The sequence below is a fragment of the Musa acuminata genome, chromosome BXJ1-7 (genome assembly GCF_036884655.1).
Source record: "Musa acuminata AAA Group cultivar baxijiao chromosome BXJ1-7, Cavendish_Baxijiao_AAA, whole genome shotgun sequence".
Taxonomy (NCBI): Eukaryota; Viridiplantae; Streptophyta; class Magnoliopsida; order Zingiberales; family Musaceae; genus Musa; species Musa acuminata.
In genome coordinates this window covers 12,017,340-12,300,809 of record NC_088333.1, presented here as the reverse complement: position 1 = coordinate 12,300,809, position 283,470 = coordinate 12,017,340, and the positions used below count along the sequence as shown (strand labels likewise).

General features: G+C 40.7%; 29 protein-coding genes, 1 long non-coding RNA gene, 1 other non-coding gene and 1 pseudogene across 39 annotated transcripts; 16 read left to right on the top strand and 16 right to left on the bottom strand.

The window, feature by feature from the left end:
• Positions 1–9,202: 9,202 nt before the first annotated feature.
• LOC135678875 (pectinesterase/pectinesterase inhibitor PPE8B-like) lies at positions 9,203–11,853 on the top strand. Its single transcript, XM_065192106.1, has 2 exons — positions 9,203–10,333; positions 11,030–11,853. Exons 1-2 carry the CDS (start codon positions 9,382–9,384, stop codon positions 11,725–11,727), a joined length of 1,650 nt encoding a protein of 549 aa, XP_065048178.1. The 5' UTR covers positions 9,203–9,381; the 3' UTR covers positions 11,728–11,853.
• A 262-nt stretch (positions 11,854–12,115) lies between these two features.
• On the top strand, positions 12,116–15,892 carry LOC135678874 (uncharacterized). Its single transcript, XR_010515105.1, has 3 exons — positions 12,116–12,481; positions 12,589–14,815; positions 15,553–15,892. It is a non-coding gene; the product is annotated as an uncharacterized LOC135678874 (long non-coding RNA).
• A 965-nt stretch (positions 15,893–16,857) lies between these two features.
• Positions 16,858–18,805, bottom strand: LOC135678872 (mitogen-activated protein kinase kinase kinase 18-like). Its single transcript, XM_065192105.1, has one exon. The coding sequence runs from the start codon at positions 18,496–18,498 to the stop codon at positions 16,864–16,866; it is 1,635 nt and encodes a 544-aa protein (XP_065048177.1). The 5' UTR covers positions 18,499–18,805; the 3' UTR covers positions 16,858–16,863.
• Positions 18,806–21,349: 2,544 nt separating this feature from the next.
• On the bottom strand, positions 21,350–24,099 carry LOC135678870 (mitochondrial succinate-fumarate transporter 1-like). The gene is made up of 2 exons (XM_065192103.1): positions 23,605–24,099; positions 21,350–22,099 (listed from the first exon to the last, which is right to left on the bottom strand). Exons 1-2 carry the CDS (start codon positions 24,028–24,030, stop codon positions 21,563–21,565), a joined length of 963 nt encoding a protein of 320 aa, XP_065048175.1. The 5' UTR covers positions 24,031–24,099; the 3' UTR covers positions 21,350–21,562.
• A 1,296-nt stretch (positions 24,100–25,395) lies between these two features.
• On the bottom strand, positions 25,396–29,246 carry LOC135678868 (probable protein phosphatase 2C 32). The gene is made up of 4 exons (XM_065192101.1): positions 28,709–29,246; positions 27,985–28,332; positions 27,374–27,553; positions 25,396–27,261 (listed from the first exon to the last, which is right to left on the bottom strand). The coding sequence occupies exons 1-4, from the start codon at positions 29,180–29,182 to the stop codon at positions 27,100–27,102; spliced, it is 1,164 nt and encodes a 387-aa protein (XP_065048173.1). The 5' UTR covers positions 29,183–29,246; the 3' UTR covers positions 25,396–27,099.
• On the top strand, positions 25,424–25,750 carry LOC135680165 (putative cell wall protein). The gene has a single exon (XM_065194152.1). It carries the CDS (start codon positions 25,424–25,426, stop codon positions 25,748–25,750), a length of 327 nt encoding a protein of 108 aa, XP_065050224.1.
• Positions 29,247–30,981: 1,735 nt separating the features above from the next.
• On the top strand, positions 30,982–31,993 carry LOC135678871 (protein SLE1-like). The gene is made up of 2 exons (XM_065192104.1): positions 30,982–31,560; positions 31,646–31,993. Exons 1-2 carry the CDS (start codon positions 31,446–31,448, stop codon positions 31,864–31,866), a joined length of 336 nt encoding a protein of 111 aa, XP_065048176.1. The 5' UTR covers positions 30,982–31,445; the 3' UTR covers positions 31,867–31,993.
• Positions 31,994–32,139: 146 nt separating this feature from the next.
• On the bottom strand, positions 32,140–35,068 carry LOC135678869 (xylan O-acetyltransferase 1-like). The gene is made up of 5 exons (XM_065192102.1): positions 34,023–35,068; positions 33,760–33,931; positions 33,483–33,682; positions 33,243–33,401; positions 32,140–32,584 (listed from the first exon to the last, which is right to left on the bottom strand). The coding sequence occupies exons 1-5, from the start codon at positions 34,652–34,654 to the stop codon at positions 32,224–32,226; spliced, it is 1,524 nt and encodes a 507-aa protein (XP_065048174.1). The 5' UTR covers positions 34,655–35,068; the 3' UTR covers positions 32,140–32,223.
• A 38,940-nt stretch (positions 35,069–74,008) lies between these two features.
• LOC135679945 (protein trichome birefringence-like 3) lies at positions 74,009–75,814 on the bottom strand. 2 transcript variants are annotated; one of them, XM_065193926.1, is made up of 6 exons: positions 75,638–75,814; positions 75,313–75,553; positions 75,076–75,247; positions 74,790–74,989; positions 74,563–74,721; positions 74,009–74,487 (listed from the first exon to the last, which is right to left on the bottom strand). In XM_065193926.1, exons 1-6 carry the CDS (start codon positions 75,780–75,782, stop codon positions 74,154–74,156), a joined length of 1,251 nt encoding a protein of 416 aa, XP_065049998.1. In that variant the 5' UTR covers positions 75,783–75,814; the 3' UTR covers positions 74,009–74,153. The 2 variants fall into 2 exon arrangements, with proteins under 2 accessions (XP_065049998.1, XP_065049999.1); XM_065193927.1 differs by having other exon boundaries at positions 75,313–75,573; positions 75,713–75,811.
• A 22,443-nt stretch (positions 75,815–98,257) lies between these two features.
• LOC135680164 (uncharacterized) lies at positions 98,258–99,538 on the bottom strand. The gene has a single exon (XM_065194151.1). The coding sequence runs from the start codon at positions 99,536–99,538 to the stop codon at positions 98,258–98,260; it is 1,281 nt and encodes a 426-aa protein (XP_065050223.1).
• A 3,953-nt stretch (positions 99,539–103,491) lies between these two features.
• Positions 103,492–107,065, top strand: LOC103991743 (metal tolerance protein 1). Of its 3 annotated transcripts, none has more exons than XM_009411283.3 (3): positions 103,492–103,631; positions 105,543–106,780; positions 106,876–107,065. In XM_009411283.3, exon 2 carries the CDS (start codon positions 105,543–105,545, stop codon positions 106,767–106,769), a length of 1,227 nt encoding a protein of 408 aa, XP_009409558.2. In that variant the 5' UTR covers positions 103,492–103,631; the 3' UTR covers positions 106,770–106,780; positions 106,876–107,065. The 3 variants fall into 3 exon arrangements, with proteins under 3 accessions (XP_009409558.2, XP_009409559.2, XP_009409557.2); XM_009411284.3 differs by having other exon boundaries at positions 106,869–107,065; XM_009411282.3 differs by having other exon boundaries at positions 105,543–107,065.
• Positions 107,066–123,076: 16,011 nt separating this feature from the next.
• On the top strand, positions 123,077–125,574 carry LOC103991742 (jasmonate-induced oxygenase 2-like). Its single transcript, XM_009411281.3, has 3 exons — positions 123,077–123,796; positions 123,865–124,195; positions 124,658–125,574. The coding sequence occupies exons 1-3, from the start codon at positions 123,327–123,329 to the stop codon at positions 124,919–124,921; spliced, it is 1,065 nt and encodes a 354-aa protein (XP_009409556.2). The 5' UTR covers positions 123,077–123,326; the 3' UTR covers positions 124,922–125,574.
• An 834-nt stretch (positions 125,575–126,408) lies between these two features.
• Positions 126,409–131,439, bottom strand: LOC135678866 (PHD finger protein ALFIN-LIKE 2-like). Its single transcript, XM_065192098.1, has 5 exons — positions 131,165–131,439; positions 131,027–131,059; positions 130,718–130,940; positions 126,995–127,115; positions 126,409–126,917 (listed from the first exon to the last, which is right to left on the bottom strand). The coding sequence occupies exons 1-5, from the start codon at positions 131,262–131,264 to the stop codon at positions 126,666–126,668; spliced, it is 729 nt and encodes a 242-aa protein (XP_065048170.1). The 5' UTR covers positions 131,265–131,439; the 3' UTR covers positions 126,409–126,665.
• A 347-nt stretch (positions 131,440–131,786) lies between these two features.
• On the top strand, positions 131,787–140,489 carry LOC135678867 (lipid phosphate phosphatase gamma-like). The gene is made up of 3 exons (XM_065192099.1): positions 131,787–132,400; positions 132,474–132,690; positions 140,250–140,489. The coding sequence occupies exons 1-2, from the start codon at positions 131,924–131,926 to the stop codon at positions 132,678–132,680; spliced, it is 684 nt and encodes a 227-aa protein (XP_065048171.1). The 5' UTR covers positions 131,787–131,923; the 3' UTR covers positions 132,681–132,690; positions 140,250–140,489.
• Positions 140,490–141,255: 766 nt separating this feature from the next.
• On the top strand, positions 141,256–142,110 carry LOC135680163 (uncharacterized). Its single transcript, XM_065194150.1, has one exon. It carries the CDS (start codon positions 141,256–141,258, stop codon positions 142,108–142,110), a length of 855 nt encoding a protein of 284 aa, XP_065050222.1.
• Positions 142,111–142,521: 411 nt separating this feature from the next.
• Positions 142,522–146,196, bottom strand: LOC103991739 (elongation factor 1-alpha-like; annotated as a pseudogene).
• Positions 146,197–151,913: 5,717 nt separating this feature from the next.
• LOC135679944 (LOB domain-containing protein 1-like) lies at positions 151,914–152,939 on the top strand. The gene is made up of 2 exons (XM_065193925.1): positions 151,914–152,193; positions 152,302–152,939. The coding sequence occupies exons 1-2, from the start codon at positions 151,960–151,962 to the stop codon at positions 152,656–152,658; spliced, it is 591 nt and encodes a 196-aa protein (XP_065049997.1). The 5' UTR covers positions 151,914–151,959; the 3' UTR covers positions 152,659–152,939.
• Positions 152,940–155,426: 2,487 nt separating this feature from the next.
• Positions 155,427–156,250, top strand: LOC103991737 (salt stress-induced hydrophobic peptide ESI3). The gene is made up of 2 exons (XM_009411276.3): positions 155,427–155,768; positions 155,846–156,250. The coding sequence occupies exons 1-2, from the start codon at positions 155,688–155,690 to the stop codon at positions 155,927–155,929; spliced, it is 165 nt and encodes a 54-aa protein (XP_009409551.1). The 5' UTR covers positions 155,427–155,687; the 3' UTR covers positions 155,930–156,250.
• Positions 156,251–156,494: 244 nt separating this feature from the next.
• Positions 156,495–160,176, bottom strand: LOC103991735 (L-ascorbate peroxidase, cytosolic). The gene is made up of 9 exons (XM_009411275.3): positions 159,983–160,176; positions 159,713–159,887; positions 159,561–159,626; positions 157,989–158,037; positions 157,291–157,373; positions 157,126–157,205; positions 156,902–157,004; positions 156,746–156,804; positions 156,495–156,661 (listed from the first exon to the last, which is right to left on the bottom strand). The coding sequence occupies exons 1-9, from the start codon at positions 160,099–160,101 to the stop codon at positions 156,646–156,648; spliced, it is 750 nt and encodes a 249-aa protein (XP_009409550.2). The 5' UTR covers positions 160,102–160,176; the 3' UTR covers positions 156,495–156,645.
• Positions 160,177–163,226: 3,050 nt separating this feature from the next.
• Positions 163,227–182,132, top strand: LOC135583866 (pentatricopeptide repeat-containing protein At5g02830, chloroplastic-like). 2 transcript variants are annotated; one of them, XR_010515104.1, is made up of 13 exons: positions 163,227–163,850; positions 164,030–164,117; positions 169,482–169,686; positions 172,909–173,016; positions 173,437–173,601; positions 173,716–174,309; positions 176,404–176,469; positions 177,644–177,724; positions 179,098–179,195; positions 179,924–180,140; positions 180,798–180,858; positions 181,362–181,719; positions 181,815–182,132. XR_010515104.1 is itself a non-coding variant. In XM_065192096.1 (12 exons), exons 1-12 carry the CDS (start codon positions 163,271–163,273, stop codon positions 181,661–181,663), a joined length of 2,565 nt encoding a protein of 854 aa, XP_065048168.1. In that variant the 5' UTR covers positions 163,227–163,270; the 3' UTR covers positions 181,664–181,794. The 2 variants fall into 2 exon arrangements, 1 of the variants encoding a protein (XP_065048168.1); XM_065192096.1 differs by lacking the exon at positions 181,815–182,132 and having other exon boundaries at positions 181,362–181,794.
• Positions 182,133–182,284: 152 nt separating this feature from the next.
• LOC103991908 (uncharacterized) lies at positions 182,285–184,234 on the top strand. Of its 2 annotated transcripts, none has more exons than XM_065192097.1 (4): positions 182,285–182,878; positions 182,983–183,096; positions 183,192–183,481; positions 183,898–184,234. In XM_065192097.1, exons 1-4 carry the CDS (start codon positions 182,873–182,875, stop codon positions 184,148–184,150), a joined length of 663 nt encoding a protein of 220 aa, XP_065048169.1. In that variant the 5' UTR covers positions 182,285–182,872; the 3' UTR covers positions 184,151–184,234. The 2 variants fall into 2 exon arrangements, with proteins under 2 accessions (XP_065048169.1, XP_009409723.2); XM_009411448.3 differs by having other exon boundaries at positions 182,960–183,096.
• Positions 184,235–185,330: 1,096 nt separating this feature from the next.
• Positions 185,331–188,756, bottom strand: LOC135678864 (protein MODIFIER OF SNC1 11-like). Of its 4 annotated transcripts, none has more exons than XM_065192092.1 (6): positions 188,354–188,756; positions 186,769–186,849; positions 186,546–186,671; positions 186,018–186,066; positions 185,868–185,923; positions 185,331–185,654 (listed from the first exon to the last, which is right to left on the bottom strand). In XM_065192092.1, exons 1-5 carry the CDS (start codon positions 188,701–188,703, stop codon positions 185,897–185,899), a joined length of 633 nt encoding a protein of 210 aa, XP_065048164.1. In that variant the 5' UTR covers positions 188,704–188,756; the 3' UTR covers positions 185,331–185,654; positions 185,868–185,896. The 4 variants fall into 4 exon arrangements, with proteins under 4 accessions (XP_065048164.1, XP_065048165.1, XP_065048167.1 ...); XM_065192093.1 differs by having other exon boundaries at positions 185,331–185,690; positions 185,868–185,920; XM_065192095.1 differs by having other exon boundaries at positions 185,868–185,920.
• A 507-nt stretch (positions 188,757–189,263) lies between these two features.
• On the top strand, positions 189,264–200,363 carry LOC103991907 (thylakoid membrane protein TERC, chloroplastic). The gene is made up of 14 exons (XM_065192090.1): positions 189,264–189,470; positions 189,566–189,646; positions 191,257–191,393; positions 191,511–191,587; positions 193,194–193,281; positions 193,368–193,448; positions 193,540–193,596; positions 195,766–195,847; positions 196,429–196,478; positions 196,596–196,652; positions 196,733–196,811; positions 198,151–198,209; positions 199,589–199,646; positions 199,795–200,363. Exons 1-14 carry the CDS (start codon positions 189,335–189,337, stop codon positions 199,887–199,889), a joined length of 1,137 nt encoding a protein of 378 aa, XP_065048162.1. The 5' UTR covers positions 189,264–189,334; the 3' UTR covers positions 199,890–200,363.
• A 677-nt stretch (positions 200,364–201,040) lies between these two features.
• Positions 201,041–201,113, bottom strand: TRNAE-CUC (transfer RNA glutamic acid (anticodon CUC)). The gene has a single exon. It is a non-coding gene; the product is annotated as a tRNA-Glu (tRNA).
• A 2,105-nt stretch (positions 201,114–203,218) lies between these two features.
• Positions 203,219–210,177, top strand: LOC135678863 (kinesin-like protein KIN-5A). Its single transcript, XM_065192088.1, has 23 exons — positions 203,219–203,489; positions 203,800–203,980; positions 204,063–204,192; positions 204,280–204,435; positions 204,524–204,997; positions 205,248–205,345; positions 205,425–205,581; positions 205,667–205,736; positions 206,071–206,147; positions 206,284–206,337; positions 206,422–206,502; positions 206,605–206,716; positions 207,001–207,087; positions 207,189–207,364; positions 207,457–207,618; positions 207,736–207,843; positions 207,935–208,093; positions 208,181–208,264; positions 208,926–209,131; positions 209,225–209,326; positions 209,447–209,556; positions 209,643–209,797; positions 209,886–210,177. The coding sequence occupies exons 2-23, from the start codon at positions 203,814–203,816 to the stop codon at positions 210,096–210,098; spliced, it is 3,138 nt and encodes a 1,045-aa protein (XP_065048160.1). The 5' UTR covers positions 203,219–203,489; positions 203,800–203,813; the 3' UTR covers positions 210,099–210,177.
• Positions 210,178–210,457: 280 nt separating this feature from the next.
• On the bottom strand, positions 210,458–215,596 carry LOC135586489 (glycine-rich protein A3-like). The gene is made up of 3 exons (XM_065192089.1): positions 215,469–215,596; positions 211,200–211,481; positions 210,458–210,843 (listed from the first exon to the last, which is right to left on the bottom strand). The coding sequence occupies exons 2-3, from the start codon at positions 211,456–211,458 to the stop codon at positions 210,614–210,616; spliced, it is 489 nt and encodes a 162-aa protein (XP_065048161.1). The 5' UTR covers positions 211,459–211,481; positions 215,469–215,596; the 3' UTR covers positions 210,458–210,613.
• A 1,547-nt stretch (positions 215,597–217,143) lies between these two features.
• Positions 217,144–223,997, bottom strand: LOC103991906 (protein NETWORKED 2D-like). Its single transcript, XM_065194149.1, has 4 exons — positions 223,634–223,997; positions 220,091–220,107; positions 217,265–220,010; positions 217,144–217,171 (listed from the first exon to the last, which is right to left on the bottom strand). The coding sequence occupies exons 1-4, from the start codon at positions 223,762–223,764 to the stop codon at positions 217,144–217,146; spliced, it is 2,922 nt and encodes a 973-aa protein (XP_065050221.1). The 5' UTR covers positions 223,765–223,997.
• A 794-nt stretch (positions 223,998–224,791) lies between these two features.
• Positions 224,792–225,480, top strand: LOC135679943 (histone H4). Its single transcript, XM_065193924.1, has one exon. The coding sequence runs from the start codon at positions 224,926–224,928 to the stop codon at positions 225,235–225,237; it is 312 nt and encodes a 103-aa protein (XP_065049996.1). The 5' UTR covers positions 224,792–224,925; the 3' UTR covers positions 225,238–225,480.
• A 5,007-nt stretch (positions 225,481–230,487) lies between these two features.
• LOC135680162 (uncharacterized) lies at positions 230,488–231,021 on the top strand. Its single transcript, XM_065194148.1, has one exon. The coding sequence runs from the start codon at positions 230,488–230,490 to the stop codon at positions 231,019–231,021; it is 534 nt and encodes a 177-aa protein (XP_065050220.1).
• Positions 231,022–231,670: 649 nt separating this feature from the next.
• On the bottom strand, positions 231,671–236,768 carry LOC135678862 (ankyrin repeat-containing protein ITN1-like). Its single transcript, XM_065192087.1, has 4 exons — positions 236,615–236,768; positions 235,986–236,528; positions 234,395–234,804; positions 231,671–232,738 (listed from the first exon to the last, which is right to left on the bottom strand). The coding sequence occupies exons 1-4, from the start codon at positions 236,634–236,636 to the stop codon at positions 231,911–231,913; spliced, it is 1,803 nt and encodes a 600-aa protein (XP_065048159.1). The 5' UTR covers positions 236,637–236,768; the 3' UTR covers positions 231,671–231,910.
• Positions 236,769–237,103: 335 nt separating this feature from the next.
• Positions 237,104–239,470, bottom strand: LOC103991903 (exocyst complex component EXO70H1-like). Its single transcript, XM_009411443.3, has one exon. The coding sequence runs from the start codon at positions 239,349–239,351 to the stop codon at positions 237,453–237,455; it is 1,899 nt and encodes a 632-aa protein (XP_009409718.3). The 5' UTR covers positions 239,352–239,470; the 3' UTR covers positions 237,104–237,452.
• Positions 239,471–257,718: 18,248 nt separating this feature from the next.
• Positions 257,719–259,449, bottom strand: LOC135678861 (protein SODIUM POTASSIUM ROOT DEFECTIVE 3-like). The gene is made up of 3 exons (XM_065192086.1): positions 258,499–259,449; positions 258,348–258,423; positions 257,719–258,273 (listed from the first exon to the last, which is right to left on the bottom strand). Exons 1-3 carry the CDS (start codon positions 258,949–258,951, stop codon positions 258,128–258,130), a joined length of 675 nt encoding a protein of 224 aa, XP_065048158.1. The 5' UTR covers positions 258,952–259,449; the 3' UTR covers positions 257,719–258,127.
• Positions 259,450–283,470: the final 24,021 nt, after the last annotated feature.

The following is a 283,470-nucleotide window of genomic DNA, read 5'->3' as shown; positions in this document are numbered from 1 at the left end:
CATGGTATGATGTAGTTTTATATTTTAAAATTATGTATGATGATTTAGAATCATACATGTAATGATGATTTTATATTTTAAAAATATACATGGTGATTTGGTATTATGCATGCAATACTTCAACATAATAAAGAAGTATGCAATGATGAAATACTCATAATTTTCTATATTCAAAGTTTCTTTCAATATTACATATTGATAGGGGGAGTTTAGTTTAAACTCCGTCATCAATTGGTTGTCATTATAAAAAAAAAAGGGAGATTATTGAATCTCAGATTTTGATTATGAAATCAATTAATGAAGTTATTATCTAATATGTGTTTAAGTGATGCAAGACTATCTTCGATCAAAAAAAGCAAATAGATTGAAGTAGGAAGAATCGGACGTTGAGCCAGAGTGAACATGTTAGAATATTGGACGTTAGGCCAAAGAATCGATCGACATGCTAGTAGAAAGATTTTATGCCATGAGTTCGAGCATCGGGCTGAATAATCGGACATTACACCAAGGAGATCGGATGTTGCAAAAGGTCAACATGCCAATTAAATAATACGCCGAATGAGAGGACGATGCACCAAAGGATCAGACAAAGCACCAAATGAACCAATGACATGTTGAACAAAGGATTCATGCTTTGTAATCATTTGTCTAGATCGAAGTAATTTAGGGGGCTAATTGAGTTAGTCTTTGGTGTAATCATATTAACTCAATTAGGGGCCAATTTTACCTAAATTGGGACTGATTTGAGCTCATTGGGAGACTCATTCAATAAATCAAAAGTTGCCTCAAGCGATGACACTACCAAATTTGCGGTGAAACTGCCTATAAGCTAGAAAAGTCAAGAACACACTTTTCCAAGCTATTAGGTGGTGGTACCACCATTGTCAGTATGTTAGGCGGTGGTACCGCCAAACTAGGCAGTGGTACCATCTAGTGTCAAACTAATATGCGATGGTATCGCCAGTACCCTGAAAATTCAGGATAAGACTATTTTGACTCCAAATTTGAATCCATTTGGGGCCTATAAATACATCACTCATCCCTACTCGATTTATATATGAACTGAGAACAAAAACTTAAGAAAATATTGTTGTAATACTTTGAGAGTTCCCATTCTCTTATTCTAAGTTTAGATTTATATTTAAGAGAGGGGTGAGTGACTTATAAAGTTTTTCTCCTGTGAAAAGGAGGAAGGGTTGTAAGAGGGTAGTTGGTCTTCACCCACTGAAAGAAGAATGTTAGTGAACACCGATGGCCTCGACAGAAGAGGAATCGAGAGTGGACTATCACGGACTTAGCTGATTTTGCCTAAGTCATGCGGCACCCTTGCATGTCTGTCCACAAAGGTTAGCCTCCCCGAAACCTCCCATGATCCCTTAGGACCTACAAAAGATAAAATGGGTTAAAGAAAGTACCTCACTTGAGATCCACAAGCAAACATTTCAGAAAATACTTCATAACTAATGTAAATTATAAACAGAATTCACAAGCTCTGAACAGTTATAAAACAAAGGATCTAAAACGGTCCACTACAGACCGAGATCTCTCACAAGTGTCCACATGACATAACCTTTTATTTACAAGCCAAAAATAGCCATAAAACCTAATTAAATTAGAGTTGTTAAGCCTTCAATCATCCTTCTACATGTTGCGCAAAGCATAAACAAACTAAAAGACATGGACATACATGAGCATTACATTAAACACATTGTTTATAATTTTGTCATTGACATTCTCCCCCACTTATTCCCTTGAAATTCTTGTCGAAGCCTTTGTCGACACTACAATTCCTCGTCTTTCATGAGTCTTTAATCTTTTGCTCTAGTTGCAATGTGCCTCTTCGCACCCAACTGCTCTCCACTACTATTGTTGAGTAGTCGAACTTTTGATCTACCATGTTGTTTCAACTTGCCAATGACTCTGACTCTAGTGTGGGGTTGGCAGAGTTGTGTTGATCCCTGTTGGTTCCTACGGATCCTTTAGATGAAGGAAAAGACCATTCTTACTATGCGTTAGTCTCTCAAATGCCTCATGCTACTTGAACTGAGTAGATACTTGTTGGAGCTTTAACGAGCATTGCCTCGTAAACTTTTAAAGTTTTGGGTCCTTCTTCCACAAAATTTACCCATTGACTCTTCTTTCATTTAGTTGTCACTTTCAAGTAGATTCGCATCACTTTCATTTTTTATTGATATTCTGTTGGGAAATGAAGCGGCTAATATACTCTTAGTAGCACTGATCGCCATTGGTGAGGATTTGACAACTATTGTCTTCCATTTGGTTTCTTCGAAGGGTCTTTGAATATGTGCAGAGCTCCTTTGTTGGACAAATAAGAGAATTGGGACACTCGTTTCACCCATTCTCTAAGTGTTGAGAAGCCAAATATTACTTGACTTCGCTCACCTCCTCGAGGGTTGTACTACATGCATCGAGTTGGTTATTGGTCTTCGTCTACTCTTTGCTCATACTTATGAAGCACTTGAAGTGTTTGCACTCCTTGCATTGAGTTAGTTTCTGTGATTCACCTTCTCAATGCCATCGAACTTCTAGAATGCAGGAAGTTTTCACCCCAACTTGGAGTAAGTCTCTAATAGTTTTGGTCACCTTTGGGATTGCACCGTCTTCTCCATCAACCCAACCGCCTACTCCACTGAGTAGCAAAGATATAACACCGCGTACTGTCTGCTTCATTCTTTAGTCGTGTACTCTTGCATCGACCCGAAGTCCTCCACTTTCGGTTATTTTAATGAGAAGCTCATTGACATCGGTCTTGTGAAGTTCCCTAGCCTCTTCCCTTCAGCCTTATCTTGATACTTAGAGTTTGCCTCTGCATTTTTCATCTCCATGACCCCTTTCACGACCAAGTGCTCTCCCTCCATGAGAGCAAGGGATCGATGACTTCACAGAAGTCTTGCATCTGCGGTACCATGGCGCTGCCATGCCCGTGGACCTACTATCCGTCGCCTCATATCTGCATCTCTTTCTTTATAATCGGTAGATATGTCTCTATGGCACTCATCTAAGTTCATCTCCATTCTAATCGATGCTTGGTTTTGGGTAGCTAAGCCCCTTTGGACTCATCGTCGCTTCCTCGCCCTTTTCGACCTCTTGCTTCAACACCTTTGTATTCTCCAAGCAATTCTCTTTGGTCGATGGAAAGACAGACTATAACTTATATACATAGCCTCTGCCATCATGTTGCAAGGTTCATACCGATTTTGTTCTCCTTAGCTTCCTTGGTAGCAATATTCGCTTACTCAGCCTTGTCATTTGACTTGTCGGGCTCCCTTAAGCGAATATAGGCTCTGAAGTAGTCCAACTCTCCAACTACTCTGATCATACCTCTACATGATCAAGTCCTACTCATGGGACTCACTGGTACTTGCATCCGAACTTTTCCCTCGGAGGTACACAACCCCCATATGCTGATGACCAAAGCTTTTATCTGATACAAAATTCGATGCACGAACGGAAGACCTGCCTCTGCGATACCATGCTTTCACTCCTTGAATCTATAGCCTTTCTTGCCATCGTGTTGTTCACCGAAGTGGAGCTCCCAATAGCTCCCGATCATATCTCCGTATGATATAGTCCCTCACGGGACTATATTCGTATGTATCGTATTATCATGAACTATTCCACCATAATCCGCTACACCATGTCACCTCATGGTGACATCTCCATTGCATTCTGATCCTTGTGGGATGAACTCGGATCGTGATCCCTCCATATGTGGCCTCTACCAACATATCACAATGTCTCTTCCACTTTCGATTGTGTTCGCTCCTTTGGCAATCGATCTTCGTCCATCCGCTCTCAGGTCACACTTAGATGAAGCCCCGCTCTTGGATAGTCCATCGCCTAGTAGCTCCCGAAGTCCATCGACTTTACTAAAATTGGTGCATTATTGTCTGGATCCTGAGCCTATGCCCCTACCAGCACAATCTCCGCTGCATACCGCTCCCTTCATGGCAACTTGAATAGCAACACTATGGCATATTCTTCAAAAGTACCCGCCTTCGTGTCCTATTGCCCTATGCCAAGGCCTTCTAAACCCAACTTCGCCTCCGTAAGTTGAGTCACCTCAGTTCCTCCGTCAAATGCTTCTCTAAGGTAAGATGAATGTACCTCGAAGCTCCCTTCATCTTTGGCACCATGCAGGGTGAGCCCGCTCCATTAGAATTAGGGATCCATAGAACGATATGATCCTACTCTTGCCTCTACAAGAGTTCATGTCCTTGACCTCTGTTCAAGGAAAGCTCTGTGCCTCCGCTCTATATTCTATCTTCTATGTCGGCTCCCTTCATGTGGCTTGGGTACTTCGCCAAGTTACACCTAAGTTACTCTGCTCCTCGATTTGTATTGAGTTGATGGTGGCCCTCGCGCCCACCATTCTACGGGTTAGCCATTCGTTGAGTCTGATCTCTATATTGGCTCCAAGTGTGCCTTCATTTGTGTTGCCTTGGATCGCTCCCCCACTTGATCTTGTAATGAATTCCCTAATGTATTATGTCAAGTGAAATCATGTGATGACTTCTCACCACTCGCTCGGTCCATTGAGCTTTGTGAAATTATTTTAAGGTACTCCTCCTCAACATGTGTGGTCCGTTGCATATGGTTCTCCCTCTGAAGAGTCGAGACTTATCCCTCCTAGATATTTGTCCTGTTGGAGCAACTTCTCTCTTCACTTTCTTCTCTTTGAAAATTTCATAGACCACTATCCCCTTAGACTAATCTGCTATGCTGAACAAACTATGCATTGTTCTGCTCTCGTAAACGCACTTGCTAGATTGCAACTCCACGTCAATAAAGCCCCCACTGCACCCCTCAAGGCCTAGCAACATGCTAAACTCGCTGCACACTTCAGCCTCCTACGGACGAATCCTTATTATGCTGAAGAGAAAGTTTCAATGCTCCATGGCGCTGAGTTTTGGTCGCCTTGGGATGGCCACGAACACTCCATCGTTCACATACAAGCCTTTGCATGAGTACCGAATTCCTCAAGTACCAATTCCTCTCACCTTTGTGAGCTTTACACAACTCTTTCGATCGATGAATAATCCATAACATCTTACATGATCTCAACCTTTATCAAGCACCTCGCTTGCCTTGAGCACCATCAAGTATGGTTACCAATGTTGAGCCGTAGCTTAAACTCAGCCATCACAACCTTTGTGCGATATGCGTTCTTCTCAGCTTACTTGTCCTCGTGGTGCCTCTTGTGCGAAGGGTTAGTTATTCCTCTGAATGCTAATCTCATATGTCTGCTCCTCTGAACAACTCATTTTCCCTACATTTCCATGTCCGCTTGCCCTCAAACGGTCATGCATGCTTACTGCCCTCAACGTAGTCTCGTTAGGTCCCCCACGTTTGCATGCCAAGTGTTTCTATGAGTACTTGTCCCGTTATGATACCATCTGTCACGGACTTTGTTGATTTTGCCTAAGTTATGTGGCACCCTTGTGTGTCCGTCTACAAAGGTCAACTTCCCCGAAACCTCTCATGGTCCCTTAGGACCTACAAAAGAGAAAACGGGTTAGAGAAAACGCCTCACTCGGGAACCACAAGCAAACATATCATAAAACACTTTATAATTAATGCAAATTACAAACAGACTTCACAAGCTCTAAACAGTTGCACAACAAATGATCCAAAATGGTCCACTATAGACCGAGATCTCCTACAAGTATCCACATGACACAACCTTTATTTACAAGCCTAAAATAACCTAAAACCCAACTAAATTGGGGCTGTTAAGCCTTCGACCATCTCTCTACATGCTGCGCAAAGCATGAACAAACTAAAAGATACGGACATACATGAGCATTACATTAAACATCTTGTTTATAGTTCTGTCCATGATAGGATGTAGGTCGTGACAACTAAACCACTATAAACTCGGTTTGTAATTCTGTTATGCTTTTCATTCTCATATTGCAAACTGATTTAACTATCGACTACTCTTACTTGCACTCTAAGTTTAAATACATTTTCGATACGGCTTTAAAGAACAAAATTTTTCAAACCGTCAAAGTTTTACGAAAGCACTAATTCACCACCCCCTTTTAGTGCAGAAACGATTCTAACACAAATGCTCATCTAGCCATATGTCACATAGGTAACTCCTAGATGTTGTGTTAGCTAATACTCTATATCACTCTATGGAGCTAGAAAATCTCTAAAATAATTGTTTAGATGATTTGTTTCTATGTAGTTTTGCTTGTATGTGATGATTGTGTACAACCTATATTTATTTAGAAGCCAATCAAAATAAGACTACTAAGCATACTATAAATTCTTTATATGCTGTACAAAGTATGAATAAAATTGAAAGATATAGACATACAAAAACATTACATCGAATACCTTATTTACAGCTTTATTTGTGATAGATCATACCACTCGTTTAAGCATTAAAAGAGTATTGCCGAGAATGCTCCCTGACTTAGTTTTATAAGATTCAAAGTGCCCAAATTAGCAAGTTCTATCTTACATCATCTCAAAGAAAAAATAGATTGAATCTGAGTTAACTTTCAGTTCGAACTATCAAAATATACTCAAACACAATTCAAACTCATAATCTATTTTTAATCTAATTTAAATTAAAATCTAACATGAAGACATCCAAAGCGTTAAAGAAATACTCGCACAGGTAATCATAATTTTTAAATATTTAAAGAATTATGTAACTTATTTGATATTGAACGTACACAAAGTTCTCTTCTCTTCAACCTATCAGTGTTTCTAGAAAAAAGATTTCAAAGATCCTCATATTAATTATATGATTAATAAGCAGTTCATAATAACAAAATATATTAAGAAAAATTTTACACCATTTTTTTTATAGTACAAAAACAAAATACATTTGAAAAATGAGAAACTTTGTATTTACTCAAGAAATTGAAAGAAGTCAATCCACCATTCGTAGAAGCATAATTCAGAAAATTGGAAAGTTGGTGTTTATTCATAAAATTAAAAGAAATATTTTTCCCATACACATAAACATTATTAAGAAGAAAAGAAAGAAATTGAGCAATCAAGTAATAGGTTCATTTTTGCTCCTCCCTTAATTCTGAATTGATGTGGAACAAAACATACACATCAACTTACAAGTAATAAATAATTTCTTAAAAGATTTTTTTTACCAATATGAAATAAGAAGCTGATCAATATATATAATCTTATCTTTGCAAATAATTTGTTTTTTGTTATGTGCAAATTTCTTTGAAAGATAGCACAAGATGGTTTGTAACATCAATTAAAAGCAATGTGGTCAATGAATGTAACAACACATCTCATACAACAATCGTAATGCTTGTTTGTGGGACTTTGCATTCTCTTGAAGGCGAAGCAATGACTCATTTTGGGCGTTGCCATCTCTCGAAGATTCGGATTGAAGATTTAAGTTTCATTTACATTGACGAATTCAATCACGTACAATCTATATGATGATTGAATAGCCTGATTTATCTAACATATAGTCAGAACAATGTAAGCTAAATTAAGTAATCGATTTAATCAGTAAAATATTAATTCGAGAAGCCACCGAATAAAGTGTTCTACTTAACCCAACCAACAAATTCGATGTTCTTTTATCTCTTTGTAGTCGAACCTCTACAAGGTTTGAACAAGAGCTTAAATATTAAGCTCACTAAGGAAAAGTGAAGAATCACAATAAAGAGCTTAAATGTTTAAGCTCACTAAGGAAAAGTGAAGAATCACAATAATAAAGAGCTTTACACAACCTTCTTGAAAAGACTTGAATAGTTGATGTGGTGAGGCTTGTCCCCATTAAATAAAACTCATAACATGCCTTCAATGTCTTCCTTCCTTGTGATGCCAATCCTTTTCAGCTCCACACAATAGAAAATCTTGCAATGTTTAGAAAGCTCATATTTGCAAATATCATTATCATTCTTGTGAACATATATCCATCTAGAAAAATCAAATTAGACTACTGTTAGCCATAGCTAATATTAACTAATATTCAAAGATAGTAAGCCTATATATGCTAGTTTTTAGATTTTTTGCTAGGTTGCAAATAGGAAACATAAATAATATAAACAAATTAAAAGATTCACTTGAGAGGTATATATAAAATATATAGAAAAAAAATGTACAACCCCAATGTCCATAAATTAAATATAAACAAGGTTTTAGGATTTGCTATGATGTATATGCTATTCATAAATTAATATTTGTGAGGACAGCTCAAAAATGTTGTGATGCCATCGTTTGAAGGAAAGGCAACTCAAATCGATGACCCTACCACGAGCTTAGATATTGCATCATAAAGCAGGTTGGTTGGGGGGAGAGAGAGAAAGAGATCGATCGTAGGGACAGTGGCTGAAAAAGAACACGGGGGTATTTATTGGTCCAAGTACACGGACAGGATTAGGGTTCAAAGGATGATGATAGGAGAGGACTCTCGGTCAACACCCCCACGTCGAAGCAGACATCCGTGCATGGGCTTTGTCCGCAAACCGCGTCGGTTCATGTGATGTGGATCACGTACAGTTTGCGAGGACGAGCGTCGGCGGCCGCTGACACAGCAGCGATGGACGAAACGTGGTGGCGCTGCTTCGTCTCTCCGTCCACGGTAAACGAAGAAGACCGTCAAATCCTTTTGCATGGGTGGGGAGTCGGACGTGGTTTTATTGCGCTACTGCAGATTGATGTGAAGACGGATACTGCCAACGCAAATAAACAACTCCAAAGAATATTGCTGAAGTGAAGAAAGCGATCTTTAAACAGAGCCTCACGCGGAGACGCATTAAAGTAGTGCAGTACAGCCCTTCTTATGTGGGCGCGATTCTTATTGGCGTTACCATTTTATCTCACTACTCAATTCTCACCCACTTATATAGAAACATTAATATCATCAGGTTATGAACTCTTTGTTCTATAGAAAAATGAAGATTAAAGCCATGTCTTTATGGTACAGTAGATTGCACGCAACCAAGTTGCATTAATGAATCTCAAAAGCCAAGTGGACATGCCCCAAATTTAACCAAGCTAAATGCAGCTCATACGTGTCGCCGATCCACCGCTTATGTACTCAACAAACGACCATGGCTTTGAAAGCTTCGGATAGAAGATTACAAGAACCAATTCAACCTCACCACAGCTTTCCACAGTCATAAGAATGAAACTTGACTACAAGTTCTCTACGTTGGTCCAAATCCACCGAAACTATGTTTTATGTGGGTCTTCTTCTTGATTTCCTTGCTCTTTTGAGCTCAATTAGCAGAAAGCTTCTCGATGGAGGGCGCAGCAGTTCCAACGCTATCTCTTTTTATCTTTGTGCAGCTGGCACGCGGCTCTGTTCGCTCTATATAGCACAATCTGCATGTAGTTGTGAAGCTCATCACCTCTCCATTAATGACTCCCTCCCTCCTCTATCCTTTCCGCAGCAATACCGGCATCATGGCTTCTTCCCGGCCCACCTTTGCTTCTCTGTTCCTCCTCCTCCTCCTCCTCCTCCTGTTAACGTCCGCCCAGGGCAGCTCCTTGAATACTACGGCATGGCATCCGGAATGCGAGACGCCCAAGGCACCGCGGCGGGTGTCGTCGTCGGCCAGCTCCTTCGTCCCCTCTGCCGACTTCGTCTCCACCCTGCAGTCTACCCTCGAGGAGATCAAGAAGGTCATGTCACTTGTCTCTACCTTCTCTGGAGTTCTCGGAGGTGACCTCCGCCTTTCCTCCGCCGTCGACGACTGCCTCGACCTCCTCGACCTCTCCTCCGACGAGCTCACCTGGACCCTATCTGCGTCCCAGCGCACCACCGCCTCCGCGTCTGCCTCGGGCGCCGGGAACCGCCGGTCCGATCTCCGCTCCTGGATGAGCGCCGCCCTTGGGAACCAGGACACCTGCAAGGAGGGCCTCGACGGGACCGGCGGCCTTGTCGAGACCCTCGTCGCCGGCGGCCTCGACATGGTCACCTCCCTCGTCTCCGACGGCCTCCGCGAGATCGCGGCGGGCGGAGGGACCGGCGGCAAAGGCGGCAGCAGGAGGCTGATGGGGTTCCCGGAGTGGGTGTCGGCGGCCGACCGGAGGCTGCTGCAGGCCCAGCCGACGACGGTGGCGGATGCCGTGGTGGCGCAGGACGGGAGTGGTAACTACACGACGGTAGAGGCGGCCGTGGCGGCGGCACCGACGGAGGGCGCGCGGAGGTACGTAATACACGTGAAGAAGGGGGTGTACAAGGAGAACGTGGAGGTGAAGAAGAAGAAGTGGAACCTCATGCTCGTCGGTGACGGCATGGGCCAAACCGTCATTTCCGGCAGTCGCAGCTACGTCGACGGCTGGACCACCTACCGCAGCGCCACCTTCGGTGAGTCAAAAGAACCCATCCTTCACCACGTCACGGCATTATCCTTCTCTAACACATATCCAAAGTCAAAATTGGTCAATGCTTCGTACTTATGTAGTCAAAAATAGTCGTCCTACCGAGAACACGACACCAGTCACATGCGCTGCGGCGCATCAAAGGAAGAGACGGAAGAGACGAAGTTAAGTGACGTGACCGTCACCGGCTTTTCTTCCGGCTTTAGGTCCTTTAGACCTGGAGAGTGTCGGTGTGTCCCAACTTCCCTTTCCTTTGGCTCTCTCATGCTCTGGATCTCGAGAGAGCCACGCCGGATGGCGAAGCTTTTGTGTGAGGTCCTCGGTACCCGTATTACATTGCCGGCCTTAGCGTTCATTTGTTCATGCTATTCCCGTGTCTGCTGTCAAGAATCGTTCCTCAAGTGGTCTCTCGATTGCCCTCCTGGTCTGATCGAAGCTATGTTTGGATCTGACAAGATGCCACTGGCCTCAGATGGAAAGTATCATTCCTCCCCATCGTCTTCAAACCGTCCTCAGCTGCACCCACCTATGTGATTGAAGGCCACCATCACCATCGATCTCCATGTGCTCTCGAGTCAAAAGCGAGTCCTTTCTTTACGCTGCATGCATCTCTCTCTCTCTCTCTCTCTCTCTCTCTCTCTCTTCTTTTGGGGAATACGTGTCACCGAATGTGTTCTTGCAGCTGTCGCCGGCAAGGGGTTCATCGCCCGCGACCTGACGATCGAGAACACGGCGGGGCCACAGAAGCACCAGGCGGTAGCGCTCCGCTCCGACTCCGACCTTTCCGTCTTCTACCGCTGCGAGTTCTCCGGCTACCAGGACACCCTCTACGCCCACTCGCTGCGGCAGTTCTTCCGCGAGTGCCGCGTCACCGGCACCGTCGACTTCGTCTTCGGCAACGCCGCCGCGGTCTTCCAGAACTGCCAGCTCTTCCTTCGCCGGCCCCTCCCCGAGCAGAAGAACTCAGTGACCGCCCAGGGCCGCAAGGATCCGAACCAGAACACCGGTTTCTCCTTCCAGTTCTGCAACGTCTCCGCCGACGCCGACCTCGTCGGCTTCACCAACTCGACGCCCACGTACCTCGGCCGGCCGTGGAAGGAGTACTCCCGCACCGTGTTCATGCAGTCCTACCTGGGCTCGTTGATCCGACCGGAGGGGTGGCTGGAGTGGAACGCCGAGTTCGCCTTGGACACACTGTACTACGCCGAGTACATGAACTACGGGCCGGGTTCCGGGTTGGGGAACCGAGTCAAGTGGCCAGGCTACCACGCACTCAGCGATCCGGCCATGGTTGCCAACTTCACGGTGGCTCAGTTCATAGATGGAAACATGTGGTTGCCGTCAACTGGTGTGAAGTACACAGCTGGGTTGACCGTGTAATAATGTATATAGAGAGAGAGAGGAAAAGTTTCAGTAATTATAATTTGTTTACTCTCATAATATAAGTCAATAGTTGTTTTGTAACTGTGAGAGGCATTGATGGGGCAATGGAGTTGACTTTATGAATCTCTTCTCTTGTTTGTTATCTTTTTCTTTGGAAAGTCACGTAATATTATATTTTTGTTGTTTTAGGACCAAATAACGTATTTCTTTTTTCTTTTTCTTTTTCCTTGGAGAGGAAAAAGTATCATGAATGGTTGCTATTTATAAGGTGGGAATGAAATATTCATGAAATAAATAATATTTCAAAGATTATAATATTTGGAATAAGATTAGTGAGTGTAAATATTATTTTCCCATAAGTTAGAACTTAGATATGTAAAATCGCCTTCATAAAAGAAAAGGCGCCTTCATACAACATGCCTCGCTGCCCTCTTCCCCGACGGCCTTTTCCTCGCCGCTTGCACGCCCCCTGCTGTCTGCGGCACCGTCGTTTGCCCACGCCCCAGCGAATCCACTCTCCGCGTCATTCGCGAATGCATCCACCGATTCTATCAGGAAATCCAAACCCTCGATCGCCATGGCCAGATTTGGGAGAAGAGAGACTCGCATTCGTATATTTCCCGGTCGAGGAGTGGCTCTCTCCGCGGCGGACGTCCAGACCGTGTACCCGATCCTCTCCAATGTTTTGAGCCTCGATGAGTCCGCCCTCGCCCAGATCGAGAACCGCCCGGAATTCTGCTCCTGCCTTCTTGTAATCTTTACAAACCCATCTTGCTTTCTTGGATTTCTATTTCGCCCGTGGTTCGTTTCAATTCGACGATGAATTCAACTCAAGAACTTGGGAAATGGTGGATGCAGGAGATCGTCACGGCGAGGGATTCGGGTCGCCGGGATGATGTTCGCCTCCTGGCCTCCGTGTATTTCTAGAACAGTATCGGTCCGCTCCTGGAGGCCTCGCCGTGATATCCTGACAGCTGTCCCACTCGAAGCATGGAACTTTCCATGGTTTGACTGCTGTGAGTTTTACTCAGTCTGCCTTTGTGTGTTTTTTCGGATTTATTTTGATAAAAATCCGTAGGATTAAAAATCCACGAGAATTTAGATCAAATCTATTAATAAAATTTCTGAAGGATGCACAAATTGGATGAATTCGAATGGTGAGGTACAACTTTAGAGTGCTCTGATGGCATATTAATGAATTATTACAATTGCATCACTGACTTGTTCCATTGCCCTGCTCGCTTATAAACATAATTACAAATAGGTGCATTGGAGATGGGACATGAATTGAGATGGTTCAAAGATTATGACTGCGGAGGGCCTTTTCACTTGATCTCCTCTCCATAAAATTTGGGATTTGATAATAAGAAGATTTTCTAATGACTTACCTTAATGATTTTTATTCTAGCATCTCTGTTTTTTGATGCATCCTGATATATTTAGACTGCCTAGTGACCCTTTTATCTTTTTGTTATTGTTTGCTCTATATTTCACATTCATTTTTAAGAACATTGTTTGCAATGGTTGCCCCTGTTCTTATACAAGTCACTGCTAAAGCTTCCATTTGTTAATTTGTTATTTCTTCGCCCTTTAAGTACAGCTACCAAAAGCCAAGATTGCCAATAAAAATTGTGGCGATTATATTGATGACGTGCAAAGAAAGCAACTTAAAAGGAAAGGAGAAAAAAGGTAAGATATAAAATAACCGAAAATATGACTCCTGCCAATTTTCTTGTCATAATGGATTGAATAGATTTTGGTCTATGCCTGATGTACCTATTTATAATTGCATAAGGTAGGTGTAGTTCAGTCGAACGCTTTTGATAATGGTGCAGAAGAAAAAAAACCAGAGAAATCTTCTGCAGCATCTGCATCTTTCCTTTCTCATAAGCATACATTTCTTTTTATGAATACTTCTATGTAGTCCCTTAAGATGTCCATTGTAATGTTGTTCATGATAGGGGGAATGATAAAGAATAAATATTGAATATTGTACTTTTTACTCGTTGAACTTGGACCCAAGAATTTAAATACCGGATGGACCCTTACATATTGATTGGTGTTTTATCGGTTTTACCAAGTACTAGAATAGAAGCTTATAGCTTGACACTGGCTTTAAATTATTGTTATTATTTTATTCAATGACAATGGAGGGTATTATTTGGTATACTGCTTGGTGTCTGGTATTGTACCGGTCTCATAGATTACTGAAACCCGTACGAACAAGTACTTAAATCCATGGCAGGACTATCAACTTAGTATAAGAAAGGAACCAACAAATTCAATGATACGTCACACTGACTGTGCTGCACCGAGCAAGGTAATTCTCTTGAAAGGAACATCTTGAAAGAATGTTTAATATTCTTGTTATTATTTCTTTCATACACCGAATTCTTCATTGGCCTTGCATTCATTTCTTTCTCATATATATTTCAGATCCTACCTGATTCTCCAAGTTTGACTTATTAAAGCTTTGTATGGTGATTACGTTGAATTTATCAAATTCTGATAGAATTAAGCTTTTCAACTCATGCAAACCTAGATTTTGCATCTTATTGCATCAGTCATATTCTACACTGAACATAATCAAAGTGGTGCTTTATACTAATTATTATTACTGCTGTTTGCAGCACATGATCACCTATTTTGTAGTTCTTCACTATTAATTTACTATGCTTAAATGAATATGGACATATTTATTAATTATTAGTCAATCAATTTCATTCGATCTGTAGTGCTTTTTTGTGGAGGCCCCTCCACTGATTGCTGGAGTTCTTCAGGTACTTGAGCGTTCTATTGGATTGACAAAGCTTGCATGGGCATTATACTTGGCACATTTTCTCATACTTCTGATAACTGGGCCCTGCTTTCTAGAAACTCATCCTAACTGGGCCCTGATCATAATCCTTCCGTGACACCAGTGTGTGCTTCTTCTGCCACCATTCTTGACAGGGTGTTGGTGATGAATACCAACTATTTTGCTCAATTAGCATCTGAACCATCTCTTGCTATGGCCCTTCAGCAGGCAGGACTTTCCATCAGCCAGAAAGTAATTCTTTGTTTGGCTCATATATGGGTTGATAAGGTTCGAAATGATATGAACCTTTGCCTTCAAATTTATTCACTGCTAATTCTTCTTTAGCCTAGCTTTAGACTTGTGTGATTGCTTTAGCCAGCTTTATATGCAACATGTTTTCACATCTTCATAGCTCTTGTTGATGATTTCTTTATAGTCTTGCCCGAAGAGGAACTGCAGTGATCTTGAATAGGGATCATACAATGATTGATAGAATCCCCGTAAAAATAGCAGTAGGTCAAACCATCAGCGATTTTGTATTGGGTCAACATTTAGAGAAGAGATGAATGTTTGTTGGCATTTCAGCCTTCGTTCTCTAGTGGGTCAATACACACACACACACACACACACGTGTGTATACATATATATATAAATATGCATATATGAATGTATATACATATATATATATATATGTATGTATATACGTATATATATATGTGTGTGTGTGCGTGTGAAGATTCAGATCCAATTATACAGTTACAATTGAAAACTATGCTGAAAGACAAAGTAAAAGCTTGTGCTTCTTTTCATGGAGGTGCATCTTTTGATGCAGCTATTCCAACCATCAGCTATAGCAGGCATGAAAGATGGTTTAGAAATTTTGATATGTATTCTTTATTCTTTTTGTGTGTGATGCCTTGTGTTACTCTATAGGTGATTGCATAATGAGTCTTGATGCATCCATAATTTTATTCGTGTTTGGAAGCAAATCAACCGGCAACTAATATTCGAATTATTTGTTTCAGGTATTTTGTAAAGGGTGTAGCTTGTTGACTTTTCGTCCCACATTGCTCTGGATCCATCCAACTTTACAGACCTTTCGAAAATAACAATCACTGGAAGTACTTCAAACTCGCAGCCGGATGTCCATCTTGAATGAATGAATGTTCAACTCCAGTTCATTTGGCTGAAGGGAATGTGTCCCTGAGAAGCAGGTAACACTTTTAGATACCCTGCTACATGGTGATTATTCATATTTGCACATTTCCGTCAGTGGCTGTGTGGAACTTGGAATGGGAATTCAAAGAAATATAACTCGTCATGGAAAATAATCTTTCTTGCGTGGGTAAATTACCAATTGTTTTTTGGGAATCATTTGATCAATTATATGAGTTAGAACATAGTCCCTGCGAATATTTACTTACTGAATGGGAGCATCATAATCATATTGTCGAGCTTAAACCCCAGCGTAGTTGCTGCATTTACAATTTACCTCAGTTTGAACAAGCATTTGATATGAATCATTCGTGCCATGATGTACAATTATTGATACAAACAATGGAAGAACCGAAAGCAATGTTCTTATTTATTACCCAACATTTATTCTCGTCTCTTCTCATAATGCTTCCTCTTTCCTCGGATGCCAATAGGTGAAGCTGCAATGGCTGTGCAAACTTGAAATGCTTTCTCATCAACAGTACCATATACTACGGTTCGTCCTCGAATCATATGACCCAACCACAAAATGAAAAGCCCGCAAATGTCGTCTTCGGTTATTCTTAGTTTGGGGTTGCGGCAGCTGTCACTTACTTGGCACAGGGCATAACTATGAAAAAGCTGGCCGTCCGCCTTCGTCTTTCCCATGCACCGTACTCCGCCATAATTTTGTAGCCATCTTTGGGTGGCCGCAGCGTGACTGAGGTAAAGAGAAGGCGTCATGTGGGCCATCTGCAACCACTTATCTTTTGAGGCGAGGGAGAGTTAGTCCCGACCCCACATAATCCATACTGCATGAGCTTGGCCGAAAGCTGAGGAAGAAGACAGGCCACCTCAGCTCTCTCTCTCTCTCTCTCTCTGACTCGAGTAATGACCACAGACACAATCATGCATAAAGTGAGATGAGAATGTACTCGAGTTTTATTCGGAGCACCGAGAGAGGGGCAGTGGAGCATCCCCGCCCCCGCCCCCCCCATGCTCTTGGTGTGTGTGGCTCTCGTACTGAAAGCATGAGAGACACAAGTGCTTCAACTTGCATCACTTGGAACAGTTGCCCAGACTCCATCAAGAAAATACTCTTCTGTGCGGCCTCTTTATAATCTGAGAGGTCAGAATTTGAGTCACAAAAATAATCCATTCTCCGAAACTACGGAGAATGTTGCAATGATAAAGGACGAGTGCATGGGAACATCAACTTTCACATGTAGGAGTAACAGTAAACCACACCATCCAAAGAACACCTTCCTATTGAGATCATCGGTCCCATGTAAACCGACCGAACCGCCATTACAAGAGCCACATAGAGGAGCAGCAGCAGCACTGCCAGCCCTATCCTCGTCAGCCATTCCCACGCTGCAGCAATTGGAATATTCCGAGCATGTCCTCCCCCCTTCTTCTCCCCTCCACCCACCCACGACCAATTCTGTTCTTCCATCCCCTGCCCAATTGTGCTCCTCTGCGCTCCTCACTTCCTCCCAACCATCACTATCCCACCCTATAATTCCCACACTCGAAGCCAACTCCCTCACTCTCTCTCCTCCACAAGCCATCAGATCAATGGAATCCGCAACGCTTCTGTAGTCCGTGCTGTAGTTTTCCCTGCTGCAATCGTCGGCGTCGTCACGGAACTCCGAATTGGCCCACTCGAGCACTCCCCTAGGCGTCTCGATGTCTGCTTCAGCTAAGAACGGGTGCCGCAGTAGCTGCTCCGCCGTCCACCTCTCGGTCGCGTTCCTTCTCAAACACTTGTCGAGAAAATCGCGGCCGAGCTCCGACAGCCAGGGAGGGAATTCCGGCAGCTTGTCGCCGTAGCCGACGAAGAACATAGCAGCCTCGGCATCCTTGGGCGCGTAGTCCGGCCACGGCTGCGCTCCGGTCGCCATCTCGATGACCGTGCAGCCGAGCGACCACACGTCCGACGCTGGCCTCGGCCGCTCCCCCCTCGCGACCTCCGGCGCCATCCACAGCGGCGTTCCCCGCACCCTGTTACGCTCGCCTCCATCGGAAATCCTCACCGCGGCGCCGAAGTCCGCGAGCTTAGCGACGCCGGGAGCTCGGCCTAGAAGCACGTTCCGGCCCTTGACGTCGCAGTGCACGACGCCGGCGACGTCGTGGAGGTAACGAAGCGCGCAGGCGACGCACCGAACGTAAGCTCGCACCTCGAGCTCGTCCATGGGGCAATTCCCCTTCTTCTTCCTCGCAGTCTCCAAGTCCGCCGCGGTGCCGCAGGGCATGTACTCCATGTGCAAGTTGCGGCACGCGCCGGCGCGAGCTTCGCGGGTGGTGTCGTCGCCGAGGTACTCGACGACGTAAGGCGAGCGGAGGGACTTGAGGAGACGAATCTCGTTATCGAGAGCAAGGGTCGGAGCGGGGTTGGAGGAATGCAGAGGGACGGACTTGACGGCGAAGACTTCGCCGCTGGATTCGTCCAAGGCGAGGCTGACGGTACCGAAGGAACCGCTTCCGATGACTCGCCCCCTCACCCAACTCCTGCTATCGCGGCGGCGGCGGCCCTCCATGGAGAAAGGCTGGTATGGTGAGCTAAGACAGGAGCCGGGAGTGAGAAGGGAACGGAGCGGATAGAGGGCAGCAGAAACGGCAGGACCGGTATATATAGTTAGGCGTGCAGTAAATAAGAGCACGTGAGAGGGGAGAGAAAGCGGGGAAGTGGCCAACGGTGGGAGCGGGGCGTGGGAAAAAGGCTCCACCGGAAACGGTTTCTTTGACGTAATGGAAATGGACGACGACGAACCCATCCGAATTGGGTCTTGATTTGGTCAATTCGATTTAAGCCGACTCGGCATCGAGTGACTGATTGCGAACGTGGTTTAAGTTTTGCTGGAGTTAAGCTCGTTTGACTTCATGGAGATGGCGAGACTGGTGGGATGGGGCAAGTTCGACGTAGTGGTGGCTGCGTGGCTCGTGGGATGCGGTCGAGGGGCGCACGACGCTTGCTGTGGCCGCAGCAGCAGCAGCAGTAGACGTGCAGGACGACGACCGTCTTCCTTCCTCCTGCTGGTGGCGGTGGTGGGGATTCGGTGGGCGCACGTCATGGCCCAGAATGATGGCACGGCACGCCATGGCGTGCTCGCTTCCTGCCGCGCGGGAACACCGGCCAGCTCGAGATCGAGCACTGCATGCATATAAAGAAAGGGAATGATGGCTGTAATGCACGAGACATCTCGGCATCCATCTTTCTCCGTCCAACACCAACCGACGAAGCAGAGAAAGAAACAAAGGAACAAAACAGAGTCGCCCTGCCCTGTCTCCTGCTATAACACGAACAGATCATGGTCGATCGTATCGGTCCGATTCGGTGTCTCCTAACGAAGGAGCAGCCGTGGAAACGGGAGGTGATCCAAGAACAGGAGCTGGAGGCCATGTTCTCAGCAATGGAGGAGTTGATTACGGCGGGGTGTCGGCCGAGAAAGAGACATGCAGGCAAACCTGCATCGTGTTCAATTAACGACGGCGGCATTAACGTGCACAGTTTCTCACTTTGCGTGTTCTTCCTTAATATTTGGTTGGTGAAAAATAGGGAGAAGGAGATTCGGCAAGAATGTTAGCAAGGAAGATAAAAGGTGTGTTGTTTAGGGGATGTCAACATGGAGGGGAGGGGACATGAGAAGGGAAGGGTTTGAAGAATTCATGTAGTATTGAATGCAGTGAGGGCACAAAACATCACACACACCACATGTGTGTGATGCAGAGAAGGGGAAAAGGGGGGCCTCTCCTTCTCCTTTTCTTTTCGTGTCTAATACTGAGGTGAATTAGCGGTAGACATTTTAATTTTGTTGATTTTGATATTCATTGTGAAGATCTGATTCGATAGAATAATTGTTTCATTAACTCATTGATGTTTGTGATGCTTAAATCTAAATTTAAATAATATATTATAAAATTTAGAGATCAAATCAACACGATTGATAATTAAACATGTTTAACATATTATGTATGATTCAGTCAACAAGATTATTAACTGGGTCTTTTGTATATGGAGTTTTATCTTAATACATACATGCCTCTCAAGTTCGCAGCCTCTCTCTTTCTCTCTCTCTTGCGATTCATCTCATTTTAGATACAGTAAACGATCAGTATAAAGATAAAATTAGTGCATTGATCCTTCTCAGATCTTTACTAACCAAAGTTCTTATGTCTTAGACTCAAGCACATAACAAGGGTGAAGGACCAAAAGAATTAGAGAGAGAGAGACAGAGAGATAGTTGTGGATGGACATTAAAGCCAATCCCACATGCGTAGCACACCATCAAACTCGGCACACGCTCCTCTCGAGGCAAACAGCAATAACAATGTCCACAGAGTTCGTATCTGACCACCCCTGAACTCCATAATAATGGCGACATGGAAAGCTGGCCTGCAGCTTTCCTCACCTCACCTCACCTCACCTCATCAATATAAACAATGTTGGAATTTGTGCCAAGCAGATATAAAAGAGTTTTTACCATGTCCGATCGATCGTATGATGGAAAGAATTAATCCTCTGTTCTGTTCTGTTCTGCTATTCTGATCGAAATATTTATGTCATGTCCTCTGTTCTGCTCTGCTCTGCTCTGTTCAATATTTATGTAATATCGATCATACAATGCAAAGAATTAATCCTCCGTTCTCTTCTGCTTCTCCGATCGAAATTACTGTTTAATATCCTATTCTAATCTCAAATAAAAAGTGAATAAAGATTAAAATTAAATCATAAATGTATGATTTTTTTCTTATTATTAACTTAAGTTTAAATATTTTGAAATATTTATTCAGGTTTTATAAAATTAATATTTTTTATTCTTTCAAAATAAAAATATATTTTTATGATAGTAATAAATTTTAAATAAAACTATTCCTATTTTCACTTCGGATACGTTTGACAATCAATAACCATATGATCCAATCGGATAACATATATTTTCTAAATAAAATAAATATTTATTATATCAATGATTCACATATGTTGTTATTTCAAAAATAATACTATAATATTAATATTTTTATTTATCAAAATAAAAAAAATATATATTTTATGATAATAATAAATTTTAAATTAAACTATTTAAAATGATAGTTTTTTGAAGGAGTATTTTTTTAGATATTAAATGATTATCTGAGAATTAAAGAAAATATTAGAGCTTTGCGGCTGAGCAGCACCAACGGGGACGATGACGCCTGCTTGTCTTTCCCGAGACGAGCTGGCACGCAGTGAGACGGAGGGCGGTGGGTCCCACGCCACCAGCCTCTGCTGCTGCAAAGCACGCAGCCAATGGCCGGAGACGAGCATTTATGGTGCTTTGCGGTGATGCAGTCACGAGTTGCCAGTCTCAATTTCCAAGGTTTTGGTTCGTCCCACGAAATATGCTGCCTCACAGCTTTGGAACAAAAGAAATGTACATCCATTGAACCATACATCTGTTGCGCAGTTCATCTTTGCCATTATACAACTCAGAAATGGCTTACAGATCACAAACAGAGCGATGATGTCACGCAGTATATGCCAAGCGAAGGTATATGTATCGAGAAAATTGTCTCACAAAAAAGCTCTGAGTAGTTGTTGAACAGCTTTATTCAGATGTCAGATGGATCAGATTTCACATTCAGACATATAAACAGCATAGGATCAAATGAATGATTGAACCAACCAATATCTTGTACATGTAAACTACAACAACAATGTAATCTTCCTTTGCTACAGAATCATGTTCAGCAGATATGTGTGAGCTCTAATGCTTTATCCTTTCTCAGAAAGCTAAATGAAAGTTGATGGACATTCATCATCCAAGTCCTTTTTATTGGCAAAGCAATCGACGAGGGTGATCATAGATGAGCCCGATGTAAGTAGCTCTTCTCATAGAGTCCGGTTACTTGGTCAGCAACAGCCCACATTATGGCCTGCCCAGGTGGGATCCTCATCAGCCTGGGAAGCAATCCTTTCCAAAGCGCACGCAACCCTTCTTCGGCAAATATTGTTCTGATCGCATGCACCATGCCCTTGTATTTCACATCACCACCTGATCTGCTTTGGGCCATCAGCCTTGTCTTGACAACATCAAAGGGGCCGGTACAGATTGGCCCAGCAGTCCCCGCAAGAAAGCCTGAAATCATAGACTGCCACGGTTGAAGCACCTTGCCATCTCCTTCATGCTTCTTCCAGAGAACAACATCGAACGCATTTTTCGCCGTGAACATGGCGGCTTGGTTGGTTCCGTTACGCATGACGGTCGGTGCAGCTCCGGCCCAAAGACCCAAAATGCCTTCTTCGCGAATGATCATCCTTGCGCAATGTATGGGACCCTTGTACTTTAGAAGCTCGGGTCTCAGCCCCTTTTGTTGCTGCAGCCTAATCTTCACCACCTGTATTCATGAGATCTACATTAATGCTTCACAACTGTGAAAGAGCACAAGTATGAAACAGCAATCCAGCACAAGTTACCTATAAAAAAGGAGAATTCTGGAGAAGAACACATGTCTAGCAAACGACGCCTAGTGCCAATGAACCTGAAGCGCATGACCTTGTGTGCGGATATTATGCAGAGTCAAATGTTTGTAAATAAACAGGTTAAATTCAATCTCTTTCTAAATTTAGGATTTGTTCACTCCGCCGTTATATCTGATATCTACAGACCCAGAGCCCTGTTTATCTTCTTATTCAGAATTATGTGATAATCATTGGGTCGTAAAGGTCTCAGCTGACTGACACAAAATTATTTTCTTGGCAATAGAATGTAAGGTGTATGCAGTTCCTAGCATTTCAAAGCAACTAAAAACTTCAAATACTGTAACAAAAGCTCAGTCCAATTTTATCCTAATGAAACCACTTGGTTTTCTGCAAAAAGAAGACTCTTGGATCTTCATTGTGCACAAAGTCATTTCCTCAATTTGATAATGTAAACAATACTTCAGTGAAAATAAATAAATAACTGAAGAATAAACATGTAGTTCGAGATGGTCGACATCTATCTTTCACATCCACTATGTTTTGAATAAAGGTTTGGCAACTTCCAGAAAAAGTTTAGAGAGGAATGCATATAGATTCATCATGAAGGTCCAAACCAATCACCTCTAAGGCAAATGGAGTTGTGCCTGCTGAGCTAAATCAATACGAGTTGCACTTATGCTGGTGACTCTTGCCGGACAAGGTGTGAGATAATTATCAGGTCTTCATGGGCAGACAACTGGATGGTTATACCAGCATTGTCCTTTCCAGGAAAACCTATGATTTAATGAGACTTTGGGGTAAAGATGCAAGTATGCTAAAGCAATATCATGATTAGGGAAGTATATCAATTTTAAGACCAACAAGAGATCTATATCAGTTGTACCAATACCTAATCGGTGGTCCTGAAACTTTTTCCGTGTACGAGATCTCAAATTCAATGCAGTGTCTGATCAAGAATGCCACATACCAATATGCTGATTATGACAACAATAAGAGGGATCACAAACTCATGTACAATATGAAAATGCATACGAACATCTTAAGATATATGGCTTCCGTAAAAGGACACTTGGTCTGAGGCAAATTCAATAGCATGCCTTAGTAGGAATGAAAGAACTCATAACACGATCTTTCTCCTTCAAAGGTTTGACCTCCTTTTCATACATTAATGTTAAGTGGATTGATATTGCAATAATCATTAGATCAAGAATATCAAGTTCAAGATTTTAGTATAATTTTTTCTCCAATAGATGACCAATTTAGAAACAGTAAAAAAGATCAAAATCTTTGACCTAAACAGCACGATAAAGATCGATGAGAAACATATATTAATAAGCAATCAGACAGCAACGACTACAATGACAATATCAAGGTCAGAAATTGGGAACTAGATAATAAGATGAGGGGCAACGGGGCTCGCCTCGAAGGGGGTAACGATGACGAGGGCCTCGAGGACGCCCGCGCCAAATCCGGCGGCGACCCTGCCGCGGTTGGAGAGGTCGCCGGTGGCGGGGTCCTTGAAGGCGGACTGGAGCAGGGCATTGGAGCCCATGCGGAGGGCGTACTTGAGGGTGAGGTGGGTGGCGAAGGGGGTGAGGCCCTTCCACAGGGCGCGCACCCCCTCGGTCCGAGCGGCGGTGGCGCCGCAGTGCACGATCCCGCGATACGCCCCGGTGCGGTCGAGCTGGAGCCGCGTCTTGATCACGTCGATGGGCTGCAGGCAGCACGCCTCCACGACCCCGCCGAGAGACCCCGCCAGCGCCCTGACGTGCGGCGGCGTGGTCCGGCCCTTCCTGCGGCCTCTTTCATCGCCAGCGCCGCCTGCTTCGCTGACGGTCGTGGCCATGTGGGATGAATCCCCAACGGAGATGGGGAGGAGGGAGAGACGGGTCGAACCGACGCCAAATCAGCATTTATTCAACGCTTTGAACCGTCATAGTTTAGTGTTGGTGTGGCCCGTCGGAACGAGATCGGATCGCCACCGTTGGTGGCGCATGTGCCGTCAAATACCCCTCCCCCCAAAAAAAAGGGGTAGGCTTTTCGGCTGCCAACTGCGAGTGCGTGCGCGATCACCGACGTGATCTTCGAACGAGAGCGGTCCGATCATGATCGGACGTCCGTGATAACAGGAAGACCCACGCGTTACGGTGGAGAAATCCGGCACGTTTGGCTTCTACAGCGCTGCAGTGGGGCAACGGGTAGAGGAGTCTTTATTTTAATAGGAGCCTGTTTGTGGGGCACGCAGCGGTCCAATTGATACACTGGTTTCCACTGGGCTCACTCGAGACTCGGTCAACCACCCGAGTGAGCTGTCTCGATTCAAAGCCAGGTGGACCATGTCGGCAGTGCTGGCCCATGCTAGGGTGCGAACTCGGGTACGAACGTGTTTGATCCAGGAGAGGTATTTGGACACTTTACCGTGACGAAATCGTCGGATGGTTGGGAAGATAATAGATGGGTGTCATAATATTTATTATACCTTTGGGTCAAATTCAAAAGAAGGAACGATAGGAAATGTAGTCGATTTACGTGTGTCGAAGATGATTTCGATCAAGTTATCAAGAGGAGATATCATACGAGAAATCTGTAATCATAAATAACTTTTAGGTTTAGAAATCCTCGTGGGATGTGAATGGTCGGTCTCACGAGGAAATTTTGGATGTAAGAGTAACAAATAAAGCGAAGCGCTTTGACTGCATCAGATGGTTGAAACGCTTTGATGAGGATATGAACAAAAGCCACCAAATCATCATCGTCAGTTTGTGTAGAGGAGGACTATGGTATTACGCTCGACTTGGTGCTCATGACGTTGATGAGAGAGATTGGGATTTAATTGAATCCCAACAATCTCGTGGAGCAGCCTCCTGCTCGGTCATGCCCTCGATTTAATGTCCACCAGTACGTGGAAGGAGAAGCCACATACAGCAACGTAAACCCTAATTTATATCCTTGGATGTACAAGGTGGCAACATGAATGAGCAGGAAATGATTGTTGGTGTCTGCTTCTTGTAATGAATCGGGTTAGATGGATTTGGAGCCTACTTAATTCACGCTATGTAACAAAGCTTCTCGCTGTCACTCACGGAAGGTTGGCAAGCCAGAATTAATCACCGCCATTTCTCCACCTAACACCATGAACTCTTCTCTGCCTATATAAGAAGCAGCAGAGCTTGCAGCAGCAATCCAACACAGCTGTCTCTACTACTACTTCCTTCTTCTTCTTGTCGTTGTCTGTGTCAATGGGGAGCTGCTCACGCTGCCCTACTCTCCCTCTCATCCTCCTCTTCCTGGGACTGATATCCGTAGCTCAAGTTGCACTCGCCGGACGTAAAGTTCCGGCCAATTCGGACACGAAGGAGACCGAGTTCCTCGGCCATGAAGGCACTGTACTGATTCCTGGTATCGGGCGGTACATGATCGGCAGCCATGAGATGCCTGGATTCCGTGGTTTAGACCACAGCATCCCAGCTGCAGCTAATGGCGAGTATCTTCCTGGGAACGATGACACCTTTGTTCCCAACCCCGGGTATGAGGTCCCCAATCCATTCCGCGGAGTGATCCCATGAGAGCAAGCAGCAGAGTCGTAGTGGACTGCTAGCTTTGAATAAAACTGGTGAAGCTTCTTCACCACTGCTTCTGTTGGTGATCTCTGGAATTCTTAGATTGTGCTTGATGGTTTTGGTTGTAGAGAGTGAAAGAGTCATTGGGTTCTGTTGATGATCTCTGGAATTCTTAGATTGTACTTGATGATTTTTGTTGCACAGAGTGGAGTCAGTGGGTGACTTGTAGTTCATGGTTTTTACCTGTATCAATCACTGCATCGAGTAGCTGCTGTACTTTTCCTTCAATTGCCTGCATGCAAGAAGTAGAGTTCAGTTCAAAAGTCAATCTTCAGTGCTCAGTTAATACTGCTAATTTACCCTTTTTCTCTAAAGAAGAACTGCTGATACTGTCAGATGCTTCTCCTGGCTCAATGAACATTTATTTCAGCTAAGAAGTATAGAGGTCTGTAAATAAAGGATGAAAAGTTCGATATACCCAATGGTTGTTGCCATTGGAGTTCCATCTATTCCAATTTGTAACAGTAAACTAAGCTGGGCGAAAGATGTTCCAGATCTGACTAATTCTGTCTCAACCCAGAGCGGCGAGACATGAATGAATGAATGAAGAGATGGGACCTGTCTTGATGATTTTGGTCACCAAGAACATGGTTGGTGGTAAGGTTGATGGCACTTCTTGTGTGGTGTAATCTGCCTTTGTAAGCAAGCAAATGGAACAATATTAGGAAAGAAGAGGCCAGATTGAAGGCATATTCATAGTGACAGGTTTCAGGGAAAAGTAGCATATCTCAGAATTCATTAGCAGATACTTATTTAGACATTTACTAGAAATAAGGTATAATTGTTGCATGAAAGTAGTGATTGTTGAAGAACACAGATCGGTGAATATGGGTGAAATGGTTGGCTTACACTCTTGAAAGTTATGGCAATATTAAGACTCCGGTCTTATGGTTTAGATTCCCAATTCTCATCTGCAAAAATGATCAGTTTGTCTTGTTTTATTACATTACATGCACAATCTCTCCTTGACATTCATTCATTATCAAGCTAGCTGTGGAATAATTATTTCATGCCAAACAAAATGAAACACCAATAAGACAACAATGGGTTGAAAGGTTTGTATCAGACATGCAAAATAATGTAGTATCTATCTCATGTCAATTTCTACAAGTTCTTACAGTACAAAGTTAGTAATCATCATCTTGGAAAAAATCTAAATACAAATCAGAGAATTAGCTAACTCCAATGGTGATAGCCGCAAGTCCATGAAAATAATACTTGCGGCACAAAACTAACATCTATTCCTAATTCTGTTTGTCAATGAATGCTATTCGGGATTGTTACTTCATAACCCTTCAAACAAAATGCTGCAACTTTATTATCATAACGCTTATATCATCCAGTGATCCTCGTGTAGCCGATAAATCCACAAGCTTTTTGCAAGCAGACAATGATGATGCAGTGTCGGCATCCATACACAATGGTCGAGCTATATCTACAGCCTCCTGATTGCTAACCTGAAAAGAATTAGGAGTAGCATATTGTCATCTTCACTCGAGAGAGCAGAGATAAAAGGAGAAAGGTTTTGCAGTCCAACAAAAGATAGATAAACCCAGAGAGCAATTGTACCTTGTCCCATAGCCCATCAGATGCAAGAATTAAGAACTCGCATTCAGTTTCAATGTTAATGATTTTAGTCTCCGGCACCGGTATCACCCATTGTTTCAGATGCAAATCTCCAATTCCCCTGGATACAGCAAGGGAACCTTGTAACCTCCATGTGCCTCGGCAGTAATCGACATAGCCACCCTGCATGAGATGTACACCATGCTCATGAGCAAATTTTTTCAAGGTATCAAATTGCAAAGACATTATTTTTGCATACATTTTCATGATCATCTTAAGATCAATTAATAGTACTGAACCCACGCTAAGTTACTCTGAAATCAAGAAGCATCAAATGTAAAGTTTCAGCAAATTTTGCTGATTCCATGCTCTGTTAACAGTGTCATCAGCTGATACTAGCATCAAATCTTAGTGATCAGGATTTCTCGTCGATCTCATTTCTCATCAATCTAAGTAAATGGTGGTACCCTAATTCATGGAAAAACTAAATTGATTGAGGTCATTAACCAATTCGTTCATGGCATACAGGAAGAATTCCCTCCCACACATATCAACAGTCATATTATCAAACTATGGAAAAGAAGGGATGAACCAAATGATGTAGAAATACTTACAAGGCTCTCAATTCGTTCCCTTTCGTCTTTTCGAGAGGGCCGGTGGTCGGATGTGAGGGCCTCTGCTTTACCCGCTCGGCTCAATACGGCTCGGCAATCGCCAGCATTTGAGACAATAAGATCACCATCTATGAGCAAGGCGGTCACGCAGCAAGCACCTCCATCCATTTCCGCCTTCAAGAACTCTTTATCGGTTTTCATATATCCAATCCTAACAGCTTCCTCCATAGCGCTGGAGCCTGCTCCACTTGTTGTCGACACTTGTTCGATTATAAACTTTCCCATGTTCTCAGAAGCAAATTCAGCGGCTCTCTTGCCACCATGCCCATCAAAGATGCCGAAGAAAGACTGCGAACACAAAGGGGAGGGAAAAAATGAGATCAAGTTAGGACTAGAAGAATTCATGCCACAAATACATTGCAAATTTTCTAGCAAACCAAAATCTCAAGCCTTTAATCACCTATCTGTACCTCATCAAACCCCACGATTAATACTTTATGAACAAAATCCAATCTTTTACTGCTCAATTCACAGAGCAGAAAATTAGACCGACTTAAAGACCGCAAAAGCCAATCTTTAATTCGTTTGAAGTTTTCGCACATAGAATTATCGACTTCTTATGATAATTATACAGAGAAATCTCAATTTTACGCCTAATCTGGACTCCAAAATATTTAGTTCAAGAACAGAACAAAGATAAATGAAACCCTCGAAGGACACCTACCAATTTGGCGTCTCCATTGAGGTCCAGCGTCACCTTATGCCGATCCTCCATCTCCAACCTCTTCCTCCCCCTCTTGCAATACATCGAATACCTCACGCTTTCCGCCTCCACCTCCTTCTTACCATCCGATCCCTCGGACGCGAAGGGCAACCCCTCCATCAAGGGGATATCAATCCGCGCCGGCCTTTTCCTCTTCAACACCGACCCCAACTCGGCCGAAGCCGGAGGAGGCGGGGAGGACCTGGCCGTGTCAACGGAGGGCGAGGCGGGTGAGGCGGCGCCGATTCCGGCGTTGATCGCCCGCAGCCCTCTTGAGGCTCTCTGGAACCGCGACCGGAACGGGGAGGACGAGTACGACGAGGCGGCGGGCGAGCCCGTGTTGAGGGCGAGGGCTTCCGGGGACCCCTTGCACGAGATCGAGATCCGAGTTGGGGAAAACACAGGAGAGCTGGCGATAGCCACAGAGCACGACATCGTCTAGTCTTCTCTTGCTTTTTCTCTCTGATGCCAAGTCGCTTCCTTTCACCAAATTGAACTCGCCGTCGGAGAGCTGATATTTATAGCGCTCGAGTGTTGGTAAAATGCTCCTCAAGAACTAGCACTTGTAGATTTGGACGATTGAGATCATCTGACAGAATCAGAAGGATCTGATAGAGGTTGGACTTATCGATCGGTGCCGGATGAAAAACAGAAGCCCGAAAGGGCACTGGATCGGAAGATTTGGCAGATGAGTCAAAGCAACGTAAATGGCGTGTTGGCGAAGGTGTGAGAAGTCCGACCTTTCCTTTCCAACATCGAGACGCGGTCGCTTGAAGCGATCTCTCTAAGCAAAGAGTAACGTGTCACCCGTCCTCGCTCGGCTGACTCACCCGCCTCTCTATTTGACACTCCATCGGGACCCACAAAGGACCTCCAACCAAAGACAGGACGACCAACGAGTATGAAGGGAGTGGGTAATGGAAGTGTTTTCTGGAAGGAGAGACTTCTTTCGCGAACACGCAACACCAATCTAACCACGACAGATCATGCAGCGAACGCGTCGATCTGTTGCGTGGCACGCCATGTAATGGCGATCCCCGTGCCTGGTTGGTCCGAAACGAGAGAGATGTTGCGACGGGTGACCGGGCTACTAAGAATCTTGGGTCAAAGTGGAGCTAATGCACGTGATCGACAGCTCGGTGGGGTCCGGAGAGCCGAACGTTAGGAGAAGTGACAGGAGTATAGAAATGAAAATAAAAATACGACCGTTGGAACAGAGCAGGAAGCAGACCGTTGAGCCGCGCACACGCGTCCTTTAATTGTGGTGCCGCCATGTAGCCGGGCAGCTTCCACTTGTTCCGACGTAGCGGCGACAGAGTCAACCAAATGCTTTACTACAGTCGCCGCACACGCGACGACTTACAAGTCGCCCTAATTCGCGTTGCCCGACACGGTAATGAACGTTAAGAGTGTGCAATTGGTACGGGATAAAGTATGCACACGGTGAAGTGCTGGTATTGCAGACACGAAATAATTGGAGATATATGTAGTCGATAAGAAAGTTACTATTTCATTATTTTTTGTTCATTTGAAATTAAGGTAGAATCCAAAAATAGGTCATGAAAGGTGATAACATTTGTTTGGAGGAGCAAAAACAAAGTCTTTAACTAAAGAAACAATTGTTCGACACCTCCTATTTGTCAACTAAGCAGCCTTGCTTTGCTGCAGACACCGTTGACTAGTAAAACAGTCTATAAGGTCAATTAAATTCTTATTAACATGTACAACCATTTCAAAGTATCATTTGGTTATCCAAGGCGAATCGTATAGCCAAACAGGGATCTATGGTTGTTTGGTCTTTGACATGGTCAGAGCAAGTCAAATTAAATTATCGGATTATGTTTTATGGTCAAATAAGAAGTTTCTGTACATTTGGTAGCTGAAGTGATTCGATCTAGATCTTCCAAATTACCAAGTCCTAATCTAGTAGAAACTCAAACGGATCCGACTTCAGTTATTCCCAAGGTGAGAGGATGCAACATCTCTTAGTGACGGTGTTGCTTTGAATTCTTCATCTTCGTCTTTGTTTTACTTTTATTTTTCTTTATAGGATGGCGGGAGAATCTACTTTAGATTTAGTCAATTACACGTGACTCGTGAACCGACGTCAACGGTCTTTGCCCGACTGCATTCACGTTCCAACACGAGGGTGGACTATGTCTCGGCCGCTCAGCCATGTCGTACATCTCTGGGTCCCACTGTGAGGGCATTTCTGCCTTCAACTGTAGAGCAGGTCGGTGAGCGGGCAAGAAAAGACCGAGAAGAATGTTGTCCGTTCGTTCCTCAGACGGGACTGAGTCCATCTACAGAGTTGAGCTCAGCTCGTCTTCTCAGTGTCCGCCGCAAGCCTTCTGCCAGCCCTGAGAAAAAGGTGTGAGCTGCCGGTCTCCTTGCATGCAAGCAGGCACTCGTGTCGCTCCATCCAGAGAGCAGCGCCCGACACGTTGCTTGCACTCGTGTCGCTCCAACCAGAGAGCAGCGCCCCACACGTCCGAGCGCTCACGACCTCGCTATCCTCCAACTAAACTCCCAGGTGGCGCCGTCTCCTCCCGCCCCGCACCGCCCTTTCTCCTCCATTTAACCTCGCCATCGCCATTGGCAGCAGCTCATCCGAGTGTCGTCAGATGCTGAGGCAAGTGGGGATCGAAAGGCTTTCGCGCGGGTGGTGGTTGCGTGGTGGTTGCGACGAGTGAGAAGGATGTCGACGGAGCAGGAGAGGCGGGAGCTCGACGAGAGGGCGAGGCGGGGCGAGACTGTCGTCCCTGGTGGGACGGGAGGGAAGAGCTTCGAGGCCCAGGAACACCTCGCCGAAGGTCCTGTTCCTAAGTTCTATAGCATAACAGTACGTACTCTCACCAGATATGGATCGAGTCTCTTACAAACGGTGGTTCCTCGCAGGACGGAGCCGTGGAGGGCAGACGAGGAGGGAGCAGCTAGGAACGCAAGGGTATCAGGATCTGGGGCACAAGGGAGGGCAGACGAGGAAGGAGCAGATCGGGGTTCAGGGGTACCAGGAGATGGGGCGCAAGGGCGGGCTGTCCACCACGGAGGAGTCGGGAGGAGAGCGGGCGCGGAGGGAAGGGATCGAGATCGACGAGTCCAAGTTCAGGATGCACTAAGCCTTGCGCTCGTGGATAGCGTTTGTAGGTAGTGTTGCTTCGGTCGATGTAGCAAGTACGGTTTGTAGTTTGTGTGATGCATGCATCTCGTGGCCTTTTGCCTCAGCCATGAGCTTCGACTCCAAAACCATGTAATAACACTAACGAGTTGTGGAGCTTAACATGCATGACGCAGTGGTCCGTGCCTCAAATATGTTCCGTCCGATAAATCAACGGACGGCCATCTAATAATCCAAAAAATAGTCAAGAGGAGAGGAGTCGTAACACTGCATAAGAATCGTTCCCCCTATAAAAAAGTACTTTTCTTTTGCAAATTTACAGAAAAATACAATGTTGCAGAGTAGTTGCAGTCTGCTGTTAGTGATCACGCCATGGCCGGGAGGCGATCCTTGCGTAGAGGAACTCGTTCCAGGTATCCGGCAGTCCCGGTAGACACCAGTGGATGCAGTCGGCGTAGGTGGCGGGATCGGCCTGCTGCTCCGCCGTCAGCAGCTTCCCTTGCCGGAGGGTGTGCACCGAAGTGTGCGCGTCCTTGCGGTACTCCGACATCCCCGTGATCCTGACGAACGTCACTGGCACTTTCATCTTCTTGATCACGTTCTCCGCCACCACGAACAGCCGCCAGTCGGTGCCGACGTCGAGCGGGTGGGATAGGTTCACCACCGGCTGCGTCTCCAGCGCGCACTTGATCCCCTTGGGGTCGTCCCAGTCCATGCTCCTGCAATTGTTACCAGATGTTACGCCATTGTACTGTACCACGCCACATGTTGGCACATGGCAACATGCAGTTGACAAAAAGCCACTGCATGCGTGATGGGATTGGCATAACCACAATCAAGTAGAGACGATTCCTTCTTCCACGTCTTGTGGGTTGTCTTTGTGGCCTTTTTAAAGCACGAACGAGCTGTGGAGTTTCCCATCACCGTAGTCTGATTCCGCTCCCTTCAATCATCTTTCGTTAACTAACGTGGCACAAAGGAGCCGTCTCGATCCAAAGCGGCGGTGGGCCTTCGCCGTCCTAAAAGTAGCTTTCTATGGCGACTGTGCGTAGCCTCAAGTCGAATTGCCTTGCGGGGACGGAGTTGAATTATTGCTGATACGTGGTTCTGACTCCGTCAACCATCCCCATATTGATTGGTCGTCCATCATTAAATTCGTACAAATAATGCAGTAAATGTCACGAAAAGCTAGAATTATTTGATCCCAGGACACCATTGTCAACGCCACCTTGGGGAACGATGATGTATTACGTTGAATGGTAGTACTTAAAATCTCAGAACTTGTGGATCAGAGCATGTGGGCACTCAGCGTCTCATTTAATCTACTGTCCTGTATCATTGTATATAATCTAGGGTTGATGATGGGGTTGATCGTACCTGATGTGGTTGGGTGACATGCTCATGAAGAACACCATGGTCCGGTTGAGATCTACGTTCTTCTGCACCCACTTCGACCATGTGGTCAACACTCTCCTGTACGCCAGTGGCCGGTCGACCTCATCGTACTCCGTCGATCCTTGATCGAAGGATCCACGCCTGCAGACATCAAGTTCAACTCATCACCAGCTATAATGGTGTCTGCCGTATGGCCAAGCTCGTCCGGTTAAAGCTACTCACAGGACTTTCATGGTGGGGGTGTTCAGCCACCAGATGTAGGTGTTGAAGATGAGGTAGTCCACGTTCTTCCAGTCCTTGCCGTGCTTGGCGATCGACTTGGGCATGATGATGCGGTTGAGGATGCTGTGGATCTTTGGGTTGTCGGAGTTTGACTCGACCAGGAATGGGGCCCAGTAGAACTCCACGGTGGCGTTGTACTCCTGCTCGCGTTAAAGAAGGCTTTGATTCCGATCGAGGCAGAAGGGGGTTTTGCTAGGTCGATCAAGAAAGGGATTACCTCGATGCGGAACACGTTTAGCGAGCCGTTCTTGGTGAGGGTCTTCTTGTCCCATGGAACCACGGATTGGACGAGGCACACCATTGACTCCCACTGGTTCCGGTTCAGCGAGTCACCCACGAACATGAGACGCTTCCCCCGCAGCCTCTCCAGCATCACCCTCGCGTCGAATCTGTGCATCGAAGGAATCCAAATAAAGCCAGTTAGAATTGCTAGTAAGAGAGCAAAGCAGTGCCGTCGATCGGCAAAGAACAGCATCGTACCGGGGCAGAGAACAGTCTCGAGGCTGCCACCGCCACTTCTGGTATCCGTCGTCCCGGCGGCCGTTCCTCATGCACGTCACTTGCTCCGTCAGGAACTGGCACTCCGGCTCCTTGTACACGGGGTAACTCACGTCGTCGTAGACCCATCGGCCAGTGAACAGGTCGCAGCTCTCCGGCACGTCGAGGACCACTCGTCGCCGTTTCGGCTTCGGCTCGGGCGCCTCCCTTGTCTCTTCATGCACTTCTTCTCTTATGACCTGCGACTCCACCACTCGCACGATGTCTTCCCTTTCGGGTGCACTCCGCTGTTCTTGCACCGAGGTCTCCATGCTCCTCTTGGCTTCTTTTGTTTGGTGGAAGCCGTTAACTTCTCGGTCGTCCTTCCTGGTCGGCTCAGCTATGGGGAATTCTTCGTGGGTGATGCCCGGAGACTTATCTCCGCCACTAGGACGATACTCGGCGATCGACTTGACGTCGTCGTTGTAGATGAACGTGAAGACGAGGAACACCGAGAAGACCATGACGAAGACGGAGTACTTGCCCCTTTTCCGGCCATTGCTAAACCAAGCCGAGTGCTTCACGTTGAACGTTTCCGACGCGAGAACCGATGCTTTCCGGCGAGGCAGAACCATCTCAGATTCAAATGAAGGAGAGAAGAGAAGAGAAGAAGAAAGCAAGATACAAGAAAGGGTTGAAGTTTGAAGGAGATGAGGAAAGAAATGAAGCAAACCCAAAGAATACAAAGGAGAAGAAGAAGACGATAAGGGAGTAGGTTTCAAGGGGTTTGTTGAAGTGAGGTTTTCTCGACAGGCTTTCCCGTTGGCTGGCTGCAAAGTGTTGCTTTCAGAGTTCCTTTAATGAGCTCACACCATGGGCCAAGAACAGCAGATGAGAGGATCAAATTGATGGACAAGATGAAGGAAGAAGAAGCGTCAATGAACAACAACATATAAGCTTCCAGAAGAGAGATAATAATTAGGTGGTGGTACTGCTATTGGAAGAACCCTAGGATGGGCTCCATCAATATTTTTTTGTTGTTGGGTAGGTTGCATCTTTTGGTGTAATTAGAATAGCCAAAGGCTGACAAGTCCTAACAATGCTGCGCTCAGATTCTTTGACCTCTATTCATGTGAGGAGACAAGCCACCTACTTATCTAATACAAGGAACTATTCTTTCCTTGTAGTTGCTGGCTGGCAATAGCACATGTATTTGTAGCTGGCATTATTTCATATGTGGAATGATCCACCAATGGAACTTCTTTTACCTATGTAAGCTGCTAATTATACATAATCTCAAGTTTACAGCAAAACTTACATAAGTTTGCATGGAAATTTGGTCAACAAATATATTATTGACTTTGCATATAAAACAATGTCTTGAGGGCCCCATGGTTTGTCACAAAAAGTTCAAATGTGAATAGCTAGCAGATGAATGCTTAGAGTTGTTTCACATGGACATTATTAATGTATTAATTTAGAGAACAATCACAGTCCATCGATGAAGTTGGTATTTATATGAGTAAACTAAGTGTAAGGACAGCTTTGACTCTGCAAACATAAAGAACAAGTCCACATGTACTATATTGTTTGATCCTATATATAAAATGCATACAAATATTTCTATGACAAGGTTGTAAGTACTTGGAAGGCAATACAAGCTTCGATTTATATGTACTTGTAAGGCTTTGATAGGACAATATTAAATGCTCAAGTCGTCGAATTGAGAGCAGCTTTGCTGAAATCAGAATCTTAAAAGCTGGGGGGAGTGATCACTTTCTCTTGAAACGAAGCAGTGCAAGAGAGTTCATCTGCTTCCTGTTTATGTTATCACACATTTCTACTACATGAGTGATGACAGGAATCATTGCCTTTTGATTGCAGTATGAGTAGTTAACATTGATTGTTGCTTGTATGATGAGATATCTGATTGGTAGGTGACAGTATGAGTTGAAGTGGATCTCCACATTCCCACTAGAACCACTTGCAGATTGGTGATGCTATGCTACAGTGTAATCTTCGTTGGAATATCTTCTTTTTAATATAACAGCCACGGGAAACATGTTCAGATGTGCTGGATGTGACAGATGCATGATTAATGAATTCCTTTTCATGGTTTAATAGATTGAAAATTTTGTTGATCACTTGTATATCACATGCTCATGGCTCATGATTATTGAATAATTCATCCTGGAATGAAAAGAAAAAAACAAAAACAAAAACAAAAACAAAAACAAACAAAATTTGCTGCCAAGTTGAGTTTACCTCTCAAAAAGTGTTTCTCTAGGAAAGGCACCTTAGCAATGCATGGTAAGCATGTGATCGGCAACAACTGTACCAGGTTGGTCTGCCATTTGATCATTGACTTGCATATCTTAATCCGAGAACATATATGGCAGGTGTCATGTGTTACAGAAGTGAAACTTAGCAAAGCATGGTGAGCATGCGATAGGCAACAACCATTACCATACCACGTCGATATGCCATTTGATCGTTGACATGCATAGCTTAGTCTGAGAACAAATATGGCAGGTGTGATGTGTTAGATGTGAAACACCAATCAAATCGAGCGATGAAGACTCTACGATCGAGTCAACAATATGGGTGATACATATCGATAAGAGATTGACATATGAATTATCTTGGAACAATCAAAATTTGATTATACTAATTTGTACTAATCGATAAAAGTTGGATTTCAATTAATACTATTGATTCAGTCAATACCGATCAATGGCTAGGATTGATTTAGTTCACATTGTCAAATTGATCATTTGAACTATTTCAAAGGATTTTTAAATCCTTTTTATAGTATCATTCCCCTCTCAATCTCTTTTTCATTTACATATTTCTCTTATTCTCTAATTTACACTCTATTAAACCCCACGTTGGTAGATTGAATCAACTAGGAAAGAGAGGATTAACATAGAAAGAGATGATTAAACCTATTCAATGTTCTTAATATCTAATATGTTGTTTGAAGTTTTTATGATGATAAAATAGAGTTAATTATGAAGTAATTAATGTATTTAATATTGTGATTAATTTATTTAATGTTGATTTAATTGAAATTAGAGATATATTGGGTGAAATCTTTATATTTCATGCATATTATGGTGATTTACATGGTAGAATAGGTTTTAATTAAGTTTTTTTAATAATGTGATTAATTATTTTAATGATTATATAATTAAAATCATTATTAAATATACTAAATATAATATAAATATAGTTAATTATTTTATAATTATTTATCATTAATTATTATAAATATATATAAAAAAATAAGTATCATTAATTTTCTTATTTATTGATGTGCGATAATCGAACAGAATGAGTATCATCAATTTTCTTGTATATTGCAAAAGACGGATAATTTTTAATAAGTCAATCAATCAATGTTTCTGATAAAATTTAAAATATAAACTATATTAAAAACCTAATGACATCATGATAGAAGAGATTAGATCATAATATATTTTTTAGATATTCACCTAGAATGAAACCAAATTAATTTACAATTGACGAAAAAAAAGAAAAATATTATTTTGGACTCTATATGTAGCTTATTACATAGACTTAATGCTGAAAGATATTAACAAGTTACCATCATTAAGTAAGTGTATAGCTTTGGCAAAATCAATCATAAAGTTTGTATATAATCATCATTCAGTCTACATTTTAATGTAAAAATATATAAATCAAAGTATGCAATACCGTATCGTATCGGTGTTTTGAGGTTGACTAGGTACGATATGGTACTGTGTACCGAGCGGTATGTCAGGACATATTGAGCGATACACCTAATTTAGGTTTAAAACCATTCGAAAATACTTGAAAATAAATAAAAAATTAGGATAGGGTTTTTAAGTTAGAAATAAATAAAGTAATAGTATAAGTTTAGCAAAATCAATATAAATTAGGTAAGAATAGTATCACATATCTTTTTCGGGTTTTGAAGAATATTTTGTGCAATGTTCGTATTTCAGTCCATTATGGATTGTCCTTATATAAACATACTTGTTGATTAGAAAGTTCTTCCTCTTAATCTTCTCAAATTAACCTAAATTCAATTCATAAATCATTATTTTGTAGAGTTTAGAAGAAACAAATATAAGAAAAAAAGAGTTTAAGATAATTTAAGAAATTACGAGAATGTAATGGAGTGAAATAGGGGAGAAGAAGGGTTTTAAATACCATGAGAAAGGGCTCCAACGGTCAATTTGACTATTGGAGCACTATATCACTGTTACCAGACGGTTTTAAATATTTTTTCCTCTTACTATAGCACTGCTATAGTGCAGCACTGTAGCATGTTATGTCAGATAGCGGGTGGTCTATGTACTGGTATGTTGTTTGACCGATACATACTGCTTGTATCAAACGATACTATTCAAAATTACATACCTTGTTATAAATTTTCTTAAAGTCAATCCAGCAAAAGAGGTAAAGTCTGAATGGTGATAGTTTGATTATAAGTATTTGAGATAGCACGATAGGAAAAAAAAAAAAAAAAAAGGTGAAAAGACTTTTATATCTTTTAGATTTTGGGAGGCTACAGATGAAATTATAATATATATCAAACCACTAATCAATACTCAAGCATCGTGTCATTACAATATAGATCCTAGTAGGAAAAAAATATATATACATTGATTATAAATTAAATTTATTATTTATTATTTATTATGCTAATAAAGTCTTATTTATATTTTTTTGTACTCAAGTGGTGGCTACAATTTAGAGGGGATACACCAAATTTAAGAATGGTTATCATTCATGTATTTTCGCAAACGACGACATGGAGTGGTTACGAATATAACTAGTAAATATTTACATTGAATCACACGAAGGTCTGCAATAGATTATCGTATAGATAGTTGAAGAAACTAGTATATATCCACTACAATATATGACTAAGGTTATGATGTATTGAACTAGATAAGGAGTCAGAGGAGGTGGAGATTGATACCATTGACCTCAAATATTACAACAAAGATTTACAACCGATGTTAGAATAGTCCTAGCAACGAGGAATCAAGCGGATCCTTTATTTGAGGAGGCGTGAGATCTTCTACGTCCTTCGTAATTTATCATCGAGGTACTAAAAGAAGAGGAAGCATATCCCCAAGAGAAAAAATATCTCCTTCGATTAGAACGTGATAGAATGAGCTGGACAACATCGAGTTAAACTATTCGAGAAATCAGAGACATCCAACCATAATAATTGTGTTGAGAAATCTAAAGACGACATCACATGTGCAGCGGAAGAACTAATCTATGTGTTATCTAATCTATGTGTTGAGATAAGTGTGCAGGATTAACTACGATGAGAGTAAGACAAGCAGCAGGTGTTGCGCCGGAGTCAAGATCATGATCACGTTGGGAGTTCGAGAGTTCGACGGAAGTTCGGACGGTCGTCGGAGGTTCAGCGAGAACAGATCCGAGAAGTCCAGAAGCTTGCCAAGCGAAGCTCGTCGGAACTCGCCAAGTGGATCGTCGCAAAGTCCAAGAGTATGCCGGATGTCCGCAGAAGGATCACCGAGGGTTTATCGGATGATCGACGGAAGTTCGCCGGAAACTCGCCGGAAGAAGCGATTGACGCATCGGAGCATAGCTGCAGAAGTTGTCTTAGAGTTAATCATAGTTAGCACGATGATTAAGCTTGAAAATGGGAGGTGATCCCATTAGCTTAAACTTGGGGCAATTGGGCCCCTGAAAAGATTCAAATTGGGCCGAATGGAGCGAACCATTCGGACCCTGATTGCACCAGGCGATGCAACCGCCTAGGCCAGGAGGTGCAACCGCCTAGGCCAGGAGGTGCAACCGCCTAGGCCAGGAGGTGCAACCGCCAGGGCTGCGGGACTGGGCGGTGCAACCGCCCCAGCCAGGCGGTGCAACCGCCCAGGCCATGTCTTCCAGCGGGACTGGGCGGTGCAACTGCCCCAGCCAAGAGGTGCAACCGCCCAGGGCTTAGTCTCCAAGCGAGACTGGGCGGTGCAACCTCCTCTGTCAAGAGGTAGCACCGCCAGAGCTCAAGTTTCGAGCTCTGCCAAGAGGTGCAACCACCGAGCTCGGTCTTCGAGCTCTGGCAGAGAGGTGCAACCTCTTTGGACAGGAGATGCATCGCCTGAGCTCGGTCTTCGAGCTCTGGCAGAGAGGTGCAACCACCTCTGGCAGAGAGGTGCATCAGCCTGAGCTCAGTTTCGAGCTCTGCCAGGTGATGCAACCACCGAGCTCAGACTTCGAGCTCTACCAGGCGATGCAACCACTGAGCTCAGTCTTCGAGCTCTGGCAGAGAGGTACAATCGCCTGAGCTCAGTCTTCGAGCTCTGCCAGGCGGTGCCACCTCTCCAGTCAAGAGGTGCAACCGCCTGATCCCGGAATTCTGGGATTTGATCGTTTTGAGCTCCAAATTTGAATTGGGTTGGGGCCTATAAATACCCCACCCATTCAACACTGAAAAGATATAGATCCACACCGAATTCTTGATCTTTTCAGTGATTCTAAGAGCTCAAATTTGTGTAAAGTCCTAAAGTTCTCCTCCTTCTGTTCTTCAAGTCGTGAGTTGTAAAGAGAGGAGAGAAAGGATCTGTAAAGGTTGTCTCCTGAGCCTGTCAAAAGGAGAGAAACTGTAAAAGGGCAGTTAGCCTTCGCCCATTGAAGGAAGGCAGCTAGTTGACGTCGGTGACCTCGTCGGAGGAGGAAGCCAAAAGTGGAGTAGGTCAAGACTGACCGAACCACTCTAAATCTCTGGTTTGCTTTTACCTTGAGCACTTTATCATTACTGCAAACCTCCTACATTGCTACTGCCCTCTGCGCCTTTACGAACGAGTTTCTAAGCTCTGATCTTTCAGAATCTGCATTCAAACGTAAATCGTGTTTTCGTACGATCTTTACACTGCAGTTTACGCTTACATTCGGATTCCATTTATAACTGCAAATTGCTTTCTACGTAAAACGCTTTTCAAGGTTCAAAACTGCTTTTAGACGCAAAACTACATTTAGACGTAAAATTACGTTTAGACGTAAAACTGCGTTTAGACGCAAAACTGCGTTTAGACGTAAAACTGCGTTTAGACGCAAAACTGCGTTTAGACGTAAAACTACGTTTAGACGTAAAACTGCGTTTAGACGTAAAACTGCGTTTGAACGTAAAACTGCGTTTAGACGTAAAACTGCGTTTAGACGCAAACTGCGCTTAGACGCAAACTGTGCTTAGACGCAAACTGCGCTTAGACGCAAACTGCGCTTAGACGCAAAACTGCGCTTAGACGCAAACTGCACTGTGATTCTGCTTTTATATCGAAATCATTTTTTATCGGACGAACGCAGCTTTAGCTTTTAAATTGCTGTAAGATTTCCGCTGCACTAATTCACCCCCCCCCCCTCTTAGTGCTCTCGATCCTAACAATTGGCGTGGTCGGCAGGATGATGAAGTCAATTGTTGAATCTCGGATTTTGATGATGAAGTCAATTGTCACTAATTCACCCCCCCCCCCCGCTGCACTAAATCATTGTTGAATCTCGGATTTTGATGATGAAGTCAATTGTCATTTGTTATCTAATCTATGTGTTGAGATAAGTGTGCAGGATTAACTACGATGAGAGTAAGACAAGCAGAAGGTGTTGCGCCGGAGTCAAGATCATGATCACATTGGGAGTTCGAGAGTTCGACGGAAGTTCGGACGGTCGTCTGAGGTTCAGCGAGAACAGATCCGAGAAGTCCAGAAGCTTGCCAAGCGAAGCTCGTCGGAACTCGCCAAGTGGATCATCGCAAAGTCCAGGAGTATGCCGGATGTCCGCAGAAGGATCACCGAGGGTTTATCGGATGATCGACGGAAGTTCGCCGGAAACTCGCCGGAAGAAGCGATTGACGCATCGGAGCATAGCTGCAGAAGTTGTCTTAGAGTTAATCGTAGTTAGCACGATGATTAAGCTTGAAAATGGGAGGTGATCCCATTAGCTTAATCTTGGGGCAATTGGGCCCCTGAAAAGATTCAAATTGGGCCGAATGGAGCGAACCATTCGGACCCTGATTGCACCAGGCGGTGCAACCGCCTAGGCCAGGAGGTGCAACCGCCTGGGCTGCGGGACTGGGCGGTGCAACCACCCCAGCCAGGCGGTGCAACCGCCCAGGCCATGTCTTCCAGCGGGACTGGGCGGTGCAACCGCCCCAGCCAAGAGGTGCAACCGCCCAGGGCTCAGTCTCCAAGCGAGACTGGGCGGTGCAACCTCCTCTGTCAAGAGGTAACACTACCAGAGCTCAAGTTTCGAGCTCTGCCAAGAGGTGCAACCACCGAGCTCGGTCTTCGAGCTCTGGCAGAGAGGTGCAACCTCTTTGGACAGGAGATGCATCGCCTGAGCTCGGTCTTCGAGCTCTGGCAGAGAGGTGCATCAGCCTGAGCTCAGTTTCGAGCTCTGCCAGGTGATGCAACCACCGAGCTCAGACTTCGAGCTCTGCCAGGCGATGCAACCACTGAGCTCAGTCTTCGAGCTCTGGCAGAGAGGTGCAATCGCCTGAGCTCAGTCTTCGAGCTCTGCCAGGCGGTGCCACCTCTCCAGTCAAGAGGTGCAACCGCCTGATCCCGGAATTCCGGGATTTGATCGTTTTGAGCTCCAAATTCGAATTGGGTTGGGGCCTATAAATACCCCACCCATTCAGCACTGAAAGGTAACAGATCCACATCGAATTCTTGATCTTTTCAGTGATTCTAAGAGCTCAAATTTGTGTAAAGTCCTAAAGTTCTCCTCCTTCTGTTCTTCAAGTCGTGAGTTGTAAAGAGAGGAGAGAAAGGATCTGTAAAGGTTGTCTCCTGAGCCTGTCAAAAGGAGAGAAACTGTAAAAGGGCAGTTAGCCTTCGCCCATTGAAGGAAGGCAGCTAGTTGACATCGGTGACCTCGTCGGAGGAGGAAGCCAAAAGTGGAGTAGGTCAAGACTGACCGAACCACTCTAAATCTCTGGTTTGCTTTTACCTTGAGCACTTTATCATTACTGCAAACCTCCTACATTGCTACTGCCCTCTGCGCCTTTACGAACGAGTTTCTAAGCTCTGATCTTTCAGAATCTGCATTCAAACGTAAATCGTGTTTTCGTACGATCTTCACACTGCAGTTTACGCTTACATTCGGATTCCATTTATAACTGCAAATTGCTTTCTATGTAAAACGCTTTTCAAGGTTCAAAACTGCTTTTAGACGCAAAACTACATTTAGACGTAAAATTACGTTTAGACGTAAAACTGCGTTTAGATGCAAAACTGCGTTTAGACGTAAAACTGCGTTTAGACGTAAAACTGCGTTTAGACGCAAAACTGCGTTTAGACGTAAAACTGCGTTTTGACGTAAAACTGCGTTTGAACGTAAAACTGCGTTTAGACGTAAAACTGCGTTTAGACGCAAACTGCGCTTAGACGCAAACTGCGCTTAGACGCAAAACTGCGCTTAGACGCAAACTGCACTGTGATTCTGCTTTTATATCGAAATCATTTTTTATCGGACGAACGCAGCTTTAGCTTTTAAATTGCTGTAAGATTTCCGCTGCACTAATTCACCCCCCCCCCCTCTTAGTGCTCTCGATCCTAACAATTGGTATCAGAGCGAGGTTAACTCTCTAAAGGATTAAAACCCAAGAGAGATGCCTTACGCCGGAAACCAAGAGGGGCATTCTATTACACGTCCACCCATGTTCAGTGGAACGGACTACACCTACTGGAAGACCCGAATGAGGATCTTTCTTATTTCTATGGATTTTGAACTGTGGAACCTTGTTGAAAACGGATTTTCAAAGTCTTCTCTTCCAATGATTGATTGGAATGAGTTGGAAAAGAAGGCTTTCGCTCTTAATGCAAAGGCTATGAATGCCTTATTTTGCGCACTTGATAAAAACGAGTTTAATCGTGTTTCAACTTGCGAAACTGCATTTGATATTTGGCACACACTTGAAGTGACCCACGAGGGCACAAGTAGAGTGAAAGAGTCAAAAATCAATCTGTTGCTGCATTCTTTTGAACTTTTCCGAATGAAACCGAGTGAAACCATTGGCGACATGTTTACCCGTTTCACGGATGTCGTCAACGGTCTAAAAGGACTCGGAAAAAGTTTTTCGGATTTTGAACTCGTAAATAAAATACTAAGATCCCTTCCTAAAAGTTGGGATCCTAAAGTCACTGCCATTCAAGAGGCAAAAGATCTGCGCAACTTCCCTCTTGAAGAACTAATCGGGTCATTAATGACCTACGAAATGACTTGCAAAGCTCATGAAGAGCAAGAAGACATCCTTCCAAAGAACAGGAAGGATATGGTACTTAAAACTTCTGAATGCCACTTGAGAGAAAACTCAAGTGATGAGGACTGTGATGATGACTTGGCACTGTTGACAAGAAAGTTTAAGAAATTCCTCAAAAGAAACAAGTTTAAAAACGATGTGAAAAATAAACTTGAACCCAAGAAGGACCAAGTGATCTGCTACGAATGTAAAAAGCCGGGACACTACAAGAATGATTGTCCCCAAGTCAAAAGAAGAACATCGAAGAAGAAGGCTCTTCAAGCAACATGGGATGACTCGAGCGCATCTGAAGAAGAGGAGTCCAACACCGAGCAAGTTGCTCATTACGCCTTAATGGCCATCGGAGAGGAGGTAACGGATTTATTAGATGCTGATTTATCCTTCGAGGAATTATTAAATGCCTTCCATGATTTATTTGATGAATGCAAAGTTATAAATAGAAAATACAAATTGCTAAAAAAGGTACATGATAGTCTTACTTGTGATTTTAATAAGTTAAAAATTGAATATCATGATAGTTTAAATTCATGTATAAAATGTCATGATCTAGAAATCTGTCAAAAAGAAAACTTGCTACTTAAGGACACCTTGAAGAAATTCGAGGTTGGTAGCAAGTCATTAAACATGATCCTTACAAACAAGGGTCATGCTCCCAAAAGAAGTGGGATTGGATTTGTGAGGAGTCCTCACCAAAATCCAACTACCTTTGTAAAAGGCCCCATCTTACATGTTAGAAGCAAATGCAACTTTTGTTGCAAGTTTGGTCACAAGACACATTATTGTCCATTCAGGAAATGGAGTCCAAACAAATTGATATGGGTTCCTAAAGGAACCATGACAAATTCTATGCAACATGATAAAAAATGTAGATCTATTTGTGAGGAACCCGAAAGCAAATGGGTACCTAAACATCATCCCTTCTTGTAGAAAACTAAACCATCGCAAGCTAGGAGCAAGAGATGGTACCTTGACAGTGGATGCTCAAGGCATATGACCGGAGATTCATCCCAATTCTCTAAGCTCTCTAGCATAAACGAAGGATATGTCACCTTCGGAGACAACAACAAGGGTAAAATCATTGGCAAAGGAACCATAGGTAACAAATCCAACTTTTCTATTGAAGATGTTTTGCTAGTTGATGGTCTAAAACATAACCTCCTAAGCATTAGTCAATTATGTGATAAAGGATATATCATCAAATTTGAATCTAATGCTTGCGTCATTGAAAAACCTCACAAAAACATATCTATGATTGCATTAAAACAAAATAACGTATACACTATTGACATCGATGATTTATGTAATGAAACATGTTTTTCTGCTTTAAATGAGAATGCTTGGATATGGCACAGAAGATTAGGTCATGCTAGCATGAAGCTAATCACTCAAATATCATCCAAAGAACTTGTAAGAGGAATTCCTCATATCAAGTTCATCAAAGATAATGTATGTGATGCCTGCCAATTAGGTAAACAAATTAAGAGTAGCTTCAAATCTAAAAATCAAGTAAGCACCTCTAGGCCCTTACAATTGATCCATATGGACTTGTTCGGACCCATCTCCACATCAAGCCTAGGAGGTAGCAAATACGCTTTCGTCATCATAGATGACTATAGCAGATACACATGGACTTACTTTTTAAAACAAAAAAGTGAATGCCTTAGATCTTTTACCAAGTTTTGCAAACTCGTTCAGAATGAGAAAGGTTCTATGATTTCGTCAATTAAAAGTGATCATGGTGGTGAATTTCAAAACCATGATTTCCAAGAATTTTGTGAACTCAATGGATACAACCATAATTTCTCTACTCCTAGAAACCCTCAACAAAATGGAGTTGTAGAAAGAAAAAATCGAAATTTACAAGAAATGGCAAGAACCATGTTAAATGAACATAACCTACCCAAATATTTTTGGGCCGAAGCCGTAAATACTGCATGCCATATCTTAAATAGAGTTCTAGTGAGACCTCTACTAACCAAAACTCCCTATGAGTTATGGAACAATAAAAAACCCAACGTTTCATATTTCAAAGTCTTTGGGTGTAAGTGTTTTATCTTGAATGAAAAAGAAAACTTAGGAAAATTTGATGCTAAATCCGATGAAGGAATCTTTCTTGGTTATTCTACAGTTTCTAAAGCCTTTCGTATCTTTAATAAAAGAACTCTAATTATTGAAGAATCCATTCATGTTGTTTTCAATGAGACTTCTGAAATCACGAAAAATGATCTTGACGATGATGTTAATTTTGATTCTTTAAATTTAAACGAGACCCCGTCTCCAACTAGCAACTTGGATGCATCCACTTCTCAGATTTCCTTACCCAAGGATTAGAAGTATATAGATGCTCATCCTAAGGAGCTAATCTTAGGAGACACATCAAAGGGAGTTCAAACACGATCTTCTCTTAAAACCTTTTGTGCAAATACCGCCTTTCTCTCCCAAATTGAACCCAAATGCGTTGATGAAGCCATGAAAGATGATTCATGGATTATCGCAATGCAAGATGAATTAAATCAATTTGAAAGAAATGGAGTGTGGAAGCTTGTTCCTAGGCCAAATGACCATCTAGTTATTGGTACTAAATGGGTCTTCAGAAACAAGCAAAATGAAAATGGTATCGTGGTTAGAAACAAGGCTAGATTAGTGGCCAAAGGTTTCAACCAAGAAGAAGGTATCGATTACGAAGAAACCTTCGCTCCTGTGGCACGATTGGAAGCCATAAGGATGCTCCTTGCCTACGCTAGCAGTAATAATTTTAAGTTGTTTCAAATGGATGTTAAAAGCGCCTTTCTTAATGGCTTTATTTCCGAAGAAGTCTATGTTGAACAACCTCCTGGATTTGAAAATAATAGTCTCCCTAATCATGTGTTTAGATTAACTAAAGCTCTCTATGGTTTAAAACAAGCTCCTAGGGCTTGGTATGAGAGACTTAGTTCTTTTCTTATTGAAAATAATTTCATAAAAGGCAAGGTTGATACTACATTATTCATCAAGAACTTTGGAAACAATTTTCTCATTGTTCAAATTTATGTTGATGATATTATCTTTGGTTCTACAAATGAATCTCTTTGTGAATCTTTTGCGAAAACTATGAGTCATGAATTCGAAATGAGTCTAATGGGAGAGTTAACATTCTTCTTAGGCCTACAAATCAAACAACTAAGCAATGACATCTTTATTAGTCAAACCAAATATGCTGTGAGTTTGCTAAAGAAGTTCAAAATGAATAATTCAAAAGCCATTGACACTCCTATGAGCACCTCCACTAAGTTAGAAATTGATGAGAATGGAGAAAGCTTCGATCAAAAAACCTATAGGGGTATGATAGGAAGTTTACTTTACCTCACTGCCACCAGACCAGACATCATGTTCAGTGTAGGACTTTGTGCTAGATTTCAATCAGACCCTAAGATATCTCATCTCAAAGCAGTCAAAAGAATACTCAGATATCTTAATGGAACTACCAATCTAGGATTATGGTACCCAAAATAAGAAAATTTTGAATTAACAGCTTATGCTGATGCGGACTTCGCTGGCTGTAGACTAGACAGAAAAAGCACATCAGGATCATGTCAATTTTTAGGACATGCCCTTGTATCCTGGTCATCTAAGAAATAAAACTCGGTTGCTCTATCAACAACCGAAGCTGAATACATTGCAGCAAGTGCATGCTGTGCACAAGTTGTATGGATGAAAAACACTTTAGAAGATTACAAAGTGAATCTTAAAGATATTCCCATTAAATGTGATAACACGAGTGCAATATGCTTAACTAAAAATCCTATACAACACTCAAGAACAAAACACATTGATATTAGACATCACTTTATACGAGATCATGTCACTAATCATGATGTAACCATAGAGTTTATTGATACCAAACATCAACTAGCTGATATCTTTACAAAACCCCTATGTGAAAAACAATTTGATTACATAAGAAGAGAATTAGGAATGTTGATGTGTCCGAATACTTAAACTAGTTAAAATTATTTTTCGGATGTTATTACTATTACATGCCTTGACAACGCTTGATCAAATAACATGTTGCAAATTATGTGACAAATATTTTTAACCAAATGCATGTAAGAAGTTCATTTTTCGGTTTGTATGCTAAAAATGGGATGTTCCTGTACACTCTTATGAAAACTTTTTGAAAAATGACTTTCCTCCTTCAAGCAACAAACAATAAGAGATATTCAAAGAATTATATGTGTCATGACTTCCTTTATGTGCTTGATAATGCTATCATGCTTTTTGTTGATGACAAAGGGGGAGAAACATATGAATTGATAAACACTATGTCATAGCTGAACTGCCGTAATCATGTCTATGTCATAGTTGCAAATACTTGAGTGATGCTATAAACAATGTTATAGTTATGCCATCCTTGCATCACCAAGAGATATGTGAACATGTGCTATAGTTTGCATCATGTCTTGATTTGATATTCTATATTGTGAAGAAAATGCAAACTTGCTAGAAAATCTCAAATGTGTGCATCATAAAAAAAGTCCTTCGTAGCTTTATATGATTACATGATGAATAGTTACAAACACTATCATACAAACTTGATGATGTATGTCATGCCTTGACATCATTCTTGAAGAGATACATCATGATGGGCATCATGATGGGAGCATTGATAAGTTTAACTGATCTAACTTATCAATACGTCACTTGAATTCTTAGGTCTTGAATTCAAGGTTGACTTATCTCAACTATGGCATATAGATAGGGGGAGTTAAGGACAACTCCTTTATCAATTGATTGTCATCATCAAAAAGGGGGAGATTGTTGAATCTCGGATTTTGATGATGAAGTCAATTGTCATTTGTTATCTAATCTATGTGTTGAGATAAGTGTGCAGGATTAACTACGATGAGAGTAAGACAAGCAGCAGGTGTTGCGCCGGAGTTAAGATCATGATCACGTTGGGCGTTCGAGAGTTCGACGGAAGTTCGGACGGTCGTCGGAGGTTCAGCGAGAACAGATCCGAGAAGTCCAGAAGCTTGCCAAGCGAAGCTCGTCGGAACTCGCCAAGTGGATCGTCGCAAAGTCCAGGAGTATGCCGGATGTCCGCAGAAGGATCACCGAGGGTTTATCGGATGATCGACGGAAGTTCGCCGGAAACTCGCCGGAAGAAGCGATTGACGCATCGGAGCATAGCTGCAGAAGTTGTCTTAGAGTTAATCGTAGTTAGCACGATGATTAAGCTTGAAAATGGGAGGTGATCCCATTAGCTTAATCTTGGGGCAATTGGGCCCCTGAAAAGATTCAAATTGGGCCGAATGGAGCGAACCATTCGGACCCTGATTGCACCAGGCGGTGCAACCGCCTAGGCCAGGAGGTGCAATCGCCTGGGCTGCGGGACTGGGCGGTGCAACCGCCCCAGCCAGGCGGTGCAACCGCCCAGGCCATGTCTTCCAGCAGGACTGGGCGGTGCAACCGCCCCAGCCAAGAGGTGCAACCGCCCAGGGCTCAGTCTCCAAGCGAGACTGGGCGGTGCAACCTCCTCTGTCAAGAGGTAGCACCGCCAGAGCTCAAGTTTCGAGCTCTGCCAAGAGGTGCAACCACCGAGCTCGGTCTTCGAGCTCTGGCAGAGAGGTGCAACCTCTTTGGACAGGAGATGCATCGCCTGAGCTCGGTCTTCGAGCTCTGGCAGAGAGGTGCAACCACCTCTGGCAGAGAGGTGCATCAGCTTGAGCTCAGTTTCGAGCTCTGCCAGGTGATGCAACCACCGAGCTCAGACTTCGAGCTCTGCCAGGCGATGCAACCACTGAGCTCAGTCTTCGAGCTCTGGCAGAGAGGTGCAATCGCCTGAGCTCAGTCTTCGAGCTCTGCCAGGCGGTGCCACCTCTCCAGTCAAGAGGTGCAACCGCCTGATCCCGGAATTCCGGGATTTGATCGTTTTGAGCTCCAAATTCGAATTGGGTTGGGGCCTATAAATACCCCACCCATTCAGCACTGAAAGGTAACAGATCCACACCGAATTCTTGATCTTTTCAGTGATTCTAAGAGCTCAAATTTGTGTAAAGTCCTAAAGTTCTCCTCCTTCTGTTCTTCAAGTCGTGAGTTGTAAAGAGAGGAGAGAAAGGATCTGTAAAGGTTGTCTCCTGAGCCTGTCAAAAGGAGAGAAACTGTAAAAGGGCAGTTAGCCTTCGCCCATTGAAGGAAGGCAGCTAGTTGACGTCGGTGACCTCGTCGGAGGAGGAAGCCAAAAGTGGAGTAGGTCAAGACTGACCGAACCACTCTAAATCTCTGGTTTGCTTTTACCTTGAGCACTTTATCATTACTGCAAACCTCCTACATTGCTACTGCCCTCTGCGCCTTTACAAACGAGTTTCTAAGCTCTGATCTTTCAGAATCTGCATTCAAACGTAAATCGTGTTTTCGTACGATCTTCACACTGCAGTTTACGCTTACATTCGGATTCCATTTATAACTGCAAATTGCTTTCTACGTAAAACGCTTTTCAAGGTTCAAAACTGCTTTTAGACGCAAAACTACATTTAGACGTAAAATTACGTTTAGACGTAAAACTGCGTTTAGACGCAAAACTGCGTTTAGACGTAAAACTGCGTTTAGACGTAAAACTGCGTTTAGACGCAAAACTGCGTTTAGACGTAAAACTGCGTTTAGACGTAAAACTACGTTTTGACGTAAAACTATGTTTGAACGTAAAACTGCGTTTAGACGTAAAACTGCGTCTAGACGCAAACTACGCTTAGACGCAAACTGTGCTTAGACGCAAACTGCGCTTAGACGCAAAACTGCGCTTAGACGCAAACTGCACTGTGATTCTGCTTTTATATCGAAATCATTTTTTATCGGACGAACGTAGCTTTAGCTTTTAAATTGCTGTAAGATTTCCGCTGCACTAATTCACCCCCCCCCCCCTCTTAGTGCTCTCGATCCTAACAATTTGCGTGGTCGGCAGGATGATGAAGTCAATTGTCAATTGTTGAATCTCGGATTTTGATGATGAAGTCAATTGTCATTTGTTATCTAATCTATGTGTTGAGATAAGTGTGCAGGATTAACTACTGTTAGGATCGAGAGCACTAAGAGGGGGGGGGGGTGAATTAGTGCAGCGGAAATCTTACAGCGATTAAAAACCAAAAGCTGCGTTCGTTCAAAAACTATTATGATGCAAAAGCAAATTCTCAGTTTGTATCTAAGTGCAGTTTGCGTCTAAGCGCAGATTGCGTCTAAGCGCAGTTTTGCGTCTAAGCGCAGTTTACGTCTAAACTCAGATTTACGTCTAAACACAGTTTTACGTCTAAACGCAGATTTACGTCTAAACGCAGATTTACGTCTAAACGCAGATTTACGTCTAAACGCAGTTTTACGTCTAAACGCAGATTTACGTCTAAACTCAGATTTACGTCTTAAACTCAGATTTACGTCTAAACGCAGATTTACGTCTAAACGCAGTTTTACGTCTAGACGCAGATTTACGTCTAAACTTTGAAACTTGTTTGTATACTCGCAGAAGGCAGTATGCAGTTGAAATCAAGACGTAAACGTGAACTGAGATCTGATGATTGAGCGAGGAAAGCCGATTTACGTCTGAATGCAGTTTTACGTCTAAATGTTGAAACTCGTTCGTAAAATCGTAGAGGACAGATTGCAGTTATCAATAGGATTAAAATGTAAGTGTAAACTGCAAAGAAGCTCGTTCGTAAAAGCACGGAAGACAGTTCTGCAGAATCAAACGTAAACGTAAACTGTAATGTATGAAAATACGAATTTACGTCTGAATGCAGATTCGGAAGAACAGCACTTAGAACTTGTTCGTGAAAGCGCAGAGAGCAGTAGTAATGAGGGAGGTTTGCAGTAATGATAAAGTGCTCGAAAATAAACGCAAACCAGAGATTTAGAGTGGTTCGGTCAGCCTTGACCTACTCCACTTTTGGCTTCCTCCACCGACGAGGTTGCCGACGTCAACTAGGTGCCTTCCTTCAATGGGCGAAGGCCAAACTGCCCTTTTACAATTTCTCTCCTTTTGACAGGCTCAGGAGACAACCTTTACAGACCTTTCTCTCCTCACTTTACAACTGAAAACTTGAAGAACAGAAGGAGGAGACTTAAAGGCTTTACAACACTTTTGAGCTCTTAGAATCACAGAAAAGATCAAGATTTCGGTGTAGGTCTGTATCTTTTCAGTGCTGAATGGGTGGGGTATTTATAGGCCCCAACCCAATTCAAAATTCGAGCTCAAAACGATCAAATCGATCAAATCCCAGAATTCTGGGATCAGGCGGTTGCACCTCTTGACTGGAGAGGTGGCACCGCCTGGCAGAGCTCGAAGACTGAGCTCAGGCGATTGCTCCTCTTTGCCAGAGCTCGAAGACTGAGCTCGATGGTTGCATCACCTGGCAGAGCTCGAAACTGAGCTCGGTGGTTGCATCACCTGGCAGAGCTCGAAACTGAGCTCAGGCTGATGCACCTCTCTGCCAGAGCTCGAAGACTGAGCTTGGTGGTTGCATCACCTGGCAGAGCTCGAGACTGAGCTCAGGCTGATGCACCTCTCTGCCAGAGCTCGAAGACTGAGCTCGGTGGTTGCATCGCCTGGCAGAGCTCGAAACTTGAGCTCTGGCGGTGCTACCTCTTGACAGAGGAGGTTGCACCGCCCAGTCTAGCTCGAAGACTGAGCTCTGGGCGGTTGCACCTCTTGGCTGGGGCGGTTGCACCTCCCAGCCTCGCAGCCCTGGCGGTTGCACCTCCTGGCTGGGGCGGTTGCACCTCCCAACCTCACAGCCCAGGCGGTTGCACCTCCTGGCTGGGGCGGTTGCACCGCCTGGTGCAATCAGGGTCCGAATGGTTCACTCCATTCGGCCCAATTTGAATCTTTTCAGGGGCCCAATTGCCCCAAGATTAAGCTAATGGGATCACCTCCCATTTTCATGCTTAATCATCATGCTAACTACGATTAACTCTAAGACAACTTCTGTAGCTTTGCTCCGATGCGTCAATCGCTTCTTCCGACGAGTTTCCGGCCAACTTCCGTCGATCATCCGATAAACCCTCGGTGATCCTTCTGCGGACATCCGGCATACTCCTGGACTTTGCGACGATCCACTTGGCGAGTTCCGACGAGCTTCGCTTGGCAAGCTTCTGGACTTCTCGGATCTGTTCTCGCTGAACCTCCGACGACCGTCCGAACTTCCGTCGAACTCTCGAACTCCCAACGTGATCATGATCTTGACTCCGGCGCAACACCTACTGCTTGTCTTACTCTCATCGTAGTTAATCCTGCACACTTATCTCAACACATAGATTAGATAACATATGACAATTGATTTCATCATCAAAATCCGAGATTCAACAATCTCCCCCTTTTTGATGATGACAATCAATTGATAAAGGAGTTGTCCTTAACTCCCCCTATCTATATGCCACAGTTGAGATAAGTCAACCTTGAATTCAAGACCTAAGAATTCAAGTGACGTATTGATAAGTTAGATCAGTTAAACTTATCAATGCTCCCATCATGATGCCCATCATGATGTATCTCTTCAAGAATGATGTCAAGGCATGACATACATCATCAAGTTTGTATGATAGTGTTTATAACTATTCATCATGTAATAATATAAAGCTACGAAGGACTTTTTACATGATGCACACATTTGAGATTTTCTAGCAAGTTTGCATTTTCTATAGAATATCAAATCAAGATATGATGCAAACTATAGCACATGTTCACATATCTCTTGGTGATGCAAGGATGGCATAACATTGTTTATAGCATCACTCAAGTATTTGCAACTATGACATAGACATGATTATGGCAGTTTAGCTATGACATAGTGTTTATCAATTCATATATTTCTCCCCCTTTGTCATCAACAAAAAGCATGATAGCATTATCAAGCATATAAAAGAAGTCATGACACATATATCTCTTTATTGTTTGTTGCTTGACGGAGGAAAGTCATTTTTCAAAGAGTTTTCATAAGAGTGTACAGGAACATCCCATACAAATCGAAAAATGAACTTCTTACATGCATTTGGTTAAAAATATTTGTCACATAATTTGCAACATGTTATTTGATCAAGCGTTGTCAAGGCATGTAATAGTAATAACATCCGAAAGATAATTTTAACTAGTTTAAGTATTCGGACACATTAACATTCCTAATTCTCTTCTTATGTAATCAAATTGTTCTTCACATAGGGGTTTTGTGAAGATATCAGCCAGTTGATGTTTGGTATCAATAAACTCTATGGTTACATCATGATTAGTGACATGATCTCGTATAAAGTGATGTCTAATATAAATGTGTTTGATTCTTGAGTGTTAAGCTTTTGATGTAGTAACACAATTATTTCAAGTGCAGCATTCTATCATATTGCATAGCAAGATTTTTATTTCAGCAAGTGTAGCATTGTATCATATAGCAAGATTTTTATTTCAGCAAGTGTAGCATTGTATCATATTGCATAGCAAGATTTTTATTTCAGCAAGTGTAGCATTGCATCACATGGTAAGATATCAGCTCGTACGATGCAAATTTTTGTTTGATATCTTGATAGATGGCATGATAGCAATCATATTAGCAATAGCAACCATATCAATGTCATACTGCTGACTTATCAACTTACATTGGTATGTTGCTTCATATTTTTCAAGGCATAGGCTTTTAAACCTTTTTAGTTTCAGTGCAAAAACCGAGATAAACAACAAGAGATGTTTGCAAATATGCTTACACAAATAAAGATAACCATATCAGGGTAACATATGTACAGCATATCAGGTAACCATAAAGACAAAGTCCTTCATGAATAACATAAGGAGTTTACAACATGTCATATCAAAAACAGCAGATGTTCATACAAGCTTATTCATGAGGTGGAAGATTAAAGTGCCTAAATAAAGAGTCAAATTGTCGATGGATTTGCTGCAGCTCGGTTAGGATTTGATCTTGTCGAAGTTCAAGCCGTTCTTGTCTTTGTTCAAATCGGTCCATCCGAATCCCGATATCTTCGATGGATGATGTGTGAGTTTGCTCAACCGGATGTGTTTCCTCAAAGGGACAGATCGGAGGAGATTGGGTACTCCTAAAGACTGGGGTTTCCGGCTCTGGTTCAGGTTCATGTTCAGGCTGAGGGGGATCAGTTCTTCTAGGCATTCTAACCCAGTTACCGTTTCTATAGTGACATCTTAGTCGGTGAAGTAAATTTTTGTTTATTATGCTGAATCTATCTGCTTTCATTACTTCTTCTTCTAGTGGTATTTGAATGTCGTAAGCTTTCATTATTCTAGTAATTATTCCACCATATGGGAGCATCGTATCTTTCGTAGATAATTCTAACATGTTTTGTTGGATCAGATAGCCAAGACAAATGTCACGTCCTTTCATGATTAGGTACATAATTCCTAATTCCAATTGACTCACTTCATCATGATGGTATTGTTTAGGAAGAATTATACTAGTCATGATATGATGAAGTATCTTAGTGTTAAAGGGCAATAGATGTTCACAACTTTTAGGAACAGATTCTATGTTAGGATTGGCAAGGATTGTTCCTAAGGCTTCAACGTAGGATGTTTCAATGGTTTTTTTCATCCCATGATCCTTTAAAGTAAAGTCCTATGCTTTTCATGGGAATACCTATCATATCACAAATGAATCTATCAGTGATTGAGATGTGTTGTCCTAAGAGATAGGTTGACATCCTTTCTTCATCATCTATTTGCATGTTGTTGTAAAACAATCTAACTAGTCTAGGATAAATGGGTTCGTTGATCTGCAAAATTGGAAGTAGATTTAGGTTTGCAAACCAATGGATAGTCTCTACATCTCTTAGTTCATTCAGATCTATGTATTTTCCCTTATTGATGCTTCTTAGTTCGAAGGAGAGAAATTTTTCAGCATGGTTTTTGGAATCAAAAAGAGTGAGATCAAACTCTTCTACTACTCTCCTCTTTCCCTTGTCCCTTGAGGATCTTCTAGATCCCATAACTACTGCTGTTTAGAGGGATGATGATAAGCTAAAGTAAATGAAGAACAAAACAGAATTTAAGAGTTTCTTAGAGAGTACCTTTGTGAAATCTTCAAGAGAAGGAAGGATTCTTGATGTTTTGCTCCGAAATGGGAGGTATTTGGAAGGCTTAGAGGAGTGAAATGGGAATGGAGGAGACTTGGAAGAGTAGAGGAGGAAATGGGGGTGAGTTGGGGTCGGTTCCTTAGCCGGCCCTAGTGTGGGTTTAAAAGGCAGAGCTGCTGGCGGTTGCACCTCTGGCTGGAGCGGTGCAACCTCTGGCAACCCGTGATAGCTGGAGGTGCCACCGCCAGCTGGAGAGGTGCCACCGCCTGCAGCCAGTGAGCACCTAAGATGATTTGATTAGGGAGCCTTTGCCTTGAGGAGAGTTTCAGAGCAATTAATGTTTGTTACATGATTTCGTATGAGTTTTTATTTAAGGAAGAAGCTCTTTGTACGATCAAGATAGATCTTTTAACGTGCATACGTATGTTTGTTTGGTATCCCTTTTAAGATCATGACATATTTAGTTTCTACAAGAATTAATTCGTAGATGAACGGGTTTTGAAGATCAGGGGGGTATGTGAATTTGGATATCATATGTTTCTAATAAGGTTGTATCGTATTTGTGATTTCACAACTTCCACTTGTTACTTAAGCGTTGCGAGTTCCTTTTTGATTCTTGGTTTATGACCATTGAGAGTCAAGGAGTAGAATATTATTTCATGCTCCGGCCTAGACTTTTAATGTTTTTATAGGAAGGGATGATCTTTAGGAACCCATTTGCTTTTGGGTGCCTCATAAATAGATCTACATTTTCTATCATGTTGCATAGAGTTTATCATGGTTCCTTTAGGAACCCAAATTAATTTGTTTGGACTTATTTTCTTGAATGGACAACAATGTGTCTTGTGTCCAGATTTGCAACAAAAGTTGCACTTGGTTTGGTGTTGAACATGTAAGATGGGGCCTTTTACAAAGGTAGTTGGATTTCGGTGAGGACTCCTCACAAATCCAATCCCACTTCTTTTGGGAGCATGACCCTTGTTTGTAAGGATCATGTTTAATGACTTGCTACCAACCTCGAATTTCTTCAAGGTGTCCTTAAGTAGCAAGTTTTCTTTTTGTATAGTTTCTAAATCATGACATTTGATACATGAATTTAAACTATCATGATGTTCGACTTTTAACTTATCAAACTCACAAGTAAGATTATCATGTACCTTTTTTAGCAACTTGTATTTTCTATTTATAACTTTGCATTCATCAAATAAATCATGGAAGGCATTTAATAATTCATCGAAAGATAAATCAGCATCTAATAAATCCGTTACCTCCTCTTCGATGGCCATAAAGGCGTAATGAGCAACTTGCTCGGTGTTGGACTCTTCTTCCTCAGATGCGCTCGAATCATCCCATGTTGCTTGGAGCGCCTTCTTCTTTGTTGTTCTTTTCTTGACTTGGGGACAATCACTCTTGTAGTGTCCCGGCTTTTTACATTCGTAGCAGATCACTTGGTCCTTCTTGGGTTCAAGTTTATTTTTCACATCGTTTTTAAACTTGTTTCTTTTGAAGAATTTCTTAAACTTTCTTGTCAAAAGTGCCAAGTCATCATCACAATCCTCATCACTTGAGTTTTCTCTCAAGTGGCATTCAGAAGTTTTAAGTGCCATATCCTTCCTGTTCTTTGGAAGGATGTCTTCTTGCTCTTCATGAGCTTTGCAAGTCATTTCGTAGGTCATTAATGACCCGATTAGTTCTTCAAGAGGGAAGTTGCGCAGATCCTTTGCCTCTTGAATGGCAGTGACTTTAGGATCCCAACTTTTAGGAAGGGATCTTAGTATTTTATTTACGAGTTCAAAATCCGAAAAACTTTTTCCGAGTCCTTTTAGACCGTTGACGACATCCGTGAAACGGGTAAACATGTCGCCAATGGTTTCACTCGGTTTCATTCGGAAAAGTTCAAAAGAATGCAGCAACAGATTGATTTTTGACTCTTTCACTCTACTTGTGCCCTCGTGGGTCACTTCAAGTGTGTGCCAAATATCAAAAGCAGTTTCGCAAGTTGAAACACGATTAAACTCGTTTTTATCAAGTGCGCAAAATAAGGCATTCATAGCCTTTGCATTAAGAGCGAAAGCCTTCTTTTCCAACTCATTCCAATCGATCATTGGAAGAGAAGACTTTGAAAATCCGTTTTCAACAAGGTTCCACAGTTCAAAATCCATAGAAATAAGAAAGATCCTCATTCGGGTCTTCCAGTAAGTGTAGTCCATTCCACTGAACATGGGTGGACGTGTAATCGAATGCCCCTCTTGGTTTCCGGCGTATGCCATCTCTCTTGGGTTTTAATCCTTTAGAGAGTTAACCTTGCTCTGATACCAATTGTTAGGATCGAGAGCACTAAGAGGGGGGGGGGGTGAATTAGTGCAGCGGAAATCTTACAGCGATTAAAAACCAAAAGCTGCGTTCGTTCAAAAACTATTATGATGCAAAAGCAAATTCTCAGTTTGTATCTAAGTGTAGTTTGCGTCTAAGCGCAGATTGCGTCTAAGCGCAGTTTTGCGTCTAAGCGCAGTTTACGTCTAAACTCAGATTTACGTCTAAACACAGTTTTACGTCTAAACGCAGATTTACGTCTAAACGCAGATTTACGTCTAAACGCAGATTTACGTCTAAACGCAGTTTTACGTCTAAACGCAGATTTACGTCTAAACTCAGATTTACGTCTTAAACTCAGATTTACGTCTAAACGCAGATTTACGTCTAAACGCAGTTTTACGTCTAGACGCAGATTTACGTCTAAACTTTGAAACTTGTTTGTATACTCGCAGAAGGCAGTATGCAGTTGAAATCAAGACGTAAACGTGAACTGAGATCTGATGATTGAGCGAGGAAAGCCGATTTACGTCTGAATGCAGTTTTACGTCTAAATGTTGAAACTCGTTCGTAAAATCGTAGAGGACAGATTGCAGTTATCAATAGGATTAAAATGTAAGTGTAAACTGCAAAGAAGCTCGTTCGTAAAAGCACGGAAGACAGTTCTGCAGAATCAAACGTAAACGTAAACTGTAATGTATGAAAATACGAATTTACGTCTGAATGCAGATTCGGAAGAACAGCACTTAGAACTTGTTCGTGAAAGCGCAGAGAGCAGTAGTAATGAGGGAGGTTTGCAGTAATGATAAAGTGCTCGAAAATAAACGCAAACCAGAGATTTAGAGTGGTTCGGTCAGCCTTGACCTACTCCACTTTTGGCTTCCTCCACCGACGAGGTTGCCGACGTCAACTAGGTGCCTTCCTTCAATGGGCGAAGGCCAAACTGCCCTTTTACAATTTCTCTCCTTTTGACAGGCTCAGGAGACAACCTTTACAGACCTTTCTCTCCTCACTTTACAACTGAAAACTTGAAGAACAAAAGGAGGAGACTTAAAGGCTTTACAACACTTTTGAGCTCTTAGAATCACAGAAAAGATCAAGATTTCGGTGTAGGTCTGTATCTTTTCAGTGCTGAATGGGTGGGGTATTTATAGGCCCCAACCCAATTCAAAATTCGAGCTCAAAACGATCAAATCGATCAAATCCCAGAATTCTGGGATCAGGCGGTTGCACCTCTTGACTGGAGAGGTGGCACCGCCTGGCAGAGCTCGAAGACTGAGCTCAGGCGATTGCTCCTCTCTGCCAGAGCTCGAAGACTGAGCTCGATGGTTGCATCACCTGGCAGAGCTCGAAGACTGAGCTCGGTGGTTGCATCACCTGGCAGAGCTCGAAACTGAGCTCGGTGGTTGCATCACCTGGCAGAGCTCGAAACTGAGCTCAGGCTGATGCACCTCTCTGCCAGAGCTCGAAGACTGAGCTTGGTGGTTGCATCACCTGGCAGAGCTCGAGACTGAGCTCAGGCTGATGCACCTCTCTGCCAGAGCTCGAAGACTGAGCTCGGTGGTTGCATCGCCTGGCAGAGCTCGAAACTTGAGCTCTGGCGGTGCTACCTCTTGACAGAGGAGGTTGCACCGCCCAGTCTAGCTCGAAGACTGAGCTCTGGGCGGTTGCACCTCTTGGCTGGGGCGGTTGCACCTCCCAGCCTCGCAGCCCTGGCGGTTGCACCTCCTGGCTGGGGCGGTTGCACCTCCCAACCTCACAACCCAGGCGGTTGCACCTCCTGGCTGGGGCGGTTGCACCGCCTGGTGCAATCAGGGTCCGAATGGTTCACTCCATTCGGCCCAATTTGAATCTTTTCAGGAGCCCAATTGCCCCAAGATTAAGCTAATGGGATCACCTCCCATTTTCATGCTTAATCATCATGCTAACTACGATTAACTCTAAGACAACTTCTGCAGCTTTGCTCCGATGCGTCAATCGCTTCTTCCGGCGAGTTTCCGGCCAACTTCCGTCGATCATCCGATAAACCCTCGGTGATCCTTCTGCGGACATCCGGCATACTCCTGGACTCTGCGACGATCCACTTGGCGAGTTCCGACGAGCTTCGCTTGGCAAGCTTCTGGACTTCTCGGATCTGTTCTCGCTGAACCTCCGACGACCGTCCGAACTTCCGTCGAACTCTCGAACTCCCAACGTGATCATGATCTTGACTCCGGCGCAACACCTGCTGCTTGTCTTACTCTCATCGTAGTTAATCCTGCACACTTATCTCAACACATAGATTAGATAACATATGACAATTGACTTCATCATCAAAATCCGAGATTCAACAACTACGATGAGAGTAAGACAAGCAGCAGGTGTTGCGCCGGAGTCAAGATCATGATCACGTTGGGAGTTCGAGAGTTCGACGGAAGTTCGGACGGTCGTCGGAGGTTCAACGAGAACAGATCCGAGAAGTCCAGAAGCTTGCCAAGCGAAGCTCGTCGGAACTCGCCAAGTGGATCGTCGCAAAGTCCAGGAGTATGCCGGATGTCTGCAGAAGGATCACCGAGGGTTTATCGGATGATCGACGGAAGTTCGCCGGAAACTCGCCGGAAGAAGCGATTGACGCATCGGAGCATAGCTGCAGAAGTTGTCTTAGAGTTAATCGTAGTTAGCACGATGATTAAGCTTGAAAATGGGAGGTGATCCCATTAGCTTAATCTTGGGGCAATTGGGCCCCTGAAAAGATTCAAATTGGGCCGAATGGAGCGAACCATTCGGACCCTGATTGCACCAGGCGGTGCAACCGCCTAGGCCAGGAGGTGCAACCGCCTGGGCTGCGGGACTGGGCGGTGCAACCGCCCCAGCCAGGCGGTGCAGCCGCCCAGGCCATGTCTTCCAGCGGGACTGGGCGGTGCAACCGCCCCAGCCAAGAGGTGCAACCGCCCAGGGCTCAGTCTCCAAGCGAGACTGGGCGGTGCCACCTCCTCTGTCAAGAGGTAGCACCGCCAGAGCTCAAGTTTCGAGCTCTGCCAAGAGGTGCAACCACCGAGCTCGGTCTTCGAGCTCTGGCAGAGAGGTGCAACCTCTTTGAGCAGGAGATGCATCGCCTGAGCTCGGTCTTCGAGCTCTGGCAGAGAGGTGCAACCACCTCTGGCAGAGAGGTGCATCAGCCTGAGCTCAGTTTAGAGCTCTGCCAGGTGATGCAACCACCGAGCTCAGACTTCGAGCTCTGCCAGGCGATGCAACCACTGAGCTCTGGCAGAGAGGTGCAATCGCCTGAGCTCAGTCTTCGAGCTCTGCCAGGCGGTGCCACCTCTCCAGTCAAGAGGTGCAACCGCCTGATCCCGGAATTCCGGGATTTGATCGTTTTGAGCTCCAAATTTGAATTGGGTTGGGGCCTATAAATACCCCACCCATTCAACACTGAAAAGAAACAGATCCACACCGAATTCTTGATCTTTTCAGTGATTCTAAGAGCTCAAATTTGTGTAAAGTCCTAAAGTTCTCCTCCTTCTGTTCTTCAAGTCGTGAGTTGTAAAGAGAGGAGAGAAAGGATCTGTAAAGGTTGTCTCCTGAGCCTGTCAAAAGGAGAGAAACTGTAAAAGGGCAGTTAGCCTTCGCCCATTGAAGGAAGGCAGCTAGTTGACGTCGGTGACCTCGTCGGAGGAGGAAGTCAAAAGTGGAGTAGGTCAAGACTGACCGAACCACTCTAAATCTCTGGTTTGCTTTTACCTTGAGCACTTTATCATTACTGCAAACCTCCTACATTGCTACTGCCCTCTGCGCCTTTACGAACGAGTTTCTAAGCTCTGATCTTTCAGAATCTGCATTCAAACGTAAATCGTGTTTTCGTACGATCTTTACACTGCAGTTTACGCTTACATTCGGATTCCATTTATAACTGCAAATTGCTTTCTACGTAAAACGCTTTTCAAGGTTCAAAACTGCTTTTAGACGCAAAACTACATTTAGACGTAAAATTACGTTTAGACGTAAAACTGCGTTTAGACGCAAAACTGCGTTTAGACGTAAAACTGCGTTTAGACGTAAAACTGCGTTTAGACGCAAAACTGCGTTTAGACGTAAAACTACGTTTAGACGTAAAACTGCGTTTAGACGTAAAACTGCGTTTTGACGTAAAACTGCGTTTGAACGTAAAACTGCGTTTAGACGTAAAACTGCGTTTAGACGCAAACTGCGCTTAGACGCAAACTGTGCTTAGACGCAAACTGCGCTTAGACGCAAACTGCGCTTAGACGCAAAACTGCGCTTAGACGCAAACTGCACTGTGATTATGCTTTTATATCGAAATCATTTTTTATCGGACGAACGCAGCTTTAGCTTTTAAATTGCTGTAAGATTTCCGCTGCACTAATTCACCCCCCCTCTTAGTGCTCTCGATCCTAACAGACATCACATGTGCAGCGGAAGAACTAAAAACAAAAACCCTAAATTTCCCTATACGTGTTCGTCGTCGTGCATAGATTGGTGCGCCAAACCCGCGACACAAAAAACTATGTATGAGATAGTTGTGTTACCTTGGGAGATCGTATATCTCTGAATCCCTATAGATTTGTAGGAGTGGATGAAGGAGGTCATGCGTCCTCCTCTCTAGTAGTGATCCACACAACAAGGCTACAACGACGCTTCTCAAAGTCTACTATCAGAGGAGGAGAATGGGAGAGGAGAATAGGAGGTGGCTACTAAGAAGCCTCAACCTATGAGCCTTTAGTTCTCTCCTATTTATAGAAGCCCCCAATTAACCCCTAATGGATCATACCCTATTGGGTATTGGATCTGCTAGTCATAGGTGCCCAGCAAGCCAATCACGTGAGTGATGGCACGTGTGACTTGATACAGAATCTTTTTTGCTTATTATATTTTGGCGTATATCACTTTATAACTATTGCATAAATGCATATATATTGTGATGTCCTTGGATTTGTGCAATGGGAATCGGATCGTGATGAGATCACGATAATGAGATCGATTCACCTTTAAACACATATCCTAAATAATCACGGTCATAGGTTACTCGAAAGGGACATCATGATAACCGGATAGACTGGTGTGCTGTATACCTGTCCATATGATGGATGCAGCTGGTCTCATAGCTACTCATGTAGGGACACTAGGGATTTAGTATAGGTGCTCATTGGAGAATGAGTTCACTGATTGATCCGCTTACAGAATGTTGGATGGTTGATGATGCCTTATTGTCAGACAGCGATTCCGTAGTCCTAGTGGTGTATCTGGTCCTTAGACTTGAGACACCAAGGATGTCCTGTATGAGTGCTCCACTCTTTGATACCAGACTTATAGGTTTGGCTGTCCAAGATCTAGTACAGCTGGTCATTGGGAGTGGTAGTCGACCTTACGAGGGCTATTGAGTGTCGATAGAGAAGCATCAACTCTCGGCGTCATGAGAGGAATATCCCATGTGTTCTTGCTCAGACAAATCCCTGGCCAGGGTCATTCGGGTTGAGAGAGAAAGAGTTCTCCAGGAGAATTTGATTAGAGCGAGACTCGAGTAGAAACCGTATGGGTCTGATAGCACCATGCTCGATATACGGTCTCTGGGATATTGGATGGATGATGGACTATAGGTACATGGTAACTGAGGACAGACAGGTCCAATGGATTGGATTCCCCTGTATCGTCTGGGGACTACGGCGTAGTGGCCTAGTACGTCCGTAGTCGATGAGTCGAGTGAATTATTACAAAGATAATAATTCACTGAGTTAGAAGGAGTTCTGACAGGTATGACTCACGACCAGCTCGATATTGGGCCTAGAGGGTCACACACATATGGTAGGCATTGCGATGAGTAGAGGTTCGGATATGAGATATCTGATGTCTTATTGGATGCAGATCCAATACCCACTAGGGAAGGACCCATTAGGGTTTGACACGGGATCTCTATAAATAGGAGGGATTCACAGCCTCATAGGCTAGAGTCTTTGCTTGCCTTTCCTATTCTCCTCTTCCTCTCCACCTTAGAGCAGGCTTGGAGTCTTGAGGAGCGTCGTCGCAACCCTGCTGTGTGGATCACCGCTAGAGAGGAGGACGCTTGACCTCCTTCACCCTCTCCTAAGGATTTGCAAGGAAACAGGGATATACGATCTCCCTAGGTAACACAATCTCTATACGCAGTTTTGTGTTTTGCGGATTTTTTCGCACCAATCTTCGCACGACGACGAACATCTTTTTGGGAATCGGGGATTTTTGTTTTCTTGTTCTTCCGCTGCGCATATGATGTCGCCCCCCATGATTTCCCAACAGGATCTCCATCCAATTAGCCAAGCCTCTTAGATTAGTGAGTCTCTACCTAATAATCTATTATTATCTCTTACTGGATATCATCCATGGGATCCAATAATTCAGGGGCTTATTGGATATCCAATAAGATAGGGGCTCCAATGGATATCTCATATCCGAACATCTACTCATCGCAACACCTATCATATGTGTGTGACCCTCTTGGCCCAATATCGAGCTAGTCGTGAATCATACCTGTCAGAACTCCTTCTGGCTTAATGAATTATTATCTCCATAATGATTCACTTGACTCATCGACTACGGACGTTCTATGCCACTACACCATAGTCCCCAGATGATACAAGGGAATCCAATCATTTGGACATATCTGTCCTCAATTATCTTGTACCTATAGTCTCTCATCCATCTAATATCTTAGAGACCAGATACCAGGTATGATGCTATCAGACCCATACGGTTTCTTCTCGAGTCTCGCTTTAATCAGATTCTCTCGAAGAACTCTTTGTCTCTCAATCCGAATGACCTTGGCTAAGGATTTGTTCAAGCAAGAATACATGGAATATTTCTCTCATAATACCGAGAGTAGATGATCTTTTATCGATACTCGATAGCCCTTTGATAGAACCCTTGTAGATTCTAAACTTGGGGTTGATCTCTTTAGGGGATCGGCCTCCTTGGAACTCTATAGGGGTTCCTTCCTCCATGTTGCTGCTCAAAGGCTGCAGAAAAGATTCATCTATTGCTTATGAAAAGAGGAGGAACACATGGCTATTTATAGGGCTTCTAAACCCTAACTCCTAATAGGATTCCTACTTAAGACTCCTACTTCTAACCAACTCCTAATAGGACCCCTACTTAAGACTCCTATTCCCTTACAACTCCTAATTCTTCTCTAAGAAATAACCTCCTAACCCTAGCCAGCCTCTTCACTTCTTTAATAAGAGTCGGCTTATGTAGGTTTTACATGAATGTCCCTCTCAATTAGGACTCTCCTAGCTAGAGTCCTAACAGACCCGCCCTCTTCAAATCAGTCTTGTCCTCAAGGTTGAGATTCCATGAACTCAGGGAATCGGGTCTTCAGCTCCTCATATGGTTCCCATGCGGCGTCTTCAAGTGGTAGATTATTCCAATGCACTAGTACTTCAGTAGAGGGATGTCGGTGATGCATCACGATCCTGCGATCGAGGATGGCTTGTGGTTGGGCTTGAATAACTCCATCCTTAGTTGTGTTGGGCAGTTGGATCTGGGGTGACTCGTGTTCTCCCAAGTTGGGCTTTAGGCATGATACGTGGAAGACAAGGTGAATTTTGACATCCTCAAGTAATTTAAGTCTGTACGCCATGGCTCCAATACGCTCTGTGATTTGATAGGGCCCATAAAAACGTGGGGATAGCTTCATGGAGGCTCGAGTATTGATAGAGAGTTGCTTGTATGGTTGAGGCGAAGATAAACCAAATCTCCCACTGAAAATTCTCTTTCACTTCGTCGTGTGTCGGCTTGCTGCTCCATTCTGGCTTGAGCGGTAGAGAGATTATCTTTTAACAGTTGTAAGAGTTTGTCCCTATCAATCAATTCTTGGTCAACCCGATCTACCTTGGCCAAGCCAATTATATACTTTGGAATCACAGGGGCCGGTCGACCATACAATGCTTCATAAGGGGCACATTTTGTAGATGAATGATATGTAGTATTATACCATCATTCGGCCCAGGGAAGCCATTTCGCCCACTCTTTTGGTCGGTCGCTAGCGAAACACTGGAGGTACGTCTCTAAGCACCTATTTACCACCTCTGTTTGGTAGTCAGTTTGTGGATGATACGTTATGCTCATCTTGAGTTTGGTGCCTTGTAACTGAAATAACTCGGTCCAAAATTTACTAGTGAAGATCCTGTCACGATCACTTACGATGGACCTTGGCATCCCATGCAGTTTAACAATATTTTCTATGAAAATCTAGGCAATACTAGCAGTAGTGTAGGGATTTCTCACAGCACAAAAATGAGCATATTTCGTAAGTCGATCAACCACCACGAGAATTGTGCTTTTACCTTTGGAATATGGCAGCCCTTCAATGAAGTCCATGGAGATGTCAGTCCACACTGAGTCTGGTATGGGTAGTGGTTTTAGCTTCCCTGGATTTGCCACAGTTCACCCTTATACTGTTGACATACATCACATTGTGCCACATATTCAGTAATAATTTTTTTCATCCCTCTCAAATAAAAATTTTGCTTCACTATTTTGTAGGTTCTTAGGAATCCAGAGTGCCATGCTGAAGGTATGGAGTGCATTTCATACAAGATGATTGTGATGCAAGGGGAGTCAGGTATAAGCACAATGCGACCTTTGTAGCGTAGATCCCTCGAATCCCAAGTGTAGTGGGCTATTGCACTTGGATCTTCCTCTAATTTTTTTATGATGTTGTTGATCTCTGGATCCTTCTTCCATTCTTCCCTAATGTCCTCGAGGAGACCGGTGGTACGAAGGGAGATGGCCGAAACCTTAGCTTGTTCAGGTAGCCGTGAGAGTGCATCTGCAACAACGTTTTCTTTCCCCTTTTTGTAAATAATTTCATAATCAAATCCAAGAAGTTTGGTTACCCATTTTTGCTGTTCAAGGGATGATATATTTTGTTCCAAAAAGTACTTGAGGCTTTTATGATCAGTTTTAATTTGAAATCGTCGGCCGATCAGGTAGGGTCTCCACCTCATTACTGCGTGTACAATGGCGAGCATCTCCTTATCATATACTGACATGTTTTGATGGGAGGGAGATAATGCATTGCTAGTGTATGCGAGTGGTTGACCATTTTGCATGAGAACGACTCCAATTTCGACTCCAGATGCGTCAGCCTCAATGATGAAGGGTCTATTGAAATATGGTAGCGCAAGCACCGGCGTCGTTGTCATGGCTGCTTTAAGTTTGTCGAAGGCAACAGAGGCTTTGTCTGACCATTGGAAAGCATCTTTTTTCAGTAAAGAAGTGAGTGGTGCACTGATCTTCCCATAGTCCTTAACAAATTTTCGGTAGTAGCCCGTTAGTCCAAGGAACCCCCGCAGTAATTTCACGTTTGTAGGTTTCGGCCAACCTTGCATTGCCTCAATTTTTGTTGGGTCTATCGCCACTCCTTCTTCTGATATTATATGCCCAAGGTACTCTACTTTTTGTTGGAGAAAGCTGTATTTTGGTTGCTTAACAAAAAGAATATTCTCCCGAAGGATCGTCAAAACAATCCGTAAATGCTGAAAGTGAGTCTCAAGAGAAGGGCTGTAAACGAGAATATCATCGAAAAAAACCAGCACAAATTTACGAAGAAAGCTCCGAAAAATATCATTCATGAGACTTTGAAAGGTTGAAGGAGCATTAGTGAGTCCAAAAGGCATTACCAAGAATTCATAATTGCCATCATGTGTGCGAAATGCAGTTTTTAGAATGTCATCGTCACATACCCGAATTTGGTGGTAACCGGATCAGAGGTCCAACTTCGTGAAGACTCGAGCTCCTTTCAATTCATCAAGAAGTTCATCCACCACTGGTATTGGGTACTTGTCCTTGACAGTGATGCCATTTAAAGCTCGATAGTCGATGCACATCCGCCAAGTTCCGTCATTGTTGCGTACAAGTAGCACCGGTGAGGAATAGGGGCTACAACTTGGCCGAATCACCCCTGTTTCAAGCATCTCCTTTACGATCTTTTCAATTTCATCTTTCTGGAGGTGAGGATATTGGTACGGTCGAGTGTTCGCTGGTGGCTTGCCCGGAAGGATTGGAATTTGATGGTCATGTTGCCGAGAAGGAGGAAGACCGCGAGGTTCAACAAATATGTCAGCAAATTCAGTAAGCAATTGGGCAAGATTTTGATCTTCAATTTCTATTTTCTTCTCTTTTGGTTGTGGCTGGAGATGCATCAAAAAGCCACCATTTACCTTGTGCAAAACTTTCTCCATTCGTTGGGTCGAAACAGTGGTAACGTTGCTTCCGCGCTTCCCGCGTAGGATGATATATTTGCCCTTACAGTAGAATTTCATAATTAATTTAGAAAAGTTCCAAGAGACATCACCTAGTGTAGTCAGCCATTCTATACCAAGCATTGCCTCATAGTCATCGATTGGTAGGAGGAAGAAATCGGTGATAATTTCTTGGTCTTACAGTAATAGTTTCACCTGCGGGCATCTTTGGTCGCACTTTAGGATTCTGCCGTCAGCAACCTTTACATCGAACTTGCTGCAACCTTCAATATGCAGTGTCATTCGAGCAGCAACCTTACTATTCAGGAAGTTATTAGTGCTACCCGTGTCGTTGAGAACAGTGATCGGTTGTTGTTTGAGAAGGCCTCCAACTTTCATCGTTTGCGGGTTTGAGTAGCCGGCTAGTGCATGTACCGTAATGTCGGTCGGCTGTGGCTCTTCTTCCATATCTTCTTCTTCATGTTCAAGGCTCTCTTCTAGATATTCAATGACCTCTTTTTTTACTGGTTCAATCATAAGAAGTCTACCTTTTTTACAACGATGCTTGCGGCTCCACGGCTCGTCGCAATGCCAACATAACCCCTTCGTAGATCGCTCCCGAAGTTCTTCTCTTGTTAACCTTTTTGGTGCAGGGACTCGGTTGATAGTAGGGGGGGCTGAGGGCTTTAGTATTGTAGGTCATGGAGTGATCCTAGTCCTTCGGGCTTCATGGTTCAATCGCTCCTCTTGAAGTCGTGCGAAAGAGATGGCTGCCATAAACATGTATGGTTGTCGCGCCTTAACTTCTCCCCGGATCTCTGGCTTTAAGCCCTCAATAAAGGTCCCCAATAGCTATTTTTCAGACCAATCATGAGTTTGATTAGATAACCTTTCAAACCTGGTTTGGTACTCCTGAATGGTGGAGGTTTGTCGGATCTTTGCTAGTTATCCGTCAATGTTCTCGTAATAAGTTGGTCCGAAGCGGATCAGTAGTCCTTCTTTGAATTGTCACCATGAAAGGACTCCATAAGTGTGTTCAAACCAGTCAAACCATTGTATGGCATCCCCTTCAAGATGTATAGCTGTAATTTCCACCATGGATGCATCCGCAGTTTTATGGTACCGAAAATATCGCTTCGCGCGCGAGATCCAACCAATTGGGTCTCCTTCTTCCCATCTAGGGAAGTCCACTCTCATGCGTGAATAGCTGGGGTCGGTCATAGAGCCTCCCCTCTCTTGGAAGTCATCTCTTTGGGCATGATGTGATTGGTTAGAGCTTTCTCCTTGATGTGATTTCTTCGGGCTTGGTGGTCAGCCTAAACTGAATTCGGTAAGGAGAGTCCGAATCTTATCCTCCATTCGTGCCTCAAAGGCTTCAAATTTAGCATTGATTGTCTCCTCAGATGCCATAGTATATGACTCCAAATTTATGATGTTAAGATCTCTCTTTTGTTGATGGGTTAAAGGCATGTATAGGTTTGATAGAAATCAGTAAAAGTTTGCTGCAGAATTGTGTTGTCTTGTAAGAGCAGAATTATCGTCGAAGAAACAGCGGTTTCTCGACGAAATCTCCACCAAAAATTTGAGAGATTTGAGGAGGGAATTGACAGTAATATCTTAGTTTATATGACAGAGAAAATATAGTATCAAGATCAAACAAACAGTCCTATGCGGCTGAAATTCTGCAATGTATCTTTCGTTGTAGAGATGAAAACTTTGTGACGAAAAGTTTATACAGCAATATAGGAACGATTTTTTTTTTTTTGGATTTTCGGATAGGGATAACTAAATTGCAGCAGTAGTAAGGTAGGAAACCAGAACCTGTTGCAATTCACAGGATGATCCGCGGTGGTGGAGATGATGGCGGAATTTGACGACGATCTTTTAAGCAATTGTGGGAATTGCTTTGGATAGTTGTGGAGGGTTGATGAATGGCTGTGGAAGGGCAGCGAGATGCCAAGAACACTGCTCTGATACCAGGTGATAGAACCCTTGTAGATTCTAAACTTGGGGTTGATCTCTTTAGGGGTTCCTCCCTCCAAGTTGCTGCTCAAAGGCTGCAGAAAAGATTCATCTATTGCTTATGAAAAGATGAGGAATACATGGCTATTTATAGGGCTTCTAAACCCTAACTCCTAATAGGATTCCTACTCAAGACTCCTACTTCTAACCAACTCCTAATAGGACTCCTACTTAAGACTCTTATTCCCTTACAACTCCTAATTCTTCTCTAAGAAATAACCTCCTAACCCTAGCCGGCCTCTTCACCTCTTTAATAAGAGTCGGCTTAGGTAGGTTTTACATGAATGTCCTTATCAATTAGGACTCTCCTAGCTAGAGTCCTAACACCCTTGTAAGGTTGGTTGCCACTCCTAATAACCGACTGTACCAGATTTGTAACTTCTAAACCTATAAATCCAATATCAAAGAGTGAAGTACTTATACAAGACATCTTTGGTGTCTCAAGTCTAAGGACCAAATATAATACTAGGACTACAGAATCACTGTCTAACAATAAGGTATTAGCAACCATCCAGTATTTCGTGAGTAGATCAATTTGTGAACTCATTCTCCAATGAGCACTTGTACTATATCCTTAGTGTCCCCACATGAGGCCAACTGCTTCCATCATATAAACGGGTATACAATACACCAGTTTGTCCGATTATCTCGATGTCCTTCTCGAGTAACCTATGACTAGAATTATTTAGGGTTTGTGTTTAAATGTGAATTAGTCTCATTATCGTGATCTCATCATGATTTAATTCCTATTGCACAAATCCACGAACATCACTATATATATGCATATATTCAATAAGCAATATAAAATGATAAAATACTAAAATATAATAAGCAAAAAGAATATGTGTCATGTCACACGTGTCATTACTCATGTGATTGGCTTATAGGACACCTATGACTAGCAAATTGTTTATCCAACGTACAAAGGCAAAGGAAAGATAATAGCATCAACAGTACCTTTGGAAGAATTAAGGAGTATGACGAGATACCTTTAGCAACTCGCTCGATCCATAGACATGACAACGACGTGGACAGTAGTGCCTCAACCGACGATAGCAATGATGTTAGAGAGTTGATGATCTCATCTGCAGTATTTTACGCATGCTACTCAAGATTCATATCATGAAGCTTGATGAGATGTTGGTCAACTTTATACACAAATAGCAAAGAGGAATGCAATGGATGATTTTGAACATATGCCATAGAGCTTACACGACATAGAAACAAAGCAGAGCTCATCGTATTCTCGACTATTGTATTATAGAGAATCTTACAGCCAATAGTAGTATAGTGATAGTTGATCATTCTTCTTCAAGTAGTAATACAATGATCAATTTTATGACATGAAGTAGATAATTAGTGACGAAAGTAGAAGCTGTGATATTCTCTAACCTTTGCACTGATACATGCTATAATTGTATTTACCTTAAAGTCCTCTCAGACGTGATGAATGATATTTAAACTACGATCATCACTACATTAATGCATCAATGATATACGGTGTATCAGTATATTAAATAATGAAATCAATTTCAGGATTGAGTTTTTCAAACATATCATATTGGTATATAGATATATAAAAAGATATACAAGATTGAGGATCCTAGTCCATTGTTAATGGAGTCCCGTCATTCTTTTTGGTGATATATATAGGTATATCTATCGATCTATTTATCACTTTATTTATTTGAATCTTAAAGTTTAACTCGAAATCTAATAATTTAAATAATTCCTGTCTAGATAATTCAATATCAAGGATGATGCTCCTTCGAGTCCAAGAAAGATATATACCACTGCTTATTCTAATTTATAATATTTTGACTAAAATTATACTAAATTTATATTTATTTTAACTTAAAAAATCTTAATCTAAGTTTTTTTTTTAGGTAAATTTTGAGGAATTTTTGTTTTTTTTTCCAGTGCCATTAGTATACCTTGTCATGTCGACACTCAACACATCCATACGAGAACGGCTGTACAGTTGGCCAAACGACATGCCGGTTTAGAGGGTAAAATAAAACTTGGTTCTCATCATCCAATCATAGTTAAGGGCTTGCAAATTAGGTATTATATGTATTCTTAGTTGTCGCAAATTATAAGGTTCCAGTTTATGATCTCCATCTGTTGCTTCCATGCATAATGAGTATCAAATCATGTTGCCATTTTGCCATTATTTTGGTATTCTTGTTCTTTCGCTCAAGTACTAATAGAACCGCTGCACTAACAAATCAGGCACACATCACTGTTGATCTTTGGTAGATTTGCTGGACCATCATTTAACAGAATATTAAATCCTTTCTTTAAAGAAAAGGGAAAAAGAATATATGCTACCATCACAAGCACCCTTAAAAGGCAAAAGTCTAATCCTATTACCCAAATGTCACCCCCACCCAATACTTTAAACCTTAGTGCATTGGTTCAATTATTTTGTAGTATGAGCTTGGCTTGATGTGATTTATGGTGCTATCGTTTCTTTATTATCTGGTTTTTATGATGTAATTGCTGCTGTCTACTTGTGATAGGATGAGAAAGCTAAAACTAGGAAGAAAAACACATGCCTTGGCAACATTAAGTAATGTTTTAGGTTGGAGTCATTTACTAATTAAGATGATAACAAGTACTATCATTATTCCATTTGTTTCATTTTCAGATGTGGTCCTATTTAATTAGATAAGATATATTATAGATATGATTGAATTTTGATTATGATTATTAGTCAATAGAAAAAAATTTATGTTAAAATTGGATTCCTTAGGAGATAATCTTGATGGGTGAAACTCTCCTAATAATTTATTCTAGACCATTTGCTTTCACTTGTAAATAGATAGGATCTTTAGGGACTAATGACGACGCAGATGAGGCACTTATATATCAGATAGGTAAACAATAATAAAATGTGCACATCATAATATTGTTAAATCTAATTTTATTTAATTTTAATTCTCACAAAAAAATTTTCGCATGATTACATTTTTATGCTACCACTTCCCCCTCAAGCAACACATCCATTCACTTTCTCCATGCTTGAAGACTCTTGGACCTTGATAGAGCTTGCAATGGTTTTGTGCTTTCTGATATGGTCAGAAGAATCATGATGATGGAAATCTGCTATAAATTGTACATAACAATTCCCGATCACTTTTGGACTCTGACAAATAATTGGTGACTTCCCTCTCTCCCTACACTTGCTTCAAGGTAAAGAGCGTTGTGGTTACATGGACTCTTCCTCGGTGCTTCGTCTCACAGATAAGCGTAGAGGAGTTGGTTCCATGTATCGGGAACTCCAGGCAAACACCAGTGGATGCAGTCGGCATAGCGCAGGGGATTCGCCTTCTGCTCCTCCGACAAGATCTTCCCCTGGAACTCTGTGTAGACCGAGGTGTGCCCATCGATCCGATGCTCCGAGAGCTGCGTTATGTTGAGGAAGGTCACCGGGACTCTCATCCTCCCCACTACGCCTGCGACCACCTGCATTATTCTTCGATCGGAGCCGCTTCCCCAGTATCCTCTTTCCCTGACGGGCTCCGTCTCATTGTAGCACTTGATCCCGTTCCTGTTGTGCCAGTCTGCGCTCCTGCAGTGTAAGCGGAAGGACAGCGTTCATGGCCAGTGATCATGAGCGAGCAAAAACAGGGTGATAACCATGAACCTCATGTGCGTGGGGGACATTGTGGTGAAGAAGACTCTTGTGGCATTTGGATTTAGTGTCGAATCAATCCAATTAGCCCACGTCTTGAGGCCGATTCTGTAGGCGACCACCGCGTCCAGTTCCTCGAACCCTTCTTCTCCATTAGCGAAGGAGCCCCACCTGATCAGAGTACTCACAAAGACATGAATCGATCTTGGGTTGTTCGGAGTCGAAGACCATTTACTTACAAGGATTTGATTCGTTGGCCGCTCATCCACCAGACATAGGTATTGAAGACAAGGATGTCGACGCCGATCCAATGACGAGCATGCTTGGTGATGGAATCTACTCGTATGATTCGTTTGCTCGTGTCAGCGATAATGTGTCCGTCTGTGTTGGATTTGACGAGGAACGGCGCCCAGTAGAACTCGATGGTGGCGTTGTACTCCTTGCGATCATGAGTACATAAATGGTTACAGACCAAAAGCTTTTGCTGCATTCTGGTTGATGGTTTGAACGGCCAACGAAGAATACCTTCGCCCTGAAGACAGAGAGAGATCGACTGCGGTTCATGGACTTGTGTTCTGGTGGTATCTGAGCTTGCACGAGGCAGACGAATGACTGCCATTGGGCTCTTTGCAGTGAGTCCCCCACAAACATCAGCCTCTTCCCTCTCAGCTTCTCAAGCACCACAGCAGCATTGAATCTGTAAGAGCACAGCTTCTCAGAGAGACGACAACAAGGATGACAGTCTGAAGGGGATGCACTCACCTTGGCAGCGTGCAGTCATCCATCTCCCACACCCAGTACAGGTAGCTGTCGTCAGGCCTTCCGTTCCTCATGCATTGTGCTTGCCGATCTAAGTAGGGGCAACTTCGGTGGGAGTACAGAGGCTCCTGAGACCGGTTGAAGACCCACCTCCCCTCCGAAACGCTGCACTCCCTGGCACTGAATCCGATCTTGTCTTCATCAACGATGTCGTCGTCGAGAACAGACATGTTGTCTCTCTCCTCTAGCAAGAAGCACACGCAGCTCAAATAAAAAAACGACAGTGCAGTGTTAGGAGATCCGCAGTGGCTACCCAAGACGTGGTTACCTGAAGACACCTTACTAGACTTGGTTACTGCATCATCCTTTCTAGAACAAGCTGTAAGCTTAAGAATCGATGTACCAGTAAGAGCACGAAGGTCCTCGGTGAAGATCAACCCAGTGAACGCGACGGCAGAGATGACAACCGCCATGAGCGAGAGAGGGAGTCTCCCTTTTGGTATCTTCATCGAGTAGGGAGCAAGCGAGGAAGGAGTGCTTGTTCCAGGGCAAGTTTATAGGGAGTGGAAGGTGGTGCAAGGAAGAATGATGAAAGGAGTATATTACTACTAGGGTTTGGTTATGGAGTAGGGGTAAAGCTAAAGCCATCTCCGCCATTACTGATGCAACCACTGCTCATTAACCATAAGCACTTCTCTAGTGGCTACTCATTAGCTTTTTGAGAAAGTTGAGAGAGTAATCTTCATTGCTTCGGAGATTGTCCGGGGGAGTTGCCAACAACATGATCGAGGTTGAAGAATACCACATATGTCTCTCGTTATCATGGTCTTGATGGCATGGAGGGAGTGCATCGTTCATTGCATGGGTTGGCAAATCACGACCTACTGCTGGCAACTTCAACTTATGTTTGTCTGCAGAAGAACGACAACTGTGTGAAGTCTGAAAGCCAAATCATCGTTATGCTTCATACTTACCATTTACGTGAGATGAAGGTGGCGTAGCAATGATTACTAGCAACTCCAACATATGGGCTTTCACACTAAACAAAAATCCCACTGAGGTAGGCCCAAATAAGGCACTTTATTTATACATAAATATAAATATATATAAATATGTATATATATATGTATATATTTATGTATATATATATATATATATATATATATATATATATATGTATATATGTATATATATATATATATATATATATATATGTATATATATATATATATATATATATATATGTATATATATATATATGTATATATATATATATGTATATATATATGTATATATATATATATATGTATATATATATATATATGTATATATATATATATGTATATATATATGTATATATATATATATGTATATATATATGTATATATATATATATGTATATATATATGTATATATATATATGTGTATGTATATATATATATATATATGTATGTATATATATATATGTATATATATATATATGTATATATATGTACATATATATATATATAAGTACATATATATATATATATATATATATATATATATATATATATATATATATATATATACATACATATATATACATATATATATATTGAAAAAATGAGATAAATTAAAAAAGAAAAATATATTATCAAGAATTGGTAAATATGAATTTGGAAAAAGAAAAATAGATCGAAAAAAGAATCATATAGTTTTAGCAATCTATATGGTTATCACTTTAATATAGAGACTCATCTCAACATAAACTGATACTGTGACTCATAGTGCTGCAAAGGATGAAATGGGAGAAAGTCAATTAGCAATCATAGGATAACGTCATTAGCTCAACATAAGAATTGAACACACACAGTTTTAACAATCGATAATGTTATCAACTCAATATAGGAATTGGTCAACATGAATTTTGAAAGCGTAAAGAGTATTAGAAAAAGAATCATATAGTTTTAGCAATCGATAAGGTTATCGGCTCAATGTAGGAACCCATCTCGACATGAACTGGTGTTATGATTTGCAGTATTGCAAAGGATGAAATGGGATAAGGTTAATTAGCAATAACTGAATAACATTATCAATTCCACGTAGGAATTTGACACATGTTGGTGTAAACAACTTTAAGCCGTGGCCTTGGGGTTGATGTGGCTTAGTTCGGATCCGGATGATGAGGGATCTCCTTGGGACGTTACTTGAGACTACTGAGGTGGCCGATCACGGTGTTCCGATCGGGACGGGGTCGCTATTCCCTCCGGAAAAGAACTCCTCGCCTCTGCGTTTAGTGGGTGACCTCCGCCTTCGCACCTGCATAAAGGTCGGGTCGGGGAGCTCGGCCCGACCCCTTCGACGATCAAGTTAGTGGATAGTCGCAGGGGATTTCTTTAGCTAAGTTGTGTCTTCTTGTGTGCCTTTCGTCTCTCCCTCTCCCCTTTTCCTCGGAGCGCGAGGGTTTTTATAGTGAGAATTACCGTTGCCCGATGTGCCTACCCGCAGGGAGCAGGATCGTACTTTTGGTAGCGTCTGACATCGTCGTTGGTATGGCATGGGGGATCGAGCCTGAGCAGGGCGTTAATGTACCTTAGTAGGCGTTCCGGTCCACTTTGACCAGGTGCCTCATCAGGTCAACAGAGGTGTGAGGCGTCATCTGGGGCAGCTGATGTCACGCGAGTCTTATCGCAATTATTACCCTCATCATATTCCCCCCCCCCCGAAGGAAGCTATGCGTCGGTTGTTGTAATGGGGTTCCGAGGCATGGCTTCGGCTTTGAGAAACTGTATCTGTCGGGCGTTTGTCGGTCCGTTGCCAGGGGTGTGGGAATCGTGGAGTTTAGTAACTAAGGAGAGTTGGATATGCAGCGGTGACCCTGAGTAGTGCGTGACTGAGGAGCACAACTCAGTCGAGTAGGCCGAGCAGAGGCTGTGATCTCGGGCGACATGTAGCCGAGGGGCATGACGCAGGCGTGGTCTCGGGCAACACGCAACCGAGGAGCACGGCGTGGGCGGGCAGGCCACGCAAGCGTGGTATCGGGGAACATGCGGCCGAGGAGCACAGCGTAGGCGAGCTGGCCGTGCAGGCGTGGTCTCAGGCAACACACAATCGAGGAGCACGACGCAGGTGGGCAGGCCGCGCAAGCGTGGTCTCGGGCAACATGCGGCCGAGGAGCACGGCGCAGGTGGGCTGGCCGCGCAGGCGTGGTCTCGGGCAACACGCAGCCGAGGAGCATGGTGCAAGCGGGCAGGCATGGTCTTGGGCAACATGCGGCCGAGAAGCATGACGCAGGCAGGTAGGCCGCGCAGGCGTGGTCTCAGGCAACATGCGGCCGAGGAGCACGACGCAGGCGGGCTGGCTATGCAGGCTTGGTCTTAGGCGACACGCAGCCGAGGAGCACGACACAGGCGGGCAGGTCGCACAGGTGTGGTCTCGGGCAACATGCGGCCGAGGAGCATTGCGCAAGCGGGCGGGCCGTGCAGGTGTGGTCTCGGGTAACACGCGACCGAAGAGCATGGCGTAGGCGGGCAGGTCGCGCAGGCATGGTCTCGGGCAACATGCAACCGAGGAGCACGGCGCAGGCGGGCTGGCCACGCAGGTGTGGTCTCGGGCAACACGCAGCCGAGGAGCACGGCGCAGGCGGGCAAGCCGCGTAGGCATGGTCTCGGGTAACATGCGGCCGAGGAGCACGGCGTAGGCAGGTAGGCCGCGCAGGCGTGGTCTCGAGCAACACGCGACGGAGGAGCACGGCGCAGGCGGACAGGCCGCACAAGCGTGGTCTCGGGCAACATGCGGCCGAGGAGCACGGTGCAGGCGGGCTGGCTGCTCAAGCGTGGTCTTGGGCAACATGCGGTCGAGGAGCACGGCACAGGTGGGCTGGCCGCGCAGGCGTGGTCTCGGGCAACATGCAGCCGAGGAGCACAGCGCAGGCGGGTAGGCCGCGCAGGCGTGGTCTCGGGCAACACGTGGCCGAGGAGCATGGCGCAGGCGGCCAGGCCGCACAGGTGTAGTCTCGAGCAACACGCAGTCGAGGCGCAACTTGGTTTTGATTAGCAGTTCATTGCTTAGTGGCGTGCGGGTGCAGGTGGCCAGGTCACTTCCCTCATAGGGAAGCCCAGGGGACCGTCACTTTCGAGAGTCGCTGGTTTTCGAGGCCGATAATATCAACGCTTCAGCATTCGCACCGCGCGCCGGTTGGCTGCCACGTCAGGCCGTATTTATGGCGAAGTGACGTTTGGTTTGCCTATCGCAATATGCTTCAGGAGAGGAAGGGTCACCGTTTTGGTGGGATTTGGCCTATAAATAGCGTATCGTTGGCTTCCTGCACGTCTTGTTACTTGCATTCGCCTAGTTGCTTCTTCGGACTGTGTTGCTCCGTCTGAATAGGCTATCCTGCTGTTCTTTCCTAAGGTCGGTGAGGATGGCTTCCCCTTCTTCCTTGCCTCTGCCTTCTTCACCATCCACCTCCGGTAATGCTGGAGAGAGAATATTGCCACCGAGGCCCAACTCGTCATCCGATGAAAAAGCAGCTAGGGCCCTCGAAGCCTTAATGTGGCCACACGACCTCGACTCTACCGTGAGCGAGTCATCCCTTGGTTACCTCCGGGGCCGTTATGGTATCCTGGAGAAGTTTGTGCTTACTGCCCCTGAGTCGGGGTAGCGGGCGTACGACCCTATCCTAAAGGGTTTCGCCCTGACTTTAGATGCCTTCGAGGCCGGGCTACGCCTCTCATTGCTTCCCTCATCACCTCTTGCATTTCGTGGTGGCGTATTTCCCCGTCACAGATGGCACCAAACTCCTAGCGCTATCTGGTGGCGTTCTTAGGGGAGTGCCACTACGCCAACATTACCCCGACTCGGCCCCTCTTCCTCTCCTGTTTTCGCCTTTCCAAGGGGTCGGGGGGTTACTATATGTCCGCCCGAGCGGGCTTCCGGGTTAGCGGGGCTCCTTCCAGTAATATGGGATGGAAGGGGCGTTTCTTTTTTGTCTGCCGTTTGGAGGACTGGAGCTTTGGGCTCCGGTGGGCGGCGCGCGTGATTGACAACACCGCCCCGTCCCTGAACGATGAGGAGCACAGGGACCTTCGACGGCTCAAATAGATTCTCCCAGCCTCCAGGTTTATCCAGGAAATGATCGAGGGGTGGCTGGTCAAGGCGAGTCTTATTGGGAAATCTTGGGGGCGACATCACATGCGTAGCGGAAGAACAAGAAAACAAAATCCCAGATTCCCAAAGAGATGTTCGTCGTCGTGCGAAGATTGGTGCGTAAAATCTGTGAAACTTAAAACTGCGTATAGAGTAGATTATGTTACCTAGGGAGATCGTATATCCCTGTTTCCTCATAGATCTTTAGGAGAGGGTGAAGGAGGTCAAGCGTCCTCCTCTTTAGCGGTGATCCACACACCAGGGCTGCAACGACGCTCCTCAAAACTCCTGGCCTACTCTGAGGTGGAGAGGGGGAGGAGAATAGGAGAGGCAAGCAAAAACTCTAGCCTATGAGGCTCTGAATCCCTCATATTTATAGAGGTCCCTTGTCAAACCCTAATGGGTCCTCCCCTAGTGGGTATGGATCTGCATCCAATAAGACAAGGGCTCCATCGGATATCTCATATCCGAACCTCTACTCATCGCAAAGCCTACCATATGTGTGTGACCCTTTAGGCCCAATATCGAGCTGGCCGTGAGTCATACCTATCAGAACTCCTTCTAACTCAGTGAATTATTATCTCTGTAATAATTCACTCGACTCATCGACTACGGACGTACTAGGCCACTATGCCATAGTCCCCAGACGATACAAGGGAATCCAATCCATTGGACCTGTCTATCCTCAGTTATCGTGTACCTATAGTCCCTCATCCATCTAATATCCCAGAGACTGTATATCGAGCATGGTGCTGTCAGACCGATACGGTTTCTACTCGAGTCTCGCTCTAATTGGATTCTCCCAGAGAAACCTTTCTCTCTCAACCCGAATGACCCTGGCCAGGGATTTGTCTAAGCAAGAACACATGGGATATTCCTCTCATAATGTTAAGAGTGGATGATCCTCTATCGACACTCAATAGCCCTCGTAAGGTCGACTACCACTTCCAATGACTAGCTGTACTAGATCTGGGATAACCAAACCTATAAGTCTGGTATCAAAGAGTGGAGCACTCATACAGGACATCTTTGGTGTCTCAAGTCTAAGGACCAGATACACCACTAGGACTACGAAATCGCTGTCTGACAATAAGGCATCATCAACCATCCAGCATTCCGTAAGCGGATCAATCAGTGAACTCATTCTCCAATGAGCACTTGTACTGTATCCCTAGTGTCCCTACACGAGCAGCTATGAGACCAGCTGCATCCATCATATGGACGGGTATACAACACACTAGTCTGTTCGGTTATCACGATGTCCCTCTCGAGTAGCCTGTGACTGGGATTATTTAGGATCTGTGTTTAAAGATGAATTGATCTCATTATCGTGATCTCATCACGATCCGATTCCCATTACACAAATCCAAGGACATCACAATATATATGCATATATGTAATAGTTATAAAGTGATATATGCCAAAATATAATAAGCAAAAAGATTCTGTATAAGTCACACGTGCCATCACTCACGTGATTGGCTTGCTGGGCACCTATGACTAGCAGGTCTTAGCCCGACGCCTCGAGGTATGCCCATAGTGGGTAACGCTAGGGTTTTCCTAAGGATCGTTTTTGGTGTTCTGACCAATGTCGGTGTTTTCGTGCAGAGATGGTGAACCTCGTTGCTGTGCGTGGGGGGCGCTCTTCGTTGGCCATGTCGTCGCGTCAAACGGCCGAGCTTGGGGCCGGCACAAAAGAAGCGCCCGTAGAACTTGAGGCCAATAGGCCCCGGAAGAAATCAAAGATCGGCATCCAGAAAGAGGATATGTCGCCACCTTGGGCCAAGGAGGTCGTTGTTGAACCGGGCCGTCGTGGTCGGCGATGGGGCCCTGGTCGGGGTGAAGCTGGCCCGAGCAATGAGGTGGCAGGGAAGCCGCCTCGGGAACCCTCCATCTGCGACCTGTGTCACCTCCCCATGGGAGTGCAGGACGAGCCCTACCAAGCTCGAGTGATGGGCGGACTCCCGGAGGGCCAACCCTCCGACCTGTTGGTCGCCCGGTGGGCGGGCCTAACCCGTGGGACCCGGGTATGGGCTGATGGGCAGGCTGCAGCCTCCTTCGCGCGAGGCGTGCTTCATCCCAACATAGCTCGGGATCTGTACACCCTGCCCTCGGACGTTTTGTTCGGCAAGTCTGCTAAGTCGTTGCTGTGGGTAAGCATCTTGCTATCGACTTTCTACTTATGCCCGAACGCTACTTGTCCTGACTCTTTCTCTTGGAAGGGTCATCACTATACCACGGTGTTGATAGACCGTGTCCGTGATGCGGGTCGGGCCCTCGGCCTTTTGAGCGATCGCAACACCGAGCTGCGTTGGCAAATCGAGGAGGTCCGCGCAGGGGCGGCTCTAGAGGCGATTGCTGCGGTCGCGCAGCGTGCCTCCGATCTAGAGGCGGAAGTGACGCGCCTCTCCTCCATCTCGAGAGTGGCTGGGCAACGCGTCTCGGAACTGGAGGCAGAGTCGGCGTGCCTCCAATCAGAGGTGAAGGCGGCCAAAGATCAAAATAACGAGTTTCAGATGCTCTTGAGGGTGACTCGAACTGAGGCTCGTCTGGCCCGTGATGAGGCGGCAAGCCTCGCTCGGAAACTGGAGGAGGCACGTGCTATTGGGAAATCTTGGGGCCACATCATATGCACAGCGGAAGAACAAGAAAACAAAATCCCCGATTCCCAAAGAGATGTTCGTCGTCGTACGAAGATTGGTGCACAAAATCCACAAAACTTAAAACTGCGTATAGAGTAGATTGTGTTACCTAGGGAGATCGTATATCCCTATTTCTTTACAGATCTTTAAGAGAGGGTGAAGGAGGTCAAGCGTCCTCCTCTCTAGCGGTGATCCACACAGTAGGGCTGCGACGACGCTCCTCAAAACTCCAGGCCTACTTTGAGGTGGAGAGGGGGAGGAGAATAGGAGAGGCAAGCAAAGGCTCTAGCCTATGAGGCTCTGAATCCCTCCTATTTATAGAGGTCCCTTGTCAAACCCTAATGGGTCCTCCCCTAGTGGGTATTGAATCTGCATCCAATAAGATAAGGGCTCCATCGGATATCTCATATCCGAACCTCTACTCATCGCAATGCCTACCATATGTGTGTGACCCTCTAGGCCCAATATCGAGTTGGCCGTGAGTCATACCTGTCAGAACTCCTTCTAACTCAGTGAATTATTATCTCTGTAATAATTCACTCGACTCATCGACTATGGACGTACTAGGCCACTACGCCGTAGTCCCCAGATGATACAAGAGAATCCAATCCATTGGACATGTCTGTCCTCAGTTACCATGTACCTATAGTCCCTCATCCATCTAATATCCCAGAGACCGTATATCGAGCATGGTACTGTCAGACCCATACGGTTTCTACTCGAGTCTCGCTCTAATCGGATTCTCCCGGAGAAACCTTTCTCTCTCAATCCGAATGACCCTGGCCAGGGATTTGTTTAAGCAAGAACACATGGGATATTCCTCTCATGACGCCGAGAGTGGATGATCCTCTATCGACACTCAATAGCCCTCGTAAGGTCGACTACCACTCTTAATGACCAACTGTACTAGATCTGGGACAACCAAACCTATAAGTCTGGTATCAAAGAGTGGAGCAATCATACAGGACATTCTTCGTGTCTCAAGTCTAAGGACCAGATACACCACTAGGACTACGGAATCGTTGTCAGACAATAAGGCATCATTAACCATCCAACATTCCGTAAGCGGATCAATCAGTGAACTCATTCTCCAATGAGCACATGTACTGTATCCCTAGTGTCCATACACGAGCAGCTATGAACTCGTTGCACCCTTCAGCCTCCTACGGACGTATCATTCCCATGCCGAAGAGAAAGTTTCAATGCTCCATGGCGCCGAGTTTCGGTCGCCTTGGGATGGCCACGAACATTCTATCGTCCGCATACAAGCCCATGCATGAGTACCAAATTCTTCAAGTTAGCAATTCCCCTCACCTCTATGAGCTTTGCATGACTCTTTTGATCATTGAGAAACTCATTCCACCTTGCATGGTCTCATCCTTTACCAAGCACCTCGCTTGTCTTGAGCACCATAAAGTATAGTTGTCAACGTTGGGCCGTAGCTCAAACTCTACCATCCCAACCTTTGTGCACTCTACATTCTTCCAAGCTTGCCTGTTCTTGTGGTACCTCTTTCGCGAAGGGTTGGCCATTCCTCTGAATGCCAATGTCATATGCTCGCTCCTCCGAGCGACTCCTTTTCCCTACATCTCCATGCCCGTTTTCCCCCAAACGGTCGCGCGTGTGCTGACTGCCCTCAACGCAGCCCCACTAGGTCTCCCACGTTTGCATGCTAGGTGTTTCTATGAGTGCTTGTCCCGCTCTGATACCATCTGTCACGGACTTAGCTGGTTTTGCCTAAGTCGTGCAGCACCCTTGCATGTCCATCCGCAAAGGTCAGCCTCCCCGAAGCCTCCCATGTCCCTTAGGACCCACAAAAGAGAGAACGGGTTAGAAAAAATGGCTCATTCGGGATCCATAAGCAATCATCTCCGAAAACACTTCATAGATAATGCAAATTACAAACAGACTTTATAAGCTCTGAATAGTTGCACAATAAAGGGTAAAATGGTCCATTATAGACCGAAAATCTCTCACACGTGTCCACATGACACAACCTTTATTTACAAGCCTAAAATGACCACCAACCTAACTAAAACGAGACTATTAAGCCTTTGGTCGTCCCTTTATATGTTGTACAAAACATGAACATACACAAAAGACATGGATATACATAAATATTACATCAAACATCCTGTTTAGAAGTTTGTCCATGACAGTGTGTTGTGTTTAGGAAAAACTTTTGACGTCAAAGTTGACGCAAAAACGAGAAAGGCAAGCAGTTGCTGCCCTTGATCTGCATGCGCAGTCGCAGGCAAGCAGCACAGGGGCTACGTCTACTTGCAACAGCCGACCGACAACACAGGCAGCACAGGCAAGCAACCGGGCAACGACCTGCTTGCAGCAGGCTTGCGTCCGACGGGGCTGGCAGCCCGCGGGCAAAGGTGCCTGCGGTCGCTTCTCCCGCGGGGTGAGGCGCCACAGGGCAGCGGCGCTTGCCGCCGCTGCTCCCACGGGCGAACCCCCCCACAAGGGCGGTCGCCCGATGGGACAGCACCGCCTGCGGGCGTTGCCCCGCGGGCAGAATCGCCCGCGGAGGCGACAGCGCAACCTGCAGGGGCAGCACCGCCTGCGGGCGTTGCCCTATCGGTAGAACCGCAAGCGGGGGCAGCACCACCCGCAGGGGCGCCAACCCACGGTGGCACCCACCTACAGGGGCGACGCCCCCGCCCCGCCGCACATGCCGCCGCCAGCAGGGTGGCGGCGGCGGTAGGCGCATTAGGGTTTTCTGGGCAAAAGATAGTTTTGCCCCTCGGAATTTGAAAATTTCTAGTTTTTGTCTTTTGTCCAAATTATGAAAATACCCCTATGAATTCAGAAATTCCTTATATGTCCTTGATTTCATAAAATACTAATTAATACATGTGATGTATGATGTGTAGACGGATGATCATGGACCGTGTGATGTGTGTACTTGTGATTATTATTATTGAGGTCTACGAACCTCCGTTATATTTTTCGTTTATTGTCGGGCCTGTGTGTATATGATTAAGTTGTAATCACATGAGGAGGCACAGCGGGAGCGTGGATGCGATAGCGGGACCCACGAGACGGACGATCGCGATGCATGAAGATGCATCAAGATGTCGACGGAACCAACGATGACGAGATGGACGATCACAGGGCATGAAGATGCACCGTTGCACATATAGATCTTGATGTGAGTGATTAGGCCTACTGGCTCGGGCCTAATCACATTAGGTTGTGATCCATGATCATATGGTGTGATTGTTTATACACATACTAGATATGTATATATATTTGCAAGCGATGTAGATATATATTAAATATATATATGTGTGACATATCATATTAGGAGACCAAATCATAGAAACATCACTCTCGATAATATTAAGTCGATAAACGTGAGGCAATTAGATTGACTCACGTGGCCTTCCATCGTTATAAATAAGAATCGATTCCCAGTGTAGGTTGAGTTGGTCGAGTCCCTCGAGACTCACCTATATCGCGATTCGCTATCTTGCTTACGGCATAGAGATGTCATCGGTGACCTGAGGGCATGGTATGCTTGGTCGAGTCCCTCGAGGGTATATCATCAAATCAGACTCATCTTGTAACGAAGGTGTTGACTTAACCGAGCATCATGCTTGGTCGAGTCCCTCGAGGCCATGGTGATTCGGAGGCCGAACAGGACGGGAATCACAATGAGTTGTGATCGGCAAGAGTTGCCTACCTTTTAGGCTTAGTGTGATTGGTCGAGTCCCTCGAGGTTACACTAAGATGTTGATTGGATCCTGATCCCCACTAGAAGTCTGCCGGAGACTTCCGTTTCACGTGCTGAGGGTGTCGCGTGACTCGTTAGTAAAATAGTGGAAGCATATTAAGATAGAAGTTCATATATTGATAGTTTATTTCTTGCAAAATCTGCATGTTATTCATTTCTGCTGCATCTTTATTTTTAGAAAATGTCGCTTTCAAATCCCTTACGTGGCATACTTGATGTCAACCGCCTCACTGGTCTAAATTATATAGATTGGCTCCATAACTTGAGAATTATTTTCACAACGGAGAAAATTATGTACGTTCTTGATACAGTGATGCCTGCGCCCGAAGAAGGGGCAAGCGAGGATGAGATCTCTTGTTATGTGAAGTACATTGATGACTCCACTCTTGCTCAGTGCTATATGTTGGGCTCTATGACTCCTGAGTTACAGAGACAACATGAAAAGATGGATGCCAGATCCATTCTCCTACATGTCCGTAAATTGTTTAAGGAACAGGGAAGGACTCAACGATATGAGATATCCAAGAGCCTCTTCCGCACTAGGATGACTAAGGGGATACCAGTTCAGGACCATGTCCTAAAGATGATTGAGTGGATAGAAAAACTCACAGGTCTAGAAATGGTCCTAAAGGATAACTTGTGTATGGACATTGTGCTTCAGTCCATACCAGATTCATTTTCAAAGTTCATAATGAATTTTAATATGAACAAGCTTAAGGTGACTCTCCTAGAGCTCCTCAATATGTTGAGGGAGGTAGAGAGTACTATTAAGAAAGAGAAGCCAGTTCTCTACACTGGTGAGACTAGAAAGAAAAGGAAAGCAAAAAGGTCCCTTAAGAAGGGAAAGGGCAAGGGCAGACTAGGTAAAGCAAAGGTTGCTAAGAAAGACCCAGCAAAGGATAAAGGCCAGTGCTTCCATTTTGGTAAAGATGGGCACTGGAAGAGGAACTGCAAAGAGTACCTTGCAGAGAGGGTGAAATAGAAGCTTGGAGAAGCTTCAGGTACATTCATGATCAATCTCCAATTGTCAGATTTTTGTGATAGTGCATTGGTATTGGATACCAGTATTACTTATCACATCTACAATTTATTGTAAATTCTAGCAAAGTCGAGGGGAGATTGGCGAGAGGAATATTGCATAATGGTTTGTTTATGCTAGACACTACTCCACATATCATGAATGTAAGTGTCTAAGAGGAAATGAGATGAGATGAACAGTGCATACCTGTGGCATTGTAGGCTGTGTCACATCCATGAAAGAAGGATTCAAATTTTGCTAAATGATCGATATTTAGATCCATTCGACTATGTGTCATATGCAACTTGCGAGCCTTGCCTTCGTGGAAAACTGACCAACTCTCCATTTAGTGGAACTGGAGAGAGAACAACTAAGCTGTTGGAACTCATACATAGTGATGTATGTGGACCTATGTTAACTCATGCCATTGGTGGTTACTCCTACTTCATTACCTTTACTGATGATTTCTCAAGGTATGGATATGTGTACTTAATGAAGTACAAGTCTAAGGCTTTTGACAAATTCAGAGTATAAGAATGAGGTGGAGAACCTGTTGGGAAATCATGGGGGGCGACATCATATGCGCAGCGGAAGAACAAGAAAACAAAAATCCCCGATTCCCAAAAAGATGTTCGTCGTCGTGCGAAGATTGGTGCGCAAAAATCCGCAAAACACAAAACTGCGTATAGAGATTGTGTTACCTAGGGAGATCGTATATCCCTGTTTCCTTGCAGATCCTTAGGAGAGGGTGAAGGAGGTCAAGCGTCCACCTCTCTAGCGGTGATCCACACAGTAGGGTTGCGACGACGCTCCTCAAAACTCCAGGCCTACTCTGAGGTGGAGAGGGAGAGGAGAATATGAAGGGCAAGCAAAGACTCTAGCCTATGAGGCTATGGATCCCTCCTATTTATAGAGATCCCGTGTCAAACCCTAATGGGTCCTTCCCTAGTGGGTATTGGATCTGCATTCAATAAGACAAGGGCTCCGTCGAATATCTCATATCCGAACCTCTACTCATCGCAATGCCTACCATATGTGTGTGACCCTCTAGGCCCAATATCGAGCTGGTCGTGAGTCATACCTGTTAGAACTCCTTCTAACTCAGTGAATTATTATCTCTGTAATAATTCACTCGACTCATCGACTACGGACGTACTAGGCCACTACGCCGTAGTCCCCAGACGATACAGGGGAATCCAATCCATTGGACCTGTCTGTCCTTAGTTACCATGTACCTATAGTCCATCATTCATCTAATATCCCAAAGATCGTATATCGAGCATGGTGCTGTCAGACCCATACGGTTTCTACTCAAGTCTCGCTCTAATCGGATTCTCCCGGAGAACTCTTTCTCTCTCAACCCGAATGACCCTGGCCAGGGATTTGTCTGAGTAAGAACACATGGGATATTCCTCTCATGACGCCGAGAGTGGATGATCCTCTGTTGACACTCAATAGCCCTCGTAAGGTCGACTACCACTCCCAATGACCAGTTGTACTAGATCTGGGACAACCAAACCTATAAGTCTGGTATCAAAGAGTGGAACACTCATACAGGACATCCTTGGTGTCTCAAGTCTAAGGACCAGATACACCACTAGGACTATGAAATCGCTATCTGACAATAAGGCATCATCAACCATCCAGCATTCCGTAAGCGGATCAATCAGTGAACTCATTCTCCAATGAGCACCTGTACTGTATCCCTAGTGTCCCTACACGAGCAGCTATGAGACCAACTGCATCCATCATATGGACGGGTATACAGCACACCAGTCTATCCGGTTATCACGATGTCCCTCTCGAGTAACCTATGACCGGGATTATTTAGGATATGTGTTTAAAGGTGAATCGATCTCATTATCGTGATCTCATCACGATCCGATTCCCATTGCACAAATCCAAGGACATCACAATATATATATGCATTTATGCAATAGTTATAAAGTGATATACGCCAAAATTTAATAAGCAAAAAGATTCTGTATCAAGTCACACGTGCCATCACTCACGTGATTGGCTTGTTGGGCACCTATGACTAGCAGAACCAGATTGGAAAGAGTATCAAAATTCTTCGATCAGATTGAGGAGGTGGGTACTTAAGTACATAATTTACTCAGTTCCTCAAGGACCATGGGATATTATCCCAATGGACACCTCCTTATACACCTAAGCCTAATGGTGTCTCTGGAAGGAGGAATCGTACGCTATTAGATATGGTACGGTCCATGATGAGTTTTGCTGGCCTACCCATCTTATTCTAGAGATATGCCCTAAGGACCGCAGCTTACCTTATGAACAGAGTTCCAACTAAGTCGGTAGTGTCTACACCATATGAGATATGGAAAGGGAAGAAGCCTGATCTTAAGGTTGTTAAGATTTGGGGATGTCCTGCCCACGTTAAAAGACACAACCCCGATAAGTTAGAATCAGTACAAAGCGATGCAAATTTGTGAGATACCCCAAGGAAACTTGTGGGTATTATTTCTATCATCTCGAGGACCAAAAGGTCTTTGTAGCTAAGAGAGAAGTGTTCCTTGAGAAGGAATACATTCTTGGCGGAGATAGTGGGAGAATGATAGAGTTAGCAAGGTTAGAGAACCAAGCTCAAGCACCACTCTACAGCCCGAGTCTATTTAGGTACCTAATACACAAGTTTCAACTTTACGTAAGTCTGATAGAGTATCATATCCTCCTAAGAGATATGTGGCACATATTAGAGGAGAGGATGTTGAGGATATTGATCCTCAGACCTACGAGGAGGCTATTATGAGTATAGACTCCGGGAAGTGGCAAGAAGTCATGAATTCTAAGATGGATTCTATGTACTCCAACAAGGTTTGGAACCTAGTTGATACGCCCGAAGGTATTGTACCCATCGGTTGCAAGTGGATCTTTAAGAAAAAGATCAGAGTAGATGGAAAGGTAGAGACCTATAAAGCAAGGCTAGTGGCTAAAGGGTATCGTCAAAGGCAAAGTGTTGACTACGACGAAACCTTCTCACCCGTAGCAATGTTAAATTCCATCAGAATTCTATCGGCTATTGCAACACACTATGATTATGAGATCTAGCAGATGGATGTGAAAACTGCATTACTCAATGGGAACCTCGAGGAGGAGGTGTATATGATGCAACCTGAGGGATTCATGTTCAAGAACTGCCCAGATAAGGTGTGTAGGTTGCTTAGATCCATTTATGGACTAAAGCAAGCTTCCCGAAGATGGAACATAAGATTTGATGAGGCAATCAGATCTTATGACTTCATTAAGAACGAAGATGAGCCTTGTGTGTACAGGAAGGTAAGTGGGAGCGCTATCACCTTTTTGGTGTTATATGTGGATGACATCCTGATCATTGGGAATGACGTAGGAATGCTATCCACAGTAAAAGCTTGGTTATTTAGACATTTCTCCATGAAGGACTTAGGGGAAGCATCCTATATTTTGGGGATTCGAATATATAGAGATAGATCCAAGAGGATGCTTGGCTTGTCCCAGTCTAAGTACATAGAAACCATTGTCAAAAGGTTTGGCATGGAAAATTCCAAGAGAGGTCTCATACCAATGAGACATGGGATATCGCTTTCTACGAGTATGTCCCCAAAGACTCCAGAAGAAAGGGCGAACATGGATATGATACCTTATGCGTCAGCAATAGGGTCTATCATATATGTCATGCTATGTACTAGACCTGATATAATGTATGCTCTGAGTGTCACGAGCAGGTATCAGGCGGATCCAGGCTTGGAGTACTGGAAAGCAATAAAGTGTATCCTTAAGTACTTGAGAATGACTAAAGATATTTTACTAGTATATGGAGGTAGTAGCCTTAAGGTTAAAGGCTACACAGACTCAAGTTTTCAGTCTGATGTCGATGATAGCAAGGCAAATTCAGGGTGTGTGTACATCTTGAATGGAGGAGCAGTGTGCTGGAAGAGTTCCAAGCAAGATACTACTGCTGACTCGACCACAGAGGCAGAGTACATTGCTGCATCAGATGCAACAAAGGAGGGAATCTGGGTAAAGAAGTTCATCACAGATTTGGGAGTCGTTCTGGGTAGCGAGGAGCTGATCTCCTTATATTGCGACAACTATGGGGCGATTACTCAAATAAGGGAACCCGGGTCTCATCAGAAGTGTTCTGAGGAGGTTCCAGCATATCAAAGAGATCGTAACCCGAGGAGATATAGTAGTGGAAAGTGTTCCATCTGAAGATAACATTGCAGATCCACTGACAAAGCCATTGTCTCAGATTGTCTTTGAGCGTCACAAGGGTCTGATGGGGATCAGAAACATAGGTGATTGTCTTTAGGTCAAGTGGGAGATTGCTAGTCAAAGGTGCCCAACAAGCCAATCACGTGAGTGATGGCACGTATGACTTGATACAGAATATTTTTGCTTATTATATTTTGGCATATATCACTTTATAACTATTGCATATATATATATATATATATATATATATATATATATATATATATATATATATATATATATATATATATATATATATATATATATATATATATATATATATATATATTGTGATGTCCTTGGATTTGTGCAATGGAAATCGGATTGTGATGAGATCACGATAATGAGATCGATTCACCTTTAAACACAGATCCTAAATAATCCCGGTCACAGGTTACTCGAGAGGGACATCGTGATAACCGGATAGACTGGTGTACTGTATACTCGTCCATATGATGGATGCAGCTGGTCTCATAGCTGCTTGTGTAAGGACACTAGAGATACAGTACAGGTGCTCATTGGAGAATGAGTTCACTGATTGATCCGCTTACGAAATGCTGGATGGTTGATGATGCCTTATTGTCAGACAGCGATTCCGTAGTCCTAGTGGTGTATCTGATCCTTAGACTTGAGACACCAAGGATGTCCTGTATGAGTGCTCCACTCTTTGATACCAGACTTATAGGTTTGACTGTCCCAGATCTAGTACAGTTGGTCATTGGGAGTGGTAGTCGACCTTACGAGGGCTATTGAGTGTCGATAGAGGATCATCCACTCTCGACATCATGAGAGGAATATCTCATGTGTTCTTGCTCAGACATATCCCTGGCCAAGGTCATTCGGGTTGAGAGAAAAAGAGTTCTCCGGGAGAATCCGATTAGAGCGAGACTCGAGTAGAAATCGTATGGGTCTGACAGCACCTTCCTCGATATACGGTCTCTGGGATATTAGATGGATAAGGGATTATAGGCACACAGTAACTGAGGACAGATAGGTCCAATGGATTGGATTCCCCTGTATCGTTTGAGGACTACAGCATAGTGGCCTAGTACGTCCGTAGTCGATGAGTCAAGTGAATTATTATAGAGAAAATAATTTACTGAGTTAGAAGGAGTTCTGACAGGTATGACTCACGGCCAGCTCGATATTGGGCTTAAAGGGTCACACACATATGGTAGGCATTACGATGAGTAGAGGTTCAGATATGGGATATCCGACGAAGCCCTTGTCTTATTGGATATCCAATAAGCCCCTGAATTATTGGATCCCATGGACGATATCCAATAAGAGCCCATGAGATATTATTGGATAGAGATCCACTAATCTAAAAGGCTTGGGTTATTGGATGCAGATCCAATACCCACTAGGCAAGGATCCATTAGGGTTTGACAGGGAACCTCTATAAATATGAGGGATTCAAAGCCTCATTGGCTAGAGCCTTTGCTTGCCTCTCCTATTCTCCTCCCCCTCTTTACCTCAGAGTAGGCCTTGAGTTTTGAGGAGCGTCATCGCAGCCCTGCTGTGTGGATCACCGCTAGAGAGGAGGACGCTTGACCTCCTTCACCCTCTCTTAAGGATCTGCAAGGAAACAGGGATATACGATCTCCCTATGTAACACAATCTACTCTATACGTAGTTTTAAGTTTCGCGGATTTTGCGCAGCAATCTTCGCACGACGACGAACATCTATTTGGGAATCGGGGATTTTGTTTTCTTGTTCTTCCACTACGCATCTGTTGTCGCCCCCAAGATTTCCCAACAATATTCGGCTTCGTTGTTGGTTGCTTGGAACCCGAAGCGGAGGGAGCATTAGACCGAATTCCCGTTGGGGGCTGATAACACCAGTCCCACGCCGGCACCACTCGAGGTGAACGAGCCGTCCACGTGCAGGACCCATGCTTCCCCAGGTTGGCCGGGAACCTCGTCCTCAGTCTGGACGAGTTCTGAGATGAAGTCGGCTACCGATTGTGCTTTGATGGCCGTCCTCGGCACATAACGTATGTCGAACTCTCCAAGCTCTACCGACCACTTGAGGAGCCGACTTGCAATGTTGAATTTAGATAAAACCTGTCTGAGTGGTTGGTCAGTGATTACCTCAATCGGGTGGGCTTGGAAGTAGGGTGTTAGGACCCTTTTTCTGAGCTTTTGAATCATGTTTATTGAGTCTGTTTAGTCCAGTTGTTTATTGAGTCGGTTTGATTCAGTTAGAGTCAAGTAGAGGTTTATTTAATATTTATTTATTATTATAGTTCAAGTCCTGATGGACTCTGGGTGGAACTCTATAAATAGGGATGTAACTACTTCTTTTCAGTAATCTATGAAAAATATTATCAGGGTCCGTTTGATATCAGAGTCTACGATAAGACTTTAGGGTCTTGTCATTTGGTACCAGAGCAGCAATCCTCGGCTTCTCGTTGTAGTTTGTCATCTCAAAAAAAAAAAAAAAAAATTTGTGAGGGCGAAGCCGGCAGCCACGCACGTTGTTCCTTCTCAACCAAAAGGAACATTTGCTTCCCGGCGCCGACCAACCCTGCTTTCCTTCTCCTCCACCGCCGCCGTTTCCCAACCAGCGGACCACCCATCGCCGCTTCTACCGTCGGCGACGCTGCCCTAGCTGCACCGCCATCGCTGCCTTCCCTTGGTTGTATCTTCGGCCGTGCGATCTGTCGTCATCGCTGTTTCTGTGGTGCGATAGAAACAGAGCAGCCGCCGGTTGCCTCTACCGTCGCCGCTGTTTCTCGGCCACTTCAACGCCACCCCTCTCCTTCGTTGTCGAGCCACCACCGCTGCCAGCCACCGTGCGATGACCGCCGCATGCCTCCCAGCAGCCGATCCTCCTTGCTCTGCATCTTTTGTAACCGAAACAGGGCAATCACAGGCAACTCACATCTACTGCCTTTGTTTCCAGCCGCTGCTCCCCCGTGCGTCGACCGTCGCTCGCCTCCCAACCGCTGCTCCCCCTTGCTCTGCATCCGTGGTGACCGAAACAGGGCAGTTACCACCGTCGCAGTCGCGGGTCCCCTTGCTGCCGCAATCGCGGATCCCCTTGCTGCAGCGAACGCCGGTTGCCACCACCGTCGCCACTGCTGCCCAGCCAGTGACGACGCCGCTCGCCGCCCAGCCTGCCATGACCCTCGCTGCCTCCTTCTCCACCGCCGCCGCTGCGCTCCGGCCAGCAACGATTGCTGCTGCTAACCACCGCAGCCTTCTCCTCAACCGGTCGTGATTCTTCCGGCCAACTCCTTCTGTGGTGTGACAAAAACAGAGTACGCCGCAACACCCACGCAGCAACAAAAATAGTGGCATCCCCTACTGCCGCAGCCGCCAATTGTAACCACTATCGTCGCTCCTGGCCAACGACCAACCTCTCGTTCTATAGCAGCCGCCCTCCAACAGCGAACGCAGCAAGTATGTTGCCTTGTCTCAACCCCAGCAGCGCATGCAACACCGATTCCTCTTCTCAACCTCGGCCGCATCAACGCCGCCTCCCCCTTGCTTAGCATATTCTGTCACAACCACAGGTTGCCATCACCACAGGTTGCCATCACCGCAGCCTCAACCCGTTGCTCGGCGATCGCCTCTTGGGTCGCAATAGTTGCAGTCACATCAACGCAGTCGCCTTCCAACCCCGGGGCTCTCACCCCACGTAGCGATAGAAACAGGGCTGCTACTCTTCCTCCAACGCAGCGATTGCAACACTGCCCTTGGCATCCACCTCCTCGGCAACTTCGCATTGATAGTGTTGATGCCCTTGACCGACACCAAAAACAGGAGTTGAGATTACAAATTTGCAGTCTTACGCATTGGCCACTGATAACTCGGTGAAAGCACAAATGAAAGCATTGGAAATCAGAATTGAGAACCTATTGCAAGAAACACTTAATGATTTCAAAAAGAGCCTACTAGAGAGCCTCAGCAAATTTCAACAAAATTGGGGCTCAAGTTCTACATTGCACAGATCTGAAAATATAGGAAAAGGCCCCAAGATTATGACACAAATTACTCACACATGAAGATAGAATTTCTAAGATGGAAAGATGGAGATCTGACCAATTGGATCTCTAAGGCAGAAATATTTTTTTGTTTTCACATAACCCCGGAAGTATCCAAGGTAGAAGTGGCCTCAATCCAGCTCAAGGGAGATGCACTCCAGTGGTACGATTGGTATAAAACTTTCCACGGAGTTCCTTCGTGGGAGTAGTTCAAAGAGGACTTCTTGTTTGCTTTGGCCTATCCGAATATGAGAATATTGATTGGCAGCTCACCAAAATTTGTCAGACTTCTACAGTGTTAGAATATCATAGTAGGTTTGAAAGATTGTCAAATCAAGCTAGAGATTGGTCGGACCGACAACTTCTGGATACATTTATTGAAGGGCTTATTCCAGAGATCCGGTGTGAAGTTAAGGCTCGTCAACCCCGCACTATGATAGCTGCAATCTCATTTGCAAATCTATATGAGAAAAAAATTAGCAAGGAAAGATCAGCAAGAGGTTTGTACTATGATGAAAAATGGAAGTATGGAGCACCGATGTAAACAAGGACAACTTCTGATGATTGAACCAATTGGAGAGGAGCCGAAAGCTAAGAATGTGGACTCCGATCATGAAGGTATAAATTCTAATGAAGACGTTGAACCTACCGTACATACAATGCATACATTAGCCGACTACTCTAACCCGCAAACTATGGAAGTTGCCAAAACTCTATAGCATCAACCTATTATAGTTTTGATTGATACTGGTAGCACTAACAATTTTATGGACAGTGAGATTATTGACCAATTGGCCCACCACATTGAAGACTATGACAGATTCAAAGTAAAGATCGTTGATGGACGGATTTTCACTTGTGATAGCAAAGGTTCAAAGATAAAATTGATTATACAGGGCCAGAAGTTTCATGCAACGATTACTACACTGAAAGACCGACCTGTTGCTTACATTATCAAAAAGTGGAGACCATACTTACTTGATCAACGGGTTGTGATGCATTGCAGATAGTCTATGGGTAAAGTACTGAAAGAGAAGCTCCCTAAGATTGATGCTGCTCAACCTTGAGGACAAGGCTGATTTGAAGAGGGAGAAACTATTAGGACCCTTTTTCTGAGCTTTTGAATAATGTTTATTGAGTCTATTTAGTCCAGTTGTTTATTGAGTCGGCTTGGTTCAGTTAGAGTCAAGTAGAGGTTTATTTAATATTTATTTATTATTAGAGTTCAAGTCCTGATGGACTTTGGGTGGAACTCTATAAATAGGGATGTAACTGGTTCTTTTCAGTAATCTATGAAAAATATTATTCTGTCTTTTGACAAACCCTAGGAGGTCGATCCCCTCAAAGCGATCAAGGAGGCCGATCCCCTCGAAGTGATCATCCCCTTTCTCTTCTTCTTTTTTACGATAAGACTTTAGGGTCTTATCATTTGGTATCAGAGCGTCCCCATTTCTCACCTTTCTTCCACGATAAGACTTTAGGGTCTTATCATTTGGTATCAGAGCCTACGATAAGACTTTAGGGTCTTATCATAGGGGCGCAGCTTCTGGGCCGCAAGTACGAGCGCCATAGCAAGTCTCTCAGTTGGCGGGTATCGCTCCTCAAGCCCATTCAGGACAAGGCTAATGTAGTAGACTGGTAGTTGCTCACCGAGGGCTTCTTAGATCAGGACGGAGCTGACTGCGTGCTGGGAGGCAGCCAAGTAAATACTGAGTTTTTCCTCAAAAGAGACCGAGGCAAGGCGGGGGAGGTTGGCCAAGTGTTGTTTGACTTGTTTGAAAGCTTCTTCACACTGCGTCATCAATTGGAAGTCCTTCGGGTTCTTCAGCGCCCGGAAGAAGGGGAGGCAACGATCACCCGATCGGGATAGAAACCGGGACAAGGCAGAGAGCCTTCCGTTCAGTCGTTGCAAGTCCTTGATCGTTTGAGGGGTTTGCATATCGATGATCGCCTGGACCTTTTCCGGGTTGACGTCGATTCCTCTTTCATGTACGATGAATCCGAGGAACTTTCCCGAGTTGACGCCGAAAACACACTTTGCCGAGTTGAGTCGCAGACCATACCTCCGCAGCATGGCAAATGTTTCGGTCAAGTCGGTCAGGTGATCTGCCGCCGCACGGCTCTTCATGATCATGTCGTCAACATATACCTCGATGTTCCACCCGATTTATTGGGCAAACATCCTGTTCACGGCTCTCTGATAGGTAGCACCTGCATTCTTCAGCTCGAACGACATTACTTTGTAGAAATACACTCCTAGATCAGTGAGGAAGGTCGTGTGCTCTTGGTCCTCGGGCGCCATTTTGATTTGGTTGTAGCCGGAGAAGGCATCCATGAACGAAAGGCGGGCATGCTTGGCAGTTACGTCGACTAGCTGGTCGATCCTCGGGAGGGGATAGCAGTCCTTTATGCAAACACGATTAAGACTGGTGTAGTCAACACACATCCTCCAGCTCCCATTAGATTTCTTCACCAGAACTACATTAGATAGCCATCGCGGGTACTTGGCTTCCTCTATGAAGCCAACTGCCAAGAGTCCCTCCACCTCTTCGCGGACGGCATGTTGTCTGTCTAGAGCTTGGCATCGTGGTTTTTGCTTCACTAGCCGGGCATCGGGTGATATGTTTAGGTGATGTTGGGCAGTCTTTGGGTTGATGCCCGTCATGTCAGATGGCGACCAAGCGAAGACGTCGGCGTTCTCCTGCAAGAAGCCGACAAGCTGCTCCCGCTCTTGCTCGGGGTGTTCCGATCCGACTTTGATCGTCCGGTCCGGCCGATCTTTCATCAATGGTATGTCACAAGTGGGCGCCGTCGGCTCAGGATGTGGGGTCGGCTGCTTCGTCTCCCTTGGGTCCTCTAGGGATCGGTCAATCTTTGCCCTTTTGTGTAGTGAAACCGTCGTCAGGTAGCATTGTATGGACTCACGAGGGCTCCCCCAGACCTCCCCTGTCCCTGCATGGGTCGGGAACTTCACCGTCTGGTGGTAGGTGGAGACTACGGCTCTAATCTTGTTGAGGGTGGGGCGACCGAGGATGGCATTGCATGCCGTAGGGAGATCAACCACTAAGAAGGTGGACATCACCGTCTTTGTTCTGGGAGCTCCCAGAGTCAAGGGCAAGGTGACGGCTCCCAACGGTGAGATCGAGTCGCCGGTGAACCCTGTGAGCGCCGAGCAGATAGGCTCCAAGGGCACTTTGGCTAACCCAAGTTTCTGGAAAGCATCAAGGTAGAGCACATCGGCTGAGCTCCCCGTGTCGATCATGATTCTCCTCACCTGGGCGTTGGCGATTCGAGCCATTATCATGAGCGCATCATCATGCTCTGGTCGCTCAGCGCCCTCGGGAGGGAACGCGACCTCGGGGTCGCGTCGAGGAGCATCGGCCCTAGCGGAACGTGCGTATGCCTTCCTTCCGGACATACTGACCCCACCGGATGCTGAGCCGCCCATGATGATGTCGATGTGGCGCTCAACGGGGCCCTCCGGATGGGGCGAGGGTTCCCTATTCTATCAGACGTACCAACTGAGGTGTCCTCTGCGGACAAGCTCCTCGATTTGCGGCTTCAGCTCGCGACACTCCTTAGTATCATGCCTGCTTTACCGGTGAAAGCGGCAACACTTGGATTGGTCAGTGAGTTCCTACGGGTTCTTTATCAGGACGGGGGGCCTGAGCAGCCCTTTTTCCCTTATTTGTAGAAATATCTCCGTTCGGGATGCACCCAAAGAGGGCAACGGAGTCCTCAGCGTCGGCGGGTTAGGTCGGTCCACCTTGCACCTCAGCGCGGTGGACGGTTGTCCCCGAGCCGGCTCTGGCCTGGCTCGCTTGTGCTCCTCCCGCTTCCCGGCCATCCAGGCCTCGGCCGTGATGAACTGGTTCGCGCGTTGAAGCATCTCAGGCACCGCAGTGGGGGGTCGCTCCACGAGGGACCAGAAGAACCTGGAAGGACGCAGGCCTATCATAAACTCCTGCATCAATAGAGAAGGATGAGCGTCCAGTAACCCCCGGATCTATGTTGCAAAACGATTCACAAAATGGGAAAGGGGCTCGTCCTCCCTCTGGTTGAGTCCGAGGAGAAGTGCAACGGAAGGTTTTGGTCATGCATAGGCCAAGAAGTTGAGCTCGAAGTCCTTGACGAGCTGGTCGAAGGAAGCGATCGTTCTGGTCTTTAGGTCGTCGTACCACGCGTGGGCCGACCCTCTTAGAGTGGTGGGAAACGCTCTACACATCAGAGCATCAGAGGTTCCGTACAGCGCCATCTGAGCACGGAAAGTGACTACATGGTCCGCTGGGTCAGTGGAGCCGTTGTAAGCATCCAGGGAGGGGAGTCGAAAGTTTGGGGGGACTGTCTGATCCTGAATCTCGGGTGTAAACGGAGATCCCTGGTGTGCATCCTCTCTGAGCTCTCCCTTTGACCTGCGAACCTCCTTCTGCACCTCGTCGAGTCGCTGACTGACGGAGCGCAATTGGGCTCGCAGGGAATCCGTAGAATCTGAAGATAATGCCTCGGGTTCCGGGTGGCCCCTTGGGTTTGCTATCACTCGATCCCCGAGTGGGGCCGATGGGACCCGAGGCGAAGCGGGGAGCTCCCGAGGTGGCGTGCGAGCCTGAATGGGTGGCTCCTGTTGCCACAGTGGTTGGACAGCCTGCGGGTGCAACGGACGAGAAACAAGTGGAATAATGGATTGCACCATACCGGTCAGAGTTCGGACTTGATGGGTGAGGTCGTGAAAGGCCTCGGACGACACGGGCGACGGGTCGGTGGGGGCGCCGTCGGGCGGCGACAAGCCCGGGTCATTGAATATCCAGCAATAGCGCTCTGAGGTCGTGGCGGGGTGTTCGTCACGAAGATCTCCGCGTGGGGGATGTTCCCCCGAAGCCCCAATCGGGTGTGACCTCTCAGCCGCAGGCTCGTCTGAGCCAATCGGGTGATCTATCGACATTAGGCCCTCCTTCTAGCGGCCTTGATTGTGATCACAAAGACGCCATTGCTAAACATGGATTGGATGAGCTAATGCATATCACGGTTTGGTTCGGTTCCTTTTTATTGGAGATATAGCAATCGCTTTCTTGATTGTGAGCACAAATGACAATTATTCATCCAGACATCCAAATACATGCATCATTTGGTTTTATTTGTAGCTATTATTTATAGTTATAGACAACCAAACATATCAAGAACCCTTTTCCTGAACAAATATAACAAAGAAAAACTAGCTTATGCCTTTTTATAATTAAGCTAATCTGAAAATTCCTACTTTTATTTGTCCTTTTTGCCCTCATAATTTGTTTAGTGATTGCAATTATAGTCAATATAGCAATTAATCACCAACTAAATACGTAGTCTTAAAATAATTGCTGAGTATTTGTTTCTTTTGACTGTAATTTCAATCACTAGTTAGGATTTTTTTTAATTAGTAACAGTGTTAATTGGTTAAACCTAACATTTGAGACTTTTCTTGCATCAACTAAAGATTTAGTCTCTTTTTTTCCTAATTTTTTGTGTTTTAATATGATTATATACATATATATATGTATATATATATGTATATATATGTATATATATGTATATATATGTGTGTGTGTGTGTGTGTGAAGGGTGTGAGAAACTATGTACAGTCGATCTTCAATTCGTTTGTTCTTCGCAGCCATTGATGGATGATATATATAGGCAAGTGTAGGTTGCACTTCAAATCTTATATCAGGAAAGGAGAAAGTAAGAACAGTGGTCTGCATTTGACATTGGTAGAGGATATATTCCTGTAAATAAAAACGAGTTTCGATTAATAAGTCAACCATATTGATGTTCAATATTTCATACATATCATATTTTCTTGGATTAATCATTGTCAAATACTATTTTACTGGAAGCTATTGTTTTTCATCTAGGAATCTTATCGAGAATCCTATTCAATCTTAGTATTTCATATAGGTTGGCCACCAAATAGATGTTTGAGCTCTTGTTTCGTCTCGATAATTCGAATTGACATGGACATCATCGATATTTACTTACCCTACAGATGTGAGTTTCACATTTCAAATAGTATAAAGATAGAAGAAAGTTGCGGATCCATTCGAAGTACTTATCCATTTGCATCAATTGCTGAAGAATTGAGGATATTGTCATGGATTCTTCTGCTGGATTTTCAACGTTGTCACTCTCAAACTACTCTCTGATAAGGTGTATACATTTCAGCAGTGTCATTATCAGTCCGTCAACTTCATAACTCCTACAGAAAATTCTATGCAAAAAGAAGCCATGCTTTCGAGTCTTCTGATTTATGTCTCTCTCTTCTTGGAAGTATTAGAGAGAGGAACATATATTGCTTGTGAGACTAGTTAACGGTGAACACAGCTAGCCATCTGTTGCAGGTCTCTCTCTCTCTCTCTCTCTCTCTCTCTCTCTCTCTCTCTCCCTAACTTGGAAGCATTAGAGAGAAGGACATCGATGGTGAAAGCGTATTCGGTGGCGATGGGAAGTCAGTCCCACGGCTCGGATGAATACCTTGGAAGAGTAGCTAAGATACTAAAGTCTCCATAAATTAGCTAAACATGGCTAAAATCGACTTCCGGAATACATCTACAAGTTGTCATTACAATGGGCGATCCATTGTGACCTTTTCTTACTTAATTATTCAACCTTCAACGCAAGTAGTAGCAGAAGGAGTCATTACAATATTTGGTGGACAAAATCCTATGTTGATGTCATTACCATGTCTCCAAACAAGTTCTCAGATATCTATATAATAACTAAACACCACATTGTCTTTTCACACTTCATCATCCCGATAAAAAATTAAAATGAGATGAAATATTTATATAACAATCAAGTCCTAAATTTTAATATTTCTTTCCTTTAAAACGATTTCCTTATTTAGATTTCTTGACGTCCAAAAACATTATAAACCCAAAAAAATTGTTTTATCGACTCAAAGACATGACGAGGAAGGAGACAACGCCCTGAATGCTTTCCGTCCTTTTCCTTCACAAGAAAGAATCCCTCAACAGCTTCATCCCGTGAAGAAGGAACGACCAAATAGCTTGTCACAGCTACGTCACCTTCCACCTGGCGGACTACGCAAGCAATGGGTCCCCTTTGCCGCCGGTCCGATTCGATCGGTGGACGCGCGATTAGTCAGGAAATCCGCGGGTCGGCGGATCCGAACCGGTATCCAATTTTGACTTTCCAACTCGCCTCCCTTCGACAGTCCAGCGGGGCAACTGCTGTGGGCGTGCAGCCACGGCGGCGGTCCCTTTAGATGACTCAATTTTCCTACCGCTGAACCAATTTGTTCTTTGCTGTGGACCCCGCAGTTCCGGTGGTGAGTACAGATCGTAGTGACCGCCGAGCGCGGCGTATTCCCTGGAACTTACGTGCTACCTAATCCGGTCCGTTTTAAATCTCATCCCACGAGAGGCGGTTGTATCCAATCTCCCCCCTCACGCTAATCTCTCTGCCGCCCGCTCGCCTCGCTTTCCTTCTCTCCCAACCCAAATCCGACTCGGAGGCGCCGCCGCTCGAGATCCATCCCTTCGTCTCCCAAGGTACCAACGCTTTTCCCCCTTCTTCTCTTCGATCGCTGCCTTCGATTCCAACTCTTTTCGCTTCTTTTGTGCCTCTTATATGGGCAAAATCTTGGGAGATTTCGTTTCGGTTTTGGGTGCTATATTCTTGATTGCAGTCATGATCGATAATGAATCTTTTGTCTTGATTGATGAGAACAAATTTCTTTTCCCGTTTTGCATTTCTTTTTCTCTTTTCTACGGTATTTATGTTTGTTCTTGTTGAATAATCTCTGATATTTTGGGTCTGCTTCTCTTCTTTGTCGATAAAGATATGTTGTTTTAGGGTTCGATTTTGTGTCTTGGAATGAGCGCAGATTTGCCTTCTTTATGCCAAAAGTAAGGTCCAAAGAAACGTGGAGATCGTGCATAACAGTAGGCTGGGTGTTTACGGTTCTTGCAATGGTTCATCTGGCGTTGGTTTGATCTTTGACGGTGATCAGATTGATCTCATTTGCTGGGTGATTGTCACAGATAAAAGTGAGAATATATATATATATATATATATATATATATATATATATATATTATTTGGGCGTAAAAAAGGGGTTTACAGCAGTGGCTTCTTGTTTGAGTAAATGATCACTGTTGGTGAATCATATCTTGGAAGCCTTGGAAAATTATATAAGAGGGAGTTTAGGTGTGGTTGTTTTGGCTTTATCATAGTCAATGAACCTATATAAGATGTTCCTTCACTGTACTGTGTTAAAATATGTTTATTGTCTTCCTCTGTGAGTTGTCACTCTTTTCTGTGACCGCATCGTGACATCCGCAATCATTGTAGTTTCAACATGAACTTGGCCTTGAGTAGGGAATTATTATTGATATAAATGAAAAGGAGTTCTGCCTTTACACCATTGTCGCCTGGTTAAGAAAATTCCAGAGGAATTAATAGCTCCACCGATTTGAAATTATCCTCCGTACCTGAAGGCAACTTTTGCCTTAAAGCAAAGCAGTCAGGACTTTTATTTTACCCACATCAAATTCAGCATCATGATAGTCAATTTTTTTTGTTCAGTAAATTAGAATACTCAGTGCAGTCAATTGATAGACATTTGACCTACTGTATTTTCCTTTTGGGCGGCTCTCTGTCAGCCATAATTGATTGATTTGATAGTTTATTTTATTTAGAGCATCTGATGCATCGGCTGGTGCTTGCCTATGCAATAGCACAATCTGCCAATGAAAACAAGTTCTTAGAATATAGACATAATTACTACGTCCTACTTGGTGGCTTAATCTTGCTTTAGGATTGAAAGCAATTCGTAGAAGAATTATTCAACTTTGATAACTACTGATGTGACAACTCATTATATAATTAAAAATAGAACTGCTCAACCTAGAAATTGAATAGCCTATCTCAATTTTTAAAGAGTCCTTGATCATACAAATAGCCAAGATCTTATCTGAGCATACATGCTAAATTACAGGGTACGGACCCTTATGCTTCAAGATATCTTGATCTCTTTACAAGGGACAGGTATTTAATTGCATCAAACCTGGTGTACGTTCGTTCTTCACTCTCCATAGCTTAATTTAGTTGGTTGGCAATATTATAATTCTAAGGTTTCCTTGCTATTGATTTCTTCGTTTTATTGACCTGTGACATCTTGACATTGAATATTGGAAACTTGTGACATTTCCATCAGTTTCTGCAGTCATCTTCTGATTATAAAGTATTGTAATGTTTGGTTTAGTTATTATTTCAGATCATTAAATTGTTTATGTTGAATTTGTCATGATTAAAACTTGTAATTTTCATATGCTACGTGGGAACTTCCATTCACAGTGAATTTTCTTTGTTGTGAAGCGCTTCTCGACATTGTTTGCTAGTGTTAAAAACACGTTGATTGAAGGGAGAATGTCTGATAGGCATTTTACTTGTTATTTCAGATGGAGACGCAGAACTCCGAGTCAGCTCAAATTATTGAAGTAGACATGGATGTGCCTCCCGGGGTTTCTGGCCTAGGCGGGAACAAGATTTGCGGGGGTGCAGCTTGTGATTTTTCTGATATCAGAAGCAGTTCACATGATGCCAAAGAGCGATCTGCCTCGATGAGGAAACTTATGGTTGCTGTTATCCTTTGCGTCATATTCATGGGCGTCGAAGTGGCTGGAGGTGTTGCAGCAAACAGTCTTGCAATCTTAACTGATGCTGCTCATCTCCTCTCCGATGTTGCCGCTTTCGCTATCTCCTTATTCTCGCTCTGGGCATCTGGATGGGAGGCAACACCACAGCAATCATATGGCTTTTTCCGAATAGAGATTCTTGGAACATTGGTCTCTATTCAGATGATATGGCTTTTAGCTGGCATACTGGTTTATGAAGCTATTGACAGAATCATACATGACAACGGTGAGGTCCAAGGCAAACTGATGTTTGCTGTTGCAGCATTTGGCTTGTTGGTGAACATTATAATGGCTGCCGTGCTGGGTCATGAGCACGGCCATGGACACGGTGGACACAGTCACGGCCACACCAAGGCCGACCATGACCACTCTCAGCATGATGCTGACCACCGTCACAACCACTTACATGGCGCAGAGCATACTCGTTGTCATGGCATTTCTGTCACAACCCATCATCACCACCATCATCATCATACAGGTGAGGAGAAGATCCCACTTTTAGGAGACGTCGAACGTTCTCCAGCTGAGAATTCTGGTGTTAGGACGCAGCAGCGCAACATCAATGTCCACAGTGCTTATCTACATGTTCTTGGAGATTCAATCCAAAGCATCGGAGTCATGATTGGAGGGGCTCTCGTATGGTACAAACCCGAGTGGAAGATCATCGATCTGATTTGCACGCTCATCTTTTCCGTCGTCGTGCTGTTGACTACCATCAAGATGCTGAGGAACATCCTGGAGGTGCTCATGGAGAGCACCCCGCGAGAGATAGACGCTAGCAAGCTGGAGAAAGGTCTCTGCGAATTGGATGGCGTGGTTGCCATTCATGAGCTCCACATATGGGCGATCACGGTGGGGAAGGTCCTCCTTGCCTGCCATGTCACGATCACTCCAGACTCAGATGCCGATCATGTGCTCGATCTGGTGATAAGATACATCAGGAGGGAGTACAACATCAGTCATGTGACCATCCAGATAGAGCGACAGTAGGCTTCTTCGATGTGAGTTCAAATAATCACTGGTCATAACTCTTTAAGAATTCTGTGTACGACGATACCGTGGTCTCTTAGTCTTCTAATCTCCAGTTAGTTGTCAGCCTATGCATCTCAGTGCTTCAGCTGATCCTCGCATTGGCAAAGTGTGGAAGAAGAAGTTGATCGGCAATCACGTGAGATTTGATGAATTATGGCTGGTAGGATGGGTGGTGTTCAGCCTTGCATTCTTGTACCTTGTTGCTGATTCATGGATGCAGATTGTGGTAATTATCTGAGCTTTTTCTTTATTTATGTTTGGCTCCTCGCTAAAATCCTCATTTTTCTACATGGCTGAAATGTTTGGACCAGAGAGGGTTATGGATCTCGTCCAAATATAAAGGCACAAGCAGTTTGATCCTTGGCTGATCTTGCTAACAATTGACCGGCTAAGTGTCTTGGATCAACAAAATCTATAAGAACTTTGATCATAATTTCACGGATAAATATGAATATAGAGTATTTAATATAATATTTATATATATCTATATCTTTTGACTTTTTGATTATATTCTTCTCTGGAGGACCTGTGTAGGCTTGACATCCTTATTATGATTTATTTTTATGATTGTTTTAGTCTTATAAATATAAGTTGAACGCAATCGTTATACAGAGATAAAATTATTTAAAAATAAATCATTCATATAGTCATTTTGAGAATTTTCTAATTATGTAGAGTGATATGAAGTGTCAATCAACATAGCTTTAAGAGTTACTCGGGTGGTTATGATTGGATGGGCCTTTTTAAGATAGTGTTTAAAATTGATTTGTTGTTTTGTTCATCATGTAGGCACTTGTATGGACCTTTAGTTGTGGTAGTTACCTTAGATCTTTTATCATGTGGTCATTTAGAGATTACTAAATTTATATTTATTATTTGTATTGTTTATTAAGTATTTGTTGAAATATCTGCTTGTGAGATCTATATTCTCTTTTGCAAGTCTTTAAGAGATCTTAAGAAGTTTCAAGAAGGTTGATCTTTTGCGAACAAACATGCAAGGGTGTCGAATGATTTAGGTAAAACCAATTAAGTTTGTAATAGATGATATAAGAGCAGGGCAAGTACACCTAGAAACATTTAGCATGTAAACATGAGGGACTTAGCGGAGTTAGCTAGCATGCGTGATCGTTCAAGAAAAACAATCGTAGAGATATAAGGAACTTGGAGGTGTGAGCTTATTCAAAAGAATAATCAACCCTTCGCGTGTGAACCACAATGAGGATAAGTAAGTTATGAAGAATGCATAGTACACAAAGGTTTGGATGGTTTAGTTTGAGTTATGGCTCAATATTGGCAACTAAGCTTAACAATGCTAAAGGCAAATAAGTGCTTGGCAGCAAAGAATGAGACCATGTAAGGAGGGATAAGTTGCTTACTGATTGAAAGAGTTGCATAATGCTCATAGAGGTAAGGAGAATTTCTAACTCAAATAATTCGATACTCATGCAATAGTTTGAATGTAGATGATGAACTATTTGTGGCCATCCTAAGGTGACTAAAACTTGATGTTATAAAGCAAGAAATTTTCTCTTCATCTCGGGAAGGACACGTCCATAAGAGGATAAAGTGTGCAGTAAGTTTAGCATATTACTTGGCCTCGAGTGGCGTTGCGAGACTATATTAACGAAGAGTCGCAATCTAGTAAGTGAGTTCATGGTAGCAGAATAGTACATAGTTTGTTCAACAAGGTCGAATAATCTAAGGGGATGGTGGTCTCTGAAACTTCTAGAGAGCGATAAAAATAAAAGTTACTCTAACGGGATAAATATTTAGGATGGATAAATCCTAGTTCTCCATAGAGAGAATCATACGTAACGAATCGTATATACTAAGCGAGCAACGAGGAATCATCGCATGATTTTGCATGAGGTAATATATCAGCGGATACATTATAAAATAAAGCGAGGGAGTGACCCTAGGCAACACCAAATGAAGGGATACTTAGAGTTAATATAGAGATTGAACTCAATGGAGGGTTGACTCATGGAATGGTGGGCATGAGGACCATCATCATCTCAATGTAAATCAAGGAACAAAGCAACTTAGGTGGAACTTTGTGAAGTACCCAAGTCGCATAAAGGGATCAACATACAAAATAAAATATGGAGCAGAGGCACAAATCTTTCCTTAGACAAAGGTCATGGACATGAATTTTTGCAGAAGTAAGAGCGAGATCATGTTATTCCATAGGTCTTTTGTTCTGATAGAGCAGACTCATCTTGCATGATGGCAAAGGCAAATGAAGCTACGAGAGATATGTAGCTTATCTTAGCAAAATAATTGACAAAGGGATTAAGATGACTCAACATGTGAAAGTGAAGTTGAGGCTTGAAGGCCTTGACACGAGGCAAGAGAATGTAAAAATTGATACTCTTGAAGAATATATCATAATATTGTCATTTGAGTTGTTGCATGGGATGTTGTGCACGATAGAGATTGTGCTAGAGGTAGGTATCTGGGATCTAGAGAATGACGTACTGATTTTAGTTAAGTCGGTACATTTTGAGAGCTATTAAGCAACGTATTATCATAGAGCTATACTTCGTTCGTGTGTGACCCGAGAGTGAGTGGATGAAGATTGAATGCTAAAGGAGCAAACACAATCAGATATGATAGAAGCCCTACGATGTGCTGGTAAAGATCACACATGGAGATATTATAGTCTGAATTTATCACACAAAGATTAGAATGCAATAGAGATATCACTAGAAGGTGATATAGTTTAGTGGATCATGATAGAACAGTTCGAGGCAATGCATCACACACAAAAGAAATCTCGTGAGGGACTTGATCATATAAAGGCATGATCGGGAGCTACTGGGAACTTCACTTTGGTGAGTGACATGATGACAAGAGGGGCTATTAATTCAAGAAGTGGATGTCATGATACCGCAAAGGTGGGCCTGTTACGAAATCTAAGGCAACATCACATGCACAACGGAAAAATAAAAAAATAAAATCCTAGAATATCTCGTAGAAAAAGTTTATCGTCGTCCTGTGAAGATCAGTGCGCAAAAACATGCAAAATTGAAAACTATGCATATGTAAAAGATATATTACCTAGGGAGATCGTATGCCCATGAAAACCTGCAGATCTATAGGAGAGGATGAAGGAGGTCAAATGTCCTCCTCTCTAACGGTGATCCACACGGCCGGGCTACAAAGTCGCTCATCAAATCGTTGTATAATCCTCCTTTCCACGTACATCACACGATCAAGAAGGGGTCGACCCTTCTTATTGTCCACACGTCCCAATCTAGGGTTGTTGGTTGAGGAGAGAGAGAGGAGTATAGGAGGTGGTAGCCAAAAAAGGTCTGGCCTATGATCCTTTGGTTCCCTCCTATTTATAAAAGTCCTCTCTCAACTTAACCCTAATAAATTTTACCATATTGGGTACTAGATCTCTATGTAACTACGCAAGCCTTTTGGATTAATGGATCTCTACCCAATAATCTCATTGGCTCTTATGGACTTTATCCACAAGATCCAATAATTCAAGGGTTTATTAGATATCAAATAAGATAGGGGCTCTAGCGGATATCTCATATTTGAATTTCTACTCGTCGCAACACTTACTATACGTGTGTGACCCTCTAGATCCAATATCGAGTTAGTCGTGAGTCATGCTTGTCAGAACTCCTTCTGACCCAATGAATTATTACCTCCATAATAATTCATTCGACTCATCGATTTCGGATGTACTAGTCCATTACGACATAGTCCTTAGACGATACAGGAGAATTAAATCATTGGATCTGTCTATCCTTAATTATAATATATCTATAGTCCCTTATCTATTTAATATCCCAGAGATCGTATATCGGGCATAGTGCTGTCAGACCCATATAAAATATACTCTAGTCTCATTATAATTGTTTTCTCTCGGAGAACTCTTTCTCTTTGAAATTCAGTTTGGAAGTCTTACCATCGTGCTTGCTTTGGAGATAGTTTCTTTTGAGTTTGAAAGTAACTCAACGTGATGTTTTTCGTATTTAGCACAAATCACATTATGAGAATGTAGCATCTTCTTTTCATGTATTGAATATTATCGCTCGTGTTAGGACTGAAATCGGCACTAAGAGGGGAGTGAATTAGTTCTTTTAGGAAAATAATGTCGATTTGGAAAACTTCAATGATTTAGAAAAGCTTAATTTGATGAAATCGCATCTGAAATGATATCGAAGTGTGCTTGACTTAGACGTAATAAGCAGTTAAAGCAGAAAAATAATAGTAATGAAGAGCAGAAAGAAGATGCACACCAAATTTATAGTAGTTCGGTCGTCATAACCTACGTCCACTCTCGATTCTTCCTTCGTTGAGGCCACCAGCATCCACTAACGGTCTTCTTTCAAGTGAATATCAACTACCCTCTTACAATCCTTTTCTTCTTTTTACAGATTTAGAAGACAACCTTTGCAATTCACTCACCCTTCTCTCAAACCGAATTCAAAGAACTAGAGAGAGGGAACTTTTAGGAATTATAATAGTGTTTAACACTATTTTTTGTTTAAGATGTTCTGTATACTGAGCAAAGATGAGAGGGGTATTTATAAACCCCAAATGACTTCAAAAATAGAGCCAAAAATTTTTTTATCCCGAGTTCTTGGGATACTGTGCAATACCACCGCCATTACTCTTTGACATTGGGCGGTACCATCATCCAGTCTGGGCGGTACGATCACCTGACAAAACCTTGAATATTAGGCTATAGTGATACCACCACCTAGCAACATTAATTGCCAACGTTACCACCGCCTAGACTCCCTCGGAGGCCAAGCCTTAAGCGGTTCCACTGTCAGCTTTGGCGATGCCATTGCCTGACATGGCATTAGGTCACTGAATGGGCCATCCATCAAAAGGATTCATAACCTTTGAATTCAAGTGAAATAATTTTAATTATAGTGATCAAATACAATATATCATATCAAAATTTCATACATGGTGCATCTAAATGTAACATGCACAATTTCAAAATATTATAAGAGACCAAAAAATAAATCAACATCACTTTAGACATAACATACATGATATTAACGCATTTATCATTTCATGCATGATACTAAAAGTAAAATCATTTTTGGCATAACATACATGATACTAAACATTAAAATTTTGATCGTTTATCACTTCATGCATGATACCAAAATTAATATTATTTTGGGCATGATACCATTCATCATTTCATGATACCAAACATTCATCATTTCTCCCTCTTTGTCACTAACAAAAAGGAGACATGTTCAACAAATATTTGGACCATGTAAGTTTTACATCACTTTAGAACATGCAAGCTAACAAGTGAAGTTGAGCAAAATAACAACTTTTTGAGATGTTCAAGATAGCAACTTTTGCTTATTGAAATGGGCAAGTTAGCACTTCTCTTTAGATGTGCAAGCACTTTTGGTTTTTCTTGAGATGTGCAAGCTAGCATTTTTATATTTTTTTGAGATGTTAGCGAGTTTCTTTCTCTCCTTTGTCATAACAAAAAAGAAAAAAAAATAAGAAAGGAAGAATTCATTCATCACATAAAGAATTAAGTATACCAAAAGTCCATTAATAAAATTTCTACTTTCGTAAATAGAAAGAGGAAGGATTCAAGGAAATAATCACATAAAATATCAAGTTGTGCATACCAAAAGTTTATAAATCATATCTTTATTTTTGTAAATAGGTAGAGGAGAGATTCATAGGAAATAATCATCACATAAAAAGTGTACCAAAAGTCCCTGAATTAAATTTCTTCTTTTGTAAATTATAAAATAAATTATAGGAAACGATCTCAATTTAAAAAAAAAAACTCAATTTTCAAAAGTCGAGAAATCCGAAAAATGTATAAGAGGAACTCATGCATTTAGAAGATTTAACATACCTAATTCTTAGAGTGTTGCATGAATCGTAATATCATAAAGAAGTGTACCATAATATTAAAAATCACATAACGTCAAAGAGTACATCATAGAGTGTAAGGATAAGGAGTACAATATATCAAGGAGTATAACACATTGGGGTACTATTGAGTTTTCTTTTTTTTTTCATCAACATTTGACCTTTAACAACCCAGTAGCCATATTTAATATTGAAATGGTGCTAATATTTAACATTCAAGTCAACATCAATAATATTCAAGCGAACGTTTAAGTAGATGATACCAATCCGTAATTTAGCATTCAAGTCATCACTTTTTGCTCATTGAAAGTGCAAGCTTCAAAGCACTTTTGAGATGTGCAGGCCAACAATTTTTTGTCCTAGTACATCAATGATTCAATTATATTATAAGATATACAAATCATAAATATAAAAAAATTTATAATACAATTCAAGTCATGCACATCAAAAACTCTAGTAATATATCATGATTTATTTGGATAAATCCTTTCCTCGATCAATATAGGATAGAATCGTAGGAGAATAATTAATGAAAAAATTATAAATAAATTCAAAATATATCAGGTGAAAGAATCAAGATTTGTTTGGATAAATATTCTTGAGAATCAAGAAAATTGTTTCATGTATGGTACATCTCAAGTCGTAAACATCGACATATCATCTTATATAAAAACAAATCTAACATCATTATCAAAATCACTTTTCGAGAAATCCAATGAAAGCAATGTAGATAGTTTCCTATAAGATTAAAAGAGCCAAGGTTCTTTAGTTTTAATTTGTTTTTATACTTAGTATGCTCTAGTATTCCATACAAGAACCATGCATCATCATTTAAAACCGAAAGATAATACATAGACCATCTTTAATCAAAAGGTTTATCATCACAAAAAATCCTCAAGTTTTAATTATTTTGATTCAAATGATCTTTCCTTATTATTGTTGTTTTAGCTAATGAGCTTAAAAGATGTGTTAAATCTTTGATCATGTGCTTGGAGCATCCACTATCAAGGTATCATCTCTTGCTCCTAGCTTTTGATTGTAAACATATCTATAATAAAAGGGGTTTTCTTTTATGTACTTATTTAACTTTGGGTCCCTCATTAATAGATTTACCTATTTTAACTATTGGTGTTAAGTTATTTAAGATTTCTTTAGGAACCCAAGCTAATTTGTGTAGATTATACTTTTTAAATAAATATTTATAGGTATAATATCTATATTTTCTACAAAAATTATATTTATCTTTAGGTGAGACATATAATATAAATCCTTTAACGAAGATAGTTGGCTTTTGTTTAGTGTTACAAAGCCAATTTCTTCCTTTCTATGAACATGACCCTTATTAATAAGGATTATGTTTAGAGATTTATTACCTATTTTAATTTTTTTCTAATATTTCTTGTAGTAAAATATTTTTATTTTTTAAGTGAATCTATCTCTTCACACTTAGTGCAAGGAGCTAACATACTATCATCATGCTTATTTTTTAATTTATCAAATTCACTAACAAGAGAAGCATTCTCTTTTTTTAACAATTTATACTTTTTACTAACTAATTTAAAATCATCAAATAAATCATTAAAGGCATTGAATAATTCATCGTATGATAAAAAAGATTTGTTTGAGTTACATACATCGTTGTCAAATGCCATTAATATGTAATTTGTAACTTCTTCTTTGTTGGTAGGCTCATCGTTTTCAAATGCACTTAAGTCATCCTAAGTAGCTTTGAGCGTTTTTTTTTTCTTTTGTAGTTTCTTCTTCACTTAGGGATATTCATTTTTGAAGTGTCCTAGCTTCTTGCCTTCATAGCAAATTATTTGATCCTTTTTTAATTCACTTTTATTCTTAGTGTCTTGTTTTGTTTTGTTCCGTTTTAAGAATTTTTTAAACTTTCTTGTAATAAGTGTCAAATCGTCATCATCATCATCATCACTTGAGTTTTTTCTTAAGTGGTCTTCTTTGGTTCTATGTGTCAAGTCTTTCATGTTCTTTAGAAGGTTGTTTTCAAGTTCATCATGTGCAATACATGTCATTTCGTAAGTCATCAAAAACCTAATAAGTTTTTCGAGCGAAAAAAAATTCCTTTGCTTCTTATATTGTCATTACTTTATGATCCCAACTTTTTGGAAGGGATCTTAGTATTTTATAAACAAGTTCAAAATTAGAAAAACTTTTACAAGTATTTTTAGATCATTGATGACATCTATAAAACAGGTGTACATGTCTCCAATGATCTCACTTGGTTTCATACAAAATAACTCATAGCTATGAACCAAAAGATTAATTTTTGACTCTTTAATCATACTTGTGCCTTCGTGTCTGACTTCGTGTGTGTCAAATCTCATATATAGTTTCGCATATAGAAACCTGATTAAATTTATTTTTATTAAGAGCGTAAAATACGTTAATCACTTTAGCATTCAAAGGGAAAGTCTTCTTCTCTAAATCATTCCATTTATTCATTAGTTTGGAAGACTTTTCAAAACCACTTTCAACGATGTTCCATAAATCAAAATCCATAGAAAGCAAAAAAATTCTCATTCTAATTTTCCAATACGTATAGTCCGTCCCATTGAACATAGGAGAACAAGTAATAGAAAGACCCTCTTGATTACTAGTAAAGGCCATTTTTTTTAGGTGTTAAACCAAACGAAAAAAACCTTGGCTCTGATACCAACTGTTAGGATCGAAATTGACACTAAGAGAGGAGGGTGAATTAGTACTTTTAGGAAAACAACGTCGGTTCGAAAAACTTCAATGATTTGGAAAAGCTTGATTCAATGAAACCGTATCATAAATGATATCAAAGTGTGCTTGATCTAGAGTAAACATAATAAGCAGTTAAAGCAGAAAAATAATAGTAATGAAGAGCAGAAAGAAAATGCATACCAAATTTATAGTGATTCAGTTGTTGTGACCTACGTCCACTCCCGATTTTTCCTCCATTGAGGCCACCGACGTCTACTAACGGTCTTATTTCTATGGACGAAGACCAATTACCCTCTTACAATCCTTTTCTCCTTTTCATATGTTTAAGAAACAACCTTTACAATTCACTCACCTTTCTCTCAAACTGAATTCAAAACTTAGAGCCAAAGAAAGGGAACTTTTAGGAATTACAATAACATTTAACACTAATTTTCATTCAAAATGTTCTATATGTTGAGCAAAGATGAGATGGGTATTTATAGACCTCAAATAGCTTTAAAAATGGAGCCAAAAAATATATTATCCCGGGTTTTCGAGGTACTGGTGGTACCACCACCATTACTCTAACACTGGGTGGTGCCACCTCCTAATAGAGCCTCGGAGATTAGGCTCTGGCAATACCATCACCTGGCAGCATTAACTCCCGACAGTATCATCGCTCAGTCTGGACGGTACCACCACTCAGACTCCCTAGGAGGTTGAGCCTCAGGTAGTTCCACCGCTAGCTCTAGCGGTGCCCCCGCTTGATGTGGTACCCAATTGGCTCATAATTGAGTTAGTATGATTTTTTTCTAAAACTAACTCAAATTGAAACCCTAACTATGATAATTAATGCTAAACAATTATAATGTAAGTAATTCGCTATCCCACATGTCAATTATTCATTCAAACTCCCGGTGAAACTTATGGCGCACTCCCAGCAATCTTCCGACGAACTTTCAGCGAACTTCTAGTGAGCTTCCGACGCATCGTCCAAACCTTCGGCATATCCCCCAATTCTTTTAGCTCGATGTCTGATGTTTGACTCCGACCTAACATTCGATTCTTTTTTAATTATTTTTCCTTTTCACGATCGTAGTTAGTCCGACATCACTTTTCTTAACACATGGATTAGATCGTTAATTCATCGATTGATTTCATTATCAAAATTCGAGATTCAATAGCTCGATCTTGTTGAACTTACAGCTCTCGTAGGCCACTAGGTGACTCTCTTATATAAGTACTCCCCATATAGCAAAGTTCAAAGCATCTATCTGGACTTCAAAATATTTTCCATAGTCTAACAATTTAAGTAGTGGTTCTTCTAATATAACAACCTTTAGGTCTTAGAATATCACTTCACATTTGTTTGATCATCGCTAAAGCTACTCCTTCTTTGGTAACTATGTTAGTGGAGTTATATGCTTTGAGTACCTAGCTATGAAGCATAGATAATACTTGACGAAACCAAGGAAGGACTCTAGTACCTTCTTTGGTGTTTGCCACTTCGCCACCGTTTGCATCTTTAATTTGTTCATCTGAATGGAACATTTGCCAATTTGATGCTCTCATAATAAAATCTACATCTGAGCAAAGTAGCACTTCTCCCTTTTCATGAACAAAGTGTTCATCCTGAGAATCTTAAAAATTGTTCAAAGGTGCTCGACATGCTCCTCGAGTGTTTGACTATAAATGATGATATTATCCAAGTAGACGACCATAAACTTGTTCAGATACTCCTTGAGTAGTTGTTGTATGAAAGTATAGAATATGGTTGAAGCATTAGTTAATTCAAAAAGCATCACCAAGAACTCAAACACTCTATACCTATTCACACAAGTAGTCTTAGCTTTATCGTTTTAAGCAATGCGTACTTGCTAGTAACCTAATCGAAGGTCAAGTTTAGAGAAATACTTAGCTTCGCCTAGTTGTCGAACATGTCAGGAATGAGTGAGATAGGATACTTGTTCTTTATCATCACCTTGTTTAGGGCCTAATAATCAATGCTTAATCGAAGGCTCCAATCTTATTTCTTTTGAAAGAGGACTAAAGCTCCGAATGGTACTTTAGAACTGTGGATGAGACCACTACCTAGCAGTTCATCTAATTGCTTCCTAAGCTCTACCAACTCTAAATGGGTCATGCGGTATAGTGGTCTCAATAGAGGCTTCACTCCTAGCTCCAACTCGATGTGATGATCCATGCCTCTCTGTGGTAGTACAATTTCTGGCAACTTGGGTGGCATAATGTTAATGAACTCCTTCAAAACGTTCACCACCATAACAGGTTCATAAGTAGCCTCCACATCAAGTAGCTTTAGTTTTAATGCAACGTTGAAAGTTAATTCACCTTTTCACACTCCTTTCTTCAATTGAAAAGTAAATATTTATTGTAGGTCCTTGGTTTCTCCTTGAGAAATTAGAACCACATAGGTGTCATCATCTCCCATTAGGCATAGGGAGTTCAAGAACGTCGTTGGCACCAACTTCATTATGGGCATGAACTCCATTCTATATATCACTTGAAAATCCTCCAACGACACTACCATCATGTTTGTACTTTCGCTCCATATCCCGATCTTGATGAGGACCCCTTTTACTAGTTCGATTATCTACTTAGCCTTCGAGTGTATAGCCTTCATTCGACTTAGTTTTTTCTCTAAGTTCAACCTAAGTCGTTTTGCTTCTTGATCGATAATTAAATTGTAGGTAGCACCCATGTCCATCATCACATAGGTTGTTTGGCCATTTAGCTTAATATTTACATATATCAGCTCGCTACTTCCTACTTTTTATAGTTTTGTCTTTATGTTGTCCCCCACTTGACCTTGCAATGCATTTAACAAATGCATTGCTCCCATGTATGGCTCTTGTGAGTTTTCATCGTTGCCACTAGATTTTGAACTACTTGAACTAAGGGCAATAGTCTTACCCATGTTTGATCTTGGGGGATGGATTGATGTTGTCAATGCAATTAGTACTTGATTTTGTAGGCACTTTTGTGGGCACTTTGTGTGGTCTTCCACACAAGAATTATTCGCGGCCTTACCTTTTGAGCTCCACCCTTTATGGGAACTCTTTTTCTTTTACTTACTTTCGGACTCTTTTTCTCGAGAATAATTAGATAGGTGATTTTTTTAAAGATTATTTATCTTCCCCAAGTCCTCCAAGAAAAAAAAAAAAAAGTCAATTAGCCTTTCCGTAACTGTGATTACCTTAATCACATCGGTGATATTCTTTTGAAGTAGTTCATATTATGTCCATGGCTTTAAGCCATTGAGGAAGCTAAACAACTTGTCCTTCTCGGACATATCTTGTATGTCTAGTATCGGTGCAGAAAATTGCTTTACATAGTTTCGAATAGAAGTACTTTGGTGGAGTTGTCTTAGCTTCCTTCTTGCAACGAACTTTATGTTCTCGGGAAGGAACTGGGTACTTAACTCCCACTTTAAGTTCTCCCATGTATCCACTCGACATCGACCTTGTTGGGTCTCTTCTTAACATGTTTGCCACCAAAGTTTTGCATCTCTATTTAGATACATAATTGCTATCGAAACTTTGGTTTCTTCAGAATCAGGCCTCGTAACTCAAAAATACTATTATATATCGAACATAAAATTTTCGATCTCCTTCACATCTCTAACACTCCCGTTGCAATGCAGCTCGGGTACCCTCAAGTTTTATGGCCGAGCAATGTAGGTATTGCTCCCTCTCACATTAAGAGCCCTTGTGAATAATGTAATCCTGGACATAAGTTCCACCATAACTTCGTATAGATGTTGTATGGAGTCTTTGGTGTCTTCCGTCAATCGATATACTAGAGACTCAACCTTGTCGATCCGAGATTTTGCATCCTCTTTAAAGTTCTCTACACCAAGAGGCCTTTGTTAGCCTTGCATCCTCTTTAAAGTTTCTTTAGACTCACTTCAATAATATCAAGATAGGTTTCCACAATAATCAGTCTCTCATAGTGGTTTCTTTTCTTGGTTGACACTATGAATTATGCTTCCTCCACTCGCGAAGAATGGCCAACTTCTCGTTTGTCTTATTTGTTGTTGTGCTCCTTTTGAGTTGCTCCAATAGCTTGAGAGCAAGTTTGCACTTGCAACCCACCTGTGACTACTTGGGGCCATTGTTTGGCTTGCCTTATGTTGCTCGATTCACCATAATGCTTTATTATGGTGAAATTATGAAACTTTTACTATTTGCTCGAATTACTTATCCGCTTTGATACCATAATGTCACAAACTTAGCTGCAATTGCCTAAGTCATGAGGCACCTTTATGTTATCCATCCACAAAAAGTCAGCCTAGTTGCAACCTCGTTTAAATCCTAAAAGACTAGTAAAAGAGCAAATTGATTAGTTCGAAAGCGAGCGATAAACAAATCCCGATATCTCATGAAAAATATAGCTTTACAAGCAATTCAGCAAACATTGGATGTGCAAAAAAGAAAAGAGAGGAAGGAGAAAACAAGTACTTTAGAAAGCAAACGAACAATCATAAGTATACAATTAACTACTCATCGAGTGTTGGGTGTATTGGCAAGTTCCTGTAGGCTTAACGTGTGAATTTATAAATCCAGCCCAACACAACCCCAAACCCCCATCCAACCAAGTGTCACAATAGGGGTTTTAGAGTGTTGAGATGTCTAACATTTTTCTTGTAGCCTATAGAAAATAGGCCATGGCACGTGAAAGCTAGGCCATTTTGGGGTAGTTTTACTATTCTAGTAAGCAATTGCTCTACAACATGACAAAGTGTTCCTACTTATAGTTTTCAAGCAAAACATACAAAAAAAAAGGCAAAACATGCTGCCGAAACATATGTATAAGCAAACAAAAGTAACGATAGATCCGTTGACGAATGTGTTGTGGGTGCGCGACGACCATCTATGATAGAGTGTAGATTGTTTACTTCATTTTTCAATAGAATATCAATCGAAAGTAAAAGTGATATGAACCTACTTAAAGGCAATAACTAAGAAAAAGAAGAATCAATAGGCTAATTTTATAGAGGAAATATCTTAAATCTTTGAGGTGTTGCTCGTTAAATCTTTAACAGGCATCTATCCAATTCAAGTAGCATGAGATATTTAAGAGAAAAGACCGATGCACAACAAACAAGGTCTTTTTCTTTATTTGAGAGATCCATAAAAACTAACAAAGATCAACATAACTCGATCAACCCAACACTAGAGTCAAAGTTATTAGTGAGTTGGAGCAAAGGTGGTGAGTCAAAGTTCAACTACTTAATAATAGTGACGGAGAGTAGTTGGAAGCCAAGAAACATGTTGTAATTAGAGTATAATATTAAAGATCTAATAAATGTGAGAAGATGCAACATCCACAAAAGTTTCGACAAGAACATCGAAGAAATAAGTAGGGGAAAATATCATAAATAAGTTTGTACAAAGGGTTCGATGTGATACTTGTGAATATCAATATCTTTCGATTTTATTCATGCTTTACATAGCATGAGGGTTTGCAGTATGCTTGATAACCTCATTTTGATTATCTTTTATAGTCGTCTTAGTTTTATAAATGCAGATTATGACAGTCGTCACATAGGGGTAAAACTGTTCAAAAATAGGCTATCAAAGCGAGATCATTTTGAGAATTTTCTAGCTCCATAGAGCGGTAAGGAGTATCATCCAATACAACAACTAGGAGCTACCCGAGTGACATATGGCTGGATGGACTTTTGGGTAGTGTCTATGGTTAGTTCATTATTTTATTTTGTAGTAATATCATGTGGGCACTTATGGGGACTTTTAACCATGATGAATCCTTTGTCGCATAATCGTTCAAAACTTATGAAGTTTATATCTATAATTTATATTATTTATTAAGTATTTACTAAAATATCTATTTATAAGATCTCGAGTCCAATGTTTCTTCTAATTCATTTTCTCTTTTTGTAAAGAATGATAAAAGATTTTGAGGAAGTTGACCCTTTGTAAATGAATACACAAAGGTAACTTAAGACTTAGATAAAATCAATTAAGTTTATAACAAAAAGATAAATTTTGACCCATCCACATTATCCATCCAAGTTAGTGAGTCAAAGACTACTTGATGAATATGTTCTCTTCACTTGATCAAAGCAATTTCTTAATCCAAAATACCTTTCATGTTTGATGAATTGGTGAATGATAGTTAAATCTATTGGAAATCTTCTCATGAAGCTAATTTTTACATGTATTTCCTTTAATACTAAATCACAAATATTCCGAACGTTAAGATGCTTCACAAATATTAATCTCTCTCACATATTTTACTCTTACCATTCATCCAAAAAAAACACCCACAGCTAACCATAGTTAAATTGGAAAAATCAAATACCTAAAGTACCCCTGATGTGTTTCTTTGATCATATTTAATTTTAAAGGACGCTAATACCATTTAGAACGAACATCAATCAACGATCAAAGATTAGTTAATAGACATAGATTAATTATAATGACACACATGTGAAAATTCTTAGATTTGCAAGTATTTTATGTACGCTAAAGTAGAGGAAAACATCACCCGAACACAAAAGCTATCCCTTTTTATCGCCCATCCTTATCTCCATCCGTAGTATGGGTGGGTAGCACGCTACAGTTGCTGAAGACGATGGCATTGATTAGGCATGGCATGCAAAGACAACTGGTCATCTTCCTCCAAAAGAGGTCCGTGTTTCAGTCATCGATCGAAGGCTTTGTAAAGACACAAAAGCCATTTATGGCCTCAGATCGTCACAAGATTCTATGGAAATGTCAACACTGCAAAAGCAGCAGCTCTTCTTTGTTTGTATGAAGAGGAAACCAGGGAGAGCTGAGAGAGAGAGAGAGAGAGAGAGAGGGTGCAAAGAGCAAACCTGTTCATCATCTCCCCTGCACATGTCAAATTTGCCATATACCAAATTGGGAAAGATAGGGTTGATCTTTGGAAGGAGCAAGTGGAAACAATTTTCTAGGGCACTAAAAAGACACAGACATCTCCCCTGCTCATGTCTCCAGCAAACCATGTGCTCCTGACATGTTTTCACTCCCAGACACTGCTATATTTTGTGGACCCTTGTAGAAGATACCAATTAAACTCCCAGCCACTCGCTCTTATCTGCCATCTTATCTACAAGAAACTATTATCTCAGCAACTCTATTATTTTCTCGACCTACCCTTTTCCTGAAGAATAAAGAAAAATGACATGAATGATGCTTACACTGGTGCATGCACAGAGAGAGAGAGAGAGAGAGAGTGTGTGTCGCTGGAGAAAGAAGCGGCTTGTCACAGAGAAGACACTGAATTATGAGATACAGATTAAATATGAATCTTAAGTACACACCTTGACCTTATAGTATGTATCAAACGGCCAAGGATCTATGCTCGGATTCTCAGAACCCTTATTAGATTCGCCTTTAGATCATAGTCGCACACCTCCACTGTGAGAGGGCTGGTTGAGTTCCAAACCCTTCACTTATATTGGACTACTCAAATGCAAACCACGGTGAGTGCAGGTGCATGCAGTGACATATTATAGTCGTTAATGGATATTAGGCTTTTAGGTTATGAATATATATATATATATATATATATATATATATATATATATAATGTATTAATGGATAGATGAACATGACGTGGACACAGATGACTTTGAGCATCTTTTCTCTGAGCGTCGTCTCCCTCTCCTCGACGCATCTCTCACAGCCCCCACAATGACAACCCCTCACATGCCCATTCCTGCAATTCCACATTTATAACACGTTTTTCATCGATCACGTCCCCTTCATCCTCGCCCTGTCAACGTACGTGTACCCACACTGCACCACCTGCTCCTCCCGTCCCCTCTTCGCTCTCCTCCTCCTATCTTTTCATGCCTCATCTCTGCACTCTGATGGATCCAAGGAAGCACACACATCTCTTCTGAAGCAAACTGCCCAACTGGAGGTGCTCATGGATTGCCTGCAGGAGTGGCCGGAGCCGATCGTCCCCGTGCAGTCCTTATCGGAGGCGCCGACCCTTCCCGACCGCTACGTAAAGCCGCCGTCCCAGCGGCCCTCGGTCGGCGACGCCGCACGCAGCCTCGACATTCCGGTCGTCGACCTCGCCATGCTGCCCGGTGGCGGCGTCGTCGAGGCGGTGTCGGAGGCGTGCAGGCACTGGGGGTTCTTCCAGGTGGTGAACCACGGCGTGAGCCTGGAGCTGGTGAGGAGGTTCCGGGAGGCGTGGAGGGGATTCTTCCATCTGCCCATGGAGGAAAAGAAGAGATACGCGAACTCGCCGAGGACCTACGAGGGCTACGGCAGCCGGCTCGGGGTCGACGAGGGCGCCAATCTGGACTGGGGAGACTACTACTTCCTTCACTTCCTGCCTTGCTATCTCAAAGACCATGACAAGTGGCCTGCAGTCCCACCATGCTTGAGGTACCGCAAAACCCTGGCTTCCGCTCCTTCCCATGAGTCGATTCTGACTCCCGCCCACGTGAGACCAGAGAGGCGACGGACGAGTACGGCGTGGAGGTGAGGAAGCTGTGCAGGAGAGTGATGAGGGCGCTGTCGCTCGGCCTGGGCCTGGACGCCGACCGCTTGCAGAAGGCCTTGGGCGGCGACGACGAGGGCGTCTGCATCAGGGTCAACTTCTACCCCAGGTGCCCGCGGCCGGACCTCGCGCTGGGGCTGTCCCCGCACTCCGACCCCGGCGGCATGACGGTGCTGCTAGCGGACGACCACGTCCACGGGCTCCAGGTCTGCAAGGACGGTGTGTGGATCACTGTCCACCCCCTCCCCAACGCCTTCATCATTAACGTGGGGGATCAGATTCAGGTAACTTCGTCATCGAGCTCTCTCCTGTCCTCATCTTGCTGTCTGTTGCGCCAACCATGGCACAAACCTGTTTTGGGCTTCCTGCGCTGTCACAAGAGGATCCATCTGAAGACAATCATGCACCTACAAAGTCCAAAACATGAACCACTATCCTCTGCTGCATTGTGTTCCTCGAGGGAAACACTTGGTACAACAAGGGTAGATGCATTTCGGTTCATCAGGTCCATGTTGAGCTGGCCAATGACACCCAATCAGACCTTATGGACCACTGCACACAGTGCAAGTCCAATCACCGAGATATATATATATATGTATATATATTTATGTATATATATGTATGTATAAATGTATATATATATATGTATATATGTATATATGTATACATATATTTATATATGTACCTTATTCAATCAAACAATAGAAATGCAACATTAACACATGTATGTGTGAACGCGTCCTTAGGTGCTGAGCAACGCAGAGTACAAGAGCGTCGAGCACCGGGCGATCGTCCACGCCAAGGAGGAGCGCCTCTCCGTGGCCTTCTTCTACAACCCAAGGAGCGACATCCCCATCGGACCGGTGCCGGAGCTCCTCACGGTGACCGGCGGCGCCGCCCTGTACCGGCCCATGACCTTCGACGACTACCGCCTGTTCATCCGGCGCAAGGGCCCTCGCGGCAAGTCCCAGGTCGAGTCACTCGAGGCCATGGCCATCCCAGGGACTTGACCGGCCCCCGCCCCCCCCCCCGTCGTCGTCCTGCTCCGCGACACTCTTCCGATCCCAAGAAGAACGATGAGGACCCGACGAGGGAGCACAGAGAGCAAAGCTTGGGACAAATGATAAGTAATATCACAACCGATTTGGCATAGACATCCCGTTCTTCCTTTCTTTCACTCGAGAACAGTAAGCAAACGATTCGATGTTGATGTCTGTAAAAGGTAGTGGGTTTTCTTCCACATGCACGACTGTTCATCAGCTTTCACCCGGAATTGTCAAGCTAATAATAAAGCGGTCAGTATAGTAGGCGTGGAGGATGCAGCTCCATTCGGCGCGCACAAGAAAGACGAGGAGGAAAAAGGCCTGATGCCGACCTGACACGAGGAGGAGCGACGGCCTGCAGTCTTGATCGTTCCCGTTTGTTTACCTTCGACTAAGGTTTCTGTCCTTTCGTCCTCTGACATGGCTTCCGTCGTCGGCGACTTGTTCCTGATGGTCGTGGATGAGATAAGCTTGCAAGAACCGATAAAATTTTCTGTGATTTCTTGGTCCGATGTGTTAGAATATAATGGCAATGGGTAAGGATGTAGAACCTACTCTTGGACAATATCTCAAGGATTTAACTGTAATCTTAAATCAATCAAAATAGGATCAAATTCAAATTTGTTGTCAACTTAGCACATGGGCAGGGACCCATGCTTGTTGGGAAACCTTATGGCCGAACTGTTAGCATGGATTGATCCGATCTCGAATACGCAAAGTCATCCACACGGAGGCTTGTTTCTTCTCCACCGAGTCCTTGCACAAAGACCAGAGCCGGGAGGGAAATTTCTTGACTCCTCGGGCAATTGACTTGTACCTCATGTGTAAACGTTGATTGATCTACGTGGATTCGCGCTGCACGATACCATTCTACGTCAGTCTTGAACCTCCTCATTGATGCTGATGCTGATGTGACTGTTGGCACGTGGATATATCAGAATATATCATATTAGTACTAAACATGAAAAAATGATTGACAAAGAAATGTCGTTATAACATTTGTTTAAATGTCTACTAGACATGAAAAGCCTTCTCTGGTAGCTATGATAACAGGATCCTCAACTCAGCCTGTTCTACTTGGACCTTCATGTTGCACTGCACAACCATTCAAGACACTCTAAAATGTGACTGGGGCATGAGGACAGTCGTATGGGCACCTCAGGCTATATAGAGTGGATTAAACAGGTAACTGTTCAGAACTGATCCATCCAAACCTTACCTGCTGCAGGCAATTTTGTTAGTGTTGATGGAGGAATCCATCACCATGCTGAAAATTACAATCTCTCCATATTTCCTTCCCAATCTCAACATGAATGAAGATAAAATAATGAGAAGAAAAAAAAAATCAGGCATTCAGCTACCTTTGATAAAAATGTTTTACCAATTTGGCATATACAGAGAGCTGAATTGATTTCACTGCCAGAAGGGAATCCATGGTAAGTGATAGCAAAAGATGAAATCAAGCAAGTAACCCACAATTTTCCAGGGAAAGAAACAGGGAGAAGACCAGTTATACGTGAATCCAGATCTAATATAAATTACAGATAACAATGATAAAAACTTTTTCAGCATTGCAATTCTGTATCGGATGAGAACAGTTTGACAGGCCCTACCACTACTTAGTGACTACAGTTAACATCACGGGAAACTAAGTCTCAAGGGTTTACTTGGTTTGCAATGGAGGAATATGATTTACTTGGTAAACGAATTCTTACTGCCTTCCTTTCTTTGAACTGCAACTGGGGCACTTGTACTGCTTTATACTCTCAGCTTTTGCAGGAGTTATCTTCACACACTTCCCATGGAACCACCTTTCACATACATCACAGGCAATCCAAAATTCATCTGCACTATAACTTCCACCACAAGTTCCACAAAGGGTTTCGCTGTGTTCATCATCTTCCTCACCATAACCCTCATCAGCTGTCCTCGAGTTGCTTTTAATCTGTCCATCACTTGATCTCTGTGGAGTAAAATTAGTTATTGGTCAAAAAATTTGGAAGGAAAGCAAAGACAAGCAGAAGATTCAACTAACATCACCTTGGTTGCGAGTTTAGATTTACTAGCACTGTCCATGCTAGACTTCTCCTTTGACTGTCTCCTATCTGAGACAACTTCAAAAACAGTCGGAAGTTCATTGATCATGCTAAATAAACGTTTCCTGTCATTACAAAGGAGAATAAAATACTTTTTGAGTGCCAAGACAAGCTGGCAAAGCAGTCAATTGGACTATGGAACTTCCATGCTAGTACGAACAATATATAACAACAAACAAACTGTTCATTCACTTGAACTTCTATGTTAATTTTCATTCACAGTATGCAGAAACCAAAGCAGTGAGAAAGTGGACACCTTAGAGCATAAATGTGTGCAAATCCTCAAAACCAACAGTCTAACAAGACGAATGCTACAAGATAATACGATCACTGGTTCAGGAATGACAACGTATGGTCAGGATAAGAAAATACTGGTTTAGGTCAAATTCTATAACTAGTATATGATCTTATATACAGCACCGAACCAATCACATACACCGTTTCATGAAAAACCACTTCTGTTATAAATTTTCAATAGCTGGTATACCACATTCTAAAACAATTTGAATTTGCTTTCTTACTTACTAACCACAATATAAAGAAATCAAAAAGAAGAGAAGGACTTCATAATTCTTGCATCTTCCTCGCATAAACTAATATGACTAATTGGCAACTTAAACCACAACATTACACTCCCAAGTCAAAAACCAAGGATAAATAGAACATACTTTTTAGTACACTCTTGAGTAGTAGTACTAGTACTTCAGCATAGTTCAGTCACTTCTATTTGTTAAAGACATCCAATTAAGCGGGTTCTTTGTATACATTTCAAGTCAGGCAAATCCAAATCATGTATGCAGTGGATGATAGTAAATAAGATGCCAGTGCACAGTAGATTAATAATATAATAACAATATCTTTCTGATATATTTTTTATTATTGAGAAAATAATGTTTTTCTATAATTGGGAGTAATGACTTTAACCCAGCAGTCTAAATAGGCACCGGGGCGCTCGCCTAGGTGCTCGAGTGAGACAAGGCAAGGCCCAAGCGCCTCAAGGGTGGGCTAGGCGACGTGCTTCAGTGAGGTGCTCGCCTGAACCTAGGTATCAGGTGCCTCGGGTAAGCGCCCGGTTCAAATGAAGCAACCAAACCAGACTTTAAAGTCTAGTTTGGTCCAAAAGTGGCTAGTTGGTTTGATTGAACCAACTAGCCACTTTCTTACCAGCAAAAGCAACCCCCTGCACCCCCGCATGACCCTGAGCCATCAACCCTAGCACAGCTTCTGCATCCACTACCGACGCTTTCTGCTACTGCCTTTGCTGCAGATGCAGTGGATCGAGGCTTCCTCTGTCACCGACAGACTGGTCCGACGGCCTAGCTTTCATCCACAGCTTCCTTCCACTGTCGTTGCTTCTGTGTGTAGCTCCTTCCACCATCGAAAGAGAGGACCACAACTTCCTTCGCTCTCGATGGACACCTATGAAGCTTCCTCTGTCCACGACGTCGCCGTCTACGGCTGTTGTCGTTCGCAGCTTCCATCTCTGCCACTACTGTCGTCTGCAATTTCCTCCACCACCTTCGTTGTCGTCCAAAAGTTCCATTGTCGGTAACTTTTTCTCCCCCTCTTAACAGTTTTTTTCCCCCCCTCGCTTCACTCGAGCACAATTATTTTCTCCCCCTCTTAACAATTCTTTTCTCCTCGTCTGAAAGTTCCACTATCAAAGCACCTCGCTTCGCTCGGGCAAGTCCCTAGCACCTTGGGCATTTTAGGATCTTAGCGCCTAGCGCTTTTTAAACCACTGCTTTTACCAAATAATAGAAAGCCATAAAAGAATGTCAAAATCTTAGTGGATGTGCAACTTGTAGTCTCCAAAGAAAAAAAATTAACAACTCGAACCACTACAAAGACTTTGGGTTGCAGAATTCCACTGAGATCCAAAACAAAAGATGCACCAGGCCTTGACATACCATCACAAGGGACAGATGCAACAAAACATGAAACCCAAGATATTCTAACAATTCCATCATCCTAATTTATAAGCAACATAAATCACCAACATGCTTCTACAACACTTGATGCATACAACTGGTTTCTTCTACTCACAATCTAGGTGCTCAGGTCAGTGAATCATCCATGGTAAAATTCTCACCAACGTACCATGCTCCTTTTTACTCCATGAACATCACTTTATACATATTTCACTAATGGAAATCCAATTTGGCAGCACCCTTGTACTTTAAACAGCTTATACGAATTTGCATGAATGACCACACACCTGGCAATTGATATTCATGTCCAATCTCTGAGTGTGATGCCAGAACATGGGTGGAACTTCATATAAGGGTGTATTTCCATGTTACAAAAATCTCCGGCCATCACTTTGGTGAGGCAAAAATTCAAGAATAAACGATTGGTTGTTTCACGATTTGGTTGTGTTTTGCCAACACCAGCAACCAAAATAATTGTCTTTTATCTCCTCAGCAGGATTCCCTCGATAAGAACTTTGAAGACAATTTGCAACAGTTAACCACATCAAAAGCCTTCCTGAAGTCTAGCTTTCCATGTTTGTGATGGTCTGCTAACTTCCTTGCTCACATGAAGTCATTGAGCAAAAAAATTGGTTCCGATACTATCAACACAGAATGAACACAGTTAAAACAAGCTCCACATTGTTCTGGACCATAGGTCCATTTATGCCATCCAACTCATTCTTTAGCTTCTAGTAGTCTCCACATTTTTTCATGTAAAAGAGCAAGTTCGAGATACATGCACAACTTATTCAGTAAACAAACTACATAGGGGTTTGGAAATCATTTTGTGTTCTATTTTACTATTGGATCAACGATATAGATAATAAATGATTCATGCATGAATCAAATTCTTAATCTCAACTAAGATCTTCATTTTCGACAAAAAAATGAAAAAAGAAAAATGAACACCAATCTTTCAGGTCTCGTGTATGTGTTAAGCAGGTCTTCAACAACCTTCTTTATTCACAAAACTAAAAAATTCAGCAATCATGCCAAACTACCCAACCATAGCACAAGAGTCAAGAGCTCTTGATACCATATTGGAATAAAGTTATAGCAAAAGGAAAATGAAAGAATGATAAAGTTTTTTCTTCTCTTCCTTAAATTTCTCTATATTGTGGTCGGTATGGGAGAAAGTGAAATTAGATTGTTCTGGAATGGGGTATACCATCTGTTGAAAATGTTACAACTGAAGTGGGTTTCAATGAAACAGTGTATGCGATTAGTAAATGCAATGCTTTTTAGTTGCAATCGATTACATCAGCCAATATAATGATGGCATACATTTGGGAAGAACACAAAAAGAAAAATACACAAAAGAAAGACCATTTAATCCCCCATCTATTTCAACTAGATTTCTCAAATCAGTAAATGGGCAAAGGAGAGAATATACTTAGGACAAAGCATCAGCAATTTCACATCTCTCAGGTATTTCCCACCTACACATCTAACCTCATGTCCGATAATATCAACCCATAAATGCACAGATTCAGAGATATTCTTTACTTATGGTCTAATATTAGTCATATGTCCACCTTGTAACTACAATCAAGTAACCATCAAAACAAGCCAACGCATCTACTATGCATTTAGAGATATTCGACAAAAGGTAATAAGACTCTCAAACCTCCTGTTCATACTCCCTGCTCAAACAACAGAATAGAGTAACGCGCTGATTTGAATCAAACCCATACCTCTCGTTCCGGTTGAGGCGCGCCCCAAGATAGAAAGCAACAGACAAGAGCCAGGAGTCGCTGTGCACGGCGATGAGCGAGAGCCAGTCGCGGCGATTCATCCCATCCCTCGCGAAATTGATCCCGAGCGCCGGCTCCGGCAGCTCCGGCGGCACCTCCTCCGCCGGGAGGTTCACCTCCCACGAGTCGTTGGGGTGTCCGTACAGACACAGGTTCTCCTTCTCTGCACCACCCACAAATCCGGTCAAGCAAACACGCAGAAACACCAAATAAGCCGGATCCGTGCGGTGAAGGCCGACAGAAACCCACCCGGATCGCACTGGGCGTAGAACTCGTCCACATCTGACAACAACAAGGCGTCGTCAAAGAGGTCAGCCGAAGAACAACAACACGAAGAAGAAGAAGAACGACAACAACAAAGAGATCAAGAGAAAGGGGAAAGGGGACCGTGGGTGAGGGCGCGGACGATGCCGGCGCGGCGGCTGCTGTAGTCCTTGAAGATCTCCTCGACGGTGCGGGGTGCGGAGGAGATGGGGCCGACTTCCATGGCGCGGGGGGCGGAGATTGAGATCGGCGGCCCGCGGATCCGGCGCTACCGATCGCCGCAAGAGGAGGAAGAGACGGAACGCATACGGAGAACACTCCAAGAGGAGCGAAGCGGTAGTGTATTCGCGATCGATTTGACGGAGAGGGCTGCAATCTATTCGGACGCCGAGGAATATGTTTGGGAAATAAAAAAGATAAATAACAATTCTAATAGGCGGGTTTTCTTTTGTATTTATTACAGTTTTTTTTTTTTTTCCTGTCTCCGTTGCTTTTTTTTCCCATATTGCTGTGCGTGCCTTTTTGTTATGTAATTGAACCGATACTAAATTATATTTAATCCCAGTTTCATGTCCGATTTATCGGCCCATTGGGCCTTACTAAAGCCGATCAAATCGGAGTCGATCATTGCACGTGCAAACCATGTGCCTAATGGAAAGCCACTTGTCGTCTGTGTGGTTGTGATTGTTCGGTGCGATGGCATCGCATAAAATCTCAGATTACCGTGTCATTAATTGAATAGGTCGGTCAATTTATTCGATCATACATTTAATGTTTTAATAGGTCGTACACCTTCCTCCCACCCACCTCCATCGCCGATCGCCGATCGCCGATCGCCGACGCATCGACCCGAACCCCTCCTCGTCCCATCCCACCGGGGGAATGGAGGGGACGCCGTCGGCGGCAGCGGTGCTGAAGGCGGTCACGCTGACCCACGTCCGGTACCGGCGCGGGGACGCCCTGGGCCACTTTCTGGCGTGGGTCTCCCTCATGCCGGTCTTCATCAGCCTCGGCGGCTTCGTCTCCCACTTCCTCTTCCGGCGGGAGCTGCAGGGCCTCTGCTTCTTCCTTGGCCTCCTCCTCTCCCAGGCCCTCAACGAGCTCATCAAGTCCTCCATACAGCAGTCCCGCCCCTCGTCGATGTGCGCCGCCCTCGAGGTCTGCGACTCCCACGGCTGGCCCTCCAGCCACTCCCAGTACATGTTCTTCTTCGCCGCCTACTTCTCCCTCCTATGCCTCCTCAACGGCATCGGTGTTTCCTCACCCCGCTCCAGGCGCCTCCTCGCCCTCCTCCCCTGGCCCTCCGCCTTCCTCACCCTATACTCCCGCGTCTACCTCGGCTACCACACCGTCCCCCAGGTATTTCTTCATTTATTACCATCGCAGGTCCCGGATCTGTTCAAGATTCAATCTGATTTTATCGATGGGTCAGGTTACCGCGGGAGCGACGCTGGGGCTGGTGCTCGGTGCGGGGTGGTTCTGCATCGTGAACACGATGCTGGTCGACTACTTTCCGGCGGTGGAGGAGAGCGCGATCGGGAGATTCCTTTACATCAAGGACTCTTCGCACGTCCCGAACGTGCTCAAGTTCGAGTACGACAATGCGAGGCTTGCCAGGAAGAAGATAGCCAAGGATTGATTGCTTCTCTGTACGTTGTTGGAACCTTTCTTTATTTTTCTCTTTTCTTTGGTAGTCATTATGTGATTTACTTCTTGTTTTCACTTGATTTTTTTTTAGTTATTTTGGATGTTTAGAATGCTATCCTTGGAATTTTGTAGGGTTAATTATCAGTAAACAGGGACTGTTGGATTGTTATTATGTTTCTACTTTTTATGAAGGGCTATATCTGTTTGCTACTTCTTCATGCCCTTTTGTGCAAGTTTCTATCATGTTACTTTTTAGGTCTTCCATCTGATGTTGAACCTTTTGATCAAACAAAGATTGTTTGTTGTTGGCAAGGCTTGTTTCAGCTGATCCTCCACAGTGTCTTCTTTCATCTGGCAATTTTTCAATCTTTATAAATTAATGCTCTCTTGTAGGAACACACATTCGCCCTCTCAACTTCTCTTGGGAACTTTACCTCATGCGCTTCTAGTATGATAGATCTTGTATCTGGTGTCTTGCAATCTAGGAATCTGTGTGATCAATTGATCATGGCCTTTATAATGTCTGTGTCAGTTATTATCTGCATAGTAGTTTATTCCTATTGACCAATTGAAAACTAATTATGATCAAAAGGGTTCTTATTTCACTTAATTAGATCTTATATACTTATATACCAGGGGTTTTAAAGATGATTCATCAAAACAGGTCCATATGATGGTATGCTAAAATCTAGTGATTTAAAAAGTGTTAGACGTTAAAAGACGCCAAGGTCTCAAAATGCCCGAGGCACTAGGCACTAGGCGCTCGTCAAAACGAAGCGAGATACTCTGAAATATTAAAATATAAAAAATAATATAATTAATAAATATAATTATATTAAATTAAAATATAATATTAAATTAAAAAGATTTAAAGTACAAGTCACATAACACATTATCTATCTTTTAATAACAAAAATATTAAAAGATTCAAGACAATAAAATTTTGGATCAAATTTAATTATCATTATAATCAACATCGTCATTCTCAAACATATAATCATCTTTTTCTTCCTCTCATCCATCTTCATCAAAATATATTTTCTCCTCTTCGACAATAGCAAGAGATGAGCTTATGGCTTTTGTACTCATTTTCTCCTTCATTATCTGTCTTATACATATCTATAATTCTTCAACACCTGAGGCTCTTGTCACATCTCCCCATATCAAGTTGTTATCTTCAAATACAAGCTTATCTTTGGTATCTTGCAAGTTCGCACCCATTCTCTTACCAATCACTCAATTGAATCATCAATGTCTTGTAATGAGATTGGATCAATGTTATTTGGCAAATCATGATAAGCCTTCAATGCTTGATTATACTTTATATAAACAAGATCATGTAATCATTGATGCTTTAACATATTTTTTCTCTTTGTGTGAATCTGTCATGTCATATAATTTGAAAATATATTAATACATATATTTAAAAAAGAATAGATTAATTAAAACAAAATATTCTATGATCCTTACATGTTCAAATACACTCCAGTTTCGCTCACAACCCGTAGCATTATATGTCAAACTAAGAATTTTGATGGTCAATTACTACAAATTCGGGATGGAATTTTCAAATAGATTCCACCATTCAATTGTAAAATTTATTTTATTATTAGCAATTACACACTATACGTGAAATTAATTATATCAATTTATTAATACCTAAGGATGTAGTTGTCATATATTGAACTGTCATTGGAATTCCAAAAAGATCATCGACATTCTTATGTAAAGATAATACACGTATGATCTTATCTTACACTTCAAAGCTTGGAACCAATCTTGCAATGCATTGTTATATTAACTCATTTATAACTTTTGCATCAAGCTCAACGAAGGTGTTCTTATAAAATAATTCTGGGTTCAAATAATATCTTGTTGCCTATAATGCACGATGAAATTAATAATTCTTTCTTTCGTCAATGATTTCAAATATTTTCTAATACTTCTCTTCATTTTCATCAAAATATTTTTGAATTCTCCTTTGCTTTATTCATGACCTCATAAATATATTTCATTGTATATTTTTTACATTATCTGTCAATTGAAGGACTCGACCGAAAAGGTTCATTATCTTTAATATATAAAGTATAAGATTCCAAAAGGACAATATTAAGATTATATCGTTGGCCCTCTTACCTTTCGCTTATTTTGTCAATTTACTTGTCACTCATTTCTTCGAGGTAAACATGTTTCTCATGTTATGTTTTGACGATGCACGCTCTGTAATATCAAGAAGGAAATAGCAAATTGGGTGACACAATATCTCACCAATTCCTTTTTTCTTGTGAATTCTCTTATCATATTCAAATATCCGGTATAATTATAGAGAAATCCAACGACAAAGATTGTCCTTTCTAAAATTTTTTTTATTTTAAATTTTTTTTCAATATATTCAAACATTAAATCAATGCAATGTGCCACACATAGAGTCTTATATAAGTGGTCTTTTTACTTTAAGTAATTTACCTAAAACAAAGGATAACAAAATTGATAAGACTTTAGAGTCACATAGTCCTTTCATTCAAATTGGAGACAAAGCAATTAAAAGATTAAAAAATTTAAAAGATAAATCTTATTAGTTAACACATAGTTGCTTCCATTGTTAGTTATAACTTGGACGATATTTTGTTCACCAATTTCTTCCACAAACTTGTCATATATCTTTTCATTAGATTTCATAAAGATGATACATCTATTGACTTCACAAACATGATTCCTAAAGAACAATTACCATAAAATTAATTATACTCATATGTCTCTTATCAGTACAAACATCTAACATAATAGAGCAATCATGGTTTACCCATGATTCTTTGTGGCCTTTTAATAAGTCTTTTGTATAATCCAATTTTTTTTTCTGTAATAGAATTTGCATATCATCATAACTTGGAGGTTTTAATCCCCCACTATATCTTCCAATAGCTTCAATTATCTTCTTTAAATTGTCTAAACGATAAGCAATGATTTAAAAAGGCGCTCGGGCGAGGCGAGGCAAGGGTCTTTAAATTGTCTAAACGATAAGCAATGATTTAAAAAGGCGCTCGGGCGAGGCGAGGCGAGGCCCTTGCCTCGCCCGAGCGCCTCGCTTCACTTCCAGGCGGCACGATTCAAAGAGGCGCCGCTTGGGCACTCGCCCGAGCCCAGGTGCTGGGCGCTTTGGGCGAGCGCCTAGGTTAAACTAGGTGATCGAACCAGCGTTTTAGGTATGGTTTGGTCTCTGGTGCTTTAGTTGGTTCAATCGAACCCAACCCGATAGCAACTATCGTTGCCCAACCCTAACCCTGCTCGTTGCCGCTGTCGCTGTCGCCGCTCCCACTCCCGCTGCCTCCTTACACTCCTACTCCCGCTACCGCTGTCGCTTCATCTTTTCTCAGTCAGCACCCCCTTACACTCATCTTCTTTCTTCTCCTTCAGTATACAGTTAACAGTATACTAATAATAGTATTTGTATTTATTAGATTAATAATATATTATTTTGATTTTAATACTGTTAATTTTTTTTAAATTTAATAGCATATTTTTATTTAAAATTTTAAATAATTATATTTATTAATTATATTATATATTTTTATATTTTAGTGTCTTGCTTCGCTCGGGCGAGCGCCTAGCGCCTCGGGCGTTTTTGGACCTTAGCGTCTTTTGGCGCCTAGCGCTTTTTAAATCACTAACGATAAGTGCTAAGGGGAAGGCTAGCCTAATAAAAAATGCGAATAATGTGCTGAATTATTCTTCCCCTTATTTCCTTATCACAAGCATTACTTATATTTGTTTATCTTAACTTTGCTCCTACTTTCCCTTGTTGCTTTTGTGATCCTTGATACATATATAAGTCCATCGATCCTTTTTTTGCCTTCTTAATAGTTATTGTTTCTTTTTCTTTTCTGTAATATGCTCTTTTCTCACTTGTATTGACACTTTCAAAATAATAATCTTCTTCGTTATCTCTAATATGTTTAACATTATCCTTCGGTAAAAGCTCATAAGATTTATTCCTTTATATCTTTTTTTCAATCATATAAGCTAGCAGCTCTTCTTTTACATCAGGTGGACACTTCTTGCAGGCTAATGCATTGTTGAAATTTCTTTGCTAGATGTTGTTTTGCACGAAAAATATTACCTCTAGTAGTTTTATCATAAAAGATGCAAGTAATTGTATTAGGATTTTTAGGATCCTTTAGATAATTGTATTTTCAGGTAGGATCCTTTCTTGAATATTTTAAAAAATCTTCTAAATCGTTTTGTACACTTGTCATTAATCCTGAAACTCTAATAATAATTTTAAATAAATAGAGATTAGCAGTGTTAAAATCTAAATTATATATTATCAATCTAAATATAGATTGTTTTATACAGTAATTAAGAATCTATTGTTAACAGTATATTATTTACTGTTAACAGTAGTTAAAGGGGGAGAATAGTGTCACCGACAGTGGAAAGTGAGGAATGAGAGGGCAACAGTGATGGAGAAACTTTGAGACGACGACGAAAGTAGCGGAGGAAGCTGTAGATGATAGCCATGGTGACAGAGGAAGCTGCGGACGGCAACAGCGACAATGGCAAAAGCTGTGGATGGTAATGTCATCGGCGGAGGAAGCTTCAAAGGTGTCCGTCGGTGGCTGAAGAAGTTGTTGTCCTCTCTCTCTACAGTAGAAGGAATCGCACACGGAAGCAGTTGTGGCAAAAGGAACTACGCACGAATGCTAGACCGTCGGACCCATCCATCGGCGATAGAGGAAGCCTCGGTCCTGTGCGTCAACGACGAAGGTAGCAGTAGAGAAAGCGTCAACGATGGAGGCAGAGGTTGCATTAGGGTTGATGGCTAGGGGTCATGCAAGGGTGCAGGGGGCGGGTTTTGTGGGTACAGTAAAAGAAAGTAGCTAGTTAGCTCAATCGAACCAACTAGCTAGTGTTAAACCAAACCAAACTTAAAAGTTTGGTTCAGTCGCTTCATTTGAATCGAGCGCTCGCTCGAGGCACCTAGCGCTTGGGTTCAAGTGGGCGCTACAATTCATTGAAGCACGTCACCTAGTCAACCCTTGAGATGCTCGGGCTTCGTCTCGCCTCACCTCACCCGAGCACCTATTTAAGCCCTTGCTAAAATCCAAAGTTGAATAGCAATTTTTGGTGCATGCATCTAATGAGACATCAATTACAGTGAGATAGATTGAAATGAATGAGCATATGTGTGTGCATAACAAAGGCCTTTGTCATACAATTCTCACACATCCTATGGTACGCTAAGTGCCAACATCTTGTCTATATAATCCCTTTTCTTATATGCATATCTATTGAAGGTCTTATATATGATAGGATATCAATAGATAAACAATGAGATGAGGAGATAATATCGATCATAAGAAATTGTCTTAAATAGCAAGAAGTGATGAGTTGTCTAAAAACTAATTAAAACTTTGGCATTAATGTATCCAACAAGCCAAGAATTTAGAAACCCACAGCTTTTTTGTTGATATGGTGCCACTATCAAATCCAATAGATGGTCGAATATCCCAAATATATTGAGCCTTTGACCAAACTTCCATGTCTCATAATTGGATGGCTAAATCATACCATTAAAAATTAGAAAGAATGGGTCTCACACCACTCACATAATCCACAAAATAGAACTATTGATCCATTAATATGATAATTGATTGTCTATATCACAGTTATAATCTCTTTTTTTTTTTTTTTTTGTAAACTTCCAAAGTACAAGAACAAATATATATATATATATATATATATATATATATATATATATATATATATATATATGTATGTAGTATGTATGATTGTATGTATGTATGTATATGTATATATGCATATATGTATATATGTATATATATATGTATATATATATTTATTTATAGAAATAGGGAAATGATAAAATTACATCAAATCAAGTCATTCACGTATTCTCTAGATTTTTCTCAACAGATAATTTTCCTTTTTTGATAATGTATTTGATCTGTAGGTTTCTATCTTTGTAAATTGTGAAATGTCCTTGTAAAAATAAGATCAACTAGACCTAAAGCAATTTTTTTTATTTTTTTTGTTGACTTTATTTTTCTTTTCCTTGAGTAACTTTGATAATTAATGAAGAAATATGGAAATTGTTGTTATCTGACAACTTATAACAATTACAAAAGGCCCTTTAAATTATTAAATTTTATTCAAATGAGAAATAAGTTAAAATTGTCCTGCATTATAGTATGACCAAACCTGTTTTAATCTGATCTGCTTCGGTTTATATTGTTCAGTAAGTAGAATATTAACACTTTGAGGTTTCTTTGTTATTTTTTATCAGCTAGATCCTTTTCAAGTTGCCCCATTTTGTGTTTTCAATACGTTTATAATGATATGTTAGAGTTATATAATTTTTCTGGCTGTTATGATTTTGCTTATCTGAGTATATCCATTATCTCATATTCCAATCTTGCAAGTCAAAGGTTTTCCAAAATGATTGAACTTAATACGGACCTCTTTTTTCCTGAAAAGCAAAGTAAAATTACCAAAAGAAAATTGTATCTGGTTTATACACCTTAGACATCTAGTATGTTAGCCAGCATTCAAAGAATAAAAATTTCACAGTCCGATTTGGTTGAACTTTTGGAGGAAAGAATTTTGGACAAGAAAAAATGGGAATAGAGAAAAAATGTGGAGACAAGGTTAATTTAGTAAACGTATGGTTGGAGAGATTTTTTTTTTTTTTTTCATAAAGGGTAAGGGTGAAGGCAGAATTTGAGCCCAGGACCTTGCGATATACTACCAAAGTCTTTACCAAACAATGTCAACTATGTTGGATGAGATTTTGAACCTGTAACTTTTGTTATGTGAGTTTGGTGCACTATTACCAAACTAATGTTTAAGGGTGGTTGGGGAGAAACTCGCGGATTGAGAACTTAAACAGTGATTGGAATTGTCAAGTATAACAAGGGACTTGAAATTTGAAGCTAAATTTACAATCAAATTATAAGTGAACAATTTACAAGCAAATTTAACAAGTGACTGCAGGTGTTTCATAACAATTTGATAATTTTATAAGAAACACTTTATCTCGACTAAAACTGCATTTTCCCAGTTCCAAAAGAGAGCTTTTGATAGGAATACATGAAATTGATGCATCAGCTTTTCTGCTGGACCTTGCACCAAAATGGGGTTTCTTTTTCTAAATTCTGTATAACTATGTAGGTCTTTAGGAACTTTTTAACCATAATTTCGTTCGATTAATTGTAGAAAGCAAGAAATATTGAGTGACTATGGTAACTAAATGGTAGCAGTCATCTTTAGTATAGTCCAAAAATGATAGATTAAATTATCAGCATATGATCTTAACTATCGGGGTGTCTCCTAAAGAAGATTTCTGTTCTGGTAATTGCTCTCTGATTTCTCATGAAAATATTCTTTTTAAGTAAAATCAGATGATTTCGGAATGTTTGGCTATTGCATCAGTGCTCTCAGCATCATAGATTGAGTGACCTCCGTGTAAGGCTTTTCGGATATGTTTGATGAAGTTTGGTCGATTTATGTATTAGTTTGAAATGTTTTCATCCCTTTGGTGCAGGTTGATCTGCTTGGGAGAAAAAGAAACAAAAATAACCTGAATCTCCGAAGGCATACTGACAAGGTCTAGAGAGATGATCTTCCTCCTGGTACTGTTTGTCCTTTAGCTTATCACCATTCTGATTCATATGAAAAAACTGATATCAGCACTGCACATTTGCACTCTATTATCGTGCATCTTTGTAATGTCGAACAGTATGTAGTTAGTTACACAGCAAACACAGCTCATTAGTGTTGGATATGTGTACGTGTGGGGGTGATATGAATGCGAATACATCAATCGTTGATGGATTCGAACGATCGGATTGGAGCCGTCCGTTATCAGAATTATGGAATCTGGTCAAACTATGTGAAGGTGTGGGAGTCTCGTGCGATAGATGTTGTGCATAAGATGCTTACAGGTGCATTTAATGCGATGGTATTTTATGTGTGAGCTCGTACGGTCAGATCACACTGAAGTGCCGACGTGGAACGGAGTGGGGGGAGGGGCCTACAGGGGGCTTCACGTGAACCCATATGGATATAATGCATGAACCATGTAGTGGCGCACAATCCCCGAACTATATCATGTTTGATGTCGGTAGTCCAGCATTTTGCGGTGCTGATATGGATTATATAATGATAATACAGATAATTTCCATGTCACTTAAGAATGTTATTATATACATTGGAAAATTGCACGAGTAGCATTTTTTTAATATTTTCGGGTATTAGATAAAAATATATATATATTATCAGGAAATTCTGAAAATGAGGTTTCAGAATTAGATAAAAATAATAATAATATTTTTCTCGTAAGTTCGTCCGATTATATCGTATCATATATAAAACGGTTTCAGAAACCGTTACAATCACCGTTATGTCAAGGAAACAATGGTCACATGGACTCATCTGGTATCGGTACAGTTCACAGTTCGGCGTGCACAGACCTCTCCACAGCCTCCTAAAATATGTCGCTTCCTCTTCTGGTTTCGTGAGCCAAGGAGATGATGAGGCCTGCGGGCGCCATGGTGCCGTCGAGCCCCGGCCGGGAGAAGCTCCCAGTGCCGGGACTCGCCCGGATCCTGGCCGGCATTGGCAGCCGGAGCCGCGGCCGGCCTGCCGCCCGCTCCGTCCCTATGTTCAGCTCCCGTAACAAGAGCGTCGGCCGCTCGTCTTCGGTGGCGACGCAGGTAGCCGTGGCGGCGGCAGCGGTGGGGGAGGAAGGGGAGCCTTGCTCGCCGAAGGTGACTTGCATCGGTCAGGTTCGAATCCGGAACAAGAAGTCGGCGTCGCAGTCCAGAACGCGTCAGCCGAAGGATATGGCGCCTTGTCAGTGCTTCCACAAGGCGTTGCTCTGCAGTCTTCTTCCTGCTCGGAAGAAGCCCAAGGGTGGGGGCGACGGCCGGTCGCTGTGGCGAAGGTGGGCGTCGCTGGGCGGCCGATCGGGCAGGTACCAACGGCGGGAACCGGATTCGCCCAAAGCACCGCCGTTGGAGTTCGTCATAATAAAGGCAGACGGGGAAGACGAAGAAGAGGAGCACGAGGAAGACGCACGGTTGTTCGCAGCCGCGAGGCCCCCGAAGAATGCGCTCCTGCTGATGAGATGCCGCTCGGCGCCGCACAATAGCGAGTCCTCGCTCGCCACCACCGCCCGCTACGCGGCCTCCCCCCTTCCGGAGCCCAAACCAGGCGAAGTGAGGAAGCAGAAGAAGAAGAAAAAGACCAACGAGAGGTTGAGCAGCCCGGCGGCAGCAGAGTTGGCAGAAGATGAAGACGAGGAGGAGGAGGAGGAGGGAACAGGGTCGGAATCACAGCGGCCACTGGTGCTGACGCGAAGCAGGTCGGAGCCGGGGAGGAGGAGGAGGAGGTCGGCGGCGTAGGCATCAAGCAAGCACGAGGTGTTCCCATCTGTCGTGTTCCGTTCCTCTGTTCCTGTCCATTTCTGGTTGCCTCGTAGTTTTCTTTCTCGGTGTTTGCTGGCTGATGGGATCCGATGTATGAAACGGTAGTTTGTATATTCCAACATAAAAGAGTGTTTTTGGAAGCTATGATTTCTTTCCTTCCTTTCACCCTCGATATCTCATCGTCTGTGAAGGTTGAAGCAGATACACTTGCAGGGGAATCTGAAACCCTCAGTGGCCGTCACTCTCTGACACCGACAGGACGAAGGGAGAGAAAAAAGATGCTTACGTGCGTCCCTACTGCAGGACAGGTCGAGGTCTTCGGATCTGGGATCACCTCGACTATGCTCATCTCAACCTGAACTCCTCGCGTCGATATGATCTCTATCGGAACTCAAACGATACGATCCATTAATGCAACAACAACTGTCTCTCAAAATATTAATCAACATGTCCGACTCAAAATCAAATGATCAAATTGTCCAGATTACACTTCAACCACTACACTACAAAAAAAAGACCTGACACTAATATATATTCAAAGGAAAATTTGGAACTACATTCCACCACGACAACGCACTTTGATGTCATCATAACTCGTTTCTTCTTGGCAGCAGCTTTGGTGATCTTGGCACCAGTAGGATCCTTCTTCTCAACTGCCTTGATAACACCCACGGCCACCGTTTGCCTCATGTCCTTCACAGCAAAACTACCAAGGGGTGGGTACTCGGAGAAGGTTTCGACCATGGGCTTGGTGGGAATCATCTTGACAAAACCAGCATCACCATTCTTTAAGAACTTTGGTTCCTTCTCAAGTTCCTTACCGGACCGCCTATCGATCTTGGTGAGAAGCTCAGCAAACTTAACAGCAATGTGAGAGGTGTGGCAGTCAAGCACAGGTGCATATCCATTGCCGATCTGACCGGGATGGTTCATGATAATAACCTGTGATGTGAAGCTACCTGCCTCCTTGGCAGGATCTTCCTTGGAGTTGGAAGCAACAAACCCACGCTTGAGATCCTTGACGGCAACATTCTTAACATTAAACCCTACATTGTCACCAGGGAAGGCCTCTTGCAATGCCTCATGATGCATTTCGACTTACTTGACTTCAGTTGTAAGACCGGTTGGACCAAAAGTGACAACCATACCAGGCTTGAGGATACCAGTTTCAACTCGTCCAACAGGGACAGTTCCAATGCCACCAATCTTGTAGACATCCTGGAGAGGAAGACGAAGAGGCTTGTCCGAGGGCCTTTTTGGTTCCTGAATCATGTCAAGGGCGTCAAGAAGGGTTGGACCCTTGTACCAGTCCAGGTTGGTAGACCTCTCAATCATGTTATCACCTTCAAAACCAGAAATGGGAACAAAGGGAATCTTGTCAGGATTGTATCCAACTTTCTTCAGGTAAGAAGAAACCTCCTTCACAATCTCATCATATCTAGCCTTGGAGTACTTTGGTGTGGTGGCATCCATCTATTATGAAATGGAAAAGAATAATTTATAAACGCATGAAGTTCATTAAAAAAACACATTCTTTGCCAAAATAACTGCAAGCGATAACAAATAGCTCAGACTCAGATTAAGTAACACATTCAACAAAATTAACACAACAGAATTTATAATCATTCAATAACAAAATTAACACAACAAATTAACACAATTAAGTAACTCAGATTAAGTAACATAATTAACATAATCATTCAATAACTCAGATTAAGTAACACATTCAACAAAATTAACACAACAAAATAACTGCAAGCGATAACAAGTAACACATTAAAGTTAAAGAAAAAGGAAGACCTACAAAATTTATTAATCATTAAATAACAAAATTAATTTAATTTATAATCCAAAAAAAGAAACTGCATTTCCAGTTTCTCAAAAGAAGTAGCACAACAGATATATAGGATACATACTGAAGAAGATGAAGTGGTGGCATATATAAAACATCTGATGTAAACAATTCTGTTAGGACAAAGTAGAAACAGAAGTGAGATCCAAAAATCGAATGCCACCACACCTTAAAATGGTCATGGTTTTGCCCCAAAAATGCCATGAAGGTAGGTTAATAGAAGAATTACCACAATCAAGATAGTGTTTGAATAAAATAAATGTCAACAAAAGCACTTGAAACTTCTAATAAATACGGGCTAGCAGAATATTTGACACGATAATAGATGTGAAAGGAAACTTCACATTAAAACCCTAGAGCATAAAGTTACATGATGGGAGCTCTGAACAACATAGATAACATTTGATGAATGAGAACAAGAAAAACAATATAAAAAATGTATAAACCATGTGTTGACACAACAAATTAAGTATTAACTGTCGTATAACATAAATTATTAATTTTAACTACGGTCCTAAGGACTTCTCAAGATTACCTTATTGCAGCAGCAAATCATCTGTTTGACACCAAGAGTGAATGCAAGAAGGGCATGTTCCCTTGTCTGACCATCCTTTGAAATACCTGCCTCAAAACCACCTGTAGTAGAATCTATAATGAGAACAGCACAGTCAGTCTGAGAGGTTCCTGTGATCATGTTCTTGATAAAGTCACGATGCCAAGGAGCATCAATCACTGTACAATAGTATTTTGTGGTCTCAAACTTCCAAAGTGCAATATCGATGGTGATACCACGCTCCCGCTCAGCCTAAAGCTTATCAAGAACCCAAGCATACTTGAATGACCTCTTGTTCATTTCTGCTGCCTCCTTTTCAAACCTTTCAATTACACGCTTGTCAATGCCGCCCAACTTGTAAATGAGATGGCCGGTGGTGGTTGACTTCCCAGAGTCGACATGGCCTATGACCACAATGTTTATGTGTACCTTTTCCTTACCCATGATGGCTGGAAGGCAAGAATATGATAAGAGAAGATCAAAAATGAAATAAATTAACAGCGAAGAAAACATTTTTTTAAAAAGAAATTTACTTTAAAGACAAGCATCAAGTAGTTGGAAACAAATATTACATTTGAGCATGTCTCAAATAGCAAAAGAATCATTTTCATTTGCCAAGTGACTTGTTTCTTGATATTACAAAGACAAGAAATGGAAAATATGAAGTTAATCTATCGTCACTGGCAACACCAGAAAGAATTCCCAAAATTTCGCAGACTTTATGCCTTTGCATATCAAAATCGGGGCTGAATAGAGTAACTCCAAAAATCAGTTTTACAGTGGCATTGATCCATAACATAAACTCAAACATAAAACGAACATGTTCCTGTAAATATGTAGAGGGTAATGATATAAACAATTCCGAACACTGGCAGACTTTATGACATCGCATATTCAAGCTGTGGCTAGTGTACTAACTCCAGCAATCAGTTCTCCCCAAAAATAATAAAAAAACCCAAACAATTAACTAAAGCATACGATGAATGCAATCCTGCATATATGTAAGGTAGTAATGATATCCTGAGGCAACCAGAATGTAACGCAGGACATGAAAACCTCCTCATCGATCCTTATTGTATGCCTCTAGGACAAAGCCACAAATAATAACTCAGTCAAAAATACTTGCAGCTGAAAGCAGAGGCAAAGCTTCCTGAGATACATATGCACGGTGACCAGCATGCTAACATGAAAATAAAAAAATGATCTTTTTTCCTTCAGTTTTGCTTCCTGAGATGCATGTGCTCGGTGACCGGTATGCTAACATGAAAAAAATTATCTTTTTTTACTTCAGTTTCAAAGATAAGAACTACTTATGTGTGCACAACATGCAACAACAGCAGGGAAATAAATGGCCAGAACATGAATGATTCAGTAAGGAAAGCAAACCAAAGACCATCAGAGAAATAGAAAGTAGATCCGACACCCTTCAACTTAAAGACGAAGAAAAAGACGAGCGGATGGTCGACCCAATTCATTGTAACACATGTAAAACTGCTAGCCCAAGCTCTATCATTCAACTACGATTCCAATACAACGAACGGCCACGTTGAACCCGGAACAGCAAACGATCACCCAGGACCGACAAATCTCACCGGATGACGCTCTCGAGAAGACAGACCGAAGCGCCAAGAGCGGAGAGCCGGCAGCCGAGAGAATCAACAGGGTTTCAACGACACCCATGTCGCCCATCTTATATCGACGGCCGAAAGCCCAGCCTAGGGTTTCTATCTAGGCCGTCGGATTGAAGCATCTGACGGTGAGCACGTCAGATACTACTTATCTAGCCTTCGATCAGGATCGAGCCGACCCTTGGTTGCCACGTGTACTTGTGCCTTCGTGAAAGCCAAAGCAGTGGCAGCCTTGCCCAGAGATCCAGTAGGAGATAAAATAAATAAATAAATACTTGTTTCGATAATATAATAAGAAAAAAATACTTATATTTATTTTTTAAAATAAAAAAGAAATTGACTTAATACTTTCTTTATCTTATCCACCTTCTTTTTTATTTTTTTGAATATTAAAACATAAATATAGTTGAGGATTATTAATGGTCAACCAATCAAAATAAATAAATAAAAAGCTCAACTTTTTAGAAATGTAATTATCTCATCCTAAATCTTTATCATTGGTGTCAAAGCGTCATATTTTGAATTTTTGTAATTATCCCCCTTTATTTCATCCCTTGTATAATTTTTATATGTATGTAATATCCTTCTTCCACCTCATAGGTTTGTACTCTCTACTTGAATTCAATCTTATATGCTACGACTAGACCACCTATTATAGGAAGAGAGGATATGGAGCCAGCCTTATAAGTATATTCGATCATTTTTTAGCAGATGTTTTAGAGAGAGAGAGAGAGAGAGAGAGAGGGAGGGAAGAGGGATGACCTTTGGCAGCATGATGTCGAAGCAATGAGGAGCATAACATAAGCTTATTATATAAGACGATGCAACATTGCTAACTATTACCATGCTGAGATAGCTAGCTTTCACGGACGCTGCTGCCGAGAAGTCTAGACCGAGAAGAACATAGTAGATCAAACTACGTTGACTCATGCATGAAGAATTCACAACCTGTAGTCAAGCAACTGTTGGTGGCAATTAGTCACCATGCTCTGCTTCAGACATGAAGCTTTGATGCCCAGAAATGGTAGAAGAATTAGGAGATGGAATTAGTGTTTGCAATTAATTAATGCAGATTCAAATCTTAATAGCAAATAACCCTAAGAGAACCACCTCAGCTTCCACAGCAACAACAGTAGGTGAGACAGGAGGACCTTCTGCTCTAATGCCATGTTAAGCTATCGATCACTATCGATCGATCCATTCAGAAGCTTACTATCTGGATAAACATGTACACGATCCAACAGCCCAGCCATACGTGACTCTTAATTTGGATCGGACATCAGAAGTTAGCCCATCATCCATCAGACGAAGAACATGATCCAACAGGCTGGCCATCGTAACAGTGACTTCCAGATACAATCCACCAAGTAGTCAGTCAACCATCTGTGACTCTGTATCTCTTCTTGTACATGTGTTTACTCACAACGTGAAATGTTTGGTCCAAAAGCAAATAGCATTGATCGACTGATGCAGCTCATCACCAGTTGAGTTTGTTTTTCCAAGCTACAGATTCTGAAATGTGTCCACCTCATGGCTTCTCTCCTCTTCTCTTCTTTCATGGGAGTCTCGAGATACCACGAGACCTTATCGATAAAGTCCACAATGTTATGATGATGGCCGAGTTGGCTTTGATGCACAAGTGCTCTCCAACCCTCCGAGTTGACACTCGGTCCCTCTCTTCATCAAACGACAGCGAGAGCTCAGGAGAGAAAGAGATAAGAGGGAGAAAAGGTGGGGAAGGCAAAAGCTCGCTCATCATCATCACCCCAACCTGTCTGCATGAAGGAACCAAAGAGAGAGACACTTGCTGCAATGAAAGGATGAAGAAAAGCTTTACATGGCAGCATCTCAATCCATTTCTGCGTCCGAGCTAGTGGGAAATTGCTAAGATCCAAGCAGAAAGTGAATGCCGTGTGGGCCTGTGTGCATGCAGGTGACGTAGATTTGGATTTGACGTGCACTAGGTCGAACTGTAGGTGCTTCTTTTCTTTGTTGAAGAAGAAGAAGAAGAAGAAGAAGATGCTACCACCTCGTTGTCCTATTAATCATCATTCTCCTTGACCAGAGAGCAAGAAAACTTGACACATGATAGAATGGCAGTGCAGAACGGGCAATTGACAAGTACTGGATTAGTATACTTTTCTTTTGCTCGAGTAATTAATGGCACACCAACCCTTTTCAGACGATATGTTCTTGATCGGTACGTTTGATGCAAAAGCAAGGCGCAGTACAAGCATTTCAATTCATTGTTCGTCATTGGATTCAAGTTGCTTTTTAAGTGGACACAATCTAATCTGCTCATGCTAAGGTTAGCAAAGATAACAAACCGCCTCTCTCTCTCTCTCTCTCTCTCTCTCTCGCGGTGTAGGACATGTGAGACTTACAAGAATGTTAAGAATAATTCAAATAATTAAAATTATATAAAATAAAAAAATTAAATAAATATATTAGTGTAAAAGATTTATTGGGATGTGATATTTTTTATTATTTAAAAAATTTATACTTTATTTTTTTATCATATAAAAAGGTGTTTTGGATCAATCCGCAACACTACATATTAGAAATACTCCTAGTATATTTTATTATTTTTTTCTCTTTCTCCCTTAAGTTCTATAGAAAAGTCAATTAGTATGGTATTTAAGTCAACAATATGGTATTAGAGCCTAGTTCGAAAAAGATCCAAAGGAATACATCGATTAAAAACAAAGAAAAGACTAGTAGATTTAGAAAAAGAAAAGAGAATATGACTGGAGTAAGTGTTCCTATTCAATTTCTTCTTATCTTCAATGGCGATAATTATCAATTTTGGATTGTTAAGATAAAAACTTTGTTTATCTCATAAGGATTGTAGAACTTGATAGAAGATGTTTTGTTAAGTATGATCTATAAGATTCTAATATTACTAAAGATCAAAAAAATCATATGAATAAGAATATATAGAAAAATGTAAGAGCTCTCTGCATCCTATAGCAAACAATAATTGATTCCTTATTTCCCCAAATTATGATGGCATCAACATCAACATAAGCTTAGAAAATATTAAAAAGTGTGTTTGGAGGCACAGATATGATAAAAAAAATTTAAAGCTATAAATTCTTTGATTTGAATTCGAAACTCTTATGATTAAATATTCTGAACCCATTGTTGATTTGTTCTCAAAAGTATCTTCGATTGTGAATCAAATAAGGTCTTATGGTAAAAGTCTAAAAGATCAAACTATAGTAAAAAATGTTTTATGAAGTGTATCTTCAAAATTTGATATAATTTCTACTGCTATAGAAGAAGCCGAAGATACAAATACATTATCTATTGATGAATTAATAAGTTCTCTTTTAGTTTATGAACAAAAAGTAAATAGATCTTCAAAAAAAATTTCAATATATTCTTCAAACGAACGTAGAAGAATATATTGAAAAAAATAAAGATAACAAAGAAACCTGTCGATGTTTTTATTACAAAAAATAAACATATTGAAAAGGATTGTTGGTACAAAAATAAAAATCTAAATGTTCCTTTTTGCTCTTATTGTAAAAAATATGATTATCTTAAAAAAGATTATTGGAACAAAGATCAAAGAAATTATCATGAGAAAATATTTTTTTCTTTATAGCATCTGATAAAAGAATATTCTAGTTCTCTTTGATTTTTGGATAGTGAATACAATAATTATATGATAACAAACAAAAAATTATTCTAAAGACTTAATGATTTAGTCAGATCTATAGTATAAAATAGGAAATGATAATAAGATTTAAGTGGAAGGAAAAGAAATAGTTCTGTGAACACCAAATCTACTAAAAAATTAATCGATAAGAAAAGTATATTATCCTATTTTTTATGATGAAAAATGATTGATTTATGATAAGAAAATTAAAATTTTGATAGTAACTATGAGGATGACAAAAAAAATAAAATATTTCTCTTATTATTTTTGGATTTCTCCTTTCATGCTAGTTGTTAATGAATCGACATTATGACATAAAAGTTATAATTATCTTAATTTTTATAAGTTTATATAAACAATCTCATATGATGAACCTTTCGAAATTCTAACTTATAAAAAGATGTTTCAAAACAAGATTAAAGTTAATGAAAGTTGTGATGAGAGTGATGAGGAGGCACTCTTCAAGAGACGAAAAGTTTGAAATTCTATTCGATCTAACACTAGTAAAACTATTATAAATGCTATAAAAAAAGGAGAGCATCAATAGTGATAAAGTTAAGGATAACAACTCTACATAAAGTTTTGATGATAAACATTTAAAAGGGCAATAAGAAGTTTCAAGCATAAAAAGCAATAGTGGTTCTAACGAGTCTTACGAGTAAAGTGAGAAAAGTGAAGATAAGTAACCATTGAAGACTACGAAGAAGGTTAATGATATAAAAATTATGGATGTAGTGCCAAAGATTAACTTGTTGATATCTTCCTAAAAGCTACGGTGAATTTATTCGGAAAACAACTTAACTGACAACTATTTGAATTAAGAGAGTATGTTAAAATTAATTTAAATAATTAGGATTAGATAAAATAAAAGAAAGAAATTTAGATTTAAATAAATAGATGAGGGTAAAAGATTTATTAGGATATGATAAAAATTTTTATTATTTAAAAAATTTATACTTTATTTTGATCAATATAAATATATATTTTTGGATCAATCGAAAGTACTGTAGATTAGAAGTACTCCTAATCTCTTTTTTTTTTTTCTTTCTTTCTTTAATTTTAAGAAAAAAATCAATAAATATGATATCAAAGTCAACCAAGATATGGTTCACAGAGCTTCCTTCCACCTTCAACGCTTAACCCGGTGTTGAGCTCTGGAGTGGCAGCCGTGGAAGGTTGCTTTCATGGGTTCAACGTGCATGCAGCACATCTCCCCATCCAACACCCAGCTTCGAGTCTCCCACCCCACACACGGCTGGAAACGTGTGGCAGGTGATACGACCCATTCCAGTTCTTGGAAGCAGGAAGTCAGAAGTCTTATGAGGCACAACGTTTTCAGCACCGTAACGATGATGTTTAGCTTCCTGAATAGATAACGAAAGCCACCTTCTTGTTGATGGATGGCAGCACCGCTGCATAGTCAGTCTTTCACGACGCATGGATTTCATCTCATAGGCCCTACAGCTGAAGAAACGCAGAACACACCCCTTCATCAGGAAATAGAATGTTCTCTATACCATATAACCTGCTAGGATTTAGGACAAAGAGCTTGACAAGTCTGTGTTAAGATGGAGAAATCCTCCTAAAATGAAGCATCTTCCATTCAGATTCTCTCCTTCATTTCCTGGTGATACATATACCACTGAGGTGATAAAACCTGGCTGTGGATGGGGGTGCGTCCATGTGCACAAAGTTTCTCATACCGATGATTGTGACAACCACAAAACCTTCATCCTCCCTTTTAGGCAGCTTAATTGATTCCATGAAGCACACAACATGAGGAAGATTTCTATCATGTTGAGCGGTGCCAGAAATAGTGGGTGGCTATAGGCCAATCAATAGCCCGTCGATGTCCAGGAAGACACACACCGAGTATGACTGACTGCCTATATATTGTGCAGTAATGACTAACCTACTACTTGTTTATAGTTCCAGTTGTTCACGACGTTAAATGGCATGATCTGACTACTTTTGTGCCTTTTTATACGTTGGCTAGTCAAAATAAGAGGCTTTAATCTGCTGACCTCAAATTTGTGGAGCCATAGCGTCATAATCTCCTGCTCGCTATATATTTCCTCTCCATGACGACGAGAACAACCCACCATCTCCTCCTCCCTCTTCCACTCTCATGGATTCAAGTGACACCACCACCGGCTTCCATCACCTCTCTTCCTCCCCTACATCTTCTCCCGTCTCGTCTCCTCCTGCGGCGATTCACAGCCCCTGTGCCGCCTGCAAGATCCTCCGCCGGCGATGCGCCGACAAGTGCGTCCTCGCTCCTTACTTCCCCCCGACGGAGCCACTTAAGTTCACCACCGCGCATCGCGTGTTCGGTGCCAGCAACATCATCAAGCTGTTGCAGGTGAGCGCTCCGCATCGAATGATCACACCGAAGCTTCATTCTACCTCTACGTGTTCTACTGCAATTGCAAACCGCTTTCCTACTAACGATCGAACTCGATGGTCTCAGGAACTTCCGGCGAGCCAGAGGGCCGATGCCGTGAGCAGCATGGTGTACGAGGCCAACGCACGGATCCGGGATCCCGTGTACGGCTGCGCCGGTGCCATATTCCAGCTTCAGAAACAGGTGAGCGAGCTGCAAGCACAACTGGCACGGGCGCACGCCGAGCTCATCAACCTGCAAGCCCAGCAGAAGAACCTGATCGCGTTGATCTGCATGGAGATGGCTCAGACACAGCAGGGCTACTGCACAACACCCCAATCCGCCAATGCCCTCGCTGACAGCCCCAACATGTATCAGAACGATGCGTACTTCCTTGACGAGATCAGCCACGGCTCGGTTTGGGATGAGCCTCTCTGGATATGAGCCAAGCTTGGATTAATCGCAGAAGCAAACAATGGTTCCAAGACCTATGTATACTGCCGATCAATAAACCATCAGCAGATCGACCAAGTCGAGAGACGTGAACTGATTTGTTTTCGTACAACTTATGATCGTGATTGATTATTACTTTCTTCCTTAACATTGCCAACGAGGAACTCAAGCTCGAAAATGACTTCGCTATGCCATGTAACACATGTCAACTTCAAACGATTATGATCTCCTCATCACGACAACAACTTGAGGTTTACAAACTCGGAAGAGTCCTTTTCCTATGACTTTAGATGGAAGTTCAAAGGTGATCGAGCTGCAGTTGGGTGGAAGCGGAATCCATCAAGAAAAGCCACAAAACAATATCCACATTCTTAAGGGTTAGTTCAGCTGCCAACCCTAATAAGAATGCAACCATCATGTGCACAGGTCAGATTCACACCATGTCAGCTCTCGATCGACTGACCACAGCAATGATTAGCTATTATTGCAGCAATCTAACCATACATTAATCAATCAACACTGACACCATGTTTACAGAGAGCACTACTGGATTCTGTAGGCCATCCAAGCTTGTGTGTTTTGTCAAACACAGATAAGCTCATGTGCAGAAGAGGTCGACATGCATGCTGTTGTTATCCCTCGATTAGTTGTAGAAATCCTAAGTGGCCGCAGTCAGCAAAGTAAGCCTAAATGAAGAGCCAAAAAGTCTTGAGCTTGACTAAAGATCACACCAAGCCAAAGCTGCATTATCTTATCTTAGAGCAACCACGTACACCTAAAGTGGGTCCTAATAAGGTTGCCATTGGTTAGCAATTCCTCCTTGGATAACAATATGAATCCTAGAAGAGTCGGGAAGGTGAACTGTAACACACATAATATTCTCCCTGTAGATTTGACTCCAAGCGGTCCCATTGCTCATAAATTCAATGTATGGATAGAAAAAACTTGAAGAGTACCTCAGACTTAAGACTCAAGTCTGCCAACTTTCCTCTTTTTTCTTTTGTGAACCTATGACTTGGGGTTTCATGAGAGTGAGAGAGAACAAATTCTGGTAGCCTAGTGGAGGAGGTGGGCAGAGAAGACTATCTTCTAATAGGTGACAAGCACTGGAGTTCCAAAGAAGGTCTTTAACAATATTTCTAGTCCAATCCATAAAATAATAATTGTATTAGAAGAGTTTAAGTGGATGCATGTGCTTCTAAGCTAGCTTAATTAGATAGAACACTCCCCACGGTGAAATGGAGAAACAAGATAGGAGAGGACCACGACCCACAAGCTGGAATGCAGGAAACACATATGTTAAAGGTCGCAGGTCATGATTCATCTGCATCCATATTACGGTACACATGATGTGTGCCTACCTCTGACTTCATCTGGAACCAGATGTTGTGTGAACAACCATAATGATCAGTGGATGTGAAGTGTTAGCAGAAGATGTGAGTATGAAACGATGGGGGTACCTTAGTGTGTATGAGAGCGCTTCTCATGGCAGTGTCTCTCCCAAGCTTCATGGGGCCCTTCAGCATTTGATACTCATCTCACTTTATGGAGCAGTCGTGAGCTGTGGAACATATGGCAGGTCTCGTTCTCACTCTGGAAAGAGCTTTCAGGTGATCCAAGATGGCCCAGTCTCCACTCAGCTCCCACACTCCATCCTTGCTTTCTCACTTGGTGGCGTACAAGCACCCAGAACTCTGTTTGCTTCCTCCTTCCTAATTAGAAGACTTGTGCTTCAGGTCCAAAGAACCATCATTCAAGTAATATCTCAAACACTTCACCGTACCGAGATTGGAAGCACTTATGATCCTGATTACTCTAATTTGATGGAGGATGCAAAAGATCCTACAGCTTCCGTGAATCACATGGCATGGAGTAAAGTCTCTTTTGTTTCTTTTCCTGGTGAAAGTGTTCTCCACTAAAACCTGCCTGATGCTGAATCTGCAACTGAGAAAATATCATCAAGCTTTTTGATGCAAAAAACTGTTTCAAGAACAAACTTCATGAAAAGTATAGTAAATCGTCCATTCCCCATTAATGTTTCTTAGTAGGCGAGTCGAGATGTCTTCGGCCTCATCATTGGAAGCATCATTCATCCTCATTGGGCCTACGAGGAATTGTCTGATCCGGAGACGACTCCCTGACGTCCTTCACCGACTCCTAAACTGACATGGGATTCAACATCCTAAATTACCAAAAGCCTAAGTTTGTAGTCACTAGCAATAACCATGTCCTTCACATTAAGAGTTGCACATGTTTGATCCCTCCTAGATCCTAAAGTGAGTGTTGCAGGCACAGTGCATGTGTTTATAAGATGGGAACTAGAAGTTGTAGTCGAAGGTGTGTCATTCCCTCTTTCTCTTCCCCTCCTCCTCCTCCAGAAACAGTGCATACTCATCCGAACACTAAAAATGTCTTCCATTTATTAGGTGTATTCACTCTTCTATTTGATCATCAATCAAAATTTTACGAATTGATTGATATTTAAGTGCGTTCAACCTTCAATTTACTTCACTAGCCCGACGCTGACCACCCAAAAGCCAACAACATCAGCTTGGCCCTGCACAATGTTGTGACAAGACAAGCATGAGCACTCACTTTATCAGTAATCTATTGATTTTTTACGACCAATCAATTGGTGTAAATCACGAAATGATATCAATTTATTGAAGAGGAAATAACATATTAATTGAAGGAATTAGAAATGATATGATTCATGCAGCTAGACATATCACTTTTACCACAATTTAATACCTTTGGAAATTATGAAAGGTAGGGTACGTGGCTCGCAGCACAACACGCGGCTGCAGCAGAATGTTACGGCTCGCCACGTACACCATCAGCCTTCCATGAGCAAGCTTGGGTGGGAACCACGTCCACTACCCTGTCAGTCACTCTTCTCTGTTCCAGTGCATCCCACCTTCACGGTCTCGTGCCTTCATCATCCAACCATCACAAGGCCACCGTGAAGCTGTACGGCTTTCAGGTACTTTAGAGAGAGAGAGAGAGAGAGAGAGAGAGGAATGGGGTCAGCGACGTTCCTGGAAGTGATTTTGGCCATTTTGTTACCACCTGTGGGTGTCTTCCTCCGTTATGGCATCGGTGTAAGCACTTGAATCCAGCTCTCTCTCTCTCTCTCTCTAGTAAGGAGGTTGTGATCATCTTATACGGTGAACTGCAGGTGGAGTTTTGGATTGACCTGCTGCTGACGATACTGGGCTACATACCAGGAATAATTTACGCCTTATATGTGTTGGTAGGGTAGTCATAGTGCCACAATTTTGGATGCAACGTAGATGGAGAAGTAATTATATGGGCATGATGAATGTACAAGGATAGATGGTGTTCCAGGATCACTTTTCCTTGAAATAAAAGAGTTCTTGTGTGTTGGCAAACATGGTTCGTTAGTTGAAATAGTATACTAAAATGTGTTACTACTCTGTTCACATCATTTCACATACAATAGCAGAAAAGATAATTTAAAATGCTACATGTTATGCTTGATGTCTGGGTTATAAAACAAAAGGCGGGTTGGATGCTTCCGAGGTACTCGAGAGAAGAGGATAATTTTCCGTGCCAAGCTATCGATTTGGAAGACTGGAACCCACAGCATTCGTGAAGATGCTACGGACGTCATGCTAAAGCAAAGTGTCGACAGTCTCATGGTGATTGGTAACTAGTTTAACAAATAAATATTTATAGTTTATCGTGAAGTTTTCAATTTTAATCTCAGATTCGTCACTTATTGTATAAAAAACAAAATCAGCTGTACGAGAAATGAAGATCACAATGGGAAGGACTTGTTGTAGGTGCTGATAGAGATCGAGACATGTCACAAAACAAAGTCTGATATTAAACAAACATCAACTACGACAGGAAACGGCATACAACCATAGAATTTTATTTCTAAATGTTTCTGATGATTCTAGAGAGAAGATAGCACCTCAAAACCTTGTCTTGCTAGATCCACAACTCCATTCTTCAAGCCTCGGCAAATCTGAAAAGTGATAGAAAAACACACATCAGTTTTAAGTAGTTTCATCAAATTGCCAGTTCACTTTCTAGAAACTTCAATGCATACCCAAGTTCCGACAGCTTCAGGTGTGCTTCAGCATAGTCGGCAAAGAATGCCTCCTCATCCTGAGGCGGAAATTCCAGGTTAAAAAATTTAAACCACCTATGGCAAAGTCATGATTAAATATTGAGTTATACAGACATTAAGAACGAGAGTACGTACAGCAGCATATTTTTCAACAAGCGGGCGGAACACGGGATCAGTCAGGAGGGCCTTGTCGGACGGCAGCTGGAGAAGGCCTTCTTTCTCTCCGCTCACGAGTTCCCTGCCAGAGAAGCAAAATGTCATTTCCCCATAAATTTATAAGGCACACGCTTCAGACAACTTAATGTAGGGAAATATAACAGTAGCAGGAACGAACTACTAATTATTTTGAACTAACTCACTTGAAATATGAGTTGTCGAAAATAAGAGGGTTGGGAGTCCAAGCCCCTTCAAAGCCTGACCGCTCCTTGTGGCACCTTCCCTGTGAAGGGCATAGGGCAGTGAAAGAACTAAGTATAAAAGAATTTATGGGAAAGATCACAAGTGAGAGCACACCAGAAAATTACCAGTGTGTGACCACCAGACAGTGCAACAATGTCCTGATCACTGAGACCCATGTGTCCAAACACATCCCTAAGGTGATCACAACCTGTAGGATTATAAACAAAACTTGAGTTAATAAGGATTGTCCTATGACAGAAACAACATAGGTTTTGAAAAAGCCGTTTGTCCTTCATAACTGCAATTGTTATGACTTAAGCCGATGATTCACTCCTAAACCTGACAATGCACTTGGCAAGAGCAACTTTAGGAATATCAACAAATGAAAAATAAAGATGACTCAATCCACAACTGGACAACGCACTTGACAACAACACACATCGATGGGCAATTTCAGGAATCAGGAATATCAGCAATTGAAAATTAAACCCAAGGAAAGTTCAGGTCATCCAATAACAGTTTGCAGTTGTGTGCATGCACAAGTGCTTCCTTTTTAAGCAAACAAACCAGTCCAATGAGAGTGGCAATTATATTACATCAGGTCAGGGTTTCTGAATTTGAACCCGCAAATGCTGGAGTGAACAACTAAGATGTCTTGTAGACATGTCAATAGTGCAGAACAGTTATTGTCAGCAACTAAGATAATTGGCACTGAAAACAAACACATACAACTAGTATCTGCAAACCACATGTCAGAAACTTCAAATTTTAAAAATAGATTTTTTTTATCTTTAAGCATGCAAAACTTTGCAAACACCCATACCCTTGGTAGCATCAGGAAGACGACCTTCAACAGGAGGTTCAGGCTTGTCCTAGAAACACAGAAACAACAATGTCAATGCACAGTGATCCCATTCATGCACAGAAGTTGAAAGCTGAAAATCTTACCCAACAAATGGTTATATGGGGCAAAATTTCATTTTACAAGGGAGAGGTCAAGTCAATAAAGTTTCTACAATAATCAACATATGTCGAACAAAGATATCAACCTTGAAATTTAAAAGATTCATGATTGTTTCCTCGAAATATAAGCTTTGTTCCACCAAATATTCAAGAAAAATCAATATCAAATGACATTACACATCTCAATAAAAACCACTACCGTATATCTAATTACTGTTCTAGGTGACACAGGTAAACACAAACACAAGATTAGATAGTCTAGTTTTGCTTTCAGCGCTGATAGGCATTTTACAAATGTGTTATAATCTTAAATAAAATGATCTTGAAAGGAATCAAATAAAATAAATAAACAGAAAAAAAAAATCATCCACAATTAAACTGAATACAAAAGGAAAGTACAGAAGCAAAAAGAATTATGGACAATGAGATAGAGCAGCAACACCTAATTTGGTTCTTCAAGCCAACAATGCATATAATTTTACTTTCATTGAACTTATCTCTGGACAACTAGAAGATATAGTACAAATTACATGGTGTAACATGTAAGGAAAGAAATAAATAATCCATAGTATTGCTCCAACATTATGAAGACATTCTTTGTTATCTGCTCCACAACTAACGAAAACTTCCAATGCTTACAAGATCTCTTTACATTAAAAAAATAGAGTCCTATAGCTAATAGGAGTACTGCTAAAGCCATGAATAACCAAGATAATAGATTACATCAAAGAGATGAAAATATATTGGGTAACAATACCAATATGATCAAACAGGTTGACATGAAACAAGCTTGACCTCATGTGACTATAAAACCAGATTTAATTGACACATGAACTTATAAACAAAATGAGCGCTTCATAATCCATAATTAAATAAAAGTTAAAAAAGCAGAGACCGATCATAAAGGTACAAATATTGTTCATTTCGCTTGTATTGGTTATTCATGGCTTTAGGAGCGGTCCTATTAGCTATAGTAATATAAAGAAATCTCATAACCATTGAAAGATTTCATTAGTTGTGGCGCAGATAACAACGCTTGACCTCACGTGAATAAAAAACAGATTTAACTGACAAAGAAACATATAAACAAAAAAATAAGCACTTCATAGTCCATAATTAACACAATTTCTTGTTAATATGGCTAACATAAATAAGCAGCAATCTCGCAAAATCAGATGGCTTTAACCTAAATCAGAATAGTTAGAAAAATGAACATATATATTTCGTTCTAAAAAATCGTGTTTGTTAATCGGCGAATAACATCGCCAAAAACAGGCGTAAACCGCAGACCGAGAAAATGATAATAAGGACATCAGAAGCCAAAATGTGCGACCCTACCTATCCTCATCACAGATCCAAACATATGCGAACCATTGATATAATTCAAATGCTTTTTAGATCACACAGAGAGATCAAGAGCGAGTCTATATACCTCCCTTCCGGGATGGAAAGGGATCTCGGGTCCTCCGGTAATTTCCACGGCCACGACTCCCGCAAGCTGCCATTTGATAGAAAATGTGTATCATGCTAGGAATGAGAAAAGGACTGCAAAATATAATGGCGTTAGATCAGGAGACGACGGACCTGGTAGAAGTCAGCGTAGGTCAAGATAGGGAACTGCGCCTTGATGGGCTCCAAGAGCCTGACGGCGATGTCGAGCCCGTTGTTGGCGCCGTGGGCGAGCTCCGCCTGGTTCCGAATCGTCCCGAACGGCCCACCGGTCTTCGACACCACGTCGTACGTTCCCGCCGAGTGCCACCTGAAACCCCAACCCCAGATCGGCGCCGTCCATTACCAGATCGCCGCAAAAAATACGTTACACAAAGCAGCATGAAGGCGTAAGTGATCCCGTACGCTAGGCGGAGCATCAAGGGGGCGCAATTCTTCTCGGCGATGAAACCGCGAAGCTTCCTCTTCGCCTTCTCCACCGCCTTCAAGTACTCATCGCTCACCACATGGTACGACTTCCCCATCTCGAAACCGCAAATGCGAGAACAGCAACGACGGCGAGAGGCAGAAGAGACGGCGAGTGCTCAGCACGTTCCTCCGGGGCGCCTAAAAAGCAAGGGTTTAGGCCTCGGCGAGAAGGTTCTAGTAGCGCGTTCTACGCCGTCGGATGGGCAAAGATATGCGGACATGATTCGTTAAATATTTAACGGTCCGGATGCAAGGACTCTCGACGGATGTGCGGTTATCGTGCCTTGATAGGTGGTAGTGACCCATGTGGAGCGTGCAAAACCCCTTTCGCACGATGAAAGGTGTGAACGCGGCGGGATAGTGGAGGGATGTCATGCTCTGAGGGACGTGAGAGCGAAATTATGTGGGACACGCGGCAATCTCCAATTTGACTAGGCTGTGGATGCACAGTGGTTTCGACACACCAAAAGAAACCCCGAGAAACGATGCGGATTTGATGCTCTGGATGGACTGAAATCTCCTTTGGGTCCTCCCGTAGGTGCGGAGAATATTAGCTGTGCGCCGGGATCTGCTGTGCGGGATGAGAAGGTCCGATGGCTGACACGTCCCTGGAACCCAATCGCTGGGAAGATCAGGCGCACGAAACCCTGAACCTTAGTGGACTCGGACAGGGAATCCTGCCACCAAATGGTCAAGGCGAGCAACCCAAGCGCCTGTCGTAGCTTTTAGTCGAAGAGCGAGCAGCGTTGGCTCGACGAGTGGGTCGCGTCGCTGAGTCCACTCACAAAGGCGTTAGGTGGGACGGCAGGCAACACAGCTAACCCACAAACTACTATGAAAAGTGTTGCTCTTGTTATAGCGAACACAGCGGATCCTGCCACTGTTGATTTTTAAGTTAAGAAAAAGAAAACAAGAATGCACACGTATATCCAAAATGAAAAATATAATTGAGACCCCGATTAATATTAAAGATAAAGTTATGTTTTCATTTTTTAAATATATTTTTTTAATTTAAATTAATTATTTATAGTCAAAGTAATGGTTGACTTGAGTAATTGGATCTTGTTTTTTTTTTTTTAGAAAATATATGCTATATCTAAATTTTCATGAGCAAATTCATTTTCTTCCAAACTTTATAGGGATATTTATCTGAATGTCATTTAATATATTTTTTTAATTTTTAAAAATATATTAATATGTTTGTTACTATATCTCTTATAATGTAACGAGAGATTTCTACCTGTTCATGTTCAACATGATAGTCATAATTAATCTTATTCGACATAATGTATCTACTAGAGGAGGGACGTTTAAGGTCGGATTATATTGAACAAAAGATTTGATTCAGTTTGATTAAAATAATATAATTTAAATCGAAATCAGTTCAGATCTATATGATTGAATTGGTTCAAAAGCAAATTAATTTGGTTTAATTAATCAATATTTTTTTATTTTTTTAAAAATAATTAAATATATATATATATATATATATATATATATATATATATTTCAAATGAATCAATTGGATTTAATCAATCGATTTAGTTTAATTGAATCAAATCAGAGTTTTGATCAAATTTGATCTATATTCTAAGAAAAATTATATTACAAATATCATTCTAAATATTATAGACAATTAAACTAATGCACAAGTTGTTCTTTATCTTTTTATTAAAATATAACATAAAGAAATAACGAATTCACGTGTAGTCCTTTGTTCATAATAACGAAAATATATAGTAATACATATAAATCAACAAAAGAGATTATTAATAAAGAATAATGACAAAAAAAATTTATGAGACAAAAAGAAGATCAATAAATTATTGATGTTGGAGTTTTGGGTTGAATTGATATTTTTTAAAATTAAAATCGAGTCAATTCGATCTAACCTGATTAATCAAATCGAATAACTGTCTCCTTCTAAGATAATTTATTCGATTCGATTATTTTATTTGATTTGAACTCCCTAACATTCTACCATGTCTATAGTATATCTTAATTTAATATACTTAATCTCCTACTCTACCATGTTAGTGTTAATTCAATAATACACCTACTAGAATTATCCTCTCTATTGTTCTTCTGGGATATCAACATTCATCGTGAACTTTACATGGTCATATATAATTTCTTATGATAATAATAATTGATATAAAGTCCATTCACGAGACAGAGGGTGACTCACCCCATTTCGCTTCCATCCAAAAGCACAATTGTACGATGTCTAAAGTAGAGCAACTAATTCTTTGCAGCTTAAAATTCTCATTAGTGATGATTCGTGTCGATCCAGACTCAAATCCACGAGTACAAGGTTAAGAGACATAAGGGCTACTCGGATTAATTTTGCTAAGTTGGATTCATAATCATAATTATATCATGTTGGAAGATTCATTAATTTACTCTATCATTAAAAAAAGTCAAAATAAATTTAAATAGTCCCGTTAATAGTGTGCTTTCGATAACAAAACATTTATTTTATTTTTTGATCACGATGAATATATATATATATATATATATACATATATATGTATATATATGTATGTATCTATGTATACACTCACATGTTCCCCTAATTATAAGACTCTGCGACGTATATTTATCTCTTTCATTTTTCGTCCATACTAATATATATATAGATATATTAATGATTTTTTTATTAAAAAAATTAAATTTGAGAATTTTTCATTAAATGTTCCAACTTCAAAAAAATTTCACGGAATATCCCTGATCACATGAAAAATCATTCTACTCTTATTTTTACTTGACCTACCACTATCATTTTTGTTTGTCATAAGTCTCTTCATTAGATCCAGTAAATTCAATGATATAGATTCAATGATTTTTATTGTATTTCGTTAGACCTAATAACAGAGGCATAATCTTTATGACCTTGCTTTCATCGTTGGTTCAATAGGGTCATTTGTTATTGGGCGGATCCGATAGAAGGGGATGATCGACGAGGCAAAGACACGATGAAAGACATATTTAAAAAAAAAAATATATTTTTAAAATTAAAACGTTATCTGAAAAATTCATAAACGATTTTTTATAATGAAAATTCGCCTAAGATATATATATATATATATATATATATATATATATATATATATATATATAATATTTATGTCTTAAAGAAAGAAAATATCATGTATGCAAACAATTCAAGAAACATGATAGGGTGGGCTTCTTCTCGCTCCACACATCGAGCCAACAGTGAAGCCCATGGTGGAGATGGCCTTCCTCGTCGCCTCCTCCTCCTCCTCGCCCTCCCGTGTCCTCTCCCCCACCTCCGCCACCCCCAACGGAAATCCCCCGCATTCTCCCCGCCGCAAGCTTCGCCGTTCGCCCGCCAAACCCCTCCTCTCTGATGTTCGACGCGATCTCACCGCCGTCCCTCACCACACCGGTCCCCCCTCCGCCGCCGTTGCTCCCTCCTCATCTTCCACCCGTAACCTCCTCAAGTACTACGCCCGCCTCGCCTCGAACCTAGCCAAGAACGGCAAGCTCCGGGACTTCTTGATGATCGCTGAGAGCGTCCTCACCTCTGACGCGGTCGCCGCCGATTCCCCCCAGTTCGTGGCCCGCATCGATCCCAGGCTAACCGCTCAAGGTATCGCTTCCGTCCTTCGCGACGGGAATCTTGATGAGGTTACCGGTTTCTTGAGCGAAGCGGCGAGGCTTGGGTTCTGCCCCTCTTCGCTCTTTGACGAGCCGGCATTGGAGGCTTTGGGATTGGAGTGCCGGCGGCTCGCGGACAAGGGAAAATTAGAGGAGTGTGTTGAGTTGATGGAAACTCTCGCAGGTGCGAAGTGTTCGTTTCTTTCTTGATTTAAAAGTGCACTTGCTGGAGTGAAATTTCTTCTCATGCGTAGAATAATCTCTGCAACTTGATAATTTACAGAATGTTTAATGCAGCTTTGTATCTATTGTTCTTTAGATGCTGTCTTGTTGAATTCCCTTGTTCTCTTGAAATGTGTCTAGGTTATGGATTCTCTATCAAAGACATCGTAGATCCAGATTATATATTGAGCAAGATTATTCACACTCGTGATCCAGATTTGGCTGTAAGGTGCGGCAATCGTGACATGTTAAACAAAATGAAATTTGACCTTCTCTTTGCAATTTTCACTCACTTGCATATAAATATATATTCCAGCTCCTTGAAACATTTAGTTCCATTACATTTTAGCTTTTGCTCTCATCTTTGAGTCCTAAATACAGGATATTGTGTGATATTGATGTTAAGTTAATAAGATTCATTTATTTATTTATTAGAAAGGCAACAATGCTTTAGACTTCAGTTAAATTATTGAGTATATTTTGTGTTTTGGTAGCTGACTTTGAAATGCTACTCTCGATCTCTAGATGAAACAAAGTCAAGCTTTAGTAATCAGTGCAATAGCCCTTTCATTCATGTATGAATTGACTTAAAACAAGTGCATTGTACTATCCTGTGACATAAAAGAGACAAACTCATGAATGACACACGATTTATATAGGCTGCTTAAAGAGGATGTTGTTGCAGTTTCTTTTCATTAATGATTTCAAAAGTTTTTTCATGAGACATTTGTTCAATGATCCTTCTATATAAAAGATCAGCAATTTGATTTTTTCATTTCTATACAATCAATTGATAGCTAAAGTGGCATTTTCTTCTATGAATCCAGGTTTCCTTACCTAATGTAAGTTCACAAATTCATGTCTCATTCAACTACATTTGGCAGCATGCTACCACCAAATAAAAATGAGATCTGATTCTAACAGTGTTTAACCAAGTGTCTACACACTTTATTTTTTAAAAGTTGAATGTTACACCATTTGAGACACAGTAGACAAAATGAAATTTCAATCATGTCTCCAGTCTGTATATGGCCTGACATTACAGATTTCAATTTTCCTCCAATGGGAGTCACCGTTGGACTAGGTTGCCCTAGGATGAAATACACTAAACTAAGATACAACAAAAAAGTTGTAATGTACATCTTTTGCAGTAATTTATTTCATAAAATTTGATAGCTCACAAGAAAAGTACAAGCTAGTAATGGCACCAAATTTATGTAACCTACGGAAGTTTGATTTCTTACATAAGTACGTTGACTGATGAAAAATATCTATGTATATTGTGCACAAAAATGCTTGAGATGTACTAAGGTGCATCGGTCTTGTGGAGTCTAGGCACAAGTCATGAGATGAAGCGCATGTGGTATTAAAGCAAGACACTTAAAATGATAGTTAATGAATATATATTTTAAAAATAGGATCAAACCAGGGTTGCCATTTCGGGTATCGGACCTATCTTGAAGATTTGTCGGTATGGTGCATACCAATCAATATCGGTGTATCGACACATGGTACATCGGAGCATGTCGATGGGGACTTGGGCGAGTCATGTCTCGGTGGCGAGTTAGATCGATATGTATCGCCCGTACCATACTGACTTGGGCGATACAACAAACCTTGAATCAAACTACAATAAGATATGCTTATATCTAATGTTCAATGGTATGTAAATAACCAAACAAATGCAGCCATGCAGGTTGTTGCGAGTTCTCCCTTTCCTCCCTCCTCTCACCAAGCGAAACCACCTCTCATGTCACATTGTTGATGAATTCCTCTGTGATGGCGAAGCGTATCTTGCATTGTTGGTCAATCTTCATTTCCACATATCATGAAGCCATCCACGAGGATATAGGTGCGGATGCAGTGCGTCACTAGGGCAAGCTTCTTGACCAAGCTCACCGAGATGAGGTTTTTTTAGCACCCGGTGTCAAAAATTGCACTAACGACTTCTTGCTTCACTTGGATTTTTATGGTGAAGAGCTCTTTTTGAACCTTTAGATCGAGAGTCGGACTTAAGTCTATAATCTTCAAACCATAACCATCAGTGATAGACTTGAATTTGAGTGGAAGACCAGTGAAAGTTCAATGGAGTCATTGCCCATGGTGTGGCCGCGGTTCGTCGACTTTGATCATTCTTCAACTACTTCGTTGGAAAGAATTCCAGATGAACTGTCCAAACACTTTTCTTTGGAGTGACCTATAATTTTATAATGTTCACAAAATAGATCACTTCGTTTTGAGGAAGAAGTTCTACCATCTCCAAAATTCTCTTGGGCCTTCTTCATGGGCTTTTTGTTGTAGATGTGATTCTTTCTCTCGATCACTCTCGCCATGTTGCTAGCGACCGAAATATCGTATACTCTGACGATGTATTTCATCATCATCGAGTGATCGTCGAGGGAGATTCTAAATGCCACCGCTAATCGTCAAAACTTGGTGGTGTATTCTTGCACAGACTAGTCTTGACCTTAACGTAAGGAGTGTTATTTCCTTCATCTTTCTTCAAGATATCCCATAGGGTAGAATTCTCGTCATATGAGCTTTTTGAATCGTGTCCATAGCATATCTTCATCGTTGTTGGTTCGAAGATAGGCTTTCCACCAAGCAAGTGCGTGCCTAGTCAACTTGAGTCACGCCAACATCATCCTATCCTTGTTGCTGCAATCATATAGATCAAAGCAATGATTGAAATATCGTACCGTACCGAAGTTTCGATATTCTCTCGGTACGGTACGGTATTGTATACCGAGTGACGTTGTAGAAAAATGAGGCGAATGTTTCGACGTCGCAGAAAAATAAGGGTGACGTTGCCTATATATATATATATATATATATATATATAATCTTTTATTTATATATCTATTTATATATATATATTTATATATAAAAGTTAAAAAAAAAGGTGCGACGTCGCCTCTCTTCTCCTCAGGCGGGGTGAAAACGAGGTGACGTCGCCCAGAAAAATGAGGCGACATCGCCTTTATATATATATATATATATATATAATATTTATTTATAAATAAAAAAATCACTCGGTAGCGAGCGGTTCGCCTATCGGTTTACTGTCGGACCGATACGTACCGCCCGTACTGGTTGGTATCATTCGAAACTATATACCTTAGATCAAAGCAAGTTTCGAATTGATCTATCCATGAGTTTAATACCTCAACGTTGATTGAGCCGTTGTAGGAGGGTCTGTTGATGTGAGCCTCGACTTAAAACAGTCGAGTTTGTGCTGCGATGTCCTGTTTGACAACATCTTCTTCGTGGTTGTGTCTTGGATGGAGATGACTCTCTCTCCTTTGCTGCGTCATTCTTTGCTTGGTCGTCCTTCGGGGTAGGGTTGGCTTGAGCTTGCAACAGTAAGGTCAACCAATATTATTTGGATGTTGGCTGTCATCCTGACGGTGGTTTGTGAGCACGACTCGAACTCTAACTCTTGTAGTTCTTTTCCAGAGGCTTTGTATCCTTGCCTTATGGTCACCATCAACATGCAAGGGATCGTTGCTCTGGCATTGTATGGGGTTCGAGTTCGATGATCCGTCGATCGGATACCGCATCTCAGATGAAAGTTTTGATAGAAGAGTTGAACATTTGTTGCAATAAACACAACGTAGAAAGAGGAAATTAATCTACTATTGCTATGAATTTAAAGTGCCTAAAATAGGAAACTAAAGCAAAGAGTTTTCAAGTAACGATTGCTCAGAAGTTCTTGCTCAACAAGCACGGACAGATCACTCTTGGCAGAATGCAGGTTGCTGCCGGTTCTCCCTTTCTGCTGCGTTTTTGTATGTCAAGGATGAAGATGAAGCTGCTGTTCTGCAATGGGTTCTTTATTGCAAAATTTTGTCGCAGGCTGAAAGAGTATCTCTTGGCAGAATCTGTTGCTGTTGGCTTGGGTGTTGCTCTGCTAGGTTCTCCGCTGTTAAGACCTCCTCCTGAGGCTACGACAGAGGGTTAGGAAGATGTTGAAGCCTTCTGCATGCTATATGGGACAAAGATGAGGGCCTGCACTGGTTAGCAGCCCAAAACAGGGATGCTGGTGGCTTGATTCTGGGCAACAATACTTCCACTGCTTTCTCCTCTGGTTCTCTTGACTAGAGCAGGCTCTAGATCAGTTGGTGGTTGAGGGATCTTGTTGGGACAACCTGAGGAAGGATCTTTGGTGGCCATCGACGGAAAGTATCCCTCCTTGCAGTAGAATTCTGCTGCTGTAGGGTGCTAACGGGAGGAAGAATCCTGATTTCTCCTGTGATCTGGCTTCTCACGGGGGGCTGGGGTTTTCTTCCGTGTGTTGAGAAGGCAGCGATCCCATATAGGCTGCGTTTGGAGGAATCCTGACATGATTGGGACTCCTTTGAGATTGGGCAATGGGATGACTCTTGGAGTTGTGCACGGCTCCCTTTCACCCACGCAATCTGCGATCTTAATAGGCCTCGCAGACCTTGAGCCCAAGTCCTTGTTGGACTAGGATTTGGCCATGTGTTGGGCTGATGTGGGGCTGACTTGGATAAGTCACCTCTTGCTTCAACGGCTGAGATTGGACGTGACTTGGATGAGCAGCAATCTGGTTCAATGGTTGAGATTGGGCTTGATCTTTGCTTGATTTGATGGGATCAAATTGGAGTCTGATTGAAACTTCATTTGGGTTGAATTGGAGTTTGGCTCGAAATGTGCTAGATTATCCCTAATCAATGAGGCACAAGATTAAAGCCATGATAGTCCTCGCGCGTACATACATGAAGCAAAAAAGTTTGATTATGATGTACACTTGGAGACATGACATGTCAAAGGCACTTTACCCTCATTCCATATGCTGAATTGAAAGTCTAAGGATGATGATTTTAAGTTAATATGTTTATATTCCTGAAAGAAGAGCTGGAGTGACCTAATAAAGTGTTCAATTTGAATATCTGACTTTTATTGCTCATGAAATACAGATTTCATTAGCTTAGAATCCTATCATTCAGGCTTGTGCGACCTATCTTCCTTAGAGAAGGTCAAAGCCTATGGTCAAACACGATGGAACAAATTTTGATTTAAATGGAGGTAACTTTTGCACATTAAGGTTTTAGAAAATGAAACATTAGAGGCCAAGATATCACAAATAGTTGAAATCCATGGTGGACTTTTGATACACTATCAATACTATATCATATTGATTGTCAAGCCCATTTGCCCTACAAAATAGAAAATGGTACCATCAAACCTAGATGATAAAAGGGTTTTGAAGATTTGTTCAATGTATTTATGGTCATACAAATTAGTCCAACTGTACGTTTGAAATATTCAACAAATGTGATGATATTTTTAAATTCGTAGCCTTGAGAAGATAGATATATGTTGTGCCAATAATACTACACTGTGGTATATACTCATCTGAAATTTGGTGCGCTTTCTGCAAAGTTTACTGTTGCTGGTCTTGTATGCTTAACTGCTCATTTGTATACAAACTGTAACACTAACTGTTGTCATCATGTTTAATTTTTTATCTACAGTTGCTGCTTTTGTAGAGCAACTTTGATCATTTGAATTCGAGTTTTCTAAGTTAGACCATAGTTGCTATTTAATAGTGTAGTATATGGTTTTTCAGGTATGCAAGTGTTTTTTCACATTCCCAACTTTTGTTCTGCTCTATATTAGAGGAATTCGGAAAGAAGCATGACATTGGTTCTGCTATAAAAGCTTTTGAAATTTTCAAAGCAAAGTCAGGTGGTATGAACATGTTTGCTTGGCGAGCTATGATTGACGTTTGTGGTCTTTGTGGGGACTGCTTGAAATCTAGAAGTATATTCGAGGTAACTGCTTCAAGTTTTTGCATTCCAAGATAGGTTATCTTGGTTCGTGTCCACATAAATATGCATTTAAAATTTTGAGTAAAATAACTTGTGAACAAGAAAGCTGTCACTAATTATTAGGAGGCATGCCATCATACTCTTCTTGCATGTTCTAGTTGTTGACTTTTTCTACAAGTGGCTAATCTTGCACTTGATGGTCCAGATTTATATACATTTATATGTAGCTTATGGCATATAGTTGGATTCTGTAATCATCGTGTTGCACTATGGATGCAATCCTGCGCTTCTGCACAATATATTGAATTCAAATTGTAGGGAGCTAACTGTTGAGTAGACTAGAATCCACTTACTATATTGTGCTTGTAGTTAGTTGCATATTTGTGTTTTACTACTTGTGTGGATATCTGAATTGGAAGAAGGCAAACAAGTAAATAAGTCATGACATGTTTTGCCTCGATATTTTATTTTCAGAATATCCTTATTATTAATGATTCATAAAATTATATCAACCAGCTACATGTACCCATTGAATGAGCATCAAGCTGGGGGCTGTGTTTGGTCATGCTGAGATTCCAGTTTATGTTCAGAATTTGTGTCTGGTTTCTAAATCTTAAGTCTTCTTGCTTTCTTTTTTGCCTCGGACGAATTGTACCTCCTCTCTGGATGGGTGTGATTTTTCATATTCTTATGGCACTTGACCTTGCCGATACTGGATTAAAAGATCTTAAAACTGTAAAGGCTGTAAAATCTAATGTGCCTTCATAATGTTGAAGTAATGACCCTTTATCAATTTGATTAATGCTGACTCCTTTTCGTTGGCAATACCTATAATATCTGAGCTTGTGCATTTTCTTTATCAGGTGGATTTTGGATCAATGCCATTTACATCTTGCAATCCAAGTGGTGTTCACTTGTTTTATTAGTTTAATTCTTCATTTTGTACCACGACGAACTTCTTTTGTTGGATTAACATTTTAAAAAATGTTGACTGATTTGTTATTGCCATAACATTATGACTCAATGGTCTTGATGAATAACTAATACTTGATCCATATAAATAGAATCAAGGTTTTTAATTTCGAATAATATCGCTCGTACCAAGCAGTACGTATCGATCTGCTAGTAGACCGGTACACGGATTGCTCGCTATCGGGTGGTACCATCGATTGGGGCTGTTTCCACCTCAGGTTGTCACGGACTTAGATGAAATTGCTTAAGTCGTGAGGCACCCTTGCAGCAAAGTTACAGGCTTAGCTGGAGTTGCCTAAGTCGTGAAGCACCCTTACGCCAACTCCTTGGACTTATTTGGGATTGCCTAAGTCATTAGGCGCTAGTGTGACATATGCATCCACAAAGGGTCAGCCTAGTTGTAACCTCGTACAGGTCTCGAAGGACCTGTAAAACAGAAAGTTGATTTGATTGAAAACGAGCGACGGACAAGTCCCGATGTCTCGCGAAGCGGGAAACTTTACAAGCAATTCGGTGAGCACCTTGAGTGCAAGAGAGAAAAGAGAGGAAGGAGAAAACAAAGACTTTAGAAGGTAGAACGAATAGTTACAAGTCCACAAACAACTGCTCATCGGGTGCCGGATGCGAAAGCAAGTTCCCATCAAATTAACGTGCGAACTTACGAAGATTATTTAACGCTCGACACTATATCGAAGCCCCATCCCCCATGGTGCCACCCAGGGGGTTCCAGGGTGCTGAGATAGATGACGTTTTGCGTGCAGCTATGATCTGTAGAAAATAGGCCGTGGCACGCGAAAACGGAACCATTTTGGGGCAGTTTTGCCCAGTGTAGCGAGCGGTCGTACTGTAGCACTACAACCTGTTCGAACATGCATTTTTACAAGCAAAAACACACAAAACTAAGACAAAACATGTTGCCAAGCATCTGTACATGTATGCAAAAGCGACGAACGGTTCGTTGAACGATGTTGTTGCGGGTGCACGATGACCGTTCGTGACAAGGCGGTGATCGAGGGAGAAGAAAGAAGAGAAGGGTGGTAGTAACCGAGGGAAGAAAGAAAAGGGAGAAGAAGAGAACGTGGAGTTGGCGCCGCTCTCCCTTCTCGTTTGTCGGTGACTTCTCCTCATTTGCACGGGAAGAATCCTCGGCGTCGCGGGGAGAAGAGCAGTGATGTCGCCTTGGCGACGTCGCAGAAATCGTTTCTCTGTGGCATTGCCTTGGTGATGTCACAGAAAATGATATATATATATATATATATATATATATATATATATATATATATATATATATATATATATATATATATATATATATATTCGAGCGAATCTCGAGTACGAAATTTCAATCATCGAATATAATAACAATATTTTATGCAACATCATGTGTATGATATAAGCAATTGCTTAGCATGAATCATGATTACATCAGACAGTAATATAATTTTTTAATGAACAATGTATAGTACTCTTTTAACTGGTTTTATTTTTTATTTTTTCTGGTTATACTTTTAGGTTGCTTATATTATTCTGTAATGGTCTTGAAAGTTCTGAAATCTAAACAAATTTCATTACAATTTGTTCATTGTTGTACTTTGTTATTGTTGTAATATTTCCGGTCTTCAATCTTGAGATGCTACAATCGTACTTTATAAATTACTATATTCTGTTTCTGTTCTATCCGAAAAACACAGTTTATCGTTTATACTTGGTTCCTATCAAGTTTGCTTTGTGGGCTACTTCCTTTCTTCTGTTTGGATAGTGTCTTTGTAACATATTTGATGAATCCTGTTGGGTTGCTAGGATAAGCAGGCTAGAAATGGGCTGGTCCATCAAAGAATGTTCTCTTAATATGTTATGGCATTTTCAGGGAACTTATAGATTTATAAATATCAGAAGAATTTATTCCATGAAATTGTCGACAGAAGACAATATCATTTGACATTTCTGTAACAGTGTGACCTATGATTTTTTCAAATAAAAAGAGATTTTTGGAGATATTTATCCACCTAGAGATAGATACTTGTTAGATAGTTTTTCTATTGATGCATACAAAGGAAAGCATATTGCAGGCTCATGCTAGGATTGCTATTTGTCCTTTTATTGCTCTGACATCTAGATATATTTATTGTAAGTTGCATATCTCTATTCAACTACGGATATTTATTTGGAGATTTGTTGGTCAAATTGTCAATATATGTTATTTTTCTGTATGTGATATTAACTATTTGTTTGCATGCGGTTATATTGATGCAGGAGTTGCTTGCTCAGAATATAACTCCAAATGTATATGTTTTCAACAGCCTTATGAATGCGAATGCCCATGATATGAGCTACGCCTTTGGTGTTTACAAGCATATGCAAGTAATGCCATCTCATACCTTATGTTGCTGTTAATTGGTAGGTTGTTTATTCTTATTATACTGATATGACAAGTGATTTGACACCTTCCATTTTTGTTTATCGTTTACACTTTACACTTCTCTTAAGCTGGTAAGCGTGATTCAAATTGCTTGACAATATATGAACATGTTTTAAAGCTTGTCATAAGCTGTTAAACACTTTTAGATCGCCTTGTAATATATTTTTATTGTGATAGCTTGTTATCTTTTTTCTCGTAGACACTGAGGTTCTTTTATTTTCTATGTCTTTGAGCTATTACCGTACTTCAAAGTTCATGCTTCAGAAGCTTTTCAATACCTCATGGTGATATAGCTATAATTTTTCATAGTAATATTTTTGGTACATTGACTAATTTTGGCTTACATATCTGCAAATATCCAGAATCTAGGAGTCACTGCAGATGTAACATCTTACAACATACTTTTGAAGGCATGCTGTAATGCCAAAAGGGTTGATTTGGCTCAAAACATATATGGGGAAATAAGATACATGGCATCGAAGGGAGCGCTTAAGTTGGACGTCTTCACATATACTACAATGATAAAAGTTAGTGGGAGTGTCTTGATGGTTTTTAAGGGGCTACAACTTTCAGTATGCCTTCATACCATTTTTCCCCCCTTTAGGATATGATTAATTTTATCACTTTTCTTTTGATTCTAGGTCTTTGCAGATGCAAAAATGTGGCAGATGGCTTTGAGCATAAAGGAAAACATGCTGTCTGCCAATGTTAATCCAAATATAGTTACTTGGTCATCGTTGCTGAGTGCTTGTGCCAATTCTGGTCTTGTTGATCGTGCCATTCAGCTATTTGAGGAAATGCTTATGACTGGCTGTGAACCTAATGCTCAGTGTTGCAACATTCTTCTTCATGCTTGTGTTGAGTCATGCCAATATGATAGAGCCTTTCGGTTATTTTATGCATGGAAAGAAACTGGATTCCAGATTCCTTTTTCTACCAAAGACATGAAATGTGATTTTAGGGATGTTAGCTTAGCAATTAAAAGTAGGGATGAATATACTTCATATGAATCATCAGTGCAAGACACAAAACCTTATCATGTGGCCACAGTGGTTCCCTTCAGACCAACAGTTTTCACTTTTAATATTTTGATGAAGGCTTGTGGTACTGATTACTACCGTGCAAAAGCTTTGATGGATGAGATGAAGACAATGGGCCTTGCTCCTAACCACATAAGCTGGTCTACCCTCATTGGTATATATGGAGCTGCCCAAAATATTAAAGGGGCTATGCAGGTTAGTTTTAACTTACATATGTTGTTTGTTGCTTATTATTTCTTGTGATAGTGGTATCTTCTGCAGAATGTTATATATTGCAGTCTGCAATCCTGGTTCTTGTACTTTTATTTGTCTCATATTCTTACTATACATTAGCTCATTTTTTGTCTTATAACCTTGTAATATATTTAAGCTATTGTTATAATTACCTGACTCTTTTAGATATGCACTATTCCAAGTTTCATGTTATCAGTCCAGAGCTGTATGGTGCTTCAGAATTTTAGTTCTTGTTAATGCCAATAACAAATATTTTAATCCTGGTCAACAACCAGAAGACTTATGAATTCCATATAATATATGTTTCAATGGCAACTTTATTAGTGCTTTCTTTGACCCTCCTCTTTGCCATCTATTTAAATCTGGTCTTTGTTAATATTTTTTTAAGGGATGTTTCTACTTCAGGTGACTGTGTTCAAACAGGGGTTATTTGTCTTCAATTTTAGATGTCTGTGAGAGTGAATTCATCATTTGAAGTTACAACACTTTGATTACTTAAGAAAACAATTGTATCTCTATTGCAATTACATCTAAAGCTTTCGGAAACTTGAGGTGTTGGATGTATCCTTCCAAGCTCCCTTGTGGGACATTCCTTTAAGTTGTTGTTTGTCCCCTAAGCTCTTCAAGGGATATCTGGAAGGTCCAGGATATAAAACCAAAAGGTTGGTTCCCGAGACCATTGATTTAAATCGTGCACTGAGAGAGAGGGCAAGGAAATTGTGAGGGCTGAAGATGATGATATGCACTAAGAAGTGTGTGGGAGAGATGTCTCACCCATAATTTATTCCCTAAGTATTTATATGATTAATCACAATGACTACTCCTAGGAGTCCTAGTTACATTTTTCTTGAATGAATTGATTAATACTTTTACTAACCTACTCTCCTATTCGCCTGTCATACCTCCCTTGCTGCTGAATGCAACAATGGCTCCACAATGGAACCCACATGGGCAGAGCAGGTGAGCAGGCAGGCTAACAAGGGGTAGGTAAAGTATTTTGTGCGAATCCAATATTATTTAATCAATCCTCTATTAATTGTTTATGTTCCATATTTCTAATTTTTCAGATTTTAATATAGTAATACTATTAGCTTATTTTGTTTTATTTCTAATATATAAAGCAGCCTGGTTAAGAGAGTAATTTTGAAAGATAGAATTTTCTGTTTCCTATTGTAATTAGTATCATGCAAATATTTTGGTAGAAGATTGATTTTTAAACTAGATTCAGGATATGAAGAGCTTTATTCACACCATGAGGTACACTGTTTGGGTCAGTTAAATGGAAGAATAATATGGACACTCATATACATACATAACTATACGTCCAACATGAACAGCCCCAAGCAACCTACATCCGAAGTGCATGCCATATATTCAATATGCACATTTTCTCTGAATAACAACATCACTTATAGTCTTGGTGAACTTCTCCACAAGATCATTCTCCTAAAAAGAGGAAAAATGTGGAACATAAAAATCATGCTATTTACTTTTTCACTATGTATAAGTTTTTGCTTACTATGAGAGTTGACCACAATGGTAAGAATACTGTTTCTCATGTGTTAATGTTTGTTGGGCTCACTAAAAGTCTCCTATTGCTTTGCTTTCATATAGGTGCTTTGGGTTATCCAGCAGTGGAAGTTTTTAGAAATTTTAAATGGTAAAAGATAATGAAACAACTAAGGTTACCAATTCCAGCTCCAAGGCTTAGTCGCAATGACTATTTCAGTACACATCTGGACATAGCTTTACTTGTAACGAGGGACTTCATATTGTATCACATTTTCTTCTTGATTAACATATAGACATACTTTAAATGTTGTGAGGGTTACCTTTATGGCATGCCATGTGCTTGCCCATACATATATCTAATGTTTTACCTTTTCTTAATTTTGCCAAAAAAGAACCGAGTCCACTCTGTAAATTTTGTTTGTATTTAAATAGTTCGCTCTTCTTGTTATCTTTACTTTTGATGAATATTTTTCAGAATCCTACTATCTGTATTTTTGAACTCCTTTTTTGTTTACATGTTTTGTTTTTTCTTATGTTACACAGGCATTTAGAGCTTTACGAGATGTAGGTATAAAACTTGATGTTGTTGCGTATACTACAGCCATCAAGGTTGGTTATTGATAAGTGCTCAAATATGTCATATTTCTAGATGCACCATAGTAATATTAGTAATTTCTGATGTCTTTTTTTATGCTTGCCCTGTTTTTCTTTGCTTTGAGATTTGTTGGTTTAGTGTAATTATTCATGCTTGGCAAGTAGATTTAGTTCAAACTTTAAAGTTCCAAAACATTAGTCCTGACGTTTGCCTATTGGAATAAAAAAAAATAACTTTGACATGTGATGTACTTCAACTATTTCCTGGATTCGAAGGCAGAGATAGCCACAAATTGTTCAATGAAACAGATACTCTTGTTGGTTTCTGTTATTGTTTATTGTGGCAAAGGTAATGCACCTTGCGTGATGTACAAAATCAATATACAATGAATTAAAATTACCATCATTTTGCATGAAGGATGAAGGATTAAATCAATATTCATAATCAGGAAAAACACATTTCTTGTGGAAAAGTTTCTTAAGGTCCAAAGTGGGCTGCTGCTTGTACCAAACTAATGCATCATCATTTCCTTGGAGTTGATCTTGTACATTTGGTCTTTGGAAAGGACTCTCCAATATTCAACTTGGTTATAGAGAGCTGTCACTGTATTTAATAGCAGTTGAGTTTTTAGTTGCTGTAGGCAATTTCTTATACTTTTGTGGTTTGTAGGAATTTGATTCTTATTTGTTTTAGTTTATGGAAATATTGAACATCAGCTAGAGTTCATCAGTTTTGATATGCCCTCCTTGTTATTGCAGAACTGCAATTCTTGGTTAGATAGTACAATTGCTTTTGCTCTTTTATTTTGGCTGTATGATGCTGTTGATGGTCGTATTGACAGATTGGTTTAACTATGGCATATGTTAGTGTGTTGTTGACTTTCTATGCAACATAAGGTGCAAGCATTAAAAATTATGCCAGTGACCGGCACAGGTTTGATACACAAAATTACAGTCCTTGACACAAGCATTTAAAATATGAGCAGTTCCTCACTCTCTTATGCCTAGTAGAAGATGACAAATTATGTTGAATGAAACTGATTGAAGAATGCACTTTTCATGCCATAAACATATTGATTTATCAAAACATATTTTAGAGTTACAACTGAGTCTTAATATGCTTAATATATCTAACGCATGTCTGTTGGAAAACTTCTAGGAGCTAATAATTGAAGCTTTTCATTCGCAGGCGTGTGTTGAGAACAATAATTTGAAAGTGGCGTATTCTTTGTTTGAAGAGATGAAAAGATATCAAATAAGACCAAACTGGGTAAGCTTTTATTATTGTCTGATAATAGGATTGCTTGTATGAAGTAACTATAGAATATTCTCATTATTAAGGTGAGGTAGTTTTATGTTTTCTTCTACCTTTCAGACTACACTAGGTGAGTTTTCATCTATAGTTTTCTGTATGTTGCATTTTGGCTTTTTTACTGGACAGTGACTGAATCAGATATGTTATATCAAGTTAGTATGATCATTCAGCCTAGATGGTATCATTTCCCTGATATGATGAACCTCGATGGGTTTGTTACCTATGTCTGGCCACTGATTTTATGAAGAATATCTGATTGGCAAAGTTGTGAAACACAAAAGGACAAGTAATACAACTTTAATTTAACTGTCTGATGGGATTGTTTGAGGATGGATTTAATTTCCTATTTGTACAGCATGTCCGCATGGCCATTTCAACACTCTTTCCAAGTCTTTAGCAGTATGAGGACTACCACTAAGGTAGCTCTCTTCCTGCCTTTCTGTTAATATTCTAGCAAATCCTCTCTTGTCTAAGTTTTGCCTTTGCATGTAAGTCAGGACCAGCTTTATATTGTTGGTGTCATATTTACTGAGAGCCTGTTGTAGAATCTTATCAACTCATTTATAAGGTCTTTTTGCTCTTTTAGTTTTGCCATTAAGCAATTCTATAGTGACAGTAAAAGCTTATAAGCTTCAGATGGTTATGTTGATCCGAGATCTCAGATATCCACTGTTTCATATGTTAGATACTGTTCCCCTTATGTCTGTTATCCTTGGGTACTAAGATTTTAGTCTGAAGATTTTGTTTAACTTTAAACAATATCACAGGGCAAGTAGTTCTTTCGCTGGTAACTTCTACTTTATTGTTATAAGCATCAAAGTAATTAATATTCCAGTTAAATCATGCTTCTAATATGGAGATTCTCATCTGTAAACTTGTGAGCTTACATAGTTCAAGATTGACAGTTATAACATTTGTAATTTAAATTGGTTAATTTATTTGATTAGTTAACTTCAGCTGTGGGAGAAATTAAGGATGCCATAGTTTTAAATTCAAGACAATCTTTTCGCTTGTCATATAATAAATATAGTCAGAATTGCCATAGTCTTCACTTTCTTTGTTCTTTTTGTAGGACAATTACAAATTTGTTAATGTTTGAAATTTCTATCACAGCTGACATGTGTTCCTTTTAGAAGTATGTCATAGTGTTATGGTGAAATTTTTTTCACTTGTGATATGACAAATTCATAGTCACAGTCACTGTTAGTCTTATTTTTCTTTATTCTTTTTGTAGGAGGATTGAAATTTTGTTAAATGTTAGAAATTACTATTTCAGCTGAGTTATGATCCTTATAGAAGTCTGACATTCAGTGATGCTGGCATTTCAGGTGACATATAATACTCTTTTGAGAGCTCGTAACAAATATGGATCTTTACATGAAGTTCAACAATGTCTTGGGATATATCAAGAAATGCGAAAAGCTGGGTATGGATAAGGAATTTAGCACTATTGTGAGATTTCCTTTTTATCAGACATGTCTTCAGTGATCTGTTATTTTTTGGAAGTAGTCATTATTTGTCCAAGTTTGTAATGAACACTTATGCTTAGTCCTGAAAGTGCCATGTATGCATTATCTCGCATGAAAATTTTCAACACGTTCAATTTCACCTACCTAGCCTTTATCGGTCCACAGCTTTAGGTTGGCTTTGAGCTAGTAGATAATGTGTTGATTACATATTTTTGGGCTAACATATTCTATAGTGTGAAGTATCAGTGTGACATGTGCCTTATTTGTCTAAGCAACTAGTTGAAACCCCTAGGATTTTATATTTCTACAAGCAATGAGATAGAGAACCCTCTGGATAAGTCAGGGATTAGGGGCTATATGAGTTTTCCCTCTTTTCTATCTCTAAGGAGTTTTCAGTCCATTTAATTTCATCTCTATTTCTTTACACCAAGGCAAAGATTAATTTATCACATATCTCGGCCATGCCAGTAAGTAACACGTGTATTGATCATATTGCTTTAGTCAGACTCAATATTGCATTATATCGTGTTGGCCAATAAAGTTGTGTAAACAAATTGGAATACAGTGTGTTTTATGCTTATCAAGGTGGTTGAACTAATTAGATCTTTTCTATGTGCCTATAAAACATAAACAGAATAATTGTGGATGGTTAGAATAATTCTGTTGGTTCTTATCCAATATGCAGGTACCGATCCAATGACTATTATCTAAAGGAATTGATCGAAGAATGGTGTGAAGGAGTATTGTGCAGCAAAGATCAAAGCCACAACGTGCTTGGATCTGACAATTATAGTGAAGCCAACTCGAGAAAGCCATATAATTTGCTTCTTGAGAAGGTAGCAATACACTTGCAAAGAGATGCTGGTGACAGTCAAGCTATTGATATTCGGGGGCTCACAAAGGTACTTCTATATACATTGCAAATTGATGAGGATTATCTAGTGCTGATTAAACTATTTGCAATGAAGTCTTTATTTATCAAGTTTTCTGTGTTATCAAAGCAGAAAAATGAAAAGACAATATGATTACAGTTCAAGGTTGATTATAATTGTAAAGTACCATAAATAATCTTAACATTGCAGTTATTGTCAAATCATCATGTAAGCAAAATCTCATTCATTCTGGGATATTGCATGTTGTTAGGTTTTACTACTTGTTTCATCATATGCATTTCATATTTGCCTGTGAAAATCAGGGATCTGATTGTATTTTATTACTTGAATCCATTTATTCAATGATGATAAACATAACATTCATCAAAAGATAAAAGGGGGCAAACCTAGCCTTGCTTCTGCTCGATCCAGAATTATCTGTCATCTTTTGGTGAGATTTTATTGAGTTATGAATCTTATGATCTGACTACCTTCCAGTCTTCATACTGGACATCTATATTTGAGGGGCCTTAACACTGTATCACTGCTTCATGAACTTGATCAAATAATTTTTCAGTAGTTAGGTATCTTAATTCCCGCTTCCATTTATTGTTGCTACAATCAACCATTCACTAGTATTATTGTTATTACCATGATTTCTGATGCATTTCCATAACATGCTGGCAGGTTGAAGCACGAATTGTTGTTCTTTCAGTTCTGCAGATGATCAAGGAGAACTACATGCTAGGTAAAGGATTATACGGTAGAAGTTGCCACCATTGCTGTTTGAGAAAATTTTTAACATATTAGCCTTACATAAGCATCAATCAATGAACAACATGAGCTCATGCGAGATGCTTTTAAAATGTATTTTAAAATTCTATTCTGCCTAGTTGTGTCAAGTGTCAACATCTAGTGGCCATGGCTCCAGTTCCATGTCAATATCCTCCAGATGTGTATCCACAGAAGTATTCCAGTTCTACATTAAAAACTAGCTAATTCGACTGAAATATTCCACTTCTGCTGCATTGTCACCCAATTCCCGAGTAGCTTGCTAGTGTAGCTAATTCTGGCCATTCATATTACCTTGAACAGCTTCAGCTTACAATTGCCGACAGAAGTATTCCAGTTCTATCTTGCATTACAATTGGCGTCCAAGTACCCTATACATGTCTAGTCAAAGCTTTATTATACGATACAGTGATACACCTTTCTAAGCAAAATAACAAATTTCTTGGTGTACTTGTACAGGAAAATCAATTGAAGATGATATGATCATCACTACTGAAATCAGCAAAGAGATGATGAACTCAACTGGCCACGAAGTTGATGTGCGACAAAGTATAACCCAAGTATTGCAGGATGAATTGGGCCTTGACGTTAAGACCAGATATGGCCCACCTGACCATCTCTTATGCAACCCCTTGATTCTTCCTCCAGATTCAAATCTCCAGGCCAGGAGGCCACAGGATTTAGGAGTGATAAAGGTCACAAGGGAGTCGCTTCTTTGTTGGTTACAGAAAAGAGGCAGGCGCTCCGAGGCGGATTGCTAACTTCTTTTTATTCTTTGCATGTTCTATTCAATTGTGGTGCTACATAATACTAAGATGTAATAGCTTGCTCTTTGATAAAAATGTTACACTCATACATACAGTTTTTAAATGTATATGTATTTAAACCGGAATTCTTTGATCTTTTTGGCAGAACTCTTTGCTTGGTGTGTGTGTGCGCACAAACTGTTATCTCAAGTTAGTGCTGTCAGCATCCCAAAAGAATCAAGCATTTGCTTCAGAAAATAATAACGCAGAAAAAGAAAAAACAGTTATGGGAGGTTGACTGGATAGCAGATTTGTATAGCCAACCGGGAAAAAGGTGAGTCAGGGGCTACTCTTGTTCTTAATCGCGTATGGATATTTTGGTTGGTAATACATAAATTCTTCATATGAAGGTCTTTTTGATAGTGTTTGTTTAAGAACTAGTGACAGTATCGTATGGCTTCTCATAAATAAATGACAAAAAGAAGAAGAAGAAGAAGAAGAAGATACCATAATGTTGTTTTTAGGTGGTGTTTGCGAAAACACGTATGTTGTGGACCGGGAAATAGTAGAATAAAAGAAGCCAGTGATTGAAAACATTGTTCGAAGGGTAAATGAGCGACTTTACGGCACAGGCAAAGAGGCCATCTTGCGTCTGCTACTTTACGGCACTTAAATTATTCAGATGGTAAAGAAGTATGTCTCACTGCCGCATGAGACTTGTACTGTGGTTTTTGTGGATTCTTCGTATAGGATGGATGCAGAATCTAAGAATCAACCATGCGTTTTTAGATCCTAAAATCCGGAGGTCGAAGACAGAGCAGAGGGCAGAGAGCAGAGAGGCAGAGAGGAGAGAGGGAGGGATGGCATTAAAGACAGCTAAACGTCATCGCACTGTGCTCACGTGAGCACCGGTCTCCAGCAGCGCCCCTCACGAGCGTCCACCCCTTCACCTGCTTGCGGCATTCTCCTGTCGCAGCGAACCCCTCCTCGCCCCGCTCCATCCATGAAACCCATGACCTTAGTGTGTCGTAACTGCCGCAGGTGGCAGAGCAGGCAAGGGAGAGGGGAGCGCAAAGGACAACCCCAGCAATTAAGAGCAGGAGAGCTCAAAGGCCTGCAGAAGAAAGGAAACTAACTGTTCTCGGCCTTCCTTAATAATCTCCATGCGTTTGCTGCCTTTGGCATGAAGCTTTTGCAGAACGAGATGCTGGAGTTAAATGGCCAATGCAGGTAACCAAACCCTTTCCTCTTCCATCCTTATCTCTCCACGATGACTGCTATTTTCGTACCTTTGTTGTCTGATCTTAGCAGAGATGATGGAGATATCACAACAGATAGACAAACAGGATGTTGGGTCGAGGATCGTGGACAGTCTGAGAGGGAGGCTGCTAGCAGAGAGAGTGGCCACCAAGGCGGCCAAGGAGGAAGCTGAGAACCTGGCCAAAAGGGTATGTGCTCTTCTCTTTTCTACGCCATCATCATCACCAAGTAACAGAGAGAAGCGTTCCATCTGAGCTCATTTTGTGTGCTTGGTTTTGAGCAGCTGGAGGAGTTAGAGAGGGAGCTGGCTGAGGAGATCAGGTGCAGAAGAAGAGCTGAAAAGAGGCTGAAGCATGCTCTGAAGAAGTTGGAGTCACTTAAGCACGCGAAAGAGAGAAGCTGCTCTTCCTCACAATGCTCGGCCACGGTGAATTCGGGACAATGTGGGCCATCGGAAGAGGTGGAAGGGATGGCAGGTGACGAAGGGAGATGCAGTCTGGTGGGGACTGTGCAGGACCATGTTGAGGATGAACCCGAGTTCAGGTCTCAGGAATCGTCTACTGATGCTTCAAGGTATGTATGTTTGCAACTTATATGTCTTCTGTCACAGATCATTGTGTTTTTTTTTGTGATGATCACACACAAAATAATGACACTTACACCTATTTTGCTAACACAAAATAAAAAAGACTTACAACATGGTCTCTATAATTAGATCCCTTTTAATTCTCTTTGATGTTTGATAATTTTTCTACACAGATAATTTTTTCTGGATTTTCACTCATTATTTCCAGTTTAATTGTTGAGTAGCAGCAATCAAGAACACCAAAACCCTAAAAAGGGGAAAAAGAAAAAAGACAAGATTGGTGCTCAGATACTAGCTAATCAAAAGACAGATAAATAAAATAAAAAAAATGCATGTGAAATCATCCAACTGGTGTTCCATGGTTTAAGCTTCTTGATGCCAACCTCTTGTATCTCGAAAGCAGGACATCTTGTGGTGACAACAAGAAAGGGACATCAATGGACGAAGGTAGCAAGGAAGAGAGAATGCTGGCTCTCATTCGAGGATGTAGACAACCAGAGTCAGAGGCACCCAAATTGCAGAACAAGGAGGATGTGCATCATGTTCTTGCTGCTCTGAGAAATGTTAAAGAGCTGCTACTGTTCTCTCTGGGGAGCAAAGCTAATGTTTACTCTCCAGAACAGCTCTTGGCTGGTCAGAGAGACTCTTATCAATGACTTATTCAAATCTATATTGGTATTATGGTTTATATTTATGTATGTATACATGTTATAGATTTCCAATATATTGCTCAAGAATGATGGATCAGGTCTCCTCGTGATATGCCAAGTATTTTTTATCATTGCCATTCCATGTAGAATTTTAAGGCAATACATAAAATATGATCTAATTTATATTTTTAACATTCATATCAATATATATATATTTTTTACAGTTTATTAGCAGTGATGGAAATGCAAGGGGCACTCATAAAAGTCATGGAACTTCGAAGACTAAAGTTGACTTTCTTCACCAGGTAAAATGGCACACCACACTGCAGCTCAGAGATTTGGAGAAACAGGATAGCCTTGCATGTCAACCACAAAGCTTTGCAACAGAAGTTTCATCATGGCTACCTATTTATTCATAAGGTGAGTATTAATGCTTAGTCTCTTTGTAGTTAGAAATGATTGATGTTTTTAACCTTATTATTCAGAACAAATCATCAACCTAAGTGTCATCATACTTGAAAGTTTCCTAAACCGTTCAAAAAATTACTGCAAGTTATTTATCCCCTTCTGTGGTCCAAAATTGGCACACTTGACATAATGAGACACCATTGGAAATCACCCTTTCGTGATGATACATTTGTCATCTTTGTAATTTCTGGACCCCACTCTGTTAGGTAAATAGTTCTACCATAGTCTCTCAGTGTCAACTCTTGAGGAACAAGTTCCTCCAAGAAACATGCCTACAGATTTTAACACTGATGCAAAGAGATTCTCTTACCGGCTTTGGTTCATCAGAAACATTAAGCATTTACCGAAGAAGATTTATATAGCTTGATCATCTATAATATTAAAGAAAATAAATGTTCCTAAGAGATAGGTTTTAAATACTATTTGGATCAATCCATACGATAGTGTTAAAACATATAGCTCGATACTGATGTAGAGACAGTTTAATTTTTTCTTTTATCAGTGATACTAAACTGCATAAGTCAAAATATCATGGACAACAACAAAATCATTCTAGGCTAATGGCAAACATGTAACCCAACTGATTCAGCTGCAGGATATAATGACGAATGAATCTTATTATGTTGCTATTTAATTCGGTAGGGTGGTTATATTCAGCTTCAAAAATCCTTGTTCATGGACTTTTGATTTTTGTCTCAATATTTGATTCCAAATGACAGACCAGAAACACTAATACTTAATAATACTGTATTCACCATACAAGCGTTCAACCCAAGGCTGTGTTTCTAAGTATCCATGATTAACTGGCAAGCCAATTACTCTGACGAGTAGAATCCATGTTCAAACAACCTTCTTTGCAACTACAGTCAGGTTAAGAACAAGCTTTGCAAGTCTGCCAATATTTGAGTTCCTAATCACGTTAGTTAGAATCATACTTAAATACATTAAAAAAGAGGCCCATTGGTGATATCAAAATCTTCTTCAACATAGTTTGTGCCACTCTTTCAATATGCTGCATTCCCGATTACCAACCACCAAAGCTCTGGCAGATACAAGAATATAAAATAGATACGGGGGCCTGTCAAACAAGATTAACCAAGAAGTGACCAATTAACTTATGATGCTAAAGAATAGAGGGCACCCACGGGGCTCCTACCAATGTAAGTCTAGGGAGGGTCATTGGACGCAATCTCAACCATGCATAATATACATATGGAGGAAGCTAATTGGAGAAGGGATTGCAACGGTAACTTACATGAAAACCTCTATATCATAAGAGCTCCGTCAAGCGTGAGCTACTGTTGTTGCCTTCTGGTTTCAGTAAATAAAAATAGAAGTAAAAACTTAAGAAAATTGACCATGATTCTCTGGCATCCAGAATGATACTGAGCTACAAAAAACCTACCAGATCATAGTTGGATTGGCCGCCAACTTGAGGTGAGCCTTGTGAAAACCTGAAATGAAAATATAGAGAAGTACAATCAGCTCAGCTACTGCTGGTGCGAGAAGAGAAACAAGTTCCTGATTTATTATGCTATTGAGGTTAAATCGACCTTTGATAAATGTAAATATAGCCTCCTCCAGAAGCAGACAAGTTAGGATGGGAAGCTTATGCATACATACATGAAACCAAGATATGAAACATATTTAGTTACATTGTCTCTAATCCTCTTTCATGAAGATCAAATGGTTTCTGAAAATTTGGACATCGTAACTTTCTACTTCCAGAAGTTTCTGTGATGAAAACCAGTGACCCGTAAGATCAGGCTCAAGACCTTTAAGAATTTGAGCCCTTTTTTTCAGACATTTAAATTTAAGTTAAGATGTAATAACTTGCTTTAAAAAGTAATTAAGAAAAACACTCTCTTTTCTTATATCTAATAGCACCAAAAACAGAGACAACAGCATCCAAAAGAAGAAAAAGATTAATCACCTGATTGCTCTTGCCTTTCTTTTCTCCACTTCTGAAGTATCCATCATGGACTTTGGTGCAAATCTTTCCAAGCGAGCTTTCTTCTTTGCCTCCTCATCAACTACTATATCTATCTTAAGCCCAAACCTAAAACAAGGAAAGCAAGTGGTCTCAGACGCTTCTTCACAAAATATATGATCTTAGGGGGAAAAAGGATGAAATTGTCGAAACCAAATATAAGCACCTCTCTGCTCGGGCCTTCCTTTTTTGTTCCTCTGGTTGTCCTATATCTTTCCTTCCACTTAAGGGTGACCCAGTTCCAAACCTGCCAGGATTTGCAGTAATATGTAAAGACATAAAAAATTATAATTCATGCAGTAAAGGAAAAAGAGATAACTAACTAAATAAACTATAAAAATAGTGGAAGAAAAATCTACGGGACAGCATGTACTAATTGGAAGCAAGGCAGACCATTTCTTTACAATAAGGCCTGAAGGAATAATGACCGGAAAATTTGGTAACATATAGAATTCAGTGAACCACCAAATATCAACATTTGAAGACATAAAAGTTAAGCACCAGATCGTTACAACAAATGCCAGTGACATACTCTTTGTAACCGATCAAGCACCATCCTGAGCAAAAGAGAGACACCACAATTAAAAGTCCGAAAATCACGTGGGACAAGCCTAAGAAGGTGATCTTTAAAAATGGATAGCCACGCATTTAACATCTCAAGTCAAAGCCCACATCTTATACAGGTGTGTTTTAACAATAAATGAAAAGCCCAAAATTGGAATGCATTTGTTACCAATTCAGATTGCACCTCAATCAACAATGAAGATGTCATCTATGTGATAATAGCAATAATATATCACCAATGCAATGTTCACTTCCCATGGCCTTGAACAACAATCACATACAATTCATAAATGCAAAGCTTGAAGTGATTGATCAGACTAACAATAAATAATGATAGTCAATATAAATGAGAAGAAACTGGTTAAAACTTAAGCTTGGCCAAATTGTTAAACCACCCAACACAAAAAACAAAAAGAACAATTTCAAATAATAAATTGGTAATTTAAAAGACAATACACTAGTCCATACTCAACCCTTAGATCATAATGTGGAATACCTAAAAATAAAGGTCATGGACATAACAAGACTAAGGAATTACTCATATTTAGCATTCAAGAGCAGAAAAAAAAAATTGACGTTAACATGAGATGTAGTTTGTAAGAGAAGAAAAAATAAAAAAATAAAATGATACTTCAAACAAGACATGAGAAATAATCAATGGCACGTTAAACAAACTATCATTAGCCTCAAAATTCCCATCTCATACTAACACTAATTTTTGAAGATACCACCATCTTACCTTGACATTATTACTCAATCGAGCTTTGACAAAAGTTGATTTATCTCTTAGAATATAAAAGAGGATGTGAGGAGAGTCCATGAACATATTCTTACCTTTATGTTCTTATAGAGGTTGTTTCTGAGACTCAGAAAGGTGCTAAAGGAGCAACCTTATATCATGGTCTGCCCTCTCAGAATATTAAAATAAGCCAATATACGAACATATATTCTTTTTCTTCTTAAAAGATTTAAGACTGACAATTTTTCTAATAGAAAAGCATTCAAGAAATTCTTTCTACTATCAAGGGAAATTATCTTGCCAATGTGATCGTGCCTTCTCAAGCTACCATGTGCTAGTATGAAACTTAAATCTCCCATTCACAATTTCCCTTTTGTCTCATGCTTACATACCTAAAGTAAAGTAAAATAGAAAAAGAAAAAAATTGTTCAAAGCTCAAACCTTTTACCTCTCTGCTCGAGAATTCCGCTTCTCCTCTTCGGAGAGCATCACCGGCATCCCAAATCGCTCGGCTCGCCGGAGCTTCTTCTGCAGATCGGTGACGGGGCCGACCTCTAAAGCACTCGCCAAGCTCAAGCTGGATCCTGCAACGGCACCGGCCCCATGGATCTCGGGCTGCTGCGGTGCGAAGCTCGCGTCCGGCGCAGGAGTAGGGTTTTCGAGGCATGCCGCTGGAAGAGCGGGCATGTTGGCGGCCATCGCCGCAGGAGACGGAGGAGGATCGGCCGACGACGGGAGAGGCGTGACCGGTGCTTTCTCGCCGGCCTCCGCGACGGCATTGGGGTTTTGGGACGCCATGGGGAATTTGGGGATCGAAGGGCCACAGAGGACGACGAGGGCTTAGCGTTAGTGGTGACGCGACGTGGTCTAAGAAGCCTCACCGTATTCCGGTCCACCGGCCGGGTATTGGTTTGGTTCAGCTCGGTTCGGTTCTGTTCCGGTCCACTGTGATCCCTATTCAATATTAGGTTGACAAGGAATCAAATTATTTCATATTTATTTGAAAGGAATTTACAATCATTGCAAATAGCAAAGTATACATATCAACTTTGTTTAAGATAAATTCAGATATTTAATCATCTTCATAAAAAAATCGATTAAATCCAATATTCGACGTAGTGTGTGTGTATATATATATATATATATATATATATATATATATATATATATTTGAATTTAAATTTTTTTTGTTCTTTTAGTCCCTCGGAATCACATCACGTTATGGAATTGTTGCACTGCCGTTTGATTTCTGACACGTCGATAGATACACGTGTAAGTTGGCCTAAAAGGTTGAGGAGGTCACCATAACATGACTCGTCTCGACGGATAAAGAGAGTGCGGTTACCGATATGTTGAGATATATAAAATGGTAACCCTCCCCACATACGGTGTGGGCGGAGGATAACATATCGTTTTGTCCTCGCCGCCCATGGCGTTTGTTTCGGCGACGCAACCCTCGTGCGTTCGGATCCCGCTTCGGTTCGATCTACGGCGGGCTTCGGTCCCCTCCGCTTCCTCTCTCCTCCCCGCTGCCGGCGCTGCCGCCAGCTCCTCCCGACACCCAGGTAGTCTTCTCCCCCCTGGATGAAGTTTCCTTTGCGTCGGCTCGGTATGAGCTCTGCGTTTGCCGGATTCATGCTCCTTTGGCATCCGATTTCAGTTGGAGACAGTCGTCGCTGCAGGCGTCCGATTGGCGTGCGGTGGGTCAAGGGGACCGAGCAAGAAGACGTCTCGGTTGCGGGTGACCTCATCGGACCTCTCCTATTAATACGCCCCATTTACTAATTTTATCTATTTGGTTCTTTTGCAACTATCATGTGATAAGATAAGAGTTTTTTTTTTTATGGGACAATGTTTGTTCTTTTAATTTCTAGTTTATTCTGTTTATTTCTAATATGATGTTTTATAAGTGAGGTGTCCTATATATTCAAACTAACCTTTTTGCCAATGATTTAGTTACCTGGAACAACGTGATACAATTTCTGATGTGCATAATAAGCCCAAGGTTGAGGTGGAATGAGTAGATATTGACGTTCAATGGGAGAGAATAGCAAAGAGGAGTGGTGTGTGATGGATTGGATTGTCTTTTGGCAAGATCTCATTCTCGCCATCTCATCTGAGATCAGTTGATGAGATGTTCTTTAATCTTTTTGAGGAAAAGTTGTTTTTGATGCTTACTTGGATTATAACTAAGTACAATGAACTGTCTCCTTTAACTCACTTGTCTCTGAATTTACTTGTGTGGTAGAAAGTTATGATCTGGATAAACCATGATGTTGATCGTGAATAACTTTTTGAACTTCAGCAATGCCTAGAGTGCACCGAGGCACATTGTGTCAGAGTAGGCTTTTACATTCTGAGGATGACCATATGCACAAACCTATTAAGTTTATTGCGAAAGGTAAATTATGGGCGGTGCTTAATGAGACATATATATTTTACAATATTCAAACATCAAACGGAACTTGGTTTAACTTTGCATTACATGAGATTTCCCTGAAAACATTTTCGATTACTAAATGGAACTTGGGAGACAGGTAATCAAGAACTATGGAAAGGTCTTGACTAATTCTCTCGCTTATATGTTCTAAACTGCAATGTAAGACATTGGATCCTTTACACACTAGACCCAGTAACCCAAATTTATGAGTTCTACTGATGGATAATATTCTAAAAACTTTCATATCTTTGAGAAAATAGTACTTTGATTAGTAAAAGATTCATTTTGCACATGTTTGTCATAGAATCTTATGCTAGACAAGTATCTAAATGAAAATAACAACTGATATATTGGTATTCTACCTTCTAGGAGATCATTTCTGAATACCGTGGTGCATATGCAACATTATCACTTTACCTTTATTCTATGTCATTGGCTCTCAGAGAAGGCAGTGTCAAGCCGTCAAACTGTTGGCTAGATTACTCATCTTTTTGGTGAACTACCTTTTTTTGCATTTCACATGCTGAAAATCTTACTATTCTCTTGAGAAGATCATCATGCAGTAATTTTATAAGGAAGATGAGCTTAAGCTTGATTTTGTAATTTTTTTGTTTATATATATTTTTTTATTGGATGGTCTAAACCCCGCTAATGTAAATCTTCGTGTCTAATGAGTCTATCATATTTAACCTTTTTTATTGTTTTAGGGTCACTGATTCGTTCTCTGTAGTATGAAATTGGACTTGAATATAGCTACTAAAAGAATTGGGTCAAATATTGTTAATTATGTTTTCTCAGTATTTCTCCATGCTTATATTAAGTGACCCATATATTTCATAGCCATTCAAAAACATACAAGAATTCTGATACCTACCTCTTTGAAACTAATATATGTTGAAATGGATCTGCAGATGAAGTGGAGAAAACCAATTCGTTGTTGCATGATGAGGTAGACATCGATATAGTGGCTGCTTCAGATCCTGTTGCAAGTGGCAGCCAAGGTGTACTGACAGATAAAACTTCTTCTTTGAAAACTGTTGCTCTCTGGGTGCGTGCCTCTATATTACAAGCTAAAGCATGCTTCTGGTGGTTTTGCAGTTTCCTTGTTTCTTGAAATGAGGATTGAGTGCTATTTCTGATCATAATTTCTTCCTTATTTTTTCAGGTCTTTGCTGCTGTGACTTTTGGAGTTTGCTTGGGTTTGAAGGATGGTGTTGAAAAGGCATCTGAATTTTTTGCAGGGTATGCAACATGTATGTTACTGAACCAATGTTTCAGATTGTTAGTATCCATAAATATAGGTATAATTGTGCTTAAAACCATTTGCTTCATCAAGAGGCTGGTATGTGTCTTTGCTACTTGATTAGGAAGTGTTTACTTTTTGAACTTACCAAAAAAAAAAAGTGTTTACTTTTTGAGATATGTAAACTTTGTTTGATTTATCTGAGGAGACAATCTGGTGGACAAGAATTATATGAATAGTCAGAATGATAGGATTTTGAGTCTTCTGTGTCTAATGTGTATGGTCTTAATGTTATATATATATATATATATATATATATATATATATATATATATATAATGTGGTGTGTATGTACTATCTATTTCTTCTTTTTTGGAGTCAACTGGCGCTTATCAGAACACTTCCCTCACACATTATTGTGGATGATGAGTGTTAAACAAACCTGATGCACACATTCAATCGAAGAGCAGTTTTCTGAGAGGTAGTAGTTGTTACTATTTCAAAGAATCAAGAAACTTGTATTCGATTGAATGTAAACAAACTTTTCTTATAAACAAACCTGATGATATGTCATTGTCCTTTATAAGAAAAGTGGAATTGTCTCTATAATGTAAAAGTAATAATAAGCAGAATTCAAGAAGAAAATGAAAAAGAAATGAAGGAGGGAAAAGTATTGTGCCATTGAAAAACTAGGGCTACAAACCTCTATCAGAAATTCAGAAGAACACAGAAAAATAACTCCACAGAGCATTTAAGAACAGCAGACAACCTCTACCAGTATTGATATCACTCCACCTTCATTTAAGAAAAAAGAAAGGGCAAGAAATAGCTGTAAGAAATATCTCATGATACTCATGACTCATCATTTCTAGGATTGTATTTCTATGTTAAATTATTTTATTTTGTTCAAGTTGTCAGCTATGGTTTTATTTTGATACCTGCATTCTCTGATATTATAGTTTTTTGAAATAATATAGTTGCAATGTAAAGTTTGCATTTAGAACAGTGAAAATCTGTGAAGTAGAATGAGAAAGAGGTCGGGATACATCAAAGACCCAGCATTAAGCTGTTGGATTATCTTTTTTGCCCCTTTACTAGAATAATCTAATTCTGTTCTTCTGGTTGGTTGACTTGTTGTTAGCAGTTTTCCTTTCTGTCAGAAACCTGCATGTCTATGTATACATTCATTGCACATGGCAGGGGCAACCCACTATGCCAATGCTGGTCACACACCATCCACATGCCCACAGTTCATATATGATCGCTGACTGTACCCTGATCTCTACCTAGAAGGCTAGAACTTTTAACACCCTATCAGCATGGCATATGCTGTATGACATACCGAGGCACTTGCAGTTTTGGCAATGTATGCTTAATATTATCTGTAGGCCTCATTCAGTGTTATGCTTTTTTTTGATAAGAATGAATGAGAGTTGAATTCATTTTCGTAGGTTTTTTTATCCAAATTCTCTATGTTGTCAATCAGTTCTGTCATTATGTTCTGCCAGCTAAGTCTTTTGTTGATTTCAGTTATTTTCAGAGACAAAAGTTGGTTTTGTTGAAATGATTAGGAACATGTATTTGATTAAATATACTATGTTGCAGCTATATATTGGAACAGAGTCTTTCAGTGGACAATCTCTTCGTCTTTGTTTTGGTTTTCAAATATTTCAGAGTACCAGTAAAATTTCAGGTAGTCTGGTTTGTTTTTTTTCCTTTTTCGCATGGTCTATGTTTGACCTTATGGTGCTAATAGAATCTTATTATGTACAAAATTAGAATCGAGTGCTCTCATATGGTATTGCTGGTGCAATCATCTTCCGTGCAGTAATGATCCTGCTTGGGACAGCAACAATTCAGGTTAAATTATCTTCATTCATTCTACCAATTTCTCTTTGTATTACTGTCAAATCTCACTTTCATTTCATCTTGATGTCAACCTATGTCTCAGAGATTTGAGTCAGTGAACTTTCTACTTGCCTTGATTCTTCTATATTCGTCATACAAGGTATACTTTCTCCTTCTACATAATGAAATAGAAATATTTTGCAGTTTAAATGGTTAATCATCATAATTTAACAATTGGTAGCTAAATAATATTTTTCTTTTGAAGTGATGCCCGTGTCTACTATGTTATCATTGTTTGTTGATGGATTTTTTAGAAATCTATTGGGTATCCATTACTCCCAATAATGGATTGACCCAGTGATTTAAAAAGCGCTAGGCGCCAAGGTCCAAAAACGTCCGAGGCGTTAGCCACTCGCCAGAGTGAAGCGAGATGCAAAAATATAAAAATATATAATATAATTAATAAATATAATTATTTAAATAAAAAATATGCTATTAAATTAAGAAAATCAAGTATAAAATCATAATGTCACATTAATAAAAAGTCTTAAAAATCAAAACAATAAAATTTTATATCAAATCTATTGAGTTGCTCTGTACACTTGCCATTTATTCTGAAACATAACAATAATTTTAAATAAATAAAAATTAATAGTATTAAAATTAAAATAATATATTATTAATCTAATAAATAAAAATATTATTATTAGTATACAGTTAGCAGTATACTGTTAATATACTGTTAACAGTATAGTGAGAAGAGTGTCTGTTGAGGCAATGGTAATGGTAGCAGGCGACAGCCGTAGCTGGAGCGAGAGTGGGAGCGGCGAGCGATGGCGGCAGCGGGAGCGACGAACGACAACGGGAGTGGGAGCTGCGAGCGACAGCGGGAGCGGTGACAGCAGCAGCGAGCAGCGATTGCGGCAGCGGTGAGCAGTTGGCAAGCAACGATTATGGCAGCGGCGAGCAGCGACAATAGCGGCAGTAGCGGCGAGCAGCGGCAGCAGAGAGCAACGACAGCGGAGAAGAAATCTTGGCGGCAAAATCGCGAGTGTTAGGGTTGGGGAAGTCGGGGAAATCGAGAGAGGGAGCGTGATATCGGTGATTTAGTTGGTTCGATTGAACCAACTAAAGCACCGGAGACCAACCAGACCTAAAAATCTAGTTCGGTCGCCTAGTTTAACCCAGGCGCTCGCTCGAAGCGCCCGATGCCTGGGCTCGGGCGAGCGCCTCTTTGAAGCGCGCCGCCTAGAAATGAAGCGAGGCGCTCAGGCCTCGCCTCGCATCGCCCGAGCGCCTATTATAATCACTGGGTTGACCTGATATGACCTTTGGCAAAGAGGTTATTGGAGATATATATATATATATATATATATATATATATGTGTGTGTGTGTGTGTGTGTGTGTGTGTGTGTGTGTGTGTGTGTGTGTGACTAAACACCAGATATCACAATCTTGAAAAACAGGGATGAGTTTTGACCTCAATTTTTTGGGTTGTGGTTTGCCAAGGAGATGAAATTCACCTTTGAAGCTTCTGGAAATTGTTACCTATTTTTTAAATTATGGCATACATATATCTGTAATAGCTTCACAATTTACAATTAATTTGTTGTTTTTATTGAGTTACTGACAGTACATATGAGCATGCGAATTAATGATGTGCAATATATTTTATTATCATTTTTTTTCATTTAGCAACTGTATTGTAGATGTTTTTGTGAGCAACTTATATAATAGACTTTGTTACAGTGATGCAACTTATATAATTATTTTCGAGGACAAGAAATTCAGATTGTGGTTTCAATGAGCAGACAATCTTATCCTCTGTACGATGAGTGCTATAGGTCACAGAATATCTGAGTGGTTATATTTCACTGATTTTTTTTTGTTTTCTCATATGTTCCTTAAATCTTGTAGTTCCTAATCTATTAAGGATACAAGTGTTGTAAACGTACATTTTCTGATCCCCACCATTTATTTGTCTTCTCAATTTGATGTGATCTGATTATTCAAGTTCTTGTGTTACAATTTCTAAGATTAACAAACAAATCATGCTGTTTTATTCTACTAATTTGAGTTTATAAGGCACGATACATACATACATATATAGTATTCTGTTCATGCTTACTTCATGGATAACTATGTAGAATTGTACAAAATATCTTTAAGCACACTAACATAAAAAAATATTGTTAACCTAACAGCTATCATATAGTATTCTGTTCATATTTTTTGTATGTGGTGCTGCTTACTTCATGGAGAACTATGTAGAATAATACAAAATATCTTTAAGCACACTAATATAAAAAATTATTGTTAACCTAACAGCTATTTTCTGCTGAAGCGGAGGAGACTGATCTGGCTGATAACTTCATTGTAAAAACATGCCAAAAGTTTATACCTGTTACAGGTGACCTCACACCAGAATCTTCAATTGCTTTGTATTTTATCTACTAAACCAGATCTTTCAATTTGATTTTCTTAATTGGGTAAATTGTGATTTATATATGAATCTATAATAGTAGTACTATTGGTAGAATATTGGATGATGCATGTACTGTGTACTGTTTTGTTATATAGGACACTTGAAACAAGTTTCTAGATGGTTAATTAATTATATCAATTATCATGTGCAAGTATATGACCAACACAATATGCATTTCTACTTAAAAGGATATTTTCAGGACCTGATTAGTTTTATGCTTTGTGCATGATTCTTTTGTACCGGAAACTTAAATTGGGAGTCTGCACTTCTCTGTTGATATGGGAAAAGAAAAGGATTTTTAACTGTAAATCGGTTGTCTAGTTAAGATTTGAGAATTGAAATGTATCTCTTGCTATATATTGGTTACAATAAAATAGTTCCATCTTTTCATCCAAAGAAGTTAATTGACATGCTTGGTGTAGTATTTTCCTTGTTCATATAAAATTATTCTTCCAGCACTTCACTCTAGACTCTTAACTAAACATTTTGTATCATTCCATTTACAGATTATTATGATGGTGATCGTTTCTTTACGATTAAAGATGGTGTAAGGAAAGTAAGTATTGTCCCATCGCGAAAATGTCTACAGTGATTTATGTGCTTCTTGCTGAATATTGCAAATTCTTATTTTCTCTGTCCTTTATGCTTCATTAATGATTCAAAATATCTGCAGGCTACGCCATTACTACTCACTGTTGCAGTCATCGAACTCAGTGATATTGCATTTGCTGTAGGTTAATTTACTATGAACTAACTGTTTATTTCTATTGAGCTTGATCTGACTATAGTAGAAAATGTTCGTACTTACAGGTGGACTCCATACCTGCAGTTTTTGGTGTTACAAGGGATCCTTTCATCGTCTTTTCTTCAAACCTTTTTGCTATATGTGGTAACCTTGTCACTTTCTGTTGAATGACCTGTTTTTTTATATTTCTTTTATCTTAGTATTTGAATCTTTGGTTTATATATAATGTGCCTTCTTGGCAAGCTACTCCTATTGAGCCTATCTAGTCACTACACTGTCTTCAAATTGTTGAAAAGTTAGTGTTGATTATCTTATTCTAAGATGCATCAAAATTATTTGGCTTGTTGGATTAAAGATGGACATTTTTAAGAGGACTTTTCTGATGGAATCAAGGTGAAATTGCTATGTCAATAAAGGATGCTTATCTTTACTATCTGTTTCTGCAAATGAATGAAGAGGATGGCTCTAGGTTTGTCTCGTTCTAATTCACTTCAAGCAAGGGTTTCAAATGCATATCTGTCGCCATAGTAGGATTAGTATTGGATCAACACCAGCTAGGAGTGCCATAGAGATCAGAATCATCTTGCCCATTCTGTTACAACTGATGACTTTACAGATCATTACTGCTTCATGCAAGCTTAGATCGGCATGAGTAATTTTAACCAATATGAAATCCCAGTTTCTTAAAGTTTATTTAATATAGGCCACATAATAGATTGACATTAAATCATATTCGTACAATAAAAAATGATGTCATTCATGTAAAATCTGCCAAGGATTGCCCTTACCTTTTTCACACGCCACCTTTTATGCTTGTACTTCATATAAAACTTATCTTTGTGGAATGGCTGCATCTTTCCTCTATGTTAGCTCTCATCGAAGGCCATGATTATCTATCCTTTTCCAGTTTCGATTAATATGATATTGAATGATCAAAGAGTATTTGTTGTACTCTAAAAGGGATTGTTCACATTTATTCTTTTTTAAAATGAAAGGTGGATAATGAACACACTGTTTCTATTTATAATACAAGTAAAAAATAGTTCAGGATTTAGATAATCTATAAAAAGGACTGATAACTTCAATTAGGCTTCTAAGTCATGTATACTTTAATGATCCTATGACATCCAATTTATTCCTTCTCTACTTTATTGCACCTTTAAAATCCTTATCAATGTAAAATGGGAGATAAATTGAACTTTTGGTTTGCTGAAGAATATACGACAAAAGTGGATAAATATCTGAATTCAGTAGATTGTCTTGCTACACTTATCTACCTGCTATAGTGGAAGTTCCAAAGTCATTGTAGCATGGGTAAACAGGGATCCGGATACATAATCTGTCAGTATATGTCATTATGGCACAAGTTGCTTTACTTATTTCTTATAAACTGCACAAAGATTTAGGAACCAAGTTGTGTATTTTTATTTTGCTTTAAGATTTACTGATCTGGTTGATTATTGTTCAAAAATAACTTGTGTAGGCCTAAGGTCACTGTATGTGCTCATTTCTGAAAGTATGTCTGAGTTGGTGTATTTACAGGTATGCATCAACTCTTTTTAATACTTACGTTGCAACATTTTCCCATAATGCAACAATTTTTATTTTAGTTCTTTTTTTTTTTTTTCTATATGATATATTACATTGATAATTTTCAATATTCTTTTGAGTAGCTTTGTGTATCAAAAGTTAGTGCAGCTTGATATTTTTCTTTAATTGCTTTTTGTTTTTGATCTCAATGGTAACAAAAGATCCATGCAGCTGATTCCAAGTACTTGGGACTACTAGTTGTTGTGTTGTTTTAGTTGAACCTTGTTTGCTTCGTCAGTTGTGCTTATTTACCAAGAAGTTTTTTTTTTCCCAAGAAACTTGTATTAGCATGGTTAATGGAGTTGTATGATTGGCTTCAGAAATATGTCAAGTACAAGTGGCAAGAATAGTGTATCAAATTCGATGGTTTATTTAGCAAGAGTTACTTTGTGTGTCTTGCTTGTCAAGCACCTTATCCTTTTCCAATCAACTTACAGTGCTCTATCACCAGAGTTTTTACCTTTTATGTGGATAGCTTTCTTTTACATTGATTAATCTGTTTCCAGCTGCTTGTTGAGGCCTTTAGTGGTTTTTTTTTATCACTTGACTAGATGACACTGAATATGTTACACCAACTTTATAAAATATACATGGAGAAAGGTGTTCAAAATGATAGCACTTAGTAAAACAAATACAATTCACTGTTGATGCTTTTGGAAAAATTCATGTATGTACACACACACACACAATAGATAATATACAGCTTTTGTCTCAGTGCTATTTTTCCTGAGTTTCTCAGTTAGTTTTACTTGCAGCAGTAGATCAGTAGGTGATTTGTAAAACATGGAGAAAGGTTTTCAAAATGATAGCACATTGTAAAACCAATACAATTCGCTTGTGGTACTATTGGAAAAATTCATATATATATATATATATATATATATATATATATAAAATTAGATATACATATACATATATATATATATACATACATACATACATATATATATATATATATATATATATATATATATATATATATATACATACATACATATATATATATATATATATATATATATACATACATATATACATATATACACACACATTACAGAATATACAACTTTTGTCTAAATGCTATTTTTCTGAGTTTCTCAGTCAGTTTTACATGTAGCTGCAGATCAGTAGGTGATTTGTAAAAACAGGCATATTTTTCACTCACTAGATTTAAAGTTTGTGTCCATGCATGTAGATTGTATCAATTGGTTGGTGATGCATTTTTTTGACTGATTTTTCATATCCTTGATGTTCAATTATCATTTTCTTTTCAACTCCTTGTTGCGCAAGCAAACAATTTGGAACTCAATTGAGCAAAACCCACTTTGCAGCCTGCTATTGGTTTTGTTTTGGGCTTCATAGGAACGAAGATGCTATTTGACTTATTTGGTAAGTGATGACCTCAACAATTTGGCATCTTATCTATATAGTTTTTCCTTTCAGATATATTTAGAGAGCACTCTGTTGATGACATGCATTGTACATCTTGCCTACGTCCATCGTACAAGTGATTTCTGCTTTGATATGCATCCTCTAGGTTATCATGTACCAACTGAGGTGTCCTTGGGTTTTGTTGCCGTAACCCTCGGTGCTGGAGTTTTGCTGAGCATCGGAAAAAATCAGATCGAATGAGGTAGAGACATAATTATTGAACAGAGGTGCCCAAGAAGCAGCATTGCCAGGCCAGCTGAAGAACTCAAGAAGCTTGAAGACCTGTTCTGTCCATCGGGTTTGTTCATCATTTGCATCTTGGTGGAGCTTATGTGCACTAAGCAATATGCAGTGCCCCAGAGGAGATTTGTATTCACTTCTACTCTTATAATGGTATGATGATATGCTTCCTATTACTTTTTAAGGGACCCTTTTACATCAACCAGGTACCTCTAAAATAGTTCTGATGGAAAATAGATATGTACAGATTGTTTCCATAAATTAGTTTCTAGGTGGAACTTTTCATGACACCCAATATATCCAGCCATAAGGTTTTGTCATGTATTATTTTGCTTCATGTATAAAATCTGGAACCACTGTGACCTCATCCCTCTGCCAGAATGTAATAAGCTCAATTTTGTGAGCAACCTGGAAGAACTTGAGTTTGGTGGTGCACCTTTTTGTCAGATCTTGCATATAAGTATCAATGTATACATCTGCAATCAATCGGATAGTTTTATCTTTATATTTGCATCATCCTTCTTGGGTTTGGGTGAATCATTTAGACTGGTAACAGAGTTAGTTGCTGATTCTTGTTGTCGTCAGGCAATCAATTTACGATAGCAGTTATTGTACTCAAAAGGATTGTTAGATCATATAGTTCCATTTACTAGATGGTGTGAGTTTAAATGTCATATGTCAACAACGGCTTTTGTGCCGACAGCTACTTGCTTTTCATTCAAAGATCAAGCATAACATCATTTTCTAGCTTTTGTATTAGTCCCATGGTTTGACTTACTGACCACCGAGTTGGGTCAACCATCACCCTCTACGCTTCTCTCTAAATAACACACGCAAACAAAAACGACAGACGACTGCCTCAAGTATTCCTTTCATGTCTCTGTCTCGTGCACTAAACGACTTGATCACTCGATAATCACTTTTTATAAGACTTTAAATTAGGAAATAGAAAACATGAGAATTGGTGTAACAGTGACTCTTCCACAGTCTTCTTCGATGTTGCGTAGGCAGTTCGAAGCGTGTAAGCCAAGTATTAGGACTGCCTCCGGGGCCCACAGAAACAGGTGTTTTGCTTGCTCATGGGACCCATTACTAATTAAAAGAAAATAGAATTCCGTTGCCGGGACTCGAACCCGGGTCTCTCGGGTGAGAGCCGAGTATCCTAACCAACTAGACTACAACGGATTTGCTGTGTGGTCTTTCATTTTATTCTAATCTCGAATACTTCCGAATTCGTGAAGTTTCCAACAACGACTCATGTCAATTATTTCTCGACATGCACCGCGAAGCGATGCCGGATTCCCTTCCGTTCCACGCCATCCCACCCTACTTCAACAGTGTCAGGCTCATCCATCTATCTTCGCCAGCTCACCATTCAGGAAACCTTTGCTTCCCATTGGACCCCAACCGTCCACCAATAAGTGAGACCGCTCTTCTCATCCCCGTGGCTGGTGCTCGTTTTGATCAAGAAAGCCAACGGCTCCTGATATCGATCTCCTCACCTGTCCACTCCTACCTTACTAGTGATCGAGAGTATATTTTTGATGTTGACCACCAGTCCATCGAGCATCATAAATTAGTGATCCAATTCATACTTAATTACTATCTGATTTCTCACATGATTATACGGAGATCATGCACGAATTGCAATCCCACCGTCTCGATGATATCCTCGGCTTTAAATCTCAGCCATTAAACCAGGATCGATGCGTCGCATGGATGGACCACAGGGATCACATGCATGCACATGCCTGCAGTACTGCATTCATATAGCATCGCATGATTGATACGGAAGTGTGTGGCAGAGGATGTATGATTGCCGTTTTGGTGTTCTTATGTTGGTTGTGCACGACTCCGCATACAACAATATCTATAAAAGCAATAATAATATCCAAGCAATCCAATGCAGAAGATTATGGTAGAAATATGATTAAACAAGGGGAATAGACACATCAACAAATCTTTGGTTTAATTTGATGATGACATGATAGCTGAACTGATCGCGCTGTGACGAACTCTGTCGACTTCGATACTGATTTCTCATCGGGCATTCATTTATTTCCCCCCACCTAAATGAAGAAGAAAAGCCAAAAAGCTTCGAGTGACACTTGCGGCTGTTGCCCGAGCGCACGTGACAAGGTCCCAGTGGCCCCCCTCCTCCTTCACGTGACATCACCTCCCTCTCTTCCCTGAAAAGAGAAGCAGCCGACGTCAAGGATTGGGTAGAATGTTCTGTCATGACCAATTTGGTGCGGTTCATGGTCTTCCTTCATTGCCTCACTGCAAAGCTGCTACCGAATTGAAGTCCCCGTCCGTAACAGGCTTCAGGCGATGAACTGCTTGGCTCAGTGAAGTTATACCACCGATCTGCTCACTGTCAGCAGTATCAGTTTTGCCATGATGACTCACCGTGGCACACCAGCAGAGGACTCTGCTCAGGTGATCGGTTGACCTCACAGAGGACTCTGCTCCCCTGAACCGAGAAGCTCCATGCAATTAACCGGTCCTCGGATGCTTTTCTTCCTGCGACTGCAGATCTTATCGCCGCATTCATGGAGTGATGAGACACGATCGAAAGCTTGAGAATCGAGTTCGTGTATATACGATTTCAGAAGATCATTTACCCCACCTTTTGGAATCACAGCACAGTGAGCCGCGGACTAAACAAAAGCGTGTCTTGCAATGCGCAATTTGCACGACAATTAGCTCGTGATGACGGGACGTGTGCATCGCCATCTCCTCCCCGATCAAGAGATGCTTTTCGTCGAACACTCCACATGCATCACGAGATGCAATAATAAGGCGAGGGGACGCGCCGCTCGTCTATGTTTTGGCGCGTGAAACGGATCCTCAAGTCCTTTTGACCCGGTTCTAAATGGATCCGACCCAATAAGCATCTGCATTAGACCGGACCGATCGGTCCACGTCCCCTCGAACCATATTCAATTAATCGGTTTTGTGTGAATCAAACCGGTTTCGCAATACCCATTTGCCTAGAGAGCTTTTAATCCTTTAATTTCCAACAATTAAAAAATATATATATATATATATATTTATATATTAAATATGTGGTTGAATAGGTTTGTTGGATTAACTAACTGGAGCGTTAGCTGAACCGGCTTAGTTTTGATAGCACTATGGATAACAGTGTTACAACACCGTTATCTTTCTATGCACCATGTGCAGTCGTATATGGTCGAACCACAAGGTCGGACAACAGTTCTTGACGCCGTCAAAGAACGGTTTCCTCCGACAGATCTATGGAACAGTACAAGTACTGACGGCACGCTTCTTCTTCCTCTCCCCTCCACTGCTCTCGCCTTCCTCGCTTCTCTTCTCCCCTTCCCTTATCTCTCTCTCTCGCTAATTACTATCCTCAATTAGATCGATAGCGTTACGGTACACAACCTACAATAATCCGTACCTGATCGAAGAAGAGACGAGGACAAAGAAACGACGGGGAGGCTCTAACCTCTCGGTCTCTCCTTCCTTGTCCTCGTCGCCGCTTGCTGTTCCTTCGACATTTCTTGCCGCCCCTTGAACGCTCATCCCGGCCTCGAGGTGTTCTTTACTCTTCCCTCCTCCTCGTGCTTGCATTCTGTGATGATTCTTGGGTTTCTTGCTCGAATTTTTGGCTTCTCGAAGTGAAAATGGGTTTTCTTGTTCTAAAAAAATGAAACCTCAAAAGCGTTTTCTTAGAGCTTCTTGATGGATTTCGGATGATCGATTCGGGGATCTTTCCATAAAAAGGAAAAGAGCATGTTCTTTTTTTGGTTGATCGAAACAATGTAGAGAATAAGGATCAAGAACTGCGGTTTTCTTGTTTCGGGAATTAATGCTTAGTATCAAGAATTTTCTGCTTTGGATGTAGCGGGTTGTGGGCGAATGGATAGCTCACAGAGGAAAGGGATGATTCCGGTGTCGCCATCCCAGACCCCCAGGTCGACGGAGAAGACGGGGAGAGATCTCCGGTCACTCGAGGGGAACGGGAACCTCAGCAGCAAGTTTGACAGGGAGAAGGGGGTCAATGTTCAAGTCCTACTCAGATGCAGGTAGACAAAGATTTGATTTCTATTGAATCGCGAAATTTGGTCCTCTGGATCTTCTGCTTGGTTGATTTTGGTCGTTGTGCAGACCCTTGAGCGAGGAGGAGATGAGGATGAACACGCCGGTTGTGATATCCTGCAATGAGCACCGGAGAGAAGTTTCAGCCGTTCAGAACATTGCTAACAAGCAAATCGACAGAACCTTCATGTTTGATAAGGTCCTCTCCGAGTTATTTCAGCGACACTCCTTTCCTTCTGTCACCTGTGAGTGGTAAAGTGTCTGTCGGCTTGATGATTAAGTGTAGGTGTTCGGCCCGACATCCAAGCAAAAGGATCTGTTTGATCAAGCTATTTCTCCAATCGTGCATGAGGTCCTTGAGGGCTACAATTGTACGATTTTTGCCTATGGGCAAACCGGCACGGGTAAAACTTACACCATGGAAGGAGGACGAAAGGCCAAGGTGATTTCTCTTCTCCAATGTTGATTAGACCGGGAGGTCCACCTTCCTTCAACTCTGGTTTCTTAGTCAGCTTTTGGCACTGTCGTAGAATGGAGACTTCGCAAGTGATGCCGGAGTCATCCCCAGAGCAGTGAGGCAAATCTTTGACACACTGGAGGCACAGTGTGCTGAATACAGCATGAAAGTCACATTTCTTGAACTGTACAATGAGGAGATAACAGATCTTTTGGCCCAAGATGAATCAAAATTGTCTGACGACAAGTCCAAGAAGCCAATAGCTCTAATGGAAGATGGGAAAGGAGGTGTTTTCGTGAGAGGGCTAGAAGAAGAGGTCGTTTACACCGCCAGTGAAATCTACAAAATTTTGGATAAAGGGTCAACAAAGAGGCGCACTGCAGAGACTCTACTCAACAAGCAAAGCAGTCGATCTCACTCAATATTCTCTATCACAATTCACATCAAGGAATGCACCCCTGAGGGGGAAGAGATGATCAAATGTGGGAAGCTTAATCTCGTGGATCTTGCTGGTTCTGAGAACATTTCCCGATCTGGTGCAAGAGATGTGAGTAAAGTATTTCACATTTCAGGCACTTACAACCCTCTGCTTCTCAGCGTCCTCCCCCCTCCCAAAGTAAAAGAAAGAAACATTTGTGTCACTATATGAGGCTACTATCTTAGGATGAACTGCAGCAATTCCTTTTTTTTCCCTTCAGAAGTTTCCTTTTCTGAAAATCTTTCCATGTGCATGATTCGATGACTGTGGAAATGCTTGCTGCTTCTGGGTATGACTGTCAAAACACGTGCTGCTGCAGGGTAGAGCAAGGGAGGCAGGAGAGATCAACAAAAGTTTGCTAACTCTTGGCCGTGTAATTAATGCTCTCGTCGAGCACTCTGGCCATATTCCATACAGGTGGTCCAGATTAATTTCACCTGATTTGATTTACCTTATCCGTCACATACTAGTGAATCACTGTATTGTTTGTTTTCAGAGACAGCAAACTGACAAGATTACTAAGAGATTCTCTGGGAGGCAAGACAAAAACCTGCATTATTGCCACCATATCACCTTCCATCTACTGTTTGGAAGAGACCCTGAGCACCTTGGATTATGCACACCGCGCAAAAAATATAAAGAATAAGCCTGAGGTTACCGTAATCTTTAGTTTCTTGTTGATTATCTTATGAGATTCATAGGGACTAAGTGAATACATGCCATTTTGCTGCCGTACAGGTTAATCAAAAGATGTTGAAATCTGCCATGATCAAGGATTTATGTGCAGAAATCGATCGTCTTAAGCAAGGTTTTTCTTTTTTCTTAATTGATTTTTTTTTCCAGTTTCAGGTGTCTTTTATTTTCATTTTATATTAAAAGAGTCTTAGTTGTTCATAGAATGCGGGCCCCACATCTACAATTATTGTATATGTCCAATTCAATTGAAAAAAATGAAGAAGTATTATAAATTTTATGCTGCTTCATATTTGGGGATGATTTAACTGAATCTCTCGAGTATGAGCAAGTGTCAACATCATGGTATTTTTCACCTAAGAACACTTTTCAGTGTATGGAGTACCAACAAATAGATATTGCTTTGACTATTTTTCGGTTAAGTTTCTGTCCTTTCTATCGTCCTTCAGAGGTTTTTGCTGCAAGAGAGAAGCATGGCATTTATATTCCACGGGATCGCTTCTTGATTGAAGAGGCTGAGAAGAAGGTTGGATTGCAAATGTTATCTGATCATCTATACTCTTTTTCTGAGAAAATTCATTATTATCATGCCTTTACAAGATTGCAGAGTCTTTGATCGATTTTTGTGCTCTAAAAAAAATATTCAATTGTTCATCTTTCAGGCCATGACTGAGAAAATAGAGCATTTGGAACTTGATTTGGATTCAAAGGATAAGGTTTCTTATTGTATCTTGTAATGTGTTACCTTGTCAAGTAGTTTCTCTATAGAGATCTAATCTGGTGTAATATGCTTTAAGCAGCAACTAATTGGGCTTCAAGAGCTTTGTAATTCTCAACAACTGCTAAGTGCAGAGCTAAGTGAGAAACTCAAGAAAACTGCAGTAAGGAAATTTCTGATTTATGCATTAGATGACTTAAATTTCTTTCAAGATGCTGATCTTGTCTTCTTTTAATTTTCTATTTGTTTTGTGAACTCGTTGCAGGAAAAACTGGGGGACACTGAGCATGCATTGCTGGACCTAGAAGAAAGATATAAACAGGCAAATATAAAGATAAAAGAAAAGGATTTTTTGATATTTAATCTCCTCAAATCAGGTGAGAAAAATGTAGTTAGTTATATTTCCTCCTGAATGGTAGGCTGCCATTCATTCTAGGATTCTCTCTTTTTGTCCGTAAAGATCAATGTCTTTGCTTGCTCATAAATCTAAGGAGAACTCAACGTGCTATTTGTATAACTTGGTTTCATTTATTTGTCATTACCGTCAACAATTGATTTGACATTATTCACAATTTGTGGATTATCCACCTATTACATATTTTTCTGGTCTGAGAACATTTAGGGCAGAAGCAAATAACTTTGAATGTATACATTCCAACAGAAAAGGTACTTGTTGAGCATGCATACAAGCTTCGGTCAGAGCTAGAAAATGCAACTGCAGATTTATCTGGCTTGTTTTCTAAAATAGGTTTGTACTGCTGCTTTGTTTCTTTTTAGAAGTCGCCTCTTCTTGGACTGCAAAAGATAATTCTGTTGATTTATATCATCATCTTTGCAATTGGGTTGCAGAACGTAAAGATAAGATAGAAGATGGAAATAGGATGCTTGTCCAGAAATTCCGATCTCAATTGACTCAGCAGCTGGAAATTTTGCATAAGACTGTCTCAGCTTCTGTGATGCAACAAGAGACCCAACTGAAAGAAGTGGAAGAAGACATGCATTTATTTGTCTCGACAAAGACTGAGGTGTATTCATTCTTTCTGTTTTATCTAATCTGGTGCTACTTTATGTGAGAAAGTTAAGCTCGTTCTTTTAACTGAATTTTTCTGGGATTCAGGCCACCAAAGAAATCAGAGGGCATGTTGAAAGACTTAAGGCCATGTATGGTTCTGGAATCAGAGCTTTGGATGATTTAGTTGGCGAACTTGACAAAAATTCTCAGTCTACATTTGAGAGATTAAATTCACTAGTGCTATTGCATTCTTCTATGCTTAAGGATGTAAGAACTTACTCAATGTGAACTTCTTTTAAAATTTTTAAAATTTTATATTTTATATGTGAACTTGTTTGTTCAAGTATATTCCACTTTTTCAGTTATTCTTTTCTATCTATTCAGTGGTTTAAAGGAATAGCCTTGGAGGCTGATCAGTTGCTTAATGAACTTCAAGTTAGTCTTTCTAAACAAGAGGATAAGTTATTAGCATTTGCACAACAGCAGCGTGAGGTAAGTTGCTATGCCCTTTAAGAAGGCTGCAAGAATGCGCATCATTCTTGGAATTTGACACGACTGAATTTTTCTTCATTGGAAAAAAAAGGGACATCTCAGGACTGTCCAAGCAACAAGGTCTATTTCAAAAATAACTTCAAACTTTTTCCATACTCTCGATGTTCATGCATCAACGCTAACCAAGATTCTGGAAGAATCACAAACTGTACAAGACAAACGACTCCATGAGCTTGAGAAGAAATTTGAGGCATTTTTCATTCCATATTTTTCACTATTGGTCTGTCCAGAGGAACCATAATTCTCTTGTTATTCATATTTTTTATTATTCCTGCAGGAGTGTGCTGCTAATGAAGAAAAACAACTGCTTGAAAAAGTAGCGGAGATGCTTGCGAGCTCGAGCGCCCGGAAGAAAAAGCTGGTATGGAACACTTTATTTCATCAAGAATGTTGATGCTTTCTGCTATCTATTTTGCTTTGCAAATCTTATACATGTTAGGAAAAGTTTGTGGACGTTTTTGATCCCATCAATGTTACTTGTGGCCGATGGCAACAGTGTGAACTGTAACCCATAGACACCATCGACTTTCTATTACCACATTAGCTTCGTTATCAGGTAATTCTAGTTATGTATGATATCTTTGCTTTAGGTTCAGTTAAGCCATGGAAAGATTCCAGGTTTAAGCAGGCCACAGTTGGCTTTTGAGGGAAATTAATACTCAACTACTTGTTCTTGGTAGATGATTGATAATAGGATGTCTTGAGTGGATTAGATCTCCAACTCAAAGATTGAAAAGCATGATTAGGTATATGCCAATGTTAATCATTTCAGGGTCTTTCTTTAAACTATGATAAACTCGCTAAAAAATGCCAGTCAATTTCACATTTATTCTGTTGTGAGTTTGCTTCATCAGAGGATGAAAGTTGCTCAGAGGATGTTAGTGTAGGTTTGTTGGTCTCTGAACATTCGACTTGCAAACTTTGTACTTCTTTAGAAGCTTCATAGTGTACTTTGCTACTCAATCTAGCATTATTCATTAACTTTCTGTTAAAATGAGTCCACATCCGAGCTTCTTGTTCAGGTGCAAGCGGCAGTCAGTAGTCTTCGAGGAACTGCTGCTGAGAGGACAAATAATCTTGAAAAGGAAATGTCAAGGCGTCACAATTTTACCTCTTCTGTGAAAGAACAATGGAAAAATTACGTGGAAAAAACTGAATGTCACTATCTTGAGGATATTGCGACCATCGAAAGAGGCAAGCTTAGCCTAGATGAAGGTCTTAAAAGTTGGTAAGAATAGAAAATCATCATGGCAGTGTTGTTACAGCAATGAACTGCCAAATCATTTTTTTTTTAAATGATATTTATCTATGATGATTATAGCATGGAAATGGCAAAAGAGGGCTTGCAACAATGGAGAGTGGCTCAAAGTTGCTTGATAGATCTTGATAAAGGGAATGTGGCATCAGTGGATTCAATAGTCAGGTAATTTACGTGAAACATTCTTTGAACTTAACAGTGAATTTTGATCTCAGCAATGACGTTTAGGAAAACTATGGCTGCAAATGTTATGGTATTTTGTTTGTACATTATGGATTGTTGCAGGAGAGGAATGGAAGCCAACCAACTACTCCGTGACAACTTGTCTTCTACTTCCTCTACGACTCTGGAAGACATAGACAGTGCAAAGAAAGATCTCCATTCATCGATCGAATGTATTATTTGTTATTCCATATTGTTTTGGTTAATATTTTACAACTCCAAATCGAAAAAGGTAAAGATAATGCATATTATTTTCCAGGTTCCTTAAAACTCGACCATGATGCATGTGCAAACATTAATCGCATGCTCCTCATCCCGTGCTGTGGAGAGCTAAGAGAGCTGAGGAGTGGACACCACCACAAGATGGTGGAAATCTCAGAACACTCGGGAAAGTGCTTCGAAGAGGAATACACGGTAGGTTGCATCGACATCGGCTGCAAAACATCCCGTTATATGATGTTCTTCTTCTGACTCACTGTCTGTTGGCTGGTTAACTGACCAGGTTGACACACCATCTTGTTCCACTCCAAAGAAGCGGTCTATCAATCTTCCAAGCATCAAATCCATCGAGGAGCTGAGGACGCCATCATTCGAACAACTGCTGAAATCATTCTGGGAAGCAGTGTCTGCTTCCAAGGAGGTAAATGGGGATCTGAAACACCTTTCAGAGTCACAGGCCTTGCGAGATGCAAGATTTTCATTAACGGCGAATTAATTAGATTCGATCGGATACGGCAGGGGTTAGTCGAATGTACATAATAATATAATGGCTCGAATTGACAGTTCATTCTTTACCTAATTTGTCAAACTTCACTCGAAGACCGAGTTGTGTGTACAGGGTCTAAATTACAACAGCGATCATCACCACTTTTTCTTCTTCAATTGATTTTCGAATTTGTAATTCAAACAAACACGAGTGTTATCAGCGTTTCTTCTGAAGCAGCCTGGCTATTATTATGTAAAAAACGTGGGGGAAAAACCTATTTAAACTGTAACGTATACAGTTTAAATAATGTAAGATACATCCACATTTGGGACATCACAAAAAGAACTTATAGCGTACATAAGGTGAAATATGCCAAATATAATCTTAGAAGCTCTATTATTCAACCAGAAGCCAAATGAAAGATGTTCAAGTCGTCATCGGAAATAGTCACACTGCAGAGCGAACGAAACTAGATAAGAGAGCTTTCTTACCGGAGTCGGGCTCAGCTGAGAGAACACACACAATCACTTCCACTTCTTGAACTTTCCCCCATGCTTGCCATGCTTGTGCTTCCCGAACTTGCCATGTTTGAACTTGCCATGGTGCTTGAACTTGCCATGGTGGCCAGGCATATGCCCAGCATAGGCCCCATGGCCAGCCTGATGGGAACCATGGGCCATATGGTGCACCCCGTAAGCAGCTGCAGCGGCTGCAGCGCCACCAGCTAACATTGCCCCCATATGAGATCCATGCCCTGTCAGTAGTTGATGGACAAGAGAATAAACAGAACATCATTACTCATACTGTTCTCGACAAACTACGCTGGATACAACAAAGGCCGTACTACTTGGCGTGTAATCTAAAATTCATCAGTGACATTCACTTGTTCACGAGGAGAATTTGCTTTATAGTATCAAATTCCAAAACATGAAAAGAAACCAACAGGAAATATACCAATTGAAATTTAGTTATGTTAAAATTTTTGGTGATGATCCATACCTTACAAGGATCAGCAAGTAAAATGATTATCATGGGTACCTTTGAGCTTATATCAATTAACGATGAATACTGAACGGAGCATAGCTTAACATTTTTGGTGATGATCCATACCTTGATGTGGGGGAGCAGATGAACCAGGATATCCTGCTGGTGGGTATGCAGCAGGAGGGTATCCCTGTGGAGGGTATCCCTGTGGAGGGTACCCTTGTTGTGGATATGCCCCAGGTGCTGGGGGATAAGCTTGTGGTGGATATGCCCCAGGTGCGGGAGGGTACCCTGCTGGAGGATAATATCCAGAATGTCCATGTCCATGTCCATGTAATCCTTTGTCGCTGCCGTCTTTATCATGCTTGTCCTTTCCACCTCCCATTTTCTTTTTTGAAATGGCTGATGCTGTGGAAAAGTAAAAAAAAAAAAAAAGGGTTGGACAGTTTGATGCAATGATATATACTAAATAAAAATCCACCTACAATTGTGAAGGATTCATTTTCCTAGAACATTATCTGTCCTTCATCGGGTGCAATGACATGCACAGTTCCTGCAGTAAATTGAACAAGATACCAAATTGATATCAAGTAACATGTCGCATCTCCACCTAGCACTTTGGTCTTCTACTGGTGCACTGTCCCCTCTTTCAGACCCCTCAATGGTGAGAGCGTAATTAATGATCTGGCCACCCCTTTAATTTTGAAATTCTATTCACCATCCAGCATGTAATTAACAATGAGATTTTGCCATCAATAAATATTTTCCTATGCCCTATGTCTCACCCTACTCTGCCATGACACAAGTGCAACAGAAAAAATATTGCCATAGCCATATCCCAAAAATTTCACTTCAATGGGGATGTCATAACACAAGGTGGTAATAAAGTACAGTTTATTAGAATAATGTTTGAATTTCACATGGTTTCTTATTATTAGTAATAATTACTTACTTGGTATAATTTCATATAGGTCATTTCTTTAAATTTTCTCTAAGCTGGAACATTCATCATCCCATTCACGCATCTTTTTTATTTCAACTATTTTCTCCACCAATTAAATAAAGAAATCCCAACAACATTTCCGTGTCCCCAAACAAGCCTGGTTCCCTTATGGGAAAAAGATGAAAATGGTGTATCTATGTGATTGAGTACCTGAGCCAACAGATGTTCCACTCTAATAGTTGACATGACCGTTGTCATTGCCAAAACTGGCTCAATTCAACCAATAGAGCTGTGAGAAACACCATTTACAAGCATCTTCCAAAACAATCAGAAGATTTTTTAAGGAATCTGAATTTAACAAGCTTAGGCACAACTCAAGAACCACCACTAATTCTCAAGTGAACAATTTGGGTGAAATATAGATTACAAGTAGAATCATAGCTACACTACCAACGATGATAGCCAGCTTAGATCAAACCTAAGTTGACCACACAGAGCTCCACCAGGATCACAATCAGGTATAATCCTCAATGACACTCCAACACATGTAAAATTTAGATCAATGTCAAGTTTTTTACAAAAACTCCAAACCAGAAACAATTCCACAGCCTTGTACCTTAACAGAGCTGAAGAATGTTCTATAAGGATGAGATCTCTAGCCTTAAAGTCAAATCCCTGCCTTAAAAATGGTCCCTCTCCATTCTGGTCTTGAAGCAGACGCTCTCTAATTTAAGATTGCATGCATTGGAATTTACAATGAAAGCCAAGTCAAGCCATCTTAAACAATTAATTCATATTTTTATCTTATTATCTCTTCCTAGTCCTTTATTTAACATCTATACAGCTTTAAATTTTCTGTCATCGCCAAGAGCATTTAGAGGAAAACAAGAGACATAAAACATATATCGGTCAGACAAAAAAAAAAGAAAAATACTCGAACCAATTTTTATAACTCTTTGCAACATGATAAGGGACAAGTCATGTGAAACAGTATAGTACTACTATCAGCAAGAGTGCATGTACAACATCCAGGATTTACCACATAACAAGATCAAATGTTCTTCTTGTTGTTTTTATAAGTTTAACTACCTCAGCTGAAGCCCAATTGCAGAGCATAGAGATCATGCTTGATTTTCTTTTATTTAATCCCTATCTTAGTCATTCAACTTCTCCATAACTGATGTAAAAATATGTAAATAAATATAACCAGAAATTTATTGAACTATCTACACAAATCACGTCGAACAAGTACAATATCCATGCCTTCTGGACAGAACATGAGGATGAGAATAGCTTAGCTACTGAGCACTCATAATATCTACAACTTAGTCACTGGAGACTAATCTCTAGCTACACGGTTTCAGTTTGACTGCTCATTATTTGTTGTTGATTTATAAAAATGTTCATGCTTCTCTGCTTAATTCATTACCAAGTATCATCATATGAAAATATCAAACTAAAAGAAAGAGAAAAAGTGCTGACATATTAACATGAATTATTAGAGTAATTTTAATACTGAAACCAGAGATTTATCAGATGAATTCTTATTTCAAACTTATTTTTGCCTAACTAAGGAAGTCAATCACCTAAATAGGCTTTATTGTTTCAGTGATACTTTCCCTTCTGGAAATATTCTAGACTGACATTTATTTGACTGAGGGCTACCACTAGTCTTAGATTCCTTGGCTGCTATGTGGTTATATTGGGTGATGGATTTATGGTTCTAAAACATGGTTTCCTCTCACTCCAAAAGGTTTTCCTAGTTAAACAGGAATTTTGTCTTTCTGATTACTATAAAAAATAATCAAACACGATTCCAGATCCCCTTTCTGGGAGAAATTCAGCACTAGACCCATCTATTTAAGCAAAAGGTAGTGAGTACAAAACAACAGCCATATGGGATCATAAGCACTCCTACAGCATCATTAATCTATGACTACGCCTCCAAAAATGATAACCACCACTTGTCATCTAATCCATTATCCAAGGGCCATACTGCCATTCTGTTGATCCGCAAAACATGCAACAAAACTAAGGCTTACTCGTCTTATCCAGACAATTACCCGCCACCTTAGTCCTGTTTCAACCATTATTTGCTTATACCTAACCTTGATGTATAGACTAGGAACTTTGAAAAGGTAACTAGGAAAGAAAGAAACCTTTGCAGTTCTCCTAAACGTCATATGCTAACATTGAAATCACAGAAAGTAAGCATTGCCAAAAAGAATTACTCTATCCCTGTTTTGAATGCAGATATTGAAGAAAAAAACTCTTTAACTTATGAACAAATGAGAATTCCCTAAGCAATCTCATGCAACAGAAAGTATATCTTTATGGAATACACATTCAGATCCCCGAAAATTATATTCTATAATCTTAATCATATTCATAGTCATCGAGCTGAATCACTTAGTAAGTTTTTCATCCAAGGATTGTGCCCATTCCCTCTTTCATGTCAACTAGCCTCTCAAAATCGCTTTTGAAGGAGGAAAAAAAGGGTTATAGAGGGAGGAAGAAAAGAAATTACACGTGCCTACACCACTTTGAACACAAACCAACCAATCCCAACCATCACAAATCCCTAATATGATGATTCAACAAATTGATAGACCAAGAAGAAAACCTGGGGATTCACCCTCTACAATTATTTGCTAAATTTATCAACATGTTTCACTCCAAGATCCCAAAACTCTCTCATTTCTTGCATGAAAACCAATCACAAAACCCCAAAAAAGATTGAGGAAAAAGAAGGAAACAAGTAAGGAAAGAAAGAGAACTTCATACTTCTCCTAACATCATATATATATTAACATTGAAATCAAAGGAGCTGGTCCCGTCCTCGCTTCTGATACATGTATTGAAGAAAATAATATTTTAAGGTGTGTACAATTGAGAATTCTCTCATAGATCTCATGTGACTGAGCATATCCTCACGGAATACACATCTAAGTTCCAACAATATTCTACAACCTAACGAAATTCATAATCATCGAGCTGAATCACAAAGTCTTTCATACAAGGATTGTGTCCATTCCCTCTTTCATCTCAGATCCCCATCAACCAAATTCCACAATCTTAATTCTACTCGCAGTCATCGATCCGAATTGCTAAAGTCTTTCATCCAAGAATTTTGCCAATTCCCCGTTTCCTCACCTTCTCCACCGAGAGAAAGGAGGAAAAAAGGGTTAGCATCTCAGCACCGATACAGACACAGACAAAGGGAGGAAGAAAGGAAATGAAACGCGCTCATCGCCACCTTAACCATAAACAAACCTGTCTCACCCATCACAAGGTTCAAGAAATTGATAGACGAAGAACAGAACCAGGGATTGCCAACATATCTCACACCAAGATCCCCAAACTCCTCATTTCGTGCATGAAAACCAGTCACACAACCCCAAAAGAAATCAAGAAAAAACATGGCCGCATGCAGATCGAAGACCACGACGTACAATCCGATGATAGAGAATACTTCCGATAGATCACGAGCGCAATCCAAAGAAAACGGAAGAGGAGGAGGAAGCGTCTCACCGAGAGTTGAGGGCGAAGAGATCGAGAGCTTGAGACGAGAATGGTGACTCTCTCCGCCCTCATTTATAACTCTTCGAACCGCCTTTTTAGTTTTTCTTTAGATACCTCGAGACGAGACCCCAAACGTACCGGCCATCGAGTTAACGGTGGGTCCCAGTTATCTGTGTCCCCGTGTAAACGTGCTGCGGACGCTGTCAAGCGACGCGTGATTCTAGCTGGTACCTCCAGAATTGTTGACTTCGGGACGGTTGAGTGCCTCTTCCGATTCGCTAAGAATTGCATTTATATCTCATAATAATAATAATAATAATAATCTTAGAACAAATGGGCGCGAAGATCGCTGTGCGCTTTTGACCCCACGAAAAATTAATTATATTTTTATCGTATTATTAAAGGGAAAGAGTTTAATCGAAAAAATATATTATGAAAAAAGGAATACCGAGAAATAGAATAATAATAATAATAATAGTCCTAACTTTAATGTTCTTTTTTTGTGTGGGTTTTCGTAGAATGCCATTTACATATACAATAGAAAATAAATTAGGAATAAGAATAAACATTTAGAGAGAAGATTTTTATTTCTAGTGTCACATTTTACAACAAATTTTATTTTAATTTTTATTATGAATCATATATTTTAGCTCGACAGAAACTTCTTTCTTTTCTTCCTTTGCGATCCACACGCTTTTATCTTTTGGTATCTTTGTGTGCCCATCAAGATCTTCCAATTCAGTGTTTCTGTGAACTCGGCGTCTGATCGACGCAGAGAATATATATCAAAAGGGACCGATGGTAAAATGATGCGGACTTGCATTAACTCCAAAAAAAATGCAAAAATTGTTGGGACGGCCTCTAATCCAATAATATTTGGAAGAAAGATATATCGGAAGATCTTAAAACTTAATCACATGATTAAATGTTACTGTTGCAAAAGAGTTATGTTGTGATGCATAAACACACAAACTTGATCACTTCACGCAATCTTTGTAAAAGGAAAATAAAGAACAGATACACATATGCATTGCATCCGATTGCACCTACAGCTCTCGTGCATAACTGCACATGAAGACTAGATTATTAACGTATGCATGTTTCTTTACTATCTCTTTAATGCCATCTTTTCAGAATCTTCGAACCAAGACTGATTGATATGCATCAATTCCAATTGCAACTGGGAAATACAATAGTGAATGCTACTATGAATAATATTATGACATTACAGAGCATTTCAACATGAGGATTTTTGGTCCCCGCATGGACAATAACAACATGGAAAGAAAAGAATAGCTTCTGACTTCTCCTGGAAGGAAAAGGGGAGAAAAATCCAGGCTTTGAACAATAAATGCAGGTGGGGTTTTTTCTTTTCAAAGAATGAATAGCATCTTGATTACACGGTTATAGAATTCAATCCCACACAACTTTCACCAGTGTAAAAAATTAAAATAAAAGAATGGATACAAAGATGAGACAAAGCACACAGATGGGTCAATATAAAATCGAGACAAATTGAAGGAATCCATATAAAAAGAGGAGAGAAAAATAAGAAAAGAAGGCCTTCCACATCATGATGGGATTGAAGTTGCTTTGTTGGAGCTACTACTCGGGCTGAGAAAACCGTTTTGACCTGTTCAAAGTAATTCCACAAATTTATACAATGAAAACTAGTCTAATATTTTGTAGTTACTCAAAACTTTTGAAGTACCCATCATTGACTTACCGATGCCCAGCCCGAAGCTTGCTGTTTTGTCTCTGAAACATAGGTTGGATGCGTGCAAATAAAGATGGTTTCTTAGGCTTGGCACCAAAAAGGAAGACCCGCAATGGCACATTGGTCCTCTTTGGAGAATTTTCCAAGTGATCGGTTGGGCTGCTTTTTGGTACAAATGGCTCACGTAGTTCGGACAGCTGCTGCTCGATTTCTAGTTGAAGCCTCCTGATGTAATCGATTCCCATCTGCAGTTCACTAGCGGCTTTATTGTTCTCCTGTTTCATGTTCATCACCTCACCGTGAAACCCTGCAGCTTGACAAGGAGTGAGCAGCACTTCTCCAGGTTCTAATTCTGTGTTGACGGCACCAGAGATCTTCTCTTGCATGTAGCAAAGAGATGAGATCCTACCATGCAGCTCTGCTCTTAATAGTGTGGATTGTTCCAACCATACCTGTAGTTCAGTTTTCAATTCTCTCAGTCTTGTGGTTAAAAGTGCTGGTTCAGGTTTCCCAGCTCGATCACTAGCAGCACCACCATTGCCCTCCAGTGTCTTGTGGTCCTTCGGCTTACTGATATCAGCTTGTAGGTCTTTGAACTTTGCTCTGAAGTCTTGTATGAAATGGAATGATGTGCTAAACCTTAGCCAGAATTCTAAATTTCCATCAAGCAAAGCATCAATATCTCTTCTAAATTTTTCTCCGATGGGTGAAATGCTCGTTGGCTCATCGATACAATTTGCATTAGTGCCTTGTGCAAGGGGACTTGTTATTTCTGTATACTCAACACACGAATCTTGTTTGGTAGCGGATGCATTTAGATCTTTGGACATCTCAGGATCTCGAGTAGGATTCTGCGTGACCATTGGAGAGTTGGATATGCCTTCAACCTTGTGTTGACCATGCCAAAAGCCTTCAACAGAAGGTGCATCTAGCGTGACACTAGAACTCATTTTTAGAGAGGCCAGCCATTGTCTCAACAGTCGTATCTCCTCATCTTTGATTGCAATGGCATTCTTCAGTTCCCCTGTCAAAGCCATCGTCCTTTGAAGATACTGATTTTTGTTCAGTACTTCTTCAGAGAGCCTTCTCTTTGTCTCTTTGTAATTTTGCAAGAGTGACGTGTACTCAGCTAGTAGAATCTTTTCTCTACCTTCTAAACCAGTTAAAATTATTTGCTGAAACTTAAGAGTTTGCTCTTCTCCGTCGGGCAAAATTTGTTCATTGTTATTTAGACGAATGCTAAGATCTGCTTGTGATGAAACTTTCTTCGCCAGTTCATTTCTTTGTATCAAGTCCTCATTCCTTCCTGAAGCACTCTTGAGTCCAGAATCTGCCTCAGTCTGGGAAAGATCTTTTAGGAAATGACCAAGTTCCTGAGTTGTATGAATCTCTTCTTCCAAACCTTTCTTCATCTCATGGATTTCATTTTCCTTTTTATCCTGACACTCTCTCTGTGGTTCAGTGCTAGATTTTGAAACTTCTTTCTCTACTATACAATCATCTTCTGGATGCTCATGAGACTGCAGCTTATCTGAAAAACCTTTGATGCTGCAACATGCTGCAGCCAAGTTTTCATGGAAAACTATTTCTTCGTCTTGGACAATTTTCTCAATTGCCTGAACTCTGCTTAACTCCTCTTCAGCTTCCTTCAGTCTTTTAGACAATGCATTTGAGTCATTGATCAGAACATTTTTCTCCTCTTCCAATTTCAGAAGACATTCATCGAGTTCATTGTTTTCTGAAGTCAATTGATTTATTTGTACTGCCTGTGATGAAACAGTGAGTTCCAACGTAATTACTTTATTTACAAGCTCATTAATCTTTTCCGCCATTTCAGATACAGAACTTTCAGTATTCATTTCAAAATGAGTCCTAATTTTCTCACATATGGACTGTAACTCAAGCCTTGCCTTGTTTAGAGCATACTCATCTCCCTCCATTTTTTCAGCAGTGAAGCCCATCTGTGTGTTTTCACCAGACATGTCTGCATTTACCATTTCTGATTGACAATTCTCACCTTTGAAAATTTTCAACTTTTTGCCAGCGATCTTAATTCTTTCAGACTCTACTTTTGCTTGTTCCAATGATTTCTTTCGTTGTTCCTGCAAGTTAACTATGGCATCCTCACAAGATTTAAGAGCTGTCTCTGTCATCAAGGCGTGTGCCTCGTTGTCCCCAATGACTGCACTAGTACTAAACTCATCTTGCAAGCCACAAGCTTTTTCTTGCATCTCCACTATTTGCTTTTCAATCTCCCAATACTTGACTATCCCACTCTCATATGAGCTCTTGATGAATTCTTTCTCAGTCTGCAGAACCAGTATTCCTTTCTGGAGCTTATTTATCTCTTCTTGAGCCTGTTCGTTATTGAACTGAGGTGCATTACCCTTCTTCTGTTTCCTCCTTATAGACGATTCATTTTCTCTTCTTTTGTTCATCAATCCCTCCACTGTTGGCTTGTTAATTTTACTAGGATCAATCGGGGTAATTGCTTTAGGCAAACTATCCTCCTCCTCCTCTAGCATGGCATACTGAACTTGTTCAGGAAAAGCAGTTGCTATGGTGTGGTTGGCCTTGTGTAGTTCTCCTGATATGTGGTCATATCTTTCAGCCAATGCTCTGTAAGCCCTGTAGGCATCTTCCACAAAGTTTATCAACTCTGGTCTCCTTTTGAAGTACAACTCTGCCCTCTTGGCAAAGGAGTCAGCATCTGTATCAATGAGCTTGAGCATTCGTTTCACTACATCCTCCATCTCTGTAATTAAAGGTAAATATTATTTGTAAGTAAACCATGCAACACAATGATGTATTGCACACATTTTTCTCACTAGAAACCTGCATGAACAATCACACTGTTTGTAATGGAAATGTTCTACAGTATAAGTTTAGAAAGTCCTAGAGGATTCTGAATCACATAATTAAGATATTTTACAATTTTATAATTAAAAAAGAATTAATATCAAATTACTATCAAATCAATTAGTATTATATTAAAAAATAAGTCTTACCTCTTTATAGGTCTTCCTCTAACTCTCCTCATACCACTAGCATTAATTATCTTACCTATTCTGACTACCGCATCTAGATATTTCCTCAACATATGTTCATACTATTTTCTTTCATCTTATTCTCTATCGAAGTGATACCTAATTGTTCATGAATAAATGTGTTTCTTTTCCTATCTTTCCAAGTAACTCTAGGTATCCATCTTAATATTTTCATCTCAACAATACAAACTTTTTGTATATATTTTTTCTTAATTGCCTAACACTCAGATCCATAAAGCATTATTGGTCTCATAACTATCTTATATATATATTTTTAATCTCAAAGATATTCGATGATCACACAAGACTCTTGATACCCCTCTCCATTTTAATCATCCTATTTTGACTTTATAAATAATATCTTCATTGATTTCTCTATTTTGTTGAATAATTGATTCTATATACCTAAGGCTTTTATTGAAAGGGACTTCTTGCCGATCTAATTTAACTATATTCTCTTGTCTATTTCTAAAATTATTATAATTATATTTATATATTCAATTTTAGTCCTGCTTAATCTAAAAGTTTTAGTTTCTGAGACTTACCTCCATAACTGAAGTTTATAATTAATTTTACTTAGGCTCTCATCAACTAATAAAATATCATCAATAAATAAGATACACCTGGGAGATCTATTATGTAAGTGACTAGTAAGTTCATCCATTATTAATGTGAAAAGGTTGAGACTTAATGCGAATTTTCAGTATAATCCTATGCTAATAGTGGTTACTTATCATACATATCTTTAAATCTTTAATAACATCAATATAATTAGTAGATATATCTTTCTTTTCTAAAGTATACCAATAAGAAATCTATAGGAACCTTATCATAGGCTTTCTCTAAGTCAATAAAAACTATATACAAATCTTTCTTTTCCTCCCTATACTTTTTTATTAATTATCTTAATAAATAAATAACTTTTATGGTTGATCTTTCAAGCATAAAATCAAATTAATTTTCAAAGATATTTATTTCAAGCCTTATGAAAATTTTAATGACTCTTTTCTAAAATTTCATAATACAGCTCATGATTTTTATTCCTCCATAATTTGAATAATTTTATATGTCACCCTTATTTTTATAAATTGATATTAAAAAACTCTTTCTCCATTCATCAGACATCCTTCCTAATCTCATGATTTTATTAAATAAGCTAGCTAATTAAGCTACTCTCTTGCCCCCTAAACTTTATTAGACCTTAATAAGGATATAATCAGGTCCTACACTCTTAGCTTATTTTATTTTTTCAATACGTCTTTTTATTTTATTAGCTCTAATTTTACTAATAAATCTATAATTATTAAATATACCACTATTATTTAACATTAAATTTAAGTCTTATGTGAAATATTTATTAAATAATTTATAAAAAATAATTTTATCATCCTTTCTTAATCTCAATTATTATTAACAAGTAATCTTTGATCTTCATCTTTAATACATCTTTAGTACTAAATCTTTTTCACCATCTTTAGTACCTAATTTATTATAAAAATTATTATAAGCTATATATCTTGATATACTAATCATTTTTCAGCCTTTTTTAGATTTTTTATATCTTTTAAATTTTTCTTATTTTTATAATTATGCCAATCTTTATAATATAATCGTTAAGTAAAAATTATTTTTTGAACTTCTTCGTATCACCACCAACTCTCTTTTAAGATTACGCCTCTACTTTTAGTTTCGCTAAGAATCTTTCTGCTTAAGCTCCTAATCTTATTAGTTATTGTAGTCCAAATAATATTAATATTATCCTCAATTAAGTTTCAAGTCGTCTCCCATTTCATCTTATTCTTAAAAGTGTTTATATTATCATCTTTAAAATTTCACCATCTAGTCCTAGTAAATTTTTTTATCATATTTTTCTTCTTCCATTTTCTATAGTAAATATCGAATACCATCAACCTATATTGATTCGTCAAACTTTCACCGGATATAACTTTACAATTCTTACAAATAACTTTATCTACCTTTCTAGTGAGAAAATGGTCTATTTGACTATAGTTGTGGCCACTCCTATAAGTAATTAAATATTAATCACTCTTTTTCAAGTGAATATTTATAATTATAAAATTATACAAAGTTACAAAATCCAAAATCATACTATCATCTTCATTTTTATCCCCATAACCAAAGGCCTCATGTATCTCTTTATATTTATCATATGTTTTCCCTATATGATCATTCAAAATTTTTCAATTATAAGCTTTCCTTGAATGATATCATCTAAGCTTTCCCAAAATTCTTTTTTGATTTTATCATCCAATCCAACTTGAGGGGCATAAGCACTAATGACATTCAAAGCATCTGATGTAATTTTATGTTGGTTGTCAGTGATCTAAATTTTTTTCAATCACACATAAGGAAATCTACAAATGGCATAAATTTGATAAAGACATATGGTTTACTTGATTTAGCAATACAAAGAATATCATTTGACAAACAACTGGGGTGCTTTGCCTTAAAGTCCATCATGTATGGTTCCTTAAGGTTTACTACTATCTATGTTAAGAATTAATTCCTGCTTTCCCTTAACTTGAGACTTAAGGGAAAATATTATAAATGGTCTTATTAATGTTGTCCCTTAATCTCAAGTTATTACTAACGACATGAACCTAAAAGACAATTCATAGCTCTCATGCTCCGTTAAACTCTATCCTTCATTTTTTTTTTACTTCAACAACTCACTAAAATCCAGGGTTCTTAATTTCAATGTGTACCGCCCGGTATGAGCGATACATACCGGTTCGAGAGGATACCAGTACGTGGACCATCCTCTACCGGGCAGTACTAGTGTTTTGACCGGTATTGAGGTGTACCAATCGGTACGCACTGGCATGGTACGTACTATACCAAGCAGAGCTTGGTACGCCGATACAAACCGGTATTCAAAACCCTGCTAAAATCAATATATCTTAGGACTGATTCCTAATTTAAACAAGATGATTGTGTTACTATCACATATTTACACATGGTTATGAATCAACTTAATTCGTAGCTAATGACACGAAACAACCTTATGCTTCTCTCCTTCGATCCCCAATTCAGACAATTCTCTGTTGCATCTTTTCTTTTCTTTCTTCTTGCTCTCAAGATTGGGAATTTCTTCTAATACGATAAAAAACTAGTGCCTTGATCAAATGACAGCAGACAAATTCCCTGTTTTCTTTTCTTTCTCTATTCATCTCTGGAGACAGTGTCGTTTCACCCAATCTGTGAGTACACTCTGATCGTGCAATCGAAGAACGAGTTAAAACGTTTATTTGATACAACCCTAAAAAATATAAGCACCAATGTTGACACAATGACATCACGAAGAAAAGACGACGTAGTGAGAGGTAGAGGAGGATCAAGAGACTGGCCTTGGAGGTTGCTGTCGAGCCATTTCGACTGCTTGGTCCGGATGTGGCTGGCCCACCACCACGAGTACGCGTTGTTCGCGGCTCTCTGCAACATCTCTGCCCGACGCCCGGCTCCCTAATCCCCTCGCCCCTCTCTTCTGAGAGAAATGGACGAGGTTGTGGGGGGCCTGGAGAGGAGGGAGATGGAGTGCTCCGATGGCTGTGAGGGATAAAAGGGGGAGAGAGGAGGGATTGAGAAGACGAGCTGTGAGTCCGAATCAAGAGGAGGAAGGAGGGGATTAGTACCCCAGAGGAGAAGGCGTGGTTACCTTCCATCCTCCCACGGCCTCGCTGTCTTCGCCGGTTAAAGAAGGAAAAGGAAGGGAGAATAGCCGGCAAAACGTAGTTAAGTCCCTCCTCCTATGAAGGAGGGTTCTTTTTACATATCTGTCCTTGACATTTTGGAAATAACTCACTTGTGCCCATCAATTTTTTGTTACAATATTTTTTATACTACGTTATAGTACTTTCTTAGTATTATTGAAAATGCTATAACATAATATAAAACAAATATAAATATAATATTTTTTTTATAAAATTTATATTATACTATATTATAGTATTTTTTGATATTACTGAAAATATTATAACTCGATTGATTTAACCAATATTGAAACTCAAATTGGCGTTGATACCTTCTTCAAAATATCAAAAGAAATAAGACAAAAAAATAATTGAAGAGAAAGAATATTTTCGTAAAATTTCAATATTTGAAAATACAATGATAAATATGATTATCAATAGCAAAATCGAGTTTATTTGATGATATATAAAATATTTAAATATAAAAGGGGTATGCATGAGAAATATAAATTTTAGAGGAATATTTATTACTGGGACACATATCGTCCGATTGATAGGATATTACGGATTTAAATTTGGTTGGCGGGAAAAAAAAAGAGCGCGCAAAATGCTAGGGGAATAATCAGCCACGTTACGGATCCCCGTTCACTAACTTCAACCCAATCAGGCCGTCCACAATTTTGAAGTGTACGGTGGATATGGCCTGTGGATCCCCGCAACGGTTTACGAACGCACTATAAATGGCCACCCAAACCACCTGTAAGCAGGCCCAAATCATCTCCGGTTTTCGATTACCCAATCGCTCCATCAACTCTTCCCTGGGCTTTTGGAAGACTTCGCTCGATCCCTGTTTGTTCTGATCTTAGAATCGTTCTTGGTGATCGAGTTCTAGATTTTTGAGAGCGAGGAGGCGATGTCGGGCCGAGGGAAGGGAGGGAAGGGACTGGGGAAGGGCGGGGCGAAGCGCCACCGCAAGGTGCTGCGAGACAACATCCAGGGCATCACCAAGCCGGCGATCCGGCGGCTGGCGAGGAGGGGTGGTGTCAAGCGCATTAGTGGTCTCATCTACGAGGAGACCCGTGGCGTCCTCAAGATCTTCCTCGAGAACGTCATCCGTGACGCCGTCACCTACACCGAGCACGCGCGTCGGAAGACTGTCACAGCCATGGACGTCGTCTACGCCCTCAAAAGGCAGGGCCGCACCCTCTATGGCTTCGGTGGTTAGGGTTTTATATTCCCTTATAAATGCTGCTGCTAAAACGGAAAAGAAATTAATAGAAAAAGAGAGCAGCAACTCAAACCACCTGTAGCTCAGAAACTACTAAGTTCAGGCTTTTAACGTTTGCAATATGTTTGATTTGGGTTAATGTGGGGTTTCTATCTATAATTCTAGTTTGGCGTCAGTAATTTTTGCTGATTTATAGATGTATTATTGTTGGATTTGAAAGCTGCAAATGTTGATCTTCAATGATAATTGGGCTCTTTTTTTTCCTTTTTAATTTATATAAGACCCTTATCATGAGAATAGATTATCTTCTGAACAACTATATTATAATTAAATTTTTTATTATCTAATAATTATAATCAGAATTTAATAAGATCTACATTATATCTTATTTTTTAATCAAATAAGGTTATATAATTTAATATTTTTTATTTGACTCATTAGTTGCTAATAAAAAAGAAATTTAAAATTAAAATAAATAAACTAAAATTTTATTCAAAAATAATTTTATATAAATTTAGTTTTAAAATTTTTAAAAAAATTTACATGTGTATATGAATTTTATAAAATTAGTAATAAATCTAATAAAATAAGTATGCACCAAGATAATTTTGTTATATAAATTCAAACATTATATATATATATATATATATATATGAATAAGATAATAAAAATAAATAATTTTAATTATGTAATTATAAGAATTTTTTTATATTTTAAGTTGTAAGGCCTTAATGAATAGATGAATAATCAGTATACTAAAATTTAAGTTTTTAATTAACATTAATTATTTTTAATTTTTTCTCTAACTATTAAGTATTTTAATCATAATATAAAAAATTATTAAAGTATTTACCATTCTTAAAAAAATTATTATAATATGTTACAAAGTATTTTTAATGATTTAATAATTGAGTTTCACTATATTAAGTTTAAGTTTCAAAGTAAAATTTGATAGTTATAAAGCTTGGTTAGTAGTTTCAAAGAATGTTACAAAATTAGTTTTTATTTTTTATAAGATAATAATGTATTATTTTATAATTCTTTTTAAAATTATTTCTTTAATTAATATAAATGTAGAACGTAAAATAATTTTTTTATTATTGAGATAATTTATAACATTAATATATAAAAATATTATTATTTTAAGCTAATTTAATTTACGAGCATATAATCTTTAATTTTTCTATACTTAAGCATATAATAGACTTTGAATTGAGAATACAAAAAAAAAAAAATTTCTTTTATTTGATTTTTTAGTCATTTTTAAAAATATTTATTTTAATTATTTTTTTACTTTTGTCATTTGTTGAATAATATTGTGTATTAAATTTCTTCAAGATCTAGTTAATATTTTCTTTCTAAGATTGTCTTAGTAATATTTAAGATTTTATTTTAAATATCTTAATACCAATAACATAAGTTATCTTATTTATATCAATTATTTTAAAGTTCTTGATGAGAAAATTTTAATTTAGTATAATAAATCAATAATAATATTTACAAGTAAAATATTATCAGTATATAGATCAATATAATAAATTTGCTTACACTCACTTCTAGATATAAACATTAATTATTATTTTTTAAATCTAAAAAAATACTAGTATTATGAAACTTTACATACATTATCTAGAAACTTGTTTATAGTCATAAATAATTTTTTAAAATTTATATACCAAAATTTATTTTTTTTAGTGAATTGTTTAAGTTAATTTATATAAATTTTTTACATCCATCTAATATAACTTAAAATTATAATGAGCTATTAATGTCATGTCGATTCTAAATGAGTTTATTTATAAAACTAGAGAAAATGTCTCATTATAATCAATACATTCTTTATGAATAAAATATTTAATTATAAGTTTGACTTTTATATCATTCAATATTATTCTTTTAGTAATATTAAGTAATTTGACGAGTTCTCAAAAACTATTTTGGTCTATTGATTTTAACTTTTTTATTATATTATGTTAATTTTTAGAATCATTACTTTTTATAACTTGTAAAAATAATGATAGTCTTTTGATTCATATATCATAATTTAATTTTTATAAAATATACGACATATAATCAAAATTTAAATGTCTCTTTTTCTTTTCAGATATTCTCAAAATTATTGATTATGATAATAATTTTTAAATATAAAATGATAAAGAAGTATAAACCTGTATCTTCTTAATATCAAGATTAATATTTTAAGATATACTATTATTGATTTTTTAATTTTTAATGAATCTTATTTTATCATATTCAACTATTCATGTACTATATTTAGAATAATAAAATCTATATCTATTTAAGTTTTTTAGATAAATAAAAAAATAATCCTTAAATCTAATTCTTTTTGTACTATTCATTCTACTATAATACATCTAATAAGACATATTGAATACAAATACTTTGTGTTTTTAGGAATCTTATAAAAGAACTAAAATTATGATCAGGCTAATCATGTTGCCAAAAAAATTTACTACCCTTTTCATATTTGAAAATTTTAATATTTTTATCTAATTATCTCTCGAGTTTAATTATGTATATCTAAGGGTGTCAAACTTACATGAATTAGATATATATATATATATATATATATATATATATATATATATATATATATATATATATTATCTTAATATATTATCTACAAAGATGATAAAATATTTTTTTTCGTTAAAATAGAAAATATAAAGTGACTGAAAGATGTAAATATATATAATCTCAAGAAGTTTATAAACTATGTCTTTCTCTATATAAACAAGGAATATAGAGTGACTCATAGATATAAATATATATAATCTAAGAAGTTTTTAAATTATATTTTTATTCTAATATTTTATTATAGGATCATTGCAAACTTAAAATTCACATTAATTCTATATAAACCATTACATAATATTAAAAAATAATTTTTATTGAATCATAATGAGTTTACCTCTACCAAAAAAAAAGAATATCATTATAATTTCAGATAAAAAATTTAAATTTTTAGAATTATACGAATATAATATGTATCTTCAAGATTCATCAAATGAATAGTATAGGTAATAAGTACTAATTATTATTATTTTTTACTTTAAGATACTTAATTTTATACAATGATAAATACTTCATACTCTTTTAGTTCTTATATTAAAATAAAATTTTATTATTAATAATTTAAGTTAAGGCATCAAAATCAATCCAATAAGTATTAGAAAAAGATTTTTATAATGTTTGAGTTTAGACTTATATTTTTTCCTTTCGAACCAAAAGCTTACGATCCTTTTTCATATTATTTTTTCAAAAAAATAATACTTTACTATGAATATTTTTTTTATAATTTTATATAGTATTTATAAACTTAGTTAATTTGTTTGATAAATGATGCTTCAAACTTTTATCATTACTTATTTCTTGAGTACTATTCGAAATATTATGAATATTTTCTACTTTAGTCTTATTTCTTTTTAAACACACATACTAGCTGGCTTATTTAAGTTTCAATTGTCTTTAATTTTATTATAATTAATTTTAAATGAGTAAAGAAATAGAATTAAGAATAAATTATATGAAAAATGACTCAACTATAATTAGACCTAATGTTTTTTATCTTACAACTTTGTTAATCATATTGACGGTATAATTTTGAATTCCTCAAACATTGTCATACTAAATTTTAGTTAATTCTTTTATTAGTATGTTAGTCAATATCTTATTAATAAATTTAATTTAATTTTTAAATATTTCAATGCAATAGTTGTAGACTATAGTGAAGTCTAAATATTATTAGCAATTATCATAAAACTAAGTCTCTTAGATCTTTTTCTATCATTTATCTTATTTTTTGGTTCCACGAAGCTTTCAGTAGTTATATCTATGATCCTTTCAATTAGTGGTCTAACACAATTAATATAAATTATATATACTCAAGCCATTTATAATAATTTAATTTAAAAAATATAAATATATTCATAAGAATGTAATGAAGAAATTGTCATTGTAATAACATAATATAATATTAATACTTTAATTTTTTTAATAAATATTGAACTATTGATATCATCTCTATTTTAACTTTAGGTGAAATATTGATATATTTAGTATTCACATAAAATTATTCATAATACTGATATTATTATTGTATAATAGTATTATCATAGGGTATACAACCTTAAATTACAAAGATATTCAAAACAATATTATCTCATAGGCCTATCATTCGCAACTACTAATCAAATAAGACTTAGGGATATAAGTTACAAATAACATTTATCAAATATCTTTAGTCTAATTTATAATAAAATAGTTGAATAAAAATAAATTATTATTATTATATATTAATTAATATAAAAAACTCATATGATAATTATAATCATGATGAAACATAAATCATGTCTTTATATAAAAAATAAATATCATTTTATACTTTTAAACATGCATGTCAATAATCAAAATAAATATCAAAGAACAATAATTAGATTTTTAATTATCACATATAAAATTTTATCAATATATCATATGAGAAAATTATAAAAAGTCATGATTTATATATTTTTAATTTCATATGGAACCCTTAAATAAGATTAGTCAATCATATTTAATTGGACAAGCCTAAACTTGGGCTAAATATCAACCTAATTAGATCAATCAAAATTAAAATTGATCAAAATAAAAAAAATGATCAAATTTTAATTTTTTAAATTCGATAAAAACGTGATTGATCAAATCTAAATCTATTCAAACAATATAGTCATGATCAAATTTGATCAAAATAATTAATTAAAATAAATTATATTAATTAATTTTATAATTAAGAATATAAGTTAAAAATATTTAATTTGTGAAGGATAAAACTATAGTTTCATTTCGGAGTTCATGCTAACAAAGTTGAGCTGAAATCAAGAATCATTCTTAATCCAATCAAAGCGGTGACTTACTATTCGTGGACGAGAACTCTGTTCATGGCACAGGGAGAACCGGCTGGCTGGAAACAATTGTGAGTTTGATTTCAGTAGTTTATGCCACAATTTTGTTGGAATTTAACTTGCTTCTGATGTTGATAACTATTGTTTGTATAAACCTTATTTAACTTTGTTTATATAAAGTCCAACGATTCTTACAGGAGAACTTGAACTCTTGTGCATATTGCGTTTTGACAGCGGGATATCAATATGCGGACATTCTCCTTTTATATGACTTCGTAAGATACATTAGTGTGTGTGTGTATATATATATATATATATATATATGGGTTTCGGAAGTGCAAGGATGGAGAAGGAAGCCATGAGCTCCGGGTGCAAGTCTTCGCTGTGCTGCGTCGATGCGCGTGAGCCGGTGAGGGCGAGCTACCAGCTCCTCTACAAGTGGCCCGATTCCGACGTCGAGTTCCTGAAGTCGATGGCCGCCAGAAAAAGAGCAGCGAGAGGCGACCTCCACAGCCTCAACTGCTGCGCCGACCTCAAAGAGGGGAGGAAGCAGAGTTCATGTCCCAGCGTGGTCGATAGCTATTCATGCCGGCAGCTGTACCTGAGAAGCTACACCTTCACCAAGAAGGAGACGGTCCCGGAGAAGACGAGGCGGTGCCTGATGATTGTCAAGCAGACGGCTGCGGTCCTGCCCATCTGCTGTCAGAGCAGCGATGGCGGTACCAGCTGCGTTAAAAGTTCTGATTTCAGTGCTCCGAAGAGCGTGACTACGGAGAGAAAGGGGGAGGCGGCGGAGGGTTCCGCAGGTACCGGGAAGTACTCCTCCATCTTCCGTCGCCTCCTGTTATGCACCGGCAGCGTCGAGGTGGTGGATTGAAGGTGGCTAAGCTTGGATCAAAAACCAGTCTCATGATGCGGTCTCTTCCCACCAACCATCTCAGCTATTTGGGTCGCTCAATTATATTTCTTGTATATGGAAAGATACGTTGCTGAATTATCTATCTTACCGTGTATTCTGTCTGTGTGTCTCTTTACATCCACCTTGATATCTCAGCAGCTACAACTGTATGACTTCTAAGATGCATTTGTTACTAGATATGTTGTGATGATAACTATGCCGACGACACCAATGCACAAAAGCAAGGGTGTTTAAGATTAACAATATTAGTTGCTTTCAAAGACCTCCCCAACAGCCTCTATGGCGTTTTAGTTGTCTCACAATGCTTTCCTCGATGGTATTGCAGCCATCCGAAACATCGGACTGTGCAGGGAAGCTCCTCCCTGTCATGAGCAACAGCCATAGTTCCTTCAAAAACAGATGTCTTGTGACGAAATCTACCATAAATCAAACACAGTTGAGGCAATTTAAAGACAATGATGATTTCAACCAAGATCAAGAGAAGGATGCATTCTCCTTCTTTTTCTTTTGTAACAACTACCACAAAGAGCCCATGGGATCTCTGTTCAGAAATGAGCATGACAATGGATGCTTCACATTAAGAATGGAGGTCCAGTGTCAGCTAGGGTTGCCAATCAAGGGCATCAAAGGCCACAAGGATTACTCCACAATTGCAGAGATCAACTACAGAATCCATTTCCAATTTACAAGATAGGGTAGAAACAGAACTAAGCAACTCATCGCAACGACCGTAATCATCCACTTATATACTACAGAACGAAGCTTGGATCTATGAGTACATATAGCTTCTACAGATGGTTAAATAGCACGTCTCCTGAATTCTATTACTGGTACAATAACGCTCCCTTCAAATGGCATAAATTCTGTCAATCTCAGAATCAGATATCTCCGAGTTATGTTGCCATGAGTTTGAACCGCTCCTTGATTTTGTCCTCTTCCTCATAGCACGGCTGTGCTTCGATTTAACCACATAGAAAGTCATGGTCCCAAGAACACCAGTCATTATTAGGCCACCTATCAGTGTAACCAGAATAGCTGCCCATTGGATATGCCGGCCCAACACAATGTATGAAGATGCGATAAAAGCAACGGTAGTGCAGACAGAAGCCAACCACATCAGCTTGTTAATTATCTGAACGACCCGCCTCTCTGCCTTTGTTTCTCCCCTGACAAGTGTTATCTGAACCACCACCACTGCTAATGAAGTGAACAGGGCAATAGCATTGAAAATGAAAAATATTTTGAAACTCGCAGACTGCACAACTATTGCTGTTCCATCTTCTTGAGTTCCACCAGGCACCGTAAAGATTGCAGCGAATGCAACAGTAGCAAAGAGCACGGCAACCACAGTGACAGAGTTAGTCGCGTTGTTAATGCCTTCTCTATGGAGCTTCCTCAGCTCCTTCGCAATGCCGTGGACATTTTTGTTTGTTTTCCTGGTCTGCTCCAACTGTATATGAACATCCTTTTTAATCTCAGTTACAGTCTTCCTGAGCTCATCACGTGGCTGATTCAGTTCATTTGCCCTAACTGCATCATAACGAGAAAGCCATTCCTTGATTTCTGCAGATTCTTCTGAGAGGGGCAGGCCTTCAGCAATATCAAAAGCAGTTTTATGATCTCTTGTCAATGCATTCACATTTGTATCCGGGAGGTGTAGGAGAACCTTTACTATCTACAAAAAATGGAAAAATCTGAAATAAGCATGACATCAGAAAACTGCAAACACCTTATGGATTGAATGCTCTTCATAGTAAGATTATATCAGAACTATTAGTCGAAGATGATAGGGGTAAAAAACTGATTTGACATAACACCCCGGATTCGACGTAATACACCCCCACGTTGAACACCCTGTGCGGCACACTGCCCCAGAACGAGCATTAACAACGACACGACGCGCACCCACACCCACCGTACCCAAACAACCTCCTCGGCTGACCCCTCATGGCCGACCGAGGCAGGGGAAGGCGCTGACTAACATCCCCCATGCCCTGCGACAGCTCGACCTTCCACGCAACGCCCACGACGACGACAGACGCCATCAGAGGTACGACCCTGCTCCGACAGAATGGCACATCAGGTAACATCAAACCCACTTATAAATACCCCCTGGCTCCCAACGGGAAAAGGGGGGGGGGACAATCTCACTCGAAAACTCCTCTCCGGATCAATGACTTGATCGTCGGAGGGGTCGGGCCGAGCAATCGACCCGGCCTGTGTGTAGGTACTCGACCACTGCTGAATCCACTTGGCGTGGCGGAACTTTCCAGCCAGATCCCCTGCATCAGCCACCACAGCATCCCAAGGGGAGCCACGTCCGATCCCAGCCATTTGGAACCCTGAACCAGCCGCGTCGACCCCGAGGTCACGGTTGAAAAAGTTACTTACCGTAACAGAAGACATGTTAACAGTCTCGTAGTGGTTCTAAGTAAATAGAAGGCACAAAACCTAGCAATTTTGAAGAGCCTTCTTTTTCAGGTGTTATATGTACATGTGTGTGTGTGTGTGTGTGTGTGTGTATGTGTGTGTGTGTGTGCGCGCGCATTTATATGTATGTATATATATATATATATATATATATATATATATATATACACACACATATACATATATATACACACACATATATATACATACATATTTATATATATGTGTATATATATGTATATATTTATATCTATATATATATATATGTATGCGTATAAATATATATGTATATGTGTGTACACACACACACACACACACACATATATATCTATATATATATATATGTATGCGTATAAATATATATGTATATGTGTGTACACACACACACACACACACATATATATATATATATATGCTATAAAAGAAATTACTTCTTTAGGCTACCCCTATCTAAGATGATATAAGAAAAAAGTTCAAGAGAAATAATGTATACAAGCCACTAGACAGGCAATTATATACATGAGATTCATGTCAGCAATTCAACGTTAAGGTAGTGGCAAGTTAACCACTCCAGCGATCCAAGTTTTATCCTGGCCAGCTGGCCCATTTATCATAAGGTGTAACTACTCTACCAAGATAGTCTGACCAAGCTTGCTTAATGATCTTCGCTGACTAACTTGTCAGAAAGCAAAATATATCTGTAGCACCCATCAGAAACCTTAACTTCTACTTCCGTGAAGAAATATCATGCAAAGATATGCATAATTCGAGCAGAAAACAAAAGAAAATCTGGAGTAAACATCCATTATTTGATGAAGCTAATGCAGACCAATCCTCATGAGAACATCAGAACAAAACTTGATTATGATAAGCAATCAATGGCATGCACTAAAAGCAATACCTCTGCTCTCTTTTTTCTTGTAGCCACATGTAAAACTGTGTTGCCAGCTCTGTCTGGTAGCATAACTATAGCAGGATCAGCATCCACAAGGGCATTAACAACTTCACAATGTGTTCCTTTGACTGCCATGTGCAGAGCAGTTTGCCCCTTTTTATCAGTCCTTCTAGCAAGCTGTGGATCCTTCTCAAGCAATGCTTTTACAGTTTCAACATGCCCTTGCCGGGCAGCAAAATGCAGAGCATTTTTCCCATTGGCTTTTGGTAGCTCGATTAAGCTTGCATCTCGTTCTAGCAACAAGTTTACAATTTCGGTGTGACCTCTTATTGCTGCAGTTATAAGGGGAGTGGCATTTGATTGACCAAATGTCTTGATGAGAGTCGGATCATGATCTAGAAGTACCTGGACAATTTCTGTATGAAACTTATTAGTGACATCCCTGCAGGCAAAATAACTCGGCCATAGAGAGAGAGGGAAGGGGGTACAGACATCAACTAAGCAAAGAAACATATTTGACAAATGGATAACATTTGCTTGTAAGAAATTCAGTCGATCACAACAGGCGTATTGCTTCTACAGCTCATGTCATTTATCTATGATTGCTCAATATGTTGCAAAGGGTGCCAACGAGAACATGATAGAACATTTAGAAACATATGCAAGTCAATTTCAATTTGTATAACAAACATGCAACATAAATGTTCATAAAACATTGACTCTTGATAACAACTTGGTGGATTTTTCAACACTTCAGAGCCAACAGTAGTCAAAGCCGACTGAAATTATTCTAGAAAGAAGACAATTAGAATAACATTCACATGCCTTGTTTAGATCCAAACATAATAAAGAGAAAGGAAAATCAATTTATAACTCTCAAGTAAACACATGATATAGCATACAAATTCTTTTGCACTTAAATGATTACACTTGAAAAGAAAAACAAACAGAAGGCCTCATAATCCAGTACTGCTGTCAGCAAGTAAAAATCCAGTGCTCCAACCAATAAACAGAGCAGCTAGTGCATCTGAAGCTTAGATTTCAAGGGCCACAAAATTCATACTCTGAACAAATGCAAGTCATTTAGCTGTCCAAAGAGCAGACTTCACATAAACTAAAACATCAATTCTCATTTAATATTTGATTCTCGTTAACCACACAAATATGTTGACTAGCTAATTGAGAAGAATGCATGGATACCCTACAACATACATGACCATGTGCCAACTTATAAAATCCTCTGTGTTCTCTACTATGTTATCATCTCTAAAGAATCAGCTTTGCCATGTCCCCATTTCTAAAAGCAAGCAACTGCTACTTGACCATTTCTTCACAGATAGAACAATTCTAAGATGGGAAAGTGAACCCTAAAGTGATGGAGATATGATGTATGAAATACAGGAATTGTAGTCAACAAGATTGTCATGTCCAAATCCATCCTCCTTAATTTACGTATCTAACAATCAATGGAATCAAATTTAGACACCAAAAACTTGTAACTAAGGGTAGCTTTTAGTGTTCAGTATCATTTATTATCACTAGACATAAGCAACAGTAATAGTATGAGTAAAACTTGATCACAGATATCCCTACTCACCTCGGTTCCCCTCTCTTGCAGCCACATGGAGAGCATCAAAACCCGATCTGTTCTTTCTGGAGAGGCTCTCCCGATTGGAGTACTTCAACAGCTCGACCACGATATCAAGAAAACCCTTCTCGGCAGCGATGAACAGAGGCGTCTCCTCCACCTCGTTCACCTCGTTCACCACCGCCGCGCGGATCTCCGCCACCTCGGCGTCGAACTCAGCTTCGCCCGGCGTACCCGTAACCTGAGCATCGATCTCCCCGAGAATCTGCCTCACCGCCGCGAGGTCCCCGCGCTGCGCCGCCAGGTGGAGCTCGGTGTCGTTGTGCCGCCCCGTCACCTGCTTCACGTACTTCTTCTTCACCGACGGGTCTATCCTCTTGCCGGAGTTGGACAGCACAAGCGCCGGTGCCGCCGTCGGGGACGCCGCCGCCGACGAGGCCTGCTCCATCCGCTTCCCCGAGTTGGACAGCACTAGCGCCGGTGCAGGCGGCGCCGAGGCAGTCGGAGAGATGGAGCTGAGGCTGGTGGATCCGAATTCGAGGTCCTTCTCTCCTGCTTAGCCAAAGACGGAGCGAAATACCGATCAAAATCGAGACATGGGACCGAAATCAAGGTGCAAGCAGCGCAAAAGGCGACACCTTTCTCGAGTTGGAGCCCCATCCTGCTCCTCGTCCTCCTCCGGCGCTGCTATTGGAAGCGCACGAGCGGCTTGTGAGCGATCAGCTCAAGGGGGGGAAAGAGAGAGCCATGGCGCAAAAAGCCAGTCGAAGAGGAGAGGAAGTGGACGCAAGAAAAGGAAACGACCGGGGATCCTCTCCAACCATACCTCCGATGCGAGACGATCGAACCCCCACTACGGCCGTCAGTTTATGTGGGTCCCACCTAAACCATCGGTGAGATGTTGCTCGATGCCGCATTGGAGAGGATCCCAATCCAACTCGATCACTATGGAGGAATAATTATTAGGCGGACGATGTGACACCTAACTAAAATTGAATTATAATTACACAAATATCCTTCAATAAATTATTGGAAATAATCCTCCCCATATATGCTTCGATCAATAGAATGTGAGGTTGGCACTGCTGAATGAAACATGCCACAAACATTCAAATCACCTATTCAAATAATCGAAATATATTTTACGATTTCGATCCAAATAAATTTACAATTCACATCTAAGAATAAAACACTTTTTCCCTTTCCTCATAAATTAGGCAAATTGAGTTCCAATTTCTTCCATGTGATCGGACTAAGAACCCATCGATCCCAATGCCCAATAGCATCAGATTCAGTCGTTGTTTATATTCCATTTACTATGAACTAATTCGGTTCTCACGATTAGGGAATTTTACATCAAGCTATAATTATTTATATTCTCTCTCTACTCTGTATTATCTATTGTTAGGAGAGAAGAGGTGTAAGCTGCTGTAAGCTAGATATGGAAGCGGAAATGAACCGAATCCACCATCTCAATTACGCGGTCCGGGATGACACCTTGGACCGGTTCGGGCCCGAACCGGAACCGGAACCGGAGAAGAGCTTCCCCAGCTGCTCACGGACATCGTCGGGCGAGTACGACGCCACCGCAACGTCCTCAATCACCGGATGCCAGCGCGCGTAGAACCCCCGGAACGCCGGGACCACCATGCCTCGCACCGCCTCCCTCACCTCCTCCCGCATCCCTGGGTCGGTGACCACCCACCCAGCCTGGGTGGCGCAGGCCGCCTCCAGCGCCGCGATGAACGCCCGTATCCACTCCCCCGCCTCCCCCGCCGACACCTCCCCCTTTGGAACCCCCGCAGCCATCCTGCCCCACGCCACTCGCCCGTACCCCGCCGCGTGCTGCCTCGCCTTCGCGGCGTGCCGTGCCACCCACTCCTCGCCCAGCAGCTCCAGCAGCTGGCAAGACCGTACCTTGCTCACTATGTACTGAAGGTTGTTCGCGAGGAAGAGGTAGGACAAACCCACGTCCTGATACGTCTCCGTTTTCCCGTCGAGCTTGCAGAGCAGCGCGAAGACGAGCCACGCGAGCTTCTCGGCGACCGCCGAGATGTAGGAGGAGGTGGTGGTTCCGGGTGAAGATGGGCATGAGGCAGGAGGATGCACCGCCGGCGCCTGAGACGTGTCCAAGAAGAAATCCGGGATGGGGCTTGGGGTCTGGAGGGGGCAGTCGGCGAAGATCTCGGCGAGGGAGGACTCGTAATCGGCTAGCAGCGAGATGTAGTTCATGGTGTAGCGGGTCATCGGATGGACCCCTCCGCCGGGGACCGCCAACCGAGAGGATTCCCTCAGGATCGCCGACTCGAAGTCAGCGAGGGTGGCGCGGGCTGTCTCCGCGAGCTTGGAGAGAGAACCGAGGGCCTGCGCCCGGACTACTGCGGTGGACTCGAAGGAGAAAACGAGCTCGATCTCAGGCCACAGCTCCACGATGGTGTCGTACAGGTCCAAGAGCCGGAACAGCTTCTCAGGTGACCGCTTCGACTTGGCGACAGACACCGGGAAGCTGAGGAAGTGGAGAGCGGCATCACCCGCAATGTACGCGAAGAGTGCCTCCCGGACGGTGTCGGAGCCGGCGAAGACGTGGTCGAGGAGGACGTGCTCGCCGTGGAATAGGGTCCTCAGGGCAACCCTGGAGGCGCCAAGCCAAGACCGGACTTTTAGCTCGAGCATCGCCCAGTCCAACTTCAGGACGTGGGCGAGGGAGAGACGCTCGAAGCCAAGGCGGCAGAGGCCCTCGTCGACAATGCACTTGCGGAGGGTTTGGTACGTCGTGACGCACTCCTTGCTGTATCCGGCGGAGACCATGGTGTCGGCGATGGCCCGGAGGTCGGCCATGGCGATGGCGGCGGCGCGCTCGACCTTGCTTATGGACTCCCCAGCGGCGAGCGCCTCCTCCTCGGGCGAGCGGTACTCCCAGGAGTCGTAGTCGGGCTCCTCGGAGACGCTGGAGTGGGCGGAGCGGACGGAGACGGACTCGGGGTCGAGGAGGTCACGGTTAGCGGCAAGGATCTGGTAGAACTCCTTCACAAGGCGACGCATGGCGGCCTGCATGAGGGTCTGCGCCCGGACGAGGCAAGGGTGGGAGAGGCGAGCGGGCCCGGCGGCCGCAACGAAGGCGAGCATGGTCCGCTGCAGGTCGGAGACCTCAGCAAGGAAGCGGTGAGCCTCGGAGCGGCTTTCGTAGAAAAGGGAAGTGATCTTGGCGTAGGCAGAGGCGTCAGGGTCCCATTTGGCGATGATTGCCTCAGCTCTCGCCACCTTCTCCTCCATCATCGACACGTCCGACGAAGACGAGGAAGCAGGGAGGTCGTGATTGCTGCGACGGCCGAAGGATTTGCGCGACAGGAGGCTTCGCAACGTTTGTCTCATCATCTTCTCGGGCGCCAACAGCAGAGATGTGCTCGGCGGCTGATAACCGAAAACTCATTTCTGTGGTGGATGCCTGATAATTTCATTCAGTTTCTTCAGTCGTCCAGAGTGGGTTTGGCTGCTCCATTCTTATGGTTCCACGAGAAGATTTAGAGAGGTAGGATGACGTATTCTTGAAGTCTTATGGTTTGGCTGCTCCATTCATCAAACCCGTACTTGAAGTCTTGCTTTCCCGAGAAAATTGTTGATGGTGATTCTTGACGACCTTACGCTTTGGCTTTTCTCACAGGAAATGTATTCTTGAGATGCATTGTACGTCACAAGGTGATGGGTTTGTCAATGACGTGAAGGTCACTGTCACTCTAATAATTTAATGCCGGTCGAGGAACGCTGTAGAAATGTGACTTCGCTTGTGTGGTTTTTGGCTTGGAAACGTCAGAAGTCGAGAAGTTGACGAAGATGTAAGAGAAACGGAGGAAAAAAGTCGACCAATGATTTGATTACAAACAAGTGATACGTTCCCACATGACTTCGTGAATAAAATTGAAGGCGTATGATAGCGTGATGGTATGAAGTCGTCATTAATGCGAAAAAATTTGATGGATTCGATTGAGGACAAACCCTTATAATACTTCAACTTCTTTCTATATTAAATAAAAAATATTAACTTAAATTTAAATATTTTGGACTAATAATTTATGCTAATCATGTTAATAATGAATCCGTCGCCCCATCGGATTAATCCACAAAACATGTGGAGGTCAACCTCACCTTCGGTCGCGTCTGGAAGACAGAATCAATGCTTTTCCGCGCGTGACCTCTGCGATGTGTATGTATTAATCTAAGAATGCATGAGCCAGAGTCAATGCTGATAATTCATTCACTTAAAGATCCATCATGATGGGTAATATTGTTTTGTCATGTGGTCCACAAATCAATTTGACTCTACATAAACAATTTTCTTAAAGATTAACTCAACATAAACAATTTGATGTGATAGATGGATTTAAAAAATTTATTATGAAAGGGATGGCTTCATAATATATATTTATATAGATGATGAGGAAGAGATCTTGTTTAGGTCATACATTTAAATCTTTACATCATGAATTGATTAAGGATTATAATATATAGAATTTTTATTTCATGTTTATCTATATCATGATATTCTATTATGCCTCACAATATTAAGCTTCTGTCAAGGATATCAATCTTGGATTAATACAACTAAAATTTTGTATAGGCAAGAGGCTTTACGAGGAAGTCTACTAGTTGATTAAAAGTATATATATGTGATAAACATGTAATTGACATCGGGCAACTTGATCTCTTACAAAGTAAAATTTGATGGTAATGTATTTCATAAATGAGTAAAATATTGAATTGGTGCAAAGTAAGTGACATTAATATTATCACATTATATTATAGGAGTGGATTGAGAAATAATGCCAAGTGCGTATAGAAGATTGATGACCCAATTGAGTTTGTAGTTATGGTAGTGTTGACTTAGTATTCAACTCCAATGATGGATCTTGTGATTTTATTTTGTTTCTTGAAACTCTAGCTAATTAGATTTACTTTGAGAAAGATAATATAGGCTGACATAGATGTTCTATCATTAATATTGTCTACCCAATCAACATCAGCGAATAAAATAATGAGTGTTTATGAATGATAAATCCATGATTGAGAGTCCCTTAAGATATTGCATAATACATTTTTGTGCAGACCAATATATAGTGGAGAGCTAATGCATGAATTATGATAATTTGTTAACTGTAAATAAAATATCTGGACATGTGAGAAATAAATACTATAAGGAACTAAGTATTTGTCGGTACCGTGGGGTCCATAATAAATCTATCATTATATAATTTGAGTGGCTCAATTATATAGAGTTGGGTGACGGTTCTTTGGCATGTTCGTCTTTGATAATAGATCTCGAATATATTTTTTTAAAATAAAAAAAATTCAAAAGATATGAATATTACTTCCATTACCAAAAAGTAGTTTAAGGTTCATAGATTTTTTTATGGAGAATCAATCTGTCAATTACTTAAGAAATTACTCGATCTCCATAGAATTATTTTTTATGATAATAATATTATCCATATAGATTAATAGATATATAATATATCTTATTTATTATCATAGGAATAAGGAGGTGTCAAACTTGAAGTTGATGAAGTTGACTGACATTAAAAATATGCCAAGTTCAGTATACTAAGCTCTTGGAGTTTGACAAAGTTTAAAAATAGTTTTTCATAATTTACAAATATGATTTAGATACGTGGATGAAGCTAAGGGTTACTGCATAAAGATATTTTAAGTTAAGATTATTTATAAGAAAGTACTGTTAACATTTAATTGTTATATATGCTAACCTTAGTGATAGTCGTGCTCAAGATGAATTGAATTATCATTGGTTTAATAATTGGACTGAAGGCCTCTATGAAATTAATACTTTGTTATTGGTAAAACCTTTTGGCCACTAGACATACTTTATATTTGACAATAGATCTATATAGATTTTATCGAATTCGAAAAATCCACTTACACACAATAATATTTTGTGTGAGGTGAGATGATATAAATGTCCATGTGACATTATGAAGTAAGGTACTGTATTCTCACATATAGCTTGGTGCTATTATGGATATTTTTGGGTTTAGGAAATGGTTGTAGGTTCAGTAGACTCAGATGGAGAGCTTGTGGTAGCATGAAAATCAAGAATTTGATATAGTTTGAAGATATCATTTTTGAAACGTGTTATCATGTGATGTCCAAGCTCGGTGGTATTATTGAGTTATGTTGATAGTATAAGAATTACTAATGAGTTAGTGACACGTACATGATCAAGCTAATGCACTTCGGTATCACTTGGTTGAGAAGAGAACAAAGACATTATTTGTGGTACTAAGGGCATTGCTTTATTGAACATTGAGAGTAGAGGTAGATAAAGAAGTTGTAGAGGCGATGTGGTGCTAATGAATTGGAATAATAAGGGAGTATAGGTCTAGAGGAGCATTATTGGTTAACGTGATGAGGTACGCTTGAGGGGGTTTAAGGTGTACTCAATATGAACTCAATGATAGATGGTTGTTATAGTGGCTCGTTTTACAGGAGTAAGATTTTGGAAGAAAAAAGGTAGACTCAACAAAAATAGTTCCATGATACAAAGACCTTTTGAGTTTAAGGATCATAACATCGAAAAATATTATGTTTAAGGGAGTACCTAATTAAGATACAATGTTTAGATTTTGGTATTAATTTATGTAAAACATAGGGGCACAGTCAAGGATAACATAAGCAACCAAATATTTTAAATTTATGAAGGTTTGAGATTTTATAAAATAATTTTTTAAATGATGACTAGTGTTGTAGGATTGGATTGAGCATACGGTTAATGAGATAAACTACAGTTTAAAATACTACTAACTAAAAGGTTAGTAGCATAAAGGCTTAGTATAGGAGGGTGAGACTAGTCTCAGCTATTTATCAATGCTTTTGTTCGATAGAGCCAACTACTTGAAGTATGTGTGATAGTGACTTGAGATGTTGTATACTACATGATAAAAGATACGTTGTTAGAGCTTGATATTCATCTCTTATATCAGGGTAAACTATTTTAATGGTAGACTGAAAGAAGTTCTCAACCAATCTTTTAAAATGAGTAAAGACTATAATGACTTCATATTTATATTTGAGAGGATATAATCAAGTATATTTAGTAAAGTAATCTAAAAAAATAATATAAAATCTAAAATTATCAAAGGAATTAGATAGGTTAGGGCCTTAGACATCATTGTAAATAATTTTAAATGATTTAAAGAATGATATGGAAGACATACTAAAAGATAGTTTATGACTTCTATTACTAAGGCAAGCATCACAATAAATTATAATTCTACTTGATTTGGAAGTTGTAAGGGAGTAACAAAAAAATAGCTGTTGTTGAATGGAGGATGATGGGTAACCAAGGCAACGATGACACACGTCGATTGGAGTAGCAACTGAAGTAAGAGTGATTGGTTGGGTATTTTAAAGTTGATAGTCATTCATAGATATTATCTTCACTTTGGCCTCGGACTATACTCTCGTACTCAAATCCTTTACAAGAAATGAGTCAGGAAAGAACTCAACAAAAGTATTATCTTATTTATAGCATTGAGAGACAAAAAAAAAAATTATGTGAAGTGTATAAAAACATCATCAAATATAAAAGTATTTGTGTGTGAATTAAGTGTTATGGAACAGTATGATTGATAGGGATGTAGGAAAATCCTTGGGGGCACTATCACATGTGCAATAGAAGAACATTAAAAATAAAATATCCAATTTCCCAAATATGTATTCGTCTTTATACAAAGATTGGTGCGCAAAAACCGCGAAACTTAAAACTACATATATGAAAGAATGTGTTACCTAGGGAGATCGTATATTCCTGAATCCCTATAGATATCTATGAGAGGGTGAAGGAGGTCAAGTGTCCTCCTCTCTATCCAATAATCTCTCATTGGCTCTTATTGAATCTCATCAATAGGATCCAATAATTCATGGGCTTATTGGATATCCAATAAGATAGGGCTCCGACGAATATCTCATATCCAAACCTGTACTTATCGCAACGCCTACCATATGTATGTGACCCTCTAGGCCCAATATCGAGTTGGTCATGAGTCATACCTGTGAAAACTCCTTATAGCTTAATGAATTATTATCTTCATAATAATTCACTCAACTCATCGACTACGGATGTACTAGGCCACTACGCCGTAATCGCTAGACGATACAGGGGAATCCAATACATTGGACTTATCTGTCCTTAGTTACTATATACATATAGTCCCTCATCCATCTAATATCTCAAAGACCATATACCGAGCATGGTGATATCAGACCCATATGGTTTCTGCTCAAGTCTCGCTCTAATTGGATTCTCTTGGAGAACTCTTTCTCTTTCAATCCGAATGACCATGGCTAGAGATTTGTCTAGGAAAGAACACATGAAATATTTCTCTCATGACACTGAGAGTGGATGATCCTCTATCGACACTCAATAGTCCTCGTAAGGTTGGCTACCACTCATAATGACCGGTTGTGCTGAATTTGGAACCTCTAGACATATAAGTCTGGTATCAAAGAATGAAGTACTCATACAGGACATCCTTGATGTCTCAAGTCCAAGGACCAAATATACCACTGAGACTATAAAATCGTTGTCTAACAATAAGGCATCATCAAGCATCTAGCATTCTGTAAACGGATCAATCAGTGAACTCATTCCCCAATGAGCACTTGTACTATATTCCTAGTGTTTCCACACGAGCAGCTATGAGACCAGCTGCATCTAGCATATGGACAGGTATACAATACAAGTCTATTCAGTTATCTTGATGTCTCTCTCGAGTAACCTATGATTAGGATTATTTAGGATTTGTGTTTAAAAGTAAATCAGTCTCATTATTGTGATCTTATCACGATCCGATTCTCATTGCTCAAATCCATAGATATCACAATATGTTCAAGCAATAGGTAATATAAAGTGATAAAATGTAAAATAATAATAATAAGCAAAAAGACTATGTGTCAACTCACACGTGTCATCACTCAAGTGATTGGCTTGCAAGACACCTATGACTAGCAAGGGATTCCATTATTGTCACTAATGATGATATCTTCGTTATCTCCATAGTCGATGTAAATAGATAAATTTTGTACATTAGAAGTGATATGATGAGAAATACCAGAGTCAATAATCCAATTGCTTATATAAGCAATCGGAGCAATCATGATGTTACTTGAGTGCTCGTTAGGTGTAGTAGTAGGTTTGGGTTAAGATCGATAAACTTTTGTTATATATCTGATTTTGTCATATAGTTGATATATATTTTTTTATTAATTATTATTGTCAAGATGCTAGAATTGCTGATAGTTAAAGTTATTTCCTGAGTTGTTTAAGTTGAAGTTGTCACCTTAGTTGGAGAGTTAATAATGTAATGAAGGATGATTACTTTGCGTATCACTCATATATATATATATATATATATATATATATATATATATATATATATATATATATATATATAAGAGGCATCTTATTTTATCATTTATTGAAGTTCTTATTGCTTTGATTATCTTTTCCTTTAGATTTTTTATTGAATTGATTATTTTTTTTATAATATTTAGTCTCGTATTTGTCTCTTTTCATCTCATATATGTTTCATGATTAATCAGTTTATCATATAATTCTTCAAATGATATTGATGAGTCACGTGTTCGAATTACTATCGTCAGTTCCTTATATTTGTCTTCTAGGCTATTGAGAGTATGAATAATGACTTTTTCATTACTTAAGGGATGACTTATTAAAGCTAAGTCATTTATAATAACTTTTATATTTTATATATAATTAATAATATTACTTCCTTCTTGTGTTATTTTTATTAGAGTAGATAAAAGACTTAACATGCAAGTGCGAAAAAGATTGACGAGGATGATTTGTAACTTGGACTATACTTCTACTGTAGTGTTGCACAAAAAGATTAATGGTGCCATGAAGCCAATGATTGGGGCTTGAATGACTTATAAAATAAGGCAATCTTGTTGTAGTCATAACTTATAATCAATATTTACCATTGGGATGGGTTCTCTTGATATTAAGATTTTTCTGGTAAACAACTAAGAGAGCCAGTGATGTAGCCTAATAGATCATATCCAAATAGGAGACTGATGAATTATACTTATCAAGATGCATAGTTGTTGTTTTTGGATAGTTTGAATGTCATCAAATTTATTGCATTTATATATATAAGTCTTGTAAATTGAGATGGACTATTGCTTGCTAAGGAAATAATAATTGAAGCATGAGATGTAGAAGTGTAAGACATGCTGAGAATATGCTGTAATCTACCAAAGAAAATTCAAAATCAATTGATGGTTGGTAGAACCCTAGAGGAATTCTATATAGATTGATTTTTGAGGGAGATCACTCCTTGAAATACTATAGGGGTTCCACCCACCTAGAAGTTGGCCAAATGGTTGCAATTATAGATAGATCTCATTCCCAAAGAGATGGAAGCTATATACTTATATATGGCTCCAAACCCTAATCCTAGGGGCTGCTTCCTAAGTGAGTTACCCCTTTTGCCTTTAACCCTAACCAACCTACCCAATAAAAGGGGGCGGCGACTAGGAAACCTAAAGGCCTAAATATAAACCCTAGCCATTCTTCTTTATAGGATAGAGGCGGCTAGGTGGGGTTTATTACAATCTCACAAGGTTTTATTAGCTACTTCTTGGTTGAGTAAGACCCAACCCTACTAGGGTCCTATCAAGCCTGTCCTCTCCAAATCAGCCTTGTCCTCAAGGCTGAGGTTCCATGAACTTAGAGAACCGGGTCTTCAGCTCCTCATGTGATTCCCATGTGGCGTCTTCAAGTTGTAAATTATTCCAATGCACTAGTACTTTAGTAGAGAGACGTCGACGATGCATCACGATTCTACGGTCGAGTATGGCTTGTGGTTGGGCTTGAATATCTCCATCATTAGTGGTGTTGGGTAGTTGGATCTGAGGTGACTCATGTTCTCCCAACTTTAGCTTCCAGCATGACACGTGAAAGATAGGGTGAATTTTGGCATCCTCAAGCAATTTAAGTATGTATGCCACGACTCCAATATGCTCCGTGATCTGATAGGGACCATAAAAACGTGGGGATAGTTTCATGAAGGCTCGTGCATTGATGGAGAGTTGCTTATATGGCTGTAGGCGAAGATAAACCCAATCTCCTATTGAAAATTTTCTTTCGCTTCGTCGTGTATTGACTTGCTGCTTCATTTTGGCTTGAGCGGTAGAGAGATTATCCTTTAGCAGTTATAAGAGTTTGTCCTTGTCAATCAATTCTTGGTCGACCTGATCTACCTTGGCCGAGCCAATTACATACTTTGTAATCACAGGGGTCGGCCGACCATACAATGCTTCATAAGGGGCACATTTTGTAGATGAATGATATATAGTATTATACCACCATTCGACCCAGGGAAGCTATTTCGCCCACTCCTTTGGCCGGTCACTAGTGAAACACCAAAGGTACGTCTCTAAACACTTGTGCACCACCTCTGTTTGTCCGTTAGTTTATGGATGATATGCTATGCTTATCTTAAGTTTGGTGCTCTGTAACTGAAATAACTTAATCCAAAATTTACGAGTGAAGATCCTGTCACAATCACTTACAATGGACCTTGGCATCCCATGCAGTTTAATAATATTTTCTATGAAAATCTGGGCAATGCTAGTAGTAGTGTAGGGATTTCGCACAGCATAAAAATGAGCATATCTCATAAGTTGATCAACCACTATAAGAATTATGCTTTTACCTTTGGAAGGTGGCAGCCTTTCGATGAAGTACATGGAGATGTCAGTCCACACCGAGTCTGGTATAGGTAGTGGTTGTAGCTTCCCTAAACTTGCCATTGTTTCACCTTTGTGTTGTTGACATACATCTTATTATGCCACATATTTAGAAATAATTTTTTTCATCCCTCTCTAATAAAAATTTTGCTTCACTCTTTTGTAGGTTCTCAAGAATCTAGAGTTCCCTACTAAAAGTGTGGAATGTATTTCATGCAGGATGATTTTGATGCAAGGGGAGTCGGGTATAAACACAATGTGACCTTTGTAGCGTAGATCCCTTGAATCCCAAGTATAGTGGGCTATTGCACTTGGATCCTCCAATTTTTTTATGATGTTGCTGATCTCTAGATCTTTCTTCCATTCTTCCCTGATGTCCTCGAGGAAGCCGGTGGTAGGAAGAGAGATGGTTGAAATTTTAGCTTGCTCATGTAGCCGTGAGAGTGCATCTGCAACAACGTTTTCTATCCCCTTTTTGTAAATAATTTCATAATCAAATCCTAGAAGTTTGGTTACCCATTTTTGCTGCTCAAGGGATAATATCTTCTACTCCAAAAAGTACTTAAGGCTTCTATGATTAGTTTTAATTCGAAATCGTCAACCGATTAGGTAGGGTCTCCACCTCGTTACTGCGTGCACAATGGCAAGCATCTCCTTATCATATATTGACATGTTTTGATGGGAGGGATGTTGGAAAATCTTTGGGGGCGATATCATATGTGCAGCGGAAGAACAAGAAAATAAAATCTTTAATTTCCCAAAAGATGTTCGTTGTCGTGTGAAAATTGGTGCGCAAAAAATTTACGAAACTTAAAACTACATATAAAGTAGATTGTGTTACATACAGAGATCGTATACCCCTAATGCTAGTCATAGGTGCCCAGCAAGCCAATCACGTGAGTGATGACACGTGTGACTTGATACAGAGTCTTTTTCACTTTTATATTTTGGCATATGTCACTTTATAACTATTGTATATATATATATATATATATATATATATATATATATATATATATATATATATATTGTGATGTCCTTGGATTTGTGCAATGGGAATCGGATCGTGATGAGATCACGATAATGAGATCGATTCACCTTTAAACACAAATCCTAAATAATCCCAGTCATAGGTTACTCGAGAGGAACATCGTGATAACCGGACAGACTGGTGTGCTGTATACCCGTCCATATGATAGATGCACCTGGTCTCATAGCTGCATCGTGATAACCGAACAGACTGGTGTGCTGTATACCCGTCCATATGATGGATGCACCTGGTCTCATAGCTGCTCGTGTAGGGACACTAGGGATACAGTACAGGTGCTTATTGGAGAATAAGTTCACTGATTGATCCGCTTACAGAATGCTGGATGGTTGATGATGCCTTATTGTCAGACAGCGATTCCGTAGTCCTAGTGGTGTATCTGGTCCTTAGACTTGAGACACCAAGGATGTCTTGTATGAGTGCTCCACTCTTTGATACTAGACTTATAGGTTTGGCTGTCCCAGATCTAGTACAACTGGTCATTATGAGTGGTAGTCAACCTTACGAGGGTTATTGAGTGTCGATAGAGGATCATCCACTCTCGGCGTCATGAGAGGAATATATCATGTGTTCTTGCTTAGACAAATCCCTGGCCAGGGTCATTCAGGTTGAGAGAGAAAGAGTTCTCCGGGAGAATCCGATTAGAGCGAGACTCAAGAAGAAACCGTATGGGTTTGACAGCACCATGCTCGATATACGGTCTTTGGGGTATTAGATAGATGAGGGACTATAGGTACATGGTAACTGAGGACAGACAGGTCCAATGGATTGGATTCCCCTGTATCGTTTGAGGACTACGGCGTAGTGGCCTAGTATGTCCGTAGTCGATGAGTCGAGTGAATTATTACAGAGATAATAATTCACTAAGTTAGGAGTTCTGACATGTATGACTCACGGCCAACTCGATATTAGGCCTAGAGGGTCACACACATATGGTAGGCATTGCGATGAGTAGAGGTTCGGATATGAGATATCTGACGGAGCCCTTGTCTTATTGGATGCAGATCCAATACCCACTAGGGGAGGATCCATTAGGGTTTGACGTGGGACCTCTATAAATATGAGGGATTCAGAGCCTCATAGGCTAGAGCCTTTGTTTGCCTCTCTTATTCTCCTCCCCCTCTCGACCTCAGAGCAGGCCTAGAGTTTTGAGGAGCGTCGTCGCAGCCCTATTATGTGGATCACCACTAGAGAGGAGGACGCTTGACCTTCTTCACTCTCTCCTAATGATTTGTAAGGAAACAGGGATATACGATCTCCCTAGGTAACATATTCTACTCTATACGCAGTTTTAAGTTTCGCGGATTTTTTGCGCACCAATCTTCGCACGACGACAAACATCTCCTTGGGAATCAAAGATTTTATTTTTTTGTTCTTCCAACACCTAAATCCTTTTAAATCTCTAGGAGAGGGTGAAGGAGGTCAAGCGTCCTCCTCTCTAACGGTGATCCACACAACAGGGCTACAACGACGCTCCTCAAAACTCCAGACCTGCTTTCAGGTGGAGAGGGGGAGGAGAATAGGAGAGGCAAGCAAAGGCTTTAGCATATTAACCACTGAATCCCTCTTATTTATAGTGGTCCCCTGTCATCTTAACCCTAATGGATCCTCCCCTGTTGGGTATTGGATCTCCATCCAACTACCCAAGACTATTAGATTAATGGATCTCTATCCAATAATCTATTATGGGCTCTTATTGGATCTCATCCATAGGATCCAATAATTCAGGGGTTTTTTGGATATTCAATAAGACAAGGGTTCCGACGGATATCTAATATCCGAACCTCTACTCATCGCAATGCCTACCATATGTGTGTGACCCTCTAGACCCAATATGGAGCTGGTCATAAGTCATACCTTTCAGAACTCCTTCTAGCTCAATGAATTATTATCTCCATAATAATTCACTCGACTCATCGACTACGGACGTACTAGGACACTACGCCGTAGTCCCCAGACGATACAAGGGAATCCAATCCATTGGACCTGTTTGTCCTTAGTTACCGTGTACCTATAGTCCTTCATCCATCTAATATCCTAGAGACTATATACCGGGTATGGTGCTGTCAAACCCATACGATTTCTACTCGAGTCTCGCTCTAATCGGATTCTCCTGGAGAACTCTTTCTCTCTCAATCTGAATGACCCTGACCAGGGATTTATTTGAGCAAGAACACATAAGATATTCCTCTCATGACGTCGAGAGTGGATGATCCTCTATCGACACTCAATAGCTCTCGTAAGGTCGATTGCCACTCCCAATGACCGGTTGTACTAGATATAAGAGATCTAAATCTATAAGGACCAGATACATCATTGGGACTATGAAATCGCTGTCTGACAATAAGGCATCATCAACCATCCAGCATTCTGTAAACGGATCAATCAGTGAACTCATTCTCTAATGAGCACTTGTATTGTATCCCTAGTGTCTCCACACAAGCAGTTATAAGACCAGTTGTATCCATCATATGGACGAGTATATAGCACACCAGTTTGTTCGGTTATCTCGATGTCCCTCTCGAGTAACCTATGTCTGGGATTATTTAGGATTTATGTTTAAAGGTGAATCGATCTCATTATCGTGATCTCATCACGATTTGATTTTTATTGCACAGATTGCACAGATCCAAGGACATCACAATATATACATGCATATATGCAATAGTCAATATAAAGTGATAAATGCTAAAATATAATAAACAAAAAGATTTCATGTCAAGTCACACGTGCCATCACTCATGTGATTGGTATGCTGGACACCTATGATTAACAAGGGAGACAATGTCTTGCTGGTGTATGTGAGTGGTCGACCATCTTACATGAGAATGACTCCAATTCTGACTCCAGATGCATTAGCCTCAATGATAAAGGGTCGGTTGAAATCTGGTAGTGTTAGCACCGTCATCGTCGTCATAGCTACCTTAAGTTTGTCGAAAGCAACCGAGGCTTTGTTCGACCATTGGAATGTATCTTTTTTCAACAGAGAGGTGAGGGGTGCACTGATCTTCCCATAGTTCTTGACAAATTTTCGGTAGTAGCCCGTTAGTCCAAGAAACCCACGTAGTAATTTCACGTTTATAGGTTTCGGCCAGCCTTGCATTACTTCAATTTTTGTTGGGTATACCGCCACTCCTTCTTCTGATATTATGTGCCCAAGGTACTCTACTTTTTGCTAGAGAAAGCTGTACTTTGGTTGCTTAACAAAAAGAGTATTCTCCCGAAGAATCGTCAAAACAACCCATAAATGCTGAAAGTAAGTCTCAAGAGAAGGGCTGTAAATAAGAATATCATCGAAAAATACTAGCACAAATGCGAAGAAAGCTCCGAAATATATCATTCATGAGACTTTTGAAGGTTGAAGGAGCATTAGTGAGTCCAAAAGATATTATCAAAAATTCATAATGGCCGTCGCGGAATGTAGTTTTTGGAATGTCGTCTTCACATACCTGAATTTGGTGGTAACTGGATTGGAGGTCTAACTTCGTGAAGACTCGAGCTTCTTTTAACTCATCAAAAAGTTCATCCACCATTGGTACTGGGTACTTGTTCTTGATGGTGATGCCATTTAAAGCTCGGTAGTCGATGCACATCCGCCAAGTTCTGTCCTTCTTGTGTACAAGTAGCACCGGTGAGGAATAGCAGTTGTAACTTGATCGAATCACCCATGTTTCAAGCATATCCTTTATAATATTTTTAATTTCATGCTTCTAGAGATGAGGATAATGATACAGCCAAGTGTTCACTAGTGGCTTGCCTAGAAGGACTGGAATCCGATAGTCATGTTGCTGAGTAGGAGGAAGACAGCACGGCTCAGCAAAAATGTCGGCAAATTCAACAAGCAATTAGGTAAGATTTTGATCTTCAATTTCTATTTTCTTCCCCTCTGATTGCTGCTAGAGATGCATAAAAAAACCACCATTTACCTTATGTAAAACTTTCTCCATTCGTTGGGTCGAAACAGTGGTTACGTTGCTTCCGCGCTTCCCGCATAGGATGATATGTTTGCTTTTGCAGTAGAATTTCATAATTAACTTGGAAAAGTTCCAAGAGACATCACCTAGTGTAGTCAGCCATTCTATGCCAAGCACGGTCTCATAGTCATCAATTGGTTGGAGGAAGAAGTCGGTGATAATTTCTTGGTCTTACAGTAATAGTTTCACCTGCGGGCATCTTTGGTCGCACTTTAGGATTTTGTTGTCGGTGACCTTTATATCGAACTTGCTGCAACCTTCGATATGGAGCGTCATCCGAGCAGCAACCTTACTGTTTAAGAAGTTATTAATGCTGCTCATGTCGATAAGAATAGTGATCGGTTGTTGTTTGAGAAGGCCTTAAACTTTCATCGTTTATGGGTTTGAGTAGCCGGCTAGCGCATGTACCATAAAATCGATTGGTTATGACTCTTCTTCCGTATCTTCTTCTTCATTTTCAAGGCTCTCTTTTGGATATTCAATAGCCTCTTCTTCTACTGGTTCAATCATAAGAAGTCTCCCTTTTTTACAGCGATGCTCGCGGCTCCATGGCTCATCGCAATGCCAACATAACCCGTTCACAGATTGCTCCCGAAGCTTTTCTCTTATAAACATTTTTGGTGCAGGGGCTTAGTTGATAATAGGGGGGGGCTGAGGGCTTCAATATTGCTGGTCGGGGAGTGACCCTAGTCCTCCGGGCTTCATGGTTCAATCGCTCCTCTTGAAGTCGTGCGAAAGAGATGGCTGTCATAAGCGTGTACAGTTGTCGTGCTTTAACTTCTTCTCGGATCTCTGGCTTTAAGCCCTTAATGAAGGTCCCTAAAAGTTATTTTTCAGACCGATCACAAGTTTGATTAGATAACCTTTCAAACCTGGTTTGGTACTCTTGAATGGTAGAGATTTTTTGGATCTTTGCTAGTTGTCCGTCAATGTTCTCGTAATCGGTTGGTCCGAAGTGGATCAACAGTCCTTTGAATTGTCACTGTGAGAGGACTCCATTAGTGTATTCGTACTAGTCAAACCACTGTATGACATCCCCTTTAAGATGTATAGCTACAATTTCCACCATAGATGCGTCTACGATTTTGTGGTACCTAAAATATCGCTCTGCGTGTGAGATCCAACCAATCGAGTCTCCTTCTTCTCATCTAGGAAAGTCCACCCTTATACGTGGATAGTGGAGATCGGTCATAGAGCCTCCCCTCTTTTGGAACTCATCTCTTCGGGCTTGGTATGATTGGTCAGAGCTCTCCCCTTGATGTGATTTCTTCGGGTTTGGTGGTCGGCCCAAACTGAGTTCGGTAAAGAGAGTCTGAATCTTATCCTCCATTCGTGTCTCGAAGGCTTCGAATTTAGCATTGATTGCCTCCTCAGATGCTATAGTATATGCCTCCAAATATGTAATGTTAATATCTCTCTTTTGTTGTCGGGTTAAAGACATGTATCGGTTAAGAGAAGTGGTAGTCGAAAGGGTTGGTGGATTGGTGGATGTAGGCTACGGTTTTAGACTTATTTTTTGGTTGTTTTGGGTGCAGTTTGAGGGTGTGATTTGTTAGAGTTTTAGGGCTGTAATGGTAGTGGATGAAGGTTAGGAAAAAAGTTTTAGATCTATGGTAGATGGTAGCAAAGGTTTGATAGAAATCAATGGATGTTGCTGCAGATAGATATTGTCTTGTATGAGCAGAATTGTCGTCGAAGAAACACTGGTTTCTCGACAAAATTTCTGGCAAAAATCGAGAGATTTGAGGAGGAAACCACAATGATGACAAATTTAATCAAGAAAATTTCGGCAGTATAACAGCAAGGAGATTGGTGCAAGTTGTGATAGCAGAATTCGTGTCGAAAAATTCTAGCGGTTTGCGACGAAAATTTACAGCAACACAAGAACATTTTTAGAGATGAAATCCTCAATAGATCAATCTTAGATGGAAGCCAAGATGATCTATAAAGCGTATAAGCAATTTCGTTCAAGAAGGAAAGCAAATAGATTGTTTAAAAGCAATAATATGCGGTTGAAATTTTCTGCAGCAATCCTTCGTTCGCAAAGATATAACTTTTACGACGAAAGGAGTTTGTAGCACAGGATAGATAAAAATACTTCTTCTTGGTATTTTGAATGAAAAATTACAACAGCAAAAGGTATTGATGATAAGAGAATACCAGATCTCCGATGCAATTGGAGGTGACGGTAGTAGATTGAGTAGATCTACGATAGAAGATGACGGTGGAGATGGCGACTTCAAGAGCAATTATGGGAATTGCTTGGCTGGTGGTAGGCGGTAGAGGTGGCAGCAAAAGCAGCAAGATCGTCGCTCTAATACCAGATGATAGAACTCTAGAGGAATTCTATGTAGATTGATCTTTGAGGGAGATCACTCCTTGGAACACTATATGTGTTCCACCCTCCTAGAAGTCGGTCAAATGACTTCAATTATAGATATATCTCATTCCCAAAGAGATGGAAGCTACATGCTTATATAGGGCTCCAAACCCTAGCCTTAGGGGCTGCTTCCTAAGTGAGTTATCCCTTTTGCCCTTAACCCTAACCAACCAACCCAGTAAAAGGGGGTGATGGCTAGGAAGCCCAAAGGCCCAAATATAAACCCTAGCCACTCTTCTTTATAGGATAGAGGCGACTAGGTGGGGTTTATTACAATCTCAGAAGGTTTTATTAGCTGCTTCTTGGTTGAGTAGGACCCAACCCTGCTAGGGTCCTATCAATGATTTGGCATATAGTGGAGATTTGATCTATTATTCAAGGAGATATGGAGAAGGCTCTTCTTTTGACAATGGCAATAAGGGCAGTGGCAATGATAGAGTCGTAAAAGAGAAAATTATAGATCTAAGATGTATATTGCAAATTAGAATAAAGACCGTCGAGCAAAGTAATCAACGACGATGGCTAGTGTTTTGTGATAGGGAGAGGAGAATGATTGCTAAGTCGTCCATCGAGTGATGTGATTCATTATCGAAGAGAAGTCGCTAGCACTATGTGAATGAGGTTGTTGATCGCCGATGATGATAGCAAGGTGCAAGGGGCACGAATAGAGGAGTATTTGGTAGACGATTGACTAAAGGAGGCATCGAGGGAAGTTTAACTAATGATTCGTGGGATATGCGTCGAAGGAGGGATTCGAGGATACTAGCGAAATCGATAGCGACATTCATGGCCGATGAGAAGGTTGATGACTGACTATGGAGATGTGAGGATGGTTGCAATGATAGTCACATAGTTGAGATGGAAGTAGGCTAGGTTCTTGTGTAAGTAGGAGGCGACGCCCGTGAAGAAATCTAGGTGGGAGAAGGTAGAGTGGTGACGAACTTTACTCACGAGCGGTGGTTGGAGAGGGAGTGGTGGATGGGATCGAAATGGCAGGAAAGGAAGAGGCAGAAGGTTGGGGTTGCAACCGAGGCCCCTAAACAAACAATGACGACGGGGACACCCGAGGTGGTAGTGGATAGAACTTGTCGACGGTAAGAAAGGGAGGGAGGAGGCTCTCTCGAGGTACTCCAATGCTGGTCAAGATAACTAAGGAAAGGGATTATTGTTATAGCGATAGCAGATGACAAGGAGATAGATTAGAGAGTTCCGATGGAAATGAGATAAGAGGAGGAAGAAAAGAAAGTCTTTTATTTAAATTAAGAGGGCTCTGATACGATAAAAGGGAAAGATTTTTCTTAATCGTATGTTCAAAGTATGCACTTAAAATTATAATTGATCTTTAAATTATATATTGATTAAGGAATAAAATATATAAAATTATCATTCTATATTTATTTATAATATGATATTTTATCAGACATCACGTTAAAAGAATTTTGGCACCATGATCATTGTTCTCGGCATTGGTTGTTGTTTTTTCTCTATTCCAGAGTTCAATTCAAATTTGAACGAATGGAAGAAGAGAAAAGAAAGAAGCGAGCCATCTTTAATCTGTAACCCATGGCCCGTATGTCGGAGACAGAAAGCTAGCATTTGATCAAACACTAAGTACATGGGAAGAAGAGCACGAATGTTACTGTAGAGGTCACAGAATTCTTGTCTGAAGACCACACGACAACAATGGGGAAGACGAGCATATTTTAGGACATAGTTCATGTCAAGGGACCATTAGGGTTTCATGTCAGCCTCTTCAGCCTAGAACGTTGAGTCTTCTTTCTATCTATCTGTATTTATATGGTGCTGATCCTTTCAAGTTGTCGTTCCTGCTGTCGAGCATTGGGCACTGAGCTCTTGCATCCCGGCTGCAGTGCTGCTGCTTTGATTGCGGTCTCCCTGTTGGTTGGTTGGTTGGTCTCTCATGGATTCCAATGAGACCTTCTTGGCGGGAACAGTTAGCTGTAACACCGACACATACGAGGTTATTTTTTTTTTTTTTTTTTTTGTTCTCAAGCAGACTTCTCAATCTTCTGAAGTCACTGTCAAATAAATGTTGAAATTGTTTCGATCTTTATCTGCTTTGTTCGAACTATGTCGCTAAGAAGATTTATTCTCGATCATAGTATTTCATACAAAACTTGTTTTGTGAGAATGCTGCGTGAGATGTCTTCGATCCGATATGAAAGTTACTTATCAAGATGGTTCGAATACGATTGACAGAGTCAAAGAATTCTTTTCGTATCTAAAGAGACCTCTATCTATAATATAGACGTCTTGACTAAATGATTTCGGATTCCGACCGACAGAAGATATGTTTTTGTTTATATAAATTAGGAGGAAGGATTTTTCTTAATAAATCAAAAAGATTTTTTCGTATAGTTAAAAAAATCTTATCTACTGGATGATGTTTTTCGCTATAAACTTAATTAATATAGTCAAAGAAATATGATCCAAGCGTCGAGTTCGAATAGGTTCCACGAAAATATTCATCATATCACCTCTAACTTTGTTTCTGAAAGGAAAGAAAGGGAATGAAGCAATAATTGCCACAGATCGAGTGCATGCCTGCCGACTGATAAATGTGATGATGCTCTTATTCATCATATCACCCATGGTTTTTTTACTTCATCTCCAATTACTCTCGAGTCTTCCTCGATCCTGCGGTCCTTTCGATGAAGCTGTCGTCCATCCATGGTTCACGACATACACAATGCTTTATGTTCGACTGTAGTCGTTCGCATGGTGTTATGTACCACCGGCACTAATCATATCGAGCACCATAAGTTACAGCAAGATTGCAGTACACAGCTTGACATAGTTCGACGAGTACACTAAACAAAGCCATACTCCGGCAAGTTTTCTCCTTGGACAGCAGAAGCTACAGTACTAAGTTGCAGGCAGGAGATGTGACATGGTGATGCTCGTGTTCACCCAAGCCTAGAAGAGATGATGGATCTGCTGCATGGCATTAGAATGATGCCGATGCCCGGGGAGGCGACTGCCAGAACTGCGCATGCTTCACCTTGGAGATGCTGTTGAGCACGCCCAGAGGCGTCACGTCCCCCACCACCGTCACCTTCTTCGTCGCCAAGTCCACGCTGAAGGATGAAACCCCTGCTCGAGGAATCCCTGCTTTCTTCAGCCACATGTTATCCGAGTATGATCATGACAAGACCAGATGATCTCACCTTGCATCTTGGCTATGTGCCTCCTCACCTTCCCTTCACAACCCTTGCAGTGCAAGGACACTCTCAGGACGACAACCTGAAGAGTGACGAAGTCAGGCGCTCCTCTTCCAGCAATGGGAAACGAGGAAGAGAGTTTGACGCGGTACGGTACCTGATCCTGTGTTCTGGTAGAAGAAGATGGCCTACGAACGGCTCGTTCGCTACAGCTTCTCACGCACTGCTGCGACCTCAGCGTTTCGATCGGGAACGGAGACGGTGGCGGAATCGGCTGAGGGCCAGGGAATATATCGTAGAAGGCGGCGTCGTCAAGTCTGAATCTGGATGAGCTCAGGAGACACCGGGAGGAGTCGGCGGGGTTGACAAGGTCAGCTTGTTTTGCGGAGCTTTTCCTGCCGGCCTTCGGGTTATGGCTTCGCGGCTTGGAGGTGAACTGAGACCTGGTTCTCTGTGGGTCTCTCAGGTGAGGCGTGTGGCGATCGATGGCTCTTCCAGTCACAGGCTGAACTATAGATCCCTGGTGTATGGTCGAGCAAACGGCCGCAGAAGAAGGAGACGCACAGGAGAAGCCCGCAGCTTTGATCTCTCTAAAGAGCAAAGGAGCCATATCTTTCAGTGAGAAGGAGCATCCGTTTGGTGACGGAGGGAGGAGAGATGTCACGAGGGGTGGTCGGCTGGATGTGCTCTTAAACAAGGAGAAAGGTGGCAGGAGACAACAGTGCAAGATCGAGGGCCACGACCTTCAGGTGAGTGAAAGGATGCGTCAATGATCGAGTTCAACTTTATGTAAGGATGACCGACACCAATCGAACACTACTCCTCCAGCTTTTACAGCAAGGGGAAGAAGAAGAGCTGAAGCTTGTCATCCAAAAAGCAAACCCTACAAAACAAATGCTACGGCTGAAACCTTTCGGCCACGTTGACTACGTTTTTGCACTGACGACACCAGCACCTACTGGTCTTAAACAAGAGTTGAGACGACTCAGTGACTCTTCCTGTTGTATGTGTAGGGAGAAGAAGAAGAAGAAGAAGAAGAAGAAGAAGAAGACATCGGTGCTCGTTTTAAGCCTGATTTGTGGCCATGGGTGTCGTGATGCTGTTGGTCCTGTCGACGCTGCTAAGCCAAAGATAAAGAAGGAACGGCTCAAGCGGCGATTTGTACTAAACAAATGATAATATCGTACCTGACGTGTAATGTTTCCTTTCTCGAGGAAAGTTAATTGCTGCATGAATTATTTGGAAACTATACTCCAATGAATTCCTCCTGTTGATCCTTCTTTTTATCCATCAAAAGAATTCTTTTCGGACGAAGGGATTCGTATTAGCTTCAGAATTCTATTCGAGTAACTCATCATCGATTTATCTCGATTATCGTATCAGATCATCTAACTAAACTTTTGTTTTTGCAACTAGGAATTCTAAGAAGAAAGAGAAACCATTGCAAAAATGGTGATATGTTGTGGGTGGAATCGTAGGAGTAACTATATCTTGTAATGACACTTTACCTGATCTGATGATTCTGGAGAAATTGGGGCGAGAACAATGCGTGGAGTTAAGTAACAAATCAGTAAAATAAGTAGATCTTGTAAAGACACTTTGGTTGATCTGATTCTGGAGAGAACAATGTGCAGAGTTAGGTAGCAAATCAGTAAAATAAAGACAAAGATCCACTTTTTTCTTCTTTTCCTATCCATCCTAAGATTCCTCTCCCACCCAACATTGGAATCTGATGCTCATTGTGACTACTGCTGCTGCTTTAAGCACTCCCTCACTGTGGGCTGTGTTTCCTCTCAGCACAATCCTCTGATCTGAGATTGCCTCTCATGCAACACACTTGTTTTGTTTGCTCTTGGTATCTTCATCATATCAGTAGCATTCGCAACTCATCTTTGTGCTGTGTATCTTGAGACTTGTGGATTCCTGTGTTCTCCTCTCAGGAGCCAATGAGGTGTTTTGGGGATTGGAAAGATAGGATTGTTCGGACTTCAGCCATCAACTTTTGACATCAAATTTATATTTGGAGGTCTCTTTTGCATCTTGACCTCTGTTTGTGCATCCTCTGAGTCTCTGTGTCAACCCTCTCTACATGCTTTTTCTGAGGTTTCAATCTTATCTTTGCAATTATAGTATCTTGGTACCCTACACATGGACTGGCAAATGGGTTTGCTTTAAGGCCTTTAAACAAAGCAATTAGGTTAAGATAAAGGAAGTGATGCTCGCATTCCATGGAAGCAACCTTGGGTAATGATGATGGGAAGGGATCCAGAAAATTAAATTCATGCACACCAGACTTTGCAGGAGGACAAGAGAAGGTTGGCTTCACAAAAAGAGAGAGAGAGAGAGAGTGATTACCTTTTGATGAAGAAAAAAATATCTATGAATTAGGCAAGTTGAGTTTGCTTTCGTTGTAGGTGGTGTTCTCTTTTTGACAAATAGAAAGGACCTGATGGATGGAAGTCATACTGATACAGTAGTATGTATGAATACAATTTTAGGTGCTGCTGCAGCTTTGCCTGGACATTGTTCTATAAATAGGATCAGAGATTGCAGGAAACAAGGAAATGTTAGAAACAACTTTCTATTGTTAATCTGCCAGTTGAAGTCTCATGATTAATCCTCTAGGCATGCTCAAAGTGTTTACCCAAGTAATGATGCCTGCTGATGAGGATCATCCTTGTTTAATGATCATCCCCTTGAGTTGGGTGGACTCTGACTTCAGTGCCAAATGGTCAAAATCAATCATACAGATTCTCATTTTGCATTTATGTAATCTAAGAATGCATATTATTTGCATAAGGTCAGTCGGAGAAGTAGGAATGAAACGAATTGGACATGAGATGTTAGAAGTTGAACCTCATCAGTGTTTACCAATACAGCATCATAGAACACATCTAGATCATGGAATATATATGATTACTCCAAGACCATAACAAATGATACTGCTACTTGAGGTAATACTACCACTACTACTTAAGATTTGCTTCAAGTACTACTATGGCTGCTGCCAATGATGCCACCAGTATTCTCTCTCTGAAAGTTGTGTGCACCTTTTTCACATCACGAAGTAGTTTACAGAAGATTTGGTGGAATTAGAGGATGGCTTCTGCTATCTCTCACGACTCAAACCGGTAAAGTTGCAGCCTGTTAAGCCGCCTTTGTGGCAGCATGCTTCTTTGAGGAGTCATAAAGCAACTTTGAGTGGTGTGCATCATCCATAAGATGCCTGCCAATGGATAAAAGAAGTCTGCAGTAACTCAACTGTTAGGATCGGAGCGGCACTAAGACGGGGTGAATTAGTGTAGCGGATTAAAACTTCGGTTTTAGAAAAATCTTTCGTACGATAAAAACGGTACTTGAAAAGCTTAACTTGAAAGTGTATTCTTAAAGTTGCACAGCAAAGATAACAAGGAACTAAAACATGTAAAAAGGTTTGCAGTAATGTAAATAGCAATAATGAAATGCAAACCAGAGATTACGTCGATTTTAGAGTGGTTCGGTCAAATGACCTACATCCACTTGCGAGGCCCCTCTTCGATGAGGCTCCCGCCTTCCACTAGCAAATCTCTTGAAATGGAAGGGTAAATACCCCTCTTACAACCTTTTACAAGCAGTTCAACCTCTTACAAATTTTCAATAAGAAAGAAGGAGGAAAACTCTCTAGCAAATTGAAAACAAGACTTGCTAAGACTTTCTAAGACTTTTCTCTCAATCAAATGCTTCTCAAAAGTTGTTATCTCAACTGAGATTTGAGGGGTATTTATAGGCCTCAAGAGGATTCAAATTTGGGCTCCAAAATTTGAATTCTCTTTGGGTTCCCGATGCTGGCGGTGCCACCGCCTAGCGCTCGGGTGCTGGGCGGTGCAACCGCCCAGCCCAGGAGGTGTCACCGCCCAGCTCTCGGGTGCTGGGCGGTGCCACCGCCTAGGCCAATTCAGCTCACTGGTTGGGCTCCAAACTTGGCCCAAACCAGTCCGAACTCTGGCCCAATTGGCCCCTAACCAGGATATAGGATTATCTCTTAATCCTAATCCTAATTATAAGTGAACTACATAACAAAAAACACATCTTAAGCAAGCTTTCAACCGCGAACGTCGAGTCTTGTTTCGGCGAGCTTTCCGATGAACTTCTTCCGACGGACTCCCAGCAAGCTCCCGAACTTGTGATGACTTTAACGAGTAGCCGAGCCTTCTAGGTGATCTCCGTGAACCTCCGACGATCTCTTCGGCGAACTTTCGAAAATTCCGACAGGTTCCCGATTTCTTCTCGATTGGTTCCGGCAACATCTCCGACGATTCTTCGGACTCTTAAACGTCCATCGAACTTGACTCCGGTATACTTGCTTTGTGTTTTCTGGTTATCGTAGTTAATCCTGCACACTTAGCTCAATAATATGGATTAGATCAATTAACCCATCAATTGATTTTATCATCAAAATCCGAGATTCAACAATCTCCCCCTTTTTGACGATGACAATCAATTGATGACGGAGTTAAACATAACTCCCCCTATCTATATGCCATATTATGATAAGATGAAAACACTTGAATTTCATCTATTGAATTCAAGCATAAACCGATAAGTTCTAACCGTAGAACTTATCGTTATTCTCATTAAACAATAGTAAATGCGAAATTTCGATGAAAATTATAAGTCAAATGATATGGGACGATTTTTACTACGATAGGAGATAAAGATTTTCAACATGAATTTCATGATATGGATGTAAGGCATGCTTTCAATATGATCAATCAATCTTGTGATATTCTCAAGGATTTTGCAAGGCATTTTGCAAGGCATATAAGACATTCATACAAGCTTTTGTAATTTATATAAGTCATGCTATCAAAATGGTACAAGTCATCACTTTTCTCCCCCTTTGTCATCAACAAAAAGGGAATGAGACTTGAAGCACATAATTTGTGATTATAACATTGATCATACAAAAATTTTTTCATCCAAAATTAAGTATGCTAAAATGTTTATGTCGAGTTCATCATAAAGGAAAATTTAACATTCATCCATTTTATCAAATCTCTTCTTTCTATAATAAAAAATTGTAGGTGTACAAGGAAGAGATCGTGATTAAAAAATTCAAGTAGTAACTCCAATAAGTCAAGATCATAATTCGAATACAAACTCATTTAAATTCAAATTGTCAACTTGAAACTCATAATCAAGCCATCAAAATCAATTTCGAGATTCATAAAATCATTAATCTTGATCAAATGGGAGCGATGTTTGACTCAAGATAGGATAAGATAATTTAACAAGTCATTTAGAATCGAAAGAGAAGGATTAGATTCACCGAGGAACGAAGAGAGAATGAAAAACTTTACGAAAAATCCATTTAAACACATTTATTCTTTGGGACAATTCAACATACCTAATTCCCTTCTAATAAATTCAAATTGGTCTTCGTTCAAAGCTTTTGTAAATATATCTGCTAATTGATGCTTTGTGTCAATGAATTCTAGAACAACATTATTGTTAAGGACATGATCACGTATGAAATGATGCCTAACGTCGATGTGCTTGGTTCTAGAGTGCTAAATTGGATTTTTAGTAAGACATATGGCACTAGTATTATCACATTTTATGGGAATGTTTTTAAAGTGAATTCCATAGTCTTCTAATGTATTTTTCATCCAAATAACTTGTGCACAACATGCACTTGCAGTAATGTATTCGGCTTCCGCCGTAGATAGTGCAACTAAATTTTGTTTCTTGGAAGTCCAAGATGTTGAATCTCGTATTTTGATGATGAAACTACTTGATATATGTTTATGATTTAATCTGTGTTTTGAGTGACGCAGGATGCTTCGATCAGGATGAGACAATTAAAGCAGGAAAATCATGTTGTGCCGAAGGAACGTGTCAAAAGATTGGACGTCGGGCCGGTGGATCGGTCGACGTATCGACAGAATGCTTCGGGCCGTGGACTCGGGCATCGGGCCAAGAAGAGCGGGTATTGTGCCAAGGATATCGGAGTTGCGGAGTCAACTGGCCGATTGGGCAATAGGCTGCACGAGAGGACGATGCGCCGAAGAATCGGACGAAGCGTCGAGGGACCAATGACATGTCGGACAACTTGGTTAATTGCTTAGGATTAATTGTCTCGATCGAAGTTTTGTTTTGTTGTGCAGGATTAACTATGATAACGATGAAGACATAAAGCGAAACAAAGTGTCGGAGTCAAGCGCGAAGGATTTGTTGCGAGTTCGAGAGTTCGATGGAAGTCCGAAGGTTCGTCGGGAATGCTACCGGAACTAGCCGAGAATGAGTTGGGAGCTTGCCGAAGGCTTTTTCGGAAGCTCGCCGGAAGGTTCGTTGGAAGTTCGCGGAGCTCGCCGAGAAAGATCGGAGCTTGCCGACGAAGCTCGTTGAAACTCGCTAAGATCAAATCGTGAAGTCTAGGAGCTTGCCGGGAGTCCGCAGAATGGTTTCCAAGAATTCATCGGAAGACCGCCGGAAGTTTGCCGGAAGCTCGCCAGAAGAAGTCTTGACTTGCGGACTTTGTAATAGCTTAGAAAATGTCTTTAAATTCATAGTTAGCACGTTAATTAGGGTTAGGATTAGGTGTTAATCCTATAACCCAAGTAGGGGCCAATTAGGCCCAAGTTCGGACTGGTTTGGACCAAGTTTGGAGCCAAACCAAGTGAGCTGGAATAGTGAAAGAGGTGCCACCGCCAGGGTTGGAGGTAGCACCACCCAGGCTATGTCTTCCAGCGAAGACTGGGCGGTGCAACCGCCCCAGCCAAGAGGTGCAACCGCCCAGGATATGTCTCCCAGCGAGACTGGGCGGTGCAACCGCCCCAGCCAAGAGGTGCAACCGCCCAGGGCTCAGTCTCCAAGCGAGACTGGGCGGTGGAACCTCCTATGTCAAGAGGTAGCACCGCCATAGCTCAAGTTTCGAGCTCTGCCAAGAGGTGCAACCACCGAGCTCGGTCTTCGAGCTCTGGCAGAGAGGTGCAACCTCTTTGGACAGGAGATGCATCGCCTGAGCTCGGTCTTCGAGCTCTGGCAGAGAGGTGCAACCACCTCTGGCAGAGAGGTGCATCAGCCTGAGCTCAGTTTCGAGCTCTGCCAAGTGATGCAACCACCGAGCTCAAGTTTCGAGCTCTGCCAGGCGGTGCAACCACCGAGCTCAGTCTTCGAGCTCTGGCAGAGTGGTGCAATCGCCTGAGCTCAGTCTTCGAGCTCTGCCAGGCGGTGCCACCTCTCCAGTCAAGAGGTGCAACCGCCTGATCCCAGAATTCTGGGATTTGATCGATTTGATCGTTTTGAGCTCCAAATTTGAATTGGGTTGGGGCCTATAAATACCCCACCCATTCAGCACTGAAAAGATACAGATCCACACCGAATTCTTGATCTTTTCAGTGATTCTAAGAGCTCAAATTTGTGTAAAGTCCTAAAGTTCTCCTCCTTCTGTTCTTCAAGTCTTGAGTTGTAAAGAGAGGAGAGAAAGGATCTGTAAAGGTTGTCTCCTGAGCCTGTCAAAAGGAGAGAAACTGTAAAAGGGCAGTTAGCCTTCGCCCATTGAAGGAAGGCAGCTAGTTGACGTCGGTGACCTCGTCGGAGGAGGAAGCCAAAAGTGGAGTAGGTCAAGACTGACCGAACCACTCTAAATCTCTGGTTTGCTTTTACCTTGAGCACTTTATCATTACTGCAAACCTCCTACATTGCTACTGCCCTCTGCGCCTTTACGAACGAGTTTCTAAGCTCTGATCTTTCAGAATCTGCATTCAAACGTAAATCGTGTTTTCATACGATCTTCACACTGCAGTTTACGCTTACATTCGGATTCCATTTATAACTGCAAATTGCTTTCTACGTAAAACGCTTTTCAAGGTTCAAAACTGCTTTTAGACACAAAACTACATTTAGACGTAAAATTACGTTTAGACGTAAAACTGCGTTTAGACGCATAACTGCGTTTAGACGTAAAACTGTGTTTAGACGTAAAACTGCGTTTAGACGTAAAACTGCGTTTAGACGCAAAACTACGTTTAGACGTAAAACTGCGTTGAGACGTAAAACTGCGTTTGGACGTAAAACTGAGTTTAGACGCAAACTGTGCTTAGACGCAAACTGTGTTTAGACGCAAACTGCGCTCAGACGCAAAACTACGCTTAGACGCAAACTGCACTGTGATTCTGCTTTTATATCGAAATCGTTTTTTTTTATCGGACGAACGCAGCTTTCGTTTTTAAATTACTATAAGATTTCCGCTGCACTAATTCACCCCCCCCCTCTTAGTGCTCTCGATCCTAACAATTGGTATCAGAGCGGGGTATTTCTCATTTCGGATTTACACCTGAGAGAAATGGCTCTTCAAGAGGGCTTTTCGGTCTTTCGTCCACCGTTGTTTAACGGATTGGACTATACTTATTGGAAAACTCGAATGAGAGTTTTCTTGATTTCTACGAATTTAGACTTATGGAGTATCATTGAAAACGGTTTTCAACTTCCCTCCAAACCGATGAACGAATGGTCGGTTTTGGAGAAAAAGAATTTTTCTTTAAACGCAAAGGCTATGAATGCCTTATTTTGCGCATTGGACAAAAATGAGTTCAATCGGATTTCTACGTGTGAAACGGCTTTTGACATTTGGCGAATTCTTGAAATCACGCACGAGGGAACTAGTAGAGTCAAACACTCGAAAGTTAACTTTTTATTGCATGATTTTGAGTTTTTTCAAATGCAACCAAGCGAGACTATAGGCGACATGTACACCCGTTTCACGGATGTCGTCAATAGTTTAAGAGCTCTTGGAAAATGTTTTTCGGATTTTGAACTCGTAAACAAGATTTTGCGTTCTCTTTCTAAAAAGTGGGATTCAAAAGTAACTGCAATACAAGAAGCTAAAAATCTAAACAACTTACCACTTGAAGAACTAATTGGTTCATTGATGACATATGAAATGGTGCATAATGCACATGATGAACATGTTGAACACAATCACCTTCCAAAGAACAGGAAGGATTTGGAACTCTGGACAAATGAATGCCACTTGAGCGATGACTCAAGTGATGAGGACAATGATGAACAAACCAACCTTCCAAAGAACAGGAAGGATTTGGGACATAGAACATTTGAAGACCACTCGAGCGTAAGCTCAAGTGATGGTGAACTTAAACTACAAATGAAACAAAAATTAAAAAGCAAAAAGAATGGAACTACTTGCTTTAAACGCAAGAAGAAGAACAAAAATTGGGATGAATCGAGCTCATCTGAAGACGAGAAAGTCAACAAAAGCGAGGCGACAAAATACGCCTTACCAGCCTACGACGTTGAGGTAATTAAAATGCCTTTGGTTTATTTTGAAATTACTTGATGCTTTCATGATATATTTTCTTTTTTAGTTTAGAATTAATTTTCTTGAAAATTACATGTTTAAAAATAAAAATACAAAAATTATGATCATGCTGATAATTTCGAAAATAATATTGCATATTTTATGATAAACAAACAAAATGATTTTGATCATGGTTAAGAAGTAATAATGTGTATCATGTTTGATTAACATTGTTGAATGAAATCACGTTTGATTTAAAGTAATGCATAAAGATGTAATATGAAATGGTTATTAACAATTTTATGCATGTGATTTTAAGTTATCCACAATCATGAGCTTGTTTGATCTTCTTGACTTAATTTTAAGATCTATAGCAAAAATCATGTCTGAATATATGAAAGTGTTAATTTCATTTTTGGATTCACTTAACAATTGGTATCCTAACAATCAGATTCTCTCATACACTTATGAAAAATATTTTTCTAAAATGGATTTGATGAAATGATTCCTGCTTATAAATTCCATCTTGAAATATGAATGATAGTGTTTTTGCTTGCAAAGATTTGTTTCACGTTCATATCTCCTATGATTCATGTGCAGAAAAAGAATTTATAAATCATAATACAATGAGATTTCTTATGCAAAAATAAAGTGCTTTTGTGATTCTTTGCTAAAGAGAATAATTATTAAAATCATGATCTTGGTAATTATAACATGGAGCTCTTTATAAATCAAGATCGTTCATTATGCTCCCTACATTTATCAAAAAGGAGTTCTTCAAATGAAATGCAATTCAATGAAGTGTCATATTGATATCTTGAAACTTGGAATATTTTAAAATGTGATCTTGATAAGAATGTTTCAAGTTGCTCTTTGTACTATATCTTTTCGAATGAATCATGAGCCTTGATATCGTATATTTCATAATACAAGATTTATTTGCCTTATGTCTTGAACTTTCATGCTTATCTTAATTTGGCATATAAAGACTAAGGCATGCTTAGATGAAAAGGAATCTCTTAAAAAATGCTTTTCCCATTTGATCGAGATTAATGATTTCATGATATTTTATGAATCTCGAAATTAATTTTAATGACTTGATTATGAACTTCAAGTTAATGATTTAATTTGAATAAGTTTTATCTAAATCATAATCTTGATCTTGCAAAATTGAAGTCACAAATAATATCTTATGGTATTCATGAATTGATACTCACAATATGAAAGCATTGATATTCATGACTTGAATTGGATTGAAACATTGTACGCTTAAATTAATCATTCTCCTATGTTTCAAAAATTCCTTAAAAGCCTTATGTGATGATTGAAAACTAACTTGCTTTATGATGAATCACGAATCATGACTTGATCTATGATGTAAATGCCTTGAAATGATTAAAATATTTAACACTTTTATGCTCTTCCCCCTACTTTCTTCTTGTTTTCAATGATAAAATGGGGAGAAGTTTTGATCATGCATGGTAGGATATAATTTGACAAAATTGATACCATCATGATATGAAACATTTATGATGTACAATTATGCATGCAATACTTGTGCTTTCTAAATATGATGTGATGTATTGCATATGATGTAAATCATGATTTAAAATGCTATGAGTGCCAAGTTACACATTTTGAGAAGAAATTGTTATATTGAAATATTAATGTAATTATGAATGGTGATATGATATCATGCATGTAATACTTCAATTTATGATAATGATGCATGCAATGATAAAATATTCATGATGAAAAATTATCTTGACATTCATAACTTGATTATTCATCATTTGTCATGATTTTGAAATCGTTGTAAAAGGAAAAGAGAACTACAAAACTGTATTCTCTCTTTCTTTTTTTACAATGACAAAGGGGGAGATAGCTAGCTTGTACAAGTCAAGAAGATGCAAAAACTTGATTGCTAGCTTACCTATTTTAAGAAGCAAAGATTGCTAACTTGCTTATTTCAAGAAGAAAAATTGTCTTCTTGAACATCACTATCTTGAATATCTCAAGAAGCAAAACTTGCAATTTGCACATTGCAATAGGAAGCAAGAATCATGAGCTTACACAAGAAATTTATCTTGCATTTGCTTTCGAAATTTTTGCTAGCTTATATATTGTGAAACTTGTATATCATAAAAATTGCTAGCTTGTTGGTCTAAAGAGAAGCAAAAAGTTGCTATCTCAAAAGAAGCAAATGTGCTATCTTGCTTATCTCAAGAGGCAAAAATGCTAACTTGCGCATCTAGCAAAGTGAGCAAAATTTTCAAGAAGAAAGAGTTGCCTTCTTGAACATCTCTAATTTGCTAGCTTGCATGATATAGAACTTGCTATCTTGAACATTACAAAAAGTGTTATCTTATATGTTATAAAACTTGAATATCTAAAACTTGATAGCATGAATGTTCTAAGCATGATATAACACTTGCTAAATCTTCTAGCTCCAAGATTGCATGATGATAAAACTTGATACTATGTTTTTCATGCAATGAGTTGAATCAATATCACAAACACTTGATTGTGATACTTCTCCTTTTTGTTGATGACAAAGGGGGAGAAGTATGTTGATAAAAGTATGTTGATGACATGACATGTGATGCATAAAGTTTATGCATATGTTCATGTTGACGTGTTGCAAGTATTCATGATAAATATTGCAATGACTTGAATTCAGTTTGAATTCAAGGTTCTATCAATATGGCATATTGATAGTGTTGAATCTCGGATTTTGATGATGAAGTCAATTGTCATTTGTTATCTAATCTATGTGTTGAGATAAGTGTGCAGGATTAACTACGATGAGAGTAAGACAAGCAGCAGGAGTTGCGCCGGAGTCAAGATCATGATCACGTTGGGAGTTCGAGAGTTCGACGGAAGTTCGGACGGTCGTCGGAGGTTCAGAGAGAACAGATCCGAGAAGTCCAGAAGCTTGCCAAGCGAAGCTCGTCGGAACTTGCCAAGTGGATCGTCGCAAAGTCCAGGAGTATGCCGGATGTCCGCAGAAGGATCACCGAGGGTTATCGGTTGATCGACGGAAGTTGGCAGGAAACTCGCCGGAAGAAGCGATTGACGCATCGGAGCAAGCTGTAGAAGTTGTCTTAGAGTTAATCGTAGTTAGCATGATGATTAAGCATGAAAATGGGAGGTGATCCCATTAGCTTAATCTTGGGGCAATTAGGCCCCTGAAAAGATTCAAAGTGGGCCGAATGGAGTGAACCATTCGGACCCTGATTGCACCAGGAGGTGCAACCGCCCCAGCCAGGAGGTGCAACCGCCTGGGCTGTGGGGTTGGGAGGTGCAACCGCCCCAGCCAGGAGGTGCAACCGCCTGGGCTGTGGGGTTGGGAGGTGCAACCGCCCCAGCCAGGAGGTGCAACCGCCAGGGCTGCAAGGCTGGGAGGTGCAACCGCCCCAGCCAAGAGGTTGCACCGCCAGAGCTCAAGTTCCGAGCTCTGCCAGGCGATGCAACCACCGAGCTCAGTCTTCGAGCTCTGGCAGAGAGGTGCATCAGCCTGAGCTCAGTCTCGAGCTCTGCCAGGTGATGCATTCACCAAGCTCAGTCTTCGAGCTCTGGCAGAGAGGTGGATCAGCCTGAGCTCAGCTTGGAGCTCTGCCAGGTGATGCAACCACCGAGCTCAGTTTCGAGCTCTGCCAGGTGATGCAATCACCAAGCTCAGTCTTCGAGCTCTGCCAGGTGATGCAACCATCGAGCTCAGTCTTCGAGCTCTGGCAGAGAGAAGCAATCGGCAGAGCTCAGTCTTCGAGCTCTGCCAGGCGGTGCCACCTCTCCAGTCGAGAGGTGCAACCGCCTGATCCCAGAATTCTGGGATTTGATCGATTTGATCGTTTTGAGCTCGAATTTTGAATTGGGTTGAGGCCTATAAATACCCCACCCATTCAGCACTGAAAAGATAACAGACCCATACCGAAATCGTGATCTTTTCTGTGATTCTAAAGAGCTCAAAAGTGTTGTAAAGCCTTTAAGTCTCCTCCTTCTGTTCTTCAAGTTTTCAATTGTAAAGTGAGGAGAGAAAGGTCTGTAAAGGTTGTCTCCTAAGCCTGTCAAAAGGAGAGAAATTGTAAGAGGGAAGTTTGGCCTTCGCCCATTGAAGGAAGGCACCTAGTTGACGTCGGCAACCTCATCGGTGGAGGAAGCCAAAAGTGGAGTAGGTCAAGGCTGACCGAACCACTCTAAATCTCTGGTTTGCGTTTATTTTCGAGCACTTTATCATTACTGCAAACCTCCCTCATCACTACTGCTCTCTGCGTTTTCACGAACAAGTTCTAAGTGCTGTTCTTCCAAATCTGCATTCAGACGTAAACTCGTATTTTCATACATTACAGTTTACGTTTACGTTTGATTCTGCAGAACTGTTTTCCGCGCTTTTACGAACGAGCTTCCTTGCAGTTTACGCTTACATTTTAATCCTATTAATAACTGCAATCTGTCCTCTACGATTTTACGAACGAGTTTCAACATTTAGACGTAAAACTGCATTCAGACGTAAATCGGCTTTCCTCGCTCATTCATCAGATTTCAGTTCACGTTTACGTCTTGATTTCAACTGCATACTGCCTTCTGCGAGTATACAAACGAGTTTCAAAGTTTAGACGTAAATCTGCGTCTAGACGTAAAACTGCGTTTAGACGTAAATCTGCGTTTAGACGTAAAATTGCGTTTAGACGTAAAACTGCGTTTAGACGTAAATCTGCGTTTAGACGTAAAACTGCGTTTAGACGTAAAACTGCGTTTAGACGTAAAACTACGTTTAGACGTAAAACTGCGTTTAGACGTAAATCTGCGTTTAGACGTAAATCTGCATTTAGACGTAAATCTGAGTTTAGACGCAAAACTGCGCTTAGACGCAAAACTGCGCTTAAACGCAATCTGCGCTTAGACGCAAACTGCACTTAGATACAAACTGAGAATTTGCTTTTGCATCATAATAGTTTTTGAACGAACGCAGCTTTTGGTTTTTAAATTATTATAAGATTTCCGCTGCACTAATTCACCCCCCCCCTCTTAGTGCTCTTGATCCTAACAATTGGTATCAGAGCGAGGTTAACTCTCTAAAGGATTAAAACCCAAGAGAGATGGCATACGCCGGAAACCAAGAGGGGCATTCGATTACACGTCCACCCATGTTCAGTGGAACGGACTACACTTACTGGAAGACCCGAATGAGGATCTTTCTTATTTCTATGGATTTTGAACTGTGGAACCTTGTTGAAAATGGATTTTCAAAATCTTCTCTTCCAATGATCGATTGGAACGATTTGGAGAAGAAGGCTTTCGCTCTTAATGCAAAGGCTATGAATGCCTTATTTTGCGCACTTGATAAAAACGAGTTTAATCGTGTTTCAACTTGCGAAACTGCTTTTGATATTTGACACACACTTGAAGTGACCCACGAGGGCACAAGTAGAGTGAAAGAGTCAAAAATCAATCTGTTGCTACATTCTTTTGAACTTTTCCGAATGAAACCGAGTGAAACCATTGGCGACATGTTTACCCGTTTCACGGATGTCGTCAACGGTCTAAAAGGACTCGGAAAGAGCTTTTCGGATTTTGAGCTTGTTAATAAGATACTAAGATCCCTTCCTAAGAGTTGGGATCCTAAAGTCACCGCCATTCAAGAGGCAAAAGATCTGCGAAATTTCCCTCTTGAAGAACTAGTCGGGTCATTAATGACCTACGAAATGACCTGCAAAGCTCATGAAGAGCAAGAAGATATCCTTCCAAAGAACAGGAAGGATATGGCACTTAAAACTTCTGAATGCCACTTGAGAGAAAACTCAAGTGATGAGGATTGTGACGATGACTTGGCACTTTTGACAAGAAAGTTTAAGAAATTCTTCAAAAGAAACAAGTTTAAAAACGATGTGAAAAATAAACTTGAATCAAAGAAGGACCAAGTGATCTGCTACGAATGTAAAAAGCCGGGACACTACAAAAGTGATTGTCCCCAAGTCAAGAAAAGAACAACAAAGAAGAAGGCGCTCCAAGCAACATGGGATGATTCGAGCGCATCTGAGGAAGAGGAGTCCAACACCGAGCAAGTTGCTCATTACGCCTTTATGGCCATCGAAGAGGAGGTAACGGATTTATTAGATGCTGATTTATCTTTCGATGAATTACTAAATGCCTTCCATGATTTATTTGATGAATGCAAAGTTATAAATAAGAAATACAAGTTGCTAAAAAAGCTACATGATAATCTTACTTGTGAGTTTGATAAGTTAAAAGTCGAACATCATGATAGTTTAAAGTCATGTATCAAATGTCATGATTTAGAAACTATACAAAAAGAAAACTTGCTACTTAAGGACACCTTGAAGAAATTCGAGGTTGGTAGCAAGTCATTAAACATGATCCTTACAAACAAGGGTCATGCTCCCAAAAGAAGTGGGATTGGATTTGTGAGGAGTCCTCACCGAAATCCAACTACCTTTGTAAAAGGCCCCATCTTACATGTTCAACACCAAACCAAGTGCAACTTTTGTTGCAAATCTGGACACAAGACACATTGTTGTCCATTCAAGAAAATAAGTCCAAACAAATTGATTTGGGTTCCTAAAGGAACCATGATAAACTCTATGCAACATGATAGAAAATGTAGATCTATTTATGAGGCACCCAAAAGCAAATGGGTACCTAAACGTCATCCTTTCTTGTAGAAAACTAAACAATCGCAAGCTAGGAGCAAGAAATGGTACCTTGATAGTGGATGCTCAAGGCATATGACCGGAGATCCATCTCAATTCTCTAAGCTCTCTAGCATAGACGAAGGATATGTCACCTTCGGAGACAACAACAAGGGTAAAATCATTGGCAAAGGAACCATAGGTAACAAATCCAACCTCTCTATTGAAGATGTTTTACTAGTTGATGGTTTAAAACATAACCTCTTGAGCATTAGTCAATTATGTGATAAAGGATATATTATAAGATTTGAATCTAATGCCTGCATCATTGAAAAACCACACAAAAATATATCTATGATTGCATTAAAACAAAACAACGTATACACTATTGACATCAATGACTTATGTGATGAAATGTGCTTTGCCGTTATGAATGAGGATGCTTGGCTATGGCATAGAAGATTAGGTCATGCTAGCATGAAACTAATCAATCAAGTATCATCTAGAGAACTTGTAAGAGGAATTCCTCATATCAAGTTCATCAAAGATAATGTATGTGGTGCTTGCCAATTAGGTAAGCAAATAAGGGGTAGCTTCAAAGCTAAGAATCAAATAAGCACCTCTAGGCCCTTACAATTGATCCATATTGACTTGTTCGGACCAATATCTACATCGAGTCTAGGAGGTAGCAAATACGCCTTTGTCATTATTGATGACTACAGCAGATATACATGGACCTACTTCTTAAAACAAAAAAATGAATGCTTTAGACATTTTACCAAGTTTTGTAAACTTGTTCAAAATGAGAAGGAATCTATGATTTCGTCAATTAGAAGTGATCACGGTGGAGAATTTCAAAACCATGACTTCCAAGAATTCTGTGAACTCAACGGATACAACCATAACTTCTCTACTCCAAGAAATCCTCAACAAAATGGGGTAGTAGAAAGAAAAAATCGAAATTTGCAAGAAATGGCAAGAACCATGTTGAATGAACATAGCCTACCCAAATATTTTTGGGCCGAAGCTGTAAACACTGCATGTTATATTTTAAATAGAGTTCTAGTAAGACCCTTACTTACCAAAACTCCTTATGAGTTATGGAATAACAAAAAACCCAATGTCTCATATTTTAAAGTCTTTGGGTGTAAGTGTTTTATCTTGAATGAAAAGGATAACTTAGGAAAATTCGATGCTAAATCTGATGAAGGAATCTTTCTTGGTTATTCTTCGGTTTCTAAAGCTTTTCGCATCTTCAATAAAAGAACCTTAATTATTGAAGAATCCATCCATGTTGTTTTTAATGAGATTTCAGAAATTAAGAAAAATGATCTTGATGATGATATTAACTTTGATTCCTTGAATTTAAACGAAACCCCGTCTCCAACTAGCAACTTGGTTGCATCCACTTCCAAAACATCCTTATCCAAGGATTGGAAGTATATAGATGCTCATCCTAAGGAGCTAATCCTAGGAGACACATCAAAGGGGGTTCAAACACGATCTTCTTTTAAAAACTTTTGTGCCAACGCCGCTTTTCTCTCCCAAATTGAACCCAAATGTGTTGATGAAGCCATGAAAGATGATTCATGGATTATCGCAATGCAAGATGAATTAAATCAATTTGAGAGAAATGAGGTGTGGACGCTTGTTCCTAGGCCAAATGACCATTTAGTAATTGGTACTAAATGGGTCTTTAGAAACAAGCAAGATGAAAATGGTATCGTGGTTAGAAACAAGGCTAGATTAGTGGCCAAAGGTTTCAACCAAGAAGAAGGTATCGATTACGAAGAAACCTTCGCACCCGTGGCTCGATTGGAAGCCATAAGGATGCTCCTTGCCTACGCTAGTTGCAATAATTTTAAGTTATTTCAAATGGATGTTAAAAGCGCTTTTCTAAATGGTTTCATTTCCGAAGAAGTTTATGTTGAACAACCTCCTGGATTTGAAAATAATGGCTACCCTAATCATGTGTTTAGATTAACTAAAGCTCTCTATGGTTTAAAACAAGCCCCAAGGGCTTGGTATGAGAGACTTAGCTCTTTTCTCATTGAAAATAATTTCATAAAAGGCAAGGTTGATACTACATTGTTTATCAAGAATTTTGAAAATGATTTTCTCATTGTTCAGATTTATGTTGATGACATTATCTTTGGTTCTACAAATGAATCTCTTTGTGAATCCTTTGCGAAAACTATGAGTCATGAATTCGAAATGAGTCTAATGGGAGAGTTAACATTCTTCTTAGGCCTACAAATCAAACAACTAAGCAATGGCATCTTTATTAGTCAAACCAAATATGCTGAGAGTTTGCTAAAGAAGTTCAAAATGAATAATTCAAAAGCCATTGACACCCCTATGAGCACCTCCACTAAGTTAGAAATTGATGAGAATGGAGAAAGCTTCGATCAAAAAACCTATAGGGGTATGATAGGAAGTTTACTTTACCTCACTACCACCAGACCAGACATCATGTTCAGTGTAGGACTTTGTGCTAGATTTCAATCAGACCCTAAGATATCTCATCTCAAAGCAGTCAAAAGAATACTCAGATATCTTAATGGAACTACCAATCTAGGATTATGGTACCCAAAATCAGAAAATTTTGAATTAACAGCCTATGCTGATGCGGACTTCGCTGGCTGTAAACTAGACAGAAAAAGCACATCAGGATCATGTCAATTTTTAGGACATGCCCTTGTATCCTGGTCATCTAAGAAACAAAACTCGGTTGCCCTATCAACAACCGAAGCTGAATACATTGCAGCAAGTGCATGCTGTGCACAAGTTGTATGGATGAAAAACACTTTAGAAGATTACAAAGTGAATCTTAAAGATATTCCCATTAAATGTGATAACACGAGTGCAATATGCTTAACTAAAAATCCTATACAACACTCAAGAACAAAACACATTGATATTAGACATCACTTTATACGAGATCATGTCACTAATCATGATGTAACCATAGAGTTTATTGATACCAAACATCAACTAGCTGATATCTTCACAAAACCCCTATGTGAAGAACAATTTGATTACATAAGAAGAGAATTAGGAATGTTGATGTGTCCGAATACTTAAATTTATTTTTCAAATGTTATTACTATTACATGCCTTGACAACGCTTGATCAAATAACATGTTGCAAATTATGTGACAAATATTTTTAAACCAAATGCATGTAAGAAGTTCATTTTTCGGGTTGTATGCTAAAAATGGGATGTTCCCGTACACTCTTATGAAAACTCTTTGGAAAATGACTTTCCTTCGTCAAGCAAAAAACAATAAAGAGATATATGTGTCATGACTTCCTTTATATGCTTGATAATGCTATCATGCTTTTTGTTGATGACAAAGGGGGAGAAAAATATGAATTGATAAACACTATGTCATAGCTGAACTGCCATAATCATATCTATGTCATAGTTGCAAATACTTGAGTGATGCTATAAACAATGTTATGCCATCCTTGCATCACCAAGAGATATGTGAACATGTACTATAGTTTGCATCATATCTTGATTTGATATTGTGAAGAAAATGCAAACTTACTAGAAAATCTCAAATGTGAGCATCATGTAAAAAGTCCTTCGTAGCTTTATATGATTACATGATGAATGGTTACAAACACTATCATACAAACTTGATGATGTATGTCATGCCTTGACATAATTCTTGAAGAGATACATCATGATAGGCATCATGATGGGAGCATTGATAAGTTTAACTGATCTAACTTATCAATACGTCACTTGAATTCTTAGGTCTTGAATTCAAGGTTGACTTATCTCAACTATGGCATATAGATAGGGGGAGTTAAGGACAACTCCTTTATCAATTGATTGTCATCATCAAAAAGGGGGAGATTGTTGAATCTCGGATTTTGATGATGAAGTCAATTGTCATTTGTTATCTAATCTATGTGTTGAGATAAGTGTGCAGGATTAACTACGATGAGAGTAAGACAAGCAGCAGGAGTTGCGCCGGAGTCAAGATCATGATCACGTTGGGAGTTCGAGAGTTCGACGGAAGTTCGGACGGTCGTCGGAGGTTCAGAGAGAACAGATCCGAGAAGTCCAGAAGCTTGCCAAGCGAAGCTCGTCGGAACTTGCCAAGTGGATCGTCGCAAAGTCCAGGAGTATGCCGGATGTCCGCAGAAGGATCACCGAGGGTTATCGGTTGATCGACGGAAGTTGGCAGGAAACTCGCCGGAAGAAGCGATTGACGCATCGGAGCAAGCTGCAGAAGTTGTCTTAGAGTTAATCGTAGTTAGCATGATGATTAAGCATGAAAATGGGAGGTGATCCCATTAGCTTAATCTTGGGGCAATTAGGCCCCTGAAAAGATTCAAAGTGGGCCGAATGGAGTGAACCATTCGGACCCTGATTGCACCAGGAGGTGCAACCGCCCCAGCCAGGAGGTGCAACCGCCTGGGCTGTGGGGTTGGGAGGTGCAACCGCCCCAGCCAGGAGGTGCAACCGCCTGGGCTGTGGGGTTGGGAGGTGCAACCGCCCCAGCCAGGAGGTGCAACCGCCAGGGCTGCAAGGCTGGGAGGTGCAACCGCCCCAGCCAAGAGGTTGCACCGCCAGAGCTCAAGTTCCGAGCTCTGCCAGGCGATGCAACCACCGAGCTCAGTCTTCGAGCTCTGGCAGAGAGGTGCATCAGCCTGAGCTCAGTCTCGAGCTCTGCCAGGTGATGCATTCACCAAGCTCAGTCTTCGAGCTCTGGCAGAGAGGTGGATCAGCCTGAGCTCAGCTTGGAGCTCTGCCAGGTGATGCAACCACCGAGCTCAGTTTCGAGCTCTGCCAGGTGATGCAATCACCAAGCTCAGTCTTCGAGCTCTGCCAGGTGATGCAACCATCGAGCTCAGTCTTCGAGCTCTGGCAGAGAGAAGCAATCGGCAGAGCTCAGTCTTCGAGCTCTGCCAGGCGGTGCCACCTCTCCAGTCGAGAGGTGCAACCGCCTGATCCCAGAATTCTGGGATTTGATCGATTTGATCGTTTTGAGCTCGAATTTTGAATTGGGTTGAGGCCTATAAATACCCCACCCATTCAGCACTGAAAAGATAACAGACCCATACCGAAATCGTGATCTTTTCTGTGATTCTAAAGAGCTCAAAAGTGTTGTAAAGCCTTTAAGTCTCCTCCTTCTGTTCTTCAAGTTTTCAATTGTAAAGTGAGGAGAGAAAGGTCTGTAAAGGTTGTCTCCTAAGCCTGTCAAAAGGAGAGAAATTGTAAGAGGGAAGTTTGGCCTTCGCCCATTGAAGGAAGGCACCTAGTTGACGTCGGCAACCTCATCGGTGGAGGAAGCCAAAAGTGGAGTAGGTCAAGGCTGACCGAACCACTCTAAATCTCTGGTTTGCGTTTATTTTCGAGCACTTTATCATTACTGCAAACCTCCCTCATCACTACTGCTCTCTGCGTTTTCACGAACAAGTTCTAAGTGCTGTTCTTCCAAATCTGCATTCAGACGTAAACTCGTATTTTCATACATTACAGTTTACGTTTACGTTTGATTCTACAGAACTGTTTTCCGCGCTTTTACGAACGAGCTTCCTTGCAGTTTACGCTTACATTTTAATCCTATTAATAACTGCAATCTGTCCTCTACGATTTTACGAACGAGTTTCAACATTTAGACGTAAAACTGCATTCAGACGTAAATCGGCTTTCCTCGCTCATTCATCAGATTTCAGTTCACGTTTACGTCTTGATTTCAACTGCATACTGCCTTCTGCGAGTATACAAACGAGTTTCAAAGTTTAGACGTAAATCTGCGTCTAGACGTAAAACTGCGTTTAGACGTAAATCTGCGTTTAGACGTAAAACTGCGTTTAGACGTAAATCTGCGTTTAGACGTAAAACTGCGTTTAGACGTAAAACTGCGTTTAGACGTAAAACTGCGTTTAGACGTAAAACTGCGTTTAGACGTAAATCTGCGTTTAGACGTAAATCTGCATTTAGACGTAAATCTGAGTTTAGACGCAAAACTGCGCTTAGACGCAAAACTGCGCTTAGACGCAAAACTGCGCTTAAACGCAATCTGCGCTTAGACGCAAACTGCACTTAGATACAAACTGAGAATTTGCTTTTGCATCATAATAGTTTTTGAACGAACGCAGCTTTTGGTTTTTAAATTATTATAAGATTTCCGCTGCACTAATTCACCCCCCCCCCTCTTAGTGCTCTTGATCCTAACAGATAGGGGGAGTTTGTTTAAACTCCTGGAGTTAAGTTTAACTCCATCATCAAGTGGTTGTCATCATCAAAAAGGGGGAGATTGTTGAATCTCGTATTTTGATGATGAAACTACTTGATATATGTTTATGATTTAATCTGCGTTTTGAGTGACGCAGGATGCTTCGATCAGGATGAGACAATTAAAGCAGGAAAATCATGTTGTGCCGAAGGAACGTGTCAGAAGATTGGACGTCGGGCCGGTGGATCGGTCGACGTATCGACAGAATGCTTCGGGCCGTGGACTCGGGCATCGGGCCAAGAAGAGCGGGTATTGTGCCAAGGATATCGGAGTTGCGGAGTTAACTGGCCGATTGGGCAATAGGCTGCACGAGAGGACGATGTGCCGAAGAATCGGACGAAGCGTCGAGGGACCAATGACATGTCGGACAACTTGGTTAATTGCTTAGGATTAATTGTCTCGATCGAAGTTTTGTTTTGTTGTGCAGGATTAACTATGATAACGATGAAGACATAAAGCGAAACAAAGTGTCGGAGTCAAGCGCGAAGGATTTGTTGCGAGTTCGAGAGTTCGACGGAAGTCCGAAGGTTCGTCGGGAATGCTACCGGAACTAGCCGAGAATGAGTTGGGAGCTTGCCGAAGGCTTTTTCGGAAGCTCGCCGGAAGGTTCGTTGGAAGTTCGCGGAGCTCGCCGAGAAAGATCGGAGCTTGCCGACGAAGCTCGTTGAAACTCGCTAAGATCAAATCGTGAAGTCTAGGAGCTTGCCGGGAGTCCGCAGAATGGTTTCCGAGAATTCATCGGAAGACCGCCGGAAGTTTACCGGAAGCTCGCCAGAAGAAGTCTTGACTTGCGGACTTTGTAATAGCTTAGAAAATGTCTTTAAATTCATAGTTAGCACGTTAATTAGGGTTAGGATTAGGTGTTAATCCTATAACCCAAGTAGGGGCCAATTAGGCCCAAGTTCGGACTGGTTTGGACCAAGTTTGGAGCCAAACCAAGTGAGCCGGAATAGTGAAAGAGGTGCCACCGCCAGGGTTGGAGGTAGCACCACCCAGGCTATGTCTTCCAGCGAAGACTGGGCGGTGCAACCGCCCCAGCCAAGAGGTGCAACCGCCCAGGATATGTCTCCCAGCGAGACTGGGCGGTGCAACCGCCCCAGCCAAGAGGTGCAACCGCCCAGGGCTCAGTCTCCAAGCGAGACTGGGCGGTGGAACCTCCTATGTCAAGAGGTAGCACCGCCAGAGCTCAAGTTTCGAGCTCTGCCAAGAGGTGCAACCACCGAGCTCGGTCTTCGAGCTCTGGCAGAGAGGTGCAACCTCTTTGGACAGGAGATGCATCGCCTGAGCTCGGTCTTCGAGCTCTGGCAGAGAGGTGCAACCACCTCTGGCAGAGAGGTGCATCAGCCTGAGCTCAGTTTCGAGCTCTGCCAAGTGATGCAACCACCAAGCTCAAGTTTTGAGCTCTGCCAGGTGGTGCAACCACCGAGCTCAGTCTTCGAGCTCTGGCAGAGTGGTGCAATCGCCTGAGCTCAGTCTTCAAGCTCTGCCAGGCGGTGCCACCTCTCCAGTCAAGAGGTGCAACCGCCTGATCCCAGAATTCTGGGATTTGATCGATTTGATCGTTTTGAGCTCCAAATTTGAATTGGGTTGGGGCCTATAAATACCCCACCCATTCAGCACTGAAAAGATACAGATCCACACTGAATTCTTGATCTTTTCAGTGATTCTAAGAGCTCAAATTTGTGTAAAGTCCTAAAGTTCTCCTCCTTCTGTTCTTCAAGTCTTGAGTTGTAAAGAGAGGAGAGAAAGGATCTGTAAAGGTTGTCTCCTGAGCCTGTCAAAAGGAGAGAAACTGTAAAAGGGCAGTTAGCCTTCGCCCATTGAAGGAAGGCAGCTAGTTGACATCGGTGACCTCGTCGGAGGAGGAAGCCAAAAGTGGAGTAGGTCAAGACTGACCGAACCACTCTAAATCTCTGGTTTGCTTTTACCTTGAGCACTTTATCATTACTGCAAACCTCCTACATTGCTACTGCCCTCTGCGCCTTTACGAACGAGTTTCTAAGCTCTGATCTTTCAGAATCTGCATTCAAACGTAAATCGTGTTTTCGTACGATCTTCACACTGCAGTTTACGCTTACATTCGGATTCCATTTATAACTGCAAATTGCTTTCTACGTAAAACGCTTTTCAAGGTTCAAAACTGCTTTTAGACGCAAAACTACATTTAGACGTAAAATTACGTTTAGACGTAAAACTGCGTTTAGACGCAAAACTGCGTTTAGACGCAAAACTGCGTTTAGACGTAAAACTGCGTTTAGACGCAAAACTGCGTTTAGACGTAAAACTGCGTTTAGACGTAAAACTGCGTTTGGACGTAAAACTGAGTTTAGACGCAAACTGCGCTTAGACGCAAACTGTGCTTAGACGCAAACTGTGTTTAGACGCAAACTGCGCTCAGACGCAAAACTACGCTTAGACGCAAACTGCACTGTGATTCTGCTTTTATATCGAAATCGTTTTTTTTTATCGGACGAACGCAGCTTTCGTTTTTAAATTACTATAAGATTTCCGCTGCACTAATTCACCCCCCCCCCCCCCTCTTAGTGCTCTCGATCCTAACACAAGAAACAAGTGCATGTCCTAAAAATTGGCATGTTCCGGATGTACTTTTTTTATCTATCCTGCATCCGCCAAAATCGGCATCTGCATAAGCTATTAGATCGAATTTTTCAGATTTTGGATACCATAATCCTAAATTTGGAGTTCATTTAAGATACCTAAATATTCTTTTAACACTCTTAAGATGAGATAATTTAGGATTAGATTGAAACCTAGCGCAAAGTCCTACACTAAACATAATATCCGGTCTAATCGCGGTGAGGTAGAGTAGACTACCTATCATTCCCCTATATGTTTTTTGATCGAAATTTTCACTATTTTCATCCATATCTAACTTAGTCGCAGTGCTCATAGGGGTGTTT

What these genes read in the sequence shown, in the direction of transcription:
- LOC135678875 (XM_065192106.1), top strand. Translation starts at nt 9,382, where the DNA reads ATGACTCCCTCCCTCCTCTATCCTTTCCGCAGCAATACCGGCATCATG. An exon ending in CTACCGCAGCGCCACCTTCG is followed by an intron (nt 10,334 to 11,029) that starts GTGAGTCAAAAG and finishes GTGTTCTTGCAG; the next exon opens with CTGTCGCCGGCAAGGGGTTC.
- LOC135678872 (XM_065192105.1), bottom strand. Translation starts at nt 18,498, where the DNA reads ATGGGTTCGTCGTCGTCCATTTCCATTACGTCAAAGAAACCGTTTCCG.
- LOC135678870 (XM_065192103.1), bottom strand. Translation starts at nt 24,030, where the DNA reads ATGGCCACGACCGTCAGCGAAGCAGGCGGCGCTGGCGATGAAAGAGGC. An exon ending in TCATCGTTACCCCCTTCGAG is followed by an intron (nt 22,100 to 23,604) that starts GCGAGCCCCGTT and finishes TCATGAATACAG; the next exon opens with GTGGTGAAGATTAGGCTGCA.
- LOC135680165 (XM_065194152.1), top strand. Translation starts at nt 25,424, where the DNA reads ATGGGGAGCTGCTCACGCTGCCCTACTCTCCCTCTCATCCTCCTCTTC.
- LOC135678868 (XM_065192101.1), bottom strand. Translation starts at nt 29,182, where the DNA reads ATGTCGTGCTCTGTGGCTATCGCCAGCTCTCCTGTGTTTTCCCCAACT. An exon ending in GGGAACGAATTGAGAGCCTT is followed by an intron (nt 27,554 to 27,984) that starts GTAAGTATTTCT and finishes CATCTCATGCAG; the next exon opens with GGTGGCTATGTCGATTACTG. An exon ending in CTGATGGGCTATGGGACAAG is followed by an intron (nt 27,262 to 27,373) that starts GTACAATTGCTC and finishes AATTCTTTTCAG; the next exon opens with GTTAGCAATCAGGAGGCTGT.
- LOC135678871 (XM_065192104.1), top strand. Translation starts at nt 31,446, where the DNA reads ATGTCGACGGAGCAGGAGAGGCGGGAGCTCGACGAGAGGGCGAGGCGG. An exon ending in CCAGGAACACCTCGCCGAAG is followed by an intron (nt 31,561 to 31,645) that starts GTCCTGTTCCTA and finishes GGTTCCTCGCAG; the next exon opens with GACGGAGCCGTGGAGGGCAG.
- LOC135678869 (XM_065192102.1), bottom strand. Translation starts at nt 34,654, where the DNA reads ATGGTTCTGCCTCGCCGGAAAGCATCGGTTCTCGCGTCGGAAACGTTC. An exon ending in CGAGACTGTTCTCTGCCCCG is followed by an intron (nt 33,932 to 34,022) that starts GTACGATGCTGT and finishes TTCGATGCACAG; the next exon opens with ATTCGACGCGAGGGTGATGC. An exon ending in ACCCCCACCATGAAAGTCCT is followed by an intron (nt 33,402 to 33,482) that starts GTGAGTAGCTTT and finishes TGATGTCTGCAG; the next exon opens with GCGTGGATCCTTCGATCAAG.
- LOC135679945 (XM_065193926.1), bottom strand. Translation starts at nt 75,782, where the DNA reads ATGGCGGTTGTCATCTCTGCCGTCGCGTTCACTGGGTTGATCTTCACC. An exon ending in GTCTAGTAAGGTGTCTTCAG is followed by an intron (nt 75,554 to 75,637) that starts GTAACCACGTCT and finishes GCTTCTTGCTAG; the next exon opens with AGGAGAGAGACAACATGTCT. An exon ending in TCTCTGTCTTCAGGGCGAAG is followed by an intron (nt 74,990 to 75,075) that starts GTATTCTTCGTT and finishes CATGATCGCAAG; the next exon opens with GAGTACAACGCCACCATCGA.
- LOC135680164 (XM_065194151.1), bottom strand. Translation starts at nt 99,538, where the DNA reads ATGGGCGGCTCAGCATCCGGTGGGGTCAGTATGTCCGGAAGGAAGGCA.
- LOC103991743 (XM_009411283.3), top strand. Translation starts at nt 105,543, where the DNA reads ATGGAGACGCAGAACTCCGAGTCAGCTCAAATTATTGAAGTAGACATG.
- LOC103991742 (XM_009411281.3), top strand. Translation starts at nt 123,327, where the DNA reads ATGGATTGCCTGCAGGAGTGGCCGGAGCCGATCGTCCCCGTGCAGTCC. An exon ending in GCAGTCCCACCATGCTTGAG is followed by an intron (nt 123,797 to 123,864) that starts GTACCGCAAAAC and finishes ACGTGAGACCAG; the next exon opens with AGAGGCGACGGACGAGTACG. An exon ending in ACGTGGGGGATCAGATTCAG is followed by an intron (nt 124,196 to 124,657) that starts GTAACTTCGTCA and finishes ACGCGTCCTTAG; the next exon opens with GTGCTGAGCAACGCAGAGTA.
- LOC135678866 (XM_065192098.1), bottom strand. Translation starts at nt 131,264, where the DNA reads ATGGAAGTCGGCCCCATCTCCTCCGCACCCCGCACCGTCGAGGAGATC. An exon ending in CGTCCGCGCCCTCACCCACG is followed by an intron (nt 131,060 to 131,164) that starts GTCCCCTTTCCC and finishes TGTTGTTGTCAG; the next exon opens with ATGTGGACGAGTTCTACGCC. An exon ending in CTACGCCCAGTGCGATCCGG is followed by an intron (nt 130,941 to 131,026) that starts GTGGGTTTCTGT and finishes TGGGTGGTGCAG; the next exon opens with AGAAGGAGAACCTGTGTCTG.
- LOC135678867 (XM_065192099.1), top strand. Translation starts at nt 131,924, where the DNA reads ATGGAGGGGACGCCGTCGGCGGCAGCGGTGCTGAAGGCGGTCACGCTG. An exon ending in GCTACCACACCGTCCCCCAG is followed by an intron (nt 132,401 to 132,473) that starts GTATTTCTTCAT and finishes TCGATGGGTCAG; the next exon opens with GTTACCGCGGGAGCGACGCT.
- LOC135680163 (XM_065194150.1), top strand. Translation starts at nt 141,256, where the DNA reads ATGGTGCCGTCGAGCCCCGGCCGGGAGAAGCTCCCAGTGCCGGGACTC.
- LOC135679944 (XM_065193925.1), top strand. Translation starts at nt 151,960, where the DNA reads ATGGATTCAAGTGACACCACCACCGGCTTCCATCACCTCTCTTCCTCC. An exon ending in ACATCATCAAGCTGTTGCAG is followed by an intron (nt 152,194 to 152,301) that starts GTGAGCGCTCCG and finishes CGATGGTCTCAG; the next exon opens with GAACTTCCGGCGAGCCAGAG.
- LOC103991737 (XM_009411276.3), top strand. Translation starts at nt 155,688, where the DNA reads ATGGGGTCAGCGACGTTCCTGGAAGTGATTTTGGCCATTTTGTTACCA. An exon ending in TCCTCCGTTATGGCATCGGT is followed by an intron (nt 155,769 to 155,845) that starts GTAAGCACTTGA and finishes GGTGAACTGCAG; the next exon opens with GTGGAGTTTTGGATTGACCT.
- LOC103991735 (XM_009411275.3), bottom strand. Translation starts at nt 160,101, where the DNA reads ATGGGGAAGTCGTACCATGTGGTGAGCGATGAGTACTTGAAGGCGGTG. An exon ending in CCTACGCTGACTTCTACCAG is followed by an intron (nt 159,627 to 159,712) that starts GTCCGTCGTCTC and finishes ATCAAATGGCAG; the next exon opens with CTTGCGGGAGTCGTGGCCGT. An exon ending in TTGTTGAAAAATATGCTGCT is followed by an intron (nt 156,805 to 156,901) that starts GTACGTACTCTC and finishes TTTCCGCCTCAG; the next exon opens with GATGAGGAGGCATTCTTTGC.
- LOC135583866 (XM_065192096.1), top strand. Translation starts at nt 163,271, where the DNA reads ATGGTGGAGATGGCCTTCCTCGTCGCCTCCTCCTCCTCCTCGCCCTCC. An exon ending in GATCCAGATTTGGCTGTAAG is followed by an intron (nt 164,118 to 169,481) that starts GTGCGGCAATCG and finishes ATGGTTTTTCAG; the next exon opens with GTATGCAAGTGTTTTTTCAC. An exon ending in CAAGGAGAACTACATGCTAG is followed by an intron (nt 180,859 to 181,361) that starts GTAAAGGATTAT and finishes GTACTTGTACAG; the next exon opens with GAAAATCAATTGAAGATGAT.
- LOC103991908 (XM_009411448.3), top strand. An exon ending in CTGAGAACCTGGCCAAAAGG is followed by an intron (nt 183,097 to 183,191) that starts GTATGTGCTCTT and finishes GGTTTTGAGCAG; the next exon opens with CTGGAGGAGTTAGAGAGGGA. An exon ending in TCGTCTACTGATGCTTCAAG is followed by an intron (nt 183,482 to 183,897) that starts GTATGTATGTTT and finishes TCTCGAAAGCAG; the next exon opens with GACATCTTGTGGTGACAACA.
- LOC135678864 (XM_065192092.1), bottom strand. Translation starts at nt 188,703, where the DNA reads ATGGCGTCCCAAAACCCCAATGCCGTCGCGGAGGCCGGCGAGAAAGCA. An exon ending in CGGAATTCTCGAGCAGAGAG is followed by an intron (nt 186,850 to 188,353) that starts GTAAAAGGTTTG and finishes AAATCCTGGCAG; the next exon opens with GTTTGGAACTGGGTCACCCT. An exon ending in AGAAAGGCAAGAGCAATCAG is followed by an intron (nt 186,067 to 186,545) that starts GTGATTAATCTT and finishes TTTTCATTTCAG; the next exon opens with GTTTTCACAAGGCTCACCTC.
- LOC103991907 (XM_065192090.1), top strand. Translation starts at nt 189,335, where the DNA reads ATGGCGTTTGTTTCGGCGACGCAACCCTCGTGCGTTCGGATCCCGCTT. An exon ending in GAGTACCAGTAAAATTTCAG is followed by an intron (nt 193,282 to 193,367) that starts GTAGTCTGGTTT and finishes GTACAAAATTAG; the next exon opens with AATCGAGTGCTCTCATATGG. An exon ending in TCAGTGATATTGCATTTGCT is followed by an intron (nt 196,653 to 196,732) that starts GTAGGTTAATTT and finishes TCGTACTTACAG; the next exon opens with GTGGACTCCATACCTGCAGT.
- LOC135678863 (XM_065192088.1), top strand. Translation starts at nt 203,814, where the DNA reads ATGGATAGCTCACAGAGGAAAGGGATGATTCCGGTGTCGCCATCCCAG. An exon ending in ATTTGGATTCAAAGGATAAG is followed by an intron (nt 206,338 to 206,421) that starts GTTTCTTATTGT and finishes TGCTTTAAGCAG; the next exon opens with CAACTAATTGGGCTTCAAGA. An exon ending in GATGAAGGTCTTAAAAGTTG is followed by an intron (nt 209,132 to 209,224) that starts GTAAGAATAGAA and finishes TGATGATTATAG; the next exon opens with CATGGAAATGGCAAAAGAGG.
- LOC135586489 (XM_065192089.1), bottom strand. Translation starts at nt 211,458, where the DNA reads ATGGGAGGTGGAAAGGACAAGCATGATAAAGACGGCAGCGACAAAGGA. An exon ending in ATCTGCTCCCCCACATCAAG is followed by an intron (nt 210,844 to 211,199) that starts GTATGGATCATC and finishes AACTACTGACAG; the next exon opens with GGCATGGATCTCATATGGGG.
- LOC103991906 (XM_065194149.1), bottom strand. Translation starts at nt 223,764, where the DNA reads ATGTTGCAGAGAGCCGCGAACAACGCGTACTCGTGGTGGTGGGCCAGC. An exon ending in AAGCTTCGGGCTGGGCATCG is followed by an intron (nt 217,172 to 217,264) that starts GTAAGTCAATGA and finishes TACTTTGAACAG; the next exon opens with GTCAAAACGGTTTTCTCAGC.
- LOC135679943 (XM_065193924.1), top strand. Translation starts at nt 224,926, where the DNA reads ATGTCGGGCCGAGGGAAGGGAGGGAAGGGACTGGGGAAGGGCGGGGCG.
- LOC135680162 (XM_065194148.1), top strand. Translation starts at nt 230,488, where the DNA reads ATGGAGAAGGAAGCCATGAGCTCCGGGTGCAAGTCTTCGCTGTGCTGC.
- LOC135678862 (XM_065192087.1), bottom strand. Translation starts at nt 236,636, where the DNA reads ATGGGGCTCCAACTCGAGAAAG. An exon ending in GGGGCTCCAACTCGAGAAAG is followed by an intron (nt 236,529 to 236,614) that starts GTGTCGCCTTTT and finishes TTGGCTAAGCAG; the next exon opens with GAGAGAAGGACCTCGAATTC. An exon ending in TGCAAGAGAGGGGAACCGAG is followed by an intron (nt 234,805 to 235,985) that starts GTGAGTAGGGAT and finishes AGTTTCATACAG; the next exon opens with AAATTGTCCAGGTACTTCTA.
- LOC103991903 (XM_009411443.3), bottom strand. Translation starts at nt 239,351, where the DNA reads ATGATGAGACAAACGTTGCGAAGCCTCCTGTCGCGCAAATCCTTCGGC.
- LOC135678861 (XM_065192086.1), bottom strand. Translation starts at nt 258,951, where the DNA reads ATGGCTCCTTTGCTCTTTAGAGAGATCAAAGCTGCGGGCTTCTCCTGT. An exon ending in CTACCAGAACACAGGATCAG is followed by an intron (nt 258,424 to 258,498) that starts GTACCGTACCGC and finishes GTCACTCTTCAG; the next exon opens with GTTGTCGTCCTGAGAGTGTC. An exon ending in GCACATAGCCAAGATGCAAG is followed by an intron (nt 258,274 to 258,347) that starts GTGAGATCATCT and finishes TTCCTCGAGCAG; the next exon opens with GGGTTTCATCCTTCAGCGTG.